This window comes from Mauremys reevesii, linkage group 2 (genome assembly GCF_016161935.1).
Source record: "Mauremys reevesii isolate NIE-2019 linkage group 2, ASM1616193v1, whole genome shotgun sequence".
Taxonomy (NCBI): domain Eukaryota; kingdom Metazoa; phylum Chordata; order Testudines; family Geoemydidae; genus Mauremys; species Mauremys reevesii.
In genome coordinates, this window is record NC_052624.1 from 266,038,689 (window position 1) to 266,327,046 (window position 288,358).

At 43.4% G+C, this 288,358-nt stretch overlaps 2 protein-coding genes and 2 long non-coding RNA genes across 4 annotated transcripts; 3 read left to right on the forward strand and 1 right to left on the reverse strand.

The window, feature by feature from the left end:
- The first annotated feature begins 222 nt into the window (after nucleotides 1-222).
- On the forward strand, nucleotides 223-50,468 carry FAM91A1 (family with sequence similarity 91 member A1). Its single transcript, XM_039524600.1, has 24 exons — nucleotides 223-294; nucleotides 6,186-6,270; nucleotides 7,543-7,694; nucleotides 8,825-8,882; nucleotides 11,259-11,326; nucleotides 13,038-13,151; nucleotides 14,317-14,407; nucleotides 18,931-18,993; nucleotides 20,731-20,837; nucleotides 21,999-22,037; nucleotides 22,188-22,300; nucleotides 23,100-23,218; nucleotides 23,674-23,786; nucleotides 24,049-24,135; nucleotides 25,091-25,223; nucleotides 29,151-29,299; nucleotides 30,884-31,018; nucleotides 32,844-32,957; nucleotides 34,873-34,945; nucleotides 37,074-37,223; nucleotides 37,761-37,868; nucleotides 38,257-38,380; nucleotides 39,738-39,807; nucleotides 46,990-50,468. Exons 1-24 carry the CDS (start codon nucleotides 223-225, stop codon nucleotides 47,179-47,181), a joined length of 2,529 nt encoding a protein of 842 aa, XP_039380534.1. The 3' UTR covers nucleotides 47,182-50,468.
- An 11,068-nt stretch (nucleotides 50,469-61,536) lies between these two features.
- LOC120397905 lies at nucleotides 61,537-74,876 on the forward strand. The gene is made up of 4 exons (XR_005594077.1): nucleotides 61,537-61,697; nucleotides 63,589-63,773; nucleotides 69,215-69,489; nucleotides 72,110-74,876. It is a non-coding gene; the product is annotated as an uncharacterized LOC120397905 (long non-coding RNA).
- A 40,386-nt stretch (nucleotides 74,877-115,262) lies between these two features.
- FER1L6 (fer-1 like family member 6) lies at nucleotides 115,263-224,346 on the forward strand. The gene is made up of 41 exons (XM_039527810.1): nucleotides 115,263-115,325; nucleotides 129,444-129,526; nucleotides 133,890-134,019; nucleotides 135,257-135,311; nucleotides 135,426-135,557; nucleotides 136,368-136,430; nucleotides 142,304-142,382; nucleotides 143,664-143,820; nucleotides 144,945-145,131; nucleotides 149,025-149,217; nucleotides 150,175-150,521; nucleotides 154,940-155,048; nucleotides 157,554-157,740; nucleotides 160,054-160,174; nucleotides 161,646-161,746; nucleotides 162,370-162,460; nucleotides 164,015-164,134; nucleotides 165,926-166,078; nucleotides 171,668-171,854; nucleotides 172,552-172,676; nucleotides 175,871-176,005; nucleotides 176,631-176,780; nucleotides 182,887-182,997; nucleotides 187,367-187,528; nucleotides 188,654-188,834; nucleotides 189,075-189,295; nucleotides 190,816-190,938; nucleotides 191,069-191,108; nucleotides 193,196-193,314; nucleotides 195,385-195,516; nucleotides 196,528-196,653; nucleotides 197,775-197,902; nucleotides 199,448-199,618; nucleotides 202,564-202,724; nucleotides 204,345-204,487; nucleotides 209,329-209,417; nucleotides 211,991-212,089; nucleotides 214,567-214,808; nucleotides 218,500-218,663; nucleotides 219,588-219,688; nucleotides 222,183-224,346. The coding sequence occupies exons 1-41, from the start codon at nucleotides 115,291-115,293 to the stop codon at nucleotides 222,364-222,366; spliced, it is 5,637 nt and encodes a 1,878-aa protein (XP_039383744.1). The 5' UTR covers nucleotides 115,263-115,290; the 3' UTR covers nucleotides 222,367-224,346.
- LOC120399504 lies at nucleotides 158,483-171,260 on the reverse strand. Its single transcript, XR_005595199.1, has 3 exons — nucleotides 170,757-171,260; nucleotides 159,408-159,520; nucleotides 158,483-158,659 (listed from the first exon to the last, which is right to left on the reverse strand). It is a non-coding gene; the product is annotated as an uncharacterized LOC120399504 (long non-coding RNA).
- Nucleotides 224,347-288,358: the final 64,012 nt, after the last annotated feature.

A 288,358-nucleotide genomic window follows, 5' to 3' on the forward strand; every position in this document is an offset into this window, starting at 1 on the left:
CCGGGGGCCCGTGGAACTGTCGGAGCGTTCAAGCCCAGGTGCCGGAAGTGACGTAGGGGCCGGGCGGCGCTTCCGGGGGGCGTAACGCGGAAGTGGATTGGGGTGGGGGGAGCGAGGCGGCGGTAGAGGCTGCGCGGAGGGAGGGAGGAGCCCGTGCTGCAGCGCCCCCCTGCGTTGGGGCTGTGAGGAGCGGGTGGTCGTGGCCCGTCCCGGCCCCTCGCCATGAACATAGACGTGGAGTTCCACATCCGCCACAACTACCCCTGGGCCCGCCTGCCTGCCAGCGTCCGACAGGTACCGGCATGGCGGGGGAGGGGCACCGGGCCAGTACCCACCCCCTCCCGCCAGCGCCCCACGGGCCGGGGGAGGGGCGGCTGGGTGGGTACCAACCCCCCTCTTGCCAGGGGTGGGCAGGGCAGCAGGGCCGGTACCAGCGCCCCTCCCGCCGGCGTTAGACAAGTACCGGTACTCGTCTGGGCTGGTACCGTCAGCGTCTGACCGACACCGGGCTGGGGGGAGGGGTGGCTGTACCAAAGCCCCTCCCCCAGCATCAGCCCGTGACCGGACACCAGCCTCCCTGTGCCCACAGTGTTGGACAGGTGCCATGGACAGCGCTGATCCCTCCCCTGCCAGTGCTACACAGCGACTGGCACGGCGGGGATTGTCAGCCACCCGCTGGGCTGCCGGTGTCAGCTAGAGACGGGAGAGGTGAAAGCATCGTCCTGCCTCCCGGTGCCAGGCGGGGCTTCTGGGGCAACACCGTTCCCTTCTCTGGGGTCTCCTCTGCCCCTTCCAGTGACTCTCTCATTCCCATTATCAGGCCCTCGCTACACCTGCAACTGGGGGGCTTACCGACCTCCGTGCTCCACCTATCTTCATCTTCCCCATGAAGGGGGCGCCTTGTGCCACAATCACCTTCTTTTGCCCCTTCATCTCTCTTATTGGTATCTGTCTTTTGTCGCCTGTGCCATCTTACAGAATCAACACATCCTCTCTTCTTCATCACCTCCAGCAGGAGCCTTTATCACCTCTTATCACCCTCAGGTCCTTGGCAAAGGGTAATTGGGGTCCCCACCCTTCTAGGACTACGGGTCTCATCTGCCTCCTGTCTTGACACTGGGGAGTTGGGATTTATCAGACAGACTCCAGAGCGTCATGGGGAAAAAACTGCTATTTAAGCATGTGATCTTAGTGCTGTAAGTGTCCTGTGTGCTTCTAAAACATTTCAGCTTTCAGTAAGTGAACAGAGAGAGACTGGTCCCCATCCCATGTGGTGCTTGATCACTAGGTGCTCCTGGAAACAATCATAACATGGAAGTGAGGTTCATAGTGAAGCTTTAAATGACTAGGGATTATTTTCTGGGGATGTTCCGATCCAGGGGAGGACTCCCCAGTAAACACAGTAGTGCTTACACTAAAGCAGGAGAGGTTTCAAGAATTAAGGATTATGCTGCTCTAGTTTTCAGCAATAAGGTAAATGTCACAATAAGCGTTAATGAAAATGGAAACCCCATGAAATTTTGATGAGTGCCACGTTCAATGGGCTTCTGACAGCCCAAGTGATACATTCTTTAAAGTCAAGAAGGAAAGTCTTTTTTCATCTTAGGAATCGTATGCTACTTCAAAGCAGAAACTGAAAAAAAAAATTCCTTCCCTTACACAGGAGAAAGGGAGAAAAGGTGTTGGAAGAAAGATGGACATTGACTGTAGATCCTGGTATATGAATTATTGAGCTCTTTAGTGATACTTCAAGAGTTAGGGCAGGTCTACACTATGGGGGAAAATTGATATAAGATACGCAACTTCAGCTACGTGAATAACGTAGCTGAAGTCTAAGTATCTGATATCGAATTACTTACCGTCCTCACGGCGCGGGATCGACGTCCGCGGCTCCCCATGTCGACTCCCCTACCGCCGTTCACATTGGTGGAGTTACGGAGTCGACATGAGCGCGTTTGGGGATCGATATATCGCGTCTAGATGAGACACGATATATCGATCCCCGAGAAATCGATTGCTACCCGCCGATACGGCGGGTAGTGAAGACGTACCCTTAGTTTGTAGCAGGAACATAAGTGATTTTATTTCTCTTTGCCTGTAAGCCTGAAAATGCACTGCTAATGCTTATGTAAATCAGCCTAAAATAGTTAATTTAAGTCTTGCTACTAGATAAAACATCTGTTAAATGTAACTCCTACAATGCTTTCCGAAGAACGCTTTAAAAAAAAGGAAGTTTGAGTAAAAGTATCTTTTCCTGTTAGTGAGAGTGGCAGTAGTTACACATTCTCTTCTATCTGGACATCTAACAGGATGTGGAAACTGTCTGCAACATCATCCATTTCTTTTCCAGCAGCTGATGCTTTGAAGCTGAGTGTGAATTTGCTTGCTTTAAGGTTGGATCTGTGCACACTGTGCAATTATATGTTACATTTTATCTAAGGATTTTAAAGCATTATATAAGACAAAACCAACGAGGATTCTGGTGGCACCAAAGTGGGTTTTTTACCCATGAAAGCTTGTGCCCAAATAAATCTTTTAGTTTTTAAGGTGCCACTGGACTCCTCATTGTTTTTGTGGATACATACTAACATGGCTAACCCTCTGATATAAGACTTAAGACTCTAAGTGCCACAGCAAGGTATTACCTGATAATGAAATTTCACTGCTGCACAGCTAAACTGTAGAAGAAAAATAATTGAAGGGTCTCTAGGGCAAACATGTTTAATGCTTGGCCTCAAGTAGTTGAAACAAATGTATTTTTGAAACGACAGTTTATACCGTATTATATCCTCTCTTGAAATGGTTACTTACTGTTGGACTCCACAAAATATTCAGTGAATGAATATTTGAAAGTCAAATTGATTTGAAATTAACGTTTCTGCGGCAACACCAGATAAAATTTCTGGTGCCACACATATTGAGACGTGTGTGATATTAGTATCAGGTATTTATTCTGTTCATGCATTAAAATTGTTTGATTAGCTCAGTCAGTTCATGATAATAGCCTTTGAAGACTAGTAAATATACTGTCCCGCAGAAGTAGTGACTGGCCATTATTCTTTCCTTTGAGCGTCAAGTTGTTATACTTAAGACTGTTCCTCAGATTGTCAATTCTGTTATTAAGGATTATGTAGTTCAGTCTTCAGCAAGACCAGTTATACAACTATAGTGGATGAAGAGTTAACTCTTACTCTTACAGAAAATGGGCTTGAACTGAATAACTTTTCCTAAAATGTAATGTCTGTTCACCTTCTGTAACAGTAGTAAAAGCCTCAAATCATTTTTACCTGTTTTATTTTTTTCTTTTATAAAACTTTTTCTTCTAGTAAAATTATAGATAAAATATCTGAAAATATGCTCACAACAATGTTTTCGTTGTGTGCAGTATTTGGAAGGCAACAATACATCAGTTTAAACTTGGGTCACTTTTGGAAAATTATGTTCAATCATAAGGGATAGAAACGTGGGTCCTGTTTTTTGCAATTGTGTGTGTATGTACATATACCTGTTGCCCATGCAGTGTCCCATTAAAGTCTTTGGTGTGCCAGACATATAGATTGGATTGCAAGATTGGGACCTTCCTTCCTTCATTAAACAAATTAAGCCTTAATTTTTATTTTTTAATTAATTGGTGCTTTTGTCCTCCAGGCTTGTTAGGAAAAGCTTCTTGTTCACTAATGGCTGGTTGATTCCCACCCCCCCCCCCCCATGCCCAGACTAGAGTCCATATGAGATTTACTTCTGACATCGGAGTTATTCAAGGAGCCCTATAATGCAGTCTGTAGCTCTTCTCCTTATTAAGTGCTTGCTTCTGCTCAGAGTTGCATTGGTTTAACTTAAGATGTGATTTTTAAAAAATTTCTAAAAATTTTCTTTAAAATCCAGTTTGCGGAGGGTTTTGGGGACACTTATTTTGATTTCACTTAAACCTGTTTCTAATAGCAGATGTAGGCTAAATCAAAACAAGCCACTGTGATAGGGCCACTCACCTCACGTGAGCGCCTCCTATCAGGTGTGCGTGTGCCTGCTCTCTCTCTGAGCTCTTGCGGTGTTCTCTATCGGCAGCATCACTTTTCAGGGGGGTTTTCAGTGGCTCAACCCTCCGGCAGAGTCTCATACAGTCCATGTGTGAAACAAAATAGACTTCTTGTGACATAAACAGTCCAGTGGGGCCTATCACAGTACCCTTGTTCGTCTTCTGCAGGCCTCCCTGGGCTCAAACCTTCATCAGTCCAAAAAGGCCTATCCCAGTACCATGGTTGGTGTCCACAGCCACTCCAGGGCTAGATCTCAAATAGTTTCTTCTCTGGAATGGGGCAGTGCCCCCAGGCTTCCTCCCTGGAGACTCTTCATTCTGTAGCGAGCCTCTACCGACCCTAGCTCTCCAGCTGAGTTGCTTTTTCAGTTCAATTCATCCCCCATCTGAGGTATTAAAGTTCAATACATACTGATCCCTTTCGCGTCTTCAGCCCCTTCCCAGGGCTTATGTAAACTCCCTTCTCAAGGCACTTAGTCACTTCCCCTCTGGCTGGTGCTGGGGGACCTGGGCCCACCCACTACACCAGGTCCCAACCCAGGGACCCTGCGAATAGCAGCCACCTGCTGCATCCCTTTAACCTGTTGCTGCTACTGTTCCGTGGGCCACTTCCCCATTGTCCCAGCATGTTCAGCTTCACCCTTACCTTGGGCTGAAGTCTTGCTTGAGTCTCAGCAGCCAGACAGGAGCATCTTCCTTGCTCCCCCAGTCCCTTCCGGCAACTGCTCTGTCCAGGTCCTGGAACAGCTGCAACGAGCCGGGAGCACCATCCATGCTCTTCTGACTCCAGCCAGCAACTGAATCTACTTAGGCTCAGCAGCTCCTTTCATATGAGGTTGCTAGGCTCTGGTTCCTTCCCTGCAGCCTCTCTGTTCTAATTGACTGCTTCTCAGGTAGTCCTTCTCTCAGCCTCATGGAGGACTCACCTCTTCTTTTTGGGGCAGGGTGTGGTAGAACTGTGAGGCCTCCAGTAGTGGGCCTTTGGGTTTAGTACACCTCATCACAGCCATTCTTAAATTCTAGTGTCTACACTAGACTTTGCACTGGTTTAACTAAGGGCTTGTCTAAACACACAAGTTTTGCACCAGTTTAACTAAAGTTGTGATGTTGAACCAGCTGAGTTAAACTGGTGTAATTTTGGCCATGTCTTTACTAAGGAAAAAAGACATTGGCTAATTTGTTAAAATCCTAATGTAGACAAGGCAAACTGTAGTTTTAATATGTATTAGTTGGTCAAAGTGAAGCCTAAGGGGAAGCCAAGGGTACACTTTAACCAGCTAGCACATGTTAAAACTACAGCCTGGTCTATACTAGGCTTTTTACATATTAGCAAACATAAGTGGAAAAACATACACCTCTTTTCTGAGTGTAAACCTTAATGTGGTCATTCTTACATTCAGGTTTAAACCAGGCTTACAAACTACGTCTGTACCCAAAGTTGCATTAGTTTAACTAAATCAGTTTGATATCACACTTTAGTAAACTCTATGCGACTTTGTGTAGATATGGCCTAAGAAGTTGATCCTGCAAGGTGCTGACCACCCTTCACTCAAGCGCTCAGCGCTTTATGAGATGCTTGACACTTTGCATGATTGGGTCCTAATGAGTAGATGTAGCCCATACAGAGTTATTTTCAGGATTTCATTTTTTTCTCGTGATCAGTATAGTGGTGTAAGAACACTTAAGCTTGTCTGCATTTAAAACTTATGTTAGCATATAGCTATTTTGGTCAGGGATGTGAAAAAAAACACATCCCTGACTGACTTAGCTATGCCAGCAAAACTCTGAGTGTAGATGCAGCTATGCTTTTGTTTGGGGAGGTAATGTTCTTACACCAACAGAAAGTTTTTCTGCCAGTGTATGCTGGTTTGCAGTGGGGGCTATGCCAGCATAGGTTCTGTAGTGTAGACATAGCCTTAGAAAAGTATGGTTCAAAGGTACCCTGCATTAATTCAGGTAGTAGAATATACCTGTCTGTGGTACAAGTCACACTGATTTAATTAATCTTGACCTCCTATTACTACTATGATAGATTAGGATAATTCAGTAGATGTAGTTAGAATATACCTGTCTGTGGTACAAGTCACACTGATTTAATTAAAAGGACTATACAATTCAACTACAATAACATTTATATTTTGTTTCATAGGGTCTTGGAAACTCTCAGAGGGAGTATGAAAAGCAGGTTGTACTCTATAGTATCCGCAATCAGCTACGATACCGAAATAACTTAGGTGAGTGTGGAAGACTGATAACTTCAGTTTGATAACTGACTCTACTTATAAAGCCTGCATTTGAGTGTACTGTGATCTTTAATAGCTTACAAAAGTATGTCACTGGAATTACTACAGACCTGTCAGAACCAACTCAATCCTCCAAATTTCCACCAAAAAAGACCCCAGCAAAACACCCTTTTAATGCTAGAATCCCAAAAGTAAATTAACTTTGAAATCCACTTAATTGCAGTGGCTTTTTTGTGGAATGCACCCTTCAGACCCTGCAGGTTTCCAAGTGAAGCTTACTGATAGCAGACTTAGTCTCCTGTGTGCCATGTGAGCCTTTCAAACAAGGTTAGGGCTTGTTAATGGAGGACTTAACTAATTTACAGCCATGAAGTCAAAGGAAGTGTCCCTCTAGAAGGAGCCCAGACAGGTACAAAGAATGAGACCTGGGGTCCAAGCTGTTTGAGATAGAATTCTCATTGGATTCACACTGGTTGTATTCACTTTCTCTTCTGCATTGGACAGAGCTCTCACTGCTTGAAAAGGAGGTTTGCTGGTAACTTCAGGCGTTCTAAATCATGAACATGAGCGTATATTTCATTCTCCTTTCGTGTCTGTTTATGCCAGAATGGCATGTCTCATTTAGAAATGAGATGCATAATAAACCAAACAATAAGATTATTCTATCATTGCTGACAATGCAGGATTGCGCCGTACAATATATTCTTCAGTGCTATGTTCTAGTTAGCTTTAAATTACTCTCATTGAGTTTTCACTACACCTCTACCTCGATATAACGCGACCCGATATAACATGAATTCAGATATAACGCGGTAAAGCACCGCTCCGGGGGGAGGAGGGGGGGGGGCGGCGGAGTTGTGCACTCTGGTGGATCAAAGCAAATTCAATATAACGGGGTTTCACCTATAATACGGTAAGATTTTTTGGCTCCCAAGGACAGCGTTATATCGAGGTAGAGGTGTATTTCCTTGGGAGATTATTCAGTAGCTTAATAGCTAATCTTATCATGAGTAATCTTTCTGATTTCCAACCTGATCTTGAGAGGCTCTGAGAACCTGCATCTCCTATAGAAGTTAATAGCAGAAGTTGGTGTTCAACATCTTTGGATCAGCTCACCCTTTTTTTTCTTAAGTCAATTTCATACCATTTTACTACTAACCTTTTTTGCGTGTTGCCATGCAGTTTAAATGTAAAAATATAATCTCTGCACCATTTTGAGAGAGCAGTGTAACAGAATATTAGCCTGACCTTTTTTCCCCCCAGTTAAGCATGTCAAGAAAGAAGAACGAAAATACTATGAGGAACTGTTAAAATACAGTAGAGATCATCTCATGCTGTACCCTTACCATTTGTCTGACATCATGGTAAAAGGCCTGAGGATAACACCATTTTCGTATTACACAGGAATAATGGAGGTGAGTTTGGGAACAGAATTAAAACAAAACATGTCATGCTCTGTACTTCTAGAAGTGCTTTTTGTAGCATTGTAATGTCTGCCAGCCAGTCAAATGACTTATTGTTTGCTCTTGGAGAGACTGCTGCTGCTAATGAGCAGCATAAAGAAAAGCTTCTTCAGAATTGTGCTGATAATCACAACTCGGCCTACCCACAAATGCCTCTCTGCAGAGCTAGGAATTGGCAACAGCAGTTGGATGGGAAATGGTTTTCCAGTCCTGAAACAATTGAAAACTCAGAATTTTTTGCAAACCAAAAATCCCAAAAATTTCAGATTCAATCAAAACATTTTATTTCAATTATGACCTTTTAAACTTTTTTTTACTACAGATTAACTTGCATTTCAAAACAGTCATGCTGACCTGAAAAAAATGGAACTTTTTCATTCTGAAAATGTCAAAACAGTCCATTTTGACAACTTTGAAACATCTAAAAAAATGTTCAGAATGAGAAATTTGTCATAACTGTCTCTTTTACAGTTTTGGTAAATTGGCATTTTTCACCAAAAAGTGCCCAACCAGCTCTGCTGGTAACTTTCTGTCATTTCTCTTGGGTACAGTACATGTAATATTTTGTCATCTTGAGTAAAAGATGCATACAGTTTAATATAGAGTAAATTGATAATTGTTACTGTGATTACTATTAGATACTCTCATTAGTGCCTTTTTCTTCCTCTGTTTGGATGAACATCTCCAGTTTTACTACAGACTTTAATGGAAAGTTAGACCCTTAGTAATTTGCTTGTCAGGCTTTCTGGGTTTTTTACAATATAACTTTAAGGGATCTGATCATCATTAATAGTAAGCATATAATTTTTGGTACAGTTCTTGCATCACGTTTACACGTTTACAGTAAGCCAGATCTCTCAGAAGTGCTAACTGATTTTAGCAGGCTAGATTTTCTTTGTCAAATTATCTTCAATTTGAGGGGTAGATTTTTATATAGAAAATGTACGCATTATTTTAGGTTTTAAATGCTTATTGATATCAAAGAAATGCCCCTTTCTCAAATAGTGGACTACATTGGTCCAAAAATGTGTTTCTTGCTACAAATTAAGCTTTTTTTCATTTCTGTGTGTTGCTTTTTAAAGGATATAATGAACAGTGAAAAAAGCTATGATTCATTGCCTAACTTTACTGCTGCTGACTGTAAGTATTATCTGGCTGCATTCTTCTGTTTAGCGAGGTAGATAAATTCAGCTTCTGAAAACAGGTTGAAGGCTTCAGTTGCATCACAGCTTCTTTTTAAAGGTGTAGAACCTGTAAGTAGTAGTTTTGAAGTAGTGGTGTGTCTTCATGTAGAGTTATCCTGTGCGGTGTCTTAATTGGTACTGCATTCTTGCATTAATAGGACTTCTGGGGACATAATCCATGGTTCTTTGTGCTGCAGTCGTCTGGGCTGCTCTGTGATTTTTCCCAGTGAATTGTGGGAGAACTTGTCCTTCTTTTGGGCACATGGGGTGTGAGAATTGTAGGAAGGAACTGCAGGAGTATCAGCACCCAAGTTAGCTTGTATCCTCACCATAGGCACCGACTTCCCCTCTGCCCAGTGGGTGCTTGACCCCCCTGGCCCCGCCCTTCACCACCTCTTCCAGCCCCTGCACCATCCTCGCCCCACCCCCACTCCACCCCTTTCCCAAAGTCCCCACCTCATCCCACCTTTTCCCACCCAGCCACGCCCCCTTCTCACCCCAATTCCACCACCTTCCCCCAAATCCCCATCCCTGCCCTGCCTCTTCTCCACCTCCTCCCTGAGTGTGACCCCTTCCCGCTCCTCTCCCTCCTGGAAAGTCCTAAGCGCCACCAAACAGCTGTTACTTGGTTGGCGGGGGGGGAAGTGCTGGGAGGGAGGGGGAGGAGCGGGGACGTGGTGTGCTCGGGGTTGGGGGAGAAGGAGGCGAGAAGCGGGGAGCTTGGCTGCCGGTGGGAGTGGAGCACCCGCTAATTTTTCCCTGTGGGTGCCTATGATCCTCACTGTAAAGTCAGCCCAAGTGAAAGCAGAGCCCAAGCTCTAACCCATACTGCTAGTCTTGCCAGTTAGCCTGGGTTGAAAGCACTAAACTCAGGTGAGAGGTTTTGTGTGTGGATGAGAGAAGGGCTAAGGGCAACACCTGAGTAAGCATCAGACTTAACTCTGCAGTGAACACATACCCTAAGGGTCACATTTTTAGGGAAGGGGAGTGAAATGAAGGGTGATCCTTGGTAGACTAAGGAAAGCCCTGGTGAACAAGACAATTGATGTGTTTTGGGTGCTAAAATCTAACTTGAGAAATTTCCCTACTAGTTTCCTTTGCCTTCTTCCCTGTGGTACCTCTATACGTTTCCTCTGTGGGTGGGTGGAGGGGGGAGAGTTCACAATTCGATAACACAGTAATAATGGGTGACTTCAACTATCTCATTAACTGCACATATGTCACATAGGGAGATAGTTGAGAGAAGCCGTTTTTCAGCGCTACTGAATTGCTTGGAGTTCAAAAACAGAAGTGACTCCTGATTAGTCTCAAACCAAAAACTGTGTATTACTTGAGAAACAATTGTAGTTCAGCCACTAAGTGACTAATATGTGATAAAGTTAAACTTCTTCATTGGAGTTTTGTAACAAAAGCTAGCACGGAGACACTAAACTTTAGAAAGACGGATTTAAGAAAAGTGAGAGACCATGGAGGTTACTTAAATATAAACATATTGTATTTGAGGTCCAAAAGGTGTATAGTGTGCATATACCTAAATAAAGAAAAATACCAAATATGGTTAAATTGTAAGGCACAAGAAACTATTTGGGTCCATTGGATATCCATTTAAAAAAATCCTAACTGGAAAGCCAGCCCTAGCAAAGCCAGTAAATGAGAACATAATTATGGCAGGTAAAATATAAGATGGCAATTTTGAGGCCTGAGAGAATTTCAAAATCAAATCCAGCCTATATATGCACTTTAGATAAACAAGGGGAGAATGGAGATGCACACTTGTATGTAGCAAGAGCAGAACATTGACTGGGGCACACCATGTAGCTGCTGAAATTAAAATATATTTCAAGAAGTATTTACAGAGCATAACGTGTTTGAAAAAGCAAAATTTTTCAGGAAGTAAATTCTTCTTGGAATTATTTTTAATTTTTATGTGTTAAATTTTTGTCCTCCTCTGGGACAGGGGAACCCACACTTGAGAGTTAGGGCACTATTTTGTGGTTGTGACACGCTTCAGGAAACCCTGTCCTGTGTGTGGGGAGTGTGCCCGCCTCGTTTAGGGGAAAAAAGGGGGGAGGGGGACATACATATCTTACCTGTATGTGCCTCCCAGCCTGAGTCCATACGCTTGCCCTTAGCAGGGCAGTACGGCCTAGTGGCTGGAGTCCATAAATTCGCCCTTGTCACTGGGCAGTAAGGCCGAGGGGCCAGTGTCCATCAATCCTCCCCTTTTCACAGAGCAGTAAGGCCCAGTGGCCCAAGTCAATAACTTTGCCCCTTTTTGCAGAGCAGTTAAGAATAGACTTTTCCTAAGGAAAATCAAACATTTACTTTTCAGGTCTACGGCTTCTTGGTATAGGAAGAAACCAGTACATTGATCTAATGAACCAGTGTAGGTCATCAAAAGTAAGTTTTGTTTTTAATTTTCTTTCCATCTATTCTAAGTGTCGGTCCTGGCTCCATTTTGACAAAACTGTTCTAGATGGGGATAGGATGCCATATGCTTTGTTAGTAAAATTATGATTAATCAAACAGTACTACACTAATATATGTATGTTTCTTCAAAGCTATTAAAATATCTTAGTTAACTGTGGTAAAAAGCAAAAAAAAAAAATTAGAAAAAATTAAAATTTCTCCAGCTTTGTGTTATCTTATTACTACTTATTCAGTGCTACATTTTGTCTAAGGCAGTGGTTCTCAAAGCCGGTCCTCTGCTTGTTCAGGGAAAGCCCCTGCAGGCCGGGTCAGTTTGTTTACCTCCCGCGTCCACAGGTTCCGCCAATCGCAGCTCCCACTGGCCGTGGTTCGCTGCTCCAGGACAATGGGGGCTGCGGGAAGGGCGGCCAGCACATACCTCACCCGCGCCGCTTCCCACAGCTCCCATTGGCCGGGAGCGGCGAACCGTGGCCAGTGGGAGCCGCGATTGGCCAAACCTGCGGATGTGGCAGGTAAACAAACCGTCCCAGCCCGCCAGGGGCTTTCCCTGACCAGCTTTGAGAACCACTGGTCTAAGGCCATCTCTAGACAAAGACAAGGGGCTAAATTCTCCTTTGACTAGTATAAATCTGAAGTAATTCCATTGGTGTTGGTGGAGTTATTCCATATTTATACTGGTATAATTGAGGGCAGTATTTGCTCTGGTGTATGCCTCCAAAAGCTTATAATCAGAGTAGTTAATGTAAATTCTATTTAGTTTGTATACTGCTCATGTTGTTTGAGGATGCAGTGTTGGGTCTGATCATGCAGCCCTTTTTTTGTGTATGATCAGTTTCATTGACGACATCGAGATTAATCTCATTATTGATGTCTGCATGATCTGGCCCTTTTACAAGTTCAGTTTACAACAATAATTTCCTTTTTAAGAATGTAGTAAGTAATTCATAAGTGCTCTGTCTTCAGTTACAGCATTGCGCCTTTGGCCAAAGGATTGTGTATCCAAGTTAAAAGAGATTTAGTGTAGGCTAAGGGAAACAAAAAGGATAGGGGCCTGCTTTATAGAATGTGAGAAGAGTAATCTTAACCATATCAATACAACAGTACCCTCTAGCGGTTCTTTCATGAACTGAAGTTTATAGTAGCTCGTAGCATGATGCTCACCTGGAACACAGTGTAATTGCTTGTCGATAGAAATAAACAGAATACGTGTTCTTACAATACATTGCTTATTAATTTTGTAACAAATTCTGCCTACAAAAGCACTCCATTTGATATGTTGTATGCTATCCTGTATCTTCAGGCTCTGCTTTTTTGCTAATAAAATGCTAGTGTGCTTTTAATAGTTCAGGCCTGGACTTCATGCTCACAGACTTGAGTACACAAATGGATTGTTTTCATTTTCCCATTTTTATTTGGTTTGGGGTGGAGAGAGAGTATTTTTTTTTTAAGCAGGTCCATATCCCTGTGTGCTATATACATGTGCATTCAGTGACCTTAGGGGATTAGGAATAAAAACCATCAGCTTTCCCATATCCCAAGGTATCCTGCAGTGTTTGTTTAATGCCTGAGTATGAAGTACTTGGAGCGTAAGCATTTACAAGTAGCTGTTTTTATGGTGTAAAGGAAACTGGTAACATTAACATTTAATATGTTAAATCTCAAATGGACTGTACCACTGCAGAAATTTTTCAGAAGGAAAACTGCTCGTGATCTGCTACCAGTAAAGCCAGTGGAGATTGCTGTAGAGGCCTGGTGGGTGGTGCAGGCTGGCTACATCACAGAGGATGACATAAAGGTATTGTGTGTGTTTAACCAAATTTTGACACTGCTAATTACTGAAAAAATGGGGGAAAATTACAAATCTGTACTGTTTAGCTCTTAAGGTAGTAGAACAGGAATCGGCAACCTTTGGCGCACAGCTTGCCAGGGAAAGCCCCTGGTGAGCCGGGCCGGTTTGTTTACCTGCAGCATCCACAGGTTCGTCCGACCGCAGCTCTCACTGGCCAAAGTTCGCCGTCCCAGGCCAATGGCGGCAGTGGGTAGGGTGGCCAGCATATCCCTCGGCCTGTGCCGCTTCCCGTAGCCTCCATTGGCCAGGAGGGTGAACTGTGGCCTGTGGGAGCTGCGATCGGCTGAACCTGCGGATGCTGCAGGTAAACAAACTGGCCTGGGCTGCGTGACAAAGATTGTCGATCCCTGTAGTAGAATCTCTTATGGAAATAGTGATAAGGTGGTGGTTGTGGGGTTTTTTTTGTTTTTTTTTTTTAAATTGGTATACTTGCTCTTTTTTCCTGTGAATTCTGACTTCTGGGTTATATGGTATTAGGAAACTTATTTCAGCATGACTGCGAAATACATTTTTCCCTGAAGGAATATCCATGAGTTGTATGATGCATATGTCTTAAGAAACAACTATATTATGTTGCTGGTCTCATTTAGATTGTCAGTTGTTCAAAGCAGAAATTGAGTGTTTGGATGGAATCTAGTACGTTTTAGATACAGTTTATTTGTAGTCCAAAATCCCATAACTATAAATTGATTTAAATAGAGGTGTTGTATTTAGATCTGAAACTTAACCTATTTTAGAACTGTTATAGTTAAATAAGTTGTATTGAAAATACACAACCCTACTTAAAAGTTGAGCACTGTAACATCAGTGAATTTTGAAAACTCTATTTTAATCTGAACTTCACTAGCTAAATATTCAGCAAGCAGTAAACTACATACAGCTTCCAGAGGTGTGCGTAATCTTGTGATGAGGTTACTTCTGCAGAGATAAGAGTAACAAACTAGACAACTATGGCAAGCTTAAATCTGTGGTTCATATACTGACTTCCTTGTGTAAAGATACCTTTATTAGTTTTCACTGTCTTAAAACTGAAAACTTTTCATTCTGAATGATTGTAGGTAAAATGCGTAGACAGATCTTACTAGAAATTAACATGTTTTCTTTTACATAGATTTGTACTACATCTGAGAAATCTGTTATTGATAAGATAATTGATTCAGGTCCTCAGCTTGCTGGATCACTAGACTACAATATAGTTCACAGTAAGTGTCTAACAAATGTGGCATTTCTGTCTACTGTAGAATTTATTGAGGAAAAATTTGAGGACCAGTATTTCAGACTAGGGGTATGTCTACACTACGAAATTAAATAGATTTTATACAGTCGATTGTGTATGTCCCCACTAAGTGCATTAAGTCGATGGAGAGCATCCTCACTACAGTGACTAGCATCGACTTACGGAGCGGTGCATAGTGGGTAGCTATCCCACAGTTCCTGCAGTCTCCGCCGCCCATTGGAATTCTGGGTTAAGCTCCCAATGCCTGATGGGGCAAAAAACATTGTTGCGGGTGGTTTTGGGTACATGTTGTCGGTTGTCCCTCCCTCTGTGAAAGCAACAGCTGTCAATCATTTCGCGCCTTTTTTCCTGGGTTACCCATGCAGACGCCATACCACGGCAAACATGGAGCCCACTCAGCTTACTGTCACACACTTTAAAAGCTCGCTGACTCTGTTTGCTGACTAGGTCAGACCTCAGCGCAACCAGCATTCCCATTGTTATTGCTGCTTGCTGTGTGCTCCATAATATCTGTGAGAGTAATAGGGAGACATTTATGGCAGGGTGGGAGATTGAGGCAAATCGCCTGGTGTCCAATTTTGAGCAGCCAGACACCAGGGCGATTAGAAGAGCACAGCAAGGCATGCTGCGCATCAGAGAGGCTTTGAAAACCAGTTTCATGACAGGCCAGGCTACAGTGTGACAGTTGTGTGTGTTTCTCGTTGATGCAAACCCGCTCCCTTTGTTGATTTTAATTCCCTGTAAGCCGGGGTAGGCAACCTATGGCACGCGTGCCGAAGGCAACATGCAAGCTGATTTTCAGTGCCACTCACACTGTCCAGGTCCGGGCGACTGGTCAGGGGTGCTCTGCATTTTAATTTAATTTTAACTGAAGCTTCTTAAACATTTTAAAAACCTTATTTACTTTACATACAACAATAGTTCTGTTACATATTATAGACAGAAAAAGAGACCTCCTAAAATGTTAAAATGTATTACTGGCACGCGAAACCTTAAATTAGCATGAATAAATGAAGACTCGGCACACCACTTCTGAAAGGTTGCCGACCCCTGCTGTAAGCCAACCACTCTCCCTCCTTTGAAATAAAAAAAAATGAGATAACGGACAAGATAGACCGGGTGAGGTGGGGGAGGAGGGAAGGACACAGCCACATGGCTTATTGTAGCCACACTAAAAATCAAACTATTTGAATGACAGCCTTCTGTTGTTTGGGCCATCCTCTGGAGTGGAGTGGCTGGGTGCCTGGAGCCTCCCCCCTGCGTTCTTGGGCTCTTCGTGCTCACTTAATTCCTTCCTGGCCTCTGCCACTGAATGCTTCCATGCATTAAGCTGTGCCCTATCAGTGCAGGAGGACTGCATGAGCTCGGAAAACATGTCATTGTGAGTGTGTTTTTTCACCTTCTAATCTGCGATAACCTCAGGGATGAAGCTGATAGGGGGAGCGTAGAAACATTTTACGTTCTGTGATTCTGGGGGGACTTCATGGTCACCTGTATTGCTGAGTGCTGCTGAGTTTGCCACGCTGACCAAACAGGAAATTAAATTCAAAAGTTCCTGGAGCTTTTCCTGTGTACCTGGCTAGTGCATCGGAGTTCAAAGTGCTGTCCAGAGCGGTCACATTGGAGCACTCTGGGTAGCTCCTGGAGGCCACTACAGTCGATTGGTGTCCGCACTACCCCAAATTTGACCCAGCAAGGTCGATTTTAGCGCTAATCCCCTCGTCGGGGGAGGAGTACAGAAGTCAATTTTAAGAGCCCTTTAAGTCGATGGAATGGGGTTGGTTGTGTGGACACATTCATTTTAAAATCGACCTAATGCGGCTAAATTCGATTTAACCCCGTAGTGTAGACCAGGCCTAGGAACATAGGAGGCTGAAGCATTTAGTACAGATAAGAGTTGAAGGAAAATATTATGGAATAAATCAAAAGTGGAGGAAATCACCTATAAAGTTTCCTAAATAGTATAACACTGATTCTTAGCGGTATATATTTATTTTGGCAGCTGTCACTCTATTTCTACTTGAAATGATACAGTGACTTTCCCACAGAGACATCTAAAAAAAAGTCATACGTATGCAATTTTTAGACATCAAGGTTGTGTTGACCCAAATGAGAGAGACATTGTTTCAATTTGAGAGAGACATTGTTTCAATTTACTATTGTTCGTCAAGTGTATACTATTTGGGGAGGGCAGAGCTTTTAAAATAGTAGTTGATTCTGTTCTGAAGAGCACTATTAGATAGCAAACATGGGACTCTTAAGAATATTATGATCTGGTGAGGACAATCTCTTGTTGATTTCCCAAAGATCTACCACTCTATTGCTGAGAACCTGTGTGTGTGTATGTCTCCATTGTTCTTGTAGAAACAACAATATTTTGAGTCAAGTCATGCCAGCAAAGGAAGCCCAAGCTGACTAACAAACCCTCTTCCCTGGGCTGTCTGTACCCAAATCATTGGTGGCATTCATGCTGCTGATGGGAGACAAGATAGCAAATGAAGCAGATCTGTACTGTATATTCCCCATAAGAAGAGCAGGAAGAAATTAAGTGTTTGCTAAATGGAACAGGACAAAACCTGTAGAAAGAGTGAGGGAGATTAATTTCAAGCTTCTGAGTGGATGTAAGAACAGTAGAGGGTTTAAGAAAAACCAAAAAATATAAAAATGCTTGACAGTGACCCTTCAAGGTATTTAGGGCTAAATGCTGCCTGTACCTGACGAAAGAAAAGGGTGCAAACTCAATGTACAAATAGCAGTGTGCCCAATGTGGGTGTGCAGAGGGATCCTGCCCTGTCTCATGGGTGGAAAAAGCAGATGTGGACCACCAATGGGATGGGCTTTTATGAGGAAAAGGGTTTGGTTGGCCTAAAATCTGTTGTGTATATGCTGCGTATGGCAGCTTATACACAAGTGAGAGCCTGCACCAGCAATGAACATGGCACCTGGAGAAAGGAGTAAAAAGCACGCCACTTATTATGTCAGCTTGCCATGTGTCGTCCTGGCCTATGACAACAGGCTGTCTTGCACTACATGCGCTTAACAGTCTGTCTGGGTATGTGTTGCTACCTGCTCTGTGCAGGCTTGTCAGTGTGTAGTCCATTATATATTGTGTGTATCTTTATTTTTAGAAGGCAATGCAATTCCTAACATAGCCAGGAGTCCAGTCTGAACTCAATTAGTTAAGTCTGTATTACTAAAATATGATGTACAGTTGCAACTCAAATCCCTACTGTGCTAAAACTGTATCTTATCAAGCTTGCTTGCCTGGTTGGCTGTTGACTTGGCAATTTACTTGTGAAAATTTCTACTGTTTCTCATAATATTTTCAGTGCCAAATAGTTAAGAGTAACTCTTGGAGGTGTTAACTTGTGAGGTAGTTAGCCTCAAATATCCTATCCTGGGCTAAATAAAACACTTTGACACAAGAATAAGGAGTTAAATAAAAACACGCACACTTAAAAATTGAGTGCTGATAGTGTCATTTCTGCTATACTGAACAGGGAGTACATAAGCTCTCTGGCCTAAGGTCAGAGATAAACAAAAGGCAATAAATCAGACACCTAATACACTGGGTGATCAAGGGTTGTGCTTTATTTGCTCATGATACAATTCTTAGAGTTAACGGTCGAGGCTGTCAAGTTATGTTGAAATGTACTCTCTGGGTCTTGCCTTTTGAAATCCCTCTCCATAGTTATGTTTATGCTACACAATTAACTGGGTGATTGGCACCAAGATTGAGCACTCAGGTTAGCTTAGTCTTGGTGTGAGGATCCCCACTACAAAGGCATACCTTCATTACTGTGTCCTCACTATTTATTCATGCCCATGTATATTGGGGGCATATGCCATGGCTCTCTGTGCTGAGACACTGTAGGATTGGTTCCCAGTCATTTGTGAGAGAACTTGTCTGTCCTTTAGGTGGGGGTGGATTGTGGGAAGGCACTGGAGTACTATCAGCACTTGAGTGAGTTAAGTCTGCATCTTCACTGTGGGTTCCTGCTCAGTTAAAAGTAGTGCCCAGCCGCTAACCCACACCCCCAGCCAGGAAAACCTGGGTCAGAGGTCTTTCTGTGTGGATGATAGAGGGTAAACACTAAAACTCAAATAAGAGTCCAGATTAACTGTCATATAGATATACCCCAGGTTTCTGCAATAAACCTGGTTACCTCAATTTCTGATCACCCTTCTTTCCATGCCCTGTTACCTTCCTAGTCCCTATCTCTGAAGTAAATATATGCCTGTGGGTCAAATTGTACCTTGTCTTTGTGCTGTGAATAATTTAGGATTCTGCTTCAGCGTCATGTCTAATTAATGTTCTGTTTAGTCTTCTGGTCTAATCATAGCTGTGTAATTGTATATCATTCAGGAGTGTGGGGTGGGAGAGGTTAAAACTTCCTGAATCAATTGGGAGGAAAAAATATAGCGTCCACTAGTATTAGTATTTGGGTAAACAACTTTCTAAAATGACATACCTTTTTATTTTTAAAGGTTTATATAACAAAGGATTTATTTACCTTGATGTACCAATATCTGATGACAGTTGTATAGCAGGTGAGTGTATGTTTTAGCAGTAGTAGCTATGTTTTCTTGAGAAGAGATTCATTCCAGATAACTTAGGTTTCCTTTTTTTGAGTGCTGCTTGTCTTTTTCTATTAAAGTGATCTGGTTAAACATAACACCAAGATGGATGAAAACTCTTCTTGTTTATTCAGTGGCTTTCCAACTTGCTGCTAAAAATTTGTCCTTTATCCTTATGCTAGTATTTATTTATTTTCAACTTATATTTCTATCTGAAGTAATAAAGCTGCTTTTAACATATGTGGAGATGAAGACATTGAAGTATAATTTAAACAATTGTCCTTGTTTCAGTGTATCTGCAGTTAACATGGATACTATAAATGTAGAAACTTAACTATATTAAAGTCTTTTTTCTTTCTGATCAGTTAATATTCATAGTACTGATTGCTTATTCACTTCCATCATTCATGCCTCTGTCACCTCAACGTTTGATTACTGTAATGTGCTGTACTTCAGGACCATGTGGAAACTTGAGCTTCTGCAGAATGTGGCTGTCCACTGGATAAAGGGTTCAGCATGTAGGGAGCAATTACTATTATTTTGAGTGCTCCCAAGATATTTGGGATGGAATTTCAAGGGCAAGGTTTAATTGTGTCTGGTTTAAGTGGTTTGGGACCTGGTTACAGTGGGACCACCTCACACTGCTACAGTTTAGACCTGGCAAGACACTTAAGCTGTAGCTGGGTCCTCAACTCTTTACTTCTCTCCTTTTTCCACCACAGTCCAGACATATTAACCATTCAGAAATGCTACAAAGCTAGTCTCTGTCATAGACCTTTTAAGTAGGCTGGGAGTTTTTACAGGTGGATGGGCTGGTGACTGACTGCAGGATGATTTAGGTGGGGGCTTATGATACAGCTGCGCAGAATGGCTTTAGCTATTGTGGGAGAATATATCATTAGAAAATAGCTGAATGCAAATATTTCATAGAATGATTTTAGATTTTTAACTGTGTTTAAGTTTTGGGAGGTGTGTAAAGTTGGAAAGGCACCAGAGAAACCGAATGAATAAATCTGAACTTCGAGGGAAAATATTGTAAATTACCCCGTAGTCTGAACTAGAATAAAGTTTAGTTTAAAAGCAGCAAAGAGTCCTGTGGCACCTTATAGACTAACAGACGTATTGGAGCATGAGCTTTCGTGAGTGAATACCCACTTCGTCGGATGCATGTAGTGGAAATTTCCAGAGGCAGGTATGAATATGCAAGCAAGAATCAGGCTAGAGATAACGAGGTTAGTTCAATCAGGGAGGATGAAGCCCTCTTCTAGCAGTTGAGGTGTGAACACCAAGGGAGGAGTAACTGCTTTTGTAGTTGGCAAGCCATTCACAGTCTGTGTTTAATCCTGAGCTGATGGTGTCAAATTTGCAGATGAACTGAAGCTCAGCAGTTTCTCTTTGAAGTCTGGTCCTGAAGTTTTGGGTTTTTTTTGCTGCAGGATGGCTACCTTTAAATCTGCTATTGTGTGTCCAGGGAGATTGAAGTGTTCTCCTACAGATTTTTGTATATTGCCATGCCTAATATCTGATTTGTGGCCATTTATCCTTTTACGTAGGGACTGTCCAGTTTGGCCGATGTACATAGCAGAGAGGCATTGCTGGCAAAGTTTAGTTTGGTTATTTAAAAAAAATCTTTCAGCTTTTAAGCAGTCAACATATTCTGAAAACTTAAAGCTTTTAAACCATAGTATTAAAAATAATTCTTCTTTCCAGTGCCTCCACTTGAAGGTTTTGTAATGAACAGACTGCAAGGTGATTACTTTGAAACTCTTCTCTACAAGATATTTGTTTCAATAGATGAACACACTAATGTGGCAGAGGTAAGTAATGCTTAGCTTGTTTTTGCATCAGGAAGGTGAGGGAAACTGGAAGAGCCAGGAAACAGGCTGGTGAAATACTTGAAAGGCAGATAGGGAGAAATGCATTTCCTATTGTCAGTGTCTATGTCCACAGCCATAGGACTGTATGTAGTTTTCCAGAGTCTAGGGATAAGAGTTTTGAAACAATATTCATTGCTTTATGGAATGTACTAGTTGCTTTTGTTTAAAATATTAAAAAGCTCACAATGGTTTTTTCATAAATAGTACTACCTTTCCCCTGGCAAAAAGAGCAGTGCATAGGAACAATATGGGGTGGGAGTTTTAGTGAACAATCCTTGCAAATAGTTAATATTCATAATACTGGTTGCTTATTTACTTTGTTGCCTCTGCTTAGAGGTGCATTTTCGCTTTGGAAAAGTGATTGCAAAAAGGCATTGTGGGGTTCCTGATGGCCAAGCTGACTTCTTCAATCTTTTATAATAAAGATTTTGCAGGCCGAATTATGCCCTTAGTTCAGGGCATATACAACTCCATTTCCTTAAGTGGGTTTGCCCACAGGTAATTTATAGATTAAACCTATGGTTGGAACTTAGTTGATGATGCACAAGAAAAAATAGAATCCAGCTTCCCCCTGTCATAGTTGGATTGATTCTGTTGTGTTAACAGGAGTAAAAAGTATTACATTTTTATCTTTGTCACCAAAGTGAATGGATGGGACAGTGAAAGCCTGGGGAGTAGATTTTGTGAGTAAGTGTCACTTTTACATGGTCCCTTCTCAAAACAATCAGGTTGTAAGAGTAGGCCTGATTCTCCAATGCCCTGTGTACTCATTTACAGTGTATAGTGGGTGTAAAATGCTTAAATAAATTAATTGAAATGATAACATTTTACATCCACTTTGCATGTAGTCTACCCTGATGTAAATGATTGCACAAGGAGTAACACAGTGGAGTATTTGATCCTGAATCTCTTGCTGCTTAAGGAAGGGAGTATTGGACTGAGGTTTCAGCATTTCTTTTTCCTTTCTCTTAACCACTTGTGAAATGACAATAGATTGTACAACTTGAACTAGAAAAGGTGTTCTTGGCTAGTAGCAAATGAGTCCTGGAATCACTTATCAATTATTCTTATTTTGTCTCTTATCTGTTTCCTATTTTTCAGCTTGCAAATGTTCTAGAGATAGACTTATCACTGGTGAAGGTATGTCTGAATAGTTCATCCAAAGCATCTAATTGTCCAAAGTGAAAATCCTGCAATGTTTTACTACATGGCTTCTTAAATAGATACTAAAACTACATTGTGGAACTTAGCAGTTTTTTATTGATCTCTTGTGTGTCTTTGTCTCTTCAGAATGCTGTGTCCATGTATTGTCGATTGGGTTTCGCCCACAAAAAAGGCCAAGTAATGAATCTGGAAAATCTTCATTCATCATGGAGGAACATTCCTTCCATAAATCGACTGAAGTAGGTATCTTGCCATGTTTCTTGAGCTACTTGGAAAGTATAGTTTTGACTACAGAGCTGGGAGGTGGTACATTTTAAATTCTACCCTTGATTCTGGCACTGTGATTCCCTTTGTGGTCCTGGCAATAATTTAATTATTTTCCTTCATTTTCTATATAGCAAATGAGAATAACATATATGTAGCTCTTGGGTATATGTGAGGGTTATTGGTGGTAAAATTTGCTGATAGGTGCTGCAAATAATACTTTAAGTGTTGGCATTTTGGTTTAGAATACTCATTCTTGGTTTTGAAACACAGACTATGTACTTGCTTTAATGTTTTATGGCTGTGAATTTGTAATTATTCTGTATTTTTATTTGTGTCTTTAGAACTTTTAAGTTTATTTCCTGATTTTAAAAACTAAAAGTAGCCATTTCCATGGTAGTTCCATGACAGCCTATCTCAGTGCAGCTGGTGATGTGTGTACTTGTAATCGGCGGTGCATTTCTGTGGTTGGCAAGACAGCTTGCAGTATTTGGGCATTCTTATTATCAAGAAATAAATAAAACCTGTTTGACCTTTTTTGTAGTCATCAGTTGGAGAATTCAGACGTCTCTGGCTGAGGGATAGTTTGAGGGCAGGAGCTGGATCAACAGATGGGCTTTCTACATTGGTGTGAGATGTTTGATCTGGCTTTGATAGGACTTGCAGTGGTTTTCATAATCTGCCACTGAGCATGCGTGAGGTACCATGAGATTAGCAGGCAGAGCTGCTGCCATGGTGCTACAGTGATGATAGATACAGACTTTATGTTAATAGGAGTACTTTGGATCCGCAAAAGATGCTGCTTTCATGGGACAGTGGGGAAAACAGGACTCCTGTACAGGAAGCTTGTTCATCAGCTACAGATACTGACACCAACAGTCAAGAAGATCCAGGTTAGCACCCATATTGAATTGATATATTAGCATCAATTAGTTAATGTTTGTAAAATGCCTTGAGGTTATAAATGCTAATTATTCATAGACCCAACCAGAATATGTAGAGAGAGGCATTGAATTATTTTCCCACTTTTTATTCTTGTTGCATCTCCCCACCTTCCCCACCTCAAAAAAGTGCTATTTTAACCAATCTGTATTATGAATGTTAGTAGAATTCTTCCTGAATGAAAATAAAATTACTGCAAAATTAAAATTTGATGAGAGTTATATAGTGTTGCAATATTGGCAAGGAAGTATGTATAAGACTCAGGATGGCATAGTGTGGACTTTATGCTTTATTTGTTTAATTCATACATAGATCTAGTTCTATGATTTTAAGGCTTGCTTAAAGAAAATGTCTTTATTCTTAAATAAAACAAATAAGATTACAAGTTTTTTCTTTGTTTTATTAGCTGACACAGCCAGCGTGAGCAGCTTGAGTCTGTCTAGTGGACACACAAAGCGTATTGCCTTCCTGTTTGATTCAACTCTCACTGCCTTTCTAATGATGGGGAATCTTTCACCAGTATGTCAGATTGTTCAGTTTGTCTATGTGAAGATCAAATGTGTAGAAAACATTTTAAGTCTTGGCTTTTAGTATAATGCAGCTCTGATGATTTTAGAACCTTTTGTTTCAGTTGTTTAGTAACTTTAATGATCATTTGTTTAAGCAAATTTTGTCTTTATTTTACAAAAACATATATGTTAAATCTCCCACTCACAGAGATAAGAATCTGTGAAAGATAAAACAATCTTATATACAATATATTTGAATTATATTGTTGCAGAACTTGAAAAGTCATGCGGTAACTATGTTTGAAGTTGGAAAATTATCAGATGAGACTCTGGACAGTTTTCTTGTGGAACTTGAAAAGGTAACTCTCTTGTATACAGTCTAAAGTTTTTCAGAGCTTAAGAGTTTGTTTGTGTGTGTTTTACACTATCAGTATTTGATATGTATTTTTGGTCTTGTGCTTTTGATTTAGGAGCTTCTTGTTACCCCTTGTAATACTGGTAGGAACACATGGCCCATTTAAAATGGAGACTATCCTGTATGTCTGTGCCAGTAATGACTTTTTTTTTTTTTTTAAAGGCCACATTATCAGAAGTGCATGTATAAAAGTGTAATTGCTAAGTGAAGATATGCAAATACACTAAACCTCACAAACCCTGGTGTGCATGCATCTGTAGATACATGTGCACACAACCACTAACTTGTGTGCTAGCATTGTTTTTTTGTGTGCTGGATTTGGGTATCTCAAAAATGTGCATACACTTTTTTGCATGCACATGCTTTTGAAACTTGGTCATTAAAGATTGGAATTTGCAGACCATAATTTTCCAGATCTGTTGTTTTAAAATTTAATTTTTTTTAAACCTTTAGATCTTATATCTACCATAATTTTAAACAAACCAACCAATTCCTTAAGATGACTATACAGTTATATACTTGTAATTTTTTTTTCTGTAATTGCTATGACTTTATTATAGCATCCTTTTACAGAAGCCCCTAAAGTGGTAAGTTTTATATTGAACAATGATGATACAGTACAACTGAAGTTGTTTGATATATTTTTTGGGATTCCTCTCCTCCCCCCAGTTTTAATGTCATGCTAATATACTTAACATTACAGTATTTGACAAGCTTTGCCAGCTTTCACTTAACCTGATTGTTGCCTTGAAGTTTTTCAGCAAGAATGATCCACAGCAATTGCACCTTTTAAATGCTGACTGTAGAATGTTTGTAATAACTTCTAAATCTAGTATTTGTGGAACTGGTATTTAGAGAAACAGTATACAACTTACACATTCATATTATTTTTTGTTTAGGTTCAAAGCACAGGTGAAGGGGAGGCACAGAGATACTTTGATCATGCACTTACTTTGAGAAACACAATATTGTTTTTGCGGCATAACAAGGACCTAGTGGCACAAGCTGCACAACCTGAACATCCAAATAACGGTACAGTGAAAGTTACTGTTTTGGGAAAACTGTCCAATCTCTCAGAGTTAAGTTTATCATGTGTTCTCTTTAAAAAGAGTTTTTTCACTAAGTGCCCTTTCTGAATGAGTGCTTTCCTGAAATTGAGCCTTAGAGTCCACTCCTGCCTGTTTTGAGCCTCCAGTGATCCATCCTTGTCACATTTGACACATCAGTCACTTACATGGCAGTACATTGGTGTTCGAAACACTAGATTGATTTCACTGCAAAATCAAGGACAAACTGGGCTGGTGTGGGAGGGAGCTGGTTCCAAACCACAAACATTCAAGGATAGTAAAGGAGGAATATTTCTGCATGACTAAATGTACTAAGTGGAGATATTTCAAAGACACAGAGGGGAGTTAGGCATAACTCTCATTGCCTCCACCCCTCATACACACACAGGAGCTGAATGCCTAGTTGCCCTTTATGCCTGTGAAAATCCCCCTCCCCTCAAAAAAATTCCAAACATGCTTCACTGCAAAAAATCCATCATCAAGATGAACCCCCAAAACTTTTTTCTTGCTGCTAGTTCAGCTATCTCTGTGGGCCTGAAATATACCTCAAAATTGCAATTCTGTGATGACTAAATCTATCAGTAAGGTTGATTTTTTTTTTTTTTTACACAAATAAGAGCTTGATCCTACAAGGTGCTAAGTATTCTCCATGCTAATCATAGTTGGGATGTTTAGGTGCTCAGTACCTCCCTGGTTTAGGTCACTGGAAAGCAGAATCATACTATTCAGCTGTATTACTCTATTCTATAGAGAGAATTGTTTGGAAGCAAGTGAACTAAGTACTGCTCTGCTGTCTTGAATCAATGGTATTTCACCAGATTTACACCAATATACTTGGCCCAAGTATCTTTTATACTGCGGTATAATGGCAGATAATAGAAAAAGTGTAATATGGATTGGTAGCAGACATTTAGTACTTCTTTGAGTGATTGCAGATGTGTATTCCACTCAGGTGTGTATATGTGTGCACCTAGTGCTCCGAAGCCAGAGAACTTTGCATAGTGGTACCCGTAGGGGCAGAGTTTGCATCCTGTGGCCATTAGCCCATCCCCTGGCTATTTAAGGGTAGTGCCACCTGACACCCTCCATTCCTTCTCACTACCCACAACTAGAGTTGGAGCATTTCATGTGGTATATCCCACATGCTGTTTTTTATCTCAGTCTTTTGAGTTTTTGTTATAAATAGTTAACTAGTATTAGCTAAGAATAGTTAGATTAACTTGCCATCCTGATGGGATGCTGTCACCAGGATTCAAACACTGTCTATTATGTGGAGTGGCTATTTCCAATAGTGATCCCCACATGCGATGTTTATTGTGGCTAGGGAAAAGGTACATTAGAGAAAGGTGCTCCATCTGCGAGTCTTAAAAAAAGAATGCAGATGGCAATGGACTTGAGACTCACGGAGCACTTGAGTGCCGGCCACGAGGCACACTTTGATACAAGGGACTTCCACAGATCATCCAGGCTCTCGAACAACTTCAGAGCTGGAGTTAGCTTATGTTCCTCAGCCAGACTCTGATGCCTCTCGCAGGAGAAAGACGATAATTCTCCTTCCTTGGGTCCTCTGAGAAAAAGGTCTCACAAAATGGACTGCAGCTACTCCAGTGCTCTCATCCTTCTCTTCCAGGAGTAGTGTGGACTGATCTACCAGGATGTGAGCTGGAGCTGGGCTATCTGCTCTGTTACCAAGACAGCATCAGTTCGACACTGTACTGTTGACTCCAATGCCATTCATGACATGCTGGTACCAACAATGTCAGCATCAACTGTTTCCCTGCTACTAGAATACCAGGCTTGCTTTGCCTCTCACTGTTACTGGTTCTCTAATTACTCAGGAGCATTCAGTAGCCCAGAAACCATCGATATGGGCAGTGCTGCCTGGTGAGATGGCAGAGACATCTCAGTTGCTGGCATTGCCTAACACTCACAGTGGACAATTGAGCACTGCCCCCTTATCAGTACTGAGTGGTCCGTTGGAACTGTTGCCATCTTTGGCACTGATAACGACTATGGTACAGACCACATCTTTAGAATGAGTACTAAAGATGTGGTCTATGCTGGTGTCTATGCTGTCTTCAGAGTTAGTACCAAATGGGAATGCGATATCCTGGCCAGTCCTCAGGGTGCTGACTTCTTTTCCTACCTCAATGCCAATACAGCCAGCATATTGGGTCTCAGTTGAGGCACCATGTTTGTTCACTCCATGCAGGGTGGCTCCCCTGTTATCTTCTGATGACTTAGAAGGTTCATCAAAGTTAGGGACAGTGCTTGGCATTTTACCTAGAGAGGACAGCCTTTTCGGACGTTTCCTTGACTTTTTATTTCCTGTGCGGATTGAATGAAGGATCAGGTGGTTTCTGTGGAGATTATTTCCAGATGGATAACTTCCTGCTTTACTGCAGCTTACGGAGGAGCTCAGTCTGCATCCCCACAGTCATTATGGGCTCATTTGACGAGAGCCCAAGTGTTATCAGTTGCATTTTTCAGCAATGTTTCAATATTGGATATTTGTTGGGCTGTGATATGGGGTTCTGTATGTACTTTTTACCAAACATTATTTAGTTACTGGAGCATCTCTGTTAGATACAAACTTTGTGAAGGCAGTGCTACAATCATTATTTAAATAGACTCCAAGTCCTACCTCTGATTACTGCTTGTGAGTTGCCTGAGTGGAATACACATCTACAACCACTGACATAAAAAATGGCTACTTTTCAGTTCTGTAATTGTTGTTCTTTGAGTTGTATTTCACAACCCACCCTCCCTTCCCTCTGCATCGAAGTCTCTGCTCTTGACATTTGGTGGGATGGAACTATGGGGGGGGGTCAGTTGCCAGGGGAGGGGCTAATGGCCATAGGGCACAAGTACCACCTCTGTGGGTACAGCTAGGCAAAGTTCTTTGGCTTCGGTGCATTGGGCACACACTCACATCTGAGTGGAATACATGTCTGCACCCATGCCTTGAAGAACAGGTAGCCATTTTTCTTTAATATTAGATATTGAATCTTGTAATTCACTGAGTAGGAAACTTTTCTTCATATGGTCAAGTAGGCAGTGAGGTATAAGTTATTCTTCTCTATCAGAGACCAAGTTGGCATAGATTTGAAATACTGCTTTGTAGTGGTGCTCTGATTTTCATACAACTGGTAGGTGCTGTGCCCACTTTACCACTGACTTAAGTGGCTGCAAAGCCATTGAAGTCAGTGGAGTGAACATCTCCCTGTATGAACTGTAGGTGCTTTTTATTCTTTAGAAGAGCGTAGAAAATTAAATGTACAGTATAATATAGGAGCAGATTAATGATTTAAGAACATGTATATTGACTGACAGATTATGTACATTTTAACTCTTCTGCTGGTTGTAGTTAAGTAGTACATCAGTATGTCAGCGTATTCTTGAATACTTCCAGGATTCCAGGTGCTAGACATAATCCTTTCCTGTCCAAAACATTGGCATTGGCCATCTCCGTAGCATTGGGTAAAAAGCAAGGTAACAGCTAGTTTTTTATGTGTTCCATTTTCTCTGGCCTATGTTTTTGCTCCCGAGTAAGCAGAGTAGATGCCAATTTAACTTTATATTTTAATGGTTTGTTATAAAACATCTTCTAGAACATAGTCAAAAATACCTGATTAAGATATTGAGTTAGCTTAAACAGTCAAAAGCCAAGCTGCTTAATGTTAAAAGTTCAACTCTGAAAAACAGGTCTGTAAAAATAGTGTATCTCCGTATTCTAATGACAGACTAGACTATTCTACTTTCAGCCTGAAGAACCAACATATCTCAGGGAAAGAACTGGATTATTTTCTGATTCATATGTTAGAATTGTTACTGGTTGTGTATGTTCCTTTTCTAGCTGTATTCAAAGTGTCTTTTGATGTTATTAATTTAGGTTTTCCTTTGGATCTCTTACGATGTGAGAGTTTGCTGGGCTTGGATCCTGCAACCTGCAGTAGAGTTCTAAACAAAAACTATACACTACTTGTCTCCATGGCGCCACTCACCAATGAAATTCGACCCATCAGCAGCTGTACCCCCCAGGTGAAAATCCACTTTGAAAGGAATCTGAGTCTGTGATATTATTGCACTTCATTTTTGAAATAATACTTTTAACATAAAGGCAGTTTTCTTTGGCTCTTTTTCATTAGAATTTTTGCTCTAAATGATTTGCACGTAAAACAGTATTATTATATTACAATTGTTTCATGAAAATCAGAATTTAGTGAGGTATAATGTGCATATTTATTATTAAGCTGAATTTATTTACTAAATGTCTGCATGGTAATTATCTCTCTAGTTAAAAAGTTCTGTGACAGATGTTCCCTTATATATATTTAATATTTTGAATTCATGTTCTTAGAACTCCCTTACTATGAGCCCTTTGGATATAAAATCTTCTAATCTCTTATCAGTGTAAATGCCAGGAAACAAAATAGATATTTTGCATCTTCCAGAAGAGATACTATTTTAGAACCTACTTCACTCTCCTATACTCATGTTGAGTAGCACATAGTAAGGTACTGCGCCGTAACAGTAGGGGTGGTGTAATAAAGCCCTTAATTTATTCTCTAAAGTACCACACTCTATTCCGGCTGCCCCCTTTATCCCCACCTCCTAGGCATGCACGGCCCTTCTGCACGAGCCCCAGCCACCTGGAGCTGACAGTATGATCTCATTTAAAAAAGAAAAAGGAAAACAGCTTCGCCTCCATACCCGCACTTCCCTTGGGAGGCCCACCCCATAGTTTGAGAACTGCTGTCTTAGAGCATCTTCATTAAAGTGCTACAGTGTTTTAAGTGTTGACTTGCCCTCACATGATACATTCTGGCAATGTTTCCCAAATGCTGGGGCATGGCCCCCTGAGGGTGCCTGAAGAACTAAGTGCGGGGAAGGTGTAAGAAGACTTCTCCTGTGTTCTCCAGGTTATCAGCTTTCATTAAAAATAAATAACTAAAACAATCCTGAATGGTAAATAAACTAAGATGGATACGCCTTTCACAACATACGCCAGAGCTGTGGGAGAAGGGGTGCCATAGGCTTAATTTTCCAGAAGGGGGAGCAGCTTTCAAAAATTTAGGAAAATGATATTATATAATCCTCTGTGAAGCTACTGTATCTTGCTTCCTGAGTTTGTTTACTTAGTGTATTACTTAGCTTCACATATCAGTCAGAGTTAGAATAGCAAGACATATGGTGCAGTATAAATTAAAAGGGAAAGTAATGTCAACAACTTGGTAACCAAATTCTATAAAACTCTATAAAACAGCCTGTTTACAGCATTCTGTTGAGCAAGTGTCCAATAGCTGTGTATGTACTGTACCTTTAGCAAACTTTAACAAATCTAGCTTTCAAGCAAGAGTGTCCTTCCCATTTCTGTTATACCCAGAGAATGAAGGGACAGGTGAGTTTGAAGCTTTAAAAATTGGGTTCACCATGTAATAGTGAGGTGTTGCAGCTACTGGCCATGAGGTCAGTCCCATCTGCTTGTAAGGGTTATGGTTTAAGTGTACCAAACTGTAGTAAAATAACATAGTTCTGCAGTTTTTTCCTAACCTATAATTGTACTTGTAATAGTTGCAATTCAAATGATGATGTTTTTTTATCTTCTGATTAATCTTTTTTCAGCATATTGGACCAGCTATACCAGAAGTTAGCTCAGTTTGGTTCAAATTGTATATTTACCATATTACTGGTCAAGGACCACCATCCCTATTGCTGTCTAAAGGAACAAGGCTTAGAAAACTTCCAGATATTTTTCAGGTACATTTTTATATGCCTTTTATTTTTTTTTCCTTCCAAAATGGAATCTGAATTTTCTCCCAATGAGGGAACTGTTCATTGCAGTTTGTATCAATGCCATTCCAGCAAACTTGATGCTACTTCCCCCAGCTTTAATTTAATGCATCATACTGCAGTTCCTCTTAATATGAAGTAAACACTTTTTAGATGATGGTGGTGGTTGTTCAGGAGTACTGTCTGGACACATAGGAGGCTGCAGTAGCAGAAGACTTATGAGGAGCAAGCATATCTTTGCTGAGAAAGATTAGGCTTCTACCCCAGAGTGCAAAAATTCTACCTTAGGGAATCAGATCTCTCTTCTTCCTTCATTCCCCCAAACAAAACAAAATACAAATCTCACACACGCACGCTTCTCTCAAAGTTTGAGAAGATGGTTAAGATGATCACCTTTATTCTGGAGACTGTTCGGGTCCCAGAACAGATTTTTTTGAAGCACCTGGAGATGTCTTCTGAAATTAGGATGACTGTGTTCATATTGGTTTGGATTGACTAAGGCAGGTATGGCAGTTTTCTCCTACCATTTTGTCTGTGTTAAAGATGTTAAAAGGAAAACACAATCCTGGTAGTGGAAGTTGCAATGGCCAAGGTAAACTTGGCTAAACTAAAATTATAGCATCTCCTCCTGGTCAAATATCAATTTAAACTGAGGAACAGGACTATATATTCTTTGTCTCCCTTCCCAAAGAGAATTGAGACATTTAAGAAACTGACCTTGTGAGTGAGTGGAGGTAGACAGAAAGATGCATGCATCCGTCGATGTAGCTACAGTAGCAACAGTTTCTGGCATCAGTGTTTGTAGACATCAGGAATGAAAACACAGAGATCTTGTTTTGCTCTGTCTCCCTCATTTTATATCCTATTTTTTGTTTAAAAATTGGTATGAGGAAAAGTCATGTCTCAAAAATAAAGTAATAAAAGGTCAGGTGAGTGTGGATTCCCAGTCCACAAAGAGGTTCTATAATACTAACAAACTGGATCTTGATTCTAGCTGTGAGGCCTAACCCAAAGCTTCAATACTTAGCAAATGTGTGGTGTGATTTTTTTGTTGTTGTTGTTTATATGTAGCTGCCTTGTAAATTTCCTTATGGAATCAGTTTTGAGGTTTGCTGACACAGCAGACTTTCCTTGTACCAAAAATTCTCAAGTTCTATACCAATAAATTTTTTCTTGGGACATCTTATCCATCTGCACACCCTTTTTTTGTTACCATGCAAAAATGTTGTTGGTTTTGTTTCCACTATTGCTTGTTGCAGTGTCATTTTGTTAAAAATATACACTTTTTATCAGGAGACATTCCTCGGACTTTTTAATCTTCCGAAACGAGGCTCTGTCACAACCATATCTTTAGAGAAGAGGAAGGTGCTTCCATGTCATTATTTTTCTCTGAAGATATACTTCACGTTGATAGAACACCACTGTCATTCTGAGTACTGCTGGCAAATTTAAAGTTTCTCACCACATATTCTTACCTTCCAAATTTATATGAGAATATTTTAATCTCCCTTTCTCAAGGAACATTGTGGTATCTGCACATTGCTGCAAAGACTTGTGACAGATATATCTTGTTCATACTAGCATGTTAGGAAACCCCAAACCTCTCAATTCTGCCTCCATCACTAGCAGGAGCATGGGAATAAAAGTGATGTTATGACACAATATAAGATGGTATATTACTGAAAATACTGGCAGTAATTTCCTAATTGTAACACTTTACTATTAGCCTAATGATTTAGCTTTTATATACTTGAACAATCAATTACTACTGCTTTTATTTTGTTTCTTTTAGGGTTATGATCGCTTACTAATAACATCTTGGGGTCACGACCCAGGAGTAGTCCTAACTTCGAACGTATTGACAATGTTGAATGATGCTTTAACACATTCTGCCGTTCTAATTCAGGTACTTTATATGAATATGATAAAATGTACTTAATTTCGGTAAAATTTTTTCTTATATGTAATGTAAGAGGTGGCTGAATGAAACTGGAAAAAATTGACATTTTTTTCAAAACTCTTTCCATTTTTTTTCAAAATTTTGAACTTAGAAAAATTTTGACTGGCTTTATTGTGTAGTTTGTATATTACTGTGTCACTAAAATGTTGAACCAAAGCCGTTGGGTGATTCATATACAGTTATATGGATTAAAATGTAGTCCATGTATTAAAATGTAGTCAACAAGTATGGGATGCATCACAATTGTACTTTATAGATGCCTGTTTTTTCAAAGTCCTATACTAAATTTTTTTTTTATTGATTTGAAGTTATTTCTTTCTGATCATATAATCTTTTTATCTTGGTACAATTTTGTACTAACTTTTAGGGTGTTTTTGTACTCTTGCACAACTTTTTGTTCACTGACTTTCCTACAAACTATACCCCAGACTCTTTGCTTATTATTTTAACTGTATTAACTCTGGAAAGGAGGATAAGTTAAGCAACTTTAACAAAGAAAAGAGGTTTTCATGTGAGATGGATTTGATGAGGTAGATACATGAAGATTATTCATATGTCAGGAGAGGCATATGAGAAGCACAGGCATGAGAACTAGGGATGTGGCAGGTGCTGCAGCACCCCCAGGTTTCACTGTGAAAAGTTTGCTGGTGCTGTCAGAAGGAAGCTAGCATTATTTCATGATTCTTGAGAATCCCATGTGGTGTGAGTGGGAATTTGTACTTTTTTTTCATTGCTTTTGAGCGTACATGGTTTGCAGTTTCGTTAGATGGATTTCAGCACTCCCACTATAAAAAGTGTTCCAGCGTCACTGATGAGAAGGCTTTTGAACCAAGGCTCTTGGACATCTGGGATTTGGGGAGGCCAAAAGAGAGGTGCAGTATTAAAGATGAGAGAAGATGAGGCCATAGACAAGGGTTTTGGCATAAGTGTGGCTAAGAAAGTGATGTACCTGAGCAATATTGCAAAGTGGTGAGATGCAGATTCACTGGTGTAGGGGATATAAGAAGGCAGTTTCAAGGTGAAGGAAAATACTGAGGTTTATAGGCCAAGATGGTGTGTGATAAGAGGTAGTTCTGTTTGAAAATGTTCTCATCTAAAAAAAGCACCTCTTGAGAGACTACTTGGTGTTTACGTCTTGTATCTAAATCAAAAACAGCTAAACATAATTCACTATTGCTTTTGGTGTGAAGAGCATTTCTGTGGCTCTTCATAAACATCTGAAATGAAGGGTTCTTTAATTAAATTATTGACATTAACTACTACATCGGGTTTTTTAAAAAAAATATAGGTATATCTGTCTTTAACGTTTTAGTAAAATAAATACCATAATATGACATTGTGTATGAATCCTTTTTTATATTTCACTGGTTTAGCTAAAATCTTTGAGATATAGAAAACAACTGAAAGAAAAAGTAATAACTCAAATAAGCGAGCGGTTAGGATTACATTAAGTAACTTTCATATTGTGTATATACCACCAAATGCTTCACCTGTAAGAGCCTCCGTGAAAAAGAAAAGCAATTACTTGAGTATTTCTATGGATGAGGGTCTCCATGCTGTGATGCCATTTTGAAACTAACAATGACGCTAAACTTTGTAGTTATGATTAGTAAAACACAAAACTAACTGTTCCTCTTTTGCTACATTTTAACTTTGAGTTGCTTACATTAATATTTGTTTAAAAATACTAACCACAATCTTCAGTATATAAACATACTTATCTGGTCTACTTGTTTGTTACATTAGCATTACCAATTTGGCCTTTCTTAAACAAAAGAGAACAAATAGAACTGAGAAATCAATGCAAGCTCTAGTAGTATATATGGATTTCTTTCCCTGATTTTAATTTCTTGGTGTTCAGGGACATGGCATGCACGGAATGGGGGAAACTATGCATATTCCTTTCCCATTTGAGGAAGCAGAACAGCAAGGAGGTAACTGTCTTTAATGTGAATTCTGCAACAAAGGCTTCAGTGCTATTGTACAACTATCTTGTATGACGAGGCTAAACTAAATATATTAATGCCTACTTTCTAATAGCAGAGGATTACATTGTTACTAGCTATTGATTAAAGTTGGAAGAGAAAATTGAAGGGATCCTTACATAGTGTCCACAAGGTGCTGCTGTAAATATAGAGGAAGATAGTCTTATTGTGACCATTACCCCAACTTCCAGTTAATTTACTGGCCCTCTTTCTTTCCCTGCATAAACTTACTGGGACAACACCAGCTTTTATTGCCCATCATTGCTTGTACATGCACCTCCTTGCTGCTCTTTGTGTCGCATGCAAGTTTATTGAAAAAACTTTTAAATCTACCTTATTCTCCACAAGACTCATCACTGCTGTGATGCCTACAGAACACTGCCAAATGAAAACATCTAGGCGGTTAGTGAGCTCCTAATTGTGCATTCAGCTAAACTATCTTGACTATTACTCTGGGGCACGACTGTAATACAGAAAATAAAAAATTGAACACAGTGTTGTTGTTTTTTTTAAAAGCTCCAAGTTAATGATGTCCCCTTTAAATTTCCTAATCTTCACTTTCAAGGTTTGCACAAGCACAATTGCTTTTAGTGAAGCAGAAATTTACTGATTGTGAAATGCTTCTTAAACTTATTTTAGTCAATCATTTTGAAGATTAAAGGGGGTGGAGAGGAAGATGATGGTCATGTACAGTAGAACCTCAAAGATACGAACACCAGAATTACGGACTTTCCAGTCAACCGGATACCCTGTGGAACCAGAAGTAGTCAGACAGACCGCAAACACTTTACTGCCTCGGGGCTTTAGCTCTGGGGCTCAGGGCTTCAGTCTCACAACTCTGTACCCAGCTTCTGCCCCTTGGGGGGCGCCGGGGCTCGGGGCTTCAGCCCCACAGGGAAGTGCTGGTTTGAGCCCCAGCGCGCCCCCACCCTGGGCAGAAGCCAGGAACAGAGCCATGGGGCTGAAGCCCTGGCATTGCTCCTGGGGCAGAAGCCCCAAACCCTGGTGCCCCCTGTGAGGCTAAAACCAGGAGCGGAGCCGCAGGGTTGAAGCCACGAGCCCCCGCGGTCCATCCAGGTCTAAAGCCCTGAGCCCTGGTGCTCCTGAGGGTCAGAAGCTTTGACACACACCCCTAAGGCTGCAACCCCAATCCCCCACCCCTCCCAGTGGCAGAAGTCCTTAACGTCTTGTTCAGCGTTACGGACAACCTCCATTCCCAAGGTGTCTGTAACTCTGAGGTTCTACTGTACTTCCAAGCTGAGCTCTCTCTGTACAAAGTATGAGATTTAACACCTGTAACTGTAAATTGGTGCTGGACAAAATACAAACCAACATAAACCATCCATTAGTTTCCTGATCTGAGTCTAAATCCAGTTTATTTGTTTAGGTTTACAATGAGCTATTTCCTACATTCACTTCTCCTCTTGTTGGTCTTTGGCAAAGTGGCCCACATCCTTTCACCTTGATCCTCAGGTGAAAAGTTTTGAGCTGAAAGTCAGAAGGGTCTTTCTCACTCCCCCCGGTCCCCCCATCCTGGCATCAACAGCTGGATGTCAAAACCCAGTAGTTCCTCTGTGACCAGACTCAAAACCTGGGAGCCCGGCAGTATTATCTTGTGCTTCATAATGTACAGTACGTCACATAAACTCTGGGCCAAAGTACTGTGGAAGATCCAGATTGCATCTTAGTGGAAGAGATGGACATCAGTGAGGCCCAGCATTGAAACTGCTATACTCTGCCATCTAGCAGATGAAGGGATGTGTGTGGAAAATGGCTCCCACTAATTCTTGCATCCTCTCTTCCCTCCTTGCCACTGTATCTTAAGGTACTATGTTGTTTTTGGAATGGGGAAGAAGAAGCTATCCATTTACCTAGTTTCCCATACCATACCCACCATCATGATATCTGAACCTAGGAGCTACAGAAGGAAGGGAAATCTCCAAATGGCTAAATGAACTGCCATCAGAAGTCTACCCCTGACTTCCTGGATATTAACTATAGTGGTACTATGGTTGCTGTACTACCTTCTTGCAGTGATGCAAAGGCAAACTTGTGTACTTTTTTTTTTCTGTGCTAGACTTCTCTCGTGTGAATATGGGCGTTCATAAAGCATTGAGAATATTAAGTGACAAAGTGGATTTGCAGCATTTTTGTGGATATGTTACCATGTTGAATCCTTCCAGTCAACACACAAACAGAAAGCTGAGTGATGCTTCTGATGGAAAAGGTTAGTCAGCAGTGAAGACTATTTGTCTGGTGGCCAATGTTTTTGAATTCATGTGCCCTCTTTTAAACAAAAAGCAAGGTGTATAAATTTATTGTGTAGAATATAGAAATAAGTACAAAACAAAATCTTCTCTTAAAACCATCAACTCTTTAATGTTTAATTTTGAAAACAAAATTGTGTATTTAAGTAGAAGTGATGGAGATCCCTAGTTTCCTTTAAAAGCTGCAAAGAGTCCTGTGGCACCTTATAGACTAACAGACGTATTGGAGCATGAGCTTTCGTGGGTGAATACCCACTTCGTCGGATGCATGTTTTCCTTTTAATTATTTTAATGCCAAACCAGATCCAAGTAAAAACACAAGGCTCTTCTTTATTCCTTTATGCCATGCATCTGGATTACTGTCTTTAGGTAAATAGTTTGAGGTACTTTGGGTTCATTGTCAGTACATCACATATGAGTAAAATTTGTATATTCTATACATCAGGAGGTAACTAAGCTAATGTTCAACTAAGTATTATTAAATATCTTAAATTTAGGTGAGCTTGAATTGGCATCAGGATCTGATGTAAATGGGAGCACAGAATCATTTGAAATTGTTATTGAAGACACATCTGTGGATTCTGTAGCTAAGCAAAGCCCTGAAGGTAAGATCTTACAAATGACCTATATTATTAACTGGAAGATAAAATCTCCCTTAGATTTTTTTGTCCAATCAGAAATCTAGTATTAAAGTATCTAAACACACAATATAAGCATTGCCTAATATCTCCTCTAGTGCTGTCTTTTAAGCAAATAGTACACATTAACAGTGTTGCATTATCTGTACATCAATGTGTCAAATACATTTTTTGTGTTAATGTGTTTTAATGCAGACCTCTTAAATAATCTTTTTTTTTTCTCAGAATTGTTTGTAATATTGTGTAAGTTTTAGAAAGAATGAGAGATAGGAACCTTTTGGTACAGTTTAGCTACTGACTTTCAATTTACTGTTCTGTTCAGTAAACTTTTCAGTCTCTTGTTTACATCTTGCAGTACCCACAACAGAACTGGAATGGGTTCCCCTGGAATTATGCTTTGGAATTCCACTCTTTAGCTCTGAATTAAACCAGAAAGTCTGCAGAAAAATTGCTACCCATGGACTATGTAGAAAAGAAAGGTGAGGTGTCTTTTGCCGCAGCCATTGTGTGCAGAACTTATCTGTGCTTTGGAAATGCAATAAATTAAAGTTGAAACGGTAGTACTATATCATGTTATTACATTGTAGGAGTCACTTTTAGGCTTCAAGATACTTGCTATAATATACATTCCCATAGCTCATTGATCATAGCTCAAGTCCTACGAATATTTGGCTGCTATTGTCAGCGTGGGCATCATACAATAATGTATGGTGTGTGAGCGGAGATTAGAATAATTAAAATCTTGCCTTGCAATTTATCTTTATTGTAGATTACTTTTCACATTGCAATTGATTAATATAGCAGAATGTTTTTCGAAAGGAATTTTATTTTAGTTTGGAGACTATAAGAAATTGGATTTCTGATGGTAATTTGTCTAATCTCTTGCTCAATGAGGTCTCTGACAAACAATTTTAGTTGCAACTGTTTCACTGAAATGCAGCACCTTTGATTAGATTATATGTCTTAAATTAATGGTGGCTTCTCTATGTGTGGATAAATACAGGCCTTTGTAGAGGGACAGGGCAGAGGGAAGTAGGCATAAAGAGCCTTTACACAAGCTTTCCTCTCATCATCAAAATAGTAGCAAAACTCAAATTCTATAAGAGCTAATAATGTAGTAGCTTTACTGCATTTGATTTTGGGAAGGCAATTCTTATGCACTTATGGACGTAAGTGATGGCCACTGATCTTTATTCCTCATTTTGAAGGTGGCTTTTCATTATAGTTCATGTATTCTTTGGCAAAATCTGTCTGATTTAGGGGCACAATTTTAGAGGCTGTGTGTTACAGCCATTTGAAAATGTGGCCCTAATTAGGCCTCTGCAGTGAGGCTCTTACAGGTAAATAGGTTGCTTGTCACCTTTATTGGAGCCTTTGCTGTGTTGCCTTTTAAGAAGTAACTTACGCTAAGAACCACTGTATATCATGCCTTTCTAAAACGGTCTAGCATAAGAAGCAAGAATGAAGTTTAATATATTATTCATGCTTTGTGTACGTTATAAATACTGAGTAAAACTTTCAACCACACCTTTGTGTCATAGTAACAAACATAAATAACTTCAGGAAATTGGATATTCACTTGTTGAATGGAACAAAACCCAGGCAGTTAAAAGCAGGGAGTAGGGGGTTGGAGTTTAGTTAGCAATTTACCTCTTATACAATGATAGTATTACATTATTCTGTTTTATTTTAACAAGTGTGTTAAGAACCTCTAGAGCTGCTCTTAAGATCATGAGCCTGGTATTCTAGTCCACTACAGTAACAATATGTATTGACACGTGCACTTTTTTAGACACGTGCTATGTTTTACAGCTTTTCCTTTTTTCATTTTGACAGCCTTCGAAAACTCTTGCATTCCAGTAGAAAGCTGTCCCTACAGGTTCTTAACTTTGTTTATTCATTCCAGGTAAGGAAAAAAAAAATCAAAATGTTGGAACTTCTGCATGGTCTGTCTTGGTTTTGGCTTTTTTGTTAAATGTTGTGTAGAAGTTTGTGGCTTATTCACTTTTTAAAGGTAGCGCTATTAAGGACATTGTCATATTAAAAATCTCATTATTTTCTGAAATTTTATTGAAATAAGAGGGGAAAAATACCATTGTTTGGTTTTTTACTTGGTATGTTGTCACCGCTCCATGTATAATCAATGTCCCCTGTTTGTAAGGGATTTCAAAGCAAAAGGAGAGAGAGAGTTGAAACATGGTTATAACATCCTAAATATTATTAAGGGACTCTAGGCAAGTGTAGCCTCAGGTACTACATAGTAATCTTCTAAACATCAAGTTGACCATATCCCTTTTAAGAGAAATATTTTTATTTAAAACTGTCATTGTTTAGTAATGAAATCTCTTGTCCTAAATTTAGCCAAGTCTAAGTGACAGATGAAAAATGCTGTTAAATTCTAGTTTTATTAGTTGAAGTCTGGTGTGTTTCTTCATGTAAACAATGAAGTGATGAGTTAATGTTAAAGAGAAAATGGGTAAAACTCTTTGCTATGTTTTTGGAAGGCTTTTTGTTTAAGAACATTGATGTAGCATGTTTACCTGGGAATTTCCTCTACAGTGCCGTAGCATTTCTACAGTTGCCATGTAAGCATTCAACCTGTTGAAATTCTATGATATATATGAGGATACACATGTGCATAGTATTTGACAAGTCTTTCCTATGTCTGTTGATACTTGTAAGGCGGTTGCAGCTGTCCCTCCGTCCATCTGGGAGAGAGGCCATACCCCCTCGCTCCAAGCCTGCTGGAAGGGCACCGTTTCGGGGGGAATTAGCATTGGGGTCTCCGCCACTTTGCGGGGTAACACAGTAGTGAGTCTAGGGGCCATGGTCCTCTGACTGGACAGGGCACCAAACAATTAGAGGGCTCTAGCCTACAATCAGGGTAGAGAAGCAATGTCTATAAGCCCTGGCCCTCAGGTAGTGCAGGGCAGCAAGGAGGCTCTGGCTGGTATTCAGGACATAGCTGTAACAAGTCTATTAGCTCAGACCCTCAAACAGCAAGTTTAGGAGCCCACGCCCTCAGACAGGGCAGGGCAGCAAAGTCCGGAGGCTCTGGCCTGTAGTCAGGACAGAGCAATAATGAGTCTATACGCCAGGCCCTCAAACAGCGTGAGGCTGCAAGTCTGGGAGCCCAGGCCCTCAGACAGGACAGGGCAGCAAGGTCAGGAGGCTCTGGTTTGTATTCATGACAGAGCAATAAGCGCAAACAGGACGGGGCAGCAAACAGTCAGGGGTCCTGGCTCTGGCGGACCGCCAGTGAATGCAGGCCTTTTGGCCTATGATGGGGAGGCTGCCACCCCAGGGTTATGGTGGCAGGGGTAGGGAGATGCGGGCCCACCCGACTCCACCGTGTCCCAGCCCAAGGCCCTAACAGTGATGGAGTGGTCTGCTGCTAGGTCAGTGGGGAAATCTGGCTGCAACACGCTGGCCAGCTGTCAGTCAGCAACACAACTGAACTATATTTGGCTCCCCTGTGCTACTTCCTACACTTCTGGGTCCTGGGGGTCATCGTCCGTCTCGCTGGGATAAACAGTTAACGGCAGCTCCCAGCAATTCCTTGGTGTCTCCGGTGACCCGCAGCTCTGGCAGTCCATCCAGATCTCGGGTGCTACAGCAGTTGCTGTCAGGTCTGAACTCCAGCAGCGGAGGAGAGATGTCCTTCTTCTCTGGCAGCTCCTCTCCAACTGAGCTGGAGGGCCTGCCTTTTATACTTCCGGTTCCTGTCCCGCCCCTCTACTTCCAGCCTGGTGGGTGTGGGTGTCCCGGCTCAGCTCACCAGGGGGCAGTCGCAGCCGTTCCTCCATCCATTTGGGAGGGAGGCCTTGCCCCCTCACTTCAGTACCACTTGTTCCACACAGGCCCATCTGTCTTAACAAGATTAGGTCTTTTGGAGGATAACATAACCAGATTTTTTATGTGTGCCCAGGCCATTAAAGCTGATCATGCCACTTATAAAAAGGAAACCACCTCCCTTAATATTGTGAATACAGTATGTGTGTCTGTCTCAGACAATTACAAATTATATGTTGGGGGATTGCTGTTCTAAAATTATTTTTGTCCTGATTTGCTCTGACACTGGGCCTCTGAGACACCTTTTAATGATGGCTTTGCCCTTTCCTATAATTTCTGAGACCAATAACTATTTTATACAGCACCATAAGTGTGGTACAATGTCTCTCTGTTTTGGCAATAGCTGTTGCTAAGAAGCGTTCTGGGTTGTCATAGTCCAGATGCTATTTTGTCCTCTCTTTCTAATAATAACTTGGACAAGGTGTGAAACTACGAAGGAAACCACTACGCTCACTTTTTGAAGTGGCCCTGCATATCCCCACTTATGGGTAATGTGTTGAGTTGTGCAGCCTAATGGTAGAATCTTCTCCAAACAGTGCCTGTTAAAGCACATCTGTGCCTCCTCCTACCCCTCCCCTCAGCATCTTTGAACATTCAGAGGGTGGGGCGAAATAAGGGGGCGGTGGGCACACTACTGCCCGAGTTCCTTCCAGCTACTTACGTAAGATAGAAATGAACTGCTCCAGCCCTTTGGATCAGGTTTTTTCCCTCCTATTCTGGTGCCTTAGATAATTGTTGGTGGTAGCTTATACAGTTAGTGTTTGTAGTTTGTAAAAAGCACTGTCTATACAGCTATTTTTAGAGTGCTAGTACAAGCCCTGCTAGCCCAAGTCTGTCAACGTGGGCGGGGACACTTGCTGCTGCAGGCTGTGTAAACATACCCTAAGTCAGGGATTCTGAACCTTTTTCTTTCTGAGCGCCCCTCCCCCCGCCCCCCATGTGCTATACAAACATCACGGTAGGGGCACTGGAATGGGGGGGGGGCCATGACTCCCCCACTTTTTACTGGCTGTAAGAGCGAGGGATGCGGGAGGGGATGAAGAGGAGCGAACGGGGGGTGAGGTCTTGGGCAGGGAAGAGGAACCACGAGAGCGGGGCTTTAGGGGAAGAGGTACTGCGGAGGCTCGGGGAGAAGAGGTTGGGTGGGGAGGGATGGAGCCATGGTTTTGGTGCTGTGGCCCCCCCATTTTCAGGGTGCTTCCACTGCTCCTGCTCCACAGCCCACCTATGCCATGACAACTGCTTCTCTGCATATAAAAGCCAGAGCTGGCATTAGGGGGTAGCAAGCAGGGCAGTTGCATGGGGTCCCATGTCACAGCGGCCCCCGCGAAGCTATGATGCTTAAACTTCGGCTTCACCCCAGGTAGCAGAGCTCAGGACCCTGGGCATCAGCCCCATGCAAGTCGGGCTTTGGCTTTCTGCCTTGGGCCCAGCAGGTCTAATGCTGGCCCTGGTTGATGGACCCCTGAAACCTCCTCAGGGGGCCACAGACCCCTGGCTGAGAACCACTGCCCTAAGTGTCTCGTAGAAAGCCATTCTCCTTCTGGGTCTTCTGTTTGCCAGACTTTCGCAGTCAGGGCATGTAAGGAGAGGCATCATAGATTGCAGGTGTTCCTGTTTAAGGAACCACTTGCTGCTAAACCATCAGGCTCTGGGAGATCATCTAATCCAAAGGCTAATAGGTCTGTTTAATCTCCAGCTGCCTCATCTAGTAAGGCATAAGGTGCCTAAAGGATCCAAGTCTTTTGGTTCTGGCTCCTGTTACCATCTCATCAGATCCTCCTGTTAAAACTGCTAGAGTGTTGAAGGCCCTGTCTGTTCAATTGACAGCTAAGGACCCTATGATTAAGCTGTCTGTTCCAACTGTTGCAGTTCCAAATTAAAAAGGGAAGGAGAAGTCAGTCATTGTCAGCAGTGCCAAATGTTGTGGATCAGATTTATTGGTTCCATCTCGTTTGGATATGTCTTCTGCAGTTCAGTCTCTGAGACCTAAGTCTGTTCTGCATTTGGCTTCACATTTCAGGATTGCAGAGTTGAGCCCCTCTCCAGATCTGATGTTCCCTAAGCCTGTTAGACCAGCACTATTGCCTGAATTAACTCTGGTGCCAATGTCTGATCGGAAGAAGACTATTGTTGTGCTGGCATGTTCTCATTATGACATCTGACTGTTCATTGGATCTGAGTGAGAGATTGCTCAGAGAGAGGAGGAGGAAGCCTTCATTGGTTCCGAGACCTAAATCCCTTTCACCTGAAAAAGGTGTAAAATGGAAGATATTGTGAGTGTTTTCACAGAGCCATCTTTGCCTCTCCCTCCTAAGACTCCTTGAGGATTGCCAAAGAGATCCTTCTCAGCTTTTAGGCATCCTCCAGTGCCGTTGCTATCTCCGATGAGATCAGTAGTGGAATAGAGGTTGAATCCATGGTTAGAAGAGGATAGAGGGAGAGTTAAAAGATCTGAATTGTCCATATTCATGCCACCTAAGTATGGATTTCTTCAACCTCTTGGACAGTTTCTGCTGCCTTATCCTATGTATATGTTCCCAGGTCCCAATTATTGGAGACGCTGATAGGACTTATTGGGCTGTGCTGCAAGAGTTCTTGAGTCATCCTCTGTATGGATGAAGTAGTGATATTCCAACTAGTAGTGATATTCAGGTGAAAGGATCTGTCTTCTGGGGAATCTTTGGATCTGATTCCACCGGATCTGTCTGCAGCTCACATGGTGGTGCCTGACACTTTCTGAGTAAGAGAATGAGGAGTTAGTTCCTCTTTTTGAGCATGATTAGGTGGGTAAAGAATTTGAACTGATTTTTCAGCTGATGAGCATATGGGTGTTGCTTCTGTGTCTTCTCCTTCTGAGGATGCTTTACTATTCTATGAATTAATATATCATATGGAATCTACCTTGAATTTGCCTTCAGTTGCTGTGGAAGTGGTGTCACATCCTGTATTTGATGTTCTTGGTGATCCTTCTAGGAATAGAATGTTTTACCTATGTTGGAAGGTTTCTTGCAACCTGCTAAAGGAGTTTGGGCTACCCCTGCTTCTTGTCAGCTTATCTTTAAGAAAACTGACAAATTCTTTGAAATACTGCATGAGGCGTGTTCATATTTTCATACTCACCTGTGTCAAATTCCCTGCTGGTTGCAGCAGCCAATAATAGATTCAGGTGTGGTTAAGCCTCTTCGACTGCAGATAATAGAGCGGGGGAAAAGGTGAGGTTTTTGTTTTGTTTTTTTTTGTTTTAGTGATCAGTGTGACTAATTATCTGGCAGTCATGCCTGTTACCAATTTCGTCTGGGGAGAAAATGACTTGTGCAAGAGTTACCAGATGATCAGAGGAGATCATCTCAGGGAGAACAGAGGTTTCAAAAGCCAGCTCCTAAATGACCAGAGGACTTAGTGAATAGGAGCAGCAAACGGGTGTTTAGAGAGGGAGTATAAGAGGCATCTACATGTAACAAACCTACTATAAATTTAGGCCAATTCTCCCTCCTCCCTGCTCCCTCCCCCCCCCCCCCCCAAACAACCAAAAACAAAAACAAAAACCCTGTAAGAGTAAATATAATGCAGGCAGAAATTCAGCAGCAGAGTGGAGGCTATCCAGTTTATTGCACTGAATGCAGCATGTACAGATATCTGCCTGTGGGCAAGTGCATTAAATTAGCCTCAGTTCAGACACAGATGGCAGCAGTGCAAGTGGTCTTTGAGGTCCTTTGGGAACTTGTAGCACACATGAGAAGATTGATACTGGTGAACTGACGTAATGTGCGGATGGACAAAGGAGAGTTTGATTTTCAGAGCACTGAAATTTCTTTTGTGAAGAAAGCCTATTTGGATTAGATACATGTTTATTAGACTGCAAAGGTATTGAACTCCTACGCAAGCCCTGCTTTAAACTCATTAAAAAAGGAAGAGAAGAAGCTTTTTGCTTAATTCAAATGTCCTGTGATGTAATTCCAACATGCATAGCATTGCAGAAGATAAAATTCGAAAACCAAACATGAAGGATCTTAACATTTAAAATTTTGTATCCAAATGCAAGGAGCACTGGAAACTAGCAAGAACTAGAAGGGGGTACTAAATGATGGAGATTATCTAGTGGTGTAATCAGAAATCGGTGGATTGATCCACATATCTGGCATGTAAAGTACAAGTGATTTTGTATTTATAAAATACATTGCACGTGAAATCATATAAAGGTATAATACATAAGGAGAGAGGTGTGGGGGTGTGCTAGAGAGTTTGGTGATGAAATACTTTTGGGTAAGGATTCCAGGATTGAAAAAGTGGAAGTGAACACACACGCACACGCGTGCGCACCCCCCCAATCCACCTCTTCATGCTAACCAGAATAAGAGAAATAAATATATCTACACATGCATTGTTATTTAAGTGTCAACAGCGTGTTTCTTGTACAAGATATCAAGGATGACGTGGTTCCTGCTCTGATGAGTGTATAGTCTTAAATAGCCAATACAAATCAGGTCAAAAGGCACAAAACTGACAGAGGAGGGTTCTATCTTAAAATGACGTTTGATTGATGAGACACGGTGATTTTAATGAAATGGAGCAGCTTTACTAATGGGTTTTGTGGAAATGGTTTAGAGGTGTTTGAGAGAGGATGATCATCTTTCTTTTGAGAGCTTTCTCAATGTAAATGGCAGTCTGGAAAAAAAGAAAGCCTAAGGATAAGAGTAGGAGACTAATATAAAGAGTCTGCCTTGCAGAGGAACAACATACAGAAATCCCAAGAAGTACAGTTTCTTGGACTTTCTTGTGTTTCCTTGCAGGTCAGATGGCTCACAAGGGCCTGAAGGTAAGTTTCATGCAAGTTAGGAAGGGAGCACAATTTTGTAAAGATTATTAGACTCTGACACTAGGGCAAACACCAGCTTCAGCTGTGTTTTCAGTGGCTAGTTACTTACTAGTAAATGGAATTCTGACTGAGGTTTTTTTAATTTTACTTCGGATTTTTCCAGAAGCCTTTTTGGACCCAAGAGAGTTTGTATGTAGACATAGCAGAAGAGTCAAGTAACTCCTGACACATTCAGTGGCGCATGCACTTACCTATATAAAAATTCAAAACTTCAGTGGCTGAAAGTAGCATTCATAGACCCTCCAGAATGCAGATGTGTGGCTTAAATGAGTCAATAGAACTCCAGTTAGTACTAAACCACCCTTGCTGGTCCTTTGTTCCTATTTAAAAACATTGCATTTTTCCCTTTGTCTTTAGGAAGGTATTTCAACACTGGATCTGCTCTCTGACACCAGTTCAAGTTTGTTTTCACAACCTACTTCTGCAGACGTGGGTGTTCCACTTCCTGCCAAGAATCTAATGTTCAAAGAAGGCATGTTATCCGAATGGAATGGACAATCCCCATCCCCAGTTCTTATTGCAAACGTACTTAAAGAACAAATCAAATAGTTTGGTTTCACCGTGCATTGCTCACTTAATGCCTTTTTTCTTTGTCTATTACAGTTAATTTATACAACCGACCAATAAGAAGTGTTTTGCTGCTGCAGCATAACCCATATTAAAGTAGTGTTTTTTAAGTGTGTTGTGTTGCAGTACTGGGGAAACACACTGTACACAACTTGTTGCATTTCCTGCTGTAACAGAAAGCTCTTCAGCTATCCGCACTATATTTGTATCTTGAGATAATCGCTATTTCTTTTATAATTCTAAACACACCCTTTTTAGGCTTTCTGATTATTGTTAAATTTCTATTCTGTCACCACAAAATTGCAATAGTCATTTTATATATTCGTTGCTCAGACATAAATCCTGTTTTAGTTTTGTATTTTATTACTGAATTCTGTTTATAGGTAAGAGATTTGGCTCTGGAAAGGCTCAGTAGTGTTCAATGGTGGTATTAGGGGGCATTGTTGCCGATGTCTGTATATTATGTAGATCAGCCTGATGAAGGTTTGGTTTGGTAAATCAACATAACAATAATGAATTGACACTTTCTATGAGGTCTTAAGTTTTGAAGACACAAAATCCTGCTGATGCCTCTAGGAAATCTTGGAAAAAGATTGGGTCAATTTCATCCTTGGTGTAACTTCATGAAGAGCAATGGAATTGCACCAGGGATTAATTTGGTTTCCTCTGTTCCTAGAAAGCTGTTTATTTAAGAGTGTATTTCTCCTGTCCACTGTTTTATTGGAGCACTTACATGAAACTAGGATCTTTACGCCTTAAGCATGTTTGCTTCTCTCATATGCAGTGTTGTTGGGGTCATGTTGGACCCAGGGTGTTAGAGAGACAAGGTGGGTGAGGTAATACCTTTTATTGGAGCAATTTCTGTTGGTGAGAGACACAAGTGTTTGAGCTTACACACAATAGACCTGAAGAAGAGCACTGTGTGAGCTTGAAAGCTTGTGTGTCTCATGAGCAAAAGTTGCTCCAATAAGATATTACCTCACCCCTCTTGTCTTTGCTTCTGTCACTTATTCCTCACCGGAAGCTGTTCATTTATATTTGTAACATCGCTGTAGAAAAGAGTGTCACAAACCAAAAATTTGAATGGCAGAATAAGCAGTTGGAGAAGACTTAACACTAAAAGAACAAAGCTTTTGGTTTTTTGTGAGTGTCCTCAATAAAGAAAAATGAAGAAAAAAGTGCAAAAAATCTTTAGGCAGATGTATTTCTTTAAATAATTCTTTTAAGTTTTCCTTAAGCCATCAACTACTCATGACAAATATCAACATTAATCATTTCTAAGTTTAGAAGGTTTCCTCCCTAGAGGTGGGAGGAATTTGTGCAGTGTTGCTTCATTTTAGTTTATACTAACTCTGCAAGATGGTTTCCTGCCAGTTTAAATACATCGTATCCAGTTAAGCACACTAGGAAAACAAGTATGTAAACTATTTTGAAGATTAGTGTCTAAAAATTTCTGACGACTTTTTGTTTACTGGAATTCATTATATACTATCTTTAAAATGAAATTGAACCACGTTGTCAGCACCTGCCTGCAGTGTAAGCAATTATTGGACCAAGAACCTGTGCAACATGCAGTGCTGGAAATTGTACATGATAAATGTAGTAATGGTCAGTTTTTGTATTTGTTTGATAAGAGGATAAGAAGAAAATATTTGGTGTGATATATATTTTAAAAGGAGAAAAAAAAAAGCACCCTAATGTGATAGAACAGTGATTTGAATTGGAATGGAATCTTTGGTTATTTCTTTATTTCTCACTTGGTTAACATTCCTATTAAGTGTGAATGTGTCGCTTTCTCTCCGGCTGAAAACTGGAAGTTGTAAGTACTTCAGCATGTTCAGTGCAATGCTCTTCTCACATTTGTCTCTTCCCCCTTTAATAGCAGTTGAACTTGCTTATTCTGCACATATTACAGAGCTTGACTTCATGTGTTGATTAGTGTGTACACTACAGTAAAAAAAGGTTGACTTTTTTTATTGGAAGTGTACAAATTGTTCATATTTTTAAATTGATACTGGTTGTCTTATTACCTTCAAAGGAAATTAAAAAGAAAAAATAGGTATGCTACATGTTCTTTATGGATATTAGTAAGGGGGGAAATAGCATAGAAAGCAGACCAAAGTCTGATCTGTCCGAGAATTAATATCCTACATGAAGAGATGTTATTCCACAGTCTAACACAGTGGAGGGACCTTTACTGAAGGTGATGCTTTACTTTTTCAGTATTGTAGGCATTATTTAAACTACTGTAGTGAGCTTTCATAGGTTAGCTAGCAACATACTTTATATTGGCTGTCACCTGTACATTGTGTATATACAGATATGTACAATTATGGTAGCTCATGTAAAAGTCTGTCATCTGCAACCTCAAAATTAGTGGAAGTTTTTTTTAAGATTTGTTTTTAATTGTCCACTATTATTAGCTTGGATGCCTAAAGTTAGGCTTCTAAATAAAAGTAGCCTGATTTGCAGAATTGCTAAATAACCTACAAATCTGAATGTTAACAATCAGAGCTGCAGGTACTTGTCAGCTTTTCAGAATCAAGCTGCTCTTATTTAGGTGCTTTAAAATGGATTTAGGAACCTAACTATAAACACACAGGCTTGGAAATTTTACTGAATTGGTGACTACCAAAGAAAGACCTTAAACTATCATAAACTCAACTGCAACTGTAATACTGGGTATGATCCAGAGGCTTTATTCAAAGTGCAACATTTTGTTTTAAATGCAGTGTGTAAACAACAGCAAGACCTCCATTCAAACCAAAATAATCTTTTTTATATTGTTATTAAGAATAAAGACAATATAATTTTTTTCTTCAAATGATTTATTAATTGTGGAAAATCAAGTTCATAATATTTTAAATTTATTTTAGGCATCTACCTTCCAAGAAGTCTATTAAGTTAAAGAAAAAAGTGGTTTGTTTTGTGCTTTGGCAATAGTTCGGTCAACCTAAGCAGTATTTTAGCTGGATTTATCTTGAGATATAGGAGCCAGCTAACAAGTTTTCATTGTGGTTTCTATCCCGTAGCAGTTCAAAAATTCTCTCTGGCATTGTTCTTAAACCTTTTTTTCCTTTCTTGTTCAGTGTTTCTAACACAGTTTGTACTCTGAAGGTTTTCAGGTACAACTGTAACTCAATTCAGTTGATTTTTTTCTGGTGTGACATTGTTAATAGTATACATTGAAATGTACAGAATCTTGTGTTCAGTTAAATTATTGGCACATGTAACAAATGTTTACAAATAAAATGTGTTGTAGATCAAAACATGGCAAAATGTTTTTCCCTTTCAGGTGTGTTTCTTCTGGACATGGCAGTAAAATGTGGCACTTACAGACTGAAGCACCGTTAACCAATTATGGTAATCTCCATAATATATTATCAGAGTGTCTTCAGCCCTTGAAGTAGCAAAATCTTCAGACATTTAGATTTATCAGAAGACAAGTTCTGTCATTGCAATATCTTTCCTCCTAAACCCTCTTCTCCATTGGTTTTCAGAGAGATGATCATGGAGCATAGAAATTGCACCCTGTAGCTCCCCATCTAGCCATGATTCTTCCACCAAAAGCCAAAGTACTTCCTGAGACCCAGCTTTGGCCCCATATCCTCCATTAATTTGCCCCCAGAAAAGACAGTAACTTAACGAGGCATCATTGAGCTCTCAAATTAGGATTCTGATCAGCAAAGCACTTAGGCCTGGGTGTAAATTTAGGCTATGAGACTACTCACATACTTAATATCCTGGTGCCTCAGCAAAGCACTTAAAAACATGCTTAACTCCCACTGACTTCACTTCATACTTAAAATTAAGGGGGTGATTGATACCAAGTACAAAGCCAGCTTTGAAGAGTACAGAAAATTTTGAAATTATTACACAACTAAGTATTCAGGTGTGACTCTTTTTTGGAGTGCTGATTCAGGCCAATAAGTAACTATCACCTTATAGAATCTCAGCACTCTGGCACTTGAATCCAGTTGCAAACCCTTCCAGAAAGTTCAGGCTGGTATTTGACTTTTAGAAAGTTGACCTGTGTTCTTGAATATAGGGAAGCTTTTGACCTTTTGCTTAGTTATGGAAGAAGAGAAATGAGATTCCTGCTTCATTAAAGTAATCCTCTTTGATCTTTTCTGAACTCTGGCTTATAGCATAATGGCAATTACAAAGAAACAAGCAAAAAAAAATCAGAAATGAAGAGAACACTAGTTCTAGGTCTGCTCACATTAAATCTCTTTACCACTCTCTTCATGAAGTAAAAGAATAAAACACCAAATAAATTTGCACATTCTATGTGTTGCATATGTCAAGCATTCAACTATTTGCTATTGTACATCCAGCAGACTCTTACTCATTTAATCCCATAGTGAACTGTTAAAGGCCCAGAGGTCCTACACATTAGAAGTTTGCTCAAATCTGTTCAAAACTATCAAGTTTTATAGGCTTAACCAGCTGGGCATTGTCCTCTTCTACCAGACTGAAATCCGTGGGTGATCTGGATAACATAGGCTCCAGGCCCTAAATGAATTTACCAGTCAGTGTAAACTACAAGGATAGAAGGGTTTTTTTTAGTAGAGTACAGAAGGGGAAAGAATTCCATGATAATTCATGGTAGCAAACATTGGGATTTTTAGAATTTTCTTTTTTATGCTGCTCCTAAAAATTGCCCTTAGCACCTATTGATTTCAATGCAACTGTTGTAATTTTAACTTTGCAAACACATTATAAATGCATAGCATCTAACTTCATCTTTCTGCTAGTCTTTAAGAAAGCTCAAGTTTCATGATTTAAGCAGGACCCAATTGGATGATTTGGGTAGGGCAGGATTAGGCCCTAAATACATTTCCCAAAGTCCAAGTAGAACTGTAAGTGGAGATATTTTTTTTAAGTACAACTATTGTCCTGTGGGTGTCAGTATTTCACTTTAATACCTATCTGTCACTCAGCAACAAACTATTAGAGATTTATCTTTTCTGTAAAGATCCTGCATGTATCATATTCTTATGTTTTTTAAATCCTTTGTTTGGAATCTTGCTAATTTGAGTCATTTTCATAAATTACCATAATAAACAGAGCTCTTTGACTAGTGAATAATTTATCAAAGCTATTTGACGAATAAAACAACATTTTTGGAATATAATTTAAAAGTTAAAAAAAAGGTTGAATAACAGCACATTTTTGTTAATATTTTATTTGAATGATGACATTCATCAAATACATTGTTCAACTAAATAGTATTAGATCAGCTGTATTAATAAACATTACCAGAACAGTTAGACAAATAACTGATTTTTTTGGTTTGGTGGCAGTTAAAAAAAAATCCAGGTTGGGTTGAACTGAATCTGAATTTTTTGGGGAATTTTTGGTGAATTGAAAGTCCCTTTTTTGGGTCTGTTCCAGAGCAGAATTTCAACCCTAGGTCTTCTATGTCCTGGATGAGGGTCCTAAGATTATAAGGGGTGGGAGTAGGGGGAGCAGGTTACCACCACCACCTCCTTTGTCCATTTTGCAAATGGCCAAAGGCATTTCTTTCAAATTCACAAGTTGTTTTGGATTGACCAAAACTACACTTTTTGGACAAATGAACTGTTTGAAAATTTTTTCTCAGCTGTAATTATCAGTGCACTGTGGTGTCTGTTGACTTACCCTTAGATGATAGTGAGGATGGCAATGAGGGAAGTGACAGAACCAGTGACAGCAGTGATGGTGGTGACTAGGAAACCTATGATGACAATGAAACCAGGGCAATGAAAAGGACAGGGATGGAGTCCAAGACAGAAGTGACCTGGGAGTTGATGATAGTGGCAGAGCCCAGGATAGTGGTGGTGACATGGCAATGGAACCCAGGCGGGAAGCATCAGAACCAATGATGGCAGTGGAGCCAGGGCAATGATGGCAATGGCCAAGGAGCTGATGGTGAAGATTAAGATGGCAAGAAAGAGGGATCCAGCAATAGCAGTGGAGAGCAGAACGGTGGCAACAAAAGTGCACAATGGTGATGGAGCCAATGATGGTGATAAGGACTGCAGTGGGGCTGAGGAGGGAGGTGACAGAACCAAGGGTGGAGGTGATGAGAGTGGCAATGGAGGCCAGGATGGAATCGATGAGGGAGGTGAAGAGCCAATGACAGGGATAACCAGGAAGCTGATGACCGTGGTGGGGCCGAGAATGTCCCAAGACAGCTGTGACGAGGGAGGCAATGATGGTTGTGGAGCCTGGGACAACCGTGACAATCAGGGAATTGATGGCAACAAAGCCCAGGATGGAAAGCAACAAGGGAGGTGAATGAGTTGATGGTAGTGGTGAAAAGATCTGTTGATGGGGCTGACAGTAAAGCCAATGGGACCCAGGATGATGGTGACCAGGAGGCAGATGATGGGTGTGACCAAAGAACTGATGACTGTGGCATAGCCCAAGTCAGCAATGATGGTGCCCAGAGATTCAATGGCAGTAACAGAGCCCAGGCTGAGCCCTGGAGAGCACCAAGGAGGGTGATAGAGCTGGCAAGGGAATTGATAGCAATGGAGCAGATGACGTGATGAGGTGAATGATGGAGGTAGGGATGACAGTGAGGATGGTGATGGCGCTGAAGATGTTAATGGTGGAGCTGATGTCAGTGACAGAGGTGAGGATGGTGAAAAAGATGGCAACAGAGATGAGGACAATGCTCAAGTCAAGGAATGCACTGGCAAGCTGGAGGATGAAAGCAAATATATCAGTGGAGCAGATTGTAATGGCAAAGATTGTGATAGAGCCAGGACACACGTCAGTGAAGCTTTATTTGAAAGTTGTAAAGTCTGAGGTGAGGGCCAAGGGAAAGTAGAGAAGATCAGGTACATGGGGCCAGGTGGAGGAGAAACCAGTGAGAGAGGTGACATAGGGGGAGAAGTATAGGGCAAAATGGGAGAGAGGAAATGAGGGAGAAATCTCTGTTTGGAAGTTTGTTCTTGCCCTGTAAGTGTCAATATTTCACTTTTATACTTGTTTGCGGTGCTGTTGTAACCATGTTGGTCCCAGGGTATTGGAGTCCCTGTTTTGCCTTATTTGGTGTCTCTCCTACTATAAAGTCTCTTTCTGGTCCAAAGAATATTAAATTATTTATACGAAGTGGAGCAGCTTCAACAGGCGAAACTGAGAGAGCCCTGTCCTAGACTGTCCAATAGCTTGGTGGTTAGGGCCCTCACTTCCAGCTTCAAGTCCCTGGTCTGAATCAGGCAGATCTGGGTTTCCCTCATCACTGGTGAGTGTCTGAACCATCAAAGTTGGATATTCTGGGATCTTACTTTCTCTCTCTCTCTCACCAGAAATTCTATTCTGCATCCAAGAAACCTTCCCAATGAAAGTTTAGTCAAAACAGATCTTTTTGCATGAAAAGTTTCAGTTTTGATGAATATGCTTTTGCTGAAGGAAAAAAGCATTTAGTCAAAAAATTCCCAACCAGCTGTCTTTTATTATTAAGGAAAATAATAACACAGCCAAACCTAATTCTAGGCTCTCTTCACAAGCCTGGCTGTTTCTAGGAGAAACCTATGGCTAATAGAGTTAAAGACAATAAGGAGGAGTTTTGGAAACAAAAAGAATCCTGACAATGGTATTAGTCCATTACAAGATGGAAATGGTAGAATTATCAATAATAATGCAGAAAAGGCAGAAGTGGTCAATACATATTTATTTTCTGTACTTGGTGGGGCAAAACAGATTATATAATCACACCATATGGTAGTGATAACACTTTCCATTCTGCTAACGTCCCTGGAGGATGTTAAACAGAAGCTACTAAAGTTAGCATTTTTAAATCAGCAGGCCCAGATAACTTGTATCCTAGAATTTTAAAAGAGCTGGCCGAGGAGTTTGCTGGACAATTAATGTTTATTTTCAATAAGTCTTGGAGCACTGGGGGAAGTTTCAGAAGACTAGAAGAAAGCTAATGTTGTGCTGCCCACCCCTCTCTCTGCGGGACTTTGCAGCTGCTTCTCCTCCCAGCCCTACCATCTCCGCCTGCCTCCTGCACTGAACTGCATGGAGCCAGCAGGAGAGCTTGACAAATGGTTAAGGGGTGTCTTGATTAGAGTCAACAAGTACCTTCACGGGGAACAAATATTTAATAATGAGCTCTTCAGTCTAGCAGAGACAGGTATAACATGATCCAATGGCTAGAAGTTTCAAGCTAGACAAATTCAGACTGGAAATACGGTGAAACTTTCTAACAGTGAGCGTAATTAACCACTGAAACAACTTATAAAGGGTTGTGGTGGGTTGTCCCTGGCTGACAATTTTTAAACTCCAATTGGATGTTTTTCTAAAATATCTGCTTTAGGAATTATTTTGGGAAGTTCCATGGCCTGTGCTATACAGGAGGTGAGACTAGATGGTCACAACGGTACCTTCTGGCCTTGGAATTGATGAATCTATAAGAACAGGACCACAAAGAGAGGCTGCCACAGGGACCTGCCTGTAGCTAGATGGGGAGAACTAGGCAGCTGAAAACAGCTCCAGCTCTCCAGGGGAGGGAAGTAGCGAGCCCACAGGCTTCCATCTTCTGTGAAGCTCCTCCACCTCCAGGGCTATAGCTACTGCATGTGCTTAGGGAACACCCGTGGAAACCACAAGGTATCCACCTGCAGCAGTTTTGCCAGGTTGCACATTGCTTGTAATATTAATTTATCCATAGATTCTATATGACCCAAGGGCAATAGACTAAGAAGCAAGCCACTGGTGAAGTGATCAGCCTTGCTTTGACTGAATTATATTGTTCAGAGTTCAGGGTTTGATAGGATTGTCTGAATGACACACTCTTCATGGCTTTGCTTCTGTTTGGGTTGCCTGTTGTACTGTATTCTTTGGCACTGATCCTTGTGGCTAGAAATCTGCTTGGATTGTCTCTGCATTCTTAATCTTTTTGATTTACCATAGATCCTTCCCATCTGGGCAGGCCTCCATTGGCCTTTTACTTGGCATACTTTGATAAAGCAACACAGAAAATTATCACTAGCTTGACTTCTTTATAAGCAGTTTCTTGATTGTTTCTTTAGATAAGAAATCTAATAATGCTACGCTCTTGCTCTTTGCTGGAGACACACCTCTTTTGAATTCTTCCCGGATAGCTGCTTGTAGGACTTCTCGGAATGTATTGTTCAAGGGGACTGAATGGAGGGTTTTGTTTTTGAAGTTGAAGATGGCTTTTTCCTATGGTTATATGAAAATGGTGATGTTTCAGTGGGGAGGTATTTTGTTTCCATCTTGAGTCTTCAGAGGAGGTGTATCCCAGATCCATTATTAAACATATGGCATGATCCAAAATTAAAGCACTATTTATGTTTGCTTCCAGGCTAACATGTACCAGCAAAACCCAGCAACCAATCTACCCTGAGTTATAATGAGTGAAGCACCACAAAATATAAATAATTATTTTCCTTCTGGATAAGAGAGTCTGCAGATGTCTTTTGGGTTCAGTTTATGCATTAAAATTGAAGGGTATTCCCACTTAAATTTTGAACTTGGTCCTGAATGATTAGGCTTATCTCTTAGATTTATGGGTCACTTCAGTCACTTTTTAGATTAGGCAGGAATACTCCTCAAAGATGCTCCTTCTCTTTGAATCCCTAGCAGCATGTACCAGGAATTACCAGACAATGAAGGAGTGTCTACAAGTAAGGAAAGATACAAAAATTAGTCTCCACATGATCTATATTTGTTTTACTTTAAAAACCCTACTTCAGTTTCTTTGCTTCTTGAACCTAATAAATGCTATTTTGTAAAATATCAAACTTCCATGTTAGCCAGAACCAATTGACCCTAAAAGATATATCCAAGAAGGCTGTATCTCTTCTGTTATAAACTTTTTCCATTTCACATCTGTAAATGAATTACCGCTCTGTTGTTGATATTTCTCTAAAGACCTTAACTACTTGGTTCACATGAACTTGACTCTGCATTTGTCACTCCAGTTTCTTTACTGGCAGGGCCTGGTCTACACTGGGGGTGAATAACATAGCTGAAGTCGACGTACTTAGATCTACTTACCGCAGTGTCTTCACTGCGGTAGGTCGACTGTTGATGCTCCCCCGTTGACTCCGCTTCTTGCTCTGATGAAGTACTGGAGTCCATGGGAGAGCGCTTGACGGTCAATTTATTGCGTCTTCACTAGATGCGATAAATCGACCCCCTCCACCCTGGATCGATCACTCCAGAGGTAAGTGTAGACACACCCTGGCATACTCTTAGCTATGTCTACACTGTGTACCTTACAACAGCACAGCTGTGCCACTGTAAGGTCTCCTATGCAGCCGCTCTTTGCTGGCAGGAGAGAGTTCTCCTGCTGACAAAACCACCCCCAATGAACGGGGGTAGCTTTGTTGGTGAGAGAGGGTCTCCTGCTGACAAAGTGCAGTCCACACTGGCGCTTTTTGTCGGTAGAACTTTTGTTGGTTAAGGGTGTGTTTTTTCACACTCCTGACTGGCAAAAGTGCAGTGTAAACATAGCTTAAGACTACAAGGAGCTGATTAGTCTCATGTAGGGGGTAGGTACAGGGCCTACCACAAACCAAAGATACAAGTATTAGGCTATCTGTACACTAGCACTTACTGTGGTATAACTTATGTTGTTCAGGGGTGTGGCACCTCCCCCTCCTCCCCCGCCCCGGAGACATAAGTTACACCAACCTAAGCACTGGTGTGCACAGTGCAATGTCAGTGGGAGAGCTTCTACTGCTGGCATAGCTACCACGCTTGTGGGGCAGCAGTAGTTAAGTTGATGGGAGAGCTCTCTCCTGTCAGCTTAGAGGGGTTACATTAGGGTGCTTACAGTGGTGCATCTGCATCACTGCAAGAGTTGTCTACTGGCTTGCAAATGAGACCTGACAGCAAGTAACATTTGGCTGCTCTGTCTAGTCTATAAATAGGCAGTTTGATAACTGTGTACCTTGGTCATGGGTGATGCTTTCAAAAGGACACTTGCATTTCTGTATGATGTATTCATGGTAGCACATTGTCAGGTTACTGCTAGTGTTGGAGGGTGGAGGGAGAGATACACATCTTGAAATATGTATCTTGTTAGACCTCAAGACAAAAAGATATGGACTCAGTAAGAGAGATTTTAAAAATTATTTCTAATATATTTCCATTTGTCTGCACTAAAATATCCACACCAGCTTGTCTATAAATATTTGAAGTATCAGTTTAGCAAGAGCTGAATACATAAATAATACTTGGTGTATTTCTAAAAAAATTAATATGATAAAAATGCATAATTTTGCCATCACCGATCAGTTTGTGTGCTGAACACTGGGGAAATGATTGATGTACACAATAATGTGTTGCTGACCATAATACATTTCTGCTTGCTGAAGATCAGAAATGCATGAGCCAAAGGCAGTCTCAGCATTGAGAAGTCACATACAGAAACTTGCTCCTTAGAGATATTTTGTAGTGAAATAGCAATTCCATAAAAGGATGTTTTTAATAAAAGTGGAAATAGCTACATGTTTTAACAAAAGTTGCCTTTACCTTTCATTTTGCTGTATTTTTCACAGCTCATGCAGCACACTTTATGTCTCTTACCAGGCTGCCTTTACTGTGCTATACACAAGCGGATGGAGCTTAAAAGAATCTTAAACTGCACTTGTACATATTGGAAATTCTATAATCCAAGATTGCTGCAAAGATATGTATATTAGCCAGCCAGCCAGGAAGCAAAAAGGACTAATAATTACATTAGAATGATGGTGATTCTTTAAGAAGATTGTATATTGTGTAAACATGCATTCATTATTGTGCCTTTCAGAGCTATAAAGCTATTTGTGACAGCTGCAGTCTATATCCTTTCCGTTGTGTATGAAACCTCCCCCCACATCTTTGTGAAAGCTGTCAAAGTATTAGCATTAGAGTTTACAGATTTAAAAGAAGATCTAGTAATTGTTTTAATCTCCTAAAGCCTTTTGACTATGGTGCTGTGTTTGTGCTACTAAAATGAAGGTGCTGCAAGCACTGCCTTTCAAAGCCTAATTTCTCAGGGTTTGTCTACACAGGGAAATTGACCAGCATTGCTACAGAGGAATAATTCTGGAATAGTGTGTCCACAGGGGGGAGTTATGCCCACATAGCTACATTGGAATAATTATTCCACTAAAGCTATGCCAGTCAATTTCCCCATGTAAACAAGCCCTTATGGATTCTTACAGTATCTCATCAGTTTAAAATGTGCTTTGGGCTAAAATGTGGCCCGCAGAGTCTAAACAAAGGAATGTCATTTTCATAGCAAACTTTTTAAAATAGTGGATCAGATTTTATTGAATCATAGAATCATAGACTTTAAGGTCAGAAGGGACCATTATGATCATCTAGTCTGACCTCCTGTACAATGCAGGCCACAGAATCTCACCCACCCACTCCTGTATCAAACCTGTGTCTGAGCCATTGAAGTCCTCAAATCATGGTTTAAAGACTTCAAGGTGCAGAGAACCTTTCAGCAAGTAAAACTCTCCTTCATATCTTGTTCTAGGGTTACTAGGCAGCCACATTTTATTTAGTCTGAAAACATTAATTTCTTTTCAAAATGCGTTTGAGAACGGAAATGTAATTCTTAAATTTTGCATAACCAGAGAAGGCAACAATTTGGATAGCATGGTCTACAAATTCACCTTTCCATCTTGCTGCACATCTTTCAGGTTTGCTGTGCTTTTGTCAGCTCTTGCTTGGAATTAATATATGCAATAGAAGATCAGAGAAATAACAGAGCTGCATTATCTGGTGATCGTAGTTCTCTAAAGATTTCACACTTTATTCGTATGTTGCAAGCCAATTTGTAGTCCCACTCTAGGAAAAACATAAAGAATGGAAACATAAACTGCATAATAACAGAACACTAATGACTGTCCTAAGGTTGCCAACAGTTACATATTACAAGGGACGTCCCTTATTTAAGTAGAAAATTGCCTGTTCCATACTAAATCAGTTTGGGGTGCCTTTTAGCCTGTATTTCAACAGTAGGGGGCCGGTACTCACAGGTGCATTTTTCCACTCCCCTCCCAACCTTGGTTCTTCGGTGCTGTGCAGGGAAAGCAGACTGGGCAGCGATCGAGGGCCAGGGTTGGGAGGGGAATGGAAAGATGCATCCATGAGTACTGGCCCCCTGCTGACTCCGGCCCTGGAGTGCAGTCCCATCTGCTTTCCCTGCTCTGTCTGGCAGGGCAAGTGGACAGGGCTGTGTGCCCTGGAGCTGCACAGAATGGCCAGCGTCAGAAAGGGGCACTCTCTGGCAGGTGAGTCGATACTCCTGGGGTGTACCCTCCCCACCCGCAGTCTCTGCTAATGTCCTCAGCAGGGTGCACAGCACTGCAGCAGGCAAAGACCTGCAACTGCAGCCTCCAACTCAGCTCCTGGTGCCCGAGCAGAACCAGAACAGGAGTTGCAGTGGCTGCTGGCCTAGCATCTGAGGCCCTGGGTTCTCTGCAGCATCCAGAACTGGAGAGAGAGAAGCCCTCAGAAGCATGGGGGTGACGGGAAAGGGACTTGCTCTCAGAGGTTCAAGTCAAGAATGGGGACAGCTGAGGTCTGTCCAGTACTTTTTAAATACAATGTTGGCAACCCTGGCCTGTACTCAAGTCTAATTTGTTCTGTCCAGTTTTTTTGTTCACTTCAAAGAGTGTAGATAAGAGGGATTTTCCACCGAGACAGAGTCCATCTATTTCAAAGCAAAACTTGTAATTAAATTGAAAAGAAACAAAGTTGTTTAGGCACTTTTAACAACAGAAAGGGAAAATTAATGGCTCAGTGTTCTTCCTGTTCACATAGATATGGTTTATTAATATGGTTCTTTCTGAGCAGATATATATATTCAGACTGGAGAGTAACCACATTTATTTTCTCACCCTCCCCCCACAAAAAAAAGCAAGATAGTGAGGTGAAGAAAGAAGGCATGGAGCCAAGCCTGAATGACACGAGGCAGAGGCATGAGAGCTGTCGCATGCTTCTGCTAGCTGTTAGGAATTTAATGCTCAGTGCCAGCACAGCAGTATTGCCCAGTGTGAATGCTCTCTGGATGAGTGGCAGATGAAATAACCAGCTCCAGCCAGCTGCCAGCTCTCCAACTCCTATGGAAATTTTTTCGGACTCCTTTGTAAGCTTTTCAACTGCATCCTTCTATGGGCCACCAGCGGCCTAACTATAGGGGAGGGATCTGGATGGAGAGGGATTTCCCTACAGTTTTCAGGTAGAGGAGGACAAGAGTGCATTTTCCCTCTTTTTTTGAGTCCGTGGGAGAGGGGAGGGCAAGGGAGCTCAATCCTAGCCCTCAAAATGGTGCTATGTGCAGCAGCAGCTGAAGAACTCAGCTCTCACTCCTGTGGGACTGTGGTGAGCAGCAGAAAGAACTCCCTGCATCAGCTGACAGGCAGAGGAGCAGCAGGAGGGGCCAGAGGGAAGAGTCCAGCTTCCCTTCTGCTAGCTGCATACACAGGAAGAGGGGAGGAAGAGCCAGTGTGGAACAGAGGCAGAAAGTACAGGTGCCAGCTCGCTTCCTGACAGGGAGGAGGAAGTTACTGCTCTGGGAGGGGGCATGCATGCTTATAAGACAGACTGGACCCAAAGAGGGGGAGACAGAGAATAGATGGGGGAATAGTATGTATGGGGACACAGAGCATGGGTGGGTGAAGCAGGCAACTCTGTGGGTGGCAAGGGTACAACAGTGCTGAAAGGGACAGAGTGGGTCCCAGGCAGTGATAGGACAGAGTGCTGGTGCATATGCAACATGCAGAACACTGGGGCGGGGGGGGGGGAGCGAAGGGTGCTGTATGTGTACACACAAGTGAGGGGGAGAGGAAGGATGGTCCAGTGATTAGGATGCTAGCCTACAATTTGGGAGACCTATGTGACCTTGGGCAAGTCACTTAGTTTCCTTTCAGTTCCCTGTCTTTACAATGGAAGAATAGCACTGCCCTACCTCACAGAGGGTAAATACACTAAAGACACTAGAGTGATTGGGATCATATAAGTACCTAGTATAGACAGAGACAAGCTTAGGGTATGTCTACACCCAAAATGTACTTGTGTGTTAACAAAATTGTAAATTCTAGTGTAGACAGGACACTAATGCTTTTTGCTAAAATAGGAATGGGCTCTTCAGTCCAGCAGACAAAGGCATAACAAGATCCACTAGCTGGAAGTTAAAGCTCAACAAATTCAAACTAGAAATAAGGTGCAGATTTTTAACAGTGAGGGTAATTGACCATTGATACAATTTATCAAGGGCTGTGGTGGATTCCCCATCACCAGCAATTTTTAACTCAAGATCAGATGTTTTCCTAAAATATATGCTTCAGTTCAAACAGAAATTTATTCAAAGAAGTTCCATGGCCAGTGCTACACAGGAGGTCAGATTAGATGATCACTGTGGTCCCTTCTGCCTTTATAATCTATTAATTGTTTATAGAGTCTGTGCTAGAATTTACAGTTGTGATGGTTAACTTGTTAAATCTCAGCTAACAATTCAAGTGTAGATGCACGGACATACATGCTTTTGTGGCATAAATATAAGACTTGGTGCTAGTGGGGAGCTTTCAGAGGAGAGGGACTGACTTCTTCATTTGCAGAGCCAGCTCTTTTGTGTCAAAAATGTTCCCTGGTGGGCCGCTGTCCTTCCAGGAGGGAAGGCTTGGCACTGAAGAGGAGCATGATGATGCTACATTCTGTGTTGACTCTCCATTCCAGTTGGGCCATGCAATGCTTAATAGCTAATCATAATTAATTAGCATGGCGTTGAGCTTGGAGGCAGAGTAAAGAGGCAGCTCTGCAGCAAAAACTATAGCAAGATTTGGTGAGATTTAAGGCCATTAACATGGTCATAACAAGGACTCGGAAGTCTAAATCATACTCTGGATAATTACTGGACTATCCTGGCATGCTAAGACTTAGTGTTGTCTATGTGCGATCACCTGGCTGTATTTATTTGGAGCAGTGACTTTCTCTTGATTTAAAGAGCAGATCCCTGCTGAAAATTGGAGGGTGGAAAATTGGAGGGTGAATTCTGGCAAATGGTTTCCTTGATTAGAGAAATCTTCTGTCATTAATTTGCTCTAGCCATAATAGGGCAAGATAATTTATCATAATACATTTTCCTTCATTAATGTCTGCATTACGCATGGATTTACATTGGCTATATATATCCAGCAATCTATTGCTCTTTCAAGGGAAAGGCTGAGACATACAGCTGTGTAGAGATGTAGAAGTTTGTATTTTCTAAGTATGTTGAATACAAGATTGCGGTAAATGCCCTCAGTCCTACATGATAAGTATGATAGCAAACACACCAAGGACAATCCACTATTATGTAACCCATAGAGAACTGAAAGATTTTAATGTATCTGCTTAAGTTTTAATTGCTTTATTTTCGTTTAGGTCTGCCTACAACAAATGGAGGGAAGCTCTGAAACCCACTTAGATGTTCACCAAATTGTGCGGAGAAAATAAGGTCTCACCACCAGAACCCATTACTTTTTCCACAGATTGCACAAAATAAAAGATGGAAATCTCTGGTTCCAGGCTACTCTACAACAGGAGACTCTCATGGATGGATTGGACTGGTACGTTCAAACATAACGCTGACTTCAGCGCTAAGAAGTTTATTTTAAGTGTTTTCATTTTTCCAATTAGTATAGCTCCGTTTTCATTTACTTCTTCATCAGAGAAGGTGTATTTTTCAGTAGAAAGAGTTCTGGAGTGGAATCCAGTTTCAGTGGTCATTGGTTGTTTCAATCTGGATCAAATCTTATTTTCCAAAAGCCATTTCCTGTTGGCGCCGATGTGTTGTACTCTTATTGCCATCACAGGGATTTCATTTTAAAGGGTAGATTAGAAATGATTTCTTTGTTTTCAAATGTTGGAAAGAATGCCACCCCTTCTCCTTTAGTGTCAGATGGCTCCAGGGGAAAGATACTGCAGTTTAAGAATGCATTTTCTCGCAGTGCCAGAAAAGGTGTAGATTTTAGTCCTGTCAAGTACCTGATTTAGGGTATCATAGAATAATAGAATCTCAGGGTTGGAAGGGACCTCAGGAGGTCATCTAGTCCAACCCCCTGCTCAAAGCAGGACCAAACCCAACTAAATCATCCCAGCCAGGGCTTTGTCAAGCCTGACAAAGCTTAAGGATCCACTCTCCCTAGGTAACCACCCATTCCAGTTCTTCACCACCCTACTAGTGAAAAAGATTTTCCTAATGTCCAACCTAAACCTCCCCGTCTGCAACTTGAGACCATTACTCCTTGTTCTGTCATCTTCTACCACTGAGAACAGTCTAGATCCATCCTCTTTGGAACCCCCTTTCAGGTAGTTGAAAGCAGCTATCAAATCCCCCCTCATTCTTCTCTTCTGCAGACTAAACAATCCCAGTTCCCTCAGCCTCTCCTCATAAGTCATGTGCTCCAGCCCCCTAATCATTTTTGTTGCCCTCCACTGGACTCTCTCCAATTTATCCACATCCTTCTTGTAGTGTGGGGCCCAAAACTGGACACAGTACTCCAAATGAGGCCTCACCAGTGCTGAGTAGAGGGGAATGATCACATCCCTTGATCTACTGGAAATGCCCCTACTTATACAATCCAAAATGCCATTAGCCTTCTTGGCAACAAGGGCACACTGTTGACTCATATTCAGCTTTTCGTCCACCGTAACCCCTAAGTCCTTTTCTGCAGAACTGCTGCCCAGCCATTCGGTCCCTAGTCTGTTACAGTGCATGGGATTCTTCCGTCCTAAGTGCAGGACTCTGCACTTGTCCTTGTTGAACCTCATCATATTTCTTTTGGCCCAATCCTCTAATTTGTCTAGGTCCCTCTGTATCCTATCCCTACCCTCCAGCGTATCAACCACTCCTCCCAGTTTAGTGTCATCTGCAAACTTGCTAAGGGTGCAGTCCACACCATCCTCCAGATCATTAATGAAGATATTAAATAAAACCGGCCCCAGCACCGACCCTTGGGGCACTCCACTTGATACCGGCTGCCAACTAGACATGGAACCATTGATCACTACCCGTTGAGCCCGACCATCTAGCCAGTTTTCTATCCACCTTACCGTCCATTCATCCAGCCCATACTTCTTTAACTTGCTGGCAAGAATACTGTGGGAGACTGTATCAAAAGCTTTGCTAAAGTCCAGAAATAGCACATCCACTGCTTTCCCCTCATCCACAGAGCCGGTTATCTCATCATAGAAGGCAATTAGGTTAGTCAGGCATGACTTGCCCTTGGTGAATCCATGCTGACTGTTCCTGATCACTTTCCCCTCCTTTAAGTGGTTCAGGATTGATTCCTTGAGGACCTGTTCCATGATTTTTCCAGGGACTGAGGTGAGACTGACTGGCCTGTAGTTCCCTGGATCTTCCTTCTTCCCTTTTTTAAAGATGGGCAGTACATTAGCTTTTTTCCAGTCGTCCGGGACCTCCCCCGATTGCCATGATTTTTCAAAGATAATGGCCAATGGCTCTGCAATCTCATCGGCCAACTCCTTTAGCACCCTCGGATGCAGCGCATCCGGCCCCATGGACTTGTGCTCGTCCAGCTTTCGTAAATAGTCCCGAACTACTTCTTTCTCCACAGAGAGCTGGTCACCTCCTCCCCATACCATGCTGCAGAGTGCAGCTGTCTGGGAGCTGACCTTGTCTGTGAAGACAGAGGCAAAAAAAGCATTGAGTACACTAGCTTTCTCCACATCCTCCGTCACTAGGTTCCCTCCCTCATTCAGCAAGGGGCCCACACTTTCCTTGACTTTCTTCCTGTTGCTAACACACCTGAAGAAACCCTTCTTGTTACTCCTAACATCTCCGGCTAGCTGCAACTCCAAGTGTGATTTGGCCTTCCTAATTTCACACCTGCATGCCTGAGCAATACTTTTATACTCCTCCTTGGTTATTTGTCCAATCTTCCACTTCTTGTAAGCTGTTTTTTTGTGTTTAAGACGAGCAAGGATTTCACTGTTAAGCCAAGCTGGTCGCCTGCCATATTTACTTTTCTTCCTACACATCGGGATGGTTTGTTCCTGCAACCTCAATAAGGTTTCTTTAAAATACAGCCAGCTTTCCTAGACTCCTTTCCCCGTCATGTTATTCTCCCAGGGGACCTTGCCCATCAGTTCCCTGAGGGAGTTGAAGTCTGCTTTTCTGAAGTCCAGGGTCTCTGTTCTACTGCTCTCCTTTCTTCCTTGTATCAGGATCCTGAACTCGACCATCTCATGGTCACTGCCTTCCAGGTTCCCATCCACTATTGCTTCCTCTACTATTTCTTCCCTGTTTGTGAGCAGTAGGTCAAGAAGAGCTTTTCCCCTAGTTGGTTCCTCCAGCACTTGCACCAGGAAATTGTCCCCTACACTTTCCAGAAACTTCCTGGATTGTCTGTGCACCGCTGTATTGCTCTCCCAGCAGATATCAGGGTGATTAAAGTCACCCATGAGAACCAGGGCCTGTGATCTAGCAACTTCTGTTAGTTGCTGGAAGAAAGCCTCGTCCACCTCATCCCCCTGGTCTGGTGGTCTGTAGCAGACTCCCACCATGACATCACCCTTGTTGTTCATACTTCTAAATTTAATCCAGAGACTCTCAGGTTTTTCTGCAGTTTCATACTGGAGCTCTGAGCAGTCATACTGCTCTCTTACATACAACGCAACTCCCCCACCTTTTCTGCCCTGCCTATCCTTCCTGAACAGTTTATATCCATCCATGACAGTACTCCAATCATGTGAGTTATCCCACCAAGTCTCTGTTATTCCAATTACATGATAATTCCTTGACTGTGCCAGGACTTTTAGTTCTCCCTGCTTGTTTCCCAGGCTTCTTGCATTTGTGTATAGGCACTTAAGATAACTCGCTGATTGTCCCGCTTTCTCGGTCTGAGACAGGAGTCCTCCCCTCTTGCAGTCTCCTGCTTGTGCTTCCTCCCGGTATCCCACTTCCCCACTTACCTCGGGGCTTTGGTCTCCTTCCCCCAGTGAACCTAGTTTAAAGCCCTCCTCACTAGGTTAGCCAGCCTGCTTGCAAAGATGCTCTTCCCTCTCTTCGTGAGGTGGAGCCCGTCTCTGCCTAGCAATCCTTCTTCTTGGAAGACCATCCCATTGTCAAAGAATCCAAACCCTTCTCTCCGACACCATCTGCGTAGCCATTTGTTGATTTCCACTATTTGATGGTCTCTACCCTGGTAGAAACATCACTGTTTTATTGATACAGATGTTGCAGTCATTCCAGTATGATGATCAGAATGGCAATTACCCAGAATGATCCCCACCATACTGTGTGTATATAGAATTGGAAGGGACCTCGAGAGATCATCTAGTCCAGTCCCCTGCGCTCATGGCAGGACTAATTATCTATTTTGTTACTTATGTAAAAACACAGGATGTGATATCTCAGATTCTGGGTTCTCTTTATTATTTTACCAAAGAGAGTTTCTGTCAGCCAGTCAGTTAGATGGATAGGTGACTCTGTGTGTCTGACAAAGGTACAGATGAGGCAGGAAGGTGGTGCCTGGATCTGACACTGAGTTAAACTAAGGCTGGGGCTGAGGTTGTGTCTGGGGGAGGGTTCAGGTTCAGATTAACTGTTGCCACAATCTTCTTAGCTGTTGCTGTTAGATTTTAGCCACAAATATCTGAAAACCTCCAACAGTCATTGGCTCTCCTGTGATTTCCATCATCTTGGGCTTGTGTGTCTTTGGAATGGCACTGTGTACGTGTGCGTGTGTGGGTGGGTGTGTATAAAACTATTCTGCCAGGTGTTATTAGCAGCAAAAAGGCTCAGGTGCAAATACCTAGGGGTTCCTCTTGAAATTAACAAACACACTGGCTTGAACCCCCACCCAGAAACCTGGGAAAATTAAATGCCTTCCCTGAGCGACCTTACTGGGTGATACTCCCCCCTTCGCCCGCATTGAGTCTGCACAAAACAGGAAAAACTGAAATGCCGCCAAAGACCTGGACCGCCGCCGGGTGAGTACAAGCGCCACAGCTCCTCTGCTTTGCCCCAGGCCCCCTGAATCCTCTGAGCGGCCCTGCCTGGGGGAAGTACTGCTTGGCTTTTGTGAAGAGAGGCCTTGCCACCTATCTAGTGCTGCTGTCTCTTGCTGTGCTCTCAGCTCTAGCTGCGATGCCAAGCCCAGCTTCTCAGGCACTACCTCATAGCCCAGCCATAGTGCTTACAGCTGTACTGGTACTGTGCAGGGGCACCTCGCCCCCTCTTCTGCAAAGCCAGATCCAGGTCCTTATCGGAGTTCACTTGGTTCTGTCATTATAACGTGGTCGGGGTTCAATGGCACACAGGACCCCTGAGTAGAGGGATTCACTCCTCATCACAAGGTAGGAGGCCCTTTCCCCTCCCTCTGCCTTGCTAGCCTGAGGATTTGGTTATGGCAACTCCTCATTCAGGGCATATTCTGTATAGATCCTTTGCCCTAGTGTCATATAATAACTTTTCATTACCCCTTGTGACAAGACTGAGATCCAGTGGCTGACCCAGGGCTTAGATCATCTAAGTGTTAATTAGCTCCCCCAGAGAAGGCCTGATGGAAGAGCGGAGTACTTGATTACCTGATCAGGCTAGTAGGGGGCTGACAAGCTAAGGAGCGCTCTATCCCATTAGCTGAGAGGGTAGTTAAAAAAACCCTGGAAAGAGATACAAGGGAGAAGGCTAGCAGAGCCCAGAGGAAGTAAGATCTCAGAATGGTGAGATATTTCTCTCTCTCTCTCCATGCAGAAAGGGCTGAGGACAAGGGAAAACTGTAGACAAATTTGCTGCCTGGGGTCGTGGAAGTACAAACCCAAAGGCATCCAAAGCTATTTGTGTGGGATCTCAGGACAGGAGGGGAGCCTGCTCTTACACCCCTACACCCATTGCGGTTAGCACTGTGCAAACGGAATACAAAGACAGCCCCTGCTCCAAAGTGCTTAAAATCTAATATTTAGCACAATGACCAAAATGGTCACGGTGGGATGATGGGTAACAAAAATACAAATGGGGTCCAGCTTATTTAATCTTTCCTTCCAGTTCACCATTAGATGGCAGCAGAGAACTCCTTTCCTAGAGTTCCAGAGCTGACACTCGGGGGCCTGAATCGAAGTCCTGATCTTCGTGTCTAAGGGTACGTCCAGACTACCCCCCGGATCAGCAGGTGGCAATTGATTTATTGGGGGTCGAGACATCACATCTCATCAATCCCCGAACGCGCTCCCTGTCAACTCCGGAACTCCACTAGAGCGAGCGGCGGTAGCGGAGTCGACGGGGGAGCTGCGGCCGTCGATCCTGAACCATGAGGATGGGAGGTAAGTCGAAATAAGATATGTCAACTTCAGCTATGGTATTCCCGTAGCTGAAGTTGCGTATCTTACATTGACACCCCCCCCTCCACCCCAGTGTAGACCAGACGTAAAGGCCCTAATGATCTGGGGGCAGATTGCAGATCATGAGGTGGTCTCTCAGGTAAGCACGGCCCAAGGAAAGCTCAGACTGTGATCTTGTCTGGCTAGCTTCAGAGATGAAAAAAAGGAACTGTGCTGATTACATTCAAAAGAAAAGACAAGTAACCGATCTCCAGCCAGCCAAGAGGGAAGCTCACTCTAGTCTAGTATTAAGTCTTTTTACTCTGCCCATCACCTTCAGATCTGAGTGCAAAATAAAAGGGTGATTGGCACACAGGACTAGACTTAGTCACTTCATCCCAAGAAAACTATAATGGAGATTGGGGAAAAAAAGGGACCACATGCCTATCTTTCCAGAACGCACAACAAAGTAAAGGGAAATGTAGGGCAATAGAATACTCTTCGGCTGAGTGAAGACTAGTGCTATCATGTAAGCTGAGACAAGGGTGAGGATAATTGAATTTCAGGCTTCCTTGCATTTACTGATCTCTTGAGAGGGTTGCTGTCTTTTCTTCCAGGCCCTTGCTAGTTCCTCAAAGCCTGTTTTATTTAAGTCGGGGGAGGGGGGGGAGGGAGGGGAATGGTGACGACATGAGAATCGTGCTGTCTGATTATTTAAAAATGGATCCCTGGGAAGAAATCCTGCATCTGGTGTGAAGCTGGAGTAACTGCGATGACTTAACTGGAGTTACTTCGTTTTCACCCCAGCGTAACCAAGAGTAGAATTTTGTCCAGGCTCTCTAGAGAAGTACAAGTGGTTTGAGATAAAGAACTGATCAGGAGAAGCTAGCCCTGGGGGCACTCCAACTGGCAGAGCAACTAGAGGGCTACATCACACTCTCTGCTGTGGGTTGTGGAGGATAGTAAAGTAGCATCCCCACTTTCCCCTTCGCCCCCCAAAAGCAGTGTAGGGGGGTGTAGAGGGGAGGAAGCATAACAGCTCTCATGTATTCTCCCCCATCCTTTCCAGCTAGCACAGAAGGGAGAGGGGCTCTGCAAAGCCGGAGGGCAGTGTTGGGGCAGAACTGGGGAGGATGCTGCAGCTCCTTAAGCAGAAACCTGCTGGGAACAGAGAGTAACTCCTGCAAACTGCCTCCTGAGGGGGATTTCTGAGCAGCCACTGGTGAGGGGCTGCCAGGCAGCCTAGATCATGGTGGCGTCACCCTGTCATGGGGAAGGGATAGGAGCCCAGGGAGCAGTGCAGAGGAATCGAATCTGCATAGATGCCCAGTCCCATCAGGTGTCCTCTGATCCATGCAGATCTCAGACCATTGATAGGTTTATGGGATGGACTCTCCTGCCACTTCCACAGGAGGCAGAGGAAACCCCCAGCACATCAGAAATATCCAAGGGAATTCAGTGAGTGCCAAATCAGAGTAACCTGCTGCAAGGGGAAAGCCCACCTTGGGTACGAGATAGACTCTAGGCTGCAGATAGGGTGACCAGACAGCAAATGTGAAAAATTGGGACAGGGAGTGTGGGGGTAAGAGGAGCCTATATAAGAAAGACCCCAAAATCGGGACTGTTCCTATACAATCAGGACATCTAGTCACCCTAGCTGCAGATGTGCTCCCAGCTGAGTTGGAAACAAGCCACAAAGAAGAGATACAGAAAGACAAACTTGATTCACCTGCCACTGGTAACAGAAGGTGCAAATAGCACCTACTGCTCCGCAGGGAATCCTGTGACCTGAGGGCAAGGGAGGAATTCACACCAGGGAAGGCAGGGCTGTACCATGGGGATTCTGCCAGCTGAGGGCAGCCGTAAACTGAATCAATGTGTCCTCAACTACCATGACCCATTAGTTACTGCTTCTCATTCTGGGGGCTGAGCTGTCAGCCTGGTGGTCTTGCAGGAGAACTGGAGTGGCAAGTACCTTAAGCTGCGTCAGTTCCCTTCCCTGGGGATAACGTTATGCTTCTGGTGACCCTGTGACCTGAGTTACTCTGGCATAAGCAGGCATTACCCAAGCCTAAATTTAACCCATGGTCCTTAAGGTGGGGTAAATCCACTGGGAGTTCTAAAAACAAGAGGGCTAAGATAATAAATTATAATAAAAATACCTATCCCTTATGTAGTGTTTTTTATCCATAGACATCAAGGTGCTTTACAAAGGTGGCGAGTATCAATATCCCCATTTTACAGCTGGAGAAACTGAGACACAGGGAGGGAAGTGATTTGCTCAAGGTGCCTCTGCAAAGCTGTGGCAGACCCCAAGTCTCCAGAGTCCTAGTGCACTGCACTATCCATTAGGCCATGCTGCCTCCCCTGTGGTTAAATAAACTAATTTGGACATTGGTGCTAGAGAAGATGCAAATTACCTTTGAAAAGTAGCCAAGGAGGAAGTAATGTGTCATTGGAAACATTCAGAATTCGAACAAGTGGGAGAAGACAAATAGCTTTTGCATGCAAATTACTTCTGAAGAGTAGTTAATCAGGAAATAGCACAGCGATGAGGATGTTTATCCTCTGACGAAACAAAATCTTACATGTGCACTTACATTTTGCATTTACCACCCAACAGCTGCTACAAAGCACAAGTGCTGCTGAATATACGGCCTACTACACAGCCCTAATTTTCTACTGCTGTCAAGAGAATGTTACTGCACAATGACACCATAGCCGGTCTACGGCCGGATCTGTAGCTAGAATTTATTTCTGTTGTAACTATTACATTTTTTTCTGCTTTTTGTAACTGCAGAAAATATTTTGTAAACAGGATTTCTTCCCTTCTCTGAGACTTTCTACCAATGGACTCATTCAGTTATCCAGTGATGTGCAAAGAAATCCATGTGCTGCAATCAAAGGTATAACTGCTACGCATTTGTCCTTCAGTGCCAAGAACACAGCCTCACCCACTTGGGCTAAAGGAGCCTTTCTATAGCTGCCAGTAATGGTGTGTCTCTTGAGCTCATTCTTGAGCAGCCCCTAGACTGCCATGTCTCTGACTCACTCATACACACAATGGGTATTTAGAAATGTGTGTAAACATAATACGTGGGGCCAGATACAATCTGAAAACAAGAAACTCCATCAACCCCACAACACCATGCACAAGATCATGATGTCCCTGGTAAAAACAACGATTTGTCAGTCTGGTGTGGACACCCGAGAGAGTTTTTTAAACTGACATCCACCTTTTAATGTCAGTGCAGAAAGTGCCCAGATTTAATGTTGAAAGACAAAACACTGGGACCCCCAGATGCTTTTCACCTGGGTTGGATCCAGAAAACTCACCACAGCTCTTGTAAGTATGAAGCCCCCACCCTGCCCCATAACCTGTTCCACAAGCCGAGCCACAGAAAATAACAGTACCCAGGGGATGATAACCCCAACCCTGTCTGCTAAATTCTTCTCATTTGTCTTCACTCCAAAAATAAATTCATCGTATCCACTGCATCGAGCCCCCCTCACGCACAGTTTTAAAGCATATTCCAGCAGTCCCTATAGTTCTAAGGGGGGTGCTAGTGCCTGCTCTTAGGTCTATTGCTAGTGCCAGTCAGGATAGCTCCTTCCAAAAGTGATCTCCAGGTACTGGTGTTCTTTACAGAGGTGGCCTTGGTGCTCCTTCCTCCTACTGACTGATGAGCTGTCAAACCAGGAGTGACAGTGACGTCTCTTTGGGATATTATCATGGGATACTGCAGTACTTCCTATATGAGAACTTATTGTTATCCCACAGTGACTCTAGGACTGATGCATGTGGCTTCTTGAAACTCTACCGATGCAAGTGCTTCAGAATCTAGTCTTTAAACATCTCTAACCAGCTGCTAAGACTGCCTGTGATATTTATTTCCTCACAGTGTACAGTGGGTTCATGCATCTCTCAATTCTTTGCATTTGCAGCAGCTGGTACATAAATAACACCCTTTCCGTTCTAAGTTTCTTTTGTTGTAGATGAGATTTCTGTTTTGAATGTAAGCTGCTGGTGAATGTAATGGAAATGAATCACAGAGAAATTGGATCACTCTGTTACCACTGTTTCAATGGGAAAAAACAGAAGGTTCAGAGTCCCTTGCAATTTCCAATATGCTGTTCTCAACTGCTCCTTTAACAGGAATGTGTTTGTGATCATCCTTTTCTTTAAAAAATAAATCCATTGCATTTGTTATACTGCTGCAAAACCAGTGTGCTGCTTTGCTTGTATGAAAAGAATCATCTTGGGTGATTCACAGAAGAAATATGCCATGTTAAGTGTACTTGTTAAATGTTTCATAAAATATATTCTATATGTGGGAGGATGGGGCTTCCAAAGGGATTTTGAAATTTCCTCTGCAGACTTTGCCGGGGAAGCTGTGGGTTTGCCTCGATAGCTCTGTTTACTGGTATGTGATTTGTACATACAGCGGCCTATATTTTTATGCACAAATATTACTGGCACATTTTAAGAGGCTCTTTGAAAATGTGCCCTGCGCCCAATGAATTCAATGGGAGTTTTTCCACTTAATTCCTTGAGAGCATAATTTGGCACCAAAGTGTGTAAAATACATGTGTCCTGTATGAATTATGAATTAGTATTTCCAAATATACAGACTTTTTTCATATGTTCAACTAGCTACTTACTTAAAATATATCCGTATGGAATGTGGGGAGAAGGGGGTCCAGCTATGTCAAACTTTGGGGAGTTTGGATCTGGATCCAAACTTTGTAAGTCTCCCCTATCACTGTCTGCAAATGATTTGATAACCAGCCCTCTGGACAGAAACGCCATTCCTCTGAAGGCGGGGGATGGGAGGGGGCAGGGAAGGCCACGTATGAGATTCATAGGGATTCTGGAGACAGCTAAGGAGAGAGAACGTCCCAGAATGGTGAAGTGGTGCTTTTTTTCAGCTGACTGGCAGGCAGTGTTCCTGTTGGAATGGTTATTTTAATGCTCTTGGGGTTTTGTTGTAATACCAATGATATATTAGAGTGCTTAGAGCAGCAGACAGATGTCTTTTTTAAATGACTGTTTAAATAAAAATGCAGCCCCAGGGCATGTCTAGTACAGTACAGAAAAAATTTGCCAAACCAATAAAAACACTTTGGAAGAACACTTCAATTTACTTTTAAATCAAAAACTGACACATAAGATCAACTAGCTTTTTATTTTTGCACCTTTGCCATTCCCAGATGCCCATTTTTAGGTGGCTTTCAAACACCCGACTGCAGCGGGTTTTTGCTGCTTAACAAAACAGCCTCCCTCCTCGTGACAATGAGTTTGCTTCCACACCAGAAATTAGTGTCCATGGCTTCTGTGCTTCACTAAACTACAGTAATATTGCGAGAGAGTGAGCTGGTTTTGCATTGATTCTGGCCAAGCGTTGATGTGTTTAAATAATTAAACTTACAGCTCTATTGTGTCTTGTGCTCATTTAAAATGGACTGTGCAGCCATTGTCTATATTTCATTGTGTGCGGTATAACTGATGGGAACAGATACAGCTTTTTGTGCTCCTCTCTGTTTAATAAGGACTGTAATTGAGTGTGTGTTTAGTGTGGGAAGACAATTTAGCACAGGCACATTTCCTCCCATTTATAAATCAAACCCTCCTGCTAAACAATGAGTCAGATTAGAAGCTTCTCTTGGAAAACCTCTCCCCTCCCTATGCTGTTTCTTTTCTTAGAGTGGAAGTGCTTTGGGGCAGGAACTGGGGCTGTGTGTGCGTGGACAGTGCCTATTAGGTTGTGGGCATCCACGTGCTCAGAGCAGTTTTATTAAAAGCAGCATGGATGTGACCTTAATAAGCACACTCCCTCATCTCTCTTACCTTTACGCTTTGGGAGGTGTAGCTTGAACATGGCTTCCTCGATCAAAGCGTTTGGGCCCAGTGGCTCCCCTCTGCACTTCTGAATTACAACAAAAAAAAAAAAAAGGATGAAAGTTTCATGAAAAAACCTGGCTTATTTTTTGGCCAGCTCTATTCAGACCCTCACCGGGTCACATGACTGGTAAATCAACCAGGTGCCATTCCAGTGTGGAACTGAATTGTGGGTCCCTCCCAGCACAAACAGGAATATTGCTTTTATTTGTATTAGCCCAGAGGACAAGACCCCATTGATCTAGACACTGTACAAACATAAAACAAAACCACTGTCCTGGCTCGAAGGGTTTACAGTCTGAGGAACAGAATGCAGATCAAAGGACGCTTCCCAGCGTCAGCATTTCAAGGTCCCTTGGCAGTGGCCTGTTGTGGAGACCTGCTGGTACCATCGGTGTTTCTGCTCTTTCCTCAGCAGGGGTGTCAAGGCTGGTGATTCTGCCTGTTAGGTTTGGTCAGATGCACGAGATATTACTTGAGGAAGAGGGAGGATGGTCTTGTGGTTCTCGCAATGGCCTGGGACCCTGGAGATTGGGGTTCAGGTTTTGGTTCTGCCACAGATTTCCTACATTACCTTGCCCAAGTCACTTAAACTTTCTTTGCTTGTTTTTCATCAATAAACTAGGGATAATATTTCCTTTCTTCCGCCTTCTGTGTTGTTTATTTAGATTGCAAATGCTTTGGGACAGGAGCTCTCTTACCATGGGTTACCTCTTACCTAGCACACTGGGGCCCCAGTCTTGGCCAGCCCCTTCAGGTGCTACCATAACACTATCACTATGTTGTATCAAGCAGGCAAGGTACTAACAAGCTTCGACAGGACTTTATTTTTACAGTGGAAACCGCTTTACCAAGCTGCTGCTGCTGCACCCTCTGTAACTCTCACTCAGCCTCCTCAACTCCTCCCCCCTCCTTCCTGTTTCCTGTCCTTTCAGACTCCCACCAGCCAGTGCTCCCAGTTCTAATACTTACAAGCACATCTAAACACCACACACTACTGGCTAATATAGACACACTCACAAGCACTCAACTATAGTTCACAAAGTCCAGTTAGACAGCAAGGGCCACATGGTCAGACCAACAGCGTGGTCTGCCTTGCTTACTTGGGAAGAAATGTATGAGTGACAGAAAAGGGGTATAAAGAACAAAGATAGAATTAGGAAAGCCATATTAGGGAACAGTTAATGAAGAACACAAGCCCCCTTTATGCATTTATACAAAACAATGAATTTATCCTGTTGCTTACAAAACATCTGGATATGCACATTCAAGCCTGAGTTTGAGAATCAGAGCATTGCTGTTTGCCTAAACAGGGATCAACAGCACAAGCAGAAGTCTCATGACTGTGCTTCTGAGACAACAAAATCTCCAGCAACGTAAACCAGTTGTTATAAAACTTGGTTAAACTGGTCAAAATGCATGAAACACAGGCCCGTTGACACTCCAGCCCCCATGGCACAAACCACTGCACTATTTGGCACCATTATATGTTTATATAAGATCTGCCACTTAATGCTTGCTACCAGAACCAAACAAATAGCAATGATTAGTTGACAAACTTTGCTAAAAAGAGGCCTAAGTGGGAATAACAGAATTACTGCAGGTGAAACCTAAGGTGCATCCTGAGAGCTGTATGAGGAAGGTTGCACAACACATACTCCCAACTATGGCTGGATCAAATTACTCATTTTCATAAGAATTGAATTAAAAACATTGAGTCAGATTCTTTGGTCTGTTAAGGCTGAGTTACACAGTGCAAACCACCTTAAAAACAGCATAGTCAGCCTGAGGTAGATTTTTCCTACATATGGGGACCCTCCCATTATTTTCTTGTTTATCAACTGCTGGGGTAGAGTTGCTTCATATTTGCAGGCTTTCCTCTGCAACCACGGGGGCTAGAAACTTTATTTTAAAGAAAGCTGAAATTCTCCTGAAATCTCATGATTCCGGCAGGTAAAGCTGTACAAAATACACCCAAATATTGGAAAACTTGCCATAAAATCATGAGTTGGCAACACCTGGTCATGATAATACCAGTGAAAAACCTCTAGCAAAACCTGTCACAGCATCAAATTTCTCTGCTACTGGGTCAGAAAAAATACTTATCGGTTCTTGCTGGTTTGATTTTCGGTAAAAAAAACTTTTTATTTTAGCTGATTGAATAGAAGGGAAAAATACTTTGCAAATATTTCCATTAATTAAATCACCAAATTTGGACTGTGAACTATAGGGCCATATTAGTTATTTATGAGTATTTTTATGACCATAACACATTTGTGCAAATGTTCATAAGTCCTGAAAGTTTCACAAAGTGTAGTTTGAATGTTGATTTGATTGAATGTTCAAACAGAAGCATTTTTTTAAAAATGTAATTCAGTGAGGGTACAGAAACAATCCCACATAACTTAGGTGACCAGTTACACAAAAGGGAATGAATAGTGGAAGTAAAGAGTGGACAAAGCTATCCAGAGGCTGGGAAATGTTCATCTGCAGCTATCTGGCAAATACTTATATGACTAATGAGTATGTCAGTAGAAACTGGAACTGATCCGCAAATGACTTGCTAACCAACAAGGGATTCAATTCATACTTTGAAACAAATAATCTGACCCGTTCTATTTTTGGCATGTCCTGAGCCTTAGTGCTATTTTGTCTAAAATGACACGTTCAAATTGCTGAGAATTCACTCGATCTTTATTATCGATCACTTTTAAGTTGCTTTTGGCAGAGGTTCCCTCAGTCTGAGGTATATGAAGAAGGGTGATATTTAGCCAGCCACTGGCGGCTGCTCTGATTCGCTGTGCCCTAGGGATGGCTCTGCTGCCGGTATCATGGTGTCTATGTCCTGTGCACTTACCAACATACAAGATGTCTTCCCTTAGGGCCAGGTTATGCCTGGCTACTCTGCTGGTGCAGCCGGGGGGTGGGCACAATTGCAGTGTCTTCTAGCACTCCTCTGGTGCTAGTCAGTCCAAAGCAGGATGGAAGGAAATGGGTCCAAGGCCCTTCCTCCCTTTGCACCATCTTCAGGAGAGGTGGCTGAGGGTGGGATTCACTCTGGGAATTAGACACCTTTGTGAATCTCATCCTGAGTGCGCAGGTGTAAAGAGCTGTGTCCCCTCTGCAGTTTAGCAGGACGTGTGCTCCCCAGGACCTCCAAGAGACCTTGTGCCTGCATGACTTGAAGCAGAATGTTTCCCAGGGCAGGTGGCTCTGCACTGCTCCTATACCAGGGCTGTGGAAGGTCTAATAAAGTTTAGAGTTTCTTGCTAGTAGCTTTCTTAGTTCTGTATAAGCCTCAGTTAGGGCAGGGATTGGCAACCTTTGGTACATAGTCTGTCAGGGAAATCTGCTGGTGGGCTGGGACGGTTTGTTTACCTGCAGCGTCCGCAGGTTCGGCCAATTGCAGCTTCCACTGGCCGCAGTTCTCTGCTCTAGGCTAATGTGGGCTGCAGGAAGCGGCACGGACCGAGGGATTCAGATTTAGTCCTGCTTTGTAATCCCTTACTCACATGAGCAGCTCTTACTAACTGGCATAGTCCCATTGAATTTAGAGTTTTCACAGTCAGACCCAACATTGATTTCTTATTCTCTTCATCCCTTTTATATACACATTCACAAGCACTCTGCTTTACATGAATGTATATTTCTTAAAAAAAAAAAAGTTTCTCTCACATAGGCTGTATATTATTTATTATTATTGAATTTTATTAGCAGGCACCCAACCAATATGAAGCAGAAACCCCAACAGAGACCTCTCTATGGAATTACATTAGACTAGATGAATAATTTTCTTTGCGTAAAATCTCTATTTATACAGTAAATAATAATTCTTTGCATTTACATATGAGATCCTTACAAGTCTCTATTAATTCTTAGAACCCTGCAGAAGGAATTTGTCCTTTAAAATTTCATGTTGAGATAGGAGCTGACATAACTAAATTTTCATCAACCTAACTCTGTAAGTCTACATTAAAATGTAGCTCCTATCGATATAACTTGCCCACTACACCAACTTAATTCCATCTCCGCAAGAGGTGTAGCACTTAAGTCGATGTAGCTAGGTTGACACAGTGTCAGTGTAGACACTGTGTTGCTTGCATAGACTGTTACTGCCTTTCAGAAACCGTCCCACAATGCCCCGGACTGGGAGTTAAATCGGTACAAGTGCTCCTGTTGAGCACGCTCACCGCTGACACAAGGAGTGTAGTGTGGACGTGTAAAACCAATTTGATTACTGCGGTGGCTGGTATGTTGATGTAACTTAGGTTGGCTTAATTTTGTAGTGTAGACTTGCCCTGAGTGAGGACCATGAAGTCACTCTGTTGCTGAAACCAGACCCGGAGCAGGCTGCGGAATAGGATCAGCAGCAAATTCTGGGTCCACACTCAATGGAGCTGTTTGACGCCCTCGCCCCTGATCAACAGCCCACTGCTGAGCCTGCAGCAAACCTGGAGGAGACAGAAGCTGCTGCTGAGCCAGGTAAGTTTCTGACTCCATTTTGAAGTTTATTACTACAGTAACAGGAGGGCCTTCCACTCTAAGAACCAATGCAGAAGTTAGGAGAAGACCCAACTACCAGCGTGTAGCTGCTAAAGGAAGATTGTATACCACTGCTGTGGCATCCCCCTTCTCAGTCCCCGTCACCATGTGGAGTTCAAAATGTGGACCAGGAAATGCAAATAGTAAAGAACAGCTTTAGAGAGTATTTTTACTGGAGAAGTACTGATTTTTTTTCTATGGTCATTCAAGTTTTCCTTAAAGTAATAATGGCTTTAAGATTGTTTCTCTGTAGTTACTCAACAGTCTATGGAGCCATCAGGAAACAATGATCTCTGTGTATGTGTTCTTCTATTTCCAAATCTAGTCCATTTCAGTCAGAGGTGGTCCAGGCAGTCCACAGATAACAAGATCATGTGTCCCAATTATGACTGTATTGCCAATTTTTGTCCAGAAATGTGCTGGGAGCGAGGATGAGGAAGGCTGAGGAATCCTGCATGTTTGCATACAGCCATAACAGTGTAAGTCCATGTGGAGGCTAAAGCAGCATCATGTTAATTCTCTCATGGATTCTAACCCAATCCCAGTGCTGATAGCTGCAAACTTTTTCTGAAGCAGGAACTCCAGATAGATAGTCATGTTGCAGGGAAGGGCATATTTTCCAGGGCAACCTTGATAGCTGACTAGCCCACTCCACTCTCAGATGTGCTGGTCAGTCACTTATACATTGGAATACTTTGGCTGCAACACCTCAGGGGTGGCGTGGCAGGGGCGGCCCGGACCCAAGGGCAGTGCAGCTGGGGCGGCTGAGGCACGGCAGGGATGGCCTGGCCCGGACCCAGGGGTGGTGCGGCTGGGGTAGCCTGGCCTGGACACCGGGGCAACACAGCCGGGGTGGCCCAGACCCAGGGGCGACATGGCTGGGGCGGCTCGGATCCCAGTGTGGCCTCTGGGAGCTATCCCACAGTGCACCATTGTGACCAGTGTGGCTGGGGCGGCGTGGCCCAGCCTGGACCCAGGGTGGTGCAGCCAGCGCGGCCCGGACCCAGGGGTGGCCCGGCCTGGACCTAGTGGCTGCCGGAGTGGCCTGGACCCAGGCATGGCTGAGACGGCCTGGCCAGGCCTGGACCCAGGTGCGGCCAGGGGAGGGGCACCTATCCTGCAGCACCAGCCCCAGAGCTGCTGTTTTGGGGAGAGATGTCTCTCCCCTCAGCCCAGGTGCTGTGGGGAGAGAGAACTAGGAGGAGTCCTTTCTCCCTACCAATGCCTCTGAGCACCCCACTTCACTCGAAGCCCCTCCTCCCCGGCCCCACCCCAGAGCCCATGCCCCCAGCCGGAGTCCTCTGCTCCAGCTTTGAGCCCCTCATCCTTGGCCCCACCCCAGAGCCAGCACCCCCAGTCGGAGTCCTGACCCCCCCGCCATCCCAACCCTCTACCCCAGCCCTGAGCCCCACTCTGCACCCCTCGGCCCCACCCCCACCACATGAATTTTGTTATGTGCACCAATATGGAGGTGATGTGTCACACATCACCTCCATATTGGTGCATATAACAAAATTCATTCCGCACATTGGTGGGAAAAATTAGAGGGAATACTACCCACCAGCAGCTTGGAATAATGTCTCCCTGTGCCAATAGGGCATCATATGAACAACTATGTTCTCCAAAATAGAAAAAAGCCTTTTGTTGCAAGGCCGTGCAAGTCCATAACATGGGAGCACAAAGCACCCCTGACTTCTGTTGCCCGGGTGCATCCTGCTCCAGCTGTGGCAGGTGCACTTTCTGGCTGAGGGTATGATTCAGTGGCCAGTCACTGTCAGAGCTCCATTCAGAGGGAAATAACTCAACTCTGGCTTCACAAAGATTGTGACGAGCACAGCAAGCCACAGAGGTGCAGACAGCACTAATGACATGGTCATCCAAGCGAGTCTGTAGACACCTCCAAAGGGATTTCAATCTGACAAAAGCACATTCAGCAACCATTCTACACCTGCTGAGAGTGTAATTAAACCTTCTTTTGCCGGGTCCTCTGAGATCAAGGTACAGTTTCATAAGCCAAGGCAAAAGGGTGGATGTAGGGTTCCCCATAGTAGTAGTGGGGATAGTAAATCTGTTTATGACAATGTCATTTGGTGGGGAATAGTGCCCCAGTCTGCCCATGAATGTAGACTCCCAATAGGTGAAAAACTCTTCATTATGAACTTTTCCAGTACAGCCCTCCCTGAAATTCATAAATTGGTCTCTGTGGTTCCTGTGGGCCTGCATACCATTGGAGTAGTACCATTTATGGTTTATGTACTCGTATTCTCCTGGAGGAGCGCAAACTGTGGGTACATGAGTCCCATCAATGGCCCTGGCACATCAGAAACCCCATTTGCTCAACGCCAGCAATTACCTCAGGAACATCTTTAAATCTTGCTATCTTGGGGTAAACCATACACTTGAGTTCCTCAAATACCTCAGCCCACCCATTTATCCACAGTCGACTTTCCAACATCAAACTCATTGGCAATGGCTCTGTACCAGTCCAGGGTAGCCAGCTTCCAGATGGGTATAGCAACCTGCTTCTGGACCGACAAGGTTGACCGCATGCATGTGTCTTTATGCTGGACGGTTGGATCAAGCTGCTCACAAAGATCCAGAAATGTCGTGTTTGTTATATGAAAGTTCTGGACCCACTGCTGGTAATCTAAGCTCTGTATGACGATGTGATCCCACCAGTCTGTGCTGGTAGCACTGTGCCAGAAGCACTGGTGCATGGGAGACAGAATCAGCGGCTATGCTGAGCACACTAAGCAGCATTTGCCAGTACGAGTCTGCCAGGCCAAGGTATTCTTCCTCCTCTGCCACCTCCTCCGTCGTGAAATCTGTCTGGTACCTTTGGGCGCGGGCTGGTCAGAACATGCCGCCGAAATGTCCACCAGCATCTCACAGAAGCTTTGCCCATTTCCTGACACGGGAGTGAAAGAGGAAGTTCTTTAAAAGGCGCCTCCTCCCTGTTCCCAGCTCTGGCAGCTGGGAGCACATGGTCTGAAATGACTCCTTGGCCAACTATGTTGGTGGGCTGTTCAAACTTCTCGTAACATGCAGGGTGGGCAGTAAAGTTTTCCCACCATGCATCACGGTCAAAGGACTAGAGCAACCTCATTTCAGGAGGGCACTAGGGACTCTGGAATACGGTCGGTTTGATTCAGGTCTGCATGCTGCAGTGTGGAGACCAGAGCCCCAGGTTTGAGCCTGGGTTAGAAAAGTAGGGTTAGGAATCAGTGTAGATGCTCAAGCCCAGGGTCTCTAATATGGGTCAGCTGACTCGCATCCCACTAAACCTGGGCTTACATTACAGTGTAGACATGCCTTTAATGGCCTCCGCCAAGAAGCTAGGCATTTTTTTGAGGTGTAAAAAAATAAACACCTACAGTATCCTAATATTAATTAGGCTGTACAATACCCCTGTGAGGTAGGTACTATCCCAACAAAAATAACCAGAGTGCAGATGGGTAAACTGGGCCATAGAGAGAGTGTGATTTATCCAAAGTAACACAGCAAATCAGAGGCAGAACCCCAGAATCCTGATTGTCTCTTTCACTGATCACTTGACTGTCCACCCCCCCATTACACAATGTAAGATCATGAGTCTAGCACAGTGAAGGACAAACACAAGAGACAAGACCTTTATTTCATCTATAAGAAAACATAACAGCCCGACCATAATGACAGCCTGTTCTGTTCTGATTTTTACACAGATAATTATCCTTGTTTAGAAGCTTAAGCTTCTGGGTTTAATTTTGACAAGCCAAACGAACAAGCTGCTGTTAACCACTGTATATTGTGAAGTCTGAGGTGCTACCGATGTGGTAAAAGCCCTTTATAGCCTTGTGAATTGACATACCCTGGGATAAAAGTTGTAATTTACTGGGGTAACTTTTCATATGGTGACTGTCACATGTTCACTGGGTCTTTATTAACCTATTGGTACATATCTGTATCTAAACGGCATTCATTCTACCAATGATCATGTTATCGGCAGTGCTATTTCTAAGCGGAGAGTAAAATGTAGATGAGCTAATGAATCAGCAATCGTGTGTATAGCTACAAACCTGTGCCTCCTAAGTGTTCAAGTATCTGAATATCACTAGGCTAGAGAAGCCATCACTGCTAGCAATTTGTAGAATTATTTTTCCACTGTGAAATGGAAGAAAGAAGGTGGCATGCAAAAAATAGCTGTAGTTGAGGTATTATTTATTAATGGTAGAGCCCATGACGTCCTAGGTGCTTTTCTAATGCTCAAGCAAGCTCCAAGGAGCTCATGTTCTAGGGCAGTCAGAAATATAGGGAAAGGGAACAAGAGGTCATTTGTATACAAGTCAGCTCAATTTGCTGGAAGCAATATAGCTGTGACATAGGCCTGGTCTACACTACGAGTTTATGTCGAATTTAGCAGCGTTAAATCAAATTAACCCTGCACCCGCCCACACAACGAAGCCATTTTTGTAGACATAAAGGCCTCTTAAAATCGATTTCTGTAGTCCTCCCTGACAAGAGGAGTAGCACTGAAATCGGTATTGCCATGTCTGATTAGGGTTAGCGTGGCTGCAAATCGACGGTATTGGCCTCCGGGCGCTATCCCACAGTGCACCATTGTGACCACTCTGGACAGCAATCTGAACTCAGATGCACTGGCCAGGTAGACAGGAAAAGCCCCACGAACTTTTGAATTTTATTTCCTGTTTGCCCAGTGTGGAGCACTGATCAGCACAGGTGACCATGCAGTCCCAGAATCAAAAAAGAGCTCCAGCATGGACCGTACGGGAGATACTGAATTTGATCTCTGTAAGGGGAGATGAATCTGTTCTATCAGAACTCCGTTCCAAAAGACGAAATGCCAAAACATTTGAAAAAATCTCCAAGGCCATGATGGCCAGAGTCCACAACAGAGACTCAACACAGTGCTGCATGAAACTTAAGGAGCTGAGACAAGCATACCAGAAAGCCAAAGAATCAAATGGATGCTCATGGAGGGAGGGGCAACTGACGACTGTAGCTATCCCACAGTTCCCGCACTCTCCAAAAACCATTTGCATTCTGGGCTGAGCTCCCAATGCCTGAAGGGTCAAAAACATTGTCGCGGGTGGTTCAGGGTATATATCGTCAGCCCCCCCCGTGAAAGCAAAGGGAAAAAAATCGTTTCTCGCCTTTTTTCAATGTCACCGTATGTCTACTGGATGCTGCTGGCAGATGCGGTGCTGCAGCACTACACAGCAGCATCCCCTTTCCTTGCCGATGGCAGGTGGCACAGTATGACTGGTATCTGTCATCATTGTCCTGTGGGTGCTCCTGGCTGGGCTCAGTGAGGTTGGTCGGGGGTGCCTGGGCAAAAATGGGAATGACTCCAGGTCATTCTCTTCTTTAAGTTTTGTTTAATGGAGATTCAGTCCTGCCTGGAATATCATGCCAGCTGGAGGCTTCTGCCTGAGGCTGCTCTCCCAGTCAACAGCACCGCGTGGTCGCGCCTACCCCAGTCTGCCCCTTGCTACCAGGGCTCACAATCAGATACTTAGACTTCTACATTTTGCTGCAAATAAAAAAATTAAGCTGTCGTTTAGAACTGTCCCCCAACATACATATCCTGGGACATTTTGTATTTTACCAGTGTCAACCAAAGGCCCACACACAAATGGAGATTCAGTCCTGCCTGTGCTTCTATCCTAGTGCTTGTCACAAATTCCCATTTTCAGCTATAGGCTGAGTAAGTGCAGAATGGTGGTTCACTCTACTTTGCTGTAAGCCAACCGCCCTCCCCTCCCCCCTTTGATCTCTGCTTGCAGAGGCAATAAAGTCAGTGCTGTTTCTTATTCATGCATTCTTTATTACTTCATCACACAAATGGGAGGGGACAACTGCCACGGTAGCCCAGGAGGGTTGGGGGAGGAGGGAAGCAACGGGTGGGGTTGTTGCAGGGGCACCCCCTAGAATGGCATGCAGCTCATCATTTCTGCGGGATGTCAGGGGCTCTGACCCGGAGCGGCCATTTGCCTCTCTGGTTCTTTAGCAGGCTTGCCTGATATTTTAGGCAGGACTGACTCTCCATTAGACAAAACTTAAAGAAGAGAATGACCTGGGGAGTCATTCCCATTTTTGTCCAGGCACCCCCGACCGACCTCACAGAGGCTGGCCAGGAGCACCCATGACAGCAGCAGACGGTACAGTATGACTGGTAACCATCTTTGCTAACTTGCAAAGGCAAGGGGATGCTGCTGTGTAGCACTGCAGTACTGTGTCTGTCAGCAGCATCCAGTAGACATACGGTGACAGTGAAAAAAGGCTGAACGGGCTCCATGGTTGCCGTGCTATGGCATCTGCCCGGGCAATGCAGGGAAAACGGTGTGAAATGATTTTCTGCCGTTGCTTTCACGGAGGGAGGATTGACTGACGACATTTACCCATAACCACCCGCAACAAATTTTTGGCCCTATCGGGCATTGGGATCTCAACCCAGAATTCCAATGGATGGGGGAGACTGTGGGAACTATGGGATAGCTACCCACAGTGCAACACTCCGGAAGTCGACGCTAGCCTCGGTACATGGATGCACACCGCCGAATTAATGTGCTTGGTGTGGCCACGTGCACTCGACTTTATACAATCTGTTTCCAAAAATCGATTTCTGTAAAATCAGAATAATCCCATAGTGTAGACATACCCATACATGGCTAATAAGGGTGGGGAGGTAGCAGGAATGGAGACCACACCAGAACTGTTGCTAATCATGCTCTGTTTACTGGGAAATCATTCTGCTCAGGCAGATGGTGCCATGCCTGGGATCCATGTGGAAGAAGGCATGGAGGTGATTGTGTGAGGAGCTGACAAATGGATGGACAAGGTGGGGAACACTGAGTCAATTTAATGAGAGCCTGGATGAGAGATTTGTTTGTGGGGTTTGTTTTTTGATTGAGTATGAATGACAGCTTCTCTGCCTCCGCTTGGGGGAAAATTCTGTCATCAGATACACATGGACACCTGGGCCAAATGCAAAGGGCAAATGCAATATGGAGTGACTTAAGCTCCCTTATATTGTTTTAGGCTCCCTGGGCCTGATTATACATTCATTTATACTGGTGTAGCTCAAGAGTGACACCACAGAGGTCAATGGAGTTACACTGATGAAAGAATTAGGACCCCTTGCACTAATATAGACTCCCTTACACTTAGCTGGTGGTGAAAGTGTCAGAGTAGCCCTCACTGTACATTAACTTCCAGATCTTCCAAATGTTCACCTTCCTGTTAGTTTTTCATCCCCTCTGAGTCCTCCTCCATCTTCATTCCTAGTGCTTGTTTCATTGCACTTGTCTTCTAGCGCCTTTATTGGTACTGTATAATAATAAAACATCATACGATGTAGAATATAAAACTCAAATCCATCAGGCACCCCTGACAAGTGCTGAGATCTGTTACTGGGGCTCTCTGAAACAGCACAGTTTTAACCAAGACAGGATGTTAGTTTATATTTTGAAGGGCTAGAATTCAATATAAAGAAATAAGATGCTCCTTGTATCCAAAAACAAGTGCTGGAGGTTTCATTTCTTGTTCATGCCCAAGCTGCATGAAAGATCCCGTGTGGCTTTTCTTCCTTGTTTCCTCATACATGTGATCCTTTTGGCAACACTTGGATAGTGTGCTGTGCCGGTAGGGAGAACTGAATTGAACGGACTGGCAAAATTATTGTGCGCCCTGTTATATGTATTGTCAGGTGACCAGAATCTGCCCTCTGAGTGATAATGAATGTGTATTATTTGTATCCGTCTGTTGCTTCTTTTCTCCGAGCAGCATTTCTCAATATGTGGTGTTGGGTTTCTTCCGAAGAATTTTATATTGCAATGCAAGATGTGTGTGTTTGTTCTCACTGAGGAGGCAGCTGGTTAACTGCAGTCCTCTCCTCCCACTGTGTTCAGTATATCTTTCTTTGTGTTTGATCAGCAGATTGAGGCCAAATTGCTCTAGTTAAAGTAAACAAGACAATTCCTTAGTTCTTCAAATATATCTGCACTTTGTTATGGGAGCCTGAATTTTTTAGTTCTAAGGACTAATACAAACACATTCATAATAATACTTTGGAATTCCATGGCATCATTTGCTGAATGAATTGTCTGAGGATTTCAAATCGTGTTTACAAATGACCCTGGGTAATAGGTAACTAGAATCATTCCTATATTCCAGATGAATAAACTATGGGCACAGAAAGGCCATGTGATTTGTGAGATCACAGTGAGCCAATGGCAAAGCTAGAAGTAGAAACCAAGATACTTATATTCTCTTCATTCCATGCTCTGAATACTACAACACTTCTATTTGAGAAATCACTGGGGAAATGGAATTCCTCGCATCTTCAGGCTTATTTACTGTGCCAGTTTCAATATTCTTGACAAACTCCTATTGACTTCAATGGGATGTTGGCATGAGTAAGGGTGGCATGATTTGTTTCTTAGTTTGGCTAAACAAGGACGGAACAAGTATGTGTGTTTGGGAGTGGAGAGGGATGCTAGGAACCTAACAAATATCTGAACAGTGTAACTACTAAGGAAGGGGAAACTTGCTGAGATTTGGTTACAAATTCACAATTTAGGTTAATCCAAAGATGCATTAAGTTTTTGGAACCTTTCACATGAACCTGGACCCAACTTAGACCAAAACAAACCCTACTGGTCAGGGGTGGTAGAATTGGGAGGGTAAGAGTAGGGGCTATCACTCCGCCATGGAAATATGTTACCACCCCCCCCCTCCCAATGTTTTCGGACCCTACAATATCTTGCTAAGGTGAGAGCAGACTCAGAGCAGGACCTGGCTACATTCTGCCCCTGTGCACATTTGTGTGTGTGTGTGTGTGTGTGTGTGTGTGTGTGTGTGTGTGTGTGTGTGTGTGTGTGTGTGTGTGTGTGGAGATGGAGGGCAGAGATGAGAACAGGGTGCCAAGAAGAGGTTGGAGGGGCTGCTAACCTATGGTGCATGAGATTGGGCCAGCTGGCAGGACTTCTCAGTCCACCCTGGTCCTGACTTCCAGCCACCTGGAGTTCCTGTGGAGACACCCAGCCTGAGAGAGAGGCAGAAGCACATGTACCAGCCACTGAGGTAGGGTGGGGGATGGGACAGGGCACTGACACCTGGGAAGGGGACCAGAGGATGCACAGCATGATAGCCACTGGGGTGGGGTAGGTGGGGGATGGGACAGGGCACCCTCACTGGTACCTGGGCAGGGGGCACACAGGGCACCAGCCACTGGAGGGCCAGGGGGCGGGGCGAGACGGGACAGTGGGAGGATGGAACAGGGCACCTGGGCAGCCAATAGGTATGCATCAGTGGACAGGGCTCCTGCTGCCAAGGAACTGCCATAGGAGGGAACGGCAGTAGGAATTAGCAGGATGCCCCTTCCCAACCTGGAGTTGGCTACTCCTTCCCTCACAATCTGTGTAGCTCCCCTTGTTCCCCCTCGTATCCCTCCACCCCCTCATATCCCTCCATCTCCCCTCTCCTACTGATTGCTCCACATCAAAACCATGTGAGATTCCTAAAAAAATTCAAATGGAATTTGCTTTATTTTGTTTGGGTTTATTTGCACCTGAAACTCTGATGATGCTTATAGTGGGAATGTGAACCCACATAAAGAAAAAGTTTGTATGATGGAGTCCTTGAGCCAAACCCACCGAGTGTAGCATGGCTTCACTAAATAGTTAACTTGGACACTGTACCACTCTGGGAAATGTGCACTAGAATAAGAAAAGAGTAATGAATACCATTAAGTGTTTAAACAGCCCCACCCTGCAATGGCAGATATCTCAGTGCGTTAATCATGAACACAGACAGACTCCAGTGCCAGCTGTGAAAAGAGACAACCTGCCTCAGGACAAGTCACTGAAGACAAAGTCGGTAATGGATTATTGACACCGTCCTGCGGTGAGAATAAGGAGAATGGAGAAGCCAAAAGCAAAGTAATGTGCCTTCTATATTTCCATGTTTGACTCTGAGCATGAGAGACAGATCAGAAGAGAGGCAAATGAGGTCTAGGAGTATTTTAAGTACATAGAATTGCTACTTATTGGTTCGGTGATTCAGTGAAGGGTTTCATTTATGTTGGCAATTTTTTGGGTAGACCTTGTTTAATGTTTTTAAATGTCTTTATTTAAGGAAGAGTCATTAATTCCACTAAACTATAAATGGGAAAATTTTCACCTTTTAGGCATATTTTATTCTGTGTTAAGGATTTTCCCCCCCCCCCCCCGTCTGCAGTTATTTAAACATGTAAGATATTTAGGGCCAGAGTGGGATCCCTTACCACGCTCACTCAAGTAGTCCTACGAAAGTCAGTGAGACTGTTTATGCAACTGCTCTCTAGTGTGAGTAAGGGATCACAATCTAGTCCTTAAGGACGACTCCTCCTGTGCACACTCATTGCTGTCAGTGATGTTAATGAGAGTTCCGGGCACAGATCAAGAAGATAATACAGAACAAGTCAATACTTAGAAAAGTGCATAAAAAGCCCAGACCCATATTCTTCATTTGGATGTTCATATACAGCTTTGAATGGGATGACTCCTGCAGCCATTCCTCGATTTCAGTGGGATGCATCCCAGGGCAAAATGTGTCAGTTTTTTACTGCATGCAGCAGATCATCAGCTGATGGAAATTGTCAAAATGCCAGCCCACCAACTGAGGATCTGCACTTGTGTGTGATGTGGAAAGGACACAAGTCTTTTGCTGGGAGACAGGGGCTTGGGGTTGTTTTTCATACCTGATAACTAGACTTAGATGCAGTATCTGGGTTTTAGCATATTTCTTTGCTTTTACCTAGTTTAGTAGCAGAACTGACTGGGATGTGAAGGACCAAATTCTGCTCTCAATTACAATGGTGTAAATCTAGAACAGGGGTCGGCAACCTTTCAGAAGTGGTGTGCCGAGTCTTCATTTATTCACTCTAATTTAAGGTTTCACGTGCCAGTAATACATTTTAACGTTTTAGAAGGTCTCTTTCTATGTCTATAATATGTAACTAAACTATTGTTGTATGTAAAGTAAATAAGGTTTTTAAAATGTTTATGACGCTTTAGTTAAAATTAAATTAAAATGCAGAGCCCCCCGGACCAGTGGCCAGGACCCGGGCAGTGTGAGTGCCACTGAAAATCAGCTCACGTGCCACCTTCGGCACGCGTGCCATAGGTTGCCTACCCCTGATCTAGAATAACTTCACTGACTTCAGTGGAGTTACTTTGGATTTACACCAGTGTAAGTTTGAGCAAAATCTGGTCCAAGGCATTCAGTTGATTTGCCTGGCTATAACCAGGCTATAGAATATTGTGTGGCTTTGTTTTATTTATGAAGAAAAGAAAGCTGTATTAAATTTGCTTGGTCTGCTTTCCTAACTGAAGCATTATAGGCAGATGTAAGTTAAAAAAGGGCTTGTAGTAGCCTAAATGAGTTTTAGATCAACCAAGTAATTTTTTTTAATTGTTATGTTATTAAATTTGTTTTTAAAACTGAGAGAGGCACCCGGGACTCGATTCTGAGTCATCTCTTGCTTAATGGGACTGATCTAAGCCTAGTGAAATAAATGAGAATGTTTCCGTTGGCTTCACTGAGCTGTGTATCAGGCTGCATATTAAAGAATGCGCAATATTAGAGTAGAGCAGATTTTGAGAGACTTTGAACTGTCTAGTAGTTCTGGGATTATTCCAGAAGAAGGTGATAGTAGTTTGTTTTCGTGTATTTGACTTAATGTATTTCATGATGATGATGAACAAGTGGTAGCCAATTTATAGGAAACTATGCCTGTAGGAACAATGAGGAGTCCTTGTGGCACCTTAGAGGCTAACAAATTTATTTGGGCATAAGCTTTTGTGGGATATAACCTGAAACCTATGCCTGTAGGGATCTCCATTTCATCTATCTCAAAGTACTGTGTGTCACAGTTCAGGGCAACTGCCCCTGTGGTCCCTCGAGGGCACCCCTGTGTCTCCTGGCTCCTCAGTGTTGAGCTGCCTTTCTCTGCAAACCTCAAGCAGTGAACTTTCTTTAGCTGTTTATAGCTCATTTTCCCGTTTCTCTTTTTTGCTAATCTTTTCCTGAAAAGACTGTGAGGCACTTTGTGCTTTTTCCTTCTACAGTGTTTGCTTTCACTGCTGTTGGCACTTACAACAAATCACAGTCATAGACCCCACCACTGCCATCATGTATGTCACAGTTCAGGGCAACTTCACCTGTATTCCCACCCCCTCCCTTGTGGTACCTTGAGGGCCCACTCTAGGCTCTAAGCTCCTCAGTTGTCACTTCTCTTGGGCAGACGCCCACAGTTTTCTCCCTTGTGACTGGGGTTTTTCCTGGCTGCACAATTCCCTGTTTATGTAACCTACTCACCTCCTGGGTGTGGTGATCTGTCCCATCTAGTGGCACCGAGACCCCCTAAAGAGAATGAGAGAGCAAGCAATTAATGAGTCTGCTCTACAGCCTTAGCTAACAGCCATATGGCTTTTAGCTCATGCACTAAGCTCCAGACATCCCAGGTTCAATTCTGCCCGCTGATGACTGGGGTCTGTCGGTGTTACAAGTGGGGGCTCAGCTTGTCTGGGATTTCAACTGGCAAGTCTCTGAAGCTCAGGTCACGCGCCCTCAGCTAGGGAAAGTATGTAACCCACACACCTCCTGGGTGTGGTGCTCTGTCCCATGGAATGGCATCTGCTCTACAGCTTTAGCTAAGAGCCATATGGCTTTTAGCTCATGCACTAAGCTCCAGAAGTCCTAGGTTCAATCTCGCCTGCCGACGACGGGGGTCTGTCGGTGTTACACTTGCACTGTGATACCCCCAGCAAGTCAGACTGCCTAAAAGGCCGGTGTCTGTACTTTGCTTTCTCTCCAAAGCCTATGAACAGCAGTAATTGCCAGCAGTTACAAGTTACCACACAGCCCTTTATAAGCAAGCACATTTATTCTTAAGGTGAAAGCATTGCAGAGAAAACATATTAAAACAATAAGAACCTGCACACCTGCTAAAAAGCTTACCAGAGATCACCTCCCATCTCCAACAATTTACAATCACCTCCCCTAGAGTTTCTCCAGACAAACCACTTGGCACGGTTTGTCCCCAAAATCCATTCTTCTTTTGCACATGGTTCAGTACAGTCTTTTGAAGTTCAGAACACTTCCCAGGGTTCACATCTCATTTCCCCACAAGAGAGAAGGTACGTACAATCGTGGCTCACAATAATATATAAACCATTCATTTAATTCAATGGACCCAAAACAAACTGAATTCAATAAGGTGTCCCAACGATATTACTGGGAATTGCCATATCTGTCACACTAGAAACAAACAGAGTTACTGCACTCGGTAGTTTTCTTATGAATTCCTAGAAACTTCCCACAGGATGGAAGATGGGAATCCAGTTAAAAAAATATTAGAGCCAAATACTAACATCCTTGCTCCAAGACAATGGGAACTTTGCTTGCATTGGGGCCTCAGGATCTGACCCTCAGGTTGTAACTGTTGACATGTCAGCATAATTGTATAAACAAAATAATACCTAGGGACTCCTTTATGAGTCCCTATAGCAAGATGAATCGGAGGTAAAGGAGAAATCATCTTCTTTGACCAAATTCTGCCTTCACTTTTGCCACCAGCTAAGGAGAGACTTTGACCCTTTGAGGTTTGGGGATTCAGATGCATCCTGTCTATTTGGGATTTTATTTACATACACATTTTGGCTGTCTTGCAGATGCTGGAGATATTTGTGAGATGTTGGCCATATGTAACTAGAGCTGATCAACACATTCTGAGCCCAGTTGTACCGCTACACCTAGTCACTGTACATCTGGAGTAATTCCACTGGAATCCGTAGTTACTCCAGATTTACACCAATGTAGCAGACAAAAGAAGTTGGTCTAATAAAAATAAGTGGTGCAATTTATGTTTAGTAATAGGCAATGACTAATCTTTCTTTAGTTTGCAATGTTAAACCTTCTAACTAAAAATGGTATAGAATTAAAACAAACAAATAAAACCACTGCCATCCTCATCTCTGGATTTCCCTTGGCATCTCATTTTCTACATGCCCGTCTTGAAGATTGTAAGCCCTTCAGGCAAAGATTCCCTGTATTTCTGTGTGTCCTGTGCTGCATTGAGCACATGGTTGATCCTATACAAAAAAGCAAACACAACTGCAAATGAGCTCGTCACTGATGCAGGTGTGGAGAATTCACCTATAGAAACAAACACAGAAGAGGGAGCAGGAACTTCTCGAATCCCCCTCGGCTAGTTCTGTGACCTCATCAGGAAATGTTTGGCTTACTTGGAATTATCACTACACTGGGCAAGGTTTCAGGTTTCCTTTTGTCAACATTCAGTGAAGTGAACCCCCCCCCCCACAAAAGTCTCAAGTCAGCTCTAGCCATCAGGGTCAGCTTTAGGAACTGTGGGGCCCGATTTGGTGGCGGCCCCAGTCTTTGGCGGAACTTTGGCGGCGGGTCCTACTCGCTCTGGGTCTTCTGCGGCACTGAAGAACTCGCTGCTGAAATGCCGCCGAAGACCAGAGCGAGTGAAGGACACACTGCCGAAATGCCGCCAAAGACCTGGATTACTGCCGGGTGAGTAAAAATTAAAAAGTTAGGCGCTCTCCCTTAGGGTGCAGGGCCCTCTTAGGCGCAAGGCCCAATTTGGGGGAATTGGCCTAAAGCCAGCCCTGCTAGCCATTCAGAGGGGTAAGGAAATAGACACGGGATACTAACACTAAACTGGGTGACCCTTTCAGGGGACTGAAGTCTCCAAATCAATGTAAGTTACATTGTTATTTAACTGCTTACACCCACTTATACTCAGTTTACACATGACATGTAACTTATCTAACAATTATGTCTCTACTGCATTTGGCCTATTTCTTGTCTAGCAGACATTCATAGGAAGTACAAAGCTACAGTTCCTGGTGAGATCCTTAACTGACGCAATATGATGAGTAGCAGAAAACTAGGGTGAGAAAATTCTAGTTACAATGACTGCAACAGGGAAGTGTGGTGTGGCTGCATAGCGGTAAAGAAGCATTAGAAGGGATCCATTGCTATCTTTCCTTGTGTTGTCAATCCACATACCACTCATTGTGGTAGGCGTTTGGGATCTAACAGCCCTACTGTGAAATCTCTCAAACGTTAGTTTTCATGCACACCTCTCATTTCCACTAGATGATTCTGCAGAGTAATTTTGCTGTGGGATTGTGAAAATGTAACCTGTTCCAATAGTTGATGGTTGTTATATTTGTGGTGTAATGGTTTGATGTGGTTATAGTAACCTTTACGGTTTGACATTTACTTCTTTCCATTTACAAGCTTGTATAACTGAGACATGGTGAAATTCACCCCCGTGGAAAGGCTTGCATCACTTAAGTCCTCAACGTAGGGCTTCACTGATGTGTAGCATGCATCTGATGCTGGCCCTCTGCACAAGAGGGAATTTCATCTATCGAGAGCACTTTTGGGGCACACCGAGAATGAGAAAAACCCAGCACGAATGGAAAGAGCGCTTTTCAGCATGAGCAGCCAGTCTTAATCACCAAATGAGTGTCCCTTGTGGACAAGTATTCATAGAGTAGGGCACCATCATTATAGTCAGCATTTACTAGCGCACTTGTCTCAACAGAGAGCCCAAAGGCTGAGTGAATATGGAGATAAAAGTACTTCTGCACCCAACAATGTGGCCCCACTCGCATGAGGTAGAGGCTCATTGGTGGGGTCTGGTGGAAAAGCTTGCAGTGCTGCTGCCCATGGTGTACACATATATTTAGGGAAATCTGCCTGGGTCAACTTCTTATGCCGGTTTTCTTTCCCGTCCTGGTCTCTGCTGCTTTGTTTTGATGGGTATGCATTTTGTTTCTCTCATAAACACTTGAAGCAAAAATCAAACTAGTCAGGGGAGGGATACCTCAGTGGCTTGAGCATTGGCCTGCTAAATCCAGGGTTGCGAGTTCAATCCTTGAGGGGGCCACTTAGGGGTCTGAGGCAAAATCAGTACTTGGTCCTGCTAGTGAAGGCAGGGGACTGGACTCAATGACCTTTTGGGGTCCCTTCCAGTTCTATGAGATAAGTACATCTCCATATATTATTATTATTATTATTAGTGTTTTCAGCATTAACCTGGATTCCCTACAGTGACAGAATGTTACTCAAACTGACACCTTGAATCACATGACATGTCCAAAGCTGATCACAGAGAACCACAAGGTGGCATTTCTGGGCTCAAGCATGGGAACATGAGCAGGGTTTGACCTGTCAGTGACTCCATTGTGAGTGGAGAAAGATTTGTAATTCTGAACGCTGCTGATAGCTGGCAATTTTCCTTATAATGACCCTGGAGCCGGAGCTCAAGCTACATTGTTCCTTGGAACTTAGCAGGGGACTTTCCTGTTTATCCACAAAGTCACATAATACTGAGAGTCTAGAGGTGTGGCTAGGCAGATTATGTTCATAGCTGGTAGATTTCACCCACCTTTGCAGGGGTCAGAGCAACACCTATGCATCGCTTTAGTCCCCTTTTTTTTTCCTTTCAAGAAAAACCCACAAGATTTCATTCAAAGATCAGTGTCAGTATAAAAAAAGAGTTCTCTCTCTCTCTCTCTCTGTGTATATATGTGTAAGCAGAGTCAGGATAAGCTCTACCCTGACATCTGGTGGTGAATTATGGCGAATGTGGAAAAGAACTTCAGTGGCTGATCTTGTTTGCATAGGCACACCCACCCCGCCTAGCATGAGTCCACAGCAGCCCAAAATGGTCACTTTGACAGCTGTGGGATCCCCAATTTCTATGAAACTGTTTTATGACAGAGGGTCTCACAGAGGGTCATCAACTAAGTAGCACTCGCTAGACAAGGGACATGGGTTCCAAAACCCAGTGAATTGAGAGAGATGGGGGACAGGTATGTGTAGCTGATGGTATGGGCCCTTTCTGAGAGCTTGGGACACCAATTGCACCTCCTCCTCTCTCCACTGTTGAAGAGCAGAGCTAACTTTGATTCCATTAGGAGTCTAGCTAGAGGCTGCTGTGCTGAATTCACTTTGGGCCAATGGTGCACCAGCACTGGGGCTCCCCTACTACGAGCTGTTCAAAGCTTTCGTTTGAACAGCTTTTTTAGCAGTGTAGTATGGAGGTGACAGCTTTGAATAATTGGCGTGCAGTTGTCTATGATAGAATGTGGAGATGGGAAAATCACTAAAAGAGCTAAAATGACTGAGCTGAGATCATTGAGTGCTGTGTTAACTAGTGGGGGACCCTGAAGATATATTGCTAAGTGGCTGGCAGAGCGGAGCAGTTCACAGGACGGTTGGAGCAGCCCACGGAACAGTGAGTGGAGCTGAGCAGTTTGCAGGGACAGCTGGAGCGGTTCATGGGACGGCTGGAGGAGTGGAGCAACTGGTGGAGCGGAGCTGTTTGTGGTGAAGGTTGCAGCAGAACTCCACGGCGAGGCAGGGCAGTCGGCCTCGGACCACGTAAAGTGCCCCTTAACACCTCGTGTGGCCCCCCCATTTCCACCCAGGCTGGGGGTGGCGAAACTCTGCAGATAAATTTTTGAACTCTGGGGCGGCACTGACCAGGGACAGAGACTTTTGGGTTGTTGGACTTTGGGGTGATTGGTCTTAAGACCCTGAGGGGAAAAGGACACTGCTAAAACTTACTTGGAGGTGGGTCTTTTGCTCATGGTTTGTGTTATGAATCCTGTTTGTGGTGTTTCCCCAACATGATGCCGCATTGTTTCCCTCCTTTATTGAAAGGATTTTGCTACACTCAGACTCCGTGCTTGCGACAGGGGAAATATTGCCTCCTAGAGGCGCCTGTGGGGTGGTATGTAATTGGGCTTGAGCCGGTTTTGCATTGCATTATTGAAACGGAACCCCTGGATACTGAACCCGGCCCTTGTTGCTGCCAACTAAGAGGGGCAGAAGGGTTACGTGTGTGTGTGTGTATTTGCAAAGTTTCATGCACACTTGTCATTTTTGTACACCACTAGTTCTCATGATACATTTGTCACATGACGTATTTCTGCTGCGACAGGCTGTGATGCAATATATCCCATGTTATGACTTCATTCAGGATCAAGCAGAAGAACAAGGTGGATGAGAAGGAAAAAGCCCTAACTGAAGCACCAAGAAAATAAAAATAAAAAGTGCAGTAATTGTAAGATGAAAACACTGGCCAAATCTGTTTTGCTTCGAATTGGTTGAGGTCTGACATTAAACTGCAGGTGCCTCTGGAGGCACAATGCTTTGCAGAAATTGGTGTTTGGATGCCTCTTGCACCCATGTGCCCCTATAAGCCAGGCTTCTTGGCTGTTCTTCATCTCCAGTGATTTTTAAGCTAGTCTTGATTCCAGCCATACTGCTGACAAATATCGGAATGTCCCTGCCTCAGAACAGCTGGTGATAAATGCTATAGAAACAGAAGTGTTTGTTTGGTTCACCATCCTGTTTCCATCATTTACACAGGCTGATTCATTCTTGAGAACAGCAAATTCTTTTGAGTTTGACCCCTGCAAGGCAGGTTGTTTTTAAAAGGAGTTTGTTAGGTGGTGATTACTAGTGCAGAAGGACGTAGGTTTGGGGCTGTGGTTTTACAATGTTCATTTTACAAAGCTTTCGTTTGAACAGCTTTTTTAGCAGTGTAGTATGGAGGTGACAGCTTTGAATAATTGGCGTGCAGTTGTCTATGATAGAATGTGGAGATGGGAAAAGCTTCTTTCCAGAATTTTCAGGGGACCTGGAGAATTTAAGGTTTCAATCTGCTTTGATTAAACTGATTTTTCTTTAGTGGTCTGGGCAGCTTGTAACATTTTTTTTCTTCTTATGAGTGTTTGTATTTCCTGGCTCTGGCAGTAACTGGAAGCAGAACTGCTGCATTTCCACAAAAGAGGCTGATTTCAAGCCCAATTTAATAGGCTCATGAGAATTGGATAAGTTCTGGATGAAGCACCTGAACTTTTGACTGCTTATCAGCATCTAACTGCAGAACTTTCTGGTTTTCTTTCTACTTTAACTCTGACATGATTGTGGCACCAGCTGTTTTGTGAACTGCTGGGGGGTTAGAAATTAATATCTCATACCAACTGAAAGTTTCAGTTCCACACTTTCAGATGGTATTAAACATTGGCTAGTAGCTGTGGCAGTTCTCAAGAGGGTTCCCTAAAATCATACCAAAACTGAACCTGGGAGTTGTGAAGAGTGAGCGGGTCAGTGGCTGATTAGCCACTGGGTCAATGGGACCCGGGCCCAAGGCCCCAGCCAATTGGGCCCCAGAAAAATGGGTGCCCCTGCGCCCTGACCTGCTCAACTCCCCCACCCAGTGCTCCTGCCGGGGAGTGGGGACGGGATGCGGGGGCTTGCCCTGCTCTGCCCGGCACTCCTGCCGAAGAGTGGAGTTGGGGTGTGGGCAGGGCCGCCCAGAGGATTCCGGGGGCCCGGGGTCTTCAGCGGCGGGGGGCCCTTCCGTTCCGGGACCCGCCGCCGAAGTGCCCCGAACACCCGCGGAGGGAGCCCCCCGCCGCCGAATTACCGCCGAAACGGGACCCGCCGCCGACGTGCAGCCTGGTCTTCGACGGTAATTCGGCGGCGGGGGGTCCCCGCCGCGGGTCTTCGTGGCACTTCGCGGCGGGTCCCGAACGGAAGGCCGCCGCCGAATACCGCCAAGACCGGGCTGCACGTTGGCGGCGGGTCCCGCCGCGGTATTCGCCAGTGGGGGGTCCTTCCGCCCCGGAGCAGAAGGACCCCCCTGCCGGGGAAGACCGGGAGTGAAGAAGCTCCTGCGCCCTCTTGCCCCGCCCCCTCTCGGCGGCCCTGACCCTATCCACCCCCCCGAACACCCACAATCCAAACCCCCCCCATTCCCTGCCCCCTCCCCCAACCTCTGCCCTGACTGTCCCCAGGGCTCCCTGCCCTTTAGCCAACCCCCCCGGCCCCAGCCCCAGCCCCAGCCTCTTACCCCCGGCTCCCTACTCATGCGCAGCCTCAGCGCCTCTCCGGAACAGCCGCAGCGTGCGGCCGGCGGGGCCTGAGCTCCGTCCCGCTCAGAGCCGCGTGGGGAGGGGGCGGGGCTGGGAGCTCCGGGCCCAGCGGAGGGAGCAGAGCTCAGCCCGGCGCTCCCAGCCCCGCCCCCTCACCACGCGGCTCTGAGCGGGGCGGGGCTCAGGGGCCCCGCTGGAGGCAGGGCGCTTGATGCGCTGAGGCTCCAGGAGAGGGGCGGAGGCGGGAGCCTCCGCTCTTCTCTTGGGGGCCCCTGCGGAGCCCGGGGCCCGGGGCAAATTGCCCCCTTTGCCCCCCCCCTCTGGGCGGCCCTGGGTGTGGGGGCTTGCCCCGCTCTGCCCACCTGGCACTCTTGCTGGGGAGTGGGAGAAGCCCCTGCATCTTGATCCCACTCCCTGGCAGGAGTGCCAGGCAGGAGTGGGATGTGCCCTGAGCCCATTTCCCCAGAAGGGGTGGGGTGGGAAAGGGGACTGTGGGCAGAAGAGGTGGGGAGGGGCCCCCACTTGCTCAGGCCCAGGGCCCCACAAAACCTTAATCTGGCTCTGGAGAAAACATGTCACATGATACTGGAATCCATCTTAAACCTGGTGCTTTTCCATTTAGAAGGAGGGGTGGGAACCCAGAGAGAGACAAAGGATTCCTGCCTTGTGCCAAAGCTATAAAAGGGGATGGAACAGAACAAAGGGGGCTTCCAGTCATGAGAAAACCCCTAGTTTCCCCCTAAGATGCCTGCTGGAACTAACAAGGTCTGTACCAGGGGAAGGGATTGGGCCCAGATTAGGAAGGAGTCTAGTCTGTGAAAGAAGCTTATTGGAACATCTCTGAGGGTGAGATATTATCTGTAATCAGTTTCTTAATGTATTAGGCTTAGACTTGTGTGTTTTGTTTGGTTTTGCTTGGTAACTTACTTTGTTCTGTCTGTTATTACTTGAAACCCCTTAAATCCTGGTTTTTATACTTAATAAAATCACTTTTGTTTATTAATTAACCCAGAGTAAGTGATTAATACCTGGGGAAGCAAACAGCTGTGCATATCTCTCTATGAGTGTTATGAGTTTGACCTGGATAAGCTTTATACAGGGTAAAACGGATTTATTTGGGGTTTGGATCCCATTGGGAGCTGGGTGTCTTGGTGCTGGAGACAGGAATACTTGCTGAGCTGTTTTCAGTTAAGTCTGCAGCTTCGGGGGCATAGTTCTGACCCTGGGTCTGTGTTGCAGCAGGTTAGCATGTCTGGCTCAACTTGCCAAATGAGTTTGAACAGTATTAATAACATATACTAATAACAGTAGTAATAAAATAGAAGAATCTTTGTTAGCAGCCAGTTTAATGGGCCTGTTGCTCACATTCTACATCATTAATGAATGAATGGCAGAGAACCTGCAAACTGTCATTGCTTTGTATGCTACTGCACTGCTTTGGGCGTTTACCCTCATGGCTAGATGCAGTGGCCCCCACTGGGTGCAAGGCAGAGTCTCACTGCCACACCCAGTGTATTCATTTCTCCATCTCTGTGTGGTTTTTTATCCATGCATAACTAATAATTGGGTACTGAGTATGAAGAATGGCTTTTTCCATTGGGTTAACATGGCATTAGACTGCCAGTTGATTAACAAGAATGAGAGTGCTGATCACGACTGAGATTAATAGATGCCATAGTGTTGTGACGAGGTCACTCAAAGTAGCTACAAGAGGCTAGATTAGTGCCTCCTGTCTGGCTGCTTTGCTCAGGTCTTCCAACACAAAGCAGCTGAAAACCCAGCAGATCCTGGGGAGTCCCCTGGCATAAGTCCCCAGGTGGAGTGTATCTGGCTATACTGGTTCTATGACCCCTCCCCCCCACTGCTGGGGTAAGGAGCATGGCTGGGGAAGATGGAGCACTATAGTGGTCCAGCAATAACTTGCATAACTCAGAGCAGTCCCGAGGCTGCTCTAAGTTACACCTGGGGCCAAATCAGCTTCTGGCAGCCCTGGGGCTCAGGGGAGCAAAAAGGTGGCTTACAAGTGAACTTTTCCAACCAGCGTGGCTGAGCTGCACTGAACTTCTGGCCCAAGATTTATACTACTGAGTAAAGTAAGGCCAATTCAATTTAAAGCAGGAAGTTTAATTGTCAATTAGACTATGCTATACTATGGACCTTACAGCAGCACAGCTGTACCACTGTGGCTGTGCCACTGTAAGTTCTCCTGTGTAGCCGCTCTATGCCGACGGGACAGAGCTCTCACACCACACAATTAAACCACTCCAATGAGCGGCAGTAGCTATGTCAGCAGGAGATGCTCTCCTGCTGACATAGTGCTGTCCACACCGGTGTTTCTGTCAGTGACACATATGTTGGTCTGCGGGGTGTTTTTTCACACCCTTGACCATAAAAGTTTTGCCAACAAAAGTGCTAGTGTAGATAAAGCCTGAGAGATCAGTAATGCTTCCTGTAAGGCTGTGCTATGCGGGGGCAGGGGCGGCTCTAGGGATTTTGCCGCCCCAAGCACGGCAGGCGGCTGCCTCCAGTGGTTTGCCTGCGGAGGGTCCACTGAAGCCGCGGGACCAGCGGACCCTCCGCAGGCAAACCGCCGGAGGCAGCCTGCCTGCCGCCCTCACGGCGCCGGCAGAGCGCCCCCCGTGCTTGCCGCCCCAAGCATGCGCTTGGCATGCTGGGGCCTGGAGCTGCCCCTGTGCGGGGGAGAGAGAAGGGCTCCACCAACCCAGTGGAGATGGGTGGGAGCATTTGAAAGGCATCTGTTTCTCATACACTTCACTCATTGCCCTAGTATTGTGAACACTTTAATAATGCACAGTGCCTCCTGACCTCTGGGCAGTGTCATTTACACCATCTTTAAATCTCTCCTGCCTTAAGAACTTATGGACCTCATCACCATAGAATGTGGGAACCTCACAAACCTGAATGAATTCATTCTCACAACACCCCTGTTGTATTATCCCCATTTTACTGAGGGAGAACTGGGGCATGGAGAGACTAAGGCCAAGATCTTTGATGGCACCTCACTTCCATTGATTTGAATGAGAGGGCCTGGCCTAAGTGACTTGCCCAAGGTCACACAGGCTCTGGGCAGCAGAGCTCAGACTAAACCTCCAGCTCATATCTACTGAGTCTCAGACTAGTCCCTTAACCACTAGGCCATCCTTCCTCCGAAGTCTTTGCATCCTACCTGGAAAGATTTAATAGTTGCTGCACTTTGTACAGCTATCCTGGTGCACAAGAGGGCAGGGCCCACACTCCCACCCAGATACTAGCCATTAAAGGTTCATCTACACAGGAAGTGACAGCCCACAGCAGCAAGCCTCAGAACCTGGGTCAACAGACTCGGGATCACACTATGGCACTAAAAATAGCTGTGCAGCTGTTGTGACTCAGGCTGGAGCTGGGGCTCTGAAGCTCACTCTGTGACATTCCCCAGGGTGAAAACTGGCCTGTTGAACTGTTGTGTCTACTCAGTTCTCCAACCTGGGGTGCCTTTTACACTGCTTTGCCGTGAGAGTAACCACTCCTGATCTGCTCTCACACAGCCTCCAGCAGGTAAATTACTCCCAGCTCTACTGTATGAGTGCTATGGTCAGCCACTCATAAATTACACTCCAGAGCAACACCAGCAAATTCCCAGGCCCAGACTTTCCTCTGAAATGTGTGTCTTGTATTGCCCAGCCCTTTCCTGGACAACACAAGCTCGCATAAAGTCTGTCATTTTATTAATAGGAAATGATATGCACAAATCCTGTTATCTCAAATGGAGTTTCCCTAACACTTCAATCCAAGCACACCAGTTTAGATAAAACAATGAAACAAATTTATCAACTACAAAGATAGATTTTAAGTGATTACAAGGAATGAGGCATAAAAGTCAGAATTGGTTACAAAGAAATAAAAGGTAAAACACAACTAAAACCTAAATTAACAAGCTAAATGCTTTGAGAGAAAAAGTCTCTTTCACCACGTGTTCTAGCAGCCTTACTGGCTGATTTCCTTTCTGCCAGGATCCCTCCCCCAGTCCAATGATGCTTCCTTTGTCCTTCAAGTGTTGTTGATGCCATGAGTAGAGATGAAGGGTGAGATATTTTGGGGCATCTGTTCCCCTTTATTATAGTTCTTTTTTTCTTTGAAAATCATCTCCAGCTGAGGCTCAGGAGACAAGAAGTCTGTGGGGATGGGAATCTCCAGCAGTTTCTGTGCTAAAATGTACATTTCTTGCTCACACCCTTTTTCCTGCCAAAGAATGGCTGCTTAACCAGGTGATAGTCCATCCATTTGATTTTATTGACACCTGGCTGAGGTGTCAGTTTGCCTTTTGTCTTTGAGGAACTGGTCTGTGCCTGCTTTTCTAAACTTGGAACATGTCTCAGTAATGTTATACAGTAGAATATTATAACTTTAGATACAATGTTGTCCCAGTAAAATATCTGTGGCAATAATGATAATCAAATTATGAGTTTTCAAATGATACTGCACAAGGCACACTTTGTACAAAATGTATCATAGTCTTGAAAAAGGGGTGAACATAAGGGTACAGACTGTCACATGCTCTCTCTTCCCCCCCACCCCCCAGGCTTCAGAGCCTGAGCTCCAGTCCGAGCTGCAACGTCTACACAACTGTTTTTAGTGCAGAAGCACAAGCCCGAGTCCATCAACCTGGGATCTGAGCCTCACTGCTGCTCACAGTGTAGACATACCCTAACATGACACCACCCAGGTGCCCAATGCTAGCCTGCAGCTCAGGCTGTGTCTTCACTGACACAAGGGTGGGTTTTTTACAGCAAGATAACAAACACCCAATAGTTATCTTGCTGTAAAATCCTAAATGGAGGCAAGGCCCTTGTAATGTTTACCAGCAGGTGTGGTCAGCACTACACCCTTGTCTGTGACTGATCTTGACATGTTTACCTGACAGTAAAACTAGCGTGCCTTGTCTCCATTATGTTTTTATAGCTGGATAATGAACGCACATTAGTTATCCCCTGGTAAAAACATACCTTTCCCCCCACAGTGAAGACATAGCCTCAGACAGAGACAGTGCTGCAGCCAAAGCCTCAGTTGCGCCTCATCTCCCTCCCCTCCCTCCAGCACTCTCCGGTTCTGAGACCAGAATATGCCTGAACCATGCATGGCTGGGCTGTGGTTGGAATGGTTCCCTACACGCTCTCCCCTTAAAACGCATCTCCTCAGGAGGAGGTTGCAGTTAGTTCTTCAGGTAGGGACTAATATTATTATTATTAAGTGAAGGATATACTAGCATTAACCAGCCTTCTCATATCCTGGCCTCCCAGAATAAAACACCTGAATTCACATCATAGACTTTAGATACTGAAGCAGCAGAGACAGAAATTCCTGTGCATTTTGTATGCACTACATTAGACCGAGGAAGAGATAGAGGGAAGATGTGATACAGACCATTGTGCTTCACTTTGAGCAATAATTTCAGATTAAGTCTCTATTGGCTCATTGTTTCCTGGTGCTACCCCGCCCCTGTCTCTCTCTGTACACTTCGATTGTAAGCTTTTGGGGGTAGGGGCTGTCGTCTTGTTCTGTTTGTACGGAGTCTGGCACAATGGGGCCCTTATTCGTGCGGCGGCTCCTAGGCACTAACACAATGCAAGTCATAATAATAATTAACAGTAATGTCATGTGAAAGTAAAACTAAAGGCACCATCTGAGATTTGGGCCCTATTGTTCTAGACACAGTACAAACAGCTCACACTCTGAACAGACAGGACAAAGGGTGAGAGGTTCAGAGAAGTGAACTGACTTGCCCAGTGCCAGCCAGCAAATCTAGTCCAGAACCAGGACTAGAACTCAGGTCTCCTTAGTCCCAGCCTAGTCCCCTGTGCACTGCAATGTTTTACTCTGATTATAAAACACACGACTAGTACAACAATTGTAAAGAGAGCTGGGTACATCTTGTCCTCTTGCGATCAGGTGAACATAGCTTGGGGTAGCACTCAGCCAAGGTTCCCCTGGGTGGGAAATTTAATGCAGTTCTTCACTTTCACAAAGGATTCATTTTTCTTTTCCAAATTCAACACATATTGCGTCAAAGCATCCAGCAGTTCAAGACACTTCTAAAAATCAATATGCTGTAAGAGTGGCGTTCATGCTGATGCAGCCTTTCCCCTGCTCCCAATCAGACCCTGTCATCGGCAGCAGATCTTGGCTCTGCAACAAGCTGACTGCTAAATTAAAAAAACACAAAAATCACCAACGCTGCTGTAAGTATTTGGTACGTGTGTCTTATATGCTTTAGATGAGTTAGTCAGGCATGGACGTTCGAAGTGCCTGAGTCTCCCTTGTCTCTGCCCTCAGTCAGCTCTGCAATATGATTTATGAAGGTCATTCTACTCAGCTTCCTTAAAGGGACTATTTAAAAAATATTAAATGATGCTCCACCATATCTTTGTGCTGCTTTCCACTCAGACTGTAAGCTGGATGCCTTTATTCTGATTACAAAACAGATTATTTGTCTCCCCCTAGATGATCTCATTTTTAGGGCTTGACCCTCATCTTGTGCCAGTTAGTGTCACTCCACTGAAGTGTATTGAAATATACCAGTTTATACCAGCTGAAAATGTGGCCCATTTAAAGTTCTGCATTTATTTACCAAGTGTCACTTACCCTCTGCTAACATAGTTTTAGTGCTTTAAAGAGACTTGGGAGCAGCTCTGTGTTAAGGTTCTGCTCCACTGACATAATGAGAATGAGCTAGACACAATGGGTGAGGTATGAATTCAAATGAACTCTAACAGAAAAAGATGAAAGATAAAAACACCCTTTCACCCATGGGTGAACACTTTTCACAAAGCGATCACTCCCGATCCGTCCCCATCCTCAAAGGAGACCTGTACAACACCCTCAAAAGATGAGCTTTGGAACTCTGCTGGACACTAAAAACCATGGACTTAACAGAGACACTGGTTTCATGGCTTATTACAATAATTTATAACACATCCTACTGCCTGCTAACCCTTCATTTTAAGTGGTCTCCTACAGCATATATGAACGTCTTATGCTTAACAATCTGGTCATAGAATCATAGAATCTCAGGGTTGGAAGGGACCTCAGGAGGTCATCTAGTCCAACCCCCTGCTCAAAGCAGGACCAATCCCCAACTAAATAATCCCAGCCAGGGCTTTGTCAAGCCTGACCTTAAAAACCTCTAAGGAAGGAGATTCCACCATCTCCCTAGGTAACCCATTCTAGTGTTTCACCACCCTCCTAGTGAAAAAGTTTTTCCTAATATCCAACCTAAACCTCCCCCACTGCAACTTAAGACCATTACTCCTTGTTCTGTCATCTGCTACCACTAAGAACAGTCTAGATCCATCCTCTTTGGAACCCCCTTTCAGGTAGTTGAAAGCAGCTATCAAATCCCCCCTCATTCTTCTCTTCTGCAGACTAAACAATCCCAGTTCCCTTAGCTTCCCCTCATAAGTCATGTGCTCCAGACCCCTAATCATTTTTGATGCCCTCTGCTGGACTCTTTCCAATTTTTCCACATCCTTCTTGTAGTGTGGGGCCCAAAACTGGACTCAGTACTCCAGATGAGGCCTCATCAATGTCAAATACAGGGGAATGATCATGTCCCTCCATCTGCTGGCAATGCCCCTACTTATACAGTCCAAAATGCCATTAGCCTTCTTGGCAACAAGGGCACACTGTTGACTCATATCCAGCTTCTCATCCACTGTAACCCCTAGGTCCTTTTCTGCAGAACTGCTGCTTAGCCATTCGGTCCCTAGTCTGTAGCAGTGCATAGGATTCTTCTGTTCTAAGTGCAGGACTCTGCACTTGTCCTTATTGAACCTCATCAGATTTCTTTTGGCCCAATCCTCTAATTTGTCTAGGTCCCTCTGTATCCTATCCCTACCCTCCAGCGTATCTACCAATCCTCCCAGTTTAGTGTCATCTGCAAACTTGCTGAGGGTGCAGTCCACACTATCCTCCAGATCATTAATGAAGATATTGAACAAAACCGGACCCAGGACCAACCCTTGGGGCACTCCACTTGATACCGGCTGCCAGCTAGAGATGGAGCCATTGATCACTACCCATTGAGCCTGATGATCTAGACAGATTTCTATCCACCTTGTAGTCCATTCATCCAGCCCATACTTCTTTAATTTGCTAGCAAGAATACTGTGGAAGACTGTATCAAAAGTTTTGCTAAAATCAAGGAATAACACCTCCACCGCTTTCCCCTCATCCACAGACCCAGTTATCTCCTCATAGAAGGCAATTAGGTTAGTCAGGCATGACTTGCCCTTGGTGAATCCATGCTGACTGTTCCTGATCACTTTCCTCTCCTTTAAGTGCTTCAGAATTGATTCGTTGAGGACATGCTCCACGATTTTTTTTATGGACTGAGGTGAGACTGACTGGCCTGTAGTTCCCCAGATCCTCCTCCTTCCCTTTTTTAAAGATGGGCACTACATTAGCCTTTTTCCAGTCATCCGGGACCAACCCTGATCTCCGTGAGTTTTCAAATATAATGGCCAATGGCTCTGCAGTCACATCCGCCAACTCCTTTAGCACCCTCGGATGCAGTGCATCTGGCCCCATGGATTTGTGCTCGTCCAGCTTTTCTAAATAGTCCTGAACCATTTCTTTCTCCACAGAGGGCTGGTGACTTTCTCCCCTTGCTGTGCTGCACAGTGCAGTAGTCTGGGAGTTGACTTGTTCATGAAGACAGAGGCAAAAAAATCATTGAGTACATTAGCTTATTCCACATCCTCTGTCACTAGGTTGCCTCCCTCATTCAGTAAGGGGTCCACACTTTCCTTGACCTTCTTCTTGTTGCTAACATATCTGAAGAAACCTTGTTACTCTTAACATCTCTTGCTAGCTGCAACTCCAAGTATGATTTGGCCTTCCTGATTTCACTCCTGCATGCCTGAGCAATATTTTTATACTCATCCCTGGTCATTTGTCCAATCTTCCACTTCTTGTAAACTTCTTTTTTTGTGTTTAAGATCAGCAAGGATTTCACTGTTAAGCCAAGCTGGTTGCCTGCCATATTTACTATTCTTTCTACACATCGGGATGGTTTGTTCCTGCAACCTTAATAAGGATTCTTTAAAATACAGCCAGCTCTCCTGAACACCTTTCCCCTCATGTTATTCTCCCAGGGGATCCTGCCCATCAGTTCCCTGAGGGAGTCAGTGTCTGCTTTTCTGAAGTCCAGGGTCCATATTCTGCTGCTCTCCTTTCTTCCTCATGTCAGGATCCTGAACTCAACCATCTGATGGTCACTGCCTCCCAGGTTCCCATCCCACTTTTGCTTCCCCTATTAATTCTTCCTTGTTTCTGAGCAGCAGGTCAAGAAGAGCTCTGCCCCTAGTTGGTTCCTCCAGCACTTGCACCAGGAAATTGTCCCCTACATTTTCCAAAAACTTCCTGGATTGTCTGTGCACTGACTGCTGTGTTGCTCTCCCAGCAGATATTGGGGTGATTGAAGTCTCCCATGAGAACCAGGGCCTGTGATCTAGTAACTTTTGTTAGTTGACGGAAGAAAGCCTCATCCCCCCCTTGTCAGGTGGTCTATAGCAGACTCCCACCTTGTATTTAGCTTGGACACGCTGGTTACCTTCTCCAGATCCAACAAAGATTGAAAAGTTTGTCCTTTCCACCAAAAGAAGTTGGTCCAATAACAGATATTACCTCACCTACCTTGTCTTTCTCATATCCCAGAACCAACATGGCTTCAACCGTATGGCAAACCAGAGTTAACTATACAGTTTGCACATAGATATTATGGAGAAAGCATTTGGCTTGTTCTAAATTCCGCAGAGCAAAAGGCAATGGAGCTCTGTGGAGCTGAAACACAACTAGTAATAATACTTTGCAGCAAAATTTTCCAAATCCAGGTGCCTAAAATTAGGTTCCTAAATCTATATGGAGGCTCCTAGAAAACACTTTTATTTACGAGCCTAACTATGGATTTAAGAGCTTAGCTTTAGGACCTCAGTTTGAAAATGCAGGCTTGTGTTTTTAGATAGTGCCTTTCATCTGAGGATCTCAAAGCATTTTACAAGCATTGCTTACATCTCTCAACACTCTCCTGTGAGATAGGTAAATAGTTTATATCCACTAAAAGAGGGAGCCCCACCTGAAAGGTTACATAACTTTTCTGAGATGATCAGTGACAGAGCTGGGAATAGAATCCTGAAGCTCTGCTTTCTTCTTTCTACTTCCAACAACTGGGTCACCTGCCATCCCAATAAAATCATGGGTTAGCGCTAAGTCAGGAATGTTTTATGATAGAGACCTGAGCTGAGTCATATTTTTTAATGAAACAACGCAGGAAAAACCTCTCCTTTTGTAAGCTGTTTAGTTCCATTATACTGATGATATATTATGACTTGTTGCTTGATACAGCCCCACCTAAATTTATCAGAGTGCCCAAAGAAACACCTCCTTTGTAAATAGGAAAGGCTTTTCTCATCACCATTGTATGCATGCAAGAAAAAAAAAAGCACTCTGGCAGCATTGAGCTGCTCTGGACACAAAGCAACCATCAACTTGGTTTTACTGGTCACTTAAGCGAGGCTAATGGCTGCTTTGCATCTCTGGAGAGATGCAAAATAGCCTGAGAGGACAGATGAATCTGGCCTAATAGTGCCAACAATTTCACGCTGATTGGCTTGATGCTGCTCCAGTGAAGTTGATGAATATTTTCCCTTTGACAACAGTGGGAGCTGAAGAGCAGGGCTGGACTCTGAGCACGGGAAAAAAAATGACTTTATTAGACTTTATTTTATATATTTTAAATTTTATGCACAATGTGATGATTTCAATGTACATTTTAAATATTTATCTTCAAATTGAACAAGTCATTTGGGGACTGTTCACCTGAAACTTAAATGTGAACGATAACTAGCAAGGCATGCTCGCTTTGTGCAGGCAGCAATTCAGAATTATTCTGGTGTTATTTATTACTCACATTAAAGTGGTGACCAGAGGCACAAACGAGATCAGGGCCTCGCTATGCCAGCCCCTGTCTATGCACATAGTAAGAGACAGTCCCTGTTTGGAAGAGCTTACAGCCTAAGTAGAAAAGAAGCGTTACCACCATCTTACAGGGGAGGAAGTACAGAGAGATTAAGTGATTTGGTTTTGTTTTCTTTAAAACATCTAATCTGTTGTTTATTAATTTATTTATGTAATTGTATTGCAGTAGCACTGAGGAGCCTTAGTCATGGACCAGGACCCCGTTGTGCTAGGTGCTGTCCAAACACAGAACAAAAATACAGTCCCTGCCCCTGAACAATTGACATTCTATGTATAAGACAGGTTAAGGCAGATACAGGCAGACAGGGAGAGCATGAGAAAACCATATTGTAACTTGCCATTTATATGTCAGTGGCATCTTGTCTACTGATGTTATTGTCTACTGGATGTTTATATAATGAAGATGCAAACAGGAGGGCTGTGTGGTTGCATTGTTTATTACTGGCTGATATTCCAGATATCGTTGTCACTCATGTAGGTTGCTCAGCTGGTAAAGAAGGTTAAAGCTGTACTGAGAGAACAGGACCACAGAAGCAGAAGAGAGATTATTATATCTTGATTATTGTGTAATGAATAAAGATGGTTAAACTGGTTGCATAAAAACAAACATCTTTCTGAGATTCACCAAAGTCTGGTTTATGCCTCGGCACTTCAGATTGCCCGCTAGACCTGGAAACGCAAGCACTGACGTTAGTAATAGAACATGCTGTTCTGTCCCATTTCAGTAAAGTAAGAGCATAGATTCACAGAGTCCAAGGCCAGAAGAGGCCATTGTGATCATCTAGTCTGACCTCCTGTACAACACAGGCCATAATTCCTAGAGCAGATCTTTTAGAAAAACATCCAATCTTGATTTTTAAAAGTGTCAGTACTGGAGAATCCCCACGATTCCTTGGTAAATTGTTCCAATGGATAATTACCCTCACTCTCAAAAATGTATGTCATATTTCCAGCCTGCAATTGCATAGTAAAGACCATATCAGATCTCTGGTTCATCTAGTATAATATCCTTCCTTCAGAAGTGAAGGGTGCTTCAGAGAGAGAAAGGTGTAACCCTAGCAAAAAATCATCTTAATGTGAGTTACTGTACTATGAAGTTAGCCACGGGATTTCTTCCTCACCACAGCTAGTGATCAGTGTACACCCCAAAGCCTGGGGATTGATGACCCTTATAATTTTTACATCCATCTCTCCCAACGTTCAGCCTTCTCTCTTTAATGTAAGTGGGCAGCTCACTCATGAGATAAATAAGTGAAATAGATAACTGGAAGGCTTAGGCACTGATTTTACAATGTGATGCCCAAGGGTGGATCCCACTTAACTCATTGGTACGCTACCTTCACACTTCATATTGCAGGACGTTAAATTGCAGAGATTGAAGTTTATGGTTTTCCCTGTGGCCATAGGGCAGGGCCCCTTGTTCCTTTAACCTTTTCCATTTTTCCCGTATTTTTCTTACAGTTGCTGTTTAAGCGATTGTATTTGGTTTAAACTTAATCTAGTGATCAGTGGATCAGGGAAGTGGCCGGTGAGGAGAGAGTATCCTGGATTGGGGACACCCTAGCTCCTGTCCTAAATGACCGTGATAAAAGTACCGATTAAGCCTCCCAGGAATCCTGGGCCCAGCCTTGTCAGGGTTATGAGGACTCTGATATGCGGGAAATTGAAAGAGGAGTCCTCGAGGTCAGGAAGACATTGAAGTAAAGGAAGTTGGGGAGAGAAGCCAGATCCTTTTGCGATCTGATTCCACTGGGATAGTGCAGAAGCCAGGGAAATTCCCCACAATAGTGGGACCATTCCCCGCCTTACACCAGCAAACTGTTCCTCTTTAGCATCATGGTTCACTCCCTCATTCCGTGGGTTGGCAAGGGTTGGGAATGCTGTGGAAACAACCTTGAGGGAAGAGCAGGAGAAAATGGGGCCCTTCCCTCTCTCTCAATGCCTTCTGAGTGATGCTTGAAGAAGCATCAACCAGATCCTCAGTCAGGGAATGGTGGGCATGTCATGGGTGTGATTGATGGCACACAAGGTGGGGAAAACCAAAGGATGTTTTTTGTTATCTAAATAATTAGATCTGTGCACCACTCACTATATTCCAATATTTCATTGAAATTAATATTGCACGTTGGGTTTTGATTTATCAAATTTATATTGCAGAAAGACACAACACAGGCCAACATTTTAAAAAGGGACTAGTGATTTGGGATGCCTCCATTCTTGGATACCTATTTAAGAATTTTTAGAGGCCTCTTGCAAAAAGATATGGGAAGAAGAATAAATACCAAATGAGTGGGAAAATGGTTATATAGTGAAGCTGCACTGGAGGAGCATTCAATTGCTGTCCACAGGGGCGGCTCTAGCAATTGCGCTGCCCCAAGCAGGGCGGCATGCCGCGGGGGGTGCTCTAGCGGTCGCCAGTCCCGCGGCTCCGTTGGACCTCCTGCAGAATGCCGCCCCAAGTGTGCGCTTGGCGCGCTGGGGTCTAGAGCCGGCCCTGGCTGTCCATTCCAAGTAAAGTACTTACATGCATTATCCTGGGCAGAATAAAGTAGATTCAAGGCTACAACACTGACAGGGAGGAGAAATCATGCACAGATCAGACAGTAACCTTATGTATCACCATAGAACTGTTGATCAAATGTCAGTCATCATTTTATATGAATTTCATAGATTTCCAAAAATCATTGAATGCAGTGGATAGAATGGTCTTATGCAAGCTGCTATGCCACTGTGGGAGCCCCCAGAAATTTGTTAACATCATCCACAGTTTCTATAAAAATAGGACATGACACGTAATGCATAATAGCCAGTTGACTAAGCCATTCGAGAATGCTACCAGCATCAGACAAAGATGTCTTTTGTCACTCATAATCTTCTTATTGGTAATAAGAGACACCACAGAGTGACCAATGGGTATAAAATGGACTCTCACACAGACACTCAGAGGACCTTGACTTTGCAGACATCAATCTCCTGACTCATACCCACAGAGACATTCAACAAAAACAAACGATTTTCAGATCTATGTGCAATGAGTAAGGTTAAAAATTAACACCAAGGATATGAAAACCATGAAAATCAATACACAACAAGAAACACCCATAACACTTCCTGGGACTGACATAGAAGAGGTTTAACACTTCACATCTCTTGGCAGTATCGTAAGCAAAAAGGGTGGAATAGATGAAGATGTTAAAGCCAAAATAGCAAAAGCCAGACATGCCTTTGTAACTTTGAAGCCAATCTGGCGAAATAGAAGCCTTGTCCACCAAACCAAACTTTGAATATTTAACACCATTGTAAAGTCTGAATTACTGTATGGCAATGAAATTGGAGACTTATTAACAGTTTACTATCTAAACTTGAAGTTTTCATAAATATCTGCCTGAGACAAATTCTTAGTATTAAATGTGCAGAAAAAAATCACAGAGAGCTTTGGAGCAGGACAAAACAGAAACGAGTAGGACAGGAAATTACAGAATGAAAATAGAGAGGGCTAGGACACTCATGGACGAAAGACACGAGCAACATGACAAGAAAGGCATTGGATTGGAATCCCCAGGGAGAGAGGCGAAGAAGTAGACCAAGGACAATATGGAAATGCACTATCAAAGCAGAATTAAAAGCTATCAAAATGACATGGGAAGAAGCCAAGACTGCAGCAAGAGATCATCAAAGATGGAAGGTGGTAGTGAAGGCCCTATGTTCTGTATAGAATAAAAAGGCATAACCCAAGTCCAGGTAAGACACCTTAAAGGGGCCTCATTTTCAGAGGGCAGGTCCTCAGCCAGGGCTGGATTTACACCTTACGCACCCATAGGCACAGCATCTTCAGTGCTCATCCACCTACAGCTGACCTCCGTGTTGCACACAGTTTCAGAGAGGTAAGGTGCTCCTAGAATGCTTGTGCCCCTAGGCACATGCCTACTCTGCCTAACTGGAAATCCAGCCCTGTACTCAGCACTTCCTGAAATTCAGGCCCTTTTAAGGAGGCATCCAAAACCACTAGTCACTTTTGTAAATCTTGGCTATAATAGGATGGGCAATTTTTACTATCCTTTGGGCTCAGAAATGTTATTAGAAAACATTACGTGGCGGGCTTTTCTTTTCTTTTCTTTTCTTTTCTTTTCTTTTCTTTTCTTTTCAGTAGTATTTGGTAAACAAAGATTTCAGTAGACTAAAGGAGAGTTAATGTTTACACAGTCACATAGTTCTTAGTCCTGGTGCAGTGTTTACCAATCTGACTAACCTGTCACTGCATTTTATACATGCAAGTAGATGAAACATAAATACAGATATGAGGTGGGGAGTATGTTCAGAATGTAACAGGCAATCACTGCAAGAAAAACATTCTCTAACAGGATGGAGCCCTCAGAAAGTACTCCACAGTCCCACAGGTACGTCTAAAAGCCTCAAAGATTTCTTCCAAGGCTTGATTTTTATTCAGCTAGTTAAATCTTATGAAATTTCCTTGAAGGAAAGGAAACCTAGCAAACCCCTTAATGTTGTTTAATTGGCTATGTGCAATTAGTAAGGTTGAAAATTAACACCAAGTAGTAGTAATTGCCATTGCTGTTTTATATGTTGGTGTTCCCCAGTTCTTTGCACTTTATCCAGTCATTTACACCTGTGCAAAGTCAGTGTACAATTTTTTGAGGTTGGGATGGTGAAGGCTTACACCCACATCAGATGTAAATGACTACATAAGGTGCAAGGAAGTGGAGATACGGGCCCTGTGTGTATAATCTGTCTCTCTCTGTGAATTTGTGTGTACGTGTCTGTATATAATGTACCAGAGCCTCAGCTCGTGTAAATTGATATAGCTGCATTCCATGGAGTAAAACCGCTCTATCCCAGTTGAGGATCTGGCCCGTTTTATAATATACCTTGTAAAATAATATATTACAAATATTGCGTTCCTGTAAAAGTTGCTGCCTTCCTACAGGACAGGAAGAATTTTAGAGAAACAGGACTGTGAATACAGGGGTAAATCTTGTCTCTTTGTCTGTGGTATCAGAGAGCCATAACTTGCAATAAGATTGGTGAGTTCCACTGTGTGGAGGGCCAGTGTGAAGGGGTTGGTGGTTGGGGATTACACAGATCTACTGGCCACATGCCTGTGCATTTGGGAAAGTGCTAATGTTATTCAGTGGCCTGGCCCCTAAGTCTCAGCCAAGCCTGGATACTCTGGCTTGGCAGCAGGCAGGGGGAAGAATTTCTCCATCATATAGCACAGATAACTCTGAGGTCTTTTCAGTGTTGTCATATTTTTAGATTTTAAATCATCTGTGATATAGTTTGACACCCTTTCAAAGCATGTAGATTAGCCAGAGTGTGTTTTTAAGGTTGTCAAAGGAAGCAAATAATGATCCATTTAGCAAGGTTGCTTTGAATGAACCTGATAGTTCAACTGTCAAATCTGATGTCAGTTATTAAAAATATGTAAATGTTTAGACAAATAGCACAGATGAAATCAGATGATTGCAGTGGCTGACCTGTAAGACATCACTGATGGTATTATATTGATGATTAGATATTAGAGGTTCAAATGCAATATATGGGAACATATCACTGTGAATCTAATAAAAATTAGTTCCAATACTGGTGCATGCACATGTACAGCAGTAAATTTTAAACAGTAGGCCGTCAAATAGGATCACGTATCCAAGGCATTAATCCAGCTGCAAGAGGTGCAGGCAAACTTTGGGGATTGGAAGACCTCCATTCAGAAGTGGTCTTGGCACCTGGCCAAAATGATCTTCAGTGATTCCCTTTGATATGTATCTGGTTGAGTCTGCCCTGGACATCATATGGGTTTGGTGTGTTGTGTTGTGAATAAGCTAAATCTTTAATATGACAAATCCTTTGACCCTTCAAAATGCAAAAATGGTGTAGAATTAGGAGAGATGAAAATGAGCAAAGGAAGATGGCTAGATCTGTTAGACTGTGCAATAATGTGCAGGAGGTCAGACTAAATGATCATGATGGTCCCGTTTGACCTTTAAAGTCTGTGAGTCTATGAGATTCCAAAGGAAATCCCACTATCGAATCATAGTAGGACAAAATATTTAAAAATATACTCTATGGGCTAACAAGTAATGTCTCTCTCTAACCTCTATGATTCTATGAAAAAGAAGCATGAAATTAACTCTTCATTAAACCCTCTATTAAGATTCATCCTGGATTCCATTTGGCAGAATAGAATGGATGACTCTGATACAGTGAATTTCTTTCCTGGGACTTTCTCTAGTTGTATGAATGGAATACTAGTTTGTTGAAAATTGTTACTGAATTAACCAATAGTGTTTACATTATAATTTCTAGTTGATTACTTTTTATATTAAAGTTCCTTCTTACTATAGTAACTAAGTTTTACTCTTAGAAATGATCCGTTTAAATTAGGGAGATAATTTACTTTCCCCTCTAATTTCCCTCCTGTTGAGAGCACTATATACTGGGAAATGATTAAGGAAGCTAGGAGCCTTCCTTTAAAAAATTTTTTTTAGGAAATATGTATTGATGTGAGAATTACATTCCCTTCATTTGCATTTGTTCAGCACTGACAGATTAATGATTATTCCCGTAATAAAATGTTATTGGATTTATTGGAAAATTCCATGGAAAGTTAAGTTTTGATTGAAAGAGTCAGAATTTAAAACAGCCAAAAAACCCTATGCACAAAACCAGACTCACCTACTGAATTTCACATAAATGTGTGTGAAGAAAGTGAATTTTTCTTTCTTTTTTTACATTTTTTTCCAGGCAAATCTAGTGGAGGCCATTGGGACTATAGCAGTTAGGGTTGGTTAATATATGAGCTTCACCAAAACTTTTGGTCATTTCATGAACTACATTTTTTTTTGATGGTTCAAAAATGTTGTTTAAGGGCCACCTCACCAATAGCTACTTCTGATAAGAAAGGACCTTGTGGGAGTAGCCAAACAGTCCTGCATAATCCCTCAAAATTAGGCATAAGTAGGATTTAAGTAGTGCATATACCTAATGCTGACTATGCTCAAGAGTGAATTCCACCCAAGTCACCCAGCTGGTGGAAAGCACATGCACCAGAGAGTTTTAGGGAGGGCAGAAACAATATTGTCCACCTGGTATTCTTGTGCATTACATTCTGCGTAAATCCTGACTGAATTAGCAAAGACATAAAGAAAATTCATCTGTTTATATCAAGTCATGGCAAATGTACGGGACTGCTATAGGATCTGTACTAGGTATGGGCTTCACAGAGCTCACACACAGCCTCGAGCTTCTCGAGTTCTTTTGTTTTTCATTCTCCACAGGGTCAATTCTAGTGGCAGTAATAGTAGAACATATAGTACAATGCACTCATGAAGTCTCCGAGCCACTACTGGATAGACCATACATCCTTACAGAGTCAAATTTCAAGAGATTTCAGGAAAATAAACCTAAATCAACCCATTTGAAATATGTCAGTGATGTATAAATACATCAAAATGTCTGTGTTCCCGTCATGGCAAGATTATCTCAGTTGACACTGGACTGGACACACATGTATCCCATTGGCTGTTCAGGGCATGCTTGACTCAGCTGCATCCCATTCACTGGTCATCTTACTTTATCACAACAAATTATGTTAAATAATAAAGTGTGATCAAGATCAAGCTGTTCTCAAGGGTGGCCAAGATCTGCTTGGAGCAGAGTCTGAGGGTGTGGGGAAAGGTGGCTTTTCTGGGACTAGCCAGGTCAGTCCCTGGCACTGGTAAGAGAAGTCTCAGGGCTGCCCTAATTTGTGCCCAACTGCCTGTGGGCCTCATAGAGCTGTTCCAGCAGTCACGAACAGCTGCAGCACAGCAGTACTCTAGCCATGCCCCCTACATGCTTCCTAAACTAGGGATTGACAAAGTGATGGGGAGATGGCAGAGTCTCTGTGCTGGCCTTATGCCAGTGAGGTTCTTCTCTATGCCAGCGGATTTCCTCAGTGGCGAGAACCATTGGGTGTGCAGACCTTTTGTTCCAGCAAAGCCAACACACTGGAACTGTAGGTCATTGATGAATTGCGCCATTCTTCTTCAGCTTCCAAGCTGCAGACCTCTGTTTTCTGAAACCATTGTAGAGGATTCCATTTTTCATTTGCTGCAGATGGATCAAATGGCTTCTGTATCCCAGCCATACTTGTGAATTGCAGGTCTATTCACGTGAGCTGCAATGGCAAAATGATACCCTAGATGAGTGTTGAAGTGAAGTCTACATGTGGCCTTTCCTGCAGCAAGAAGCTACTGTCCTTGCATATTAATTTGTCTAAGGCATAAACTCATAAAGAATTTGATGAGAAGGGGAAATTAAGTTTAACAAGTCGGTGATAGGAAAAACTCCAAGTAATTTCAATTTTTAGTAAGGCTTACTCTTTTGCCCACCTCTTAACAAGATTGAAGCAAATTTTTCCAGCTGTCTTCTAACTTGAAACGCAAATTGTAATTATCCAGTTTCTGAGAGAATATCATACAGTGCCAGATGTAATTAGAAAGCATCTGTGAAAGGTAAGGCTTACATGAAAAAGAAAAGGCATAATAAATCATTTTGGAAAGTTGGCAAGATAATGTGGAAGCTAGCATGGAAAAAGCTAACGGGGAAGCAGTGCAATATACAGTTTGTGTGTACATTTCAAGGAAAGGGAGTAGTGAAACCTTCTAATCTGGAGGACTGGTTGATTTAGGGCTTTGGTAATGGCGTCTGGAACCTCCCTTTTCTAGGTCACTGGCCCAAATCCAAGGAGGGTAATGATCAGAAATTGTTACTCATCTGTTGGCGTGTTTGGTGTCCCATTATTATTGCAGTTATTATTTTTGTTGAGGTAGTACTTATGAGCTAAGCCCTGTGCAAACAAAGAACAAAAATAGTCCCTGCTCCAAAGAGATTACAGTCTAAGTAAGTATCTCATGTTAAATGAGTTGATGGTCTCCATCCACCTTGTAATGGGCAGGTGTTTCTAGATCAGTGGGGATTTCTGGTATTTACCTGATTTAAACGAAGCATGTCAAGTAATTGTGAACCCTCAAGTTGTTCACATAAGTAACCTATGGGAACACATGATACAGTAGAAACTCAGAGTTAAGAACACCAACATTACGAACTGACCAGTCAACCACACACCTCATTTGGAACCAGAAGCACGCAATCAGGCAGCAGCAGAGACCAAAAACCAAAAAAAACCAAAAGGCAAATACAGTACAGAACTGTGTTAAACGTAAACTACTAAAAAAATAAAGGGAAGGTTTAAAGAAAAAAGATTTGACAAGGGAAGGAAATTGTTTCTGTGCTTGTTTCATTTAAATTAAGGTGGCTAAAAGCAGCATTTTCTTCTGCATAGAACATTTTCAAAGCTGTATTAAGTCAATGTTCGGTTGTAAATCTTTGAAAGAATGACCATAACGTTTTGTTCAGAGTTAAGAACAACCTCCGTTCCCCATGTGTCCGTAACTCTGAGGTTCTACTGTATATTACTGCCATTGTCCTTCCTTTCCCCCACCCCTCCTTTTGTTTTGTTACTCTCACTTGTTTTATCTTGCCTTAAACAAGCTTGTAAGAACCACGTCTGCCTCAGTATTTGTACAGCACTTACCACAAAGGGGTCAAAATCCTGAGTCCTTGGTGCGCTACCACAATACAAATAATAAATAATATGATAAAATCACCATCCTAGGGGGCGCGCAGTGTCATGCTTTGCTGATAAGCTCAGCAGAGGCCAAGGACTGGAAAGGCCTGGAGAATGAACTAATTATCTTTTCATCCCAGGTGGTGATCCCTCCAGGTTCCTTGTAGTTTCCCAGTACAGTGTGCCTTATTTGCCACCAAAAGATCCTATGAACTTGCTGCTTTGCTTTTCATTACTGATTAGGTATTTTTTCATGGCATGTACTGTGTCCACAGGTGTGATCAATTATAACAAGGCATGAGCATTAAATGCTTTAGTCACCATTGTGAGATAGTTATTTCCTGGACAGGAGATGACGTTGGTACAACTCTTCTGCCCTGGTCAGAAAGGTCTGATAATTTGCAATGCCATCCTAACAATGGGCACAACTGTATATGTACAGGGGGGAGGGATAGCTCAGTGGTTTGAGCATTGGCCTGCTAAACCCAGGGTTGTGAGTTTAATCCTCAAGGGGACCACTTAGGGATCTGGGGCAAAAATCAGTACTTGGTCCTGCTAGTGAAGGCAGGGGGCTGGACTCAATGACCTTTCAAGGTCCTTTCCAGTTCTAGGAGATTGGTATATCTCCTATTATTAGCTATGAGTGCACCAGTTCAGAAACATGCTAGCAGCTCTGTCTACTTAGTCGGTGCTTAAGGGGATGTACCATCCATGGCTGAGCTCTGGGAAGGTATTAAGTATCTGAAAGTAAGCATCTCTGATCGTCACCATCTAGAAAGGCTTGTCAATGCTCTTTGATGAAGAGTATTAATATGTAAAGAGGAAGGTGCCTCCAGTGACGACTCTATCTCCAGAGTGTCCATTCAGTGCCCTGGCTGGTTACAAGCTGAATAGATCAGCAGTAGAAGGAAAATAGGTCCCTTCGTTTATGTTTAGTGATTAACAAGTCCCTGAAGTGTCAGATAATCTCGCTTTTCAACCTCTTCTCTGTCTTTGCCTCTTTTCCATGTTGGTCGTCTCTCCCCAGAGCAAGCGGTTTGTTTAAAAGAACAGAAATGGCGTTATTTGTTGTTCTGGTGTTCTTTCACCAGAACAGGAGAGATTGTTGGGAAATTGGAGATTTTGCTAGGATATTGGTGACGATCATATAAGGACCCCTGAAATTTTAAGCTGTTCTTATCTGAACAGATTGTCGCCTTTTTTTAGTTTCCTTAAAAAAAAAATCTTCCTAAGAGGTGGCAAACACACCCACATGCCCTGTGTTGGTGGCAGCAGATGGGAGTGAATAACTGATGGGACAAAACATAATGTTATGAAACTTTGTGTAAGAGGAGACAAACTTCTGAGTGGTCACGCGGAACAAGTCAATAACATTTTTTTCTTACCTACTGTTTATAAATCTGATCTCTCCCTCCTCTGCCCCCCCCCACCCCGATGCTGCTTTTGCCACATCTACCTTCCTTGGGATCTGAGAAAACCTGTAAAAAGATTAAAGGTCATGACTAGGGCCCTACCAAATTCATGGTCCATTTTGGTCAATTTCACAGTCATAAGATTTTAAAAATCACAAATTTCATTTCAGCTATTAAAATCTGAAATTTCAAGATGTTGTAATTGTAGGGGTCCTGACCCAAAAAGGAGTTGTGGGGAGGGTTGCAAGGTTATTGTTTGGGGGTGGGGGAGGTTGTGGTATTGCTACTCTTACTTCTGTACTGCTCCTGGCTATGGCACTGCCTTCAGAGTTGGACAGCTGGAGAGCAGCAGCTGCAGTCAGGGAGCCCAGCTCTGAAGGCAGAGCCACCGCCAGCAGCATCACAGAAGTATGGATGACCTGGTATGGTATTGCCACCCTTACTCCTGTACTCTTGCTGGCAGGGTGCTGCTTTCAGAGCAGGGCACCTGGTCACCAGTCACCGCTCTGTGGCCACACAGCTCTGAAGGCAGTGCAGAAGTAAAGGTAGCAATACCACAAACCCCTCTAAAATAACTTTGCAACCCCCCTGCAACTCCCTTTGGGTCAGAACCCCCAGTTTGAGAAACGCTGGTCTTCCCCATGAAATCTGTATATTATACGGTTAATTAAAGCACACAAAAGACCAGATTTCATGGTGGGAGACCAGATTTCACAGTGTTTTTCCTGGCTTTGAATTTGGTAGGGTCTTAGTCATGAGCATAAACTGAACTGCAGAAACTTTTAATTGCTCTAGACCTCTGCAGCTGGCATATCTAAATCCAGTGGTCTTGCCCAAACTACTAACTCCCGAATCATTAAAATAGCTGCTACCAAATTAGGCTATTATAATCTACTCAGGAGTAACGGAGACAGCTTTGGAATGACTTTTACTGAGATACATCATCATCTCTCCCAGTCTTTGAAGTGTACCTTTTTCTTGCTGTATTTCATTATTAAAAAAGGCATTAGATATTTTGGCTCAGGACTGACTATGTTCACGTAGAATACGGCTGACACAGGTGATTTCCCTAAACCTAATTTGAATCCCTTTCCCCCAACCATGCTTTAACACTTTCAATCTGCTTTGTGCCAGTCTTTCCCCATATTAGCAAGTTATATAGAGCTACCTTAATGCCCTCTGAGTTAATGAATATCTGAGAGAGACTTTATGTATGAAGAAGGTTGGTAAACGATTTGTTTTCTGTATGAAAAATGTAGACAAAAATGAAACATTTCAGTGTTCTTGCCATTTCAGTTTGATCAAATGCTTGCAAATGTACATTGCTTGCTTCCTCAGTTCTGTATCTCAGTTGCTTGTGGTAGATTTAAAATCAAGGGGTGAAATCCTGGCCCCACTGAAGTCAAATTTTAACTTCAGTGGAGCCAGAAGTTTCACCACTGATTTTTATTATTGTTCTTTCTGTTTTACTGGTTATGTCTCCTTCAGTTCTATCATTAATCTGTCTGAGAACTGTAAAAAAAATTGCAAAGGGTTGCTTTATTTCTTAACTGAGTTTTACAGTGGCTGTCTGGTTTGTTCATCATCTGATTTCTCCTGGCACTATAGTTTTGCTGATACTGTTCAAATTTTAGCATTTAATTAGTTTTCATTAGGTCCACGTGGAAGGAATCATACATTTCTAGTGCATTATCCCTGTAAGATGCAGCACTGCTGAGATTCCTGTTGGGTCTGGTTATTGGACTGAATCCACTATCTCAGAGATAAATACATTTCAGTCTGACCAGACAGCCTTTCCAGTTTTCAGTAACATTGCCTTCCTAATTAGGTGAACTTGGAGGCTCCAGGAAATTCATTTTCGCTTGTTTAAGCAACTATCACTTCCACTTACCTCTTAGACGTCTGTGTCTTTTCCCTAGTTGATTCAGACTGTAATTTTTGTGAAAAAATATTTTTGTTCCTATAGCAGTTTGCATACTTAGGGCTTGTCTACACTTACTGGGGGATTGACGAGCTGTGATCAATGCATCGGCGGTCGATTTAGCGGGTCTTCACTAGACCCACTAAATCAACTGCAGATCGCTCTCCCGTCACCTCCTGTACTCCACTGGATTGTGAAGAGTAGGGGGAGTTGATGGGAGAGTGTCTCCCATCAACATCATGTAGTGTGGACCCTGTGGAAGTAGATCTAATCTACGTTGATTTGAGTTACGCTATTAACGAATTTCCCCTGTAGTGTAGACAAGGGCTAAGTTCCTGCAAGGACAGTAAAAGAGGACGTACTCATTTTCTACTGTATTTGTTTTATATACAATGAAAGACCGGACCAGCATTGCCATTGTTCAAGATGGCTTAAGTTAACACCATCTGAATTATTTTCAAGCCTCATTACTGACCACTAAGTTCTTAGGAGTTCAGATTTTTGCCTTGGAATGTGTGATATCCTTTTTTTCTTGGGGGAAAACTGCGTTGTGAGATGCATGAACACAGAGAGCTGGTCTTGAATTGACATTTTAGTAATAATTTAGTAATAATTAGTATCTTTCCTAGAACTGAAGAAGAGCTCTGTGTGGCTGAAGAGCTTGTCTCTCTCACCAATAGAAGTTGCTCCAGTAACACACATTACCTCACCCGCCTTGTCTCTCTAATATTCTTGGACTGACATTATTAGCAACAAGCAGTACATAAGAGCCTCCTGCTAGATCCATCTATTTATCCATCTCTCTCGCCTTTCCTCCCTCCCATTGGGAGGAGTTTTATGACTCATTCCATATATTATAATAGAATGCATCAGTTTATGCCAAGTGTCAGGTATTTTCAAATCACCTCTCTAATCCTGAAAGGTCTTCACTCCCTCCAACACCTGTGCACCCCATTTCAGATCAACTAGGCTGAATGTTGTGTTATATTCTGAGTGTTTGCAGTATATTTTTTTTAGGAACAAAGTATAAAGATTTCCTTTAAAGTGCAGCTTGGGATCAATCTGTTTGGCCAGCTGTTTCTAGCTTCCACCTTGGTTTTGAAGAGAGGAATTTTTGTTTCAACGGGAAAACCACTGAACAGATTCCTCATCCCACCACCCTTCTCTCTACAGTGCATGCACTCCTGGGACACAATATTTAGCATACACTAAGGAGGAAAATGTTTGCAGGTACCACTTGCTAAAATCATCACTGATATTCCTCCCCAGCCCTAATCTCGTTTCTTGAAACAGAGATCACTCTCACTCGCTGAGCTAATACAATTTCCAGCAATTTCACTTGGCAATATTTTCTAAAGAATTTAACTAGTTTTTATGTAACAGACATCAGTGAATGATCGACACAGTCACAGATTCTGAGGCCACAAGGGGCCACTATGATCATCTGGTCTGACACGTCTTTCCTAGAAAAAATTACTAGGTCAGTTCCCCACGGTGGCTGATTTGTTTTCTTGGCCTCTCCCCTGCATTGGGAAATAGTTTTCCTCTGAACTGGTCACACAGATGAAACTTTTGGCTGTGAAACCCCATCTGATTGTGGGTCTGCACCAAGGTGCTCCATTGTCTTCCAACTGGCTGTATCCCCAGTCTGGCTGCTCACCCCTTCTTCTGGGTTGGTGAAATGTCAGTGAACGTGTGTACCTCCACACTCACACTTTCAGCCTCTACACACCCCTGAGTTTTCAGTTTAGGATCCATTTAAGGCTCTCAGTTTCTCTGTAGGTTACTAGTAAAGGATACATCTGGGTGACTATTTGTAGTGTGAGACTAGTGGTTAATGTTAGAGTAGTGTCTTTATTGTTTTCATTCTGAAGGAGTTTAAGGGTCACAAGTCAGGAGGTGAAGGCTTTGGCAGCCATACAACATTTGGACCATGAGTCCATGCATCCTTACTCCATCCATTCACAGTTTGGCGCCAGTGATGTTACACTGCAATGTGTTCCAAAGATGCTGCAGCTGTCTCTTCAGTAGGGTGGACACAAACTTTCCTTGGAAACTGCTTTTTGATAGATTTTTTTTTCCAAAAGCATCTATTCAAACCTTGAATGATGATGCATGATGGGAAGGTTGATGGACAATTGTCCATATTAGAATTTTAAAAATCTTTTTCCTTTAAAAAATCTAGGAAATTACATACAAAAACTATGTTAAAAGAATATTATTGGGGTTGCCAAGTCAAGCACTTAAAAGTTAGGAAACACCAGACATACAGTTGCCCGTGCAACATTAATTTGGCACCTTTGTGCATGCACATTATAAAATTTAACAACTTAATCGCAGTTTCTTTTGCACAAGACATTTGCCTCACTTATTGCAAAAGTTGGACGCTCAAAGGGGCTGAAGAAAAATTGCACAGACATATATACATCTGGCACTTCTTAACTTTCAAGTGCTTGACTTTGCAACCTAAATAACTTTTTTTTAAATATATTTTTGTATGTAATTATCTGTATACTTCTGGAATTCAGATAGAGGATGGGAGAAAATGGGCCATCCTTAACCACTGCCCTTGAAACAGAAGTGTAGCATAGGTATCAAGTTAGTAACATGGGAGTGATTATGCAGATGAGCTGACATCATGCTTATGAGCATGTTTATACATTCCTAGATATATAGTATGGGAGTACTATGTGAATGCCCATCGTAAGGCTTGGAGCACGGCCACTGTGAATGAGATTTTTCCAGAAGCCTGTACAGACTTAGACTGAGCTGAGTGCTTCTACAGTTAATAAAATGTTCTGGACCTTTTTTCCTGACAAGACTGGTTCCTGAATATTTATTATATGCTATAGGGACGCTAATGCTGCACTGGGACAGAGAAGTCTTGGAGTCAGCATCTAGCTATGATCAGCATTTGAAAAAAAAAGCTCAGGAAGAGATAGGATTTTGAAGCAGGCCATCATAAACTCACAGAGCCATGCAAAACTCTGTCTATATGCCTTTGACACCTATTTTATCTCTTTGGCAGATATTCAGAAAGTTGTGCATGCAATTATGAATTTGTACATGTGCTCACTGCAACTGCATATATAATTGCTACAGTTGTGTCCACAAGTTAGGTTTGCAAAGTTTGTACATTTTTGCATATTCAGTCACATGCACACTTTTCTGAAATTCTGGCCCATGTGGTACACACCACTCCCTTAGATGGACGGCTTTGATTAGAAGAGGACTAAATGAGGCAGTTGACAATGAACTAGTGATAGATGCTTTGTTCCAGGAAAATCTGTGTCCTACTGCAGTGGAAAAATAGTTAGAGGTTGTCAGCACAGCTCAGGATGAAAACATCTCCAACGTTTGTAATGTTTGGACCTATTTTTCATGGCTCATTATAGAGATAAGACCTAGCAAGCTGAAACATTTGACTGGACTACACCAAGATTACTTAGATTGTAAATTGTTTGGGGCACTGTGGGGGGTTTGCCTGTGTGCCCCAGGCCAGCACTACTGCCTAATGGTGATACTCTAGGGCATAACACCTAACGGCAAGAGTCCAAGGGTCAATTTCCTTGGCAGTTATAGTTTGGGATAACATGGCCCAATCACAAGAGTTAAAAGGCTGCTTTGCCTAGTGGCAATAGCTCACGGTAGTGTCACCCACTGGCAAGAGTCCAACAGCCACTTTGCCTAGCAGTTCCAGGGTAGTGTCGTCCCACTGATGAGGTGCGGGAACCCGCGCCCATCCTACTCCACTGGGTTCCAACCCTTGGCCCTTCAAAACAGTGGCCCTTGGTCAGGGTTCAGGGCCTGATACCCCTAAGCACATGTAACGCCAACAGACCCCGGTCGTTGTTGGCTGGGATCAAACCTGGGACCTCTGGAGCTTAATGCATGAGCCAAAAGACACGTCTTTTAGCCAAGGCTGTAGCAAGCTCATCAATCTCTAGCTATTGTAGCTGCCACTAGAGGGGGACAGAGTGCCACACCAAGCAGGCATAGTTTACACAGGGTTACTCCCTGGGTCACTTCCTACCCTTGTTCCAGTCCCTCCGATGTCATTCCAGGTTGGACTTAGAGTGTCTCCTGCATCCCCCTCTGATCCATCTCTGGAGTCTCTTCCACTGGCAACAGCAAGTCATTGCCCTCAGCTCCTGTAGTCAATGGATTTCTAGCTGCTCAGCGATAGGGCTCAGTCCTTATTTATTTATTTGGTATATGCAGGGCTTGGTCCAGGCAACGTTGAGTCCTGGAGGCTTCCCGGCAGGAGGCTGCTGCACTCAGTTGGTCTCTCCTTGGTCAGCCCATACTGAGCTGAGTTGCTCCCTGGTAATTGCTCCCTCCACTGGTAGCATGCCCAGCAGAGGTAGGGGGATGTGGCCTCTTGGGCCCAGAGCAGTTCTTTAATCCTCCCCTCACCAGTGCGGGGCTGGTACACCCTGTCAAAGGCAAGGACTGTCTTTGTTCTGTGTCTGTACAGCATCAAGCACAATGGTCCAGGCTGGAGCTCCTAGGAGCTACTGCAATACAAATAATTAATAATAAATGGGACAGAGTATTGGGGAGTCATGTAGCCAGAAATGAGTGGGTGGATGGTTTACGTTTCTCCTCACCCTTGTTGAACCTTGCTAGGGGAGGAAATACTGTAATATTCTTTCAGCAGAAAGCGTTTTCTATGACATTTGAGGAGCGTTTGGCTTTCTCTTCCATGTTTAAAACCAGTTCGATACGCATTTTAAATGGCTGTGGTGCCATGAAAATGGAAACACAAAAGAAAAAAGGGAAACAGAACAAAACTCTGAAAGCACAACCTGGATCTGTTCCAGAGCTGTGAGAATGGGGTTTAGCACTTTTGCTTTAACTGTTTCAACCCAGGGACCTAAACCTGCTCTCGCTGAGGTCAGTGGGAGTTTTGCCATTGACTTAATCAGAAGCAGAATTGAGCCCTGAGTCCCCTCCATGCAGAATGCCTTTTTTGTATTGCATTTCATGCCACTGAAGGCCATTGCAGCAAGAGATGTGGCAGCAGCACAGCCGACAAGATGGTGGTTGAAGTAGGCCTAAACAAACATTGTATGTTGATTTTAATTCACTGAAAAGCTGCTTTTGACTTGGAACCTGTAAACTTAATCTGCTGAGATGCTTTTAAACTAGCAAATGCATCTTTGGTCTCATCCTGCTCAGTAATTATGTCGTGTGGGAAGTCAATAGAAATAGAAGCTTAGCTTGGCTTTCCTTTCTTGACCTCTGATTGGTTGCCTTTGTTTGAAATAAAGTGACCAGTACGTTCTGTAAGAAGTAAATAAATAAATATATTGCTCTGTATGTTCGTAAATTCAAAAATAGAATAAAGCCAGAATAAAGCCCAAAAACACAATAGAAAACGTTTCCTTGTTTGCTTTTATTACTTTTGTAGCCGGGGAAATGGAATATAAACAAACAATCTTACTTGGATATTAACATTCCCTTTGAACAGCTGCTGAAATGAAATTGGATGTCTGTGTAGAACAAAACTTGAAGCTGTCTTTGCTATGATTTTGTTTACCTTCTTTTTCAGAAAGGGGCTGTTTGCTGGCATAAAGCTGAAGAAGAAGAAAAAAGGCGAGAAGGGGTTAATTATTGAAAACAAAGGTGCAGCGGGTAAGGCCTAGTAAATCAATATTACACTTGGTTAGAAAAGAGAAGAAGGGTGAGATTATTTTATCCCTAACTTCACCTGTAAAAGCATTTGAATTGAGCCTTACAACTATTGGTTTAAGAAATGATAAAATGGGCAGTAAATTCCATATCAGTCCTAACTAAATATAAAGACAGCCTACTCCTACAGGATTAGCTGTTTGGTCAAAGGCACTTAGAGATCATATGATGCAGATTATAGCATCTAAAATTAGCCTAATGTTATAGAAATAAATGGTCAAAACCATTTTTCCTTTAGGGAAGCACTGAGTATTGGACAGTTCAATCTTTCTAGATAGATATTGATTAAGTTACCGGAAATTTGAAATTCCATCCAGGTCACTGTGATTCCATTCAGAAGTTGTAAATCACAAGAGAAAAAAACTTAGTGGTTTGTGTGATTGTCGGAAGCCTGAGACAGAATTATAGTCCAGTCATTTTAAATACTTATTAAAATTTTATCTAATACATGGATCTTGCATCCAAAATATACACAGGTTCCTATTTCTCCTTTTCCTACTGCACTTCTCTCTTCCAAACTCACATGAAATTCTCTGAGGTGTCTTCCCCCACTACTTTACTCTCCTATTCCTATAGCTCTCCCTTTCACCTCCAGCACACCAGCTACCTCATACAGAAGGGGTTAGTTGAGTCTCACAAATCCTAGGTGTGAGGTCATGCCTTGAATTCTGTGGGGTCTTTTAAAATGTGGATTACAGTGTGTTTACTGCAATCTATGAATTATTATACAATAAAGAACTGGCTGGTATGTATGTATACCATGACCCTCTATTGTAAAGAAACAGAAGTACTTTACTGTGTGTCATAAACACTATATTGCTAACAGCTGCTACACCAAAGATGATTCTCCTTTAGCTCACATGGCAAAGGCTTGAGCTATTGGAGCAGAAAGATCTGACTTTTGTCCGTACTACTGCCATGTAGTACACTACTGAGGGAGCATGGTGTGCAGCATAGCAATAACCACTAGGTTCCTAGGTGGTCCTGTTTTTTTTACAATATGTTACATTGCTTTCATTAGTGAAATCTGCTGCACTTTTCCATGCAAACACTCATGTTTCAGCAACTGCTTAATACAGCAGATTCAGCCATTAGACATCTACATCACTGTGTTGCATCTTCATACACTTCATTAGCGCCCTTGATTACTAAACATCTGGACTATGGGAGAAATCTTTTAACATGACAGCAGGTTCCTTCTCGGTTCTGATTGAGGATTTTGTCTCCTGCTGGAGCTCACAAGATGTATCAAAGAAAGAGTACGCTGCGGGATTATGTTCCACTGGCTGAATCATTTTCATTTTCTATCAGTGAATTCACACAAGGCAATATTTGTGGCTGATCAAAAATATCTGCTCAGATAGCATAAGGAAATTTTAAAGGAAAACCATAACAAAATTATTTAAAATTTGTTATTGATAAAATGAAACTGAAAAGATTTTTCTTGACAGAATATAATTCTGGCACATGGCCGTTCCCAGCTGGAAAAGAATTTTGAGTGTTTCAGCCTACAAAGTAAACAAAGTAAAACAATAAAGTGCAGTAATCAAACACCACATGATAGAGTCAATAGGACAGGGGCAATGATCATGACACTGCAGCAATGCAGAAGCAGAACAAAAGAAAAATGTAGAGAGGGACCCTTAGGGCTAAATCAGTGCAGCTGGTCCTAATGGAGCAATGCCAATTTAGGCCAGTTGAGGTTGAAGTCCTCAGCTTCAATCAGAACCATACCAATGTTTATGAAGATGCCTCCATGTCCAAGTTTTCCGACCCTTGTATTTACAGGCTTTTCTGTGTCTCCCATCACCATGCTACCCGAGTGCCTCTCACACATCGTTGGTAGTAGCTTCACAACTTCTCGGGGAGGGAAGTATTATTAGCAGCCCATCTTGCAGATGGGGTACACAGGCATAGAGAGGTTAAAGGAAACACTTTCAAAAGTGTCCTCTGGTTCTGGGTGCATCAGTTTTACCCTTCAAGTGTTTCCAGTTGGGCAGCCAACTTCAGTGCCCTTCATGTTTTGGAGACGTGCCGTAACTGTTGCTGAACTGCAACATTTACCATGTTTGCATAAAAATCCTTCAAAGTCACCCCAAATTAAAACTATCCCCACAACTCACTCACCCCTACTTAACTCCCCCCCAGCTGGGGGCAGCCTGCACAAACTGAAAAGCTTTGCGACGTGCCGCAAAGAATAGCAGATTTGGGTTCTGTCCGGCCAAGCGCGCAGAGGCAGGTAGTGAGTTTCAGAGCTGATGTCTCCTCGTGGCAAATGACTCACTTCCCACCTCTTCCAGTTTACATCTGGGAGTTGTTAGCCTGAGTGCTCTGCCTATCTTAATGGCAGTATGCAGCAGAGATGTAGTCTCTAAGTCAGCCTGCATTGATGTAGAGCTTCAATTGAAAGTCAGTGCAGGCTACAGAGCACAGGCGGGATATACTTCCTGCTGGAAACACTGCTTTGTTCATTATTATCTTTAATGGAAGAAGGAGTCAGACACCTTTAAGAAAAGGATGAAGGAAAATGTAGGTCCACCACTTAGTCAGGAAGGAGAGCTAATACTGGATAACACCAAGAAGACTGAGGTGTTTAAGTCCTATTTTGCTTCGGCCTTCACTAAAAAAAAGTTAATTGTGACCAGATGCTTAACATAATCAATATTAACAAGGGTGCCGAAACAAAAGCCGGAATAGGGAAAGAGTAGGTTAAAGAATACTTAAATTAGATGTATTCAAGTCAGCGGGGCCCGATGAAATTCACCCTAAGGTACTTAAGGAACTAGCGGAAGCAATCTTGGAACTGTTAGCGATTATCTTTCAGAAGTCATGGAAGATGGGTAAGGTCCCAGAGGACTGAAGAAGGGTAAGCATAGTACCTATCTTTAAGAAGAACAAAGAGGACCTGGGGAGTTATAGACCAGTCAGCCTGACTTTGATACTTGGAAAGATACTGGAATGAATTATTACACAATCAATTTGTAATCCCTAGAGGACAATAGGGTGATAAGTAATAGCCAACATGGATTTGTCAAGAACAAAGTAACCTAATGTCCTTCTTTTGACAGAATGACTGGCCTAGTGAATAGGAGGAAGCAATAGATGTAATATACCTTGATTTTAGTAAAGCTTTTGACAGAGTCCCACTTGACATTCTCATAAAAAAAACTAGTAAAATGGGGTCTAGATGAAATTACTATGAGATGAGTGCACGGATGATTGAGCAACCACACTCAGAGTAGTTGTCAAATTGAGAGGGCATATCTAGTGGGGGTCCTGCAGGGATCAATCCTGGGTCCAGTACTGTTCAATATTTTCATTAATGACTCAGTTAATGGAGTGGAGAGCCTCTTTATAAACTTTGCAGATGACACCAAGCTGGGAAGAGTTGCAAGCAATGCGGGGGACAAGATTAGAATTCTTGATAAATTGGAGAATTGTTTTGAAATCAACAAGATGAAATGTAGTATAGACAAGCACAAAGTACTACACTTAAGAAGGAAAAAATCTAATGCACAACTAGAAAATGGGGAATAACTGGCTAGGTAGTAGTACTGCTGAAAAGGATCGGGGAGTTATAGTGGATTACAAATTAAAAATGAGCCAAAAATGTGATGCAGTTGAACCCCTTTCCCCCCCCCAAAAAACCCCCACCCTAATATAATTCTGGGGTGTATTAACAAGAATGTTGTATGTAAGACATGGGAAGTAATTGTTCCACTCTATTTGGCACTGGTGAGGCCTCAGCAGAGTACTGTGTCCAATTTTGGACACCAAACTCGAAAAAGATGCTCATATGGACAAACTGGAGAGTCCAGAGAAGAGCCACAATAATGATAAAAGATTAAGAAAACCTGACCTGTGAGGAAGGTTAAAAAACCTGCATACTGTATATTTAATCTTGAGAAAAGAAAACTGAGAGGGAACCTGGTAACAGTCTTCAAATAGGTTAAGGGCTGTTAGAAAGGGGATGGTGATCAGTTGATCTTCATGTCCATTTAAGATAGGACAAGATGTAATTGGCTTAATCTGAAACAAGGGAGATTTAGGTTAGATATGAGGAAAAATTTGCAACTATAGGGATAATTAAGCACTGGAATAGATTACCAAATAGGGTTGTGGAATCCCCTTCATTGGAGGATTTTAAGAACAGGTTAAACACCTGTCAGAGATGGTCATCTTTATACGTGGTACTACATTGTGCAGAAGAATGGACGAGAGGACCTCTCAGGGTCCCTTCCAGCCCTACATTTCTATGATTCTATGACAGAAGGGGATACATTTTCTTTATTTTTTTATTAATTAGGTGAGCACGATGAAAGTGACGGTCTTCACCATGAGATGTCTGGAGGACAAGAAGCGGGAGAGGGTGATTTCACGTATGATGACACTGCATCTTACAGTGGCTTTGCACCTGCAGGGCCGCAAAGGAAAAGGTACTTTGCTGCATCACCAACATTTCCAGTTATTCCCCATCCTGTTCTTCTTGGTGACAGCACTGCTGTTGGCAGCACACCCTGTGGCTAGAATATCAACTTGCTGAAAGTACGGATCTCTAGCCTGCTGTACTTCTACATGGTATATTGTGATTGTCACCAGATACAGGTCACTGCAGAGTGTGAGTAATGGAGGGAGGACCAGGATTAAGCTGCTAATGAAAGTTAGAGAAAGAGGACAGAAATCTTGAGAGTTGTCATGGTTGATGATCTGGGAAAAAAATGTGAGTCTGATCCAAGTCCCACTGTCGTCAGCAGGAATTCTTTCATGTATTTCAGTGACCATTGTATCAGACCCTGTATTTATATCTGCTATATATCTATAGCTATATAATACTCTGCATGTGCAGAGTTACTTCACATATACGTAACCCCTGCTTGCTCAGAGTGGCATCATGTCCCCCTCTGGTGCAGTTTAAGTCCCCTAGAGATTGATCAGCCTGCTACAACCTTGGCTAAGAGACCATGCGTCTGTTACAAAATGCTGACCTACCCAGGGGTGTCGGCAGTGGGGATCAAACCTGAGGCCTCTGCAACTTAATGCATGAACCTCTACTGCCTGAGCTAGAAAGACATGTTTCTGTTAGCCACACCAGTAGCAGACTTATTAATCTCTGCTGGGCTTAGACACCACTAGAGGGGGATAGAGTGCCACTCCAAGAAAGCAGGGGTTACATATATCACATATCAATGTATAGGTTATCTATTTATCTATCTATGAACACAGAGAGAGAGAGAGAGAGAGAGAGGTCTGATGAAGTTAGAATATCATATCCTGTGTTATGCAGGAGGTCAGGCTAAATGATCATAATGGTCCCTTAAAATCTACGAATCTATGAACTGGATAAGAATCAGACAGAGATTTTCAGTTCCTGGCATTCATTCCCTCTTTGCATTTTCATACTAAGCATTAAGATAAAATGTGAAGAAACACAAAGCTGTTTTGGGGAGATATGGAAATGCTTGGCATCATTATCCCCAAGAAGTATCCCAAGGCTCACATTTGAAGTGAATGCTGGTGATATAAAACCAAGTAGCCTATCTCAAAATTAGTCACTAAAAATAGTCATTTCAAGGAAAATGGTATTAAACACATCTCTTGAGCATGTGTCAAAGAACTAAGAATGTAACATTTTTGATGGGTGATGCATAATATTCTGTTCCATAATTTAAACAGAGCAAAACTGGTGTCCAAAATTCAAGATGGCGAAATAAAATCCCAGAATTATCAGGTGAGTAGACTGCAGTGTGCACATTTATAATAACACTACTTATGCTCATTAAAATAACTGCTGGGATTGAATCTGAGAGTGTTTTTGTGCTTGTGTTGTATCTGTGCCCTGCAGATCGCAATAACAATCATTGAAGCCCGGCAATTAGTTGGTGAGAATATTGATCCAGTGGTGATCATAGAGATTGGAGATGAAAAGAAGCAAACGACAGTCAAAGAAGGCACAAATGCCCCATTTTACAATGAAGTAAGTACCTTGCAGTTGGGAAGATGCTGTTTGAAATGGTTGCAGAATGGTGACTGTTCATATTACAGTGACTAGAGATTAATGACTAAAGCAATCTTATCTCTCTGACCAGGGGCGGCTCTAGGAATTTGGCCGCCCCAAGCACGCCGGTCCCGCGGCTCCGGGAGACCTCTTGCAGACTTGCCTGCGGATGGTCTGCTGGTCCCGCGGCTCCGGTGGACCTCCCGCAGGCATGACTGCGGAAGGTCCGCCGGAGCCGCCTGCCGCCCTCCCGGCAAAAGTGCCGGCCCTGTCTCTGATATGTTAAGTTTGTCAGCAAGCTGTTAAAATTTAAAGTATGGAAGAGCACAAGTGACAACTCTGCTCCATTCTGCATCTCTCATCCTCTCTCTTTTCATGTTCCCTCCAACTTGATCCACCGAGGACGTGACTCACCATGTCTCATTCCTCCTCTACCACTCCCATCCCTCATTCATGAGCTCTTCCCAGACTAGTTCCCCCAACCCACCATCACATCCTCCAAGTTCAAATCGCTCTGACTTTTTTTTTTTTGCAAGTTACACAAGGAGTTTGATAAAATAACTTCGAAAGCAAACCAAATTATTTCTTCTTCTGGGCTTCCTATCTTCTCTGCCTCTACCTTTTAGATTTAGAGCTCTTAAATAAGTGTACTGTGTGTTTAAAAATAATCAGTCAGAAGCATATGTGGAAGTATATTAGATTAGGCCAGAACTTCAAACTGTGTGGCAAATAGTGCTTGCTAAAGACAGCATAAGGACAATACTAATCTGCAATTTTGTTTTTCCACAGTATTTTGTGTTTGACTTCATTGGACCTCAAATGCATTTGTTTGACAAAATTATCAAAATCTCTGTAAGTATTTTGGGAAGTTTTATGTTGCTTTATTAAACAAGGATCAAATATTTGGCTGTATGTGTTATACTAGGCCTAACAGTGATGTTCATAAAAAGAGAAACAATTTTGTTTTAAATGCAAATGGTATCATGAGGTTGTGCACTAAGGTGAAGTCAGGAATGGGGAAAGGTAGAAGTGGCAACTGGTAATGACTTAAAGAAACTTAAAACAACCCAACAGCCAGATTCAGTGTGAATTTTCATGGGCATCTTTTTTAAAGTAAATTTTAAACTAGTGAACAGTGTGTTAGTTGGTTGGATATTTGAGTGGTGCATTTGCCTCACACTGGTCCTCTGTAGAGGATGAATTTCACCCAATGTTAACGGAGCCCTCGTTGTCTTCATCCCTTTAATTTTTAACCTTCACATCAGTTTTTCTCAGTTTATTGAGCTGAAACTTTTCTTTTTTGGGGGGGGGGGTGCTTATCTCAGTTCTTCAGCCACAACCCAAGTTCATATTGAAAGCTGCATTCCAGCTCTTTAGGCATGAGCAATATCAGTGCTAAGACAATCCTAGCATTTTAATTGTTGCTTGTTATTCAGGAGGAGAAGGAACCCAACTGTAAGTTAAGTTGCTATGCTCAGCACTGCATTGACTCTGTTGTGGTGAAACCCCAAGGAGCAAATCCAACTGTCCCAATCAGTCTTGCTTTGAATACTGAATACTGAAATGAACAAAGATACAGATACTTATTTTGTCAAAGACGGTTTCATGCACCTGGGGAAAGCTGTGTGGCTCTGAATTAACTGCTAATCTCTGCCAGGAATATATTCCTAAAATAATTGATTCTAGGAATGAAGAAGCATTTAAAGTATGCTGTGGGGAATGTGTGTGTTTCACATAGCATTGAGAGGTTTAATATGTAAAACAGGTATAGATCACTTAAGAAGGAAGAATCCCATGCACCGCTACAGGCTGGGGACCAACTGGCTAAGCAGCAGTTCTGCAGAAAAGGACCTGGGGATTACGGTGGACAAGAAGCTAGATATGAGTCAGCAGTGTGCCCTCGTTGCCAAGAAGGCCAAGGGCATATTGGGCTGTATTAGTAGGAGCGTTGCCAGCAGATCGAGGGAAGTGATTATTCCCCTCTATTCAGCACTGGTGAGGCCACACCTGGAGTATTGCGTCCAGTTTTGGTCCTCCCACTACAGAAGGGATGTGGACAAATTGGAGAGAGTCCAGCAGAGGGCAACGAAAATGACTTATGAGCACATGACTGGGGCACATGACTTATGAGGAGAAGCTGAGGGACTGGGGTTATTTAGTCTGCAGAAGAGATGAGTGAGGGGGGATTTGATAGCAACCTTCAACTACCTGAAGGGGGGTTCCAAAGAGGATGGAGCTAGGCTGTTCTCAGTGGTGGCAGATGACAGAACAAGAAGCAATGGTCTCAAGTTGCAGTGGGGGAGGTCTAGGTTGGATATTAGGAAACACTATTTCACTAGGAGGGTGGTGAAGCAGGGTGGTTGGAATGGGTTACCTAGGTAGGAGGTGGAATCTCCATCCTTAGAGGTTTTTAAGGCCCGGCTTGACAAAGCCCTGGCTGGGACGATTTAGTTGGTGTTGGTCCTGATTTGAGTAGGGGATTGGACTAGATGACTTCCTGAGGTCTCTTCCAACCCTAATATTCTATGATCTAATTTGTACTTTCCCCAGAGAAAAATCAGTAGTTGAATGGTTCCCACAAGCAAATAGAATGATACCGAGGAAGTGCACATTTGTTTCCCATTGAGGCCCAAGATGATGAGAGTATCTAAGCAGGTGTTGGTTTTGGGGTTTGGACAAGTATCTATAGTTTAGGGTCGACTCTTCAGACTTCTGTGGAACTACATTGATTTACACCAGCAGAGCATCTAGTCCTATATATGTATCCCAAGCCTTTTTCAAACCTAAAACTGGGCTAGAACTTGAGCAAGAACTGCTTAAGAGATATGGGGCAGTGCCACTTGCATTCGTAGCTAGAAATACCACAAGCCTGGCCTCTCATGTAGTAATTTCAGCATTTCTGCTTTCAGTCCCTGCCTCACATCCAAAAATTTCAAAACCATTAAAAATGGTTCAGTTTGAATTTGGTCAGAGAAACGAACAATGGTTCAAGGTATTGGGAAAGGATCTTTTTTTTTTTTAATGAAGTACTTTGCCCATTTATAACAAAAACACCAGGCCTAGATCAGAACAGGGCCCACGTTTGAGTGGCAGAACCAGATGGCTGTCTAAGAATCACGTGGATCCATGCATACAAAACCTCTCGTTGCAAGATTCATAGAGATGTTCACTATGTATTTGAAGAGCCAGGATCTAGTCTCAATTTTCATACCATCAGAAGTGCAGGGCTTCAAATGCAGTTATCTTGGTTGGGTGCACAAAGTGGGTATTTTCATGTACAAATTTGTACAAGTTTGAGGCCCAGCAAGACAGCTGTGTTAGCAAATTTCTAGTTTGTATTCCAAATCCCAACCTGATGTTGTGGTGTTTGCCTATGTAGCTTGGGCATGTAAGAGTGAAATTCACCCTATGCAGAGCACCGGCGCAAGGTCTTTGGACCAGTTAAGCTCTGCTCACACCCTTAATATAAAGCTTAATTAGGGCTCAACTAGTGCATAGGCCCTCTTGTTGGCCTTTCGCACAGATGTGTATTTCAACCCCAATTGCATGCACGTTTTGGTGCCTGGCACTGTCCCGCAGGATCAAACCCACAGAGCATGGAATTAGGTCTTTGTAAAATACTTGCTGCATGTGAAGAGTAGATATGTTCCCAAGAGAAACAGTTCTTCCGTTTGAATTCTATACATTTACCTACATATATTTAAAAGATACAAAAGTAATTAGAACATATTAAATCAATATCTTGCTTATTCCTTTTTTCTCCACACTACATCTTCTTCTTTGAATTATACTAGAATTACAACAAGCCTTCACCTGGTAAATGTCTGTTCTTTTACTTCCACCTCTAATTTTTCTGATTAAGTTTTTCTTTGGTAACTTTGCCATTTGTCAGCATCTGGGCTGAGGACCTGAATGCCAAGTTTCAACACAGAAAATGGGCCAGTGCCTCAGCTGGTGTAAATTGCATTGGTCTAGTTGCATTGAATTCAATGGAGATCCTTGACTTACACCAGGAGAGGATTTGGCCCCAAGGTTGTAATGATTAGGTCATAAACAAAATATGGCATTTATAAAGGAAATGCTAATCTAATGCAAGGCTAATGTCTGCTGTTATAATCAGGAATTCATTTCAGTTATCTTGGAACATGGCTTTAGAAAAAGCCAGCATGTTAAGGGAATAAAATTGAATGAGTGAGCAAATACGTGTCCTGGCAAGAAACAGCACCACAGGGGATGGAAAACTTCCTATGTTTGCTTGGTTTGAAGCTAGCCTGAGGAGAAGCAAAGTGTAACAGCCTTCAGGACTACTAATCCCTCACACACCGAATCCGTATTATCATGGAAATGTACAGACCTGTGTTTAGAAGCCTCAGGAAAGCAAATAATGTAGCAGCACTACCATGTCTCAGCCCAGCCGTTAGTCTCCTGGGGGAGAACAGGGCCCTTTTCTGCCTCTTAAGCCCTTAAAAACTAATGGATTTCCTTCTCGTTAACATCTTCAGACACATTATGGCAACATCCTTTCAATGCTGTAGGCATAATTGATACTGTACTTTCACTCTAAGCCCTTATCCCCACTACTCAGTTACATTTTAGGCTGACATTTCTCCTGCTCCTTCTCAGCTGGAAAGTTTGAAGAAAATCCCTTCAGTTATTTTTTTAGTTTATTGATTGTGAAAAAACCCACCATGGTTTTTTAGCTGCTCAGATGGTTATTGTGCTTTCTTCCCCCTTCCTCCCCTCCCCCATGGAGAAAAGAAAAAGAGTTTGATTTGAAACTTCAAACTTGCCTGCTTTACTACATCTGGGTGGAGAGCGGGGAGGGTTGGACAGCGGGGGAAGCTTGAGAAATAAGAGTGAAAAAAACTATATACAGAGCATGGCACACAAGAGCTGTTAGTCATTTATTTTCCTTGTCAATTTAAGAGCCCCATCCTGCAAGGGGTGGAGCCCTGTGGGACTTCAGTGGGAACAGAGAACACTCAGAATCTCACAGGGGCATAGGTGCTGGAACTAGCGGTGCTGCCACAACCCCTGGCTTGAAGTGGTTTCCATCATATACAGGGTTTACAGTTTGATTCAGTGGCTCTCAGCACCCCCACTATACAAATTGTTCCAGCACCTCTGCACAGGGGTTCCTCACACTTCACACCAGAAGGCCTCTATGTACCCACAAAGTGTAGTTTTCACATGGGACTATCCCTGAATATCTACTCAGACTCTGGAGAGGGGAGAAAAAATAAAAGGAGAGCAACGAGAGAACTGGACCCTGCCCTTGACCTTCGCTCTAATAGATCCCTTTCTTGCCCCAACTAAAGCTTTATGAAATGTTGTGGTTTTGGTTGTGCAGGACTTGTGAAAGTATTTTATGTGGAGTGGAGCTGCCAGTTTGGTTTCCATGGGTTCATGCTCCTATTGCAGCCACAAAGTCAAAGTGAAATTCATCCAAAGCTGTTGTTTTCCCTGGCTTCAAGGTGAAACCACTGAGTTTTCATCATTTCTTTGAACCCCAAGGCCTATTTTAACTCATTTTGAAAATTAGATGGATGCTATATTAGTGATTTGACTGGTCTGGCATTAGGTTGGCTGTTGCTTCAGTTTCCCAGAAGGCCTTGCTGAATGCTATGGTCACATGATCCTTGGGCTACAAGTCCTATGATTTGAGAGGAGACTCAAGGTCTATCTCCCCCATGACAGATCCAAACCAAAACCTGAATGCAAGTCTGTATCTAGAATATATAGAACTGAAGCCCTGGATACGTGTGCTTCCAAATTTGGGGGCTCAAAATACAGATCCAAATTTGAATTCTTCCCAAGTTTGGGGTGTGTGGATTTGGCTGTTCTAGAAACATGAACTATGAACTCAGATCCTAACCTAGATCTAGGATTTTAGTTTCAGGCCTATCTTTCCTTCCAGTTTGGCCAAAGATTGTCTGAAAAATCTGCTAGCTCTTGTGAGCTTTTTCTCAAACATGGGTGGAGTTCCAGACTTTTAATTAAACTCGAAACCAGTGAGATTTGTTTCATAACAAAAAGTTCACACAGCTTTTCTTCCAACCCCACCACAAGGAAATGCTGCTGGCCAGCACCTTGCTTGTCACACACTCAGGGATTTGAAAATCAAATCAAGATGTGAGGGGGAATGATATGACCAGGAGATGCTGCTGTTGAATCCCTACTCTGGAAGGATGGAGCAAGTGTCCCATGGACCTGATCTTCCTCTCATTTGCACCAGTTTACATCCGTGTCACTCACTGACATCAACAGAATGACATTTTGTGAGCTCAGCATTGGGCCCATTGTGCAAAATACATATTGAAACTTTGGAAAGTGACAATGTAATTTCTTCTCCTCTGTCTACACAAAGTTTTTGTACCAATTTAACTATTGGTTTAGAAACCAATACTGGCACAACCCTTAGCGTGGATGCAGCTATTCTGGGATAAAACTGCTTATATCCCTCTTGCTTGTTTAAAGGGACATATATAAGTAGTTTTATATTGTTATAACTGTGGGTTCCACTGATTTAACTATATTGGTTTCTAAACCCATACAATTAAATCAGCACAAAAACTGATCAGCCCTAAGGTGTCTATGTCTGTTGTTAGATATGATCCCCACTGGCTTCTGTGGCTGCTTTTGTCATCTATGTTAAATATCTTTGCTTGGAATGGTGTTTCGTATGTTGAGTGGAAGGGACTCTCTAATGTGCCTTTCTTTAACAGGTTATGCACAACAAGCTGATCGGGAGCTTATTGATTGGCTCCTTCAAAGTAGATTTGGGGACAGTGTATAATCAGCCAGGTAGGAGATGCATTTTCTAACTTCTCTTTTGTTTCATATGTTTTTTCTGCTGTTTGTCTTCTTCAGTCACTTGAATCCCTTCTTGGGGCCATCACAGAGCAATTCACCAAGATCCAGGTTTTCAAAAGAGCTCATCTTCTCTTTAGGCACCAAAATAAATGGCTGGAATTAATTTTTTTTAGAGCTCATCATGTTGCATGCTAAGTGTTGCAAAGTTAGCTTCAGAAAACTAGGTGTTTTTGCAAATCTGGCCCTTATTTGGGTGCTTAAATGGAGTATGAATTCTTATGAAAAACTGGCATCATTTGTGTATGGTGAGCGCTTGAAAATCTGGTCCCATGTGTTGTATAAGAGGGAAGGTCAGGAAGGGAATGGGGGAGATAGAGAGGAGACTGGAAAAGGGACCATGTGGGACGGTGAAATGAGAAGAGAAAAACAACAGAGAAGGACAAAGGAAGAAAGAGACAAAGCAGGATAGAGAGGAAAAGATCCAGCCCGTTTGCATCATCACCTCTACAGCTGTTAAGCACTTTCTGAAATTTTAAATAAACAGCCCAGGAAGGAATTTCGCTGATTTCCTCCTGCCTCACATTTATGACCAGCTCTATGAGTCTCAGACTGGAATGGTTCTAGAAAACAAATATCTACACTGCAGTACAGTTTGTATGTATTTAACTTCTCAGCATCCCTGTGAGGAAGGGGTATTCTATGTTATAGCTAGGGAGCTGAAACACAGAAGCTATGTCTTCACTGCAAAAAAAACCCCCAACCCTGCAGCAGCAAGTCTCAGAGCCTGGGTCTACAGATTCTGGCTTGTGCTACACTGTGAACCACTGGTAACTACTCTCTGGGAATGATTTTATGCATCCACCTTATAGTAGCTCCATCTAGGTTGTATTTCCCTAGTTTGTTTAAGAGAAGGTCATGCAAGACACTATCAAAAGCCTTACTAAAGTCAAGATATACCACATCTACCGCTTCCCCCCAACCACAAGGCTTGTTACCCTGTCAAAGAAAGCTATTGGGTTGGTTTGACACAATTTGTTCTTGACAAATCTGTGCTGTTATTTATCACATTATAATCTTCTAGGTGTTTGCAAATTGATTGCTTAATTATTTGCTCCATTATCTTTCCAGGTACAGATGTTAAGTTGACTGGTCTGTAATTCCCTGGGTTGTCCTTATTTCCCATTTTATAGATGGCCACTATATTTGCCCTTTTCCAGTCTTCTGGAATGTATCCCATCTTCCATGACTCGTATTAGCTTGTATGTTTTACAGGTCATCAGTTTTGTGACAAGTGGGCACTTCTCACAGACCCTGCTGACATTAGGACGGGAGCCAAGGGATACCTGAAGTGTGATATCAGTGTTGCTGGGAAAGGAGACACCATACAAGCCATTCAGAAAGCAAGTGATGCTGAAGAGCAAATTGAAAAGTACTGTAAAAATTTTCCTTATTTTGCATCTGTCAAAGAGGAAAGAAAATCCATGAAAAGTCCTTTTCTCCTGTTTATAGAATACATGCCTTGCTTGTCTAATCTGGGCTTGTTTTAACAGACATCTCTGTATGTGCTGCTTTGATGTGCTGGGAGGGGGTGGGGAGCAGGAGAGTTCTTCTAATTCCACCAACAAATGAAAGGGAGGGATTATTGTCAGTCCCCTGCCTCTGATGAACGTCTTCACTACCGGCTGTATCGGCGGGTAGCAATCGATTTCTTGGGGATCGATATATCGTGTCTCATCTAGACGCGATATATCGATCCTTGAACGCGCTCTTGTCGACTCCGGAACTCCACCAACACAAACGGCGGTAGCGGAGTCGACATGGGGAGCCGCGGACGTCGATCCCGCACCGTGAGGATGGTAGGTAATTCGATCTAAGGTACTTCGACTTCAGCTACGCTAGTCACGTAGCTGAAGTTGCGTATCTTAGATCGATTCCCCCCGCTAGTGTAGACCAGCAGTGAGGGAGTTCATTCTCATCTCAGGATACTGCTAACTCCCTGCCTGAATGACTTTACTCTGGAGCCATTTGAAATATTTCTGAACAGCAATTTTTTGCCTAGAGAATGCACCAGATTGCAGCAAACTTGAGGTTTTTTTAAAAAAAAAAAACAACAAAAAAACCCAATATGATAGGAAGACAGTCTTTATCATCCTATTGTGTGTGTGTGTATATTCTTTATATACATGTACAAACAGCACTCCCCATTACAAATTACACACACTGTATGCCTTGCTGCCCTATCACTATACTCAATATATTTTACAGAAACAAAGTATAAACATTTCTAGCAGGGGCACTTCATAGACATCTGCCTGCCAAGTGGTGTTGCCGCCTTCTGCAGTTATGGTCACTAGAGAATGCTTTTATTTAGCTGGAAAAACAAATGCACACTCCATGTCCCCCATTCCCATCCCCCGCCTCCGGGACATAGTATTTATCACAAGTTACGCTGTAAAAAATGGTGTGACCCCTTTGTTAAAAAAATTGTCTTGGAATCACTTCATTGTCTAGTTTTCATTCTGAGGGAAATGGCTTTTTTTTTTATTCTTGTAGGAACCTCTTGATCCCCAAAGGATTTCCATCTGAAAGACCATGGGCCAGATTTTATGTGAGAATCTATAAAGCAGAGGGGCTTCCAAAGATGAACTCCAGCATCATGGCTAATGTCACCAAAGCATTCATGGGCGACAGTAAGGACCTTGTGGATCCGTATGTGGTGGTCATGTTTGCAGGTCAAATGGTAAATTGGGACTGTATTGCTCACAAATGTAGACCTTGTTTCCTGGCAGTTGAGTTACTTGCAAATGTTAAAGCTGATGCACTTTTACTTAGCGCAGGTCTACACTTAAAACACTGCATCAGCACAGCTGCAACAATGCAGCTGTGCTGCTGTAGCTCTTTAATGAAGACACTCTAAACTGAGAGACAGCTTCTCCTGTTGGCTTAGTTAATCCACCTCCATGAGAAGCGGTAGCTATGTTGGCTGGAGAAGCTGTCCCACCAACATAGCACTGTCTACACTGACACTTAGATCGGTATAATTACATCACTCAGGGGTGTGGATTATTCACACCCCTACGCGATGTAGTTTTACCAAAGTAATTCTGTACTTTAGACCAGAGCTTAGTGTCTTGAAAAGTAGGATGAGTACGTTCTTTTGTCATCTTTAGTGCCCAGATTGCTCAGGACCTGAGTAAATTGCTGACTTAATACCAGCAGTATAGTAGTAGGGAAAATAAAGTGCTGTAGATTCACATTAATAAAACATGAAGTCATGATGCAGAAAAACTACACACTGTGGTATTATGCTAATGTGATACATCTAATTCGCTTACAGTCACGAAAGGCTAAAATTCCCAAGGTGGATTCTAAGGCTGCATCTTTACTACTGAATTTCATAGCTCTCATTCTGTACTCTCTTCTGATAGTAGCTGTGGGGGGAAGCTGTACTGCAGACATAGGGCTCTAGTGGCGCTGCTGTTTTTATTATTGTCGCTACAGATGAGGCCTGTTTGTACTGTAATTTCCACCATTGCTACCACTGGTGGAGATTCACTCATGCTTCATTTGGGCTAGGAAGGTTGCTAGGGCCTAGGTTCTTGCCTTATATAATCTTTGGGTGAACTAGAGTTCACTTCACTGCCCTTCTCCAGTGCCTAAAAATACCCGACTCCCAGAGAAAAGTAGCTGGAGACCCACAAGTCATTCTCTAAGGATTTTCAGCCAGGATTGCATAGGGTCAGCCTCCCCACATTCAGGTCCCGAAAGGAACTAAAGAAATGAATTTAATTAAAAAACTTTATAAAATCTTATGATAAAGAAACAAATAATAATCTAATTTTTACAGCATAACACAGCTGTTTTATAATCCACAGACATTATCTTCACAGTTATACAAAAATGAAATTAAAATCTGAACAGTTCGGTCCCCACAGAAACATAGTGAGAAGAAACTGAGAGTTCCCAAAAGCTTAGGTTTAGTTCACCTAAGAGTTTAGAGTCTTTGATCACTAAATCTATACAATCTGCTGAGTCTAAGGGTATGTTTACACTACCCGCCGGATTGTCTTGTCTAGTCTAGATGCGATAAATTGATCCCCGAGCGCTCTCCCATCGACTCCTGTACTCCACTGCCATGAGAGGCGCAGGCAGAGTCGACGGGGGAGCAGCAGCATTCGACTCACCACAGTGAAGTTAATCTAAGTACGTCGACTTCAGCTACGTTATTCACGTAGCTGAAGTTGCGTAACTTAGATCGACCCCCGCCCCCACCAAGTGTAGACCAGGCCTAAAACAACATCTTCCCTCCACTTGCTTGTAGGAATCTTCAGTTGGGATCCAGACAGACTCTTCCTCTGCTGAAATCACTGCTAGCCAGTCAGCTAACTCATTAACCAACCACTCAGTTAAATCACAAGTGTATAGATTTAAAGAAAACCCTGTTACAAGAAAATAGAAAACGGTGAATAGCAAAATATAAATGACTCTTTCCCCATTAGTTGGTGAATTGCACTACTTGAGACAATTTAACTAAAACAGTTTGGCTAAAATCAAAGCAACATTCAAAGCACACGATTAAAATAGAATAAATTATTTTTCCCTCCGAGTTTCCTCTTGCTATAATTACCATTGCCCAGGCTGCCCCGTTAGAGGGTTAACGATATCACTAACCTGCTGCAAAATACTTTCAAGTTAGGGACAACAGCCTGCTTCCTGCACCTGGCCTCAGCTTCCCAACTCACACAGGGCACATGGCCCTTTGCAAAGCAGCTGCCCTCACTGCTCGCCCTCATGGAGTCTGACCCCAGCAGCAGGGAACCTATTGGAGCAGACCCAAAACTACCACACCCAGTTCCAGAAGCTTCTGGATGTGGAGTGCTTAATCTGCCTAGCAACAATGACCCAGACACGACTCACTCCTACCTCCCCCCAGTGGGTCTCTTGAAGAGATATCTCCCTGTTAGGCACATGGGTTATACTTACACCAGTTTTACTTTGGAGTAACTTAATTGACTGGCATGGAGTTTGCCTTCATTACACTGGTGTAACTGAGATCAGAATCAGGCTGAACATTTACACCCATATTTTTTTCATTAACTTTTCATATCTGTTCATATGGAGGCTTTTGCAGAAATTCATATTTGTGCATGACCAATGCGTTATGACTGCAAATGAAGCCATTATTGCAGACTTCTAGCTTCCTAATTTGCACCCATGCTTTCAGTTCACGTGCACAAAGCTGACTTTCTGAATATGTAAAATTTTACACCTGAAAAAAAAATGTGGGTGCAAATATCTGACCTATTTGTGGGTTTGTGAAAGTCTTTGTGTACAGTTTGGGTTTTCTGTGGAACACAGTTCTAATTATAGGGGTAGGAATTATCCAGTGGTGTTTACTATCGGATGCGGGGTTTAGGATTAGGGCAGACCTCCCAAGAGTCCGAGGTTTTGCAGAACTGTCCTGTTTTAACCCCCGGATGAAGTGAATATTTCCTGCATTCAGGGCCATCCAGAAAGGGGCAGTTTGCCTTTGGCCTCTTGTTTGAGAGGTCCCCAAACTGAGTGGTATTGCAAGCTGGTGCACAGAGTTGCAGCACCACTCAGATTTGGTCCATCCACCCATCTGGAGCAGACAGGCCAGTCCTGAGTGATGCTGCATCTTGCTTTAGCCATGTGATATGTCAGGAGGCATGAGTTAGGACAGTTGGATCCAGGACTGCATGGATCCACTGGCTGTTCCTCTGAGAACTCGGAATGCAAAAACCAATACTACAGCCAGGAGTTGCAGTAAAGTCGCTGGAACAGCCCTGCTTTCAGTTTCAGGCCTAGGTGGCGGACTCCTGCCCCTTTGGGCCCTCCCTGACAGGCCCAGTCACATGGGGTGCACATAGGGTGACCAGATGAGAGGAAGAAAATATCAGGACACATGGGGGGGGGCGGGTTCCGCCGGTGGAGAAAAAAAAAAAAGCTAAGTGCTGCTGACGGAGCGAAATATCGGGACAAATTGCGTCCTGACCAAAGATAGGTCGGGACGCGGGACAAACACCTAAATATCGGGACCTAAATAAATAAGTCAAAATGGGTCCCAGCTGATGCATAAGGCCTTGTGCTGGCCTTCTGCACAGGGATAGATTTCACCTGACAGGCGACAACTGCGCTAACGTACCACTTGTTCCTTAGAACCGAAGCTTTAATTTAAAAGGCCACCTCCATGTGTGCAGTTTTGCATGGCAGAAATATCACTTTGAGTGCACAGAGAGGAATTGAACTGGTACATTGAAGAGTTACACGTCGCACTAAACTCTACTAGTTCTGCGTGAGAATTCCAAGGCCAGGATATGGCCCTTCATTAAATACTTAGGAGAAAACAAAGAAGGAAACTTCCACAGTAGTTATTGCAATGTAGCATTATGCTCGGTGTTCGCACTGACTAAGAGAAAAGCAGAGATGCTTTCAAGGTTCAGTAAATATACTAGACTGGAAAACTGTGCTTAAAAATTATTTTTATTTAGACCACATGCTTCCTCTGTGATAGAAGAGACAGGGCTTGCTAGAGGACTTTGTTATACTCAGCATTGTTCTCCAGAATCTGGTCTAGCCTCAAGGTCTAGAGCTGCTGGTCTTTCATTTCAGGGACGAACAACAGTGCAAAAAAACTGTGCTGATCCTGTGTGGCATGAACAGATTGTCTTCAAGGAAATGTTTCCCCCGCTGTGTCGAAGAGTCAAAATCCAGGTGTGGGATGAAGGCAGCATGAATGATGTGGCCTTAGCCACACACTTCATAGACCTGAAAAAAATCTCAAATGAACAAGATGGAGATAAAGGTAAAGAGGAAAAAGTTTGTGTTTAAAAACTCTTCTCCCTCCTCCCCCCCGTGGGATAAAATTCACCAGCATGGTGACTGGATACTAGTTAAGACCCAGTTAAGGGCTCCAAAAGGCTTTAGTGAGGGGTAGGCCTTTCGTTGGTTGTATGAAAAATCCTACTTGATACGGAGTTGAATCTTTTTGTGTGTTTAATGGAATGGTGTTGTCCCCTTCGTTACAAAGACTCCTAAATAGCATCATTTTGATCAGTATCTAAAAGGATTCTTACCCTTTCTGCGAATGTGGAATGATCTGTTACCATGTGGCATTTCTATTTCAGTTAGGGGCAAGGGATGTGAATTCAGGGCTAATGCCAAAGGCACTTGCATTGCCAGGCAAACAAGTATGTATCACTTTTCAGGGGCAGACCAGCCTTCTATTTCTGATCTACTCAATGGCAACTATTTGTTCCTAGTTACTCAAAAAGAGAAAAATAAGCCATTTTAAAGTGTCATAGACCTAAATCCTCTCCCCAGCTCCCAGTCCAAGTAACAGGATGGGCATTGGAATGCCTGGTCCAAGGATAGGGATCTTCCCCCCACATCCCAGTCTCAATCTGCAGAGCATGAAAGGAGCCACTCCAGGGCTCTGGCGCCTCTCCCATTCCATAGAGAGAATTGCTGGAGGAGACTCATTGTGGCAGATAGTCTGTTTCATGCTGCACCACCCCAGTCCCTAGGTGACAGTACATAGGTTTCCCCTGTGGAGCAGTGCTCTGTACTGTATTGGGGTATGCACATGAGTACAGTCTCCCCAAATCCCATTATGCAGCTGGAGGAACACCAGCACCCATAGAAGTGGGGCCAGATTGAGCCCCTTTATGAGTAAAACTCTCAGAGAACAGAGTTCTGCAAATAATGTGTGAGCGAGTGAGAGCTTGTAATGCAAATGTTGTAAAATATGCATCATCTCCAGGGTTCTTGCCTACCTTTGGACCAGCTTGGATCAATCTCTATGGCTCACCTAGGAACCACTCCCTAATGGACGACCACCAGGAGCTCAATGAAGGTTTTGGGGAAGGCGTCTCCTTTAGAGGTCGCCTCCTAATTGAAATTGCAGTGGAGATACTTTCAGGGGGAGCGCAAGAGTCTAAATTTTCAAAGATCATCAAAGACATAAAGTTACCTTCCAAAGATAAAGACTCCAAAGCATCTAAAGGAAAAGAGAAAACAGACAAAGCAGAGGATGGGAAATCATCTTCTCCTTCAGACAAGGCAAACTCCACCGAGGCGGAAGTTGAGCCCTTCGATGTGCCTGCTGAGGTTAGTTGTAAATTTAGAGATTGATTGATGCTTGGTTCAAAGTATGTAGCTAATTGACAAACTAAGGTCCCAGTCATGTCTGTAACCTGGATGTGAATCACCACAGATGCACTGGGGTCCATGCGCTCACATCCAGTTACAGGATTTGCCATGCCAATGGATCATAAATTTATATATGTCATTAACTGAATAGGATGGAAATCATTATTTACTATAGGTATGGTACAAGCACCTGCACATAGGCTTTGCACACATATAGGAAGATTCAGTCCCATATCGTCCTATTGTGGGGTTTCTTGCACCTTCTTCTCAGGCATCTGGTGCTAGCAACTGTCAGAGACAGGATACTGGACTGGTTGGACCATGGGTCTGACCCAATATGGCAATTCCCATGTTCCTAAGTCCTAGACCTGAAGTGTTCACCATCTAATGTTAAGTAGCTTTATTTAAGCACCCACTTTTAGTTTTGGGGGGTCATAATAGGACACACACATTTAAAAATTAGGTTCCTCATTCTCTCTTGGAAATAAACTGTTTCCAAACAGTGGGTGGACACCAGCAATGGCTTTACTGTGCGTTCATGGGTTCAAGTGCACCCACAGAAATAATGAAACCAAGAGTGCAAACATACTGAATGTTTTTGATACACTATTGATAGGTGTGGGTGGCTTCATGTTAATCATATTTGGGTATAGACCCCAAGAGCAGAACTGCATTGGTAAACGTACATTTTCACAGGCAAATATACACTCCTTCTGGCCCAGTGCAGAGGGGAGGCCCATGGGCGAGAGCGAGTCTGCCCCACACTCACCCTGCAGCAGCAGCTCCTGTCTCAGGGTGGGGGGAGGGGGACCTGGGCCTGGCTCCCCACTCTGGGCATGGTGCACAGGATTGCAGCACCACGCATGATGATGGAGGGATAGCCAGGCCAAACCAGAGTGACACTGCAATCCTGTATGCCAGGTCGCAATGCTCAGAGCAGGGAGTTGGGCCCAGGCCCACAGGACAGGAACTTCTGCTCCAGGGTGAGTGTGGAGCGGGCTTGCTCTCCAGCCATCCCCTTACCTGTGGGATCTCCTCCACACCAGGCTGGGATTAGGGTTGTGGTGCTGGGGCAGAGCATGCTGCTGCTGGTAGCTGGCGCCCCCTCAGCAATTTATTGAAGTGCACTCATTGAATTGGGAGGCTCTATCCACCCCTGGTGGGTACCTTTAATGGGCATCTGAGCATGGTTGACAAAAGGCTCTACTGTTTTAGTCTGATACAAAGGGGTAGAACCTAGCCTCTCTCAAGTCTATGACCATCAGCATTTCCTTTCTTTAGGAACCTCTCTCTTTATGGTCATTCAGGATGGAGAATGCAGCTTGCAGACTGCCCCCTCAGTAGTGAGGGCCACCTTCCCTGAACTAGGGCCAAATTGTGTGCTGGGGTAAATGGACATAGCTCCATTGCCTTCAGTAGAATTTCACCTATTTACACCAGCAGAGAATGTGGCTCACAGTCATTAATGCCGCTAGCCTCTCTTCCTTTAACTCCCTCCTCGAGGCCCACTTCTGCTGCAATACCTACAAGAAACTGGCAACTAATAATATCTAGGTACAGAGCCAGCAGGGGTAGTTGGGATTGATAGACACTGGGTCTGATTGTCTTCCTTTATTTATGCTAATCAGTAGTAGCACCATTAAAATCACTAGTGTGAAACTGGTGGAAGTGTGAGAAGAAGCAGCCCAACTGCATGTTTTCCCTCTCTCTTATCCTTCATGTGGCTTCTCTTCTGGAATTGCGAGTGTACCACCAACAGATCCTAGTCGTCAGGATCAAACCCTGCAGCTTCTGGAGCTTAGTGCATGAGCCTCTACCACATGGAATAAAAGCCAACTGGCTATTAGCTAAGGCTGTGGAGCAGACTCATTTTATCTCTCTCTCTCTCTCTCTGTGTGTCTCAATGCCACTAGATGGGACAGAACATCACACCCAGAAGGTGTGTGGGTTACACGAGCTCTTTGGAGCAGGGATCACAAGTTATTATGGACAAGATCTTCAGCTGCTGTAAATTGATGTAGCTCCATTAACTTCATACAAATTGAGTTAGGCTGATTTACATCAGCTGGAGCTCAGTCCCTTTCTGTTTTAAAAGGGTCTAGCGCAATGTGAGAGGAAGGGGGATCTAGTGGCTACAGCTGTAGACTGGACTTGGAACCCCAGGTTCAATTTTCTGCTCTACCACGGTGACCTTGGGCAAGTCACTTAGATCAGGTCCTCAAAGGCTTCTAACTCCCATTGACTTTAATGGGAGTTAGGAACTTAAATACCTTTGAGTGTCTGTAACTCAGTTCTGAATCTGTTAATGAGGGTAATGGGGTGTTCTGAGGATAAATATGTTAAAGATTTTGAAGCGCTCAGATAAAGTTATAGAGACTATAGAAGTATCTCATGTAGATAAATAGACACTACTGTAATGCCAATTAATAGTAACAATAAGGATTTATTACAATCAAGATACTTGTTAGCAACTGGTGTCTGACTCTCAAATTCAGAATGAATAAAATGCAATAACACATCTCCATACTGTTTGATATTCTTTCCTTGTTGACATTCAAATATATTTCCTGCTGCTGTAGACAGAATCATTATGTTACAGACATGTAAAAGGGAAGTCAAGAGTGCTGGAGATTACAAATAAACGGAAAAGTGATAAAATTTGCAACATTTTTATGATGTCTCTCTGCAGATTGGGGTAAATCACCGTGCCTCATAATCTGACATTACTGACTGAGCACAACGCCAAGAACATAATGAGCATTCAAAATTTATTACTTTTGTAAATGGGAATAGAAGAGTGTGGCACAGATTCTGAATCCTGGTTTCACTCATTGCCATATGCTTCATGGTAATGTTAAAAAAAATATGCAACAGGGAAATGAAAACTGAAATTCAACTTAGAGTTATCTCCTGCAGCAATACACTGCACACTTATTTCAAGACATATATACATTGGGCTATACCAAGAGCGGTTTGTTCCTTTGAGAAAGGCAGGCAAACAAGTATTAAAATATACATGGTTTCTTTCGTTCATTGCCCCGTTACGCAGTCTTTTAGGAGACTCACTGGGCCAACTTGTGCTCAGATCTACACTCAGTAAATCAGCATTCCCACAGTGAAAGAAAGTATCAGAGAAACATCCATACCATCACTGTGCTTACAGCCTTTGAACAACTAAAAGTGTACTGGGGTCTGATCTGAAGCCGATTGAATGAGAAGACTCCCATGGATTGCAATGGGGCTCTGATACTGCGAGGTGCTGAGTGCTTCCTGAGAAGATGCTGAGCACCTTCAGGTCTCATTGACTTGAGAATGCTCAGCATCTCCCAGCCTAATATCATTCTGGAGTGCATTACCAGGAGTGTTGTATGTATGATGAGGGAGATAATTGTTCTGCTCTACTCAGCACTGGTGATGTCCCAGCTGGGCGCCACACCTAGGAAAGATGCAGACAAATTGGAGAGAGACCAGAAGAGACCCATAAAAATAATAAAAGGTTTAGAAAACCTGACCTGTGAGGAAAGTTTAAAAAAACTGGGTATGTTTAGTCTTGGGAAAAGAAGACAGAGGTAGAACCTGATAAAAGTCTTCCAATATGTTGTGAGCTGTTATAAAGAGGACAATGATCAATTATTATCATGCCGACAGAAGTTAGGACAAGAGGTAATGGGCTTAAACTGCAGTAGGAGTCATTTAGGTTAGATATGAGGGAAAAATGTGTCATTATAAAGATAGTTAAACGATGGAATAGGCTTCCAAGGGAGGTTGTGGAATCCCCATCACTGGAAATTTAAGAATAACTTGGACAAACACCTGTCATTGATGATCTGGGAGGTTTACTTGGGCCTGCTACAGCAAAGGGGGCTGGACCAAATGGCTTCTTGAGATTCCTTCCAGCCCTACATTTCTATGATTTTATGAAGTGACTCTGAGGAGCCACAAGGGGGCAGCACAGATGTGAAAACTCTAGGGTTGGAATTCATTAGAATGCTATATACTGTAGTCGAACTACATCATTGCTCGGAAGTTATATTGCCACAATATGCTTAATATGACTTATTTCAAGAGAGTGAAATTTCACTGTTGCACTGAAACAAAAATAGACAGATAATTTGTATGATTGTATGACAGTAAGTGAATGCGCTGAAACCATTCATAGAGACTTCCGTGCAGTGCTTAATTTGTAATGAAAGAGGTGCTGGGGAGCAAGCAATTAGATGCCAAGGCTCAAGCAATTTTTTTTATGTTCATAACTGATGTGACAAGCCCAGAGGCACTGGGGCTCAGCCCTGGCAAGTCTTGGCATAAATTAAGCGCTGCTTCTGTGTACTAAGAAAACAATAAAAGGTAAAACCAATGTCATTTCCCCCCCACAGATCCACAAAGAGGACTCTGAGGAATTCCTTCTCTTTGGGGCATTTTTTGAAGCCACGATGATTGACAGGAAGGTTGGAGATAAACCAATAAGCTTTGAGGTTTCTGTTGGTAAGGATGTGTAAAACGCTTCTCCAATGAAGGAGTTAAGTCTCAGTGCATCAAGGTGACTATGTTATTGAAGGGGCTGACTGCAGAGAAATACCTATAAATTTCAATTAATCTCTGAACATCATGGCACTGGGTGTCACAATTTTTCTGGTGTTTCCTTCTTCCACTCAACCTGGAAGCACCGAGCCTTTGTTGTTTTCCAGTCACAGTTGGATTCCATAGGTCCAAATCTTCTCATCTAGCGCCATCTAGCATAGTAGACTGTGTCTTGGGTATCTCTGTGAGAGTGATGAATCGCAAGGACTATTCGCCCCAAGCTGCAGATCGCTTTGCAGCAGCTACTGCAGCTCCCATGGCTCTAATGGATCCTCTCTGCAGGGGATCTGGTCCGATCCTACTGACACCCTGGCCCTTCCTGCATGCTTGTGTAGAGGAGATCAGTGCAGATCTAAGAACTCCCTCTAAGAAGCCTGGCTAAATCCTGCCCTCTACTGGTTCTGCTGCACAAGGGCTCCTCTGCAGCTGTAGTGGCGGGGCCAGGATTTGCTCTAAGTGCAGCATAAAGAGAAAATGAAAGATCTTTTTATAAATGTTAGCTGAACATTTCCAAACCTCAGAAAGATCAGTTCCAGGTGAAAGCCTGGATTGAAACTGATTTCACCTGAAGGACTCTGCCCATCCTTTCTTGGTTTACCGACCCTAAGGAGGTCTCTGTGCACAGTGACAGTCCCGTATTTTCCTTATGTTCGCTCACGTGTCTGGATATGTGTTCCTTCTGAAGAATGTGAGTGCAGGGAGTGACCGCTTAGGCAAACAAAGCAATGTGTAATATTGACTTACGCTGACATTCAGTGGGAAAATAAACCAAACTTAACAGCAAGCTCATTTGTGTACTTGTGCAATAAAGGCCAAAGACCAGTTCGCATTAGGAATTAAAACAGGCATTAAGTCTGGATCTGAAAACTGGTTCTGGCACCCTCCAGCTTTGTGCATGTTTGGAATTGGGATCCAAATGTGGCTAATAGCCATTAGGCTGAGCCAAAATCTAGGTCAGAACATTGTAGCGTCTGAGATTCAGACCCCAATTTCAGCCTCAAGCCCATCTCTAATTAAAATTGTAATAGCCAGTTTGATACATACCCTCCTCATGTCAACTGACAACTGCCCTCTCTGGTACATTTCTATAGGTATGATAGTACTGTTAGATGAAATTTGTGCATCATGAGTGCAACATGATCCCCACAGCACTGCTGTTAATAACGCCCCCTCTGAACCCATACAATGCTAAATTAGCTTGAATGAAAACAGGCTTTAACACATCTGAAAACAGCTTTTGTAATTAGGATCCATGTGTTGCAAATAGCAGATACAATCACCATTGAAATTTCATACACACGCTGGAAGCTGGGGCTACAATTCTCTACTGTCCACTCCAAAAATTCAGGTACCTTTTAGAATTTCATTAGCTAATGTCAGTTCCATATTCTCTCTGTGGGCCAGCTACTAGAGGGCAGCATCACTCATTCAAAGGCAGCATATTGCTATACCTTGTACAGCAGTCCTGTATTACCATTTAATGGAAATAACCACATTAGCCTTATTCATCTTGTTGGGGTGGGGCCTGGACAGATAATGTGGCTAACCCTTGCTGCCATAACCAACAGACAACAGAGCATTGTCAGAATAGTCAGCTAAGTAAGAGGTGGGGGCAGAGGGGTTCAGTTGGAATCATTTTGGGGTTTTTTGTACATGGGAATTGTCTGCTTTGTGCTTCACTCCAGAAATTCTACAAAAGAATTCTCCGGCTCTAACTTTGTAATGAAATCTGTAAAAATATCTCAAACTTTGCGGAGCTTTTAACTAAATCCATACCAGCTGGATCCCAGACATTCACCAGTCTCTGCACTCATTATCAGGACATGCTCCCTCCGATCCCTGAATTTGCCAGAGACTAATGTTTCTATCGAACAGTCTCTTGGACAACACGGATGTCTGTTGTGAGCACATAAGGCTTCACGCTATTGTAAAGCTCCCCAGTGTAAAATCATTGCAAGAGGACAATCCAGCTCTTGCTGTATATGGACCATCATACAGTGGTTAAACCAGTGGTTCTCAAACTGTAGACTAGGGATTACTGGAAACAGATTCCCCAGAGAGCTGATCTGTGGAGACCTGGCAGGTCACTTGGTGCTTCCAGGCTCTTCACTGCAAAGAAAAGCTCCTGTAAAGACAGCTAGAAAAAAAGGAGCAGGAGTTAGCTTAGGTATCTCTACTAGGGGCAGTTCCTGCACAAGAGTAGGAAATAAGGAAATGGGAGCTGCTCTAAAGGACTGGAACAAATAAATATATCTACGTTCCTATATCACTTTTTAAAAACAGGCTAATACAATTTTGAGGTGCATTAACAATAAAGCAAAGAACAGCAGTTCACTCAGGTTTATCACCCTATCTCCTACGTGGCCTGATTCCATCCCCTGCCCTTATAACCTTGTTTTGTATCTCTAGGTAACTTTGGAAATGTTATTGATGGAGTGTCACCAGAAGCTGGTAGTAAAAAGAAGGGACATGAGGGAGAAGTGGAAGAAAGTGCCCCATTACTGCACGAAGGGGAGGGTGAAGCATCACGTGACGTTCCAGTACCAATGATATCCACCACCCACCCTGAGAAGCCACTCCTCACAGAAGGAAATCGGTAGAACGTTTGAACTTCATGACCTTAATGTGTAGCTTTCTGGCTTTTGCCCTGTAACACTAGGATGTAGATTTTTTATTTAACAATTGCTAACAGCACTGAACAGCCTATTGTAGAATGTGCTAAAACATAATTGGCCGGTGTAAATCAGGAAAGCCCTATTCAAGTCAATGGATCTGCCTTGGGTTACACCAGCTGAGGATCTTGGATCAAATGTGGGTTGTCCTTAGAACTTTTGGTGCCTTTAACAAGACTATATTACAGTGCCACATGGTAGAGTCAGAGAAGGGAAAGTAGTTTTTTCAATTCAGCTCAGTACAAATTTAGGGCCAGAGTCTAATACCCTTAATGACAGTGATTAGTACCTTACTCTGTAAGTAGCTCCGCTGAATTCAGTGAGACTACATGAAGAGCAGGTATTATTCAAGTGAACAAGGGTATCAGAATCTGGTCCCTATTTTGCAGATAATCAGATTTCCAAAACATTTCAAGATCTAGAAAATAAGATTTAAATAACAAATAATAGCACAGATGGCGGGGGGGAGGGGGGAAGGGAGAACAGAAGAACAGACGATGGAGAGTTGTTGGAGCAAAAAAATACAAAAAGAAGTTTGTAGATGGACTTGTTAAAGTACAGAGGTGATTTTCTCTCACACTCACACATTTCATTTCATTTCATGTCAAAGATATCAATAAAACACAGTAGTAGATAGAACTATTCTTGACATTACTGAGTGCCGAGCAGAGGAAGTTCTATAATACAGGACGCCCAAAACTTGACAGTACCTCTTCCTGTAGGCTTCAAGGCACTGCCAGCAGGAGTTATAGACATAGGGGCCATCTGGGAATTTTGGATCTAGATCTCTGTTTTGGTTTCTGAACCTGCACAAAGTTCAGAACTGTTTGGATTGGGTCCTTCCTGACAGTAAATCATGCAATAAAATTAAATAATGGTCAGTGAAATTAAGGAGAAATGAAAGACTTTGTAAGACTTTTCTTTTACCTTTTCTTTTTTTTTTTTTTGGCACTACAGAGATGAAAATCATTGTCTGTTAAGAATATAGTTGCCCCTCTTCTCTCATAATAGTACTACAGAATGGGCTCCTGCTGGGTTATTATCCTGTAAAGCAGACTGCAGAATTTTTAGTTTTTCCCCTGACAGGAATTTGGGTTTAAATAGCTGCAGTAAAAGAATGAAACATTCTTCAAAGCTGTAATTCCATTTTTAGCTTGCTCAGATATTTCTAAAGCTTTCTCTCATTAAGGATCCATTTCCCTCTAATTTGTGTAGATATACATTGTTTTTTTATTTTTCTCTTCTCATGGTGTCTGTAGCCACTTGAACTGCTGGGGGCATCAGACAGCAGGAATGTCATTGGTAATTGTAATCACTGTCACTGAAAGGATATTCCTAATATTAATCAGTACTACAGTGGGGCATTCCATACGTCAAATAAATATTGTGCTAACGCCCATAAATTAACAGTAAAAACAGAAACAAAAAATCCAGTTTGGCATTTCACACTGCTAGTAGATTAACAAAAGTATAGAAAATGGCTTTCCCAACCAGTCATATGCAACTCCTCCCACCCATGCAAACAGGCACCAGTAAATTGCCAGGAATTTTTCATATTTAATATAACAATGTATAACAAGGACAAACTAACCATGAAAAAATGACTCTGTTCAACTCCTCATAGCGAAATTAATGATAGGATGTCACGTCTCATTCTTCTAAGAGTACAGTGTTCTCTATCACAATAGGGTCAAATCGTCCCCTCTGCAAATACAAAAACAAAACAATACCAGCGATCCTAGAAAGGGTCAAGAAGCTCTGGGAATCGTAATTCAATGAGTTCCCATCATACAATTCCCTGGGGGCTGAGTGTATGGATGGATTTTTTCTTTTCCCCAATAGTGTGGGCCAGTGTGGCCTTTTGTGACCTTATGTTGAAACGTTCCCAATTAATAGGATGTTGCTAAAGATAAGGGTGCAATAAAACCCAGTTTAGTTTTCAGGTGCAAGTCTCTAGGACAGTTACATTTAGTAGCAAACCACTAGGAGACACTCTGAATGATACAACCCAACTTTATTAAAAAGAAAAGTGATTAGTTAATCAAACAGGCATGCAATTACTACTTACACAAACGCTACTCTTATACTCACACTCAAAGATGAAATGGTGTATCAATGGGTGGCCAGTCCATTGACAACAGAGTGAAGTACACCCATATAACCCTGGCAGCCAAAGATTTGGCCCGTTATTTACATTTGATTCCAGACTGCTCACAGCATTTAATGTATTTTCACAGGAACTATCACTACTTGCCGTACGATGAGAAGAAGCCCTGTGTCTATATAAAGAGCTTCTGGGGAGATCAGACCTTCCGACTCTACTTGTCCAATGTCCTAGAGAAAATGGCAGATCTGTTGGTAAGCCTGGTGCTACATATGGTCAGAATTTGTTGGAAAGTATCTGTCAAAACCTTTTTTTTTGATGGAAAATTGGGTTTTTGACTAAATAAAAACCTCTGTGGAAAGTGTCCGTTTTCCTCAGAAATTTTCAATTTCCGCCCCCTCAGAATACTGAAAAATTTCAGTCAAAGACCAAAAGCATTTCAAGTGTTCTGTTTCCACTGAAAACGTTGACAAAAGCTATATTTTGTTGTTTTTGTCTAAATTTTCTATGGGAAAAAATTCCTTTTCCAGCCAACTCTGGTGTCTATCCTGTCCAAATAAGCCTATGTAGCTCCTGGCCTGTAGAGACCCCAGCATGTTCCTGGGCTGCCATAGGAAGCTTCACCCTGTCCCGCTGAGGAAGCAGTTACGTAAAGCCAGTCTTGGCATTATGCAGCAGCCTAAACTTGCTCACTTGCCAGGGATAAGTCCCGGACTCTCCCCCAATCCTTTTGCTATATAGACTGCAGTACAGCCATTCTAAATGATGTTCCAGATCACACTGAGTGTGTAGAGGGCAAAGGATTTCTTCTGGGTTGGCTAATTGACTGGGGTGGCATATCTCCAATAACAGTGCATTAGGGAAAGGGACCCTTCTCACAGTCCTTCATTCAGGGAGCTCTACCAGCATAACTGATAAGCAGGCCTGCACAGAGACTCCGCAAAGGACAGATTCCCTCCTCCCTACTTGCAGGTAAATGAATGGAGTAGCTGGCTCCCTCCACTGCAGCTGAAGCAAGGTAGCTCACAGATTGTGCAGGCACAGCAGGAGAGAAGAAACCCATGTGCTGTATTGGGAGTGGAAGGTCTTAGAAACACAGCAGATTACTTTGCTTTTTGCTTTAACCCTTGTGCAGTGGCACAGCCTGTCTCCTGAATGGAATAGCTCATTGCAGTCAGCATATGCCGCTTTTCAGAGTGTCTAAGCACCTACAGCTGTCACTGAGGTCATCTCTGAAAATCAAGCCACTTAATTGAACACCAATCCCCATTGATGTCACTGGGCATTGCATTGGGCCTTATATATGAATGTAAGTGTGTTATTTTAGGCACCCAAATTTAACTATTATGACCTAAATGACTAGCCTAAGACAATGATCTAGCTAATGGCAGATCTATATATAGAATCCAGGAAACCACAAGTCTTGTAATCTAACCACTAGAGAATACTTCCCACTCACTTACATTTACAAATTAGGTAAAAAATATGGCCCCTAAATCAATACTTTAGGCGTAGAAAGGCTGTAGAAAGGCCCAAACAGAGTCACACACTTGTGTTACCTTCCTAGGCATGTTCCAAGCTTAGCGGTATGTCAAAGCTCAGACTTTTCAAATTGCAAGATCACCTGTCTTCCTCTTACTGGCTAGACACTGAATATGTGGAGTACAAATTATTACACTGACAGCTCTTCTTTATACAACTGTTTTTTTCACACCTTGTTCTTAGGAAGAAGGATTAGAGGAAGTAAAAGATTTGATCAAGGTTTCAAAGACTGCATCAGAAGAGAAAATGAACAACATTCTATATGCCTTTATCAGTCAATGCAGGTAACCCAATTTACTAGAGGAGCATGAAGTGTACTTTATACATTGATAGCAATTTCCAGGCTATGGACCCATAAATTGGCAAGATGCATGAAAAATAAAATGAGCTTAATTTGCTGTACTTTGTATTCTGCGGTCAAAGCAGAGAATTTTACAACCTCTGGCTCCTATTTTACGCAATATAATTTTATTTAATTTCCAGGACTTGTTTTCCATCTGTCAATTACTGGATTCGATCTTAGGCTTTCTGGACTCTCAAAATAAAAAATTTATATGAGCATAATTGAGAAGCAATAAGGTGCAAGACAGACACATAAAAATCTTGCACAAGCAGAACTCCCATTGTGCCCTTAGTAAGATGGACAGGATTGGACCCAAAATACAGGCAAACCGCAAGAGTGAATTAATTTATGTCTGAACATTACAGTACAGATTGTATGTACTTCTTAACTCTCTCTAGTATGGGTGGTGCCTTCAACATTTATATTAGACTGACAATTCCAGCATCACCATCTTCTGCTTCATGCACTGTGCCAGATAACAATTTACTTGCAGTCTATATTATCAGCCATCTTAATAAGGTAACTCATAACAAATATTTCTGTATTACTATCCCCTGATCTCAGAACCTTCATCGCTAATGCCGAAAAGAAGCCCCAAGGGATGAACCAGACTGCTTTGGACAAAAAAAGACTCATGATGTGCAGGCAAGAACTGGTATGAACGGCTCCCTCTTTAAGCACTGGCACAATATATACATGAGTTAATCTTAAACATATGCAGTGTGTGTGTAGTAATTTGGATTTGGTTTCTCGGAGCCAGAGTGTTTCATAATGCATGTGAAAATTACATCCAAGGTCTTTTTTTTTTTTAAAAGGCTACTGTGTTAAGCAAAACGTTTTAAGATACTTTAAAGTAATTTTGAACATATTATTTTCAATATGGAACATGAAATAAGCAATTACAGCAGAAAGCTTTGTTCTCCTTCATACCTACCCTGATTTTACAGTAGTGTTAACTCCTGACAGTTCAGTAGAGTTAGTCCTGATTTACACTAGTTGTAAGGCACTGATTTAGCTTTGCTGGATCTGGGCCTAAGTTATAGAAGAATCAGGCCCATCATATTTTTGCTGTTTTTACATGTATCTCTCGATATAGCAATAGCTATAGATAGATATAGACAAATGTGTGTATATTTAAAAATATTCTTGTTTGATTTTTCAAAGTTAATACGGCTAGGCTGACTTTGATTTTCATTTACACTAAGCCTCGTTTACACTGCTCTGTCACGTCTGCATCCATTTTAAGTCAGAATAGCATAAAAAGATCTTACAGTAAATGAGACTCTGGCACAGAATATTTAAAGAGAATTAAATATCCATAAATATTTTATCTCCCCCTAGATTTTATGTATATACATCTGTGTTCTAGCTATCCTGTATGGCTCCCATTACTGTAGCATCTGAGTGCCACACAATCTTTATGTATGTCTCTTTGCAACAACCCTGTGAGGTAGGGAAATACTCTTCCCTGCATATTACAGATGAGGAACTGAGGCACAGATCCACTGAGAAGCTGAGACAGAGAGACTCAGTGACTTGCCCAAGAATACACAAAAAAGCCAGTGGCAGAGCAGGGCACTGAACCTAAGTCTTCTGAGGCCTCAGTTACCAACCTACCCAGTGGACCATCTTTTCTCAGTATGAGGGGATCCATTTTTAATATATACACATAGGGGGACTGATTCAGACGGTTGATAAGTACTAGCAACTCCCAGTAAAATTAACACCATCTTTCAGGAGCAGGATCATGTTAGTATCATCATAAAATATCATTATTATGCAGTAAATATACAGAGGGATCTTTACATATCCTAATAGGCCTGCATTTTCTACTATACCTTGTGGTTGCACAGTATATGTATGTATTATTTTCATGCCATTGTTTGTAGTACAGTATCGCTCAAAGCCCTCCATCAGGATCAGGGCCCTATTGTGCTAGGAGCAGTAAACACAAATTTCTGGGGACCTTCACTGTGTAAACACACACATAGGTTGGAGAAAATGCACATTTTGTATAGCTGGAATCATTTCCTGAAAGTTAATTTGTCCTCTGCTTTGAAATTTGGGGGGGGGGGGAAAAAAAGCATTTTCCAGAGTGAACCTGAGTAGCTATTTCCCCTTGCATGCGCAGTTGGATAGTTTGAAATACGTTTTTCATGGACTGGGAAGTGGATATGAAATACTTACCTATTGTCTACTCCTGTTCCAGGAAGCAATGTCCTCTGATGCCAATGGAATTGTTCAGCAACAGAAAAAAAAGATGTCAGTAGATGAACTGATGCGCGAAACACAGAACTTTGTAGAAAAAATTCGATTCTTGGTTGATGAGGTAATTCACCAGTGACATGGGACTTTACCTAGTCACAGTATCTAATGCTTTAACTAAGATGACACAAGTCTATATAATGCAGTATAATCAGTAAAACTCTGGGTTAGATCCTGACTAGACTGACTAGCTGGTGATCCCCACTACTCTATATCCCCTCATAGGCACCAACTCCATGGGTGCTCTGGTGCTGGAGCATCCATGGAGGGGAGGGGGGAGTGGGTGCTCAGCACCCATTGGCGGCCCTGCCAATCAGCTCCTTCCCCTCCCCCTCCCACATCTCCTGCCCCAACAATCAGCTCCTCCCCCTCCACAGCTCCTCTCATCTGCCAGTGATCAGCTGTTTTGCACTGTGCAGGAGGCACAGTGGGGAGGGGCAGGACGCACTTTGGGGGAGGGTCAGAACAAGGTGGGAAGAGGAAGGGCGGAGGTGGAATGGGGGCAGGAAGAAGTGGGGTGGGGCCTTGAGGGAAGGGGTGGAGTGAGGGCATGGCCTGGGGCAGAGCAGGGGTCAAGCACCCCCAGGATAATCAGAAAGTCGGCGCTTCTGCCTCACATACCGCCCTTGACATGGGAATGTCCTGGGAAATGGGGTTGTGGCCAGGGCACTGTGACATTGGCAAACTGGATAGACTGTACATACATTTGCCTAAATAAAGAATATTAGGCCTCCATGGTGAGATTTCATCTGAAAGTAAACAATGAATCTAGGGCAAAAGAAGCACCTAACTGAAAGGTGCAGGATGGAGGAGTAGTATATAGGGTATCCCATAGGGGTTTCTACACCCTCTGCCTGCCACACAGCTGTGCGTGTGCAGGCTTCACTTGCACTAGCGTGAGAGGTTGTGGAAGAGGGGGATTGTGACCGGTGGATCAGTGATTACATGGAGGATCCATGGTGAATCTCTCACTCTCACACAAAAGAGGGTAGTGCATGAGCCCTGTTGTAGTCTCAGCTAGACAGTGTCTGTACTGCTGTTCCATGTGCCTGGGAGAGCTTATTCAACCATGACCTCATAGAAAGTAGAATGGTGGGTCCTGATTCTCATTTTCCCTAAGGTCGTAGGGTAAATGAGTATCAAGCCCATAAATGTTAAGATCAGAAGGAACTATTATGAGTGTCCAGTCTGACTTCCTGCATAGCACGGGCCATATATTTTTCACCCAGTGATTTTTGCATCAAGTCCCATAACTTCTGGTTGAGCTAAAGCATCTCTGTTAGAATTACAGCCAGTCTGATTTAAAGACCTCAGGTGATGGTGTATCCACCATGTACCTCGTAAGATTCTCTATTCAAACTTTACAACTTATTTCTAGTTTGAATTTCTGTAGCTTCAACTTCCAGCCACTGCAGCTGGTTATGCCTTTATCTGCTACATTAAAGATCCTTTAGTATGTGATACTTTTCCCCTGTGTAGGCCCTTATAGCCCATGATCAAGTCACCTACTAACCCTCTCTTTGATAGTTTGAACAGAATTTAAGCTCCTTAAAAGCTTAAAACCTTAAAAGGAACAAACTCTGTCTGTGCTCAGGAACTGAGGTTTGGGCAGATATGTATCATACAGTCCGGTATATGGATTTTTAAGTGTGAATTGATAGATTCTCTAGATTATGATGCTTAGCTGTCTCTTCTCAGGAAAGGCTGGCTTTGTCTTGTCAAATTGTTGAAAGGAGTCAGCTCTTGTTAACTAATGTTTAACAAAAATTAATGATAGTTTCTCATAAAAATAGCATTTGTTAATGTAGCTCTAGTGTTCAAAGCATACAAGTTCTGTTCCATGTCATTTTAATAGCCGCAGCATACCGTGCCTGATGTGTTCATCTGGATGCTCAGCAACAACAAAAGAGTTGCATATGCAAGAATCCCAGCAAAAGATGTGTTCTATTCCCCAGTGAATGAACAGAGAGGCAAAGACTGTGCGAAAATTAAAACCCATTTCCTGAAAGTAAGTCTGAGACATTTTGATCATTTACAAAGATGTTTTGAGCAGATAACTCCATGGACACCATTTTTATCCATGTTTCACTCAGCCCACACATGTCTACCTTAAATATATGCAGAGTGAAATTATGCAGGAGATGATTTCATTTGAGATACCAGACATCTGAAATCCGATCTGCAAGGAATCTGTGGGTTTATCTATATGATTTAGATCCATATTTCTCAACCAGTGGGTCACGACCCCTAAGGAATCACAAAAGGCAAATCGGGGGACAAAAGTATTGAAACCTTCATTGCAATCTAAAGCAAATGAAATCTCATTCCCCAACTTCACCTCACAGCCTCACCCTTCAAGGCTAAGTATGCTCTGTCAAATTCTCAAAACACACACACAAATAAATTCTATTGGCTTAGCATTGTTGTCATGGATACATTTTTACTCTTATAGAAAAATTGTGTTAGATTATATAGATCAGTGTTTCTCTACCTTTTCAGGTTAGTGACCCCTTTTTCTATCTATTTTATCTCTATTCTCTACCTGTCTGTTTTGCTTTTAATACCATGCTCATCATCATGGTGTCTAAGTAATTAATCCCCTGGCTTCCTGCTTCTGCAAAGTGTACCATAAATCCAAACTGTGCATATCTATCTATCTATACACGCACAAATAGATGTAAATTGTTAGAACATCACTAAACCTTTCTTCTCTGACCAATACATTATTAAGCAGCATTTGAAAACTCCAAGGAAAACTCCAACAGATTGACATTCACCATGCTCAGACAATGAGGAAGTGCAGAGATTCAGACATAATATAAACATGGCTGTTTATAACTCCAATTTAAAATGTGCATGTGAGATACATGTTGGTAGTCCATTGCTGATGACGACGATATTGTAGCAATTCTCAGCTATGGCTACACATATGACTCTGAAGTCTGAACCCTGATGCACAGAGTTGGCTACACGAAGGGCATAGGAAGCCCATATCTATGATGATCAACGATGCAGCTCTGTGGTGCTTTTCACGTGCAGTCTGGAGATGATTTCATAGATCCTGCACAAGCCTGTTACATGCTGATCTTGTCAAGAGACTGCCAGTGTGTCCTGTCCTGAGTCATTTGCTCAAGTTCTTTGAGATGGATTGCAGCCCACTGGAGACTGCTCTTGAGGTTATCTTTAAGGGCGTATATGGACAACACTTCCTTCTTTTGCTCCCCACACAAGATCTGTTTTGGGAGACAGATCTTCCATTCTGATATGTCCGGTCCACCTGAGTTGTGTTCTCAATAGCATTTCCTCAATGCTTTGTTGTGTTTGCCCTTTCAAGGATCTAAAGATTGGTCCCTCTCTCCTGCCAGTGAATGCTCATTATTAAGGCTACATATTAGTCACGTGTATTTTTAGTAAGCATCATGGACAGGTCACGGGCAATAAAAAAAAGTCATGCCCCCGTGACCGCTCCATGACGTTTACTAAAAATACCTGTGACTAAATTTTACCTGCTGGGGGGGGGGCGCTCCTGACGACTGCTGCTGGAGGTGGGGGCAGCACTGGGCGATACATCTTCTGTGTGGGGCAGCCCAGGGCCCTGCTGCAGCAGGGGGTGGCCTGTGTCCCCCTATCACTGGAGGCGGGGGCGGCCTGGGGCCTCGCTGCTGCTGCTTGTGGGGCAGCCCCGCCACTGGTCTGGGTAGGGGGCAGCCCGGGTCCCTGCCACCGCTGTTGCGGGCAGGGGGCAGCCTGGGGCCCTGGCGCCACCTCTGCTGGTCCAGGTGAGGGATGGCCCGGGGCCCCGCCGCCTGCACTTCTGGTCCCGGCCCACTGCTCGAGGGCAGTGCTGGGAACCAGCTGCCTAGAGCAGCGGCTGGTATGGCTGGCCTGGGGGCTTCCCAGATGCTGGGGTGGTCCTGGGGTCAGCTGCACCAGTCTGCAAAATTCACAGAGGTCACGGAAAGTCCGTGAATGATTCGCAGCCTTACTCATTATTGAGCGGAGGGAATGCTTGTGAAATTGCTCAAGCTGTTAAATGTGCCATCCATAAAGAGTCCATGTATGAGATCCATACAGGAAAGATGTTAGATATCTAAAATATTGAGTAATATATTTGTCCGACAAGACAGTTTTAGCAGTGTTATACAAACCGAGGTAACATGCACAGTAATAGTAGCAACAATGGAATGCAGTCACTGTCCATCGGCAACATCTTGAAGGAAAAGCCTGGACATTCTGGAATAATGAGCAATGGTAACATTGCTTATTAAATTTATAGAAACTCATCACCTAAGATGATTGTTGGAACCATGCAAATAAAACTAGTCAGCAGATAGAGGTATCCAGCCTTCTGCTAATCATCAAGAGTAATTTATTGTGCATCCTACTTACTGCATGCAATAACATTTCAGTTCATTTCTACTTACAGTTCTTTTTAAAGAGGCTTCTTGAATTTTTTAGAACTTGCTTATGAGAAATCTCCTCCAGGTCTAGCAAAATGTTCTATTTTATTTGAATTAAGTAAAACTCATTTTCGAAGCAGTCATTTCAAACACAAAATGAAACTGTCATTAAGATACTCTGGTGCAGCAATTCTATTTATCAGATCAGATTAAACCTCAGAGGCACAGTACAAGTAGTTCTGTTTTCACTTGAAAGAAAGTTACAAGTAGGAAACACTATGGATAACCCAGAAGGTGGGATGTTTCCCCTCTGTTTAAAATACAACAGTTGTTGCATACCTGACACACTATTACACTAGGTGAAACAAAAAGGCACCAGTTAAATAATCATCAGTTGTTAGGGTCTGTCAGGAAAACATTGCAATGTAGTGACTGTCTAGTCACTTTTATGTCATGAATTGCTTTAGGACTAAGCCGTGTAAAAAAGCTGAATTAAACAGCTTGATAGAAAAAGAGAAAAATATTGTAGAAAGTATTGTCAAAAAATGTAACATTTTATGTTGGAAAAAGTTTTGTCAAAAGTTTTCTGACTTGCCCTACAAAGTAATATTGACTTATTTAGGAGCTGCCATAATACAATAGGAAAACAGCCATAGACTGGGAAATTTAACATAGCAAACACCAGAGGCAAATGTATAGCTATTATTTAGCATGAAAAGGCTTGTGCACTATCCCACTGAAAACAAACTTTTACAACTAGGTTTGTTAGCTATTCCTTGCTTAGAATCTTGAAATACATTGTACCAAATAGGTCACATGGCCATCATCCCCATTATGACTTCAGATCAGCAGGGCCTGACAAAATACATTCTAGAATACTTAAGGAAGTGGCTGAAGAGATCTGAGTCATCAGCCATTATCTTTGAGAAATCATGGACGACGGGAAAGATCCCAGAGAACTGAAAAAAGGACAAATATACCACCTATCTATTAAAAGGAGCATAAGAACAGCCCAGGGATTTATAGACCAGGCAGCTTAACTTCAGAACCCGGAAATATAATGGAGCAAATAAACAATTTGTAAGCACCTAGAAGATAATAAGGCGATAAGTAACAGTCAACATGGATTTGTCAAGAACAGATCATGTCAAACCAACATAATATCCTTCTTTGACAAGGTAACAAGCTTTTTTAAATGTGGGGAAGCAGTAGATGTGATATATCTCGACTTTATTAAAGCTTTTGATACTGTCTCACATGACCTTCTCATAAACAAACTAGGGAGATATAGCCTAGATGAACCTACTATAAAGTGGGTGCACTGGTTGGAAAACATACTCAAAGAGTAGTCATCAATGGTTCACAATCCGCCATATCGAGTGGGGTTCCCCAGAGATCTGTCTGGAGTCTGGTTATGTTCAATATCTTCATAAATGATTTGGATAAAGGCACAGAGAGTACATTTATAAAGTTTGTGACAATACCAAGATGAGAGGGATTGCAAGTACTTTGGAAGACAGGATTACAATTCAAAGCGATCTTGACAAATTGGAGAAATGGTCTGAAATAAACAGGATGAAATTCAATAAGGACAAATGCAAAAGTATTAAACTTAGGAAGGAATAATCAATTACACAAATACAGAATGGGAAATGACTGGCTAGGAAGAAGTACTGCAGAAAAGTATCTGGGGATTATAGTGCATCACAAACTAAATATGAGTCAACGATGTAATTCTGTTGAAAAAACCAAACATTGTTCTGGGATTTATCAGTAGAAGTGTGGTAAACAAGACAGGAGATGTAATTCTTCCACTCTACTAAGCACTGATAAAGCCTCAGATGGAGTGCTGTGTCTGGTTATGGGCACACTTTGGGAAAGATGGGGACAAATTGGAGAAAGTCCAGAGAAGAGCAGCAAAAATTATTAAAAGTCTAGAAAACATGACCTATGAGTAAAGACTGAAACAATTGGGGTTTGTTAAGTCTGGAAAAGAGAAGACTGGGGGGGGGACATGATAACAGTCTTCAAGTTCATAAAAGGTTGTTATAAAGAGGAGGGTCATATATTGTTCTCCTTATCCACTGAAGACAGGACAAGAAATAATGGGCTTAAATTGCAGTAAGGGAGATTTACGTTAGACATTAGGAAAAACTTCATAGTGGTACAGATAGTTAAGCACTGGAACAAATTACCTAGGGAGGTTGTGGAATCTCTATCATTGGAGGTTTTAATGACAAGTTAAGCAAACACCTGCCAGGGATTGTGTAATGGGGTTCAACTCACCACTGCAACACCTCCTGCTGGCTGTCCTGAGAATTAGCTCTGGTTCGCCAGAGTGCTTTCATCTAGTGGCGTCTCACCACCATCACTTCTGCTATCAGGACCAGTGTCACTCTTAGGACCGCACTGTCCTCCTCTAGACACAGCCCTTCGCCTATGCCCCATTCACGTCTCTCCCCACCTTCCGGGAGGCCAGCAGTCCTCTGTCCAGCCACTTTCCTCAGTGGTAGGCTGCAGTCCAACGTCTAGCCACCTGCAGCAGTGGCAACTGGGGCCAAAGGGGGGGACAGGGACTGGCAGTCACACACAGCATCACCTCCAACCCCCGCCATCTATTTCCTTGGGCCACTTCCCCATGGCCCTAGCACCTTCTCCACCCTTGTATCATGGCCTCAGTTTGGCAGCGGTCAGCCGGGAGATCTCTCATGCTCCCCTGACCCCGCCCAGCACTGCTCAGACCATGGTGCTGTCTCTTCTCCCTCCTTCAGGGCAGACAGTCCTCACTCCTCAAACTCCAGGGAGTGACTGACACTGCTCTGTTCAGCAACCCTTCTTATGAGGCCCAAACTGGCCCTAATTGGCTGTCTTTCCAAACCTTCTCCTGATTGGCTGTCTCTACAAACCCTTTCCTAATTGGCTGCCTCCTACACAGCCTCCCTGGGTTGCTTTAACCCCTCTTCTGCCAGTGTGGGGCCAACACCCCACCACAGATGGTCTAGATAATACTAGTCTTGCCTCAGTACCTATCAAGGTCCCTTCCAGTCCTACATTTCTATGATTAAGTAGGCATATCATTTATCAGCATATCAACTGAATGGATGCTCCTCTCTTCAGCAGGGCAGCTTGCCCAAACTATAAATAACATTCAGTGATCTCTCTTACTTTGTATTTGTTGGTGACATATGTTTCTTCAGTTACCAGGAAAACGCCTGCCGGGTTGGAATGTACATGCAAAAGTAGACACCTATCTGTGGCTTGGTTCCATCAAGTATTCCCATAACATTATGGAGAACTTACCTATAGGACATGAGACTGAAGTGCCCTCCACAGCTGGAACAGGGCATCATGCTGCTCCTTCACCTGCCAATCTGGTGTACAAAAGTAAGACAATACTTCTGCAGTACAGTAGCAAGGATACTTAGCAGTAGTGTGGAACGTTAAACATACAGTGCTCTAAATTAGGAGGGCAACAAAACATCTACTTGATGTAATTGCATTTTCCCCCAAAAATGCTTAAATTACCATTTTAGCACATCGTTTGATCATAGCCACTGACTATGGCACCACCTTAGCAGCTGCTGAATGCTTAGAACTTCCATTGAGGGACATGGAATCATAGACATTAGAGATGGAAAAGACCCACTACATTATGCCCTTCTCTCCATATCCCTCTCAGTGCAAGATTGTTGCCCTTAGCACATGTTCCACTGTTTGTGCCCCTTAGTTTTAAATGTCCCAAATGAGGAGCCTTCCACTAGATCTTTTGATAAAAGCATACATGCTTGAATTCATACTAGATGATAAATATACATAGGAAGACAGTATGGTCAAGTGATGAGAGAAAAGACTGGAAATTAGCACAGCTGGGTTACAACCCTGGCTCTGACACTAACTTTGTGTGAATTTAATCTTTCTGCCTCTCAGATACTCCATCTTCAAAATGGTGATCGCACTTTCCTATCTCATTGGAGTGTTGTGAGGCTCAAGGTTTGGGAATTTGTGGGTGGTCCTTTTGGTATTCCCATGTATTCATGGCATTATTTCCCCCAAACTGATAACATTGTATTCATTGTCACAGCTCAGCACTTTTTCCAGTTAAGAGCCCACATGTATCAGGCCAGGGGGCTGATTGCAGCAGACAGCTCTGGACTTTCTGATCCCTTTGCCAAAGTAACGTTTGTTTCGCACTGCCAGACCACCAAGGTAAGTTGCAAAGTCTTCCTTCTCCTTGGGTAAATAAGGAACTGAGATGTCTCATTAAAGTGGTGAAAATGGGAAAACATTTTGATTCTTCAAAGGAAATCAGGAGTTACCTTACCAGATCAGATCAGTGGTCCATCTAGTGCAGTCTTCTTTCACTCTCAGTGGCCAATATTAGATGTTTCAGTTTCCCTTTCTGTAAAATGAGGATAATGCTTAATGAAAAACTACTTAACTACCATACTGAGGTGTTGTGATGGGGGAGGGATAGCTCAGTGGTTTGAGCACTGGCCTGCTAAACCCAGGGTTATGAGTTCAATCCTTGAGGGGGCCACTTAGGGATCCAGGGCAAAAATTGATCCTGCTAGTGAAGGCAGGGGGCTGGACTTGATGACCTTTCAAGGTCCCTTCCAGTTCTAGAAGATTGGTATATCTCCCTTTATTACCTTAATTCATTGGTTTGTAAAGCACTTTGAGATCCTTAGATGGAAGGAGCTCCAGAAATGTAAAGGACTAGTGTATTATTAAGACAAGTGGTTACTTATTTGCGGTATCTCTTAGTGCTAGTCATAGTGTATATTATATCATAGCACTAATATCCAGCCATGTGAATACCAAGTGTGGTTGAAACCAGAAGTCTTAGCACAGCTATCTGTTTTGAGGATGTGCCTGTCATTAAAGAGAAACACCACTGCCATTCTAGCTCTTGGTGTGATTAAATTAACAAACATACGATCAGGGACAGCTGCTTTGATGGCATAGCATATGTAGAGTGAGTCACCAGATGCAGCCTTGTATCTTCTCTCCAAGTGTAATTGGTCTGCAGGCTGCCTTAGACTCCAGTTAGACTAGTGCCAATCTGTTTTGACTCCTTTGGATGTTAGATTCTCTGAGATTATTGGATCGAAACAGCAAGTGCTGGCTGGGTTGTATCTCTCTGAAATTACCCCAATTTAGACTTTAAGATTAGGCCATTTCCACTGGCAAGGGGACAGATACTGCATCCTGCATCCCCTCCACTATTTTTGTGTGTGTAAAGATCAAGGCTGAGTCACTTTTAAAAAAATCTCAAAGCGCTGCTGTGGCCATGAGAGTCAGTTTGGCCCTTTGGAATGGAGTATAGTAAAGCACAAGGATGGTTTCAGAGAGGCATTACCAGGTAAAATGCACACCTGGTGCAGAGGCTCTCTGCACTACTTAAGTCCTGAGAAATAGTTGCTCATTGAGAGGCCTCGTTAGGGATGCCTTTGAACTGGAGACCTCCAGACCAGCCCCACAGAGATTGGCATGAAAGGCATTTTGGAATGAGCCAGGAGTTCCCTGGGGACAAGAGAGGGGCTTCTACCCAGATCCTGGGGTTTCAGTATGCTGTGCAACCAGTACAAGGGACAGCTGATTTATTACCCATGGGGAAGGTGGGAGGGTTCTGCATGGCAACCCTGCATAGGGTGACCAGATGAGAGGAAGAAAATATTGGGACACATGTGGGGGCGGGGTTGCTGGTGGAGCAAAAAAAAAACAACCCCCAAAAAGTACCGCAAAATATCGGGAAAAATTGCATCCCGACCAATCTTTGCGAGACAAACGCCTAAATATCGGGATGGTCCCAATTTTATCGGGATGCCTGGTCACCCTAACCCTGCAACCTGGCCCAGGCTTGGGTGGGAGAGTTGGATTTCACTTTCACTCACCTAGCTTGATGGGAAGAACCCAGCTTGACTCTCAGAGCCCACCTTAAGTTTGCAAGGGTGGAAGTTCAATAACCCACTATTTCACTTGTAAACAGAGCACATTTGACACAGAAATCATCGAGAATCAATAAATGTGGAACCCAAATCAAACTATTTTTATAGTCACTTTTCACAGTGTAATAACGCTTTAAGAAAAATAATGTTTAACCCCTTCTGGCTCTCTGAAGGAAGTTTCTATAGCAGCAGATTCTGGGGTCTAGGGGAAGGTTTCTCTATCCAGGTAGCTCTCTAGAGTCAGAGGGCCTGATTCTGCTCTCACTTATGCCTGTTTTACCCCCATGGTTATGACCAATTGAGTTAATCTTGGTTTACCCCCATTGTAGTTCTCTGGATGTCAGTGGAGTTGATCCTGGTATAAGTAGCCTACCTGAGGGCAGAATCAGACCCACATATGACAGCACATTGTACACACAAAAGTGTGAAGTAACATAGTGTCTGAATAAAATACTGCAACAGGCAGTCATTTGAATTGTTTTAGAATGGTGTCCGCCGAGCTCCAATAAACCACAGTGAAAGGAGACATTTCCATTTAACAGAACAGCAGCAGAGGACGAGAGTCAGATTTTGCAGTGGATATTTTTTTCTTTAACATTTAACATTGGTAGATACTTTTCCTGCCAAAGCAACTAAACTGTTGTCTTTGAGGAAGTGCCTGGAGCAGCCCAGCATGTCTGAAGTGCAGCAGCAAATTGAAAGGAAAAATTAAAAAAAAATACGGATTTGTTATGAATTTATCAATAAATTACCTTATCCAATAAGAACATTGCAAGTTATTACTGGCATCAGTATTTGAAGAAAAATGACTTGGAAAATGTTTACCTCACAGAATGAACAAGTGGAATACATTTTGTGCAAAGTCCTTCTTTAACTATACAGGGCCTGATCCTGCAGTCTCCAAACGGGCAGCCTTCCCACAGACTGCAGTATGAGGTTTGCATGCACAAGGACTGCAAGATATAAAGTCTTATTTCTGGTTATTTGTGCAGGAAGAGCTGGTAAGGCAAGGAGGGAAAGAGTGGGGAGCTTTTACAGCTCAGAATGCACATGGGCGGTATTCATCTGCTTGGGAAAGACTTTCAATGCACTTATGAAGGCCCATGTTAGGGTTTTAAGGCCCCAGTCTAGCAAACTATTTAAGCACATACATAATTTTAGGTACCTGAGTAACCTCGTTGAAGTCAATGGGACCATAGTCACATATGCGTATTATGTGCTTTGCTGGACTGGGCACTAAATGAGGCTTGCATGGTGCATGGGTTCTGATGCAGGACCTCTGCAGAGGTGAGTGACATTTAAAATAGGCCTTGTGCTGATTCTGTATTTCACTCTCTAATAGTTTAGTTTAGGCCGCTTGAAAAGATTTTATCATGGTGCAGCCACTTTCTGCTGGAGCACACCAGTCAGTCTTTTAACAGCCTTCTTAAAATGCTGTTTGTTTTTCACTAGATCATTTCTCAGACGTTATCCCCTACGTGGAATCAGATGCTGCTGTTCAATAACATTGTGCTCCATGGTGAAGGGAAGGAAATTGCTGAATTCCCACCAGTGATTGTCATAGAGCTGTTTGATGACGATGCAGTGGTAAAGATGAAATGCCTCTTATTAAAAAATCTGAATTGTTGCGATATAATGTATTATCTATGTAAAAATCAAAGCTATGTCATTTAACAGACGTTTAAAAGTAGCTTCCCTGGCCATGTAAATCAGTTTCTGGCCCTTTAAAATGGAGATTAATATTGTAATGGGACGTAGTCTGAGAACCAGTCCTCAGTTACGTCTTTGTAACCTCATTGTCTTGTCGTTCCAGCTTGACCCTCAGATCCAAAAAGGGGTTTGCAATAGAAACATCCTTTTACTTGTACACAGTTGTAATTATTGTATTTATGTATATCCAGAGACCCAAATTTACCTCCAGCCCATAGAAATCTAGCACCATGTCATTGCTTATTAGGATACTGCCTTCAGAATTGCTGAAATGTGAAACCAAGGCATTGGTAAACTTCAGATGAGTTTTAAGAAATTCACCTTCCTTCATTTCAGTAGTTGCCATCCATTGTATTTTGCTGTGAATCTCACTGGGTAGTTTTGTCATATATATATTAAAAGCCCATTTCCCACATTTGGATCGAGGGCGGGCAACCTAAGGCTGCTGCTATGTTTAGACTACTTACAAAATAACCTGAAGTATGTATCCTTATTTATCTAGGGTAAATCAGACTATATTGGCTCAACAGTAGCTGCCCCTGTGGTAAGACTCGCCGATCAGAAATACGAGCCACCTAAACTGTCTTATCACCCAGTGCATTGTGGAAATCTGTCTGGAGGAGACCTTCTTGCTGCATTCGAGCTGCTGCAGGTGAGCTAGAATCATTTGAATATTAACGTTTATCTTTGGGGCTCATAGAAGCATTTAGGGTACAAAGAGACACCGTGGTCCCAGTCTTGCCCTCACTTATACAAGTGCATCCCTTGTTAAATTTAGTGGGAGTTGCACTCAGGAAAGAGCAGACTTGGAGAGCAGACTCTCCTTTACATCTCATATGCCTAGAACATGATGCAGTTGTCATTCCTGCTCATTCTGCAGTTGGAGCAATAAACACTGCCCCTACTTCCACTGCTGCTGGCCCTCTGAATCCCCTAGCCTGGCTTGCCTCGCGTTTCCACTGGTTTTACCCTGCTCCAAGCCTATTGACTGCAAGGTAAAGTGTGGCTTTGTTCTGGGAAATGACTGTGTAAAAATGGCATCTTCTTACTGCTCCCTAAGTCTGCGTATATCTACACTACGGGATTATTCCGATTTTACAGAAACCGGTATTTGGAAACAGATAGTTCAGAGTTCTATATCTTTAACAACACTAATAAGTTACTACTACTTACTCTTATTACCAGTATGGAGGCAATGTGTGTAAGGAGCAAAGAGTCCTGTGGCACCCTATAGACTAACAGACGTTTTGGAGCATGAGCTTTCGTGGGTGAATACCCACTTCGTCGGATGCCACAGGACTCTTTGCTGCTTTTACAGATCCAAACTAACACGGCTACCCCTCTGATAATGTGTATAAGGGAGAGTTAACTGGGTTCTGTTCTGGCTGTAGCACATAAACCGAATTGTTAACCAGTTTCCAGTTGCAGGGCTGAATTCTCATATCTGGGCATGGCTTTGCAAATGCACAAACAAGATACAAGACAGCTTGACTTTCAGATACTAAGAAGAATTTTCAGAGCTGACAGGTAGAAGAAACTTCTTCTTACTTGTAAACTGAACAAATTTTGTTCTGAAATCAGTGAGACATAACATGTAAAACACACAGACCCCCATGATGGCATTTTAATAATCACCTGCCAGAATAAAATTGCAATTGAAAGCATGTGGGGCTAATTGTTTCCCCAATTAAACCTAAATAACACCCAGGAGGGGAAACACCAACTTAGTGGGGTGTAATTAAGGACAGAATCTTGCACCATAATCGATATTTTTCTCAATTTTTAATCTAGTCCATGTTTCTAGTGAACAGAGCAAACATTCTGTTTTATTTCACTTTTATCTGGGCCACGGGAAACAGCACAGCATACCAGAGTGATCTAAAAATATCTAAGGCCTGAATGAAGAGCTGAAAATAAATATAAAAATGACCCAGCGCTGGCATTCAGCATTCTCAGACCCTCCATTGTTTGTCTTGGTGATTACATTGTAAAGAATGCTTGTTTTCACCACAGATAATGCTCAAGAGCATGTGCTTTAAAGAACCATTCAAAAAAAATGTGTGAAAACATATGAGAGGCTCTAAAGCATTCTCAGAGGCCTGATGTGCTGGCAGTTTATTTCTAGTATCAAAGGATTCCTGATGATGCTCAGTAAGAAGAAACTTTACAATCACTAATTCGCTCTGTACTTCTGAGACAATAACCCTTTCAGCCACGTACCACATTAGATAGTTCCGATCTACAAACTGGTGTTTGTTTCAATTCAGGCTATTTTATAATTGGAAAAACAATATGTATGAGAGAAGCTCCCTTTTTGAAATTACTGCGGTAGTTCTAGGTCACTGCAAAAGGGTTAAAGTTGATTTCAATATAACAGAGCAGTTGAGCCACTTAGGCTGTGGCTACACTTGCATTTCAAAGCGCTGCCACGGCAGCGCTTTGAAGCCCTAAGTGTAGTCAAAGCGCCAGCGCTGGGAGAAAACTCTCCCAGCGCTGTCAGTACTCCACCTCCCTGTGGGGAATAACGGACAGTGCTGGGAGCGCGGCTCCCAGCGCTGGGGCTTTGACTACACTGGCGCTTTGTAGCGCCGCAATTTGCAGCGCTGCAGAGGGTGTGTTTTCACACCCTGCTGCAGTGCTGCAAATTTGTAAGTGTAGCCAAGCCCTTAGAGAAATAGGAGATTAGAGAAACAATGACTAATAGTGGATACTTGCTAGTCTTAATAGGTATGCAGTGCACATATCTCCACTGCTACAATGATCTCCCCCACCCCACAAGACACCTTTCAAGATCCATGGATCCTACACTCGCCTATCACAACATGTGGTGTACCTCATCCAGGGCACTGAATGCCCCAGTAACAGTTATGTGGATGAAACCAGACAATTGTTATGCTCTGGAGTGAACTCAACAGGAAAATGAAAAAAGACAAAAGCATCCTACCACCTGTGGGTGAACACTTTTCACAAAGTGATCATTCTGTATATAACCTATGACTCCTCACCCTCAAAAGAAACATGCATAACACATTCAAAAGACCGTCCTGGGAGCTTAAATTCATGACTCTTCTAGACACCAATAATCTTGGACTGAACAGAGACACTGGATTTATGGTTTATTACAACAATCTGTAACCCGCTGACCCCCTCTTTGTGTCTTATGACTGCAGAGGTGGTAATGGGCCACTCTACCTGGAATGTTCCCTTACAATATGTGCTAACTACTTATGCTCGACAATCTGTTCCATCTTGCATGTAGCTGTGATTTACCTCTCCCAGACCTGAAGAAGAGCACTGTGTGGCTGGAAAGCTTGTTTCTCTCTCCAATAGAAGTTGTTTCAACAATAGATATCATCTCACTTCCTAGTCTTGATCATTTGCAGTCATTAAAGATCACAGAGCACCCTTCTTGAGAGCTAGGAATGCTGGTCAGGACATCTTGGAATGGTTCCCATCTGTGTAATTACTAGAATTGTCTGGAAATGTTCTCCCTGAAATGTCACACTAAAATTTACACCATTTGAGTTTATTTCACTCATCACATTTTGTTTTGATTCAGTGACTATGTGCACATCAAAAACATGTGAAAATTCCAATGTTAACTTTTGAATTTTGGCTTTAGAGTCTCACAGCCACCTTTTAACTCTGGATGGACCCACCACAGGTTGAAAATGGGCTTATTTTCACTAGGGAAAAAGCTCCTTTTAAAAGAAAAATCTGGCCAGCTTTTTAAGAAAATTTTTACAAAAGGTTTGTAAGAAGGTGAAAAGAATCAGTTTTTGAATAGTTTCCTCTTCTGCTGAAAAGATTTTTAACCCTCTAGTAATTACATTTCTCCTGACCCCTAAAATTCCCCCATGCAATTTCAGCTCAATATGGTGTAATTCATCACTTCCTATCCTAAACTGTGTCACACTGGCACTGGACCAAAATCTCCTCTTAGTTATACCAGTGCAATTCCTCGGAAGTTGATAGAGTTTCATGATGGAATAGAGAAGATTCAGCCCAGTGTTTGTGATTAAACAGCTGCTGTGTTTCACCATGTTAGGGAAGGACAGGGGATAGGAGCCCGCTTTTCAGTTTATAAAGTGCTTTGGGATTGCTTTGGATGAGAGGCATTTCTGTATATAAATATGAGCTACTGTTTTGGTTTATTATTATTATCACTGTACTGTGTAATGCTGTCACTCTGAGATGTTTACACCTTTCTGTTTTCTGCACCCACAAGGTAGTAAGGGAAATATCTCCTCTTTCTTATAGTAAATGAACTTTCCACACAGCAGCACATATCAGGACATAGAAGACAGATGGCTCCTATTTAAAAGAAACAAAAGATGTGAACTTTACGGGTCCCCTGGTGACTCTCTCATTGCCTTAACATTTAAGTGGCAATAATTATAAAGCACTCTAGACACTATATCACTATTACTATTTCCCAGAATCCTTACCCTTTCAGTTGTGTGTGGTCATTATCACACCAGGGCGCATCTATCTGATCTAATTTAATTTGCCTGTAGTTAACCAGAAGACATTTCAGATCCTTCCTCTCTAATCCTGTCCGATAGCCACCTCTTTATGTATTATGTTTCATAATGAAGCCAAACACAATTTCTTGAGCAAAAGGAGGTAATCTGTGAAACAGAAATTCATAGTTTTGTCAGCGTTAGAAATTGAGTTTCTGGTAGAAGAGGTCAGTGCCCCTTTGGCTCAGCCTGGAGTGGTAGAGGAAGAAAAGGTATATCGAACATTGATCTACTGTAGAGAGATTGTGGGGAAGGGCACCAGCTGGCTCCTGAACATTATGGAGGGAATAAAAGGCCAGGGAGCTTCCCCTTGGAAGGCAGCAAGAAAATGGGAGAGTCTGAGCATGACTGATGCGGGAGATTAAGCTGATATTCAGTTGATATTCAAAAGTCAGAATAACGTGAATATTATGACCCTCCCTTTCCCAGTCCCCAAATAAGACTATGATGCAATCAGCCTCTTCCCCATTCCTAGACTGAATTCAGAGGCCCATACACTCATGCACACAGCGCACAGTGCTAAGGGCTATTTGCATGCAGGATTTTGCTGTACAGAGAGAGGGCCCAGTCTTGAAATTTGGGACAGGAGCTGAGTATTCGCAAACATAGATGACACATCTCTCTAGTTTGACAAGTCTTCCAAACTGTGCTGTGCCCTGTTGAAACAAAGCCAGGCAGAACTAGCAGAGTCCCACTCACCTTCAGAAATAGGTCAAATAATGTTGTCTACTAGATATTTTTTGATTGATAGTTCAAAATATTGGCTGGCTCAAAAGCACTAATATTTGTACTGCTTGCTTAATGTGTGATTCCTTTCACCCATCCTTAATTCATGTGGCATTTTTAAATGAGAATCATAGCTACCGTTTTGCTATTAAAGTCTTTTGAGAGCCTGTAAGTTAGGATTTTTATTAGGTATAATTACTTCCTTAGAGTGTGCCTGTATCTACACAACAGCTTGTTGTGGTCTATCAGGTCAATAGAGCCACATTTTGAAAAGGTGCCTATGCTAGGGAAATACAACCTAGATGGAGCTACCATAAGGTGGGTGCATAATTGGTTGGAAAACCATTCCCAGAGAGTAGTTCTCAGTGGTTCACAGTCATGCTGGAAGGGCATAACGAGTGGGGTCCCACAGGATCAGTTCTGGTTTTGGTTCTGTTCAATATCTTCATCAATGATTTAGATAATGGCATAGAGAGTACACTTATAAAGTTTGTGGATGATACCAAGCTCTGTGTGTGTGTGTTGGGGGGAGGGTTGCAAGTGCTTTGGAGGATAGGATTAAAATTCAAAATGATCTGGACAAACTGGAAAAATGGTCTGAAGTAAATAGGATGAAATTCAATAAGGACAAATGCAAAGTACTTCACTTAGGAAGGAACAATCAGTTAAACACATACAGAATGGGAAATGACTGCCTAGGAAGGAGTACTGTGGAAAGGGATTGGGGGGGCAGGGGTCATAGTGAACCACAAGCTAAATATGAGTCAACAGTGTAACATGTTGCAAAAAAAGCATACATCATTCTGAGATATATTAGCAGATTGGAAAAAACTTGATAGAAGAGCAACAAAAATGATTAAAGGTCTAGAAAACATGACCTATGAGGGAAGATTGAAAAAATTGGTTATGTTTAGGCTGGAAAAGAGAAGACTGAGAGGGGATGTGATAACAATTTTCAAGTATGTAAAAGGTTGTTACAAGGAGGAGGGAGAAAAATTGTTCTTCTTAGTCACTGAAGATAGGACAAGAAGCAATGGGCTTAAATTGCAGCAAGGGAGGTTTAGGCTGGACATTAGGAAAAACTTTCTAACTGTCAGGGTGGTTAAGCACTGGAATAAATTGCCTAGGGAGGTTGTAGAATCTCCATCATTGGAGATTTTTAAGAGCAAGTTAGACAAACACCTCTCAGGGATGGTCTAGATAATACTTAGTCCTGCCATGAGTGCAAGGGACTGCATTAGATGACCTCTTGAGGTCTCTTCCAGTCCTATGATTCCATGATTCAGTCTATTGAATTTAAAATGACCTGTTCCCTTGAAGAGCTTTGGCCTCATGGCAAAGCAGAGAGCATTCCAAGGCATGTCTTTTTCACAATGCCGAGGATGTATTCTGTCTGCATGACGGCCCTAGTTGCTGTAAAGTGCTGTATGTGATGGACAACTTACAGGGGGACCTGAGACTATATTTCACAGAGCAGTAACAAAAAGTTATGATTATTTCATTTTACAGATTCCAGATTCTGGTCCAGAGAGCCTTCCACCAATGGATCCACCTGACGTAAGCCAGATCTACCCAGTTCCAGCCAACATCCGGCCTGTTTTAAGCAAATACAGAGTGGAGGTAAGTTACAAAGAATCATATTTTTGACTTTTTCAGACTCCCAGACATTCTACATTTTCGCAGTGGAGCACAGGGTTTAGCAATGTGATTTTTTACATTCAAATCAGTGGGAACCACACAAAACTCCATGTGACTGTTCAAATGTAATTAAATGGGCCAGATCAAGTGTAATTCCTGAAAGCAACTCGAATAAGGCAGTAACTCCAACTATTGAATTAGATGTCAAAAACAACTAGGGCCAGACTTTTCTTTAAAGGATGGTCCCTATGCATATTTGATCAAGTGCACATGCACTCTCTGCACTTGAGACTGGAAGACTTTTCACTAGCAGTGTCCATTGGTCTATGCCTTTTCCCTTCTGCTCGTGCTCTGAACTGAGGACATAAGGGATGGTGCGGACCGACAGCCTTTCCAGTTCCTTTCTACTGCCTGTGACCAAACTTCTCCAGTGTCCGCAGCATTAGCTTGCATTCTTTGCTTTTTAGTGTAAATATTGTAAATAGTTCTACCTGTTCCGATTTCTTTTTTCTACGGTTAGTGTGAGTCTCAGTGAGCTGTAGGGGGCTGTGAGTGTAGGCTGTCAATGAAAGGAACAACCAAGACTAACCCAGATCTGCATCCATAGACAAGGAGGCCAAACATTTAGATCCCTTTGAGGAAAGAACTTCACTTCTGTTTTCAGTTCTACACAGCAAACTATTAGACTTTAATGAAAAAGTATGATTGTATGAATTATAATAACTTTTCTGAATTTGTCCACAAGCTGCCTCTGGGGTGCAGACTTCAGTTCTGAGCAACCATTGAGGAAGGTAAATTGCTAGCCAGTTCTGCCTTCCAGACTTTGGTACACACACCAGATACAGCCTCCCACTCCCTGGCAATATTTATAGTTGTGAAACAGACTTCATGGCTCCAGGCCTCCAGATTCTCCAAGGAAATCCGATACACCATGGACGATCTGCCCTTCGAAGGGAATAATCCATTCAGTGAGAAAACAGATGTTTGGTACATACCTCAAGGACTTGAGCTCAACACTCTGAGTTCTGGGTATCGATATCCCAGAACGACAAAGAAAATATCCTAAGCCTCAGTTTTCTCATCAACAACAGCCCACTCCTCAACTCTTCACCCTCAGAGTGCTTCTGAGCCCACAAGAAATCATCAAAGAGTGCAGCACCGAAAGCAGAACATTCCTCCTTTGTCCACCCAGCCGCAGCCTCCCACTAAGCAGTCCTTTTGTTGCGACCTTTCAGAGTTGCAAACCAGTCCTCCCACCAACTCTACTGGGCTCAGATTTCCCCACTCCTTTTGGGAGCTATTTACTTTGCTTTTCCTCAGCATGGCACCATATAGCATCAGACAAATGGGTTATGGAAATCACCACCACCAAATATACCAGAGTTCAAATCCATCCCCCCTCTCAAAACCCCCTCCCTATTGCTGACAGGAAGTACATTCCTTGCAACAAATGAGAGCTATAGAGCCAATACACCCCAGCATGGGGGAAATGATTTTACTTAAGATATTTCTTCATCCCGAAGAAGAAAGGAGGCTGGAGGCCCATACTAGATCTCAGACTGCTGATCCAGGACAAAGGCAAGATCTTCCATCCCAACCCAGCATCTCTTCATCTGGCAACTTGGTATTTGGATGGATGACAAACTTAGAGGGATCATGCTCAGTAGCTGCACAATCCATTATTGGTAATAGCAGAAAAGACTCTGTGAAAAAGTGCTATATAGCGAAATGGAGGAGATTCTCTCTTTGGCATCAGAATCGTTGGCTGCCCCCAAAGGGTTCTGAGATTCTACTATTCTGGACTACCTCCTCTCGCTCTGAAAAGATCGGGGTTGTCTCTCAGTTCCTTACGAGTGCAGTTGACAGCGATTTGCACTTTCCATCCTCCAATGGACAACCATTCAGTCTTTGCCCATCTGACTACAGTAAGGTTTCTGAAGGGTCTTGTCAGAATCTTTCCTCCAGTGCTAAAACTTACTCCAATCTGGGGCCTCAGTCCAGTCCTACCTCCATTAACAAATTCACCATTCAAGCTTTTAGCCTCATGTTTATTTAGCCCTCTGTCTATGAAGGTTGACTTCCTGGTTGCAATCACTTCAGCCAGGAGAGTAGGAGAACTGGGGGTCCTTATTGCAGACCCTCCCTATATGGTATTCCATAAGGATAAAGTTTCCCTGAGGTTACATCCTAGATTCATTCTGAAAGTAATCTTGGAATTCCATCTGAACCAGGTCATCCACTTACCTGTCTTCTACCCGAAGCCCCATGCCACCAAAGAGGACTGGAAATTCCGCTCTCTGTATATCCAACTAGCCTTGGCATCAGCAACTTCCCTTTGAGATGTTCCTCTTTTGGAGATCTGTAGAGGTGCAAAGTGGGTCTCTGTGCATACATTTGGAAGATATTATGCCTTGGTACAGGTGTCTACAGCAGATGCATCCTTCAGCACAGCAGGGTGCTGTGGTACAGCAGGGTTCCTCATCCCTCTTCCCCAAAGAATACTGCCTGAGGGTCACATCAAATGGAATAAACCTAGGGACCATCACTTGAAGAAGTGTACATTGTACAGTAACTGGAGTTCTTTGAGACATGTGGTTCTGCCACCTGCTCTCCTCCTCTTCTGCTTTGGATCCTTGTTCTAAGGTTATTTATGCTAAAGAAGGAGCTGGAGATGTGGTCAGTGTGCACCATCCCTTCCACCCTTGGTTCAGAGCATGAGAAGGAGAGGGGCACAGGCAAGGACCAACAGACACTGCTAATGGAAAATCTTCTTGTCCCAGGTGTATGGAGCACATGCGCACCTTGAGTGGAATACACATAGAACTGCAGTTACTGTACAACGTAAGTAACCAGTCTTTCTAGTCACAGCACATGAGTATGGAAGATGCTTGTATAAAATGGCTGGACAATTGGGAAGTATCACCTGCTCTCAATCCCACCTTCAGCACTGGATGGGGTAGGCAAATATGGTCCTGCCCCACTGCACCAAGACACCCTCTTTGGGTTACTTAATGTTGCTAGTGGCTAAGTGTTAGTCACTCCTCCTCTGCTCCCAAAACTTGCAGCCAAATGATGGCTGCCTCCTGCATGCATGTGTTTGTGCTTTCTCCCCAACCCCTCTAGTGCCCCTGTGAACAGTCATCTATGGTTTGGGCCTAAAGTCACTTTATTATATAGAATGTAAGGGAAATTTGGCAATTCCTCATTTGTCAGAATAATGACTAAATTCTAACCAGTCATGTTGTGTCACTTCCTGTCGCTGGTCCTATAACTACACATAATGTGTTTAATTGCCTGTCTTTGAAAATTTCTAAATCAAGTCAGATTTTAATTATACGAACTGTGCTGAGACTGATGAGCCAGTCACTAGACATGCTTGTGTGTGAACTCAACCACAGGAGCAGTTCTTGCTTTGACTTTTTCTGGGGTGGATCAAACAGTCAAATTGTTGCAAAGGGAAATAGGAAGAGAAATGACAACCGTTCACTGGACAAAGGGAAAAAAATCTCTTTTTCAGATGTGTTTTCTGTTTTAGGCCTGAGTCCGTGAGTTAATTAAGCACATACTTAACTTTAAGCACATGAATTCCATTTATGTCAATGGGTCAAACCATGTGCTTATAGTTACGCACGTGCTTAAAGAGTGTTCAGTCAAGGCATTACCCATGGTCTACTCTGGAATGATACGGCTGTGGTTTGGCATTTGAAGGATTTTATTTTGGATTTTGTAATTCCTAATTTATATTGTTGTAATTATTGTCATTTTAATGCTATTTTCTATAGTTAGAGCTTAAATAATTGTATTGCTGATAAGAAAACTTGGAATTCCATGAGAGTTCTAGAGGGTACGCAGTGAATCAGTGCATAAAACATGTAAGGTAATAAAACTACTCCTGACAAAATACCCTGGGCTATATCCGCAACCGGTATAAACTGATGTAGCTCTGTTGTAGGCAATAGCTGAGGATCTGGCCTGTCAGATTAATAGGGACTGAGCTTGTTTGTCCCGTAGAGGAGGAGACTGTTAGAAATAAAATTCTTATTAACTGATTATGTTTTGTTAACAGTTTAACATTTTTAATTGGCTTAACTTTCAGTTCAAAGACATGAGGTCTTTTTTTTTTTTTAATTTCAGCTGTTTAGAGCAATTTCTTGCAGATAACTGGAGCCAGATTCAGCAGAGCTTTCTGGCATCTATGCATTGTCTGAATGGCACAAAGTGGCAGGAGTATACTGGTGAATCTGGTCCATGATTCCCAGTGTTACCTGTGAACTCCTGTCAGGAGCATCCCAGTGGGTCTGGCCCACTGTTGCCTAGGTTTTGCTGACCACTTTTCTTCCACTTGCCATAGGTTCTGTTCTGGGGCGTTCGTGAGCTGAAGAAAGTCCAGCTCCTCTCTGTGGACCGCCCACAGGTTCTCATAGAATGCGCAGGGAAAGGAGTTAAATCTTCCGTCATCCAGAGCGTCAAGAACAATCCCAACTTCAGTGTCCAAGCAGACAGGTTTGAAGTGGTGTGTACAGTGTACTGCCGCTCTTTCTCTCATCATCTTCTCTTTACGCAGTGGAAGACCCAAGCTATAGCACTGTTTGATTTTCTTTACTTCTTAAGCCCTTTTGTGCTGTTGCCAGTCTGGACAGTTAAGTAATTGATTGGTTATGACTAAGGCTACGAGTCTGTCACGGAGGTCACGGATTCCGTGATTTTTCATGACCTCTGGGACTTCAGGGCTTCGGCTGTCAGCCTCAGGCAGCGGGTGGTGTGGTGAGCCCCGTATGGTAGGACTTTGGCAGTGAGCCTGTGCTGTTAGCACCTCCGCAAGTGGCAGGACTTGGGCTGTCAGCCCCGCCGTGGTGGGGATCGGCCTTCTGTGAATTCTTGTTTATTGCCTGCGACTTGTCTGTGATGTGACTTTAACTAAAAATAACCCTGATAAAATCTTAACCTTAGTTATGACCCATGAGCTTTGAACCTTTTACCTCTAGGTTGTTGACTTGAATTTGGCCCTGGGCAGTAGTGCCTTGAAGCTTCCTGGCTGTCCATTGACACGTGCAAAATGAACTGGTGGTTTCAGTTCAGGTCTTAGAGGCCGAGGATTTGCGCTAACTGGCGACATCAACAGAGATGAAAGTCTATGTATGTTTTTACAAGGCACAATAGTATCTAAGCACCAATAATAATACCTAAGTACCTGTGGTACCTTTTAATTTTTATTGCACTTTACACATTCAAACTGATATTCAGACATTACCTAGTTAATCCACACAATATCCCTGTAAGCTAGGGAAATATATGTTATCCCCTTTTATAGCTGGGAAACTGAGGCAGTGAAGTGAAATTACTTTGGCCAAGTCAGTGGCAGAGGTGGGATTAGAACTCATAAATTCCTGACTTCCAACACTGCGTTGATTCCTCTAGACTTTACTGTTTTCCCTGACAAATTTTTAGCAGTTTGCCCACAGCCAGGGTGCTTTTCTAGATCGGATTGGCAGGGTAGTGTGGACAGAACTCCACTGCCCATGCTGTACCCGTTTGATGGATCAAGAACATCAGTAGTCAAGGTTCTCAATCCAGCACTTTTCTTGACACTAGTAAGGAAAACAAATCTCTCATGCTGTTGTCTGTTCTTTTCTGCCAGGAACTGCCTGAAAATGAGCTTTTGCACCCACCACTCAGTATCTGTGTGGTTGACTGGAGAGCTTTTGGTCGTAGTACTCTTGTTGGCACACACACCATCAATTGCCTTAAGCAATATTTATATAAACCCAAGGAGCTTCCTGCACCTACAGCAAAAGTGGATGTTATAGAAACCGACAAAGGTAAATGCACAATATAACTCTTGTCCGCAAATAAAAAGACAAGGTGATATTTGTTAAAACAGTAGAGTAAGCACATGCTTACGGGATCTGCTGGACTGGGGCTGGAGCGCTCAGCACCTTGCAGGATCAAGCCCTGTGTGACTTTTAAAAGAGATAATTATTCATATTTTCATGAGAACCAATACGATGACTGTCTTTTTTTGGCATAATCTTACCAAATTGCTGTCTTTCTAATTTCAGCTGCTCCGGAGTCACCACAGCTGCCTGCATCACCCCAACCACAACCATATCCAGCAGATCACATTTATGTTGATGTGGAGCACGGTTCAGCTGCAGTAGTAATGCAAGAACCAGTTCCAGCAAAATCTTCTGCTGCAGCAGCTGTACCTGCTTCTTCACTGCCATCTGCACTTAAATCTACAGCCCCATCCTCTGAATCGGCAAAAGATAGAAAGCAGAAGGTGCACTTAGCTGAACCATCAGCTCGCTAGCTATTTTAAAATAATAATAATAATAAATAATATCATTAATAATATGTTGATTATGATGGTAGTGTGTGGGAGCCCAGTTATAGGCCAGGACCCCATTGTGCTAGTTGCTGTACAAACATAGGACAAAAAGACAGTCCCTGTGCTAAAGAGGTTACAACTGAAGTTAAGACAATAGACAACAGGTGCATACAGACAGGTGGGGGAGAACAATGAAACAATGAGATAATATTGGTCAGCATGACAGGCAGAATATATTCTAGTTCATACAGCTGATCAGAAGAACGTTTCCAGACTGCAGAAACCTTTTTGTGATCAGCTCTATAAACTATCACTTTTTGGATGGGGAAATAACCTTTATTCTTTCTTTCTTTCTTTCTTTCTTTCTTTCTTTCTTTCTTTCTTTCTTTCTTTCTTTCTTTCTTTCTTTCTTTCTTTCAAATGAAATGGAAGGAATGACAAAACTATTTGACATTGTGCTCCACTTCAGCTACACTTTTTGGAGTGGGATAAAGTAGCCGCTTCTTACTTGTAGCGCCTAGATGCACTGGTAGTTAGTTACACAATGCCAGTGTTCTGCATAGTTTGAAGGACAAGGAAAGGCAGTGATGTCTTAACTCCACCTGTACGCACCCTTGTGTGTCTGTCATCTGTAGCAACACAATTTATAGATACAAGAGTAAGTGAAATATAGTAAAGTACTAATCCAAATATAGACCCCAGTGTTGTAACTCTACAAAAACAACAAGGAGTCTGGTGGCACCTTAAAGATTAACAGATTTATTTGGGCATAAGGTTTCATGAGTAAAAACTCCACTTCTTCAGATTCAGGCATTGTTATATTGATACATGAACTGCCCTTCTGTTTGTAGCTGCACTGCTAAATACATGACAGCTGCACGTGGCAACGCTTTGTTAGTGTGAAAGGCCGAATGCACAATTTAACAGGGTCAGTTGTTATTTACATGTGCAATCTCATAGATGTCAATGGGCCTACTTGCAGAAGCAGTTGGTTTGTGGGATCAGGCTCTTTATCTTTTCGGAGGGCAAGATGACTGAATTCTCAATGCCTATTCAGAATCCTAGTTGTCTTCAAAACTCAAGTGTTGATAATATTGGAAGTTCTGAATGTATTTGCAAATGCAGTAATATTGGAGGGAACCAGGGCATATCAGGAGGTCTGTATCCTTCCAAATATAATCATTCTTCTTTCTAAGGTAGATCTTCCCTTTAAGTAGCTTGCTTTTGTTGCAATGCCTCAAATTTTAGAAGTATAATATTTGATACCAGCAGAAAGTAATATAGAAACTGTACTAATAACATGATGATCACAATGGATTCTCTAGTGGGATACAAAGTCAGAGACACACAGTAATGTAGTTCTTGCAGACTGAAATCTACTCCACCTACATCTGTTCTGCTTGATAGCCCAGCTGGTTTTTAATAGCTGACGTAATCCTAGAGTTCAACAGCATTTCCTTATACCTTGCTAGGTATCAAGAAAATCCACCCGACGATCCACAAAAAGAAAAAAGAGAACAATAGCAGATGAATCTGCTGAAAATGTTATTGATTGGTGGTCAAAGTACGATGCTTCTGCGGAAAAAATGAAAAAGGTAAGGGCCCCAGTAGCCCCATACTTGAATGGATGTGTGGTATTTTAAAGCTAGATTTATGCAAAATAGCTTCCTCTTTAATGTTCCATTTGTATTTAGGAGTCTGACCATTCTGTTTTTATTTTTAAAGGTAAAATCAATCTATCCCAACGAGGGGAAACCAGGCAACAGTGAGTAAAATATTTGTAGATGTACTTTTTTATTTACTATAATAATGTATTTCTGTGATAATTCAAGAACATTTTTACTCTGTTCATATTGAATGTCTGTTCTTCCTAGTGTGTGAGAGGGGTAGTGTTCAGATCCTAATCCATATCTGGATTAGACTCTGGGTAGTTTAGATGCTTAGACACAAAACTGGGTTGAGGATTGGGTTTAACGATGTTCAGATCACACGAGCAATTCTTTGCAGAATTCAGCCTCAAACTGAAGGAATTCTTACAATGTTAGAAATGTTCTAGAAAGTTTGCCATGGTATTGGTATGCATCTGTATCAGATCCAAAAAATGAGCCTCTTTTAATTTTGGATCCAACAGGGGCAGCTCTAGGCATTTTGCCGCCCCAAGCACAGCAGGCAGGTTGCCTTCGGCGGCTTGCTTGCGGAGGGTCCGCTGGTCCTGCGGCTTCGGCAGACCTCCCGCAGGCATGCCTGCGCGCTCCCCGCAGCTTGCCGCCCCAAGCACGCGCTTGGCGTGCTGGGGCCTGGAGCCACCCCTGGGATCCAGCTGAGAACCCAAATCATAGGAATGGGCTCAGTTCCAGGAATTTGAAATTGAAAATAGAGTCCAGAATGATAGGCATCACAATAGCAACTAATTCTTTTGTCAAACTCAGTCAACTCAAGAATTTTCAACAGAAGAGATTGGACAAGAATAGATTATTAAATACACTAATGGAAGAGAATCTTCTACTGCTTTACATATCCCTAAGGTAGTAAACCATGCCTTTAGCAAATTATTTTCCTAACCCGACTATTTAAGTAGGCAGAGAAAGAAAACTAATATTTGTACTGTCTGTGTAGATTTGCTCTTCAGAATAAAATGGCTGGCTCTTCCCATCTAGAGGTGGCTATATTTTATTAGTGGTGGGAATGATTTCTACTTTGCAAAGCAATTTGCAATAGTTCTGGATGAAAGGTACTACATAAATGTCAGTCATTATCATTTTGAACGTGGCAGCTGACCAAAATTTCAATTATCAGATCATCAGTGCTGAAAAGCTATCAATCAAAATTCTAATTATGCATGCACCATACCTAGCGACCCGAAAAAAATGTTCTACAAAGTTCTGATGCCGCATCCATGTACAGCGATATTGTTAACTGACACCTTAACATAGATAGAATTCTACCATCCACAAACTTTAGTGGTGATAGTTATGCCAGGGTTTTCCATTGTTTTTGACCAGGCTGGTGACTTGAGAACTGAAAAAGACTGTCCTAATTATTTGTACAAGATATGTTTTATATCATTGCCTAGATACTATGGTGGCTGGCACCATATAAATGCCAGAGAGAGAGAGAGAATGAGCGAGAGAGTATTAACAGATATTTATATCACAGATAGATGAATTAGTTTAACAAAATCAAAAGGACTGATCCAAACTTCAAACCAAACACTAAACCGGAATAAAGTGTGGCTAGTTAGAGCCAACAAGCTCCTCCTGCCTTTGTTGATAGCTGCCAAATCAGTGGTGGGGTGTCAACCAGGTAGGTGGTTTCTGCTGAGTAGTTGCCATTTTTGTATCTCCACATTCTCCATGGCTTTCCTAAGGTCAGAGGCACATTGGCATGCGTTTTTGGTGCCTTTGACCTGAGGAAGGCCTGGAGCATACGAGATCTGAAGGCAGTCAGCATCTTGGCAATGACATTCCATCTTGGTAAGACCTCACCTTAAATTTTTCTCAACATTTGGGGTAGATTTGACCTTGGGATGATTGAGGAAGAAGGAGAAAGAAAAGGGGTGGGTCGATAGGGGAGTGAGATTAGAAGTCACAGGGAAGGGGATAAGCCAGACAGATGATTGTATTCAGTGGTAGAGAAGAGTAAAAAATGGTGTGTCAGGTAGGGGGGAGTTGTAGGAAAGAATCTCTAACTGGTTTGACAGGAGAAAGTGCAAGAGAAGTGTAGAGAAGGACAGGGAATGGAGTAAGCCCCCCCCCCCCCCAAGATTTTTGTTAAGGACTTATCTAAGCCATTAGAGGTTTATCCATTACTGCAGCTGCTATAAACCTAAATTATGTCATCAAATCTCTGTAGCTAAGTCGACATCTGGCCACATAGCATTAAGCATTGAAGATGAGCCAGACAAAAAGAAGCCAAAAAAGTTGTTCAAAGAGGACAAAAAGGCAGAAGACCCAAATCTAGCAACTTTGAAGGTAAACAATGCTTTGTTGTTGTAATTCAGGTTATTTGGGATGGGCAAAATTCACTGCTGGGCAGAGGGCTAGTCCTAAGTGAGATTGGAGGGGAGCTTAGCTCTTGTGCTGCCCCTTGCACAGGGTTGAATTTCACCCTTACGGAATATACTGTAAATATTAGAGTTACATTCGCCTTTCCTTTCCCTTTGTTCTCATTGCATCTTGGATATAGTTAATCACATACATGTGTACACTTTATCATGCCAAAGTGCACTTAATTTATGCACTTAATCATAGAATCATAGGACTGGAAGGGACCTCGAGAGGTCATGTAGTCCAGTCCCCTGCGCTCATGGCAGGACTAAGTATAATCTAGACCATTCCTGACAGGTGTTTGTCTAACCTGCTCTTCAAAATATCCAATGATGGAGATTCCACAACTTCTCTAGGCAATTTGTTCCAGTGCTTAACCACCCTGACAGTTAGGAAGTTTTTCCTAACGTCCAGCCTAAACCTCCCTTGCTGCAATTTAAGCCCATTACTTCTTGTCCTAGACTCAGAGTTTAAGAAGAACAATTCTCCTTCCTCCTTGTAACAACCTTTTATGTACTTGAAAACTTATCATGTCCCGCCCCTCCCCATCTTCTCTTCTCCAGACTAGACAAACCCAATTTTTTTCAATCTTTCCCCATAGGTCATATTTTCTAGACTTTTAATCATTTTTGTTTCTCTTCTCTGGACTTTCTCCAATTTGTCCACATCTTTCCTGAAATGTGGTGCCCAGAACTGGATACAATACTCCAGTCGAGGCCTAATCAGCGCAGAGTAGAGCGGAAGAATTACTTCTTGTGTCTTGCTTACAAAACTCCTGCTAATACATCCCAGAATGATGTTTGCAATAGTGTTTTTGTTTGACATTTTTTTTTGTGGTCCACCACTACCCCCCCTAGAGATCCTTTCCGCAGTACTTCTTCCTAGGCATCTGAATTAATCTGAATGTTTGAGCCTAAAGTATCTTTTTATATTGATGAAAGCACAGAAATGTGGATATTAGGGAAACAAATGACAAGGCATTTCAGAAATGCTAGGGTGTACAAAGAATGAGATAGAAACTAATGATGAAAGGATTTGATATAGTGATAGTAGACTCTCACTGGGACTATAAATTAGATGCTAGTCACTGTATCTTATCAAAGATAAAACAACAATAAAAGGCCTTTCCTGGTGATTGCACCTTGACTTGGTGGGAAGGCTTGTGTGCTCCAGTGACCCTGAGAGCTATGCCGGTGGAAGTTTTTCCTCCTGATACCCAAGCTGGACAGGTTAAAGGGCAGGGATCAGATGCAATGCAGTCCCCTGGTCCTCCAGGTTGGGAGTTGACTGGTAGACCAACAACCTAGCCTCATAAAAAAAAGTTAAGATATAGAAACAAAGCCAGGTAGCCATACCAGCAATCAGCGTTATAGACAGGGATGGTGGGGCCTTGTTCATGCCCCAAGCATGAGTAGCATGGGAAGGATTCAGATCCAGAAAGTTGAAGTTAGAGATATGTGGAGGGATTGAAAATATTAGGGCTGTTTAGAGAGGAGTTGAATAAAAAGGGGCATGAAACCAGTATACAGATCAATGAAACTGTTTGTTTCCATTTTTGAATGGAAAGGTCTCCTCTTGAAGAACAAATTTAAATAGCCATTTTCACTTTTGTTTATGTTTGATTTCACGTAGAACCATGCTCTAGGAATTAGAGACAGGAAAGACGTTTTTTAGGCAATCCAATCCCTACCTATCTAGGCAAGATTGTTCTCCACAGTACCTTTTCTTGTCCATCTTGCTTTCAGGTTCTTATGCATCAATACAGTGCTAGAGTATTTGGATTGCTACTCCAGAGGTGAATTTGTTAAAAGTTTCCATCACTGGTGGGGAACGGGATATTTTTCTGTTGGTCACCAAAAGGTTTTACAAGCACTTGATTTTATAAAACCTAAACACTGAGCCAGAGCTGAATGTTAAGTCACCAGTTAATGCAACAGTTGCTATGTTTTTACTTGTCGTGCCTTGTGAAATGAGCACCTTCCCATTTTTTCAAAGATCTATGATGGAGACCTGGAGAGTGAATTTAATAACTTTGAAGACTGGGTGAAAACCTTTGAACTCTTCAGAGGCAAAGCCACCGATGAAGATCACAGTGTCTATGCGGACAGAATAATAGGAAAATTTAAGGTGATTTTAAATGCTGATTGGATACATGGTAATTTAAAGAAATGCACATTTTCAGTGACATTCCAGTTGTGCAGAAAATGAGTTTCAATTACATCTGCCATCTACTCTTAACATCGTTAATTCTCCTATTAGATCCAAAGCCACAATGTGTTACAAATGAGGATTGCTGTTTATTCTCTCCTGTTATCTGACTGACGGAGGCAGTTTCCAACCCACAATGTTTACTATTGTTTTGAGTCAGGACATTTATTGAAAACTACAAAGCTGAGTTAAATCACAGATTCGTAGTAATTAGAGCCAGGACTGACCTATTACATTATGCAGTCCAGCCTCTGCTCATGCAAGTTTATATCTTCAGTATAATTTCTGTTACTTTATCCTATCTAGCTTAAATGATGGGCCTTCTACTCACTACACTTACACAACCTAACACAACGTACTGTATGGAAATCTGCAAGTATACTTCAAAGCACAATTAATATAATAGTTGTGTGCTCTAAAACTGAGGTATTTTATACTTCAGCGGAATCAGTGCCTTAAAGGAGCCTGTTGATTCTTCTGTCTCTATGGGGCACAGCTCTTTTAAAAATGACTTGCTAATTGCTTTAGGTAATAATGGTTATTTAAGTAAGATGAGTTAATACTGCATGGGGGCTGAAGTTTTTCCTGCTTAGCTAGGGGCAAGTTGTGTTCCCTATTTCCGTTGTAAACAGAGTTCCATTTAAGTTAATGAAATTACTCCTAATTTACACAAGAGTGATTCAGAGCAAAATGGTGACCCTCAGAATATTGGTGTCTGGAAGATGGGAATAGCCACAACAGTTGCATTCATTTATTTAACACTGCTGTGACTAGAGCTTGCAGATATTTCTGGGAATGTCTTGACAAGGTTAAATACAGCATATGTGTCTATGCAGACTGTATTCTTGAAGTTTTGTCTACACACCAGGACTTTTTTTTGGATTGGGTTTGTTGTCTTTTCCAGAGAAATAAAACATTGTATATCCACAGGGCTCTTTCTGCATATACAAAAGTCCTGAAGATTCCAGCTCAATGGATGGAGGACAGCCTAAAATTCTGCAAGGGATACCACCGAATAACTCAGTCGAAGTCCTGGTTAGGGTGTATATTGTGAGAGTAAGTGTACAGCTTCTGTTTCAGCCTTGAAATAATGGGGAATTTGTTTTTCAAATTAGTTTTTCTTTAGTTTCTACACAGTGTCGCATTTGAAAAGCCTCATCCATATGTTAGAATTCCATAATACTTAGTTTCAGAGTAGCAGCTGCAGCTCACGAAAGCTCATGCTAAAATAAATTTGTTAGTCTTTAAGGTGCCACAAGTACTCCTGTTCTTTTTGCATAATACTTAGTGTACTACTGAGTAGAATCTGCAGCTCATAAGGACTTCTCATTGTAAATCATAAAGATGCCAGTTGACTGGAGTAGAGGAAATCTAGGGGCTGTTTTGAAAGCATCATAGAGAGAAAGGGACAAACAAAGCAGGAATCATCCAGGAGAAGAAGAGAATGGGAGACTATACCTTTAAGAGAAAGCAAAGGGGTAGAAATGTGAATGATGAATTTGAAGGAACAAGTGGTAGAAATTAGGAAGGTAAAATATTGAGGGAACATGGTGGGAAATGGAGAAGTCAGAGGAGAGAGGCAGCCATTAATGATCTAGTGAGAAAACAAGAGAGAAGCAGAAAAGAAAATTAGTTTATATAAGGTAGAGAAAACCTGGGCTTAGGGAGGGGAAATTAAATTAAAAGACAAAAGAGAAGAAGAGAAAGAAGACACTTTTTCCCTGTATTTAAATGCTTTCAGATCACGTCCATCACAGACAATGGGCCAGTCAATGGGAGCTATGCCTTATACCAGCTGAGGATCTGACCCATTGTTTATGCGAAATTCCCTTGAATCCCACACAGATTTGGACTTGAAAACCTCCAGCAAAGTCAGCTTCTTCCTTTGGCACTTTCTCTTCCTCTCACCTCACCCATTCCATTCTGATCGGCAGCAGTGCCCAGGACCGTTCTAGGTGCTCACTTCAGCTCTGCACTTGGGCCCTAAGCAATCTCCAAACATTCTTTCCCCAGTGGCTCTCTATATATTTTAGTAGGCAGCACTAGCTTAGCATCTGTGTTTCCAGAACATCCTGTGCACCAGTGGATAGACAGCTCCATTCGAAAACAACCACATTTAATTATTACCTTTAATGAAGCATTTGGATTTTGATGAAAGAGTCTTTTCTTTTTATCAGGCATATAATCTTAGCCCAGCTGATCCAGATGGCATGTCAGATCCCTATATCGTGCTCAGACTAGGCAAAACTGAAATTAAAGACCAGGCCAATTACATCCCCAAACAACTAAACCCAGTTTTTGGAAGGTGAGTGATAGTTTTATTTAAATGTTTGTGGTGATTTCTGCCTTAGGATTTTGCTACAGCTATTTCTGCTTGTTTTGAAGAGCAGAGTGCATTTATTATACAATGATATGTGTGTGTTTGGCTGTTTCATAATTAAAATGGCAAGAATTTGTGTCACATTGTATGATTACAAATTATTCAATTTTTATGCGAGTCAAACACTTCTTGAAATTAATCTGCAGAAGGCTTTTTATTTCACAACAAGAAACGAAGCAGCAAATGATCTTGTCAGCTCAGATTAATGAGGCGATTAGTTAGCTTAAAGTGCAATAGATACAGTGACAGTTAAACTTAATTTCCAAAATTTGTGGTGGTGTTTTTAAATCTGAGTATTACTATAAAACAATGTCAGACTTTTAGGACCAAACCAGACCCCAGTTTTCAAAGGTAGCCTTTGATTTTGGGCCAGTCAATTTTTGAGTGCCTTACTTTAGAGACAGAGGGCCAGATTTTCAAAAGAGCTCAGGGCTAGATTTTCAGTTGGGGCCAGATTTGAAAATCTAGCCACTTTAGTCTACTTTGCAGAGGTGCTTAGCACCACCAACTCCTATTGACTTCATCTGGTATCTGACAGTGTCTTGACTTCAGAGGTATCTAAAATTGGGCACCCAAAAGTCTAAGCAGGCAAAAGTAGAGATCACTTTTGAAAATGTAGATCAGAATTTGTAATCAGCTATAAAATGTTACATTTTTTCACTTGTTACATGTGTTTACTGTGCTGAACGTGAAAAAGTATTCCTAAATTATTGACTCAGAGATATTTACATGAGAACCACATATATCCAGATAGATAGGCGAATAATAATAATTTATATTCACAGTGAAAGTAAAACAAGTGATAACAATAAGTATATGGGTTTTTTTTTACAACATATGGGCAGATACTTAGCTAGAGGTCAACGGAGTTGTGACTATTTACACCAGCTGAGGATCTGTCCCTGTGTGTGTCAATGTGGGTAAATTTTACCACCCATGATTTTCCCCAGGGAATCCCTTTACCCCAAAAGAGACCACCTTTTCTTACATGGAAACAGGAAGGATCTAGTATTAATCAAGATGGAATTATCAAAATGTAGTTTTGAGATCAGGATTTGGAGCTTTTGGAATGAACCACAAAAGTTTCAAATGGTCAGTTCAGTTTGTAACCAAAGTTTATCTGAACTTAGCCACTTTTCTTTGGTCTGGGAATTGGGCAAGAAATCTCTTGGAAACGGGCACTCTCTTCAGAGTTTTAGCACTTCCTGTTTCAGGTACAAGAATACAACCCATTCAGAAAAAAAATGCAGATGCATAACCTCAGTTGGAACTGATTAGGTAGGTCACTATACTCCTTTTATTTGGCATATTTTCAGTATGTTCAGGTATTCAGTCAAAATAGTAATAGAAGAAACTATTCATCTCTGCGGGCATACTGTGCACTTGTAGCATCCACTATACCTTTTATGGCTGATACTTTTAGCTTTAAAAATTATTTGTCTTACAAAATCATATCAATTTTTGCCTTAGATCATTTGAAATTCAGGCTACTTTCCCTAAGGAATCTGTGCTCTCCATCCTGATCTATGACCACGATATGGTTGGAGCAGATGACCTCATTGGAGAAACTACAATTGATTTGGAAAATCGTTTCTACAGCAGGCACCGAGCTACCTGTGGTCTGCAAAGTCAATATGAAAAGTAAGATCCTCTTCAGACACTTGGTTTGTGCATACACGAGAAATGAGTGACCTGCAGAGAAGCTTCTTGATGAAAACTGATGTAGCCAAATATTGTGCTTTTTTCAGCCTTCGAGTTTTGTAGATTTTGTTCAACTGAATTGTGTCACAAGGCTCAGAAGTAGAAACTGAGAATTTTTAAAACCACACAGCCCTACTTACTCACAATTAGTTCCAGATGGCAAACTGTCTATATTTAAGTATCTTTGTTTGATAAACATAAGTTGGAGATTTTACTGACTCAGAGGGTGAATAAAAAGCTCTGTCTGAGGTGGCTGTGCAATAGTGGTAAGGCCAAATTCTGCTCTCAGTTACACTTGTGAAACTCCAAAGTAACTGCCTTGAAGCCACTGGCATTTCTCTGGATTTTCATGTGTCAATGAGAACAGAATTTGGCGGTAGGTTCTGGAGATAGTGGGTAGTATAGGTGTATCACACAGGAGTATTGATCAGAGACTGAACTTTATTTCCTGGCCCCAGTCACCTGCTCTGGACCAGGGTTTAAAATATAATATTCCTGTCCCATGTGTAGGGGCTTGTTTTTGCAGCGGGGTAATGTACTCTACAGGGACGTGATTTCTAAAGTGCACTAGTGTGTTGTGCATTAATTGGTCCATGTAGACCTTGCTGGTGCACTTTAATTCAGTGCTGTTTAAAACAGTACTATGTTAAAAGGCACTAGGGCACCTTTAGTGTGCACCAACAGGGTCTACACATAGGTTCTGGAACTAGGGGTGCTGCCACACCCCCTGGCTTGACGTGGTTTCCATCGGATCCAGGGTTTACAGTTTGGTTCAATGGCTCTCAGCACCCCCACGATACAAATTGTTCCAGCACCCCTGGGTCTACATACATCAGTTAATGCACACCAACATTAGTATACCTTAGAAACCACACCCCTGTAGACTCCATTACCCCACTGCGTAGGCAGGCGCAGGGTTTCAGTGTCTATTGTCTCCAATGATTACTGTCACAGAGGTTGTGATCGCAGATTGATTGGTTTCTAGTTTCAGCCACCTGAAAAGAGAAATCCTCACTGGCATTAGCTTGGTCTATGTCTGTATTTAATTCATCTCTGCAGCCACATGCCAGTGCTTTCCCATGTCTAGTCCTCTGTGAATTTTGCCTTTTTCCCCCTTACAACGATAAGAAGTGTGAAATGTTTGGCCTGCGTTAACACTGCCAATCAGATTTTCAGCTAGTTTAAATTGATTTTAATGGATTTACAGCAGCTGAGGACCTAGCCCTAGATGTGCCTGACTGCAGTACTTCAATTGATATGCTAAAAATGTGGGGAGTGATTTTAAACTGCATAATACATTGGTAAGCAGAGTTCTTGACATTTTACCTTATTATTGCAGCTTGACTCCCTATAGACCATTTTTTCTGTTGCCTATACAGTTTTTTTTATAACCAGAAGTGCCTCCAGCTGCCTTGTTATTTTAGCAGGCACCTTGTGTAGTGCTTAGAATTTGTTAATTTGTTCTTAATAATGGAGTCTCAAATACAGCATCTGAAATTAACTAATCAAAATAAACTGGAACACTGCTTGGCTGCATAACTTCCATGACCTCTAAAAACTGGGGGGCAGCTGATTCCCTGCTGTGTCACACCTGTGTGACTCCATTTAAATCAATTGAATTACACCAGGGAAAATCCACTGTCACAGAGTAGTGACTCAAGCCCTAGTACTAATCATTGTGGCAATCCTAGTATTTCAATATACTTATAGAGATATAGGGCACAATTAAAAAAAGTATCTAAGTCCCATTTTCAAAAGTTATTTAGGAGCCAAAGGGTACATCTGCACTTGGAGCTGGAAATGTAAATTCCAGCTCTAGAAGACATACCTGCACTAGCTCTGATCAAGCTAGCATACTAAAAATATATGTGTCACCGTGGTAGTGCAAGTGATGGGAGGGACTAGTCTCCTGAGTACATGCCTAGCATCTTGGACAGGATGGTATATGGGGCAGCTAGCCCCTCCTGCCGCTCACACTAGTGCGGCTACACTTTTGTTTGTAGCATGCTAGATTGATCAGAGTGAGCACTGGTCTATTTCCTTAAACTGGGAATTATACTTCCAGCTCAAAGTGTAGACATAACCTAAGGGCCACATGTGTTAAAAATAGCAGTGTAGACAGGGGGTAGAATGGGTGGCAGCTCCAGCTACCCAGAACTACCAGGGAGTCTGGGCAGGTTTGTACTCAGGCAGCTAGCTCGAGCTGCTGCCCATGCTACCCTCAGCTACACTGCTATTTTTAGTGAGCTACCTTGAGCAGAGCTAGTGTGTGTCTGTGTACTCGACCTGGGAAGCACATGGCCAGCTGCAGTGTAAACATACCCTTCGTGTCACTGAAAATTCGATTTTCCTCATAGGGCCAAATTCAGGGGGCTGGACTTGACGACTTCTCAATGTCCCTTTCAACCCTCTATTTCTATTACTCTAAAATTCCATGTCAAACTGCAGAAATCATCTGATGGCCTGATCCAATGCCCACTGAAGTCAGTGAAAAGACTTCCATTCACTTTAGTTAGTGTTGGACCAAGTCCTGAATGATCAAGGAGTAGCATTGGCCAGCCCTGCCCTGACTTCCTTGGCCAAACAGCTGGTGGCTGATGTGCTGTCAGACCTTGATGATGAGGGTATACAATGTGGGGAACGTTTGCTGGGAGGGCTCTAAGGGACTGAGAAAGGAGAAGCAGAGGACATGTCCAGCTCTGGCTTTGTTTCACTTGTGTAAAATTAATTCTGTTCACTTTCATCCAGTCAGGTTTAAGCTCCCTTACAGTAAATGCGTCTGCCAGGGCGTCTGACCGTTGGATTGGCGCTCCTGAATAATTACAGCCTTTAACCGAACAGAAAACCTTCTCCATTGCTCACTTTGCTTTGCCCCCTTATTGCAGAGAAGGGTACAATGCCTGGCGAGATGCAATTCAGCCGACTGAGATCCTCAACAAGCTATGCAAGGACAACAAACTGCCTGGGCCCTACAAGCGACCTGGGCAGATACAAGTAGGAACCAAAGTATTCACTGGGAAGACAATCTTTAATGAAGACGAGAATGGTAATTATGCCATTTATTGTTATTTAGTCCTATTACAGTAGCCCCTAGAGGTCCCACCTTTGATTGGGGTCTTGTTGTGTTAGGCACTGAGCAAGCAGATAGCAAGAGACAGTCTCTGCCCTGAGGAGTTCACCATCTAAATAGACAAGGCAGACAAAGAGCGGGAAGAGAAATAGGAGCACAGAGGTTAAGGGATTTGTATAAGGTCACACAGCTGGTCAATAGTCAATTCATGAACAGGTCCCAGGCCTCCTAATTCCCAGTCCAGTGCCTTATCCACTAGACCAGGCTGCCTCTCTTCATTGTTACGCTTCTTGTTTATTATTAACTGTTGTCACTATCATCATTAGTTCTGTGAGGGCATTGGTATAAATCCTACTCCCTGCAGTCCTATTGAGCCTGGGGAGCCATGAGTCTAGAGGTCTTTGCAGGGCGTTGTTGCTTCCACCCGGGGAAGAGTCAAGTTCCAAGAGGGGAAGAGGGGCAAAGCTACCGGGGGTTGGGTTTGTAGATGTGGGTGGTGAGGGGTGGGACAGAGTCACCAATGGCTAGGTTGTGTCTCTGAGGGAAGGAGATGGTAAGGGGCAGATGACATGTATTAGGATGGATGCTTTGATTGGGTAACCCAAAAGAGGGAAGCAGCACAAGGACTGTGCTTTCCCTCTTCGTCAGTGTCTAGTCTATTTTCAGTGTTTGATCTTCGTCTTAGCTCATATACCTTGCTCCCGTTTCCCATGGGCAAGCAGACCAGGGAAGACAGGGCTCGGCGTGCTTCAGTATAAGGATAGGGCCAAACTATGGCTGTTCTCCCGAGGATGCATTAGGCAGAAGAGTGCTAGACAAACAAATGGCTCCAAAGGGGCCTGGGCAGAGCAGGACTAGACCTGACTCTCTGCCTACCACCAGGTGTGTACTAGGAGAAGTGGTTGCTATAGTTGCTTCCCAGCATTCTTGCCCCAGTGCCAGTGGAGCCATTAAGCTTTTCAGAGGCACTGTATCACTGGGGTACTGCAGGTTAGCCCTCCCTTTCCCCTGCTTAGCACAACACTGCCCAGGACAAGGCATAATTTTATCCATGGATACCTTTGGCATCTTTCTGCTCCCTTCACACAGCACGTGAATTTGGCACTCAAGGGGGTCTTCCTTGCTGCCATCACAACGCAAAAATAAGACTAATGTACAATCCCTAGCACCTATTTACTGACACTTCCTGGCAGCTTGAGGAAATGCCAAATCCCCTGTTCTTTGATTGGCTGCAATTTTTTAAAGAAAAAGACTTAATTGTTTAGAAGAAGAAGAAACCAAGCTAGCAAATCTTTACCATCCTACTGTTAGATACAGCACTAAAATAGGCGCGTTTAATTTTGTCACAATTCGTGGTATTTTGTAATTAGGTTCCTTCTCAGCACTAAACTTTCAGTTACTCCTGTGGGTGCTCTTATTTAAAGGAATAAATGTGTTTTATTACATCTCTGTTCTTCCTTGGGATGCATTAAATGCTGCTCTAAACTCGAGCAGATTTTTAACACGTGTCTTTCACAACTGACAGGCCATATTAATCAGATGCTTAATATGCTAATTCTGCTCTGGTTGTTCTTTTTTTATTACTCTTTCCTATAGAAGAGCCTGTTGAATCCTATGAACAACTTGCCCTAAAGGTTTTACGTTCCTGGGATGAAATCCCAGGGGTTGGATGTAAGCTGGTTCCAGAACACATTGAGACCCGGCCTCTCTATCACAAGGATAAACCAGGCATGGAACAGGTAGATAAGCCTACGGTGAAAGCATGAAACATGGGAGAGGTTTTCCATTTCTCCTACCACTGTTGTTTCTGTTACTATCTCAGAGCTAAAAGGGAAATCTCACAAGTGCTCCCATTTCCATTATAGTTTGCACAAAATAATAAGTGCATAGCTCAAAATAAGTGCATAGCTCAAAATTGTCAATGTGCATATGTACAGTGAGGCACCTAAATTCATAATTAGGCACCTAAACAAGAGTGGTCTGATTTAACTGCAAATTTTCATACTTTCAGATTTTGGGGTTTCTTGTAAATTTAATGTTAACTCTGCATTTCATTGCATTTTAATGACTGTTGCTTTCCTTCTCCCACTATCTGCAAAGTTCTTGTAGGGGTGCTCTCAGCTTTAACTTCACCATACAATTTTGTTTTCAGGGAATCTAATCAAAAGTCCTTTTGCTTATATTTGAAAATTACTTAGGAATTTGGCTGCAGTTTAAGCCATACTGACTTCATGAAGACATATTGAAGCTAATGGAATTTCAGCATCTGCTAAAATGAATATATATAAGATAGGGCTGTCGATTAATCACAAAAAAAACAGAAGTACTTGTGGCACCTTAAAGGCTAACAAATTTATTTAAGCATGAGCTTTCGTGAGCTACAGCTCACTTCTTCAGATCACAGTAACTCACATGATTAAAAATATTAATCTAAATTTAAAAAAGTAATCACAATTAATCACAGTTTTAATCACACTGTTAAACAATAGAATACCAATTGAAATTTGTTAAATATTTTGGATGTTTTTCTACATTTTCATATATATTGTATTCTGTGTTGTAATTGAAATCAAAGTGTATATTATTTTTTATTACAAATATTTGCACTGTAAAAATAATAAACAAAAAATAGTATTTTTCAATTCATATCATTCAAGTACGGAAGTGCAATCTCTTTGTCGTGAAAGTGCACCTTACAACTGTTGATTTTTTTGTTACATAACTGCACTCAAACAAAACAATGTAAAACTTCAGAGCCTACAAGTCCACTCAGTCCTACTTCTTGTCCAGCCAATTGCTAAGACAAACAAGTTTGTTTACTTTTACAGGAGAAAATGCTGCCCTTTTCTTATTTACAATGTCACCAGAAAGTGAGAACAGGCATTTGCATGGCACTTTTGTAACTGGCATTGCAAGGTATTCACATGCCAGATATTCTAAACATTTGTATGTCCCTTCATGCTTTGGCCACAATTCCAAGGACATGCTTCCATGCTCATGACACTTGTTAAAAAAATAATATGTTAATTAAATTTGTGACTGAACTCCTTGGGGTGAATTGTATGTCTGTTTTACCCACATTCTGCCATATATTTCATGTTATAGAGGTCTTGGATGATGACCCAGCACATGTTGTTCATTTTAAGAACAATTTCACTGCAGATCTGACAAAACACCAAAAAGGTACCAATGTGAGATTTCTAAAGATAGCTACATCACTCGACCCAAGGTTTAAGAATCTGAAGTGCCTTCCAAAGTCTGAGAGGGACAAGGTATGGAGCATGCTTTCAGAAATCTTAAAAGAGCAACACTCCGATGCGGAAACTACAGTACCCAAACCACCAAAAAAGAAAATCAACCTTCTGCTGGTGGCATCTGACTCAGATAATGAAAATGAACATGTGTTGGTCCGCACTGCTTTGGACTGTTTTCGAGCAGAACCCGTCATCAGCATGGATGCATGTCCCCTGGAATGGTGGTTGAAGCATGAAGGGAATATGAATCTTTAGTGCATCTGGCATGTAAATATATTGTGACACTGGCTACAACAGTGCCATGACAATGCCTGTTCTCACTTTCAGGTGACATTGTAAACAAGAAGTGGGCAGCATTATCTCCTGCAAATGTAAACAAACTTGTTTGTCTGAGCAATTGGCTGAACAAGAAGTAGGACTGAAGGGACTTGCAGGGTCTAAAATTTTACATTGTTTTATTTTTGAATGCAGATTGTTTGTACATAATTCTACATTTGTAAGTTCAACTTTCCCAGATAAAGAAATTGCACTACAGTACTTGTATTGGGTGAATTGACAAATACTGTTTCTTTTGTTTTTTTACAGTACAAATACTTGTAATAAAAAATAAATATAAAGTGAGCACGGTACACTTTTTATTCTGTGTTGTAACTGAAATCAATATATTTGAAACTGTAGAAAATATCCAAAATTATTTAAATAAATGGTATTCTATTATTGTTTAACAATGTGATTAATCACAAATTATTTTTTTTAATCGCTTGACAGCCCTAATATAATATATATGCATGTATTTCACTGGGAAAATATAATTAACTATTCAGTATATGTTCTGATTCCTGTCCAGACCATCTATGGAGAGGAATCAGAATTTCTCAACAGATGTGTCTTGATAAGTATTATTGTTATAGTGTGAACAGCTAATGGTGATCCTTTTTTGTGCTTCAGCTTTGAGGGCTTAGAGTTTGCCCCCATTATTGTGCAGTTCTGATAATGTGTAGCACAATGATAGTGATGAAAATTCTAGATAGTCGCTGATTTGTTACAGGATGTTCTTATTTGTGATGGCCAAACTGAAAACAACTCAGAATCTGAGTTCAGTTCAATTAAGGATCCAAATAATTATCCAACCCTCCTGAGTTTCCAAAATTGGGGGAAGTCTCATAAGAATAGGCTTTTTGAAAGATTTCAATTGCTACCACCTCTGGCCTGAGTTGAAAATACCAGGGGGAGGGATAGCTCAGTGGTTTGAGCATTGGCCTGCTAAACCCAGGGTTGTGAGTTCAATCCTTGAGAGGGCCACTTAGGGATCTGGGGCAAAAATTGGTCCTGCTAGTGAAGGCAGGGGGCTGGACTCAATGACCTTTCAAGGTCTGTTCCAGGAGATTGGTGTATCTCCAATTATTACCTTTATTACCATGAGAAACACCTCTCTTCTTCTTAGAGTGCTTGTTCATGTTGATTCCAGTCACATGTGCATGTGCATGGTCATCAGAAACTTTTTCCCTTAGCAGTTCCCGTTGGGTCAGCTGTGGAGCCCCCTGGAGTGGCACCTTCATGGCACTCAATATATGACCCCGCTGACCCGACCCCCCTTCAGTTCCTTCTTACTGCCCGTGATGGCTGTTGGAACTGCGTTCACTTGCCTAACAAGGGCTTCCCTTAGTTGGTATACATAGTGGATATAGTGTTCAGATTAGGGTGCAGGGTCCTCCCCTATCCCTTACCTCCCCTCAGCTCCTGGGCGTGCTTCAGGGCCAAGGGTTTAAACCTTACAGGACCTGCGGGAAGCCCATGCCAATGGGCGACCCCCACAATGCATGTCTGGGAGAAGAGCACCAAACAGACAGATGCAAAATCTGCATGTCTTTCCACCCTACGATGAAGAAAGCCTCACACTGGTGCACGGGAGCAGAGGCTTCATTCACTGAATGTCCGGCGTGCACTAGCATTCTGCATCGAGCACACTAAGCCTTTCATGAAATCAAACCAACTATTCATGGCAGTAGCAGACCAGATGAAAGGGCTCCTGGTGTCTTCCTAATGCATTTCTTCCTGGATCACGGACTGCATCTGCACATGCTACGAGCTGGCTAAGGTACCAGCCCCGGATATTACAGCACACTCCACAAGGGTGCAAGCCTTGTCAGCTGCTTTCCTGGCCCAGATCCCCATTCAAGAGCTATGCCAAGCTGCAACCTGGTCATCAGTACATACGTTTACCACTCGCTGTGTTGTCACCCAGCATGCCAGAGATGATGCAGCATTTGGCAGAGCGGTGGTCCAATCAGAGATTCCTTAACTCTGACCCTACCTCTGGAGGAGAGCTTGGGAGTCATCTGATTGAAATCGACATGAACAAGCACTTGAAGAAGAAAAAAAAGGTTACTCACCTTCTCATAACTGTTGTTCTTCGAGATGTGTTGTTTGCATCCATTCCAATACCCACCCTCCTTCCCCTCTGTCGGAGTAGCCGGCAAGAAGGAACTGAAGTCATGTTGGGTCAGCAGGGTCATATATTGAGCACCATGAAGGCGCCACTCCAGGGGGCTCCACAGCTGACCCAACTGGAGCTGCTAAAGGAAAAACTTTCCAACAACTGTGCATGCAGCACACGTGCACCTGATTGGAATGGATGTGAACAATACATCTCAAAGAACAACAGTTACAAAAAGGCATTTCACCATGTCCTGTGCTGCTAGGAACCCAAGAGTGCAAAGCAAGTGAAAATGTTAAACTTCGGAACATATCAGAATCCTACAGCAGGATCAAGTTTGAGTTTGGCTATAGAAATAGAAACATGGTTCTGGTTTAGCTCTCAGATAAACATCTGGCCCCGTATAAACACATGTAATAAAATATAGAAATAGAAGTGAGGCAGTATCAGCAGGGAGGTTTCCGAACTGTCCACATGAGTTACAGGACAATCACAAGACTGGGGTTTGGAGCAACCCACTTCTATGGCAGGTTACAGCACACCGTGCAGGATGGGAGGCAGACAGCAGTGATGCACCAGGCCCCAACACAGATGAATAACTTTAGTGTAGGGAGGGGAAGTCCAAAGAACCAACCACAAAATCCTAAAATATAGGTGCTGCTCTGGGACCACTGGCTGAAATGTTGATTCTTGATGTGATCACATACCACTGATATAGATTCTGTATATGAAAAATACACAGAGCAGCCACAAACGCTGTAATGATCTGGTTGGTATTTCTAGAAGAAAATTTGCTCGTGAAGCCTTTTGAACTTAGCCCTAAATTTTAGTGCTATTTAAAATTCTCACTAAAGATGGGTGACAATATTGCTTATTTCTTTTCTTAAAGGGTCGTGTGCAGATGTGGGTGGACATGTTTCCTAAAGATATGCCTCCGCCGGGACCACCTGTTGATATTTCACCAAGGAAACCCAAAGGGTAATGCAGGGTGCATTTCTGTTGTGCTGTCAATGTACTAGCATCATCCTGCAAATACTGAATCTTTCAAAAGGGCTTGTCTACATGATCCCACCATGTGGAAGATCGGGGTGTGAGTTTACCCCCACACTGAAGTGTGTTGTAACTGCCTCATGTACACCCCGCTAGCATGAACTAAAAGGGATCTCATTGGTGTTAACATAGTCTCATTTCAAACAGGACTGCGTTAATGTGAACTAGGTACCCTTCGGTTCGTGCTAGCAGAGTCTGTATGCACAACACTTCAGCGCATGCTGCAGTTCACACCCCCGTAGGTCTGCACTGCGAGGCCATATAAATAAGACCCAATGTCTGGTAAGAAATGTAGTTGCAAAATATTATTTAAACTGAGAAACAATGCCATAGATTCATAGATTTTAAAGCCAGAAAGGACCATTATGATCATCTAGTCTGAGCTCCTGCATAATACATATAACCCACACACCTCTTGAGTGTGGTGTTTTGTCTGCTCTTGTGGCACCAAGACCACTTAGAGATTAATGAGTGCTACAGCCTTAGCTAAGGGCCATGTGGCTTTTAGCTCATACAGTCGCAGTTTATACACTAAGTTCCCTAGATCCCAGGTTCAATCTCACCCACCGATGACTGGGGCCTGTTGGTGTTACAACTCGGGGCTCGTCTCGGATTTCAACTGGGAAGTCTTTGAAGCTCAGGATGCACTTCCTCAGCTAGGGAAGTATGTAACTCGCATACCTCCTGGGTGTGGTGTTCTGTCCCTTCTAGTGGCACCAAGACCCACTTAGAGATTAATGAGTCTGCTACAGCCATAGCTAGGGCAATCTGGCTTTTAGCACATACAATAGAGGCTCATAGACTAAGCTCCAGAGGTCCCAGGGGTCTGTCAGTGTTACACACAGGACTTAGAACCTTACCGGTAATTTCTGCATCAACCCATAACTTCTGTTTGAGCGATAGCATATCTTTTATAAAAACATCCAATCTTGATTTAAAGACTTCATGTGATTCATTCAACAGTGGTAAAAAGACTAGAGTGCAAGGGGAAGCTGCAGTGAGTCTTAAAGTTATTATCCTGCCACTGAACTCTAACTCCAAAGTTATAATTTAGTCTCTATGTCACTTTAGCTCTCTCACATACATAAAGTACTTGGCTGTTGGTCAAGATCTTCCCTCCCATATTATTGTACCTGAGGGATTTTCACTACTTTGGGCAAGAATGAGGTCCAGAAGCACAAAAGGAGGCTGCAGAGAGAGATTTGTTTGGAATAGTAAGCGTCTCTGTAATTTCAGGCAGATATATATCCTACTCTGACATTGCACTAAACGAGTCAACCTAGTGGTTAGTGTCTGATAGATAATAAATGACAAATGACTAGGAGAATTCATGGCTCATCCCAAATGCACCTTAATTTTAATAAGGGCTTTGTCAGGTAATCTTTATGTCTGGAACACAGACGCAATGTGTGCATTATTTATGTTCAAAAAAGGACGATGCTATAAAAAATAACACTTTGCTCCTGTCTGTGCCGAAGTAAGGAAGGTCCATAATTTGACCAAAAAGGAGACTGTCTAACAAGTGCTTTCTTTATACAAGGATTTTATGTGAGGCTATTTATCAGCTGTGAATTTTTCAAACCAGAAAGATTTGCACCTAATAATATTTGCGAGAGCAAAATGTTGCTGCCATGCGGCACTCTAGAGAAACATAGACAAACGTTGTTGAAATGTTAATCATCAGAGGGGTTTAGATTTCTGCAAGAGACCTTGGCTTTGGAAGAAGCTATACGCCAATTAGCCTGAAGAAAGGTACACAAAAATAGTGCAAGACAAACAGGTAGGTATGCATGTTGCTAAGGCTTCCAACACCTACAAGCATACATGTGCATTCAAAGTGAAAAGAGCACAGTGGAGTTCATTCCCATTCCTGGATGCTGCTATAAAATGTCTCTCCTGGAGGTTACCTTTATCCATGCTCCCTAAAGGTGTTTCGGAACAGCATTTCCCCTCCTTTTTCATGTACTAGATTACACTCAATATCATATATTGTCAGCAACAAAATCTCTGAAGAGGAGACCCCCCCGCCCCCCGTCTGCCTAAATGGGTCTTGCCCTCATTGGCAAGTTACTCAGTATTTTGTGGATGCTCAGATGATGTTGTTCAGTCCAGTTTAGCCCTGTTTCATTGCAGTATTTTTGTGATCAGAATTAAAAAATAACATAGGCAAACAACCAGCGAGGAATTTTCCACTGTTCTGAGGCTGCTGGCAACACCTACTGTCACTCTGCATTCTCATGAGCTAAGAGAACAGCCCCTAACTCTATTATATCACAAGAGACTCCAATAGACATAAGGAGTCTGATTCTGATCCCATCCTTCAAGCCAGTTTTACATCAACATAACACACTTTATGTTAAGGAAATTGCTACTGATTCATACCAGTGTCTGATTAGACTCAGGCCCTATGTGTACTCAGGAAGGATGAAGAGAAATTAACTGGAAGGCCTTTTGCTACTGTGAATTGAAATATACAAAATGCTGGTTTCTTTCTTTTTCAGTTATGAATTGAGAGTAATCATCTGGAATACGGAAGATGTAATTTTAGAGGATGAGAATATCTTCACAGGACAAAAATCAAGTGACATCTATGTAAAAGGGTGCGTTCATCTGGATATCACTTTTTGCGTCTCTTCATTTATTCCTTGAGAGGACGATTAATATCTGATTCAAGCTATCCATTGACGACCAGAGTCACAAAGCTTATGGGGTTGTATTAACAAGGCTGTTCTCCTTGTGAGACATTTCTGGGATCTTGATAATTTGCTGTGACTGTGGGCCAAAAATAGCCAGCCATTCTGGAAACTAGTTAGTCCTCTTTCACCTTTAAATATAGACTCATTAAGCCTAATTCACTACTCACACCGAGTAAAATCAGGAGTAGCGCCATTCACTTGGTGTGAGTAGAGAATAAAGTCCAAAACTTTATGGGTTAAATGCAAATGCCTACAGCATTTGGAACTAGGGGTGCTGGGGGTGCTGCCGCACCCCGGTGCTTCAAGTGGTTTCCATCATATACAGGGTTTACAGTTTGCTTCAATGGCTCTCAGAACCCCCACTATAAAAATTGTTCCAGCACCCCTAGCTTATAGGGATACAGATTAGTGTTACATAATGGGTTGAGAGAAATTATAACCAGCTTAGTGAAGTTAGTAATAAAAAAATTGAGAAGTATCATTGGAGATTCCTGTGGGAAATCCATTCTAACCAGATATTTGTTGACTGGAGTATGTGTGTGAGTGAATTGCAGGGAAGAGTGTGTGTGAAGAATTTTTCATTAGCATTTTATAGCTTATCTTTCCTGTTGCTATTACACTGCTGCAAAATTACAAAATTACTCAGGATAGTTAAGTCCAAAGCAGACTGTGAGGAGTTACAAAGGGACTCACAAAACCGAGTGACCGGGCAACAAAATGGCAGATGAAATTCAGTATTGATAATGCAAAGTAATGCACATTGGAAAACATAATTCCAATTGTACAGACAAAATGGTGGGGTCTAAATTAGCTCTTGCCACTCAAGAAAGAGTCATTGTAGATAGTTCTCAGAAAACATCCACTTAGTGTGCAGCGGTTAACAGGATGTTAGGAACCATTAGTAAAGGGATAGATAATAAGACAATATATAATAATGCCACTATATAAACCAGTGGTACGCCCACACCTTGAATACTGCGTGCAGTTCTAGTTGATCCATCTCAAAAAAGATACATTAGATTTGGAAAAGGTACAGAGAAAGGCAACAGAAATGATTAGGGGTATGGAACAGCTTCTGTATGAGGAGAGATTAAAAAGCCTGGGACTTTTCAGCTTAGAAAAGAGATGACGAAGGGGGGGATGTGATAGAGGTTTATAAAATCATGAATGGTGTGGAGAAAGTGAATAGGGAAGTGTTATTTACTCCTTTACATAACATAAGAACCAGGGGTCACCCAATGAAATTAATAGGCAGCAGATTTAAAACAAACACAAGGAAGTACTTCTTCACGCAACGCAGAGTCAACCTGTAGAACTCATTGCCAGGAGATATTGTGAATGTCAAAGCTATAACTTGGTTCAAAAATAACTAGATAAGACAGGTCTATCAATGGCTATTAGTCAAGATGGTCAGGGATGCAACCCCATGCTCTGGGTGCCAGAAGCGGAGCTAGATGGGGGATGGATCACTCAAAAATTGCCTTGTTCTGTTTATTCCCTCTGGAACAGTTGGCATTGCTACTGTTGGAAGACAGGATACCAGGCTAGAGGGACCATTGATCTGACCCAGTATGACCATTCTTATGTCCTTAATGCCATCTTTGAGACTGTTCATTTTTTTGAATCACCTTTTTATAATATTGCCACTCATGAATATGGGTTAACTTTTTTTGGATGTGGTGCAAATTTTTAAATATTGATTAGAAATTATAGCCAATCATCTGCAGAACTAAAAACCAAGTAGATACATTCATAAATAACCTCCAAAAGATATGTATTTTTAGAGAAGCACAATACGAATTTTTTGTAATATTCCTTTGCACATGATACATTGTTTATGATGCATCAAAAAACCAGAACAAACCAGAAAAAAATTTGGCGAAACGAGTCAGCCATGCTTACACCTGACATCCTTCACGCTGGAGCACTTGCAGATACAAATAATTTTGGTTCTAACATCAAGCACCTAAATCAGCATGTGAGACTGTCAGGAAATCTACCAGCTAAGGCACAAAATCTACTCATATACCTTTTATCATGGTGATTGATAATGAAAACACTCATGTTAGTTTGCTTGCCCATAAAAATATTTTTAATGATTAGCCAGTGGTGAATGGGAAATTAGAATTGTGCAAATCTCTCCTAAATAGAACTCACATTATCCCTCTAAACTTTTGATAGTGATTTTCAGTCACTGGAAGCCTGAGCCACATTTGAATGGTGCTTTAGATATTAGCCACCCCCTATGCCTTCCAGTTGCTCTACTAACATTGATTATGAAAGAAAGGATTGATAACTAAAAATTATTGTAATTGAATTTGAATACCCACAATACAGCTTCCCTATTAACCTTACTGTATTCACCTGTGTGCATGCTATAGGTGGTTAAAGGGACTGGAAGATGACAAACAGGAGACAGATGTGCATTACAACTCCTTGACTGGAGAAGGGAACTTCAACTGGCGCTTTGTGTTTCCATTCCACTACCTCCCAGCTGAGAAACAAATGGTGGTCAGTAAGAAAGAAAATATATTTTCCTTGGAAAAGACAGAACGCAAAATGCCAGCAGTGCTGGTGCTCCAGGTTTGGGACTTTGAAAGACTTTCTTCTGATGATTTCTTGGGTAAGCAAACAGTGAAGCCAACTGAACTTCAGCTAAAATCTTCATAGACCTTTATTTTGTAAAAAAATGTTGAAGGGAGTATCTAAGGAACAATTATTGGTTGCCTTCCATGAATCCACTTAACGGCTAGAATGCCTAACATATATATGGTTTTGGCTACACAAATGGATGGGTCTCAGTGGCATATTTGTGGAGGCTGATTAAAAGTTGTCTCGCTCAACCCCCATGTTTAAATGATGGTCACATTTTTCTATAATGTCAGGCATTACTTAATATGGACCAAAGTCTAGAAATCGTCCATGAAAAGTGTATATTTAGGCCAATCGGTATCTCCCTGACAATGCAGGGTTTTAATCTTATTTGCCAGGAGTATGTTCTCAAGTGCTTTGTACGGTTGAGAATAAAATTGCTCTGGTGGCTGAGTTTCCACTACACCCATTCAAAGATTATTCCAGACTAACACAGGTCACTGTTAGGAAATATTCCCTGATATTCATCCCAAAGTATCTTTTACTCCAGTTCATTCCATTACTCCTTAAACCACCCAAAACAATTCCTCTCCATGCTTCAAATATTGTATTCCTCTCTCCTATGTCCTATAAATATCATTTAGACAAATATACTTTGTCTCCCTCCTCTCTCTTACTTATCTATATATCTCTGTCTCATCTACATATTTATATTGCTCTAGTTACTATAGTAGGTAGCCATCTAATACAGGAGCTTCAAACTTTTGCATGGTGTCAGTATAGTGCCAATCTATTAAAAAAGGGAATAAGGACAGCCCAGGAAATTACAGGCCAGGCAGTTTAACTTCAGTTCCTGGAAAGATAATGGAGCAAATAACCAAGCAATTAATTTGCAAACACCTAGATGATGATAAGGTGATAAGTAACAGTCAAAATGGATTTGTCAATAGCAAATAATGCCAAACCAACCTAATAGTTTTCTTTGACAGGGTAACAAGCTTTGTGAATGGGGGGAAGCAGTAGATGTGGTATATCTTGACTTTAGTAAGGCTTTTGATACTGTCTGGCATGACTTTCTCATAAACAAACTAGGGAAATATAGCGAAGATGAAGCTATTATAAGGTGGGTGCACAACTGGTTGAAAACTGTTCCCAGAGAGTAGTTATCAGTGGTTCACAAGCAAGCTGGAAGGGCATAATGAGTGGTGTCCTGCAGGGATCAGTTCTGGGTCAAGTTCTGTTCAATATCGTCATCAGTGTTTTAGATAATGGCATAGAAAGTACACTTATAAAGATTGTGGATGATACCAAGCTGGGAGGGATTGCAAGTGCTTTGGAGGATAGGAGTAAAATTCAAAATGATCTGGACAAACTGGAGAAATGGTCTGAAGTAAATAGGATAAAATTCAAAAAGGACAAATGCAAAGTAGTTCATTTAGGAAGCAACAATCAATTACACACACATAAAACGAGAAATGACTGCCTAGGAAAGAATATTGCCAAAAGGGATCTTGTGGACAAGCTAAATATAAGTCAACAGTGTAACACTGTTGTGAAAAAAGTGAACATCATTCAGGGTTGTATTAGCAGGAGTGTTGTAAGCAAGACATGAGAAATTATTCTTCCATTCTACTCTGCTCTGATAAGATCTCAGCTGGAATATTATGTTCAGTTCTGGGTGCCATATTTCAAGAAAGATGTGGACAAATACGTGAAAGTCCAGAGGAGAGCAACAAAAATGATTAAGGTCTAGAAAATATGACCTGTGAGGGAAGATTGAAAAAAATGGGTTTATTTAGTCTGGAGAACAGAAGACTGAGGGAGGCTATGATAACAGTTTTGAAGTACATAAAACACCCGTCAGGGATGGTCTAGACAATACCTAGTCCTACCATGAATGCAGGGGAATGGACTAGATGACCTCTCAAGGTCCCCTATTGTCTTATAATTCTATGATTCTGTGAAAAGCCTGTTACAAGGAGGAGGGTGAAAATTGCAGTAAGGGAGGTTTAGGTTGAACTTTAGGAAAACCTTCCTATCTGTCAGGGTGGAAGCACTGGAATAAATTGCCTAGGGAGGTTGTGAAATCTCCATTTTTGGAGCTTTTAAAGAAGTGGTTAGACAAACACCTTTCAGGAATGGTCTAGTTATTACGTAGTCCTGCCTTGAGTGCAGGGAACTGAACTAGATGACCTGTTGAGGTCCCTTCCAGTCCTACACTTCCATGATTCTATGGTTCTGCTCCAGCCTCAGGAGATTAGGTTGTAGATTCATGGGGTTTTGGTTTGGTGGATGTGTGTGAGAGAGATGATGCTTAGGAAGGGCTAGTGCAAGCTGGTCTGTGTTGCACTGTGTTCTAAAGATAGCAAGGCATTCTTCTTGTATTATTGCTTTTTGCTTTTTTTTTTTTGGTGCCTAAAATGTGGTACTTCAAATAAATAAAGACCTGAGGTGGAATCCTAGCCTCATTGAAATCAATGACAAAACTCTCATTCACTTCATTAGGGATAGGATTTCACCTCCAGTCCCTGCCATGAAGAGCTTTCAATTTAAATGTGACATGATGCACATGAAAGGGACTGAACTGGGCAGAAAAAAAAGAGGGATGGAGAAAGTAAAGGGTGTATTGGAAGCTTTCTAGCTCCATGAGTCAATGGGAAGTGGATCATCCCCATCAGTCCTGCTGGGAAGATGGGAGGACCATGCACATTTAGTCCTTTTAATCTCCCCTTGTAAATCATTTTCTTCACTCCCTTAACCATTTTTATTTCTCTTCCATGAATTCCTTTTGATGAGTCAACATCTTTCTGGTATTGAGATGCCCTGAACTGCATGAGTATTGCACACCATCTGCGTTAGACTGCTTGGCTTTCCACCTCAAACTTATGCACTAGGACAGCTTTCTCTAGCCGTGGTGGCCACGGTTTTCAAAAACTTGATTTCATATGCCTCCATTTCTGAATGTCCAACTTGTGACACTAAAAGAGGCCTAATTTTCAGAACATGCTGAGACCCTTATTTCAGAGAATCAGGGCTTTTTAAAGTGTCTCAAGTCAGGCACCCAAAAAACTGATACACCCCAGATGATTAATCACTTTTGAAAATCTTGACCAGTCTTGCTGGATCCTTAGAGGGGGTTGTTATCCTGCTCTCTCTGGGAACTCCCTTAGAAACTCATGTTTGCTGTCTTCCTGTTCACTGCTCCATTCATACTGATTTTATAACATACACAGATTGAAACAAAAATAAAATCTAGACAAATCAGTAACAAATGTTCTACATCACCTTTCTTTGCCTGTCTTAATAAGGGAGTTAAAAATCCTCATTTATTATGGCAGATTGATCTGTCCAACTTCTGATGATGTTTTTCAAAAGCCTTGGTGTATCCCTCAGAGTTCACACTGTTGCTTTGCCAGTATCTTTGAGAACTACTGCTCAGATCCTTGGAAGAGGTATTGGGGTATTTGCTGAGTAACAGTTTGGATAGCAACTCACTAGGTGTATTTAAATAAGAGCCATGTGTTTAGTCGCAAAGCGAACCATTAGGCACTCAGATACTACAGACATGGGGGCCATACATGCAGATGATATTTAGCTACAAATAGGATCTCAGAGTAGTTTACTGTTGTGTCCAAGCTTGCCTATGCATGAATTAATTTGTTGTTCTTTGATTGTGTTTACATCTGAAATGTCTAAGTAAGATTTGGTATATTTTTCTCCAGGCTCCCTTGAAATGAAACTGAATGAATTTCCTCGAGCAGCCAAGTCTGCCAAGAGTTGTGACATAGGCATGGTAATAGCAACAAGTAAAGAAAACAAGATATCCATATTTCAGCAAAAGCGTGTCAGAGGATGGTGGCCTTTCATCAAAGCTGGGGAGCTCACTGTAAGCAGATCACTAATGACTAAGATGAGCAATCTAAGATTACTAGAAGTGCCACTCTCATGTACAGATACTCTGATGATAGGCACCTTACAAAGAGACAGAAAAGTACTAATCTCACAGAGATCAGCTGAGCAGTAATATTATATATTGTAACTTCCATGTAGGACAACCTAACTTTACATGACTGAAGCTGTGGCTGTTATTAAAAAGAACACTAATAATTCAAGTGACATAACTTCATGAGAACAGGGCTGCCCGGGAGAGAGGGGCAAGTGGGGCAATTTGCCCCAGGCCCCACAGGGGCCCCACGAGCCCTGGCCAAGAATCCCTTCCCTGGCTACTCACCCGGCAGCGGTCCGGGTCTTCGGCGGCACTTCGGCGGCGGGCCCTTCACTCGCTCCGGGTCTTCGGTGGCACTTTGGTGGCGGGTCCTTCAGTGTTGCCAAAGACACGGAGCGAGTGAAGGACCCACCGCCGCAGACTCGGAGCGTCGGCCGGTGAGTACAAGTGCCGCAGTGGGTGGCGCCTTTTTTTTATGTCCACTCACCTGCTTTGCCCCAGGCCCCCTGAATCCTCTGGGCGGCCCTGCATGAAAAGGTCCAATAGACATGATTTTTATCAGTATTAACGTTTAGGGGGTGGGGGTGACCCTTATCAAATTACATTGTTATAGGCTCTTCATAATAACTAAGGAAGGTAAATTAAGAATTGCTTCTCAGGGTTTGTGGTTGTCAATTCTTGAATGTAACTAGCACACTATTAATGAATATAGTTATTTATGATTCAGTCAACTAACCTAAAACTAGGCCTATCTATTTTTGTGAATGTCTCCTGGGTGCTAACTGGTTAATGGGTGGTTATTGTTTAATAACTCTGGATTAAATATCTGAACAGATATTGATCAACATTTACTCTCTGATGTAGGGCAAAGTGGAAGCTGAATTCCATTTAGTCACTGCAGAGGAAGCTGAGAAGAGTCCGGTAGGGAAAGCTCGGAAGGAACCTGAGCCTTTGGAGAAACCCAAGTGAGTAGGAGCATATTCACTAAGTGGGATAAGGAAGCTGGTATAGTGGTTAGAGCAAGGAATTTAGCAGGAGTGCTCTTTGTGTCTGCTTCTGTCTCTGGTACTGTCTTTTTATGTAACTCCAGCAGAATCTCAGATATAAAATCCCAGATATAAAAATGTGGAGCAATGATATTTACCTAGAGTATCTGACAGGAATATTGTTGGGCTTAAATAATTAATATTTGCTAGTGCTTCACAATTGTTATGTTAATCAATATCTGCTATGCCTGTCATTGCTAACCTATACATCTAGGGGGTTGCTTCTCAATATTAGATGTGAGGGATTATTTGTCCATACATGAAGGAATCCACAAATCTGATTTGTGTGTGTATGTCTGGTATCTGTATGCATAAATTAGACACATGCCAATGACTGTGCACACTTGACTTTAGAAATCTGGCCATATGGGAATGGTACAATTTTATCACATCTGTATTCACTTATTGAATTTCACAGCCAAAGAATGAGGCTACCTATTTTTCAACATACGACTGTGTAAGGTTTTTTTAAAGTCCTTTCACAAAGCAAAAGGTCCAGAATGAATGTTTTATCTAACCAAATTCCACCAGTTGAGGTTTTTGTATCAGAAAAACATTCATGTAATCAGTTTAGGTTTATGCAGTTAATTCTGTTACAGCGATGAGCTATGGAAAGACAAGGAATGTGAAATGAGATTCCCTACTACAAAAGATTTTTAAAATCTTATTCCAAGTGGTAATTTTAATCAGTGAAGAATTTCACTCTCTCCATCAAAAAGATGTTAAACTGAGCTTCCAGATTTTCTGATCTTCTAGCAGGATGGCATTTGTGGGTGACCATGAGATTATTTACAAGACTTCAACAGCTTTATGAAAAAATATGCAGACAACACTCATTACAATATAACATTTTAATTGTATTTCCCTTATTGTAACATCTCCACAACCTTGGGATATACTTGGTATAGGATCAATAAGCAATATCTCAAAAGAACATAGTCTGTTACCTCGAATTATGCCAAACAGTATTTTGCTCTCTGAATAGTCCCATTATACACAACTGACAGACACTGGCCCAGTTCATTCCTGAGGTAACTCAGAGAGGCACAATGTCTTTCAGAGCTCCCTGGCGTGCGGTGGGGAGATGCCTCCTACACTGTCTCTTGGTTGCGTGTGACTTGCACTTTTCTCTGCAGTCAGTCAGCTTTGCTGGCCAGCATGAAGAGGATCAGGGCCATGGTCCTTCCTCTTTTGATAAGTGTGCTCTAGTGGTGGGGCAGGAAGAAGCATCCCTGCACTCAGAAGAATTTTGGATTGCAGCTCTGGTTGCCCCCTCCATAGTGGAAAGGTTCCTTGTACCTTTCCCACCTCTGTACACCTTTGCGAAAAACAACCACAATCTGGCCTTTGGGGTTTGGTGGCCAGAGATTCCCAAATAATGTTTGGTCAAGACCCAGATTTTAAAACTGCATGTGAATGGATTGCATTCTGCGGCTTCCCAGCACTCTGCCAGGACTGACTCATATGTGCCATTCGTGTTTGAAAAGTTTAGCAATGTGACTATAACCAGGAAAGCAAATTATTTGTAGTGGCTACTCACTAGGATTCTCATTCTAAAGCAACTGATGTCAATGGGAGTCTTTCCACTGGGCTTTGGGTCAGGCCCAAGAATCACAGGACCTCTAAACTTCACATTTAAAGCTTGCTGTAGGTTAATATGTAAATTAGGACCCCCCAAGATTTGTCTTAATTTACATAGTTCTGAAATGCAAAATATACAGTTCATTCTTCACAGTGGCATGTGGGGTGTGTGTTATGAGATGTGGAGGTTAAAAACAGAAGAATGGCCATACTTGGTCAGACCAATGATCCATCAACCCCAGTATTCTGTCTTCCCACAGAGACCAGTGCCAGATGCTTTAGAGGGAATAAACAGAACAGGGCAATCATTGAGTGATCCATCCCCTGTTGCCCATCCCAACTTCTGGCAGTCAGAGGTCTAAGGACACCCAGAGCATGGGCTTGCGTCTCTGACCATTTTGGCTAATAGCCATTGACAGACCTATCCTCCATGAACTTATCTTATTCCTTTTTAAACCCTGTTATACTTTTGGCCTTTACACCATCCCCTGGCAACAAGTTCCACAGGTTGTCTGTGTGTTATGTGAAGAAAAACCTTCTGCCTGTTAATTTCATTGAGTGACTCCTGGTTCTTGTGTTATGTCAAGAGGTAAATAATGCATCCTCCTATTCACTTTCTCTGCACCATTCATGATGGACTGTTGAGTGATCCAAAGGTGCTTAGCACTTTCAGAAGTGCTCTGAGTATTAAGAACTTTTAGTGGATTCCAAGGTCTTAAAAGGTCCTTTTGTAAGTGATATTTTTTACACAGCATGAGTTTTGTAATGTAATATCTTTTGGAAATGTCTAGATCTTGCCTTACCAATCTTTTCTCTCTTTTCTTCCCTTCAGCCGCCCAGACACTTCCTTCTCCTGGTTTGTAAATCCTTTCAAGTGTTTGTATCACCTCATCTGGAGAAATTACAAGAAGTACATCATCATTGCGCTGATTCTGATTATTCTGATGATCTTCTTGGTGCTTTTCATTTACACTTTGCCTGGTGCAATCAGTCGTAAGATTGTTGTAGGATCTTAGACAATTACACCTCTCCTTGTAGCTAATCATACACAAGTACTGCAGTTAAAAATAAAAATTTGACTTCACAATTAATGAACCTGAAACATATTCTGCCAATTATAAAAATAGACATAACCATTCATTCCAGGAAAATGAAACTGACTCAAAATATTTTAACACTCTACTCCTTTGGCTGCTTATTCAGAAGCAACCATGATGTGCATTATCATTAAGGAACTGCCAGAACTTTATTAAATATTTTAAAGTTTGATTCTGTGTCCGTTATTAAATGTGAAAATACATTCTTTGATATTGCACAAAAACTGTGTTATAAATAGTAAATATTAATTAATATTATATCTAAATTACCAAATATTGAGAGAGAAATGTTATCCATAAACATGAGAACTAGGAAGTACGCCCTGCGTGTTCTTTGCATAATGTTGTAACTGATGATTTTAATGTTTTTTCATGATTGTATATTGATGTACATGATTTTTTAAAGATAGTTTGTTCATGCAGATCAAAGGTGAAATTCTCTCCTTTGTTGTCATATACACATTTTTAAGTATCTAAAATAATTGTATTATGCTCCAAAAATCTCAAGATATTGCCCTCACGTAAATAACCAAAGCGGGAGAGAGGAATGAGGAGGTATAGGAAAAGGAGAAAAAAAATCTATTTTCAGATGTGGTTTGAAAACTGATGGAGAGTTAGTGAAGGAGAGAGATGCAGGAAAGAGTGTCCACTAGAGAGAAAGGGCTCTTGCATAAGTAGTGGGAACATTGTATTGAGAAGAGGATTTGCTCTATCTGCCAGATGAACAGAGAGAATGAGAAAGGAAACAAAGAGAAGGTGCAGGCTGGGGGATTTAAAAAACAAGGGGTAAAATCCTGGCCGCACTGAAGTCCCAGTCCAAAACACAGAACATTTAATACATTTTCATACAGGAGGTCAGACTAGAATGGTCTAATGTTCCCTTCTTGCCTTTAATCCATGAATATAAATAATTAACAGCCATAAAAATCCCCATGGGCTGATAGTTGGTTAGGCAGACATGTAGTAGATCTGACCTTGCAGATAATTCATTCCACCATTCTAAAGCCGCAGGAGTAAGAATTAGAATGTAAGCTCTCTGGTTAAGGGACTAGCTATTCCTGTGCGTTCAGGAAAGCACCTAGCATGTTTTTGGACACTTTAACATAGTAATACAAATGAATCATCTGGATGCAGTGTTGCCACACAGTTGAGATTGAATGGGCAAAGAGCCTGAAATGTGCTCTCCTCTCTTTAATGTAAGTTGATCCTTTTATGTGAGGATATGAAGCACATTAACAAGACAGTGTGGGGAAAGCTTGCATTGTCACTGCTGGTGCTTGGCCTGTTCTGTGGCCCTACAGAGGACGTTGGTTCTCTGGGGCTGTCCGTCTGGCAGGCACTGAAGTCATTTTAAAAAATGAAGATAAATCAAACTTCCAAATAGCAAACGTTTTGCGTGTAAAAGGGATTAAACTCCATGAACATGATGACAACAAGATTTAGTATTTCTTGTGGCTTTCACATTCTAAGTATGTTGTAAACATTAACAAAATAACTTTAAGTGTGTGAGCAGGACTGTTAAAATTAAACGTGTGCTTAGGTGCTCTGCTGGACTGGGGCCTTCACGTGGTGTATTTTACCTTTGTGTTTTTAATATGACAAAGAAATAGATGGAGTTTGCGTTAGTTAGTCATTAACAGGATAAGGAAGTGATGCTGCCAGGTGCTGCACACCCTCAGTATCCACTGACCACAATGGGAGTTGAGGACATTCTGCATTGTGTTTAAAAGGCCCTAACCCAGTATGGTGCATGCTTGCCTGGCATTTTTAATGTATTCCTCTGACGCTGCTAGTTTTTATTTTACTGTGTACTTAACTCTGTATTACACTGATGGGCAAATCCTGTTTCTCCTAATAAGCCTTGCTGTGTCTATGAACCTTTGAATTATGATGATTTAACTGAGCTAATTTTGTTATGCATAAATAAAATTATTTTAATAAAAAAGCTCAGATGAACAGTTTCTACTGTCTTATAATAGTCTGGAAGGCAACACGCTGATTCTTTAAGCAGAACCTTCTGTTTAAGTATCGGACAATAGGTCTGATCCTTCAAGGTGCTAAGTGCTCACCTCCCTTGATTTTAAGACTAGAGTATGATTTTGATTATGTGCCGACACGGGGGAGTAAGAATTCTTCTGGCACCCATGTACTGGCTACCAGGCCTTGGGTCTAGGTATATAGCAATGAGCAGGTGCTATGTGTCTGCTTTTTAGGGTGACCAGATGTCACCCTAGGGACAGTCCTGATACTTGGGGCTTTTTCTTATATAGGTCCCTATTATCCCTCCATCCCGTCCCGATTTTTCACACTTGCTATCAGGTCACCCTACTGCTTTTTCCTTCCTGGTGGAGGTGGGCAGGAAGGAGCAAGAGGTGGACAGACTCTTGACTGGCTGAAGCCTGTTCCTGCAGCATTGAAATCAACAAGAGGTTTGCCATTGACTTCAGTGGGCACAGGACCAACCCCTTGTTGGTCAGAGCAGCTGAGCTGGCACAGAGGTGTTGTAACTAGCTGCTGGTATAGGCCAGCAGCAAGTTTCTAGCCAGTTGACAGAGCAAGGAAGAAGCAGGAACAGAATTGTGACTCAGAGAGGTGTCTGAGTCACAGTGTGTCAGGCACTGGTCCCCAGGAGTCAGGCCTAGAGGTTGGAGCAGAGGTTGGCACCCGATGTAGGGTCGGGACCAGGCCCAGGGACAGGTCAGGGTTAGAACTGAGATCAGAGCCAAATCAGTACTGTAGCTGGAGTCCAGATACAAGGCAAAAGTCAAAGCCGAGTGATCAGCGTCCGAGGGTCCCAAGAGTGGGGGTCAGAAGGCAGAGGCAGGACTGGAGCAGATCAGCAACAGGGCTGGAACAAGGTCAGAGAACTGGATCCAGAGCAGGAGCTGGAGGGCGATCAGATAGGAATAGAAAGAAACTGAGGCAGGCTGGAGGCCTGGGGGCAGATAACCACTAGAAAACATTCCCCTTCAGAACCCGGACTTTGCAATCTCTATATTCCTCTGCTCTCAGCCAATAGGTGTGAAACCCACTGACAGAATGTGTATCTCATCCCTTCTTTAGTGGCTGATCCACATAGAAGATAACTTACTATCGCTACCAGTTATTCCATTAGATCAGGTGGTAGAGGTTTGTGCTGTGGCTCTAACGGTCCAAAACCTGCTGCTGATGCATGTTGGGGATCACAGTGTTTCCATGTAGAGGGATTTCTGGCTTTTCCCTGTTTTTTTTCTTTAATTAGAAAATTACATATAAATAACATTAAGGTGGAAAAGCCAACAATTCAGAAGTTAGGAAATGCCAGACAGAATTAAGGTTTCTCATGCAGAACAATCCAGTGACCCACCTCAGCAGAAAGGATGGGCTCTGAAGGACATGCTTCTTCCTCAGGTGTTTCAGGAGAGGGGTTTTCCCCCTCATAGATCTCTTTGCTAGTAGCAAGAAGAAAGTATCATGTTCCGTTCTCCAGGCTCCATGTTGGTTGCTTTCCTGATTCACTGGAGCAGTCATCTGCTGTCTGCCTTCCCACCATTCCCACTAATTCCTGGAGTCCTCAGGAAGGTGAGACAAGACAAAGCCTGACTGATACTCACAGCACCAGGTTGGCTATGTTCTCTGAGCTGAGGAATCTATCAGTTCAGCCACCCCCATGCAAACAGCCCTTCACGGTCTAGTCCTTCCCCCAGACCAGTTGTCTCTGTATCTAACAGCTTGGTTGCTTGTTGGTTGGCCTTTGTGGACAGAAGCTGTTTGGCAGAGGTTTGGGACATTTTGATTCAGAGCAGGAACGCCGCTACTAGACTAACATATCACTTTAAATGCAAATGTTTTTCACAGTGGGCTGTTCAGCGCCATCATCGTCGGTTGCAGACTTCCATTCCTGACATGCTGGGCTATCTCTTGTCTTTAAAACAACCTGAATCCTCACTTAGTTCACTGATGGTTCATTTGGCCACAATATCAGTCTGTCATGCACCTACAGAAAATTGCACTGTATTCTCACACCCTAAAGTATCTAAATTTCTGCAAGGGTTAACTCACATGTTTCCTTCTCTCTTTGAACCAATATCACTGCATTCTTTGAACCAGCTGTCAATTAAGACCACTTTCTTTGGGTAATTACCTCAATACAGAGGGTGAGTGAGACTCATAGCTGGCCCTCTCTGTGCTAAGGACAGAGTGACGCTAATGCCTCACCCAAAGGTCAGACCAGAAGTAATTGCTGACTTTCACCTGAACCAATTTACTGGTGTGTTTTCCTAAGCCTCGTTCATCTGCTGGGAGGCAAACTTCATACTCTAGATGGTATGAGAACACTTTTTGATTTCCTTCAAATAATTCAACTATTTCATAAATCACCCTACGCTATTTGTAGCCTTTGGAGCTAAGTCACAAGGGCAAACCGTTTCCTAACAGAGCCTTTCCAAGTGGATCTCAGATTGCAAGAGGGTCTGTGATGGGTGTGACTGGCAGACCAGGTGCCAGCTTATGCCAAAGCCCAGGGCCTCACTGAACACTGACAGCTGCATAGCGGGAAACCTGTCTGGCTCACCTGTGGGTTAGTATTGTTAACGTAGATATTAGTGTTTTAAGAAGCTGTTTAGTGTTTAACCCTTATGGAAAGCTTGTAGGATGCTGCATATACTAAACCTACGTATAATATCTGTATCCCATGGCATACAGTTATTATATTGAGTGTTTGCACTGTAAACCTCCATCACTGTGTAACTCACCAAACAGGAGCGGCACTGTGTTGCATCAAAAGACAGAGACCTTCTTGACTACATTCCTGCCCTAAGGGGCAGTCTGTGCACAAATTTATCCCATCAGCTTAGATTCTGGGTTGAGCGGGAGGATAAAAATCCCCTGAGGAGAAACTGGGTCTTTATGCTGTCTGCACTATGAGGGGCAAAGATTCCTCAGCATAGGCAAGAGATCCCCATGCTGCTTGGAATGAGTCAGCCTTCAAGGACATATAGAGCTGCTTATTATAAAAGCATCTATTGCCCTTTTAAATCTTACACTAACTCATTTGTGTGTGTTTCCTGTTTTAACCTTGTAAATAACTCTCATTTCTTTTCTTAACAATGTCTTAGTTAGTTTATTATAGGATTGGCGAGAGGCGTGTCTTTGGTTTGAGGTCTGCGTACAAATGATCTGGGGTAAGTGACTGGTCCTTTGGGACTGGGAGTAACCAGAATATTGTGATTTTAGGTGAAAAGTGACCATCTATCACATAGTCCAGCTTGCCTGGGTGGCAGGGGGGCTGTCTGTAAGACTGGGCTGGTGAAATCTAATTACAGAACATACAACCAGTTTGGTACATCTGCCCTGCTTTCTGACAGTCTACCCTGTGCTTGGCACTCATGGTCATGAACCCCTCCAGACAGCATTACATTTTAGAGGGCAAACCACTTCCACACAGAGACTTTCAAAGATCTCAGATTGCATGAAGGTCTGTGATGGGGCTTATTGCCCACCTTTTGCAAGGCTAGTGAATGTCCCCAGTTAGTTATGCTTTGCACCTGGGGAGGTGAGTGGCTAACTGGCTTCTGGCCAGAGGGGGCAGTGATACACCATAATAAGTACAGTGAAGGAGCTCAGTTGAGGGAGAGATGGCACAAGAGACAGGTTTCTCTGGCTGAGAGAAGCCCAGATTTAGGGTGCGCTGACAGACACAATGGAGGCAGCATGGGCTCCTGCATGGGAAGCCCTTAGATAAGATCTGTCAATGGAGAAGAGAGGACTTCAGTAGCCCAAGATGGCAGAAGAGCTATTCAATTTCTTTTGGAGTTTTGCTTGGACTTGTTTATGATACCCCAGAAGGGGTTCGAACTTAGATGACTTGGCTGGAGGTCTGAGACTCAGAAGACCTGGGGCCAGAGATAGGCAGCCAGCAGGAGGTGCTGGAGCTGAATGTAGCAGGAACATCCTACACCAGCACAAGGGGGCCCTCCGAGGGTGAGTGAGCCCTGCCACAGGCTCTCATGTGATTTGAACAAAGTGGCTCCCCACTTTCAAGTTAAATCTCATTCTGCTAGAGCTCAGGTGATTTCCAGAGTCCTTATAGTTGAGATTTGTAGTGCAGCCATTTGGCGCTCAATACATACTTTTGCTAGTCCTTATTCTCCATTGTCAGTTTCTAGATCTGTTGCCCAGTTTGGCAGGGAAGTCCTACTAATGCTTATTAAGTAGGACTTCTAGCTCCCACTTCTTTAGGAGGTTAACTCTCAGCCAATCACCAAGCATGGATTCAAGATGTGGACAGATACTCGAAGATGAAAGAATGGCTACTCGCCTTACAGTAACTGTGGTTCTTTGAGATGTTCTGTCCATGTGGATCCCACAACCCACCTGTTTTCCCCAGGACTGAGGGTGGTGAAGGAACTCACTGGCACTGGGGCCATCCCACACTTATGCCCTTGGGAGGAGTGGCACTATAGCATGCAGGAGGCTTGCATGGCTCCAACGAACATTACTAGTTTAAAGATTCTGGCGTCTCGTGCATGGGATGCATTCACACCAAGAGTGGGATCCATGTGGGCAGAACATCTCAAAGAACCACAGTTATTGTAAGACAAGTACCTGTTCTTTATCTGTCTAGGTGGCACTTAACATGATGACTGAAGCTCTAAAAACACACTTCTGTTTGTCTAGCCATTTCTTTAGAACTTATTGGAACAGCTAAGCAGCAAATTATATACTTAAGAGAATTATATACTATTCTCTTAGAATGGGCCGTTTGTCCCTTCTCCCTCAGTTAGGTCATATAGAAGATGTTAAGGGGAAGGAACTATATCCCACATGATACTCTGTTGTTTTAATCAACCAGTGTTTTTCCTCTGTCAACCAATTATAAATGTAATGTTGAGCATTCTTATTGACCATCCTCGCCACAAATTCTATTATTTACTATAGAAGGACATTAACTACCTGCATGGAAAATAACCAAGCCAATCAGAATTGTCTGGAAGCATACAAGTTTCAGATACCCTGTGCACAAATGCCAATTTCACTTCCTTTTCTCCTCATAGGAAATTGTAAAGGCTTAAAATTACTTACAGTAGTTCTTCAACAGCACGGAAGGATCAATAATAGAAAATGTCACTTATATGTTGTGCTAGCAAAGTAGCGTTACAAAAGGTCCAAGAAAGGAAAGGAAAAGTCTTTTTTTAAGGAGAAAAAAACAAAATATAAATCAGAAGCAGCAAAGAAAAGTTTCTCTACAGAAGAAGCTCAACTCTGGGTAGATTCACTAAAAACTAATACTAAACCTTTGAAGAACAGAAGTTTGCTAATATATGCCACCCCCTGGAGTGTCAGAAAAATCAGCATACTGCCATGACAGAGCAAAGTAATGAAACCACATGCTCCAGAAAAGTAAAGTAAAGTGAAAGTGACAGAAATTCAGCATCGAGTTTTTGACTTCACAGCCTCTAATAAAAAGGAATCATATTAGAAAAAATTCAACAGACAGTGAATTGTGAGGCCTCCTGGGACACATCAATTAGTTTATAACTCTGTCACTTCTATTGGTTCAGCTGCACAACCTTTCTGTAGCACTAATGCTAAAGGAATGCAAGAGCACATAACATTTAAGCAGAGGAGGGAAGACCACATTCTGATGTGTTACTCTTGATTTACTGCAGTATAATCAAAGGTAATATTCGACCCTTACAGTAGTTGCCAATAATGTCAACATTTTATTTTAAAAAATTACACTGCAGTGGTATCCACATTATGATCTGTTCTAAGTGCAGAGACATACTTTGGTATTGCATACACCACAGCTAAGTAGTAACTGCTGGCAAGTGTAAAATGCTGGTTGTACAGCAATGGTGATCCTTTTTAACTGGTACTAGATTCACTTCCTCTGTCTTGAACCTTTGATAATCTTTGTCCTTTTCATTGCAGCAATATCTGAAGAATAAACACAAAGTCACATAGCTCCCCCCACACAGAACATGGAGACCACCTCCCAGACTGACCAGGGTGCCTAGTGACTGCACTGTGTGTGTGTGACCTGCTGCTGCACCTGCCCCCGTGTCTGTACCCTGGTAAAGGTGACTGTCCTGTCCAATTACCAACCCCCTTCCCCCACTTCAAACACAGTCTCCTCTAAAAGATCATGACGGAAACAGTAATTAACAGAAAAGTATTTTTTATTATCAACTACACTGTTAGGGGATGAAACTGGGACAGGGGCTTGGGTGAGGCGGGAAAGAAAGGACTTATCAAAATTTTGGGAATGAGAGCCTTCTTGTACTTGTGCACTCTGCAGGGGTGGAGTGACAGTTTTCACGGCCCCTGCTGCCCCTCCTTCTTGGTACTTTGGGTGAGGGGGGTATGGGACTTTGTGGCGGGGGAGGGCGGTTAGAGATAGACTGCTGTGGGGCTCTGTCCTCCTGCCTCCGGTCCTGCAGAACATCGACAAGGCACTGGAGCGTGTCCGTTTGCTCCCTCATTAGTCCAAGGAGCATTTGAGTTGCCTGCTGGTCTTCCTGCCGCCACCTGTCCTCCTGTTCACTGTGTGAGCGCTGGTACTGAGACATGTTCTCCCTCCACTGGGTCTGCTGGGCCGCCTCGGCTCAGGAGCAGCCCATAAGTTCTTTGAACATCTCGTCCCATGTCCTTTTCTTTCGCCGCCTAATCCGCGCCAGCCTGTGTGAGGGGGATGCCGGGGGAGGTCGGGAGACAGCCGCAGCTGTGTGATGGGAAAAAGGGAGTGAATTCCTTACAAAGATACATTTTTGCAAACAATGAACATAGTCTAGTCTGTCTCTGTGAACAAGACCATGCACAGCACCTATCTCATGCGCACTCAGGACAAGGTCGACTTTTCGGCCTTCGCATTCAGTGCCTGGGGCCTTTCAGTGGAGATCAGACAAGCGGGGCAGGACAGCAGAATTCATGTTGCAGGCAGACATGGTAAGCCACAGACTTTTGGCTGCTTAAAACTTAATTTATAGCAGTGCCCTCCTTTCACAGTCAAAGCAATGCTCCTAGCATTGGCCAGTTCCTGCTGCTGGCAATCCGGAAAGCATGCACTCTGCCCCTGTCCCATCCCCTCGCGGCTGTCCCCGGGAAAGATCCCTGTATGCTGCCCCTGTCCCACCTCCACCACGTGGCTGTAAACTGCCGGTTACATTTATGTAAAGGAACAGGCAAGCAGTCCCAATCCTAACATTCCCCTAATTCAAAGCAGGTCACCATGAGCGACATAACCCTGATGAGGATCACTGCCACTGATAAAGACCGCATGCTGCGTGAAAGCCAGCAAAAACTAGGGCCCTATGCCGCCATGCTCTGCAAGGCTATGATCCCAGAGTACCAGAGGATAGCCTGGCGCGGAAGAGTGTGCTACCATGGAGGACCCAATAAGGCCGCTCTCCCCAGGAACCTCATGCGGAGGATTTTCGATTACCTCCAGGAAAGCTTCGTGGAGATCTCCGAAGAGGATTTCTGTTCTATCCATGTTCATATTGACCTTCTTTTCGCATAGTTAATATTCCTGTTCCATTAGAAATACATGTTTACATGTTTAAAGCACTTACTGACTGATCCTTCCCCTGATTCAGGGTCCGGGTTAACGGCTGGGGAGGGTTGGTAGGGGATCTCCGTGAGGGTGATGAAGAGATCCTGGCTGTCGGGGAAATCAGCGTTGTAAGCGCTGTCGACTGCCTCGTCATCTCCTTCCTCATCTTCCCCGTCCGTGAACATCTCCGAGGAACCGTCCGTCGACACTATCCCATCCTCAGAGTCCACAGTCAGTGGTGGGGTAGTGGTGGCGGCCGCACCTAGAATGGAATGCAGTGCCTCGTAGAAGTGGCATGTCTGGGGCTGGGATCCGGAGCGTCCGTTTGCCGCTTTGGTCTTCTGGTAGCCTTGTCTCAGCTCCTTGATTTTCACGCGGCACTGCATTGCATCCCGGCTGTATCCTCTGTCTGTCATGGCTTTGGAGATCTTCTCGTAGATCTTTGCATTCCGTTTTTTGGAGCGCAGCTCCGAAAGCACAGACTCATCGCCCCACACAGCGATCAGATCCAAGACTTCCCGATCAGTCCATGCTGGGGCCCTCTTTCTATTCTGAGATTGCATGGACACCTCTGCTGGAGAGCTCTGCATCGTTGCTGGGCTGCTGAGCTTGCCACGATGTCCAAACAGGAAATGAGATTCAAACTGGCCAGACAGGAAAAGGAATTCAAATTTTCCCGGGGCTTTTCCTGTGTGGCTGGTCAGAGCATCTGAGCTCGGACTGCTGTCCAGAGCGTCAACAGAGTGGTGCAGTGTGGGATAGCTCCCGGAGCTATTAGCGTTGAATTCCATCCACACCTATCCTAATTCGACATGGCCATGTCAAATTTAGCGCTACAGAAATCGATTATAAGAGCCATTTATGTCAACAAAAAAAGGCTTCGTTGTGTGGACGGGTGCAGGGTTAATTCGATTTAACGCTGCTAAATTCGACATAACCTCCTAGTGTAGACCAGGCCTTAGAGAAGGAAAAGCTCACCAAGGCCATAGTCTTGTGGCCTGCTACCCCCTCCCCACATCTCCCAGCTTCAATTGCTCTCTGGAAAAGTGGAGTCCTGAGATGAATAGGTGTGAAGCAAGAGAGAAGAGCACTTCTGGTTATGGGGAAGAATCTAGAGTCTAGAGATGCTCTTCTGCCAAAAGATTTGCTTTGCTGTTTCTGCTGGATATAAGGGCCTTGCTTTCTGTTATTTATTCGGTTCCTGCATTGTCCAGACAGCTATGGCAGGAATTCATTTGTGTGCTAATTGCACCAGTCAGTTAGCGCCACCATTATGATAATTAGTGTTGAGACACCTACTTACTCATTTTGAATCACAGATCTTTGAAATGTGTCAGGAAGCTGCAATGTTTTCATTGTAGCAGCATCACAAAACACCATAAATATCGAAAGACAGAAGGTTGTACAGGAACTTAACTGTAATCATGATGAATTGAAAATACAATAGAGTATAACCCTGTCTAGCTGCAATGTTCCAGGCACTTCAAAAACTTTGGGAAAGGGAGGTTTTCAAATAATTAGAGGAGTTTTCAATGCACACAGAGGGACATAACTGAGTGTCAGCTAACTGGGGTATGGATTCCCAGGACTGTACTCTATTCTCTGTATTTCATTCATGTGCTGGAATGCACTGTGAATCAGGAGATCTGACTTTATTTTCTGGCTCTGCCACAGACTTCTTGTGTGGCCTTTGACAGATCACTTGGGGACAGATTTTCAAATGCTCAGCATCAATGATGGGTGTCAGATTTTCAAAAGAGCTGCAGTTCCATTTAGGCACCTAAAGGCAGTACTGATTTTCAAGGTCCTTAGCAACCAATGCATAGATAACTGTATTAAAAAATCTGGGCACTAATTTTGGTGCCTAAATGGGAGCTGAACTCCTTTAAAAATCTAGCCCCTCCTAGGAGTGTTGTGAGGATAAATTCATTAGCATTTGTGAGCTTACTGTGGTGATAGTGGCCATATAAATACACAACTAGATAGACATGATATTAATACTGTATTCTGAATCCATGTTTTGACTTTACAGATAATCATAAAATGCAAAAGTACTGGAAAAAGATGAAGGGTTGAGTGTAGCAAGATTAACGCTGTGCTCCAAAACAGCGAGGATAAATATTTGTGCTGCACTTTCCATTGTTCTGAGATTTGAGGGATTTCAGGCCGTGTCTATACTACAAAATTAAGTCCATCTAATTTACATCAGCACACAGCTGCCACAGTAATTACATCGCTTGTGCATGTCTACGTTTTTCTCCTTGTGTTGGGTGGTGTGCGTTCTCACCGGGAACGCTTGTATGGATTGTACTGTCTGTGTGCGGCATTGTGGGAAGGCTCCTGAAATCCAATAACAGTCAACTTAAGCAACACAGTAGCTACACTGACACTGAGTTGACCTAACTACGTCGACCTTGACTATACGCTACTCATGGAGGTGGAGTTATTAAGTCGGTGTAGTCGGGCAGTTACGCTGGTGGGAGCAAAGCTTAAGTATAGACACGTCCATAGTTAGGTCAACATAAGCGCCTTGAATTGACCTAACTCTCTAGTATAGACCAGGCCTAATATATAGCGGTTCGTCATAGATCTGATGCCTCATGCTCTTGAAGGCCTGTGGGAAGTTGCCTGAGATCTCAAGTCCTCTCAGATTTGTGGCTTTATTAGTTTGTTTGTCTATTTGACTGTTTGCTTGATCTTTTCAAAAGTAAAAAATCTTGGGAAAAGAAAGGGATTTTTTACTGCAAAGCTACTTCTTTACAATCTCAGAAAGGTTTCAGGAGGACAATTTGTGGACAGTGTGCTTTATTTTCAAAAAACTGGGACAAAGTGATCATGGCTTTAATGGTTAGGTTATTTTTCAGTTTAAATATGTTCATAAATCTTAATAGATTTGCTGTTTTTTAAAGAAGTTGGAAGAAATTGAGGGATGGGATTTTGCAAGGGAACATGATTAAATAATATAGAATCAACTGTAAAAAAAAAAAGTGAGAACCTTGGAAAAAATTGGCCTTTTTTTTTTTTTTTCCATTTTAATGCAGCTTTGTGCAGCCTGGCTTGGGAGAGGACCAGCAACTAGGGTGACTAGACGTCCCGATTTTATTGGGACAGTCCTGATTTTTGGGTCTTTTTCTTATATAGGCTCCTATTACCCCCACCCCCGTCTCGGTTTTTCATACTTGCTGTCTGGTCACCCTACCAGCAACTGACACGCTGAAAGGCTGTAAGAGATGCTGTTGCCATGGGGTCTGAGTCTCCTCTAGTGTACACAGGAGTAACTAGCTGAAGTTCATGGAATTACATTGGTGAGAGAGGTGAATGTGACTCAGTGTTTTCAATCTAATTAGGAAAAGGAAGTGCTGTACGTCTGGAGGGAGACCTTGGTTTCATACTGTGTCTGACCCAATTTTTGCACAATATAAGGCAAGTCCTGTGAAATATTGAGTCCCTTTTGGGTTGTCTTTAACCCTCCCCACACTGCTTTCATTAGGAGTAGAGGGCATTCAAAACCTCCAAAGGCAAGCTCAAGAGGTATGGATGGTGAGAAGGCTAAGAGAACTATCCAAACTTTTGACTCCCTGTCCAACCTAAAGAAACCCTTGGACTCCTTTGATGTTCACCCATCACTGATACTGCAGTACATCCTAGTAGCTGTAATGCTGCTAGAACAATTGCCAGCTCTTTCCAACTGAGCACTGAAAAATTCCTAGCTGGAAGCCAGACCAGCTAAGCTGTATGTTAGCCTTATTCAAGATAGATGTTAGACTTGTCAGAATGTGTTTAGGGTTCAGACTCTATAACATGCTTGTAAGTTGCTGCGTGTGTTAATCTCACTTGTGATGTCTGTATCCCATGCTATAAGGTAATAGGAAAGTTTTGCTTTATAACTTTAAAAATGCCTGCTCTGAACTTGTGAACTCAGACAGGAGAAGTGGTTCCCCTGCCCTTCAAAAAGGGCTATCAAAACTAAGTGGGCAATTGTGAAGCTAATGGCCCTCTCACACCTGTAAAGGTGCTAGTACACCTCTACCCTGATACAACGCTGTCCTCGGGAGCCAAAAAATCTTACCGCGTTATAGGTGAAACCGCGTTATATCGAACTCGCTTTGATCCACTGGAGCGCACAGCCCCGCCCCCCCTGAAGTGCTGCTTTACCGTGTTATATCCGAATTCGTGCTATATTGGGTGGCGTTATATTGGGATAGAGGTGTACAAGAAATCTTGTCCCATCAGCTGGAATTCTGACATGAAAATTCTTTATCTCTTTGCTTTTTGGACTCTCATGGGGCTGGAGCTAGGAGACAAAAGCAGAGATCCTAGGGTCAACCGGGCTTAGCCCGAAAAGACTTTCAGTGCTGACAGATTACTACAACTCTGTTACCTTCTGGAATCATAGATTGTAACTCATTTTTGTATATGCTTTAACCTGTAAATAACTCTCATTTCTTTTTCCTAGTTAATAAACTCTTAGTTAATTTACTGTAGGATTGGCTACTAGTGTTATCTTTGGTGTGAGATGTGAGGTACAAAATGACCTGGGGTAAGTGACGGGTCTGTTGGGACAGGAAGAAACCTGAATATTTTGTGATGTTTGGTGTGACTATTTATCACTAAGTCCAGCTTGCCTGGGTGGCAAGATAGACTGGAGTGTCCAAGGAGACTGTCTGTGACACCATGTTAAAACTATTCCAGTGCTTCAGGAGTTCACATTCGTTGCTTCGTTGGTGAAATCTAATTCTAGAATATACCACCGGTTCGAGGTGTCTGCCCTGGTTTTTGCAGTCTGCCCTGAGATTGGCACTCATGGTCGTGAACCACTCCAGACAGCAAGACAGTATCTCTAAAGGTTCAATATCCTGATGAGTGACACATTGTGGCGTGCATATGAGTAAAAGGCAGTCACCCTGTGCTGCACAGAACATCAGGGGTCTGATCCTGTTCCCACCACAGTCAATGGCAGAACTTCCATTGTCTTCAGTGGGGCAGGATCAATCCCCTAAGAGCATAGAAGTGTCATGCAACACTTCAGGCACTGCTTAGGCTGGGGCATACCAAAGAGAATGTGCAGGAAAGGCAGTGTAATCAGGGTTGCAGAAGTCATCAGCAGAATGGACGTCTTACATGTCATAAATCCTAGAGACCGTGACAGTATATTTCACTTTCCTACCATCCACTCAAACCAAAATCGTGGATCCAGACTCCCATACTTTTATCCAGGAGTGGCTCTATGTTTTTTGCCGCCCCAAGCACGGCAGGCATGCAGCTTTCGGCAGCGCACCTGCGGAAGGTCCGCTGGTCACGTGGATTCGGCAGCATGCCTGCGGGAGGTCCGCCAGTGCCATGCCATCAGTGTCCCTACTGCTGAATTGCTGCTGAAGCCGCGGGACTGGCGGACCTCCCGCAGGTGCGCTGCCAAAAGCCGCCTGCCTGCTGCCTTCACAGTGACAAGCAGCCTGCCCCCACAGCTTGCCGCTTGCTGTGCTGGTGCCTGGAGCCACCCCTGCATTTATCAGGTGAAGCTCATCTCTAATTACAGTCTCCACACAAACTTTCTAGTTGTTTCTGACAGAGAGATTACGGCTTGTAGAAACTTCTTCATCCTTTCTTCTTCCAAGGTTACAGCCCCATGCTAACAAGAACACAGATCACTTATGGCTATTTTAATTAGTTGAACCTGGGAGATTTACCTCAGCTTCACAAATGCCTCTCTGCAAAAGCTACCGAGCTTCACCAGAGCTTGTCAATTCACTAGGAACTTCTAAATTGAAAAGCTCTGACTGTTTCACTGTTTCCTATTAATTGAAAAGTGGCCAGCATTGGCCTATCTGCCTGATGGAATTTAATGTCTAATTACTGGGCTAATTTGGGGATGCTGTCTTTGAAATCTTCCCATTTTTCAGCTTTCAAAGAACTGCCACTGACCTCCCTGCCCCAGGAGGAGGCAGTTACCTCACACAGCCATTTCCCTTTGCTGCCTTAACTGCAAATGCCGAATGTACTTCTGGGCACTGCAGCAAGAGCCACGTAGAAGGCTTTCTGTCTGTAACGAAGGGAATTCTGCTAAAAGAGGTTCCTTGACTGAAATTAAGATTGAAGTTTCATTATGTTTAATTGCTAGATTAGCGTCTACAATGAAATAGGATGTTCTGAGAGAGGCAGAAAGCATCCTGAGTTTCCATTTCAACCTCTTGTATCACGCTGTGCAGTTCACTATTCATTTCCTCTTGTCATTCACAAATCATGACCCCTATAGACTCACAGGGAACAGCTGCAACCTCACTTTCCCGAAGGTACTTTAAAGATACGTGCAATAACTTACAATCTGTTATCAAGCTGGGCAGAAGGCCAATGGGGATTCGGGCTTGCTGATAGTTATTAAAAATACTGATTCAGAACTATTAAGTTGCATATATCATCAGTCTAGCCAATTTAACCACATATACTTACTGCTCTCTTTCACCCTCCCACTGCCTTCCCTCTTATTCTTTGTTACTCTCTCTTTTTGCATTTTGCTTTCAGTTAGGCCCTGCTTCTGCAATAAGCTCAGATTGGATGGATTCCTGCAACACCACTGAGCCACATCAGAGACAATGGAACTCTGTGTGGAGTTCAGGGCTGGTGTAACCACTAGGCAAACTAAGCAGCCGCCTAGGGCGCCAAGATTTGGGGGCGCCAAAAAGTGGTGGCCCAAATTTTTTTTTTACACTACATCTTACGTGGGGGTTAGGTTCTAAGGTCAGCACGTAAGAGGAAAATTGCATATAGTGAAAATTACCATAAAGTACAATACACACAGTATACACTAGAACAGGGGTCCTCAACCTACAGCACGCGTGCCAAAGGTGACACACAAGCCAATTTTTTTTTAATGGCAGGCTGCGGGTCCTGGCCGCCGCTGAGCTCGCTGCTGGCCTGGGGTTCCATTCACTCAGCCGGCAGCAGGCTGAGCGGGCCGGTGTCCGGGACCCCGGCTGGCAGGAGCCGGGGCCAGAACCCCACACCGGCCACCAGCCCTGCTTAGCCGGCTGCCAGCCGGGGTCCCAGCCGGTGGCTCTGCTCAGCCTCCTGTCGGCCTAGGTGAATGGTCTGGTGCTCTGTTCACCCAGGATTCCGGCCGCCGGCCCCGCTCAGCCCGCTGACGGTCTGGGGTTCTGGCTGCCGGCCCCTTGTCAGCCGGGGTCTCAGCCGCCAGCCCCGCTCAGTCTCTTGGCGGCCTGGGTGAATGGAACCCCAGACCGTCGGTGGGCTGAGCGGGGCCGGCGGCCAGGACCCCAGACCAGCAGCGGGCTGAGCAGGGCCGGCGGCCAGGACCCCAGACCAGCAGCGGGCTGAGTGGGGCCAGTGGCCAGGACCCCAGACCAGCAGCGGGCTGAGCGGGGCCAGTGGCCAGGACCCCAGAGCCGCCCCTGAGAACAACTCAGACTTAAGGAAAGGCTGATACTGAAAAGCTCAGAGAGGAAGATTAAACATCTCTGAAAGACTCAAAGAGACTTGCTAACCTTCCTGAAGAAAGGGTATTTGAGGAAAGTGAGTGGTAAAGACTCCCTCCAGAGTGAACCTCTCCTCTCTAGGTAGTTGACACATTGGTTTATGGAAATGTACTAGATGAGTTGAGAATTTAATGTATATGCTATTAGATAGTTGTTAATTCTGTGTGTGTGTGTGTGTGTATATATATACATACATAGTTCGTTTTTCTTTAAGAGGGAAGATGTAAAGATATGTTTATGACAAATTGTGATTTGGAGATACTCCCTCATAAGTGACAGTATTATGAATATAGGCATTTAAAGATGTGTCCTGGAAGCTGGGGTTGAGAACACAGTGTAGCTGTGTACAGCAGTTCACCATAGAAGCTATGTAGTTTATTTTATTAGAAGTGTTATTCCTTTCTCATTCACTGATTTGTTGTTTAATGAACCCCAAGATCATTACAACACTGTTTCATTTATGATCTTTTATGAACATAATTTTAACTCCATTTGTATTGGACTGTCCATTTGTATCCACAATCCCCTGTTGTGTTGCTTCTTGAAAAAGCTGTGTTTAATGAACTTGAGCAGTCTCACGCTATACATTCCTTTTGCATAGTCACAAAGGAAATTTACATGTTGCTCCACCCTGGCCCAATTTGCAGAGTGTAAATTGATCTCAGAAAAAGGCAAAAAGTGGTCAATCTACATAATTTATGACCATCTGTTCCCTTGTCTTGATTTATAGTTCAGATCATTAAGTAGTTCATAATTGTGTGCATTGATAGAGTTACAGGTCTTTTTGAACAAAAGCAGCTATTAAAAGTAGAAGAGTTGCCAGACTGCACCAGATTGTAAATCCAGGTAGTCTGGTATGATACTTTTGGCAGTGAATGTACTTTCCTCCATATACTTCATATGAAGACAACCTTCACCCCTGGAGTCCCTCCCCACAAAAAAGAACATGAGAATATTTAAAGAGTTTTTTAAAATTAAACAACAGGAAAAAAGTTTGTTTGTAATTAAGTCCTGGGGGGAAAAATCAGGTAGGAAGATTTTGCACTGATTTAAAAAGATGACTGGGATAAAGCACTAGGGGATAAGTGTAATTATACGTATTCAGATGATACTCACTTTTGAGGGTCTATTTTCAAGGGATGTCTTCCTTTCACGAGAGTAGTGTAATGAACCTGCTGGCTCATTACTGGGTACCTTCCTCCCACCCCAAACAAACTGCAGTGAAAGGATTTAGGCAGTGCAGAGCATCGTGTTACCCATTTCAACAGTTAGCCAGCGACAGGTTCCCTCAGTCCCAGAGTTAGGAAAAGTAAGTAATAGCCTGAGGTCAGAGGGGTCCAAAGTAGATGCAGGCTGTGTGAGAGCAGAAGCAGAAGGCCAGAGACAGCAGCTTAGGAGCTGCAGTTTAAAGTCGGGCTGGGAAGCTGCCTGTTGCTGGTGGAGAGAGGCGGGCTGCAGGAGCAGCACCAGGATGAAGACCCAGCACAGACCCCTGCAGACCAGCGGTGTGAAATCACTGGGACAGCAAGAGCACAGTGTTGGCAGGTCTCAACAAGACCACAGACAAGAGAAGTGGGGCTTACAGGTCACTGCTTTATTGTCTCTGGAACCTAGGAAGGGCTAGAACCTAGTCACTGGAGCACCTACAGAAGTTGTCTCCAAGTTTGTGAACAGGACATGCCTATTTGTATGAAAACCCTCAAAGTTAAGTGCATCCACTGTGGCTAGATTATTGTATCTAACTGTGTTTATCTCTTATCCTGACTGAGACACTGGACCTTTGGTATTTGCATCCTTTTCTTTCTTCCTGGAACTTCACCAGCAAAACTTTTGTCATTCGGGGGTGTTAAAAAAAACACACCCCTTAACAACAAAAGTTTTATTGATGAAAAGAGCCAGTGTGAACAGCGCTATGTCGGCAGGACAAAGCTGCTGCCACTCATTGGGGGTGGACGTTTTTTGTCAGGGAGAGCTCTCGCATGCCGCCAAACAGCAGCTACACTGCGTGCCTTTTAGCGGCACGGCTGAAGCGGCACAGCTGTGTTGCTAAAAGCTGCGTAGTGTAGACAAAGCCTTAGACACCCTCTGAAGACATGAGAAACAATTCCAGTTTATTACAAGTTCCTTTATTAACAAACTCACCAAGCAGATAAACAGTCCCACAATTGCTAACATACAATAGCAGACAGATAGTGCAAAGTGTTTAGCCCTGTGACTGGCATTACTCACCCCTCCTGTAGGGGACCCTGGAGTATCAATCCATTCTCCTCCTCATTCTCAGCATTTTCACCCATGGTTGTCATCCTGGCATCTCCCTGTGCGTTTTTTCCTCCCAGAACATAGGCTGGGCAACACCTTTTATCCTGAGTTACATTTACACTTACTCGAGCTCAAGCACGGGCATAAGAGTGTCAACCCCCTTTTCCTTATTTACACATCCACACCCTATAAACTTTGGGGTGCTCCACTTTTCATAGGTTATCATCTTAGCTGTCCTCACTCTCATTAGCATCTACGTAGACAAGTCCCCATGGTAACCTGCAGTTACTGAAGAATTTCTCATGATGTTACAATCGGCTGTCTTGCAGTCTAGATGGGTGCACTGTGACATATTTTCCCAAACATCACCCATTGGCACATTGTAACTTTACTGGTACAGGGTCATTCCTGGGTCACCTACTTATGTCAACCCTCCTGAGGCCTAGTTATGGCTAAGCTGAAATCTTACAGGCCTTGACCAGTAGGCCTCACATTACAGCCTTACTTTGCTTATATACCTAATACATACTCATCAGTCACAAATGGTTGTACACCTTACACTCCTGTGATACTATCTTACTTAAACACATCCATCACACCTATATTATGTACTTACAACACTAAATTCTCTATTAAGTGATTAAATGAAATAACTAGCTACAAAATAAAAATCAGTTACTCCAATCAAAAGTGTGACAGGGTGGAAAATAGGGCATAGAACTGATCTAGATTCAACTAGTGTCACTACTGATGTCTCCCTTTCTACATGTAGACAAGCCTGAAGCTTGGTGATATTAATGCAAAGCCTTTAGCAGTAGGATGCCACCAACAAATAAATCCAAGATCATACCTGTTCTTATGGTAATGGAGTCATCCAGCGGCAAATATTAGCCTTGGCTAACAGTCTCAAATAAAAATAAGCCTGGGCTAAAGCTACTTTTCCACTATTTGATCAAACACCAAGTAGTAGATCAAATATAAATCTGAATAATGAATATCCTCTGGACCTTTTGAGATTACATGAAGCAGCAAGGTCTGGAGTCGATTTAGTAGCATACATATGTCTGCACCATACAAGCAGAGAAGCTAACAGCAGAGGGGAAGCTGATCCTGTGATTCATAGGAATCTCAAGTAGCCGCAAAGATATACCGTTTCTGATGTTAAGTGACTGTTGTATTGTCAAAGAGCAAGCCCAAAGCCTCTTTCAGTCTATAAAAGCCTCATTCACTGGAGTCTATAAGAATACTGTAGAAAAATACAGATATTTTTCCTTGTGAAAACTTCGACTAAAACTATTTTCCAGTGTTTTCATTAACATGTTCAGGAGGCATTTCAGCATTCTGAAGTGGAGCGCAGAACCGTGAAACTGAGCAGCTAGAGAGTGAACATTGTGGTATATACAAGCACTGTTCTGAAACAAGTGGAGGTTAATTAATTTCCTCCTTTCCTACCCTGTTCAAGATTGTTCCCTCTGGAAAGAAACCAACCACAGTCTGCATGATAAATTTACCAGCAGTGGTGAGCAAAATGCTTTCACTTGACTTGTTCCATTTTTCATGTGTAGCAGTGAAAGGCTTTTGGGGGGGGACTCAGAGAACCCACCAGGCCAGGCCAGCAAGCCAAGGCAAGCCGCTTGGGGTGGCAAGGGGCTGGGGGCCTGCCCCGGGGGCAGGGGGGGCAGGCAGGCGGCCTGGGTGGCATGCATGAGGGTCGCTGGGCCCCCGGCTCTCCTGGACCTGTCAGGGAGTGTGGAGGAGGGTCTCGCGCGCTTCAGTGGAGCCACGGCCCAGACCACGGGAGACTCCGGCACACACCTGCGGTGGTCCCACCAGAGAGTGGGGAGCCGGCGCTGGGCAGCCCGCCCGCAGCATGCCACCATGCTTGGGGCGGCGAAATGTCTAGAGCCGCCCCTGCAGAGATCATGGAATGTGAAAGCAGGAAATAGCTAGCAGAACCTGCTTTTTCCACCCTGATCCTCTTCCAATAGCTATACTGAATCTGCCAAGCTCCAAAGTGAGGTTGTTTTTGTTTATTTTAAAGAAAAATATGCACAATGATTTGAAAAAGACTGTCAAGGGAGTGAATCTCAGCAATTTCTAAAAGAAAAATATTTGTCCTCTGTTTTCTGTTAGAGTTATAGATAATCAGGGGTGGCACTCACAATCCTGGGTTCAGCAGGCCAATGCTCAAACCTCCCCCAACTATTTAAAATGGTTACACTGCATTTTTTATTTATATATTTGTTTATTTTTTTGAGGATGTGTATTTGTTCAGTCTAATACCATAAGAACAGGTCATAAGGATAAAGATCATTGCCTCACTGCACATCAGTCTGCATAGAGTATATAGCTTGAATTTCATATATTTACCAAGTCAGAGATTTTTCACATAGCATGTTCCTCTCGTCTATATCTTAGGAATATTCCTTATGAGTCACAATCAGCAGAAATAATTGTGCCTTTTGATTTGCATTGCCATCCTCTGATGAACTTCAGCCAAAGCCCAGTTGAAACAAATGGGATTCTTTCCGTTGGCTTCAGTGGATTTTGGATCAGCCCCTATATCTCCTTTGCTGTTTTTTAAAAGTTGCCATGTTGTGCTGGACTTGGGAATTGCTTTGCTATTTTGAATATATACAATTAGAATTGAGTTAATGACCACATGTTCCTCTCCTTTGAGTGTCTGCAAAAGAACATTTAAAGTAACAAACCGTTGGAGTCCAACTACTGCAGCTGCAAAGCTTGGTAGATCTCTCTGAAGACTATTGTCTTTCAGACAATGTGCACTTTTTGGGGTAGCAAAACAATAACACAATGCAAACTGCCCTATATTCATTGCATAAGTGTGTGCCCCGCAGAACAGTAGCTGGAATTTGCATTTTGTTCTTTCCTTCAACATCACTGGAGCATCGTTGCTTGGAGTACTAGCTGGTCCTCTGGACAAGAGAGACACTCAAGCAGCTTTTTAAATTTTATTTCATTTCTCTGGATTTATAAAACAATAAAGTTAAGCTCCGTATTTCCCCTGCGTAATTGATACAAGAGAGCTGTTCTTAGGCAGTTTTAACTGTTATCACTTTTGACCTGATGAGCTGACCAAAACTTCCAGGTCTAGTAGGTTGTTCCAGTGAGGAGGAAAAATTAGGGATAGTCAGGTATTTCTTTGAAGCAGTTTTGTTTATTTACTAGGAATGTACAAGGTCCTGTGCCTCTGAACACAGAAGGAATCAAATAGCAGGAAACAATTTATTTTGCTCACAGCACCAAGAACAGTCTTTTCAGCCTGAACCCTTCACCCAAAAGCTTCTCCCCAGGTTTCTTTTAAGGTCGGCCATCATGCTTTTAATACTGCTTCAGGCTCTCTCTCCCTCCCTCCCTCTGGTTTTCCCATTTTTTTGGCTGCTCTGCCTGCCCCAACACACACCCTTACTCAAAACAATACTCAGCAAAAGCTTGTGGATAGGTTCACATCCTCCTTTTATTTTAGATGGGGGTTGAGGGTGAGGTTATCCTTACAGTCGAGTTAATTGAAGGGTGAGTTCACATCTATCAATCACAATGAGATTTAATTCACTCCATAACAAGATTTCATCCAGGTCATAACATCACTTCGAAAAAAACTTGTCTCCAGGCTTGTGCAGTAGTTTTCTATTGCAATTTACATATGTACAATTTCTGCTCCATGTGCCTTTATCATGCTCTTGATAATGAAATATTTGCACAGACTACTTGAAAAGCGAACCAAGCACTAGGAAATATATTGCATGGAGCCATCCTGGACTAGCAGGGAAATTCCCTGGATGACCTAGGTTTCTTCCATATCTAGACAGTGGCTTTTAAGCCTCATTCCTGAGTAGGGAGTTTTGTTGAGTCACACCACCACTAAAAGAGCACTGGAGAAATAGTGCTTCTAGTATGTAGGAAGTGTTGTGGGGGCCATGGTGCCACTGCCTTCTTAGATTCCTTCTCTCCTCAGGGGAGCAGGAATAAGCTGTCCCTGAACCCCTCAGAGAGCACAGTGCAGCTATTGTATGCAGCCCTCAGAAAAATGAGCAAAGTAGGAAAGCTGCTTGCTTGCTCCTCCATCTGTGCATGATCACATTCCAGCTGTCCTCATGGTTCTATAAAAGATAACAGCTGGGCTCTTCTGATTACATGTCAACCCCTATCCAAGCAGATCATTGTTCATACAGAAAAAGTTGTGTGGATTTGCTCCATGGTTGGAATGTAAGATAAGTTAGTTCATCCATTCTTATGTTGTAGTTCACAGCTTTAGCATCCCCAAGAGGCTCCATCATGCCTCCAGTGAAAATAGCAAAGCTCCCATTGACCTGAGCAGGCTGGGGACCCATAATGTCAACGTTGGGTCCTGTTTTGCTCACACTCTCACCCTGTGCAACTGCAGTGAAGGGAACACGATTGTACTGATTGCAAATTAGGGCACAATTTGGCCCTTTAGAAAGGCATTAAAAGAGAAAAAATCCTTAGATTCCAACAAGCATAGGACTGTGAGAGCAATTGGCTTGGATAAGTTAATCAAAGTGAAGTGTAAATTAATTAGGCAAGCTCTGAATAAAGATTTTACTACTACAGATGCCAGAAAGTGCTGCACATCAATACTGGTGTTGCATTTAAAAAACTAACACTGGATAAGCATACTGTTATGTTTTCTTGTACCATACACTTGGGTTTAATGATGTACAGGGAAACTGATACTAAAGATCCTACCTTCATTCCCCTGCCTTAAGCAACCACCACAGGGTGCACACAGTTCTACATTTCATTGCTCATGTTAGGTGCTCATCCCTCCAGCGTAATGTGCGGCCACCCAGAATTGGTCCCAGGTACAAAAACACTTTCTGCCGGGAGACTAGATTTGCAGTTTAATGCCTATAAGACACACACTTCCCTCCCACACCCCCACACACAGCATATGCATAGGAGACACTGTGCTTTGTGTAGTTCAGTGTGTTGCTTTTAAGTATCAGATTCTGGCCCACACTATCAGATTCTGGCCTCTTTGTGCCACTCCCTGGAAGTGTAGGGGAATGGCTGATAGGGATATAGAGCCAGCATAGCCAGCTCTATGCTGCCTCTTCCTGGCCTACCCAAGAGAGGCAATGAGGGGGCATGGACAGAATGCACTGTGCTCTGATGATACCTGGCTAATGGAATGGCCCCCTTGGGACTGTAACAACCCAACGTAATTTAGAGCAGTCCTGAGGTTGTTCCTGGTTTTGCCAGGGGCCAGACCAGTCCCTGGCAATCCTGGGCCTTTACCCCACCCCTTTTAACTGAGGATCTAGCCCTGTATCCTGAACCATCTGACAGACATTAAATATAATAAACCTTAGAGTCTCATTTCAACTATGTCAGGTAAACAGGCTGATGTTTTGGCAAGGAGAGACCTGGTTTTTATTTGTTTATATATGTATATAAACATCAATTACTTTAATTCCCAGTTGAAATCATTTGATTATCAATTGAATTATTTTTTTGTTCAAGTATGATTCAATCTTTCATAGGAGTTCTCTCAGCTTTGTACATAACATTCTAAACAACCTCTACTTCAAATCCCACCTTCCCTAAGAAACCATTTTTAAAAGGTCCCTGAACACAAGTGTCACTGTGTGTTGTATGGACACGATAGGAGAAAAGGCAGTATTGCTGCACCACAAAACAGAGGTAGGCCTTAATTTTCAACCTTGGATGCCTAAAATTAAGCAGAAATAAGCAGTCTGATTTCCAGAGGTGTTAAGAATCTGCAGCCCCCATCAACATCAATGGGTGCTGAAGGTGCTCAGAACCTCTGGAAATCAGCCCATTGACTTGTTCTGGTGGCATCTTCTCTTCATCTTGGCTTCTATGTGCACATTTCTGCACTGTCATATGTAAATAGGATTATCATAACTATGAATGATCACAATTGCCTTCTCTCTCTCCCAAATCATGTGTGGGTGAATTTTTGCTCTGTTACCAAACACCCGGGCAATTCCATTCATGTTCATATGCTACATGGGTATGAATAGGGAGGAAGGATGGCTGAATGGTCAGAGAACTAGCCTAATCCTTTGAGATCTGGTTAAAGTCCTTGCTGTGCCAATGACTTCTGGTACAGTCTTGGGTAAGTCACTTAGGGCCAGTTTGCTAAAGGTAGCTTTATGCACCTAGATCCCTTTACAAATCTGGCCAAAGCAAAGAAAATCCCTATAGCCACAAAGAAAAAAATCATGCTTCCTAATAAGGACTTCAAAGCATTGTTCTAGTTGTTTTAAGGAATTAAAAAAAAGTTATTTTTGCAATACAGCCTCCAAAAACACTTGAGTCTTTAAAAATGCTTTGCAGTATATTTAGACCTGTTGTAATCCTACTGCAGATACTCCAAAGATGAACTGAGCCCATCATGACGGCATGTCCTCTTATTCCATAGAGCTTCGCTTCTGGTCCTTGCAGTGCAAGGTTGCTGCCAATGCTCTAATTTAAGGATGCAATCTGATCTGACATAACTGGCAACAAATAAGGCCTTATCTTGGTTGCAAATCTGAATGATGTGTATTTGGTCAGATGAAATATACCGATGCATTGTCCTTTATTGATCCGAGCAGTTCATCCATGGGGACTTTCTGAGGAGAAATTTACATGAGTGCAGCTCCTCATTTTTCCGTCAGTGCATTTCCTAACTCCACAGTATGATTTTGCTGATACCGCCTTTTAAAATATAACCTTCTCTTTTAGCCCTGCCTGGATTTAAGGGACATTGTCTTTAAATAATCAAAGGAACAGTCAGCAGAGATTGGAAACCAAGTGCTCTCCTAATGCCTTCTAATTAGTGTTACTAAAGATACACTAGCTAAGGGATTTAACTGAACTGCTCATATATTTTGGACTTAGGTAGACACTGAGGTCTAAAAATATTCATTCCCAAACCAGCTTGGGCGGCAGCATGCTGGCACCATGTACTATTAAAAGCTGTCCAAGGACTCTTCAGGAGGATTAAAGAGGTGCCACAAGCTCACCAGGGTGCAGATGATGGCACACAAATTTCAGCTCTAATTGTAGAATACTCTGTGTTACCATAAGCAGCAGGTGTAAAATCAACAATGACTGAATTTATATCAAAGACTGTCTCCAGTGCTAAATATCAGTACATGGAGCCTTCTCTTTTCCATGGCATCTCCATAGCCTTTTAAATGTAAACAAAACAAGAAAGAAGGACGAGAGTCAGAGCAATAATATTATGAGATGGGTTCCATCCAGATTCCTGGATGATAAGTTGTGTCTCCTTTTTTACCTTTGTCAGAGAACAAAGCTCCATGTCCGGTGCTTTGAGGGGGTTTTATTAGCCTCCTGCTTTACACTCAGGGGACCAGGTAGAAGTCTGAGCAACAGAATGAGCCAGAACAGTCAACTATACCCAAAAGAGAGACAATCCTCATTCTGCTGAACCTGCTTGGCTAATATATGACTGAATTATAAGTGGGCCTGATAGTACTGCCTGTTATTAAGGTTGCCTGACACTTCCTGTTATAAACCCCTGTTTATAGTTGTTTCTAACTTTGCTAAACTGTAACTGGTTGGGCTGACGTTTTCCATGCCAGGTGTCTGCTTTATACTGCTGGGGAGTTTTTTGTTTTGCAAATTTCAGCAAAAGGGTTTCAGACATTTCTGACCATGAGGCTATGGGAAAAGGTATTGTTTCATCCATGTTAAAAAATATTCTGGTAACCTTGTCTTTGAAAAGTTGTAGGGCCTCCATGCTTTGGAGCAGGGGGTGCCTTTGAGGTCAGCAGTGGTGGATTAGCCACTGGGCCAATTGGGCCTGTGCCCCGGGACCCCAGTGAATTGGGGGGCCCCAGAAAAATGGGCATTCCTGCACCCCAACCTGCTCTGCCTGCCCACTTGTTGCTCCTGCCGGGGAGTGGGGTCGAGGTGCGGGGGCTTGCCCTGCTCCACCCGCCCGGCACTCCTGCTGGAGAGCAGGGTTGGGGCACGGGGTAAGGAGATGGACTAGGAGTGGGACAGGGGAGACTGGAGGGGTGAGACTAGTACTTGCTGGGAAAGGAGATTGGGACTGGGATGAGAAGCCTGAGGAATGGAAACTCGAATTGACTAGGTGACTAGGGACTGGGACGAGGAACGAGGGATGGGGAAGACTCTGGGAAGGTTTGCAACATGTGGGATTTGTTTTTTCCATTTGCCTTTATTAAAAACCTAGGAAATTACACACAAAAAAGGTTGAAAGAACATTATTAAGGTTGCAAAGTCAAGCACTCAAAAGTTAAGACATACAAAAATTGAGGTTGTTTGTGTAACTTTAATTCAGTCTCCTTGTGTATCCATTATGTGGCATCATATTGATACTCATATGGTCTTTAGCAGAGTTGGAATCTTTAGATCCATCACACATGTGTCTGTCACTTAAGCTAGCCTAGTAAGTGATAACAGTAGCAGGCTGTTATCCTCTGTATGGGCCAACATTAGAGGGGGATGAGACATATATTTTGCCAGTGGGTTTTACACATAGTGCTGACAGCAGAGCAATGGTGAAACTCAGGAATTGTGGGTTCCAGTCCAGGCTCTGGATGAGAGCGTGCTCTCAATTCCAGACTCTAGCATGGAGCAGCCATTACAGGGAAGTTCAGCTTTGCCCTTCTAGACCTGGTCTGGAGAGTGCATGTCAGTTGCTTTGTGCACAATCACGTCACACACAGGAGTTGTGAGAGGCTGGAACATGCTCAGTGCGATTGGAAACTTCAGAGACTTTAGTTAAAATGGAAGAAGTCTCTACTGAGCATGTGCAAACAGTGATTTTTGTCAAAGGCTTGTAACTTGGCTAAATTTATGCAGATTTACACAGTTACTGCAAAAGGCACTTCCCTGACACAAGGGCCACTCCCTGCCAAATTTCAAGTCCCTGCCCTGAAATATGGAGGTGCTAGCCATGTTCAAAGAAAAGGTCATTGGATTTTTTTTTAACGATGCAAAATATTTTTTTCTCCTAGCCTTGTGCTCAAAATAGGCTGAACCATTTTGGCTGAAGTTTTCCAACATAATTCAGTCTAAGGCAGACACGTGGCATGGAAAATTTCATCGCAAAAACATATATTTTGGCAAAATTATAAACTCCTAAAAAGAAAAGGGTCTTCTAATGGGATGTTTCAGACAACCTTAATAATAGGTGATGCTGCCAGCTCCTCCTACAATGTATGGATTTACCAGGCAGGGCTTGTAGAGATATGTTTATAAAAGATTGTGATTTGGAGACACTCCCTCATATGGGACTGTATTATGAGTGTGGAAATTTGGAGATAAGCCCTGGAGGCGGGAGTTGGGAAAACTGCATGGTTTTGTGCCGCAGTTTACCAGAGATGTTCTCCAGTTTGTTTTATTAAACTCTTATTCTTTTCCCATTCACTGGGTGTTGTTTTTTCCGCTGCTTGGGGTGGCAAAAATGCTGGAGCCAGCCCTGGGAGTCATGTGCATCCTTCCATAAGGATGGGGATTCTCCCACAGGCTTACAGCCATCAGCTCTCTGAAATACAATTAAAGGTCAGACATGCAGCTGGATTATTTATTGAGTAGCATTAATGTGCTCTGTGTTACTGTCACTGAATGCTCTACTCACCACTAGGGGCACCTCTGGGGGATTAACTCCACTCAAAGCCTTTCCATGCCCATGGTCTCAGGCAGTTGTCTCATACACTGCTCTGACAGTGCAACTTCTCCGGAGAGCTAGTAGGGGAACAGAGATGTGTCCATTACTCCAGGTTCCAGTCCAGGCAACTATGCTAGCTTTCCCTCAGACCCTGTTACTCTTTCTCTGGATTTCTTCCTACAGCTTCTGGCTCCCCATGACTCCCCGCACTTCTGGGTGTAATGTGGACTGCTGAATTCCATAGCTTCAACACACTGCCCTACTCGCAGGGAGTGACTGCAGACTACCTTCCTGCAGCCCTTTCCTGTTGCCAGCTTCCTGGCTTTATCCTAGTCCTGCCTGTTCCTTCTCAGCTGGAAGCTATTATCATTCAGGGGATTACTTCAGCCACCTACTTTCTCTCAGCTGTGGCCTAGCTGGTTAACTGGCCCCTTCTCAGCCTCATTAACCTCTTCCAACCTGGTATGGGGTGAACACTCCATCACAGTTATACTAAGATAGACAGATTCTGACCCTATTAGTTTAAATTCTAAGCTGGACTGACAATACAGAACAGATGCATAATACACCAGATAACAATATTTTACAAAGAATTTTTTAAAAAGATATACTATCTGTCTTTAGTGGATTATTGTTGAAAGGCTTAGCAGAAGAATTACAGGTCATCCTGGTCAATTATTTTATTCCATTTCTGCTGGGACAATGGAAGGAGGCAAATCAGACATCCAAAGACCAGTGCAGGAAAAGAAAACAAGAACCACATTGGGAGTAGTTTTATCTCAGAAGATGAATGACAGAAAATCATAGAATTCATTGAGAATTTCACGCTGTGATTTTTAGTGTTACAATATTGCCTAGCTGGTGTAAGTCAGCAGCACTCCACTGAAGTCAATGGAACTGCATCAATTTATACCAGTGCTCTACAGTGAAGTAGAACATTTTCCTGACCAACCATATTAAATAAAGCTTTTGAACTATATACAGCTATTTGAATTCTTTTCTATAACAGGAGCTGTCTCTTTTCCATGTGCTCTACAGAGTGAAGTAGGTTCTTTATTTGTGGTAGTGCAGCTTGAGGATGTGTCTCAGGAATAAGATAGGGAAAATATAACAGTAGCTAATATTTACAAGCTGGAGGAGAGGAAGGTGTACCAAGGTAGCCAGTCGCAGAATGGATGTAGAGATGTAGCTTCTTGGCAGGTTTAAAGGGCCAGCCCCACAAAGGTGTGCTGGGGAAATATTTCTGTAAGAAGGCAGCCCTGCACTAGGGGAGTTAGGGGAGGCAGGCAGTTGTAGATGAAGATGTGTGTGCAAAATACCATTAATGTATCACATACAGTGTCAAATTAACTATCCACATCTTTAATTAATTTATACAGAATGTATAGTTTGGAGCTGTAGGTGGGCCACATACCACATCCTCTAGCCCTTGCTCCAGAGGTTTTGCAAGGACCTAGAAAGGGGTTGGACAACTTATGCCTTATGCTTCCCCTTCTGGCTTTGTTTTCTCTGGCTGGCCCCAGCTAGCCAGACTTTATCCCAGAGTCTTGAACAGAAAATTCCACTGGATATAAGTGAAAACAAGCAAACAGTATGTCTTCAGTCTAAGGACAGAGTCTCTCTGGCATAACTACGTTCACTACTGGAGCATTCCAGTAGAGAATTCAGCCCCTGATATCCAGTTGTATGGGAAAAACCTCAGAAGGGTTTAGTGAATTCTGGGAGAACATGGGGACCTTTACCGCCTGCTCCTGGGCTTTCTGTAGGAGCAATTGTCTTATCCACGTGCCCTACCATCTTGAATCTTCAGGGGACCAACTCATGTCTCCCCTTCCTCCAGTTAATAGGAAGTCTCTTTATCACGTGGGCTCCTTGAACCACCCATGTGAGGGAGTTTCCAGGGATTGTTGGGGACATCGGAGGTGGAAGAGAAGAAGTGCTGTGTGTGGAGTCTTTTGGCCAATGTGAGGAGCAGGGGCCATGCAAGAAGCCAGAGGTTGCTCTGAAGCATCTGACACTGGCCACTGTTGGAGACCGGATATAGGACAAGATGGACCATGGGTCTGATCCAGCCTGAGGTTCTCTACTGAGACACAAGATATAACCAAGATTCAAATCCTTTGTATTTTATGATCAACCCTACAATTAATCCAAATGTCATGCAAGTGTAAGCAGAGTCAGGATGAGCTCTACCGTGATATCCCTGACGGGGGAGGGATAGCTCAGTGGTTTGAGCATTGGCCTGCTAAACCCACCATTGTGAGTTCAATCCTTGAGGAGGCTGCTTAGGGATCTGGGGCAAAAATTGGTCCTGCTAGTGAAGGCAGAGGGCTGGACTCAATGACCTTTCAAGGTCCCTTCCAGTTTTAGGAGATTGGTATATCTCCAATTATTACCTTTTATTATCTATCTGGTGGTGAATTGTGGCGTGTTGTGGAAAAGAACTTCAGGGGCTGATCTTGTTTGCATAGGCACACCCACCCTGCCTAGCATAAGCCCAAATGGTCACTTTGGCTGCTTTGGGATCCCCAGTTTCTCTGTTATTGGGGCAGGAAAAATAAAGTGTTGTTACCCTGATTATGTGAATCAAAGACAATGAAACTGTTTTAATGACAGAGGGACTCACCATCAACGTAGTAGCACTCTCTAGACAAGGGATCTGGGTTCCAAAACCCAGTGAATTAAGAGAGGTGTAGGAATAGGCATTTCTGCTTGATGGTATGGGCACTCTTTGAGGACCTGATATACCACTTGCACCATCTCTTCTCTCTATTGTGGAATATTAGAGCCAATTTTAATTCTATTAGAGTCTAGTTACAGACTGCTAAGCTGAATTCACTGTGGGCCAATGGTGTACCAGCACTGAGGCTCCCCTACTACAAGCTAAAATCACTAAAGAGCTGAAATTACAGAGTTGGGGGGGGGGCTGAAGTTGTGTTGCTGAGCAGCTGGTGGAGCAGAGCAGTTTGTGGGATGATTAGAGCAGCTTGCGGGACAGCTGGTGGTGTGGAGAGGCAGGTGGAGCAGACCAGTTTGTGGGATGACTGGAGCGGCTCGTGGGATGGCTGGTGGAGCGAAGCAGCTGGTGGAGTGGCTCACAGTCAAAGCTGTGGCAGAACCCCATGGAGAGGTGGGGCAGTTGGCCTCGGACCACGTAAGGTGCCTCTTAACACCACTGCGCCCCCCTGTCTGGGAGGTAAAACTCTGCAGATAAACTTTTGAACTCTGGGGATGCACTGACCAAGGACAGAGACTTTTGGGTTGTTGGGTGATTTTTTGAGTTGCTGGACTTAAGACCCTGAGGGGAAAAGGATACTGCCAAACTTACTGGGGGGGGGGGCATCTTTTGCTCATGGTTTGTGTTATGAATCCTGTTTGTGGTGTTTCCACAACATAATGCCACATTGTTTCCCTCCTTTATTAAAAGGATTTTCCTGCACTCAGACTCTGTGCTTGCGAGAGGGGAAGTATTGCCTCTTAGAGATGCCTGGGGGGTGATATGTAATTATCCCAGGTCACTGGGTGGGGGCTCGAGCCAGTTTTGCATTGTGTTATTGAAATGCAACCCCTAGATACTGAACCTGGCCCCTGTTGCTGCCAACTCAGACGGGCAGAAGGGTTACACAAGTAAAGGGTATCTCTAACTCAGGATTGCACCGAGCTCTATTGCTGACTATCTGCATTCTGCTCATGTGTCTGCGTTTCATCATTTTATTGCAGTTCCTTGTTGGAGGCAGCACTGTGATCACTGCAGTCTTACTCTGGAAACAACTCATGATTATATTGCCACGTTTCTAGAGACAATAAACCAGGCAGTAAAACCCACACAAATAATTGTCACTACTTTTGCAAGTGCTTCCTTGGTGCATCTCTTATGATATAATTTTTTACTTCGGATCAAAATTCTTTCTTTGTAACATAGAGAGCTTAATTAATGCATGAATTTTCTATTAGAGCAATTCAGTGATCAGACAACTGCCACCACTCAGAAAATGGTCCCTCTAGAGAATGGGAAAAAGCAGGAGTTCCGTTTTATCAAAAGGCGGTTGCAGTTCAACCAAGTGTACAGCTCAAACATCATTCTCCCAGTTAACTAGTTCTGGTCTCTCTGAGGGTTGTTAAATGGCAGACTGAAAGGGGGCAGCTATCTAGGACTGTGTAAGCACTCATCTAAGGTTTTTTCCTTCTCCCGCTAAAGGCAGTGGGAGTTTTGTCATTGACTTCAAAGCCCTAGTGAGTGCCATTTGGCTGAATCTCATCACCAGTGATGGTGTCCAGGGGCGCTGAGCTGGGGCTCGCTCCCCTCTTGAGCCACAGGTAGCTGGTGCCGAGCCACCTGCAAAGGGCTATTCGAAAGGGCAACCTGGCTGGAGGTATTGCCCACCAGGGAGTGGGTCTTGGCTGCTTGGAAATGACTAAGGCAGAGGGGGTGGAGGGAAGAGACACTTCCACCCTGGCTTGGCATGACTCAGCCTGCCTGGGTGTCAGACTGTTTCCATCCCACAGGAGCCCACTGGCCTCCGCAGTCCCAGGCCGGGGTCTGCCCCATCACCCTTCAATCCAGCTGCCTCATGTTTGGAGAGGTGGATTGGCAGCAGCAGCAGGGGACACACTGGGGAGTCTGTGGCGAACTTCTAAGGGGATAAGAGGCATTGTGGTGGGTGGCAGACTGACGTTTTGTCTAGGCTGACAGAGTGACTGCCATGGTCTCTGCCTATAGCACAGTGATTAGGACACTTTTTACGGTAGGAGACCTGCTTTGGAGCCCCTGTTCCAAATCATGCAGAGAAAGGATTTGAGCCTGTGTTTCCTACGTGCCTGGTGAGTGCTCTAACCACTGGGCTTTTGGATAAAGTGTGGCAACAGCTTCTGCTTCTCAGTGTTCTGTGAGAATGCATGGACCTGTCTTAGGCCCCTGACTGCAGGAGAGAGTTCACGGCTGTGAACCCCACGTAGAGGGAGGCACCTCCTGCTAGGTGCCTACCTCTCTTTGAGGGGCAGGGCTTAGGGAACACCCCTCTCCTTTGCAGTTCCTATTGGCTAGTTTAGGAAGCTCCTCACTCAGCTTTTTGGCTTTTCTGAATCCCGTTTTAGGTGCCTAATTTTCCCCATGCATCATATAGGGATCCAAGGTGCCTAACACAGGGCTCCGCATTCCACTAGGCAGCAGAGTGCCTAACGGTTAGCCATTGCAATGCTGAGACCAAGTCCCCTGTGTGCGTCCAGCCCTTGGAGCCTTGTCATCAAAACTGGATGTCTTCGTAATGATGCAGGAATCACTAGGTGAGGCTTATGGTCTATTTTATGCAGGAGGACAGACTAGATTATCATACTGGTCCCTTCCGGCCTTAAAAATCAATTCTTCCTGCCCTAGGGATCTTTGGAACTGAAAAGAATTTGGTTTAGTTTCCTTTCAAGTGCTGGTCAGATTTCTGACAACTAAGGCAATTTCCAAGACCGTGAGAGGCCCTGAGTGCTTACAGCTCTGATTACTTTTTAAATTCTGGTCTAGAGATTGTGGATTTCACCTCCAATTTTCCACTTTTCATCACACAAGCTCCTGGAACATCAGTTTGTTGCAGACACAGCTTAGGAACACTAGAAATCAATAAGTCAGTATTTATTGATGGAATCAACACTCTTTTCTCCAAAATAGAGAAATCTTTTACAATAAAAAAATATAAGGACCTGATCCTGCTACCAGATCCACAGGGTGGCCAGCTCACTTGGCCTCCCTGCAGGCATAAGGGCCTTCCCAGGAAGATCTGAGTGCAGCATTATATTATGTTGTAAGGGGACTGTTGGCTCTTTACTAAAACTTAGTGGGGATTTTTGGTTAGCCATCATCCAGTACTAATGAAAGGGGAAGGGTCTATGTGAAACCAGGACTTTGAGACTGACAGAGGCCAAAGCTACTGGCCAGCCTGATTGACAGGGCAGGCAGGCTAATGAGGGAGTCAGGAGGCCAGGGGTCCCATTCCTCCCTGTGAGCTGGAGCTGCCTGGGCCAAGCTAAGGAGAGAGCAGGAGCCTGAGCAGAGCCAGATGGGCCAGACAAGCAGCCCAGGGAGCTGTGCTGGAGGCAGGTAGAGAGGCCAGAGAAGCATCCCAGGAAGCAGATACATATTGGGAGCAGAGCCACAGTAGCCAGCATAGGCACTGACTTCATGGATGCTCCAGGGCTGGAGCACCCCACATCAGCTCTCGCCCACCCCGCAGTGCCTCCCGCCTGCTGCAGATCAGCGACTTCTCCTCCCTCCTCGTGCCGCCCGCCTGCCGCGAACAGCTGTTTCACATCATACAGGAGGCTGGGAGGGAGTGGGGAGGAATGAGGACACGATGTGCTCAGGGGAGGGGGCAGAACTGGACGGGAAGAGGTGGGGCAGAGGTGGAACGGGGGCGGGAAGAGGCCTTGGGGACGGGCATGGGGCAGAGCCAGGAGTCAAGTGCCCCTCCCACCGCACCCCAGCACTTTTGAAAATCAGCACCTGTGATAGTCAGAGCCATAGAGGCCAGAGGAGCAGCCCAGGGAGCTGCAGTGGAGGCAGAGCAGCAGCAGCACTGAGGCAGAGTGGAGCTGGGGCTGGAGCTGGAGCAGTCTGGAGCCGGATGCAGTGAGCAGCTAGGGACAGTGAGGGGGACCCTGGGCAGAGGACCTAGCACAGGGAAACTCCACCAGCCAAGAGATCTTGCAGGCCAGACTCAGAGGGGGGTCATAACCCCAATGGGGGGGGGAGGGTGATGCTGGGAAGAAGGGTCCTGCCACCTAGAGCCTGAAGGCGTGTATCCACCACTAGAGCAAGTGTCCAACCCGCAGCATCCTTGCAGCACAGCCAGGGCCTGGGAAGGAGGACTGGGATGTGTGAGGAACAGATAGTGAACTTCCCTTTCATTCCAGAGACGCTGGTTGCGATGTCCCCATGTCACAGTGCGGGGTGACGTGTTTTCCTTTAACCTTCCCTATTTTTTCCTTATTTTTTTAATTGATTGATGTTTTATAAAATTGTATTTGCTTGAACTGTATGCAGTCTTCAATGGCTCAGGGTAGTAGCCAGAGCGGAGAGAGAACCCTGGAGTGGAGACACCTTAGCCCCTGTCCTAAGTGACTATGACAAGACTGAGGGTCAGGCCCAGGAATCCTGGGCCCAGCCTTGTTGGGGTTACAATGACTCTGCTACACAGGAGAGTGGAAGGGGAGTCCTCGAGGTCAGGCAGGCCTCTGGGTAAAGGGAGTGGAAGCGAGGACTCAGACCCTTTCACTAACCAATTCCACCAGGGTAGTGTATAAGCCAGGAAAGTTCCCCACAATAGTGGGACCATGCCCCCGCTTCCATGTTATGACCTAACTTGGTGACATCTGCATCAAAATGATGTGACACTGCACTATGACGAAGCCTCGCACTGTAACAATGCTTCAGAACAATGAGATGCAAACAAGAATAGAGTGTGTTGTGACCACTTTGTCCAAGACATTGGCCTACTCAGGAAACTGCAGGTGGTGGAGTGAATAGCACAAGAGTGACATATATCCCTAAATGGATTTTTTTTAGTTTTCTATCAGAAAAGATCTAGGCCTAAAAGAATTAGGTAGAAGAAAGCAGCCACACTACACAGAGGAAAGGTTTGATGAAGCTGGAAGCAGAAAAAAACATTCTCTATGTCATGACAGTGAAAAGCTGACACTTTTGGCTTCTTCCTCAGAGCACAGAACCTTCTGTTTTTTCACAAAATCATTCCTCAAATGCTAGCACTCCAATCGAACCTTCCTTGGCATTAATCTCCACTAGCTAGGCTCTTCATGGATATTTATTTAAGGTGATTATTCTGGAAGTAGGAAAAAGCAGTTCTATTTATTTTTTCTCACAGAAGGACATTAAAGTTTGATATTTTAGGCATACTGCACATTTCATCAACAGCTCTTGGACTGATGATGGCCCAGAGGAATAACCAATTAGGAGCATACTGTGGTGCTCCAACCCTGGTGAAAACAAACAAAATACCAAGTAGTCTTAGACACAGCACCAACCTTAGAAAAGAACCTGACCATATTAAAAATGATGTTCTGATCCTGAGCCATGTGTACATTTACCATTGACAATGCTGTGATCTCAGGGTGCAATATAGAATCGTACAAAATATAGGGATGGAAGGGATCTCAAGAGAGATGTTTGTCCAACCTGTTCTTAAAAGCCTCGCATTTTGGGGATTCCACAACCTTTCTACGTAACCTGTTCCACTGCTTAACTATCATAGTTTGAAAGTTTTTCCTAATAGCTAACCCAAATATCCCCTGCTGCAAGCTAAGCTGATTACTTCTTATCCTGTCTTTGATGGACATGGAGAACAATTTATCACTGCCCTCTTTATAACAACCTCTTACATACCTGAAGACTTATCAGGTACCTACTCAGCCTTCTCTTCTCTAAACGAAACATGCCCAGTTCTTTCAGTCTTTCCTCATAGGTCATGTTTTCCAAAACTCTTTTTGTTGCTCTCCTCTGGATTCTCTCCACTTTGTTCCTATCTTTCTTAAGGTGTGGTGCTCTGCTTGGACACAGTGCTCCAGCTGAAGCCTCACTGGTGCCGAGTAGAATGGGACAATTACCTCCTGTGTCTTACACACAACACTCCTGTTAATACATCCCAGATTTAGGCATCTGCATTTTGGGTTTAGGTGCCTAAATCCCAGTTTGGGATCCACTGTGATCCATAAAACTCCCACTGAATACCTGTAAGCACCTAAACTCACTTCAGGCCTAAGTTTTGCAGATAAAACGCCACCTGGTGCTTCTGGGCATGCACCTTACTGTGTCCCTCAAGGTATCTCGATGCCTATGTCCCACTTGAGCTCTAGAGCAATTTATGAACTGGGCTAAGATAGGAATTCATCCACCTATTTCACATGCAGGGCTGGTAGGCAGCCTCTGAGCATGCTTACAGGATTGCCTCCCATTCAAAATCGCTGCAGGATGAGGTGGTGCCCACTTTATGCCTTGTAGCTCACTGGTTAGAGCACTCACCTGAGATGTGGACGAGGTAGGGTCCATTCCCCCTTTTCTGGCAGAGACAAAAGAGGGTTTGGAGCACTGTACATAAGTACTTAAATAGCCACTGGGCTAGAGACAGTGGGAATGAGGTAGGACACCCTGGGTTCAGTCCCACTGCTCCAATCACAGTGGTACAGTTTCAACAGGTAAGATTGAGGGAGCCCCCACATCAGAATGTCCCATAGCTCATGGTAAGAGCCATGGGCGGCGCATGAACTGGCCCTTCAGGGAGGCTAGGTCCTAGCTCAAGGGCGGGCAAACTTTTTGGCCTGAGGGCGGCATCGGGTTTCCAAAATTGTATAGAGGGCCGGTTAGCGGAGGCTGTGCCTCCCCGAACAGCCAGGTGTGGCCAGATCCCGCCCTCTATCTGACTCCTCCTACTTCTCAACCCCTGCGGCCCCCCTGGGACATCCTACCCTACCCCCGTTCCCTGACAGCCCCTGAAACCCCCGCCCCGACTGCCACCCGCTGCCCCATCCAATCCCCCCTCTCCTTCCTGACTGCCCCTGGGACCTCTGCCCCATTCAACACCCTGTTCCCTGCCCTCTGACCGCCCCTGGGACCCCTTCCCCTGACTGTCCCCACCGCCACACCCAACCCCTCCTCTCATTCCTGACTGCCCCCCGGGATCCCTGTCCCATCCAACCACCCCTTCTCCCTGACCATCCCTGGGACCCCTGCCCCTGACTGCCCCGGCCACGCCATCCAACCCCCACTCTCCTTCCTGACTGCCCCCTGTGGCCCCCGCCCCCATTCAACCCCCCTGTTCCCTGCCCTCTGACTGCCCCACCCCCTATCCACACACACACCCCTTGACCACCACCCTGAACTCCCCTGCCCTCTATCCAACCCCCCCTGTTCCCTGCCCCCTTACCGCACTGTCTGGAGCACCAGTGGCTGGCGGCGCTACAGCCACGCCGCCCAGAGCTCCAGGACAGGCAGCCACGCCCCCCGGTTGGAGTCAGCTGCGCCACCGGGCAGCACAGAGCACCGGGCCGAGCGAGTGGAGGCTGCGGAGAAGGGGGAACAGCGGGGGAGGGGCAAGGGGCTAGCCTCCCGGGGCAGGTGCTCAGGGACCGGGCAGGGCTGTAGTTTGCCCACCTCTGTCCTAGTCCCATCCCTTCTACCTGAGGTCCCACCCCTCCCCCGCCAGAGCCCAGAGCCACCCCCATGGCTTCCAGCCCCCCACCTCAGCACTGCCCCTTCCAACCCCAGTACCCCCATCCCTGGAGCACCGGGTGGGCAGTGTGGCTCCAGTGCCAGCACCCCCAGTGCCGGGCAGATGGCACAGCCCATGTCCCATAGGTGTGTGACGTAGGAGTGCAGGGGGTGACCTGCGCCCCATTCCCCAGTCACTGGCTCTGAGCATAAAACCTGGGGGTGCTTCCCACACCTATGCCTTGCTCCTGGCCCTGTGCCTTCACTCTGCTCCCCAATTCCTCACCTGGGGCTCGGTCCCAGCCATTGGGCCGACTCACCAGCCCTGTGACCGGGGCCTGCGCCCAGGGCCCCACTCCTGGACACGCGCCTGGGGCTCTGCTCTAGGCCCCACATCTGGGGTCCCAGCTGCCAGCCCCCACCTAGCGCTGTGTTTCTTGCCCCATGCCCGCCCCCAGCTGTGGCCTCGGCCCCCTTACCCCTGTCTGGGTCCTCTCCTCCTGGAGATACAGCCCTGCTCCCAGCCTCAGCTCGCGGAACGGGAGGGGGGGCAGGCGGGGTAAAGGGGCTGGATTTCAGCACCTTCACTACTAAAAATGTTCCAGCTCCACTGCCAAGCCCCAGAGTGCTGGGCGGACAGTGCGGCCCCTAGCACCAACACCAGCCTCCCTGAATCCCACAGCAAATGTGGGTTATTCTGATGAAGGGTATTTGGAGTTTCAACTCACATAGCTTCATCTTCCTATTTCTGTTGTGTAGAGGAGTACTCACACACATTGGACGAAGATGGGCGTTCATCCCCCTCCTACATCCATGGATCTCCCTGCACACAATCAGACGCACCAGAGATTTCTATGCAGATGCAGAGTCTCCTTGCCACTTCTCCACCCCTATGGCAGCACAGCTCCCCCAGCTGCTGCTGTTCCCTGAACTCCATGTGTTTCAATGCACAGAGGAGAGCCTTCACTGACTACTGCAGGCTCTGACTGCAAGATAGGGTGACCAGATGTCTCGATTTTATAGGGACAGTCCCGATTTTGGGGTCTTTTTCTTATATAAGCTCCTATTACCCCCAACCCCCATCCCGATTTTTCACATTTGCTGTCTGGTCATCCTACTGCAAGAACATGAACATCCTGCAGATTTGAAGGGAGATTGGAAGACATCTGCCCTCTCCCTGTCTAGTAGATCTGGATCCCCATGGGCAGTAGGACCAAGATTTGCCCCTGAGAGTAGAATACAAGGAATTAATTCCTATATGGGGCAACCCCCAACACAGCCTTTGAACCCTCATGGTCCCATCCACTAGATTACACACTTCTTGGCATGCAGCAATGAGAATTTGTAGGAGCCAAATAACCACAGGGGGGCTCCCTGCTGTCCCTGAATAGAATGGAAATATATTGGGTCTCACAATTACAACATTAATAGTGTAAATTAAATAAGAAATTCACAGAATTCAACCTTTTCTCAGGTCATATTAAAAGTGTGTGTATGTCTGTGTGTGTGTGTGCACGCGCATGCGTGAGCGTGTTTGCATGCATGTGCAAATTAGACGTAATTTACTGTATCATTCATTTCCTCATTAAAAAGGTTTGTTGAGTGACAAGGATTTGCCTACATTTAGTTATCTATTCCTTGATAAATATGTTATCTATAAACAGGGCCAGCTCCAGGGTTTTTGCTGCTCCAATCGACAGAGGGGAAAAAAAAGCCACGATCGTGATTGGCGGCAGCTCCACCACGCCGCTTCATTCTTCAGCGGCAATTCATCGGCGGGTTCTTCCCGCCGCTGAATTCATGCCGAAGAGCCGAATGTGCCATCCCTCTTCATTGGCCGCCCCAGGTGCCTGCTTGCTGCGCTGGTGCTTGGAGCCGGCCCTGTCTATAAAAACAACTATGGGAATCTACAGCTGTAAGAGTGATTTGTCTGATGCAAAGATACAAAGTCACCGTTTTAGTTCTGGTTGTAATTAACTGTCAACCAATGTAAAATCGATATACGTTGTGAGTGTAGTTATTTTATATTGCTTAATGTGCACAGTGCATGGAATTATTAAGAATGGGATATTTCAGTCTCCAAGATCTTCATTTCTTTCAGTGAACAGTTATGATCATCTGTTCTTTGATAGGAAAAACCTAACTATTACAAAGGTCATGAAAATTCTCCATTCTTTTTCTCAAAGGTAATTGTAGGAAAATCAATAGAATTCGGGAGGAAAAGCAATGAAATGCCATGCAGCACACACAAAGAAAAAGACACACCATGCTGTGTGAAAGGAAACGGAGCTACTGATGGTGAGTTTGGAGGCTGAAGGCTAGTGTGCACACATTATTTTTCTGCCTGGTCCACCTTTTACATCTCACACATAATGTCCCATATATAATTCTGAGCTGCTGATATGATAGGTGTAAGTCATTCGCTGTTTTCGGAACTAATTATCGGGTATCATGTTCATGACCAAGGATGGAGAAGAATTGTTGCACATCAAGAGGCTACAGGAGGCAGTTTTGCCTAGTAGAAAGAGCCCAGAACTGGGACTCAAGACACCTGAGTTCTGTTCCTTGGTCTATAGGGTGACCTTGGGAAAGTCACTTCATAGAATATTAGAGTTGGAAGAGACCTAAGGAGGTCATATGGTTCAACCCCCTGCTCAAAGCAGGATCAATCCCAACTAAATCATCCCAGCTAGGGCTGTGTCAAGCCGGGCCTTAAAAACCTCTACCGATGGCGATTCCACCACTGCCCTAGGTAATCCATTCAGTGCTTCACCATCCTCCAAGTGAAATAATTTTTCCTAATATCCATCCTAGAACTCCCCCACTGCAACTTGAGACCATTACTCCTTGTTCTGTCATCTGCCATCACTGAGAACAGCCTAGCTCCATCCTCGTTGGAACCCTTCTTCAGGTAGTTGAAGGCTGCTATCAAATTCCCCCCTCGACTGTTCTGCAGACTAAACAAGCCCAGTTCCCTCAGCCTCTCCTCATAAGTCATGTGCCCCAGCCCCCTAATCATTTTTGTTGCCCTCCACTAGACTCTCCAATTTGTCCACATCCTTTCTGTAGTGGGGGGCCCAAAACTGGACACAATACTCCAGATGTGGCCTCGCCAGTGCTGAATAGAGGGGAATAATCACTTCTCTCAATCTGCTGGCAATGCTCCTACTAATCAGTAGCGTAGCTAGTGAGATTCAGCAGAAGCAGGTGCTTCCGCTCAGGCTGGCAGGCACAGAAGCGGCGCCTGCCGGCCGCATGGCCAGAGGAGCCGCAGGGCGGCAGCAGCAGCTCAGCGCGGAAGCGGCGCCTGCCAGCTGCGCTGCCCACCACACTGCCGGAGGAGCCGTGGAGCAGCAGGCCAGCTCGGAAGCCGCACCTGCCGGCCCGCGCTGCCCACCACACGGCCAGAGGAGCTGCGGGGCGGCAGGCCGGCGCAGAAGCGCAGGAGGGAAGGTGAGCAGGGGGGGAGGGTGGTCTGGGGGCATGGCCAGAGGGGGGAGCTAAGGGGAGGTGGCCAGAGGGGGAGCCAAGGGGGGGCGCCTTTTTTATGTTTTGTGCTCCCCCTAAGCTGAAAACCTGGCTATGCCACTGCTACTAATACAGCCCAATTTGCCGTTAGCCTTCTTGGCAACAAGGGCACCCTGTTGATTCATACCCAGCTTCTCGTCCACTGTAATACCCAGGTCCTTTTCTGCAGAACAGCTGCTTAGCCAGTCAGTCCCCAGTCTGTAGCAGTGCATGGGATTCTTCCATTTTAAGTGCAGGACTCTGCACTTTTCCTTGTTAAACCTCATCAGTTTTCTTTTGGCCCAATCCTCCAATTTGTCTAGGTCACTCTGAACCCTATCCCTACCCTCCAGCGTATCTACCTCTCCCCCCAGTTTAGAGTCATTCATCTCTGTGTGCATTTGGCCCATCTGTAAAATGGTAATAATGATACTGACCTCATTTGTAAAGCACTCAGAGACCTACTCATGAAAATCTAGGTATTATTAGTCATTCACCTTTGCTTCTGAAAGCAGAGGAAACACAGATCGGGTGTATCTGGGCCAGGGGAGGGGAAGGACACAAGTGTCAGCTCTGTATCAGCATCTTCCCACTCTGCAGTCTCGCAGGCACCCTTCCCAGCAGGATCACCATGCGGATCAAGCACTGCATGGTAAGAGTGGACAGGTTGGAAGTGGGAGGAGGTATGTCTGGGGAACAGCCCCCGTTTGATTGCTGAGGTAATAATTAAGCTGAGTAAGATCATGTTCACCCAAGTGCCCCTTCCCCCGCCTTTTTACAATAACCTGGGGTAGTTCTGGGTGCTGATGCTACCAGCCCTCTGTGTGTGGGACTCTAATTTAAGTTAATGGGTAATTCAGCGCGTAGCATGCATGGATATAGCACTGGTGTATTTTCATTTCCCTCACAGGTAACATTTTTCATTCCATATTTTTTAAGCAACAGTTGGTTCCGCTTTGAGATTAATCATGCCACACAGTGACCTGGGGTTTGTTCTTTCCCTGTTCTAACACTTCAAAAACCACAGGCATGTGTGAAGGTGGAGTTGAACCCATACAGGGGATTGGGGGTGCTCACTGGTCATGTCTGGATGAACAGGGGAAAGGCTGGATCCTCAACCCAGTCTCTGGCTTTATACCTATAATCTTATGGCCAAAATTACAGGAGGACTCACTTGATCTCAATTAGATGCATAAATACCTGATTGTTCTTCTGAAACAGGCATGTAGGTGTTTGAATAACATCATTGCATCCACACAGGCTTGGTTCTTAAAAATCTAGACCCACAGTTTTGTTTGAATCTGAACTTCCCACTGAAGACATTTTTCTCAATACTTTTCCTCACCAAACAGCTTTTCTGCTCCTGCAGCCCTTCCACACATCTTGACTCGCATTGAACTCAATGACAGGTTTGCTAGTGTAAGGCCACCAGTGCTGCGAGTGTGAACTTATCATTTTGCCAGCCACATATGAAAAGAACTGAAACACCAGGTGAGGACTCAGCTATTCCTTTCTAACACATGTGTAGATGTGAGTAGAGCAGGAAATTTGAGCAGGCCTATTTTTTTTAAACTCTTTTACACTGTGCACTGCAATCTTAGAGTTTGGCTGACATGAAAGTGCATCTACTTTTGTATATTCCCAAGGTGTTGACAAGAATATGTGTTAGTCCCAGAACAAAGATTGAGTTAAATGTAAAATTAAATCTTCCTTTTTTCTGGGGGGCTGAGGGACATAAATTATGTTTATAGCAGATGTAGAGAGCTTCACAAGAAGCCATTTCCAGTGTACATTATGAGTGTTAGTAGTCCTAAAAACCCCCAGAACTATGCTATGTATTCTTGAGCACTATCTACTTGCCCTTTATCTATTAATGAACTACTGTATTTACATATATACAGAAATAGAACACTTCTCAAAAGCTGAAACATGTCCAACACATCAGCTGTCTCTTTCTCTGTTCTCCCCAATGGCTGCATGACGCTGTCTGTATGGAAAGAGGGTCTTCAGTGTAATATCATTAGCTGAGATTGTTCTCACAGTCATCAATTCCCAGGGAAATTTCAGGCGGAAGACAAATAGGTCACCGGGCATTCAGAAAAAAAGTCACATCACAGAGAAATGGACTCAAACCCATGAAATTATTCATGTGAACAGAAGAGCTTAAAGAAAAGATTATGTGGTTATAAAAGACGTGGCTTATTTTCCAGGTTATTTGTTCTCTGTGCAAACACATACTACAAATATATCAAGCAAGGGGACTTCAATATAAAGAGAAAATCATTAAGTATAAACTATAAGATTTAATCTAGAATAAATTGTGTTCTGTTGTATCACTCTCATGCAGTAGAGAACAGTATCCTTTACAGAGAAATCAGCTGTGCTCCCTTATTTGTGTTCTGCATCTGGGTACCATGGTGATTAGGTAGTTTACAAATCAGAGGGATAGATTTTATTTGTTTGTTTCTCTCTCTCTTTGATTTGTTTCTTCAGCTCTCAAACCATTAGACAGAAGGTTTTATTTTATTTTGACTCCCATTTCTAATCTCCAAGTAGCTTTATCTAGTCTTTTAATTTTTCAAAATTGTCATCAGCTGATCTTTATACCTAGTTTTTGAATCTGCCCAACAGAAATGGCTCATCCATTTCTTCTTATTATTATTCTTTTGTATTGTGGTACAGCCTACAGGCTCCAACTAGGGATCAGGGCCCCGTGCTGGTATCTGTATATACACACAACAAAAAAACTGGTCGCGACTCCAAAGAGCTTACAATCTAGGAATTTTCATAGTGGATCAGACTAGTGATCCATCTACCCTGTATGTTGTATCTTTAAACCATGGTCATTACCAGATATTTCAGTGCAAGATCCAAGAAATCCCATGATGGATTATATGTCCCTGTTAAAAAAGCTTGATCAACATTTAAAGGCTCACAGTAGACAGCAGTGTTGTAACAAATTAAGCTCTGAGGAAAACAGCTTCCTTTATTGATTACACAATCACATTGTTAGACATGCTTGAGACCTTACATAGGAATAAACATTACCTCCCTAACAGTCCATGATTGAGCAGATCAATTGGGTATTTGCATGTGTAAACGACAGGTTATTTATGTAAATGCACACTACCGCCTGCAAATACCTAATCTAGTATCAGAGGGGTAGCCGTGTTAGTCTGGATCTGTAAAAGCAGCAAAGAGTCTCGTGGCACCTTATAGACTAACAGACGTTTGGGAGCATGAGCTTTAGTGGGTGCATGCATCCGACGAAGTGGGTATTCACCCACGAAAGCGCACGCTCCCAGTCGTCTGTTAGTCTATAAGGTGCCACGAGACTCTTTGCTGCAAATACCTAATCTAGATGCTCTGTCATAGGGGCACAATCCAATTTCCACTGACGTCAATGTAAGTCTGTCCATGGATTCTATAATGGGATCAGGTCAGGGACCCATTTCTGAAAATAGTCATAACTGATACTTTGGATAATTCACAGCACAATATGATCCATCTTTCTGCCACTCACTGTCGGCAGGCAAGGTCTGAAAGGGTTCTGTCTCTCTGGATAATCAGTGTTTATATACAGTCTAATATCTAACTCTGACAGATAATCAACGCGGCTCTGATTCTGGTGTAGCCAATTCCAAGTCATCCCTTTCTGTAGAACTGACACAACCCCTTATTCATACAGTGTGTCAGACAATGAGCACCGCTAAAGTGGAGGGACTGTCAGAATGTCTGTCAGGAGCCACTCTTGCTAATCAAGGTGCATATAACTTTACAAAAATGTGTCATTCTGTGAAACTTGGTATGGAGAGAGATTTCACTAACTCCAATCAGACGTGTCTAACCTATAGAAGGCCTAAAAATAGTTTTCTGGGTTCTTTAATTTTATTGTCTCTCTCCTGTTTTTCCACTTAAATAAATTGCATGGGTTTGATTTAAAACAACAACAAAAAATTAGTTAAAAAAGCTACTCGTACAAAAATCCCAGGGCTCCATGGCAGGGAATCTCTGCTGTCATTGGCATTGGCTTCTGCAAGGTAAACTCTGCCTCTAGGATGAACAAAGAGGGCATCTAACTTTATCAACAATATTTGTTTTTGCTTTGTTGTTGTTGTTACATTTGAAATGCATATCAGGTCCCTGCTTTTCCTTCCTGACTTGCAGCAAACAGGATCTTTCGAGGACATCCACAGTGATGTAACACGAGGACCAGCTGCACCTGTCCTTCCCTGGTTAGGCTCTGATCCTGCAATGTGATGTAGGCAGGTGAACTCCTGTACCTATGTGCAGCCACATTGAAGACATTAGGTTCAGGTCTAGTTTTCTAAAACTGAAGGCGATGGGATTCTGAGGCGGTGCGGGGTTTCCAGACATGTATTTCACATTGCGGAATTGAGGCTTATTGCCTCAGCCAAAGGTCACTGAAATCAACGCGAGTCTTTTCACTGATTTTAATAGGCTTTGGATCCAGGGATCATTTAGGAGCCTTGTGAGAAATCCTTATTCACCTTCTCCAGACAACTTTGAAGTTAACAGCAAAACTCGCAGTGATTTCAGTGTGGAGCCAGGATTTCACTCAGTCTTCCAGTAAAGGGAAGGCAGTTAGATCTGGATAGTTTATGCTTTAGGAATTATTTGGGGGAAAATTCTATGGCAGGGGTGGCGAAACTGAGCCCCATGAGCCATGTGCGGCTCTTTTACAGTTAAAGTGCTTCCCACCCCACATTCTCCGCCTACCAGACTCAACTCTTCTACCCTATGGCAAGGTGGTGGGGCTAGGGGCTTCTGCCAGAGACGACCGGTGCCCGCTGGGGGACAGGGGGGCACAACAGCTTGAGTCACACCCCACCCTTACCCTTAGAACCCCTTCCTGCGGCTCTCAGGTATTAGCTCCACGTGGAGAGGCAGCAGTAAACAGCTGGGAGCTGCAGGGAGGGGCCGCTACTTTAGCTCCACAGGAAGAGGCAACAGAAAAAGCAGCTCCGAGTTCTTTGCCATTGCCTCTCCCCAAGGCTGCAGCTCCCAGATTACCGGCTGCTGCTGCTGACATGCAAGGAGTGGGCCTGGCAGCATCATTTGACCAAGCGGGCCCAGCAAACCCTGGCAAAAATCTGGTGGAGGGGCAGGGGCCTGTGACCACGTGACCTCACACACTCACACACACACACACACACACACACACACACACACACACACACACACACACACACACACACACACACACTGTCTCAGGTTTCTGCCCAGCAGGGTGGAGATTCTCAGGCCATCAGCCCCGTAGGGCACACCTGCCAGGGCTCAGGGTTTCAGCAGGAGCGAGGCTGAAGCCCTGAGCCCCTGCAGGTACACCCCGGCTCCTGAACTTATGAAGATTGTCGTACGCGGCTCAGAGGGTCAGTAAGTTTAGCCACCCCTATTCTCTGGCCTGGGTTATACAGGAAGTCAGATTAGATGATCAAAATGGTCCCTTCTGGCCTTGGAACCTATGAATCTAAAACACAAGTGAAAGAATTATTTGAAACTGCCCTTATACAGCATAAAGAAGCTGTGAAGGCAAATGTATTTCTCCCTACCGGTTTGCTTTATGTTCTCCTCACCTCATTATTGCTCTTCTGTTCCAAGGAGCAGAAAACTGTACAGTATTAACACAGATGAAACAAAGCACTTAGCATTCATAAAAAATAAAAGAAAGCTTCCACAAGGGTCAAGGTCATAGTCTTCAGAGGTGGTGTGACGCTCTTGAATCTTGCACATAAACAAATGTATTGTGTTCTTTAATAGATGTGATTTGCCCTTTGGTGTAATTTCCTCTTTTTTGGATGATCCAATCCTGCCATCTCAGGATAAAGCCAGCCATACTCTAGGCTGTGGTTTTAGTTATTAAAGCCTCATTCAGATTCCAAAAAATATGTGTGGGTCATTTTTTTTCTGAGGTGGAAATTGTGATATCTGATGAGCTCCTCCCCCCTCCCACCCATCCATCCCCATTTTTTTGTCTAATCAAGACAATTCAGAATTACCTTTCTAAGCCCAGCAAGATGACTCAGTCATTAGTACAAAACCGACATATAAGCTTTGGAAATAACCTATGTATCTCGAGACGGGTGTGTGACATGGGGGTTAGATAAGAGGGGTTCTAGTTCTGTTTCTGTCATAGACCATGTATGACCTTGCTTATGTCTGAGAAGGCCAACATTTGCTAAAAGTTGAACACTATTTTGGGGTGCCTCCTTTTTCAAGTGGTATTTCAAGCTGGGCCTCCACAAACTGAGCCACTCAAAATCAGTGGCCACCAAAAGGTTGGCGTTACTATCTGTGCCTCAGTTTCCCCATCTCTATCAGGGGGGTGTAATATTACCTACCTCACATGGGTATGGAAGGGTAATTCATTAAGGTGTGTAAAAAAGCTGTGAGAACCATGGAGGAAAGGAGCAATCAGACCAAAGAATTATGATTATTTACAACGCTAATGGGTGCCCCAAAGTTTATGCTCTTCTCCTGGGGAGTGTTGGGGAGAAGATGCAAACTGCTTCAGCCCTGAGCATCCTCTAGCTGGTGGACCCTTGGGGAATAGCATTCTAGTCTGAGCTGAAGGCTAGTTCAGCCCTGGCAAGAGCTGAGTTTGTGCTGAAGCGCAGCAATTACTCATGCAAGAAACATTAGAAGCCAAGGGTGGAGAGAAGTGAAGTGATGCCTGATGTGCCTAACTCCTCCTGATGTGTCTCGGCCTCTTCTGTGGGAGAAAGGGAGCTAAGTGTTAGAGGAGGTGATGTATGCAGAGGAGGAAGCACTTTTGCCCTCTGAGTAATTTCCCCCTTCTCTCCATCCCATGGATTCGTCCCATTCAATTCCACTGTGTGCTGCATAAGCAAAGGGGAGTGAATATCCTGGAGTCCTTGAATAGACTCTCAACACATTACAAAATCATGATATAAATACAAATGAAAAGAGACATGACCTCCGTGGGTCTCAGGAAAGACTTTCATACTGTACAGGCTGGCCAGGTGCTCTCACTTGACTAGTTAATGAAGGTGGTTTGCAGTTGAAGTACACTTTACACTGTTTGGCTGAATGGCCTTCTTTAACCAGTACAGCTAAACAGAGTGGAGATGAGTGATGTTAAATGTCCCTCCTGTGCATACCTTTCAATAGATTGTAAGGCATTAAACTTTTGATTTACAGCAGCCTCCAGGAAAGTCTTTGAGGAGTAGAAGGAGGAAGCTGATTGTAACACTGGAGCAGTACTTAGTTGTCCACAAAGGTATTCCAAGGACTCTCCGTTTGGAGCGGTGGTGAATCTCTGCACACCCATGGCCTGGCAGGAATTTCAAAGTGAGATCAGCTTAGATAATATAGTTAGGTTCCTGTGTCAGCTGCATTTTACCAGAGTGTTTTATTACATAAACACAGGTCATATTACTCACTGATGTAGCAGGTTCTCCCTCTGTTACACTGCAATGAAATTCTGTGCAGAAGACTCAGGCAAGGCCCAAGCACCACTGATTTCCACTAAAGCGCTCAGTGTGGGCTCTAATGAGAGCAGGAACTTTTCAGTAGGAACTAAAAGTTACCTGTAGTGTTGTATGGGGAGAATGATTATGTAGTGAGCCTTTTTTTCTTCCTCACTTTCTGCACAGGTAGTTATCAATCAGCACAAGTAATTGCTGTGAGAATTGGAGCCAGGCAGGCAAGCTAGCAACATCAGGGGGGAGGGATAGCTAAATTCAAGGTTATAAGTTCAATCCTTGAGGGGGCCACTTAGGGATCTGGGGAAAAATCAGTACTTGGTCCTGCTAGTGAAGGCAGGGGGCTGGACTTGATGACCTTTTGAGGTCCCTTCCATCTCTAAAAGATAGGATATCTCCTATTATTATTATCAATCTGTACACCAGGCTTAAATACAGCCAGAGCTGTCCAGGGCCCTGTCTGTACGGTTCTCAGCAGCAAGTTAAGTAAAGTATTTACTGTTACAGAAAACGTCTCTAGTAGCTTGTTTTATGAGGGTAACAGCAAGTTGGTGACAGCTATCACATGGGCCCTCTGTGCTGCAGTGAATTCACCCTGGGAGAACTGCTTCTGCTCCGTGACATCTCAGCAGAAATGACATAATTCCACAGGGTGGCAGCCATCTCACTCACTGAACGTTCCTCTAACCATAGGATGGGATAGTTCATACGGATTAAGAACAACCAATATCAACACGTATACAGTTCATTCACCCCACTTCCATTAGGCTGCATATTTAGGGGCCTGAGTATTAGAGAAATTGAGTCCCTGAAGCTTCCATTTCCTTCAGCTGCAGACAGGCGTGTCCAGCCCTTCTGAGGAGCCAGGCCCTTTGTCTGTTCATAGACTAAAGTCAATTGTTTTCAAGATACTGTACAGACGCCCCCCCCCCCAACTTATGCAATCATTCCGTTCCGGAAAGCCTTGCATAACTCAAATTTTGCGTAAGTCAGAAATGTATACCTGTACATCACGCAAAAAATTCTGCAACTTGAAAATCCTATTTCTGGCTTATGGAACTTTCACTGTAAGTGCAAATTTGCATAAGTTGGGTCTTGCATAACTTGGGGAGCCTCTGTAGTACTTTTTTCAGGACTGCCAAGAGATACACTGAGTTCAAAAGACTTATAGGATGCTTGACTAGCTGCCAGGGAGGCTCCTTTGTATGAGGGCACTTTGATGGACTGAAGAGCTACTGTATAGATCAGCTATAAAGACCCAGTTCTGTGACTGGACCCAGGCAGCTGGAGGGGTCAGCCCATGTGGAGCCCATTGCAAGATCAGACCTAAAATACTATTTGCCTTTTAAGTGTCTCTCAACTGGAAAGGACTTAGAATTATCTTCCTTTGTCAGCTTGGCAGGCCTCCACTTTTATAATGCTTTTCTAACACAGTGGAGTGTTGTAGGAAGCAATCACAAACTTAAATAGTTTTTATAATAATGGCTTTGTTGTTTTAATCGATGCCTGCTAACAAGGCTAAACTGGCTGGAGGACAAACAGAATTTTCCTTGGAACAGGGACAGTAATGAAAGATTGTAAAGGATTTGGCTAGTGTTGTGAATAGTATTTCATTTATTTTTCTGTCCTTTATTATATACTACAGAAGGGCTCATGCTGAAAAATGGGTTTGGAAACATCAGCGTTTGGGGGGCGTTCTGAACTAGATTTTAGTTTCATTGTAGGAAAAAAGGCCCAGTTGCAAAACTTAGATCTTGGGCCATTAGTTATTATTTCTCTTGTTATTTATTATTTGTATTGAGGTACCACCTAGGCAGGGGTGAAAGTAGAAATAGGGACTTACCGGTACGGGACTGGGTTGGGGCCGGCTTTGGCCCCCACAAAGGGGAGGGGACTCAGGCGGAAGGGGCAGGGATGGGGGGGTCAGAGCCAGCCCCGGCCTGCCCTGAACCGGTAAGTGCCCTTCCCCTTCCCCCGCTGGGGTAGCAGCAGCAGCCAGGGGCTCTGGCAGGAGTTTAAAGGGCCCACGGCTTGTCCGCCGCTACCGCCCTGGGCCCTTTAAACCGCTGCCAGAGCCCCCGGCTACCACTGCTACCCCAGGGCTCCGGTGGCAGGGCTCCGGCAGCTATTTAAAGGGCCGGGGCTGTAGAAGCAGCAGGAGCCCCAGGCCCTTTAAATAGCTCCTGGAGTCCCACCGCTACTCCAGGGCTCTGGGGGCTATTTAAAGGGCCCAGGACTCCCCTGCTTCTACCGTCCTGGCTCTTTAAATAGCCTCTGGAGTCCTGGGGTAGTGGCGAATTGCCACCTGGGGAATCCGGGCTGCCCCAGTGTGGCGCACGGGCTCTTGCCGGTACACTGTACCGGGGCGTACTGGCTTACTTTCACCTCTGCACCTAGGAGCCCCATTGTGTGAAGTGTTTGATAAACAGTGAACAAAAAGATAGACCCTGCCCCCAAAAGGATAAGATGAGACAGTAGGTGGTTCAGATTCTGATTCCCTCTCCTTGACATTCAGACCTGTGGTTTTGATTCTACCCCATCTTCAGTAAGTATATGGCCTGGTTTTCCAAGATGCTGAGCTATTGCAGCGCCCATTGTCTTCAATAGGATCTGTGGAACTTCTGAAAAAACAGGTTGAGAGCCCTTAGTTGTAAACTACTGTGAGTGGAATTGAAAATAAATCATTTTATGCAATCAGATTTTTCAAATGTCTTTTCCAATGGAGGTTGTTTCTCCCAGTGTATATAGCCGTGTAATTATTATCATGCTACTGTTGTGCACTGCACCTTTAAATCTCATCAGACTCTGCTTGTTACAGAGCAGATGCACACTGAACACAGATGCACACAAAATGGCTGTCAGTCTCATGTAGACATTCCTGTTTTGTCAGGTTGTTCGCTTCTGTCATCCAGTAGCATCTGTTCACTCTTAGTATTTGGAGAAATATAAAATATTTTAAAAAATATTTCAGATAAAAAAAACAAATGGGATATCAATGACCAGTGCCAGGTTCCATGTTTATTATTGATTAATCAAGGAAACTGACTAAATGAATTAGTGAGTGAATTTTGTCATAACACTACCAATTTAGAAACATTCATGGGCATTGCCATCAGCCAGGATGGTGGAACAAGCCAGGACATCTGGAACAAAATCAGTAAAGCCAGGAACACCTTCAGGAGCGTAAATACAGTCTGGAAATCATCAAAATACAACACCAAAGCCAAACTCAAGCTTTATACAGAGCTGCGTAGTTTCAACATTACTTTATAGTGCAGAATGCTGGGGAATGAGAAAATATGACATGTCCAAACTGTCTTCATTCCATACAACCTGCCTCAGAAAAATCCTCCATATCTTTTTGCTGTGAACAATTTAAAACCAAGATCTATTGACAAAGTGCAGCCAAGAAGATACAAGCACTATTATTGCACTAGAGATGGATTGGCCATGTGCTTCAGATGGAAACTTGTTCCATCACCAGAGTAGCAATAAAATGGACACTTAAAGGTAAGTGAAAATGAGGCTGCGTGAAAACAACACGGTGAAGAGCTGTGGAAGCCGAGCTGAAGAACCTGGGGCACAGCTGGAGAACCATTGAAAGACTTGCCCGAAACAGACAGGAGTGGAGAAGTTTTGTCACTGCTCTAAATGCCAGAGGTGTAATGGGAACATGATGAAGATGACTATCAAATAATTGGATTGTCAGTTCTTTGGGGCAGGGGCCATCTGTTTGTTCTGTATTGTATGGCATCTCTGTGACTTTGTACCTCAAAACAGCATCCTTGAACCCCCACCTTCACCACTGTCAAATAATTATTATATGTTTTGTTCAAAATATGCCTTGTGAGGTATCATTTTAAAAGTATAGATCTGTTGAACATTAATATTTTGTTGTATTGTATGTGCTATCATTGTATGTGAAGTTATGAAGTATTGCTTTATATGTTACTGAAATATATTGTGAGGTTGGGAACACCTACAACCAGCCTTTCAGGTACAACAATGGAGTAGCCAGACAGCATTAATGGCTCATTAACACCCATCAAGAAAAGAATCCATTATCTTAGAGATTTCTCAGAGGAGGCACGTTCACCATGGGGGGTGGACTAACTCACTACACAGCAAAGATCTTTCCAGCAAACCGGAAGAAAGTATAAAAGAGGGGATGTGACATCATCATTTGGCCTCTCCCTCCAACTCAACACTTAGAGGAACATCTGGAGGACAAAGACTTTGAACTGGGGAAGGGTGGTCTCAGGCTGAAAGGCAGTTCCATCCTGTGTATTGAGGATCTATGACCTGTTTGTACCATCTGTCAGGGTGACACACTGCTTGATTTAAATCCTGTTTAGTTTGTAGAACTCAAGCTACAAATTTATTTTTATTTCTTAAGTAACCAACTTTGATCTCTATGCTTGCTACTTATAATCATTTAAAATCTATCGGTGGTTTATAAATCTGTTTTCTGTTTTACCTAAAATAGTGTTTTGGTTGAAGTGCTTGGGAAATCTCAGCTTTGTTTACAAAGGCTAGTATGTGCTCTCTCCACATTGAGGGAGGGGCAGACTGGGTAATGAACTTACGCTGCTCAGGCTTCTGACCAGTGCAGGATGGTACAGTTCTGGGGTGCAAGACTGGGGAGCTTGGGGAATTGGCTGGAGCCTGTCTATTGTTGCTTCATGAGTGGCTGGGAGATCATTAATGTAACTCAGTTGCATGTGTCCCTGCCTCTGTATGGCTATGTAAGTGCAATACCTGCCAGAGGTTTGTAGCTTGCCAACAGCATCACAGTGTGAGAGGCAGCCCAGGTTGGTGGGACAGAGGGCTCAGGAGTCCTGCAGTCCAGGTTACACCCTGTCACATCCTCCCTTATTTTAGCGCCTAGATGCTAACACAATAAAATAATATAATAATAATTAATAATAAATAATTAATAAAATAATTAATAATAGTATTCAATTAATATTTTGCAGTATTCAACCACATCTATCCTGGTAGAGTTTTGTTTGTTGAATAGATTATTTGACATATACCATCAAAATTAGTCAAATAATTTAGTGGACAACTCATATTTTTCTACTATTCGGCTAGCTCTAATTATAAGCAGTTTGGGATTGTACTTTCTACAGTGCTTAAATATGCAGAGCAGAGAAAACAGGGGACAGAGAAGACGGGAGGGCAGAGGAAAATACAAGCTACAAATACCAATCTGTATGCATACTAGACATTTCAGAAGGATTGGGGTAGATTATGCCTTTTGGCTTGTTTTCTCAGGCCAGTCATTTTCAAACAACATGAGTAACTAACGAGCCAAAGAAATGGCCAAAAATAATCCTAGACAGTTACAAAACCACAGCTTACAAGGATATACAATACAGAACCCAGAGCAGCTAGAGAGACTTATTAGTTGTGGTTGTGGCTGTAGTAATTCATTACAGGAAGGAATTCAGCAAGTTTAAAAATAGAAGCTGTCAGGTGAACCGGAGCTGCATAGGTGGCTGGCAGCTCTATATTTGAAATGTCAAAATGGAGATAAGACACCCTTGTCTAGTCGTTTTATTTAAGTGTCGAGAGAAGCCTAGCTGGTGTAGATGAAGCACTGTAGGAAACTGTGACCAAGTCACGTTGAACCTTTCCTTTCAAGGAAAATTGGAGGCATTCAGTGGTCACTTCAGACCCCAGAGCAGCCCAGAATCAGAAGGGAGCAAAGCTGATTTAAAGCCACAATACCCTCCACTCTCCACAGGCTATGAGTTCTGGTGCAGCACAGAATCTCACCCTCTGTGTCTGAGTGACGTATAACCAGGGCCAGATTAAGACAGGGGCGTTAGGGGCTGCAGTCTGGGGCCCCCGGCTCAAGGGGGGAACCACAAAAATAAATCACAGGCAGTGATATCCAGGGTGCTCTGGCTGCCTGCCTGCATGCCATGGCCCCATGCCACTGCCGGAAGTGGCTGGTTGCTGGCACATCTATGTGGCCCCTGGCGGGTGGGGGAGGCGGCTCTGCGCACTGCCACTGCCCCCAGTACTGTCCCCGCAGCTCCAGGAAACAGTCAATGAGAGCTGTAGGGGTTGCGCTTGTGGGTGCAGGCAGTGCACGGAAACACGCTTTCCCCATCCCGCGCAGGGGCGCACAGAGACGGGCCAGCACTCAGCCGCTTCCGGGAGTGGCATTGGGCCAGGCCAGGCAGGCAGCCTGCCTGAGCCCTGCTGTGCCGCCAGCCAGGAACTGCCTGTGGTAAGCGCCTCCTGGCCAGAACCTGCACATTGCACCTGCGCCCACACCCCAATCCCCTGCCCCAGGTCAGAATCCCCCTCTTGCACCCCAACTCCCTCCCAGACCCTGCAGTCTCTCCTGCGCCCCAACCCTCTGCCCCAGATCAGAATCCCCCTCCTGCACCCCAATCCCCTGTTCCAGCCCCATCCTGCACCAAACTCCCTCCCAGGAAAACGACTTGCATACAGGGACCCCACGAAATCGTAACAGTCCTGGGCCCACAGGAGAGTTAATCCGGCCCTGGGTGTAACCCTCTGTGCACCTACAGCTTGAGCCAAGTCTTTCCATTGGCTTCAGTGGGCTTTGGATCAGGCCCTTAACTGTGGACAATGTAAACACAAAAGGCTAATCATAGAGTCACCATAGGTGTCTGTAGTAGCTTCCAGTGATCTCTGTAATGCGGCTATCAAACATGGAGATGTGGCTCATGCCTTCAGAATCTATTTTTATGCCCTTTCTTCCCACCAGCTTAATATAGAAACAAAAAAAATATTTCTTCTCCCTGCTACAATGTCTTAATAGCCTTATGTTTCTGAGGGAGTTTTTTCCCTTTATCCTATTGCAAATGTTGAATACTGACTAGACATATGGTCCAACATGTTATGCCCACAGCATACACAGAGAAGTTAGATAAAAACATAAATAATCCTTCTAGAAAGTTGCAACATAACCCGACTATTTATTAGAATTCAGAATGACAACACACAAGAACCAAAAAAGAGAGAGAGGAAACAGGCAGATCCCTAAGGCAGAGGGCTACAGTTCACCTGACGTTGCTTTAAGCTGGCTCCATCTAGACAAGGGATTCTTAAACTCCATTGCGCCGCAGCCCCTTTCTTACAACAAAAATTACTACACGACCCCAAGAGGGAGGACTGAAGCCTGAGCCAAAGCCAAGCCCCGCAGCTCTGGAGGGGCATAAAGCCCAAGCCCCACTGCCCCAGGCAGGGAGGCCGAAGCCGAAGCCCAAGGGTTTCAGCCCCAGCAGGATCCGTAACCTGAGCCCCGCCACCCAGGGCTGAAGCGGTGGGGCTCGGGCTTCAGCTCTGTCCCCAGCAAGTCTAAGCCAGCCTTGGCGACCCCATTAAAATGGGGTTGCGCCCCACCATGGCCGGTGCAAGGGTGTTTCGTGCCCTAGGCGAAACTTCCACCTTGCGCCCTCCCCCGTCCCCAAGTCCTGCGGCAGCTTCCTGCCCCTGCCCCGCCCTGAGGTGCCCCACCCTGTGGCAGCTCCCCGCCTCCACCCTGAGGCGCCCCCTCTGCAGCAGCTCCCCACCCCACCCCACCCTGAGGCACACACCCCCTGCGGCAGCTCCCCACCCCCTGGGGAGCCATGCGGCAGCTCCCCACCCCAGCTCACCTCTGCTCCACCCACTCCCTGAGCCCTGCAGCAGCTCCCCACCCCCCCACGGCCCTGAGGTGCCCCCCCCAGGACAGCTCCCCCCCCGGCCTGGGGAGCCATGCGGCAGCTCCCTGCCCCAGCTCACCCCTGCCCCACCTCCTCCCCGAGCACGCCGTCGCTGCTTCACTTCTCCCGCCTCCCAGGCTTGCAGCACCTAAGCAGATTGGCGCTGCAAGCCTGGGAGGCAGGAGAAGTGAAGCAGCGACGGCGTGCTCAGGGAGGAGGCGGAGTAGGGGTGAGCTGGGGCAGGGAGTTCCCCTGCATGCTGCCCCACCCCCCCCTTACTTGCTGCAGGTGGCCCTCTCCGCGCCCACCCCTGCCCCAGCTCCCTCCATCTAAATGCTGGCGGCGACCCAAATCCTAGCGCCCTAGGTGACCGCCTAGGTCACCTAATAGGTTGCACCAGCCCTGTGCCCCACATTGGGGTTCTGACTCTCAGTTTGAGAACCGCTGGTCTAGACTGACTTTGATCACATTCTTGCCTACAGACCCCTCTAGCCCAGTGGTTTTCAAACTTTTTTCTGGGGACCCAGTTGAAGAAAATTGTTGATGCCCACGACCCAACGGAGCTGGGGATGAGAGGTTTGGGGTGTGGGAGGGGCTCAGGGCTGGGGCAGAGGGTTGGGGTGTGGGAGTGAGGGCTGCGGGGTGGGGCCGGGAATGAGGTGTTCAGGGTGTGGGAGGGGGCTCTGGGCTGGGGGTGCAGGTTCTGGGGTGGGGCCAGGGATGAGGGGTTTGGGGTGCAGAAAGGGGTTCCAGGTTTGGGGGGGGCTCAGGGCTGGGGCAGAGGATTGGGGCCCAGAGTTGGGGTGAGGCCTTACCTCCAGCGGCTCCTGGTCAGTGGCGCAGCCAGGGTGCAGAGACAGGCTTTCCGACTGTCCTGGCACTGTGGACTGTGCTGCACCCCAGAAGCGGCCAGCAGCAGGTCCGGCTCCTAGGCGGAGGCGCGCAACTGGCTTTGCGTCACTCTCGCCCACAGGCACTGCCCTCCCAGCTCCCATTGACTGGTTTCTAGCCAATGGGAGTACGGAGCCAGTGCTCGGGGTGAGGGCATTGTGCGGAGCCCCGTGGCCCCCCTGCCTAGAAGCCAGACCCACCGCTGGCCACTTCTGGGGCGCAGCACATTGTCAGAAAAGATAGGCACTAGTCAGCCGCCAACAGGACTTTTAATGTCCTGGCTGGCGGTGCTGACCAAAGCAAGGTGACCCAGTGCCTGACATGCCACAACCCAGTACTGGATCATGTCCCATGGTTTGAAAAACACTGCTGTAGCCTACAAGTAGGACCAATAAGCCTCCACTCTTAAAAGGATAGCTTGCAATTGCAACACTGTCCTCATTACATAGTCACTTTCATTTTCCGATCGTTGTTGCTCGTGTTGAACATTTGGCCTTTGCTAGAAGGATCCCAGTGGGTCCGGTATTAAGGGATGGACTGGGTTGGAACAGTGGACTGGGAAGCAGGTGTAACAACCCCAATATCACCGCTACTCATTCTGTGGCACTGAGCAAACCAGTTGCGTGAGAGAAAGCATTGCACTTACTCAGGACCGGCTTTAGGCACCAGCAAAGCAATTACGTGCTTGGGGTGGCACACTTCCAGGGGCGGTATTCCGGTCATCCTTTTTTACCAGAAAAATCCACCAATGTACGAAAAAAATAATACATGAAGATCAAAAAAATCTCCAGTCTGATGGAGGAGAAAATTTCTCCTCCTTTTCAGAGTATCAGCAAATTGCATCTGGAATCAAGCCTGAACCAGGCTCTTTGTTTTCAGTAGCACATTGGGCAGGAGTGAGGAAGTGGCTGCATGCACTCCCCTGTTACCATCCTGGCTCCATGCTCCATGCTGTCATGTAAATACGATGGGAACAGGCAGAGCCGCATTGGGCACAGGCTCCCAGCCCTGCACGTGCATGTGCCCAGGGACCACGCTGTGCGGGAGCCAGCTACTGCTGGGGCATTACCTGAGCAGTTGATGCCCTTCCCCTTGCCGCCGCGCTGGCACTCGCCGCTGGGCAGCAGGTTGGAGGAGTGGCCAGGGGGCAGGGCAGTGAGAGCGAATGCCAGGATCACTGAGATGTAGCACCAAGCCCAGGGGGATCCTGACCATGGCCGGGCAGCAGCCGGGCTCTCCACCACCATGGCGGGGGGGGGCAGATGTGGAGCGGCAGCGGGATGGTGGTGGCAGCGGTGGCTGGGAGCAGCAGGCCCAGAGCATCAATCGGAGCTGGCGGCACCACTGCCCTGCAGGGACCGTCCCTTCTCTGCCGGGCCAGAGCCAACCCTCAGCATCCCCGCCAGGATTGCCAGAGAGACCCGGCGCCGCTGGCCCTCGCCACCCCCGCGCGCCTTCCGGCTCCCCTGGAGCATCCCTGCGTCCTGGGTAGCGGCTGCGCTCCCTCGCCAGCCACTCACTTTGTGCACTGTGCCCACCAGCACCGCTGCCACCACTCCGGCTACAACATTGCAAAGTGCAAACGTGTAAAGCCAAAAAAAAGGGGGAGAGGGGTGGCCAAAATTTTTTTTGGTTTGGGGCAGCAAAAAACCTAGAGCCAGCCCTGACCAGTGTAATTGACTGCACAACACGTAGGGCAATGGTGATTTGGGGCTGATAAGCATAAGTTTACCCACTTGTAAAATAAGTATAATGCATCCCTGACTCCCACAGGTTCCTAATTAATATCTGTAGAATACTTTGCTCTCCTTGGAGGAAAGGGGCTGTATAAATGAAAACATCACTTTGACACAGTCCACATGGAATTGTAATTTCATACACTTAGTTGTTGCTTTGCTAGACTGAGCTCTTAGCTCTTTTAATCTTTTGCCATTAACCAGTGTGTCCAGCTCCCTAATCATTTCAGTTGTTCTTCACTGAACTCCATCCACTTCATCAATCTCTCTCTCAGGTGAAGTGGTGCCAGAATGGAATACAGTATTCCAGATGCAGTTGCACCATAGCCAGAGTGAGTGCGGGAGAGCTCTTTATTGCCTTAATTAATCTCAGTGCTCTCCTTATTTATTTCTAACTTCTCCATTATGTTCCTTTGCCTGGGAGACTGGCTTCGGGGAGGCTGTTCAGAGATGTTATTTAGCAGGCATGCTGTTTGTAACATTTGCTAATGTAGCTCGGATAGCTTTTCTCCAGCTAGATAGCCCAGGGATGGTTAGAATAAACAGCAGGACATACATTGTTCCCTTCCTTTGTATTACAAACAAGATTAAGTTTTGTTCGCTGTTATCACATCTACTTGGGGAGATTTCACCATTTCAAATGGCTGGTCGGAATCTAAACGATCAAAACTTGTCTCTCTTCTGGGTTTGCACTATTAACATAGAGGCTGGTATTAGAAAGTTGTAAAGCACACGGAGCCAGTAATGACCTTACTGTCACATTCACACTGCTCATTCTTTTCCTGACATTTATTTTTATGCAAATAAAGTATCTCATTAATTCCTGCCACTGGCTGCTTTTTGGCTTTGCTGGAGCCTGCCTCTCTCTCTCTCTCTCTCTCTCTCTCTCTCTCTCTCTCTCTCTCTTTAATATAACAACCCAAACAGGCATCCAGGGCCAGATGCATCCCTGGTGTAAGGCAAGCTGGTGGAGCTAAACAAGGGGTAGATTTGTCTCAAAGTTTAGAAGTTTTTAACCAGCTGATGGAGAGAGAGAATGGAAGCAACCAATCAAAGTTGTGAGGCTACGGGTACAAGAAAGCTAGGGCAGGAGGGAGGGCCAGAGGGCTCTGATTGGGTCAGAGAGAGCAATATGGATTGTATACATTAGCAAAATTCCATTTTCCACACAGCAAGGAGGAGAAGGGTGCATCAGGCTGCACCTTGGGGTGATGCATAGAAATAAAATAGGTTAGTTCTCCCTGTCAAGGACTTTTAGGGTGTGCCTGGGTGACTTTGGCCCTGGATCCTCTATTAGAAAGGATGCTCATTCTGTGAATCCAGACTCACTAAATGGTTTAAAAGTCTTTGCCCTTAAATATCATCCCTACATTTGCATTTGACATAATACAGCATTCTCTGGATGCATTAAAATTATACGGTCTCATAACAGTCCAGTATCTAGGGCAACTCTTCACCTCTTAGTCACACTGGTGAAATACACCTTTGTGCAGAAAGCCAGCCAAGTGCTGATGCACCATTTAATTTCCACTTAAACCTTCCAAATATGGCTTAAGTGGATGCATAGGTCTTGTGCTGACCTTCTGCACAGGGGTGACTTTCACCCACTGAGTAGGACCTTATTTATGCCCATAGCAAATATTGGTGTAAGTAGATACTACTCAATATGAGCCCGGGATACAGAATCAAGCCCTGTTACCAGATCTTGCAAAGTTTCTTGTGTTATCTGGGTGTGTTTCTCCATAACCCCCAACCTTGTGCTACTGTAACCCATGTGCCTAATAGGGAGATATCTCTATAAGAGACTCATTGAGGGGAGGTAGGAGTGAGTTGTGTCTGGGTCATTGTTGCTAGGCAGATTAGCCCTCCAATCACTACCTCTTCCTGCTTCTCTACGTGGGCACCAATGATACTGCCAAGAATGACCTTGAGCAGATCACTGCAGACTACGTGGCTCTGGGAAGAAGGAGAAAGGAATTTGAGGCACAAGAAGTGTTCTCGTCTATCCTCCCTGTGGAAGGAAATGGCCCAGGTAGAGACCGTCGAATCGTAGAAGTCAACGAATGGCTACGCAGGTGGTGTCGGAGAGAAGGCTTTGGATTCTTTGACCATGGGAGGGTGTTCCAAGAAGAAGGATTGCTAGGCAGAGATGGGCTCCACCTAAAATGAAGAGAGGGAAGAGCATCTTCACAAGCAGGCTGGCTAACCTAGTGAAGAGGGCTTTAAACTAGGTTCACCGGCGGAAGGAGACCAAAGCCCTGAGATAAGTGAGGAAGTGGGATATCAGGAGGAAGCACGAGCAGGAGACTGCAAGAGGGGAGGACTCCTGTCTCAGACCGAGAAAGCGGGACAATCAGCGAGTTATCTTAAGTGCCTATACACAAATGCAAGAAGTCTGGGAAACAAGCAGGGAGAACTGGAAGTCCTGGCACAGTCAAGGAATTATGATGTGATTGGAATAACAGAGACATGGTGGGGTAACTCACATGACAGGAGTACTGTCATGGATGGATATAAACTGTTCAGGAAGGACAGGCAGGGCAGAAAAGGTGGGGGAGTTGCATTGTATGTAAGAGAGCAGTATGACTGCTCAGAACTCCAGTATGAAACTGCAGAAAAACCTGAGAGTCACTGGATTAAGTTTGGAAGTGTGAGCAACGAGGGTGATGTCATGGTGGGAGGCTGCTATAGACCACCAGACCAGGGGGATGAGATGGATGAGGCTTTCTTCGGGCAACTAACAGACATTACTAGATCACAGGCCCTGGTTCTCACAGGGATTTCAATCACCCTGATATCTGCTGGGAGAGCAATACAGCAGTACACACACAATCCAGGAAGTTTTTGGAAAGTATAGGAGACAATTTCCTGGTGCAAGTGCTGGAGGAACCAACTAGGGACAGAGCTCTTCTTGACCTGCTGCTCACAAATAGGGAAGAATTAGTAGGGGAAGCAAAAGTGGGATGGGAACCTGGGAGGCAATGACCATGAGATGGTCAAGTTCAGGACCCTGACACAAGGAAGAAAGGAGAGCAGCAGAATATGGACCCTGGACTTCAGGAAAGCAGACTTTGACTCCCTCAGAGAACTGATGGGCAGGATCCCCTGGGAGAATAGCATGAGGGGGAAAGGAGTTCAGGAGAGCTGGCTGTATTTTAAAGAATCCTTATTAAGGTTGCAGGAACAAACCATCCTGATGTGATGACCAGCTTGGCTTAACAGTGAAATCCTTGCTGATCTTAAAACACAAAAAAGAAGCTTACAAGAAGTGGAAGATTGGATAAATGACCAGGGAGGAGTATAAAAATATTGCTCAGGCATGCAGGAGTGAAATCAGGAAGGCCAAATCACACTTGAAGTTGCAGCTAGCAAGGAATGTTAAGAGTAGCAAGAAAGGTTTCTACATGTATGTTAGCAAGAAGAAGGTCAAGGAAAGTGTGGGCCCCTTACTGAATGGGGGAGCCAACCTAGTGACAGAGGATGTGGAAAAAGCTAATGTACTCAATGCTTTTTTTGCCTCGGTCTTCATGAACAAGGTCAGCTCCCAGACTACTGCACTGGGCAGCACAGCATGGGGAGAAAATCACCAGCCCTCTGTGGAGAAAGAAGTGGTTCAGGACTATTTAGAAAATTTGTACAAGCACAAGTCCATGGGGCCGGATGCACTGCATCCGAGGGTGCTAAAGGAGGTGATTGCAGAGCCATTGGCCATTATCTTTGAAAACTCATGGTGATTAGGGGAGATCCCGGATGACTGGAAAAGGGTCAATGTAGTGCCCATCTTTAAAAAAGGGAAGAAGGCTGATCTGGGGAACTACAGGCCAGTCAGCCTCACCCCAGTCCATGAAAAAAATCATGAAATAGGTCCTCAAGGAATCAATTTTGAAGCACTAAGAGGAAAGGAAAGTGATCAGGAACAGTCAGCATGGATTCACCAAGGGCAAGTCATGCCTGACTAACCTAATTGCCTTCTATGATGAGATAACTGACTCTGTGGAGGAGGGGAAAGCGGTGGATGTGTTATTCCTTGACTTTAGCAAATCTTTTGATATGGTTTCCCACAGTATTCTTGCCGGCAAGTTAAAGAAGTATGGGCTGGATGAATGGACTACAAGGTGGATAGAAAGCTGACTAGATCATCAGACTCAACGGGTAGTGATCAATGGCTCCATCTCTACTTGGCAGCCGGTATCAAGCGGAGTGCCCCAAGGGTTGGTGCTAGGGCCGGTTTTGTTCAATATCTGGAGAATGGCATGGATTGCACCATCGGCAAGTTTGCAGATGACACTAAACTGGGAGGATTGGTAGATACGCTGGAGGGTAGGGATAGGATACAGAGGGACCTAGACAAATTAGAGGATTGGGCCAAAAGAAATCTGATGAGGTTCAACAAGGACAAGTGCAGAGTCCTGCACTTAGGACGGAAGAATCCCATGCACTGCTATAGACTAGGGACTGAATGGCTAGGCAGCAGTTCTGTAGAAAAGGACCTAGGGGTTACAGTGGATGAGAAGCTGGATATGAGTCAACAGTGTGCCCTTGTTGCCAAGAAGGCTAACGGCATTTTGGGTTGTATAAGTAGGGGCATTGCCAGCAGATCGAGGGACGTGATCATTCCCCTCTATTTGGCATAGGTGAGGCCTCATCTGGAGTATTGTGTCCAGTTTGGGGCCCCACACTACAAGAAGAATGTGGAGAAATTGGAAAGAGTCCAGCGGAGGGCAACAAAAATGATTAGGGGGCTGGAGCACATGACTTATGAGGAGAGGCTGAGGGAACTGGGCTTGTTTAGTCTGCAGAAGAGTGAGGGGGGGGATTTGATAGCTGCTTTCAACTACCTGAAATGGGGTTCCAAAGAGGATGGAGCTCAGCTGTTCTCAGTGGTGGCAGATGACAGAACAAGGAGTAATGGTCTCAAGTTGCAGTGAGGGAGGTTTAGGTTGGATATTAGGAAAAACGTTTTCACTAGGAGTTTTCACCCACGAAAGCTCATGCTGCAGAACGTCTGTTAGTCTATAAGGTGCCACAGGATTCTTTGTTGCTTTTACAGATCCAGACTAACACGGCTACCCCTCTGATACTTGACACCATGCAAGGCACTGCATTTAGCCGTATGGAGTGGAAATCCATCAACCTCATGAAGAAACTTGCACAAATACAGACAGACATCATCTTCCTTTCCAAATGCAAACGGATGGACATCATACCAAATGGACTAAAGGTAAAAAATCCACTGCTATCTACATACTACACAGACCACAGTGAGAGATTATGCCATACTCTATCAAAGAAACTGAGGAACCACCTGATCAGCCTCCTATACAGCAAACAGGAAAACATCAAAAAAGAGCTCTCCAACCTGGAGACTCTCATCAATAACCAAACTTCCATACAAACGGACTTCACTAAAATAAGACAGGAGATCTACATCACTCACTTCACCTCTCTACAAAGGAAAAAGAACTGTAAGCTGTCTAAAC

Excerpts from the sequence above, each read along its gene's own strand:
- FER1L6 (XM_039527810.1), top strand. The coding sequence starts at position 115,291 with ATGGAGCCCTCAGAAAGTACTCCACAGTCCCACAG. Across the intron at positions 135,558-136,367 it reads ATGCCCCATTTTACAATGAA|TATTTTGTGTTTGACTTCAT; the intron begins GTAAGTACCTTG and ends GTTTTTCCACAG. Across the intron at positions 202,725-204,344 it reads CTTTAATGAAGACGAGAATG|AAGAGCCTGTTGAATCCTAT; the intron begins GTAATTATGCCA and ends TCTTTCCTATAG.
- FAM91A1 (XM_039524600.1), top strand. The coding sequence starts at position 223 with ATGAACATAGACGTGGAGTTCCACATCCGCCACAACTACCCCTGGGCC. Across the intron at positions 11,327-13,037 it reads ACCAGTGTAGGTCATCAAAA|AAATTTTTCAGAAGGAAAAC; the intron begins GTAAGTTTTGTT and ends GTACCACTGCAG. Across the intron at positions 39,808-46,989 it reads ACTTTGTTTATTCATTCCAG|GAAGGTATTTCAACACTGGA; the intron begins GTAAGGAAAAAA and ends CTTTGTCTTTAG.